The 288358-nt window shown below is 39.2% G+C and overlaps 3 protein-coding genes across 15 annotated transcripts; 1 reads left to right on the forward strand and 2 right to left on the reverse strand.

Moving 5' to 3' along the window:
* Positions 1-428: 428 nt before the first annotated feature.
* Positions 429-35837, reverse strand: MOSPD2 (motile sperm domain containing 2). Of its 7 annotated transcripts, none has more exons than XM_051624327.1 (15): positions 35768-35837; positions 35471-35537; positions 26322-26477; positions 25502-25588; positions 24002-24156; positions 20946-21006; positions 19598-19636; positions 18463-18587; positions 14460-14630; positions 11582-11694; positions 7911-8007; positions 6999-7095; positions 6222-6351; positions 2939-3041; positions 429-2457 (listed from the first exon to the last, which is right to left on the reverse strand). In XM_051624327.1, exons 1-15 carry the CDS (start codon positions 35774-35776, stop codon positions 2311-2313), a joined length of 1557 nt encoding a protein of 518 aa, XP_051480287.1. In that variant the 5' UTR covers positions 35777-35837; the 3' UTR covers positions 429-2310. The 7 variants fall into 7 exon arrangements, with proteins under 7 accessions (XP_051480287.1, XP_051480295.1, XP_051480336.1 ...); XM_051624335.1 differs by having other exon boundaries at positions 35471-35534; positions 35768-35830; XM_051624376.1 differs by lacking the exons at positions 35471-35537; positions 35768-35837 and adding an exon at positions 32053-32331.
* Positions 35838-36257: 420 nt separating this feature from the next.
* Positions 36258-48510, forward strand: FANCB (FA complementation group B). Its single transcript, XM_051626240.1, has 9 exons — positions 36258-36325; positions 36882-37924; positions 38866-39018; positions 39526-39618; positions 42348-42476; positions 43330-43496; positions 45596-46050; positions 46859-47096; positions 48023-48510. The coding sequence occupies exons 2-9, from the start codon at positions 36989-36991 to the stop codon at positions 48441-48443; spliced, it is 2592 nt and encodes an 863-aa protein (XP_051482200.1). The 5' UTR covers positions 36258-36325; positions 36882-36988; the 3' UTR covers positions 48444-48510.
* A 40649-nt stretch (positions 48511-89159) lies between these two features.
* On the reverse strand, positions 89160-222291 carry GLRA2 (glycine receptor alpha 2). 7 transcript variants are annotated; one of them, XM_051641115.1, is made up of 10 exons: positions 221634-222291; positions 219325-219458; positions 201140-201207; positions 193902-194125; positions 179452-179534; positions 178114-178251; positions 175054-175268; positions 122458-122607; positions 120471-120590; positions 89160-90697 (listed from the first exon to the last, which is right to left on the reverse strand). In XM_051641115.1, exons 1-10 carry the CDS (start codon positions 221699-221701, stop codon positions 90419-90421), a joined length of 1479 nt encoding a protein of 492 aa, XP_051497075.1. In that variant the 5' UTR covers positions 221702-222291; the 3' UTR covers positions 89160-90418. The 7 variants fall into 7 exon arrangements, with proteins under 7 accessions (XP_051497075.1, XP_051497066.1, XP_051497084.1 ...); XM_051641106.1 differs by lacking the exon at positions 201140-201207 and adding an exon at positions 201304-201371; XM_051641124.1 differs by lacking the exon at positions 120471-120590.
* Between the last annotated feature and the right edge of the window lie 66067 nt (positions 222292-288358).

The raw sequence follows: 288358 nt of genomic DNA on the forward strand, positions 1-288358 counted from the left end.
TTCCCCTAGGAGGGTAGCGGGGGGATAACAGAGCATCTGCCACCTGGCTGTTGCTAAAACTGACATTTTGTTCTGTTTTTGCTTATATGTATTTTCCCATCTTTTGTGCAATGTTTAAATAACAGCTTTACAGTTTTACCAAGATATATAAATACATATATTTATATGTATTGTGTGGATTTGCGTTATTTGTGCCACAAGGGTGTTTAGATGTCAATACTGTACTGTCTTCTTATGTTAGGCACTCTGCCTAAGAATTTATGATCATTTCTTTTACATTTGTCTGACAAGTATCATCACAACCTCTATTACACAACAGCAGGCCATTGCCATAACGACCTCTCCTTTGTATCAGGTGTCTGCAGACTAAGAAGAGAATGAAAACCTTAGGAGATGCAGCTATTTTTAAAAGACTGAACATTCAAGACTACATATTTCCTCATATTTATTTTGTAACTATATTTTTCTAAAACATATTAAAATAGAAAAGATGTTCATCTGATCCATCATACAAAGAAAATACCAACATAGTAATAAAATACTGAAAAAATATGAAAGCACCAAAACATTAAAATATTCATATTGGCAAAGACTCTAGGAATATATTTCTTGCAATTTTACAGTAAAGTGCTAGTCAATCCACTCAAATTAAGGAATCGGCATTTTAATAGCATGGTTATTATTATCTTAAGGTTACAAATTACTTCATCACCTTTCTCAACAGGACAGCAACCCATTTTGTGGAAAGCAAAGCATCTGAGTTGCACGCACATGAAAAGAAACTAAACAGCTTCACAGTAAGCAGTGAACAATGTAAGCTGCCAACTCATTAAGAAAACAAAGTACTGAGCTGCAAACTGAACAGAAATGAGACTAGTAAAAAATTAAGAATATGTAGATGTAGCAAACAGTGTCCAAATAAAGGACTGTGCACCAAACAGTTCCATGGACTTGCCTTTTACATGGTAATTTTTTAACAAAGCAGCAAAATTATAAATAAATCAGTTTACTAACACAGTTTTTGAACGGAATTTTTGGTTTCCTAGAAATGACCCTATATCTACAATATAATGAGATACTGTATGCAAAAAGACAGAAGCAGAGGATGACCTTTATTTTTCCTCAATAATCTCTTCTCATGTATTGAAGTCAGCAGACAACACAACATTATTTGTTAGAAAGACAATTTGTAGCAAAAATTTTAGTAAATAAATTACTTTAAATATTTAGATCTAATCAAGAGTGAAAACTTTAAATGTACGAAAGATACCATCAGTCTCCTTTTAAGTATTTATCATTTTAATACATGTATTTACAGCAATGAGTACAAAGAATCCTTGTTAACATAAGTTCTTGCTACAACATTTCTACAACACTTTTGGAGAACGGCAGATGTAACACTTTAATGTTGCCTTCAACAATATTTGTCTTCCTGACTTGTTTTTTTTTTTCATAAATTTATCTGTAATTTAATTTAATCAGAGTAAGTTCTTACATTGACTACATATTAGCCTTTTTATGAACCAATAATAGTTCATCAAAAGTCAACTCGTACTGCTTCCACTTTAAAGAAAAAAAAAAAATGGAAAGAATAGGAATACTGTGTCATCATGCTTATTTCATTAATATCTTTGGAATCAAAGAAGGTTATACTCCTGGTCCATATGGCTCTGTATGTGTTATTTGGGAGGAAATTTTTACAGTAACTTTGCACTCAGGAAAAAGTACATTAAAAAATTAACCAATGAAAGTAATGAGCCTGAATTACCAAAATAATTACTAAAAACAAGTATCTTCTTTTATATGTGTATACACACAATATAAAAATATGCTTGTTGTACATAATTTCTGTAAATTTTCCTGAATGAACAAGTTAACCTTTAGAATACACTTAAGTTGACTGCTTTACCTTCTATGAGAGTAATTCAGGATGTAAACATTAATATGACGAAAATAAACTAAATATTGTGTTTGAAGTAGTTGAATAGGGACAAAAACCCCAAAAAGTTTTAAATTACGTTGTTGTATTTGGTTTCCTCCTTCCAGTTCAGTAGTATTTATAAAGTTGTACACTGAAAATAGGTCCTAGCTCTATCATCCTCCTCATGCACTGTTGTAAGTGTCAACCTTCAGTAATTTCCTTTGCTGGTCATTCATGTTGTCTTTTTTTTCCAGCAAATTGCATCATCATTCATGGCTGTGGGCTCACAAACCTTATTTTGGCAGTTCCAGAATGCGAGTGTGGCACTGCAATTTCTTCCACTCCAACCCACCATGACAGGCAGCACATCCAGTGCAAAGCAATTCTTTTTAGCTTCTCTGGGTATATGCCAGGTAGAAGCAGAAGGCAACAACAGTAACTGAGAGTAATGACAAAACAACTGATAACTGCTGGAACCAGAGGCAGCGATCAATCTGCTCTTGAAGTCTTTTGTTAATTTGCAGTAAATGAGTTAGCTGAAAATAAAAATAGTTTCATTAAATTAGAATTACTGCACATTAAAGTAATTGTTTTGAGCTATAAGGACAGTGGGAAAAAAAAGGTGATCTTAGTGATCCCTTTTCTATTACTACATATTGCAGAAATCTGTTCCACTTAATAAGCTTAAAATCTTCAGAGTTATGGATAGCCCATATCACCTATATCAAGCAGGTGACATCTTTACATTAGGAAGCAAAAGATACCACTGAGGCTCACTGGTACCCCAAATCTGCAATACATACACGAGGAATGAGTTAACTGCATTGAGAGTGGTATTTTATTGAACCATTACCATTCAACAAAATAATTAAATCACTCTACAGATTTAGTTACTTTCAACTGCTGAGCTTTTCAAATAGTGTAATTTATGAAGTACCAAAGTGGTGTAGTACAAATTATTTTTATGACTATCATATTTTACAAATCTGTTCACAGCACAAAAGGATACACCCTTACCTGTATATGTAAATCTTCATTGGTTTTTGCTGGAATGTTAAATGCATTCTCTTTTAATGTCAGAGAAGAAGGCTTACTGCTTTCGACAACATGACACCTGAGTCTGGGAAAGGGGAAAACAAAGTATATACAAAAAAGCAATAAATTTAATGTGACATTGTATAAGTAATAGTAAGCTGTCCATCTAACAAGTGTTATATGCACTTTATATCTGTACTGGTTGACTAATTTTCTGGATGACTATTAGAATATTAGAATCATTTGGGTTGGAAGGTATCTTTAAAGGTCATCTAGTCCAATTCACCTTCAATGTGCAGGGACTATCGCAATGATTGTCTGAAAAGGCTTCCTCAGACTACCAATTATATTTTGACAGCTTTTGATATAAAAAGCAAGACCAAAATTATTTGCATGTTCAGTTAAAATAGACCATTTTTAACTCATAGCACAGGAACCACTGGATTATTCAGTCAAATACTTGCTACCAGAGACGAAACAATTTATTGAACAGCAAACAAAATCTAAAGGTTTTCTTCCAATTTTAAAACTTAGCTTCAAGATTCCTCATGTACTCCACACGTCTTCCACTGTTGAATATGCAGGAACAGAATTTCAAGCCACAGCTGAAGGTAGTGAAATCCTATGCTATCTACAAAACACTGCAGAGGCTCCTCTAATAATACGCAAGTCAATTAGTGTGGGGAATGAATTTATTTGCTCACAAAATGGTTAAATTGAGGCTGTAACATTTTTCTGTTTCAAGGAAATAGAAATGCTATAATGTTTCTGGCAAGACAAAACAAAACATGGGGCAAATATGTATAATAAAACCTAAGTAGATTCCTTAAGTAAAGCACTTTAATGTATTATATTTGAGAGATAGTAATTATTTTATCCACTCCTTTAATTTAGGTTTACTAAAAAGTAAATGTCAGTTTTGTATTGATCACTAATGCACATACACAGCACACCTTGCAGGTGATAAATTTAATGTAATAAAATAATCTGTCCCTATTGTTTGGGGTTCTGTCTTAAAAAAATTCCAACCTTTATTCAAGGAAGCTTAAGGTCACTCACATGATGTAGATTTTGTTTAATAGGGAATTAAGGAATAAGCTTTTGATGCAAAGATAAAGACTTATGCATCAAGTCTAAAAATACTTTTTCCATTTTAATTCTGGCCATGTGGGTGTAAAGGTAGTTCCAGAAGAAAAAGACTGACTTCAAGAATTCTAGATGAAATGAGAACTACAATGAACTTTTCCTAGAAATGTACAATGAGACAACTAGATGTGAACAGATGAGAGAGTAATAGTATATTTAAAAGTGTGCATGAGGAAATATATTTCCTAGAGGTTTTTTTCATGACAAAATATGGGAAAAATACATACATGAACATGTGATCGATTTTACATAATTTTTTACAAAATTATTATTTTCTGTAGCAGAAAGGGAAAATTTTTTTTTTAAACTGTCTAGAAAATGGTTTTACATTTGGTACATCTTCTTTCCAAAGGCAGAGACTGGGAGAATGAAGAATTGCCCATGGTAGGGGTAGGTCCAATTCAGGATTATCTAAGGAACCTGAAGGTGCACAAGTCTATGGGACCTGATATGATACATCTGTGGGCCCAGAGATAACTGGTGTGTGAGTTGTGGCAGTCCAGTAAAGTTCCCAGTGCATGGAAAAGACAAAACATAGCTGCCATTTTCAGAAAGGGAAAAAAAGGAAGACCCAGGGAACTAGTCAGTCTCACCTCTGTGTCCAGCAAGATCATGGAGCAGGTCCTCTTGGAAACTATACTACAGCACATGGAAAAAAGGAGGTAACTAGAGACAGCCAACATGGCTTCACCAAGGGCCAATCATGCCTGAAAAATTTAGTGGCCTTCTATGACAGGGTTACAGAGTTGCTGGAAAATGGAATAGCAACTGACAATCTACCTGCACTTGTGCAAAGCATTCAACACCGTCCCACATAACAACCTGGTCTCCAAATTAGAGAGACATGGACTTGATGGATGGACAACTTGGATGGACAGTCACACTCAGAGTTGCAGTCAATGGCTCAATATCAAAGTGGAGATCAGTGACTAGTGGTGTTCCTAAGGGGTTGGTACTGAGACTGGTGCTAAAATCTTTGCTGGTGATGTGGGCAGTGGGATCAAGTGTACACTTAAAGTTTGACGATGACAACAAGCTGTGTGGTGTGGTCTACATGATGGAGGGAAGGGAGGCCATCCAGAAGGACCTTGACAGGCTTAAGAGATGGGCCCATGCCACCCTCATAAAGCTTAACAAGGTCAAGTGCAAGGTCCTGCATCTGGATCAGGGCAATCACAACCACAGACACAGGCTGGGCAGAGAACTGATCAAGAGGTGTGCTGTGGAGAAGGGCTTGGGGGTGTTGGTTGATGAGAAGCTCAACATGAGCTGCCAATGTGTGCTTGCAGACCAGAAAGCTACCTGAATCCTGAGCTGCATCAAAAGAAGCATGGCCAGTAGGTCAAGGGACCTCTACTCCACTCTGGTGAGATCTCACCTGGAGTACAGTGTCCAGTTCTGGAGCCTCCAACACAGAAAGGATGTGGAACTCCTGAAGCAAGTCCAGACAAGGGCCACAAAGACGATTAGAGGGCTGGAGCACCTCTCCCATGAAGACAGGCTAAGAGAGTTGGAGTTCAGTGTGAAGAAGAGAAGGCTCTGAGGAGACCTTACTGTGACCTTCCAGTACCTGAAGGGGCTACAAGAAAGCTGGGAAGGGACTTCTTACATGGGAATGTAGTGATAGGATGAGGGGTAATGGATTTAAACTGAAAGAGGGTAGATTCAGATGAGATATTAAGAAGAAACCCTTGACTGTGAGGGCAGTGAGACACTGGAAGTGTTCAAGGCCAGGTTGGATGGGGCTTTGAGAAACTTGGTCTTGTGGAAGGTTAGTCTCTGCCCATGTGGGGGTTGGAACTACATTATCTTTAAGGTTCCTTTCAGCCCAAACCATTCTGTGATTCTATGATTCTTTGCTTGTTTGTCTCTTTTTTAAAAGCTCAAGATCTTATTTTAAAAAAAGTCTATGCATATACAGAATACCACCAAGTTTTATGCATTTTAAATACCTCTAATCAGTTAAAAAAGAGCAGAAACCTCAGCAATATACTTCAGTCAGTAAGCACACAACTGGGTTTGGAGAATCCTTCACTGATTATGATATGCAAAGTGCTATAAATCAGGTAAATGTTAATGACTAAAAAAAGCCCCTGTCAACAGAATACCATATGCTTACCTGTGTTCCATCACTTTGGTCCTAGGGACTTCCTTCCAAAACTGAGTCAGTTCTGGTACACCTGCTCCAGAAGACTGGTCCATTTCTGCTGCCATTATAAGGAAACGATCCTGCAGAGAAGCTGCAAAACCTGTCCTCAAAGGAAAATAAAATGTGTGCTTCCGTAAAATTACATTACAAAGCTCATGGAAGCATTTTTGAACAAAAGTGCTTTAAAATGTGAGATTGTTTATTACAGGACATCAGATACTCACTAGGAATAAAAATAATGAAAGCATTCTCTTAGGCTCAACAATTTTGATTACATTTTCCCAAAATTCTACAGTTTCATTTTAACAGAACTAGTTTAACCAGAACAATTCAAGGACAACCTGGAGTTTTTTAAAGAACGGATTCTGCAGCAAATTAACCTGTTCTCGCAACAATTAGGAAACCTGATTTACCCCAGCTAAACTCCCACTGTAATGGAGCACAAGTGAGACAGCTGCCACTATGATATTTTTTTTTTATTTAAGAAAAGAAACAGAATGGGCTGCAAACAATAGCTGCTTATGTCTAGGTGGAGGACTAAATCAGTATGGGCAGTTACTCAAATGTTGTATGACAACCATGTTCTTTTACAAATAGTAACACTCTCAAACAACAGTGAAGCACACATGGGTGTCAGTCAGGCGCACACCCCAGCAAGGACATACAGAAGTTAGTACCTAGAGCAGTCAACCAGTTAATAAAACTTGTCCAGACTTCTTAAAAAGTCTATTCTAAGATTTGACTTACCACCATGAAGAGAGATTATTATATCCAATGATGTGCCAGGTTCACAGCTGCTGTTGCTTGGTTTAACTCTGTATTTTTCAGGAGCAGTTGTTCTCACCTATATGAACAAGAAATACCAAGCAAGTACATAGCAAATCCATGCACAAATTATGATTGTTTCATAACCTCCCCCATTCTGCAATAACTAAAATCTCCAAAAGCATAACTATCAAGATGTAGTAGCACACAGAGTCTGTAGAATATTTAATTTTGTATAAATAATTAGACACTGATATTTCATATTTTGCTCTCTCAACCACTTCTATCCTCTCTTTTATGACATACGCTATTTTTATCTCTTATATATGTGCATAAAAAGAACCAACAAAATAAAATGGACTAACTACTAACATTCTTAATGTAAAAACATGGAAACTTTCATTATTTATGTGTGCAGAGAATACAAAAGATGTGGTGGAAAATGAAATCAAGATGCAAGTTAACTCAGTATTTCTGAAGCAAATGTAACTGCATTCATTCTTTTGATTTGCAGGTGGAAATGCATCATTTTGGAGCATTACTAACTTGTTCCCAGCCAAGATTTAACAAGAAGAAAAATTCCAAAGAGATCACTTTTCAATGCTCAAGTCTTTCTTTTTCAGAAAGTATTAGACTTTCCCCAAAGAATTAATCACCCCCATAGCTCTTTTTCAGTCAGTGCACTGAGAATTTGTATTACTGATCAATCCCTTTGGGGTAGTACAAAATAGACACAAATTCAGCTACAAAGACTATTTGGTCTGCTTCAAACGTCACAGTAGAAGAAGAAAAAAAAAATAGACTGAGAAGCAGGTTTAACAGTATTTCTTCCTTCTTACTCAAAACAAGTTACACATTTAGTAAAGTAAACCAGCCCACACATGAAATATTTACCTTAAAAGCCACTATGTTTTTAGTGACATTTGTGAGAACTATCAAACATTTTTTCTCTCCAGTTTCTTTGGATCCAAAATACAGTTCTTCTGCTGGGCTAATAAGAAATTTTAAAAGAATTATTTTATTACAATTATCTTTACAATATATCATAGAAAAAACCTGACCACACCTACAAGAAAATAAAATACTTTCAACTCTACAGCTACAGTGACTATTAACAGTTTTTCATTAAAAAAAAAAATGAAGCTGTGAAAACAAATTACAGAAATTTAGTAGTGAAGCTCAGGGTTGACTCATGAGCACAAGTAGACCTAGCTGCATCAGTTGATGATTGCCCAGAACTTCTTCCATCTAGAAGTGCATAACCATCTGCGACAGCAAGAATAGCCAACAGATACATACAATCACTTCAATCACTGCATCTTTTAGTGGCATCTTAAGGGAAAGCACCATTAATTTTAATGTATGCTAATATTAAAGTCTATAAGGTGTTACAGACAGAGATTAATTTGCAGTTCATATACCTGTCCTTACAACAGGTATACTGCACGTATAAGAGGAGCAGACAGATACCTGAGTGGCAATGACTTCAACCACTACTGCTAAATTCACTTGTACTTATGAGTTGGCCTTCATGTATTTACAGAGACATGCATAAATAAAGTCCCTGCTTGTTTTTAATATTCTTGTGCAATTAGGAGATTCATGCATGACACCTTTTAAACCATATAAAACTAACACAATTAATTTTGGAATAAGCATTCAAATAAACCCTACTAGGCAAAAAGTAAGGCATGCTCATATAGTTGAGAGGAAACTCAAACAACAAGTGAAAAACTGTTTTCTTTCAGTATGTCACATAAGGAGTAAACAAGGAACTGCCAAGTGCTGTATTACAAAACTGCATATTCTTCTAACAGAAAGCCTTTTTTTTTTTAAAAAAAAAAAAAGGGGGGGTGGGGGTGGTGGTAGTGGGGTGGGTTATATTCTTGCCGTCTTCCTCTTTTTGGAATGCCAGTTTCACTTTATTTTGACCTCTTCCTCAGAAGACTTTCTTTCATAGTACCCATCCTTACTTCTCCCACTTAAACAAGCCAGTGTACTAGCCTTGGTACTGTAGGGCAAGCCCAAACGCCCACGCTGGAAGTGGAGTCCAGTGCCGACTGTGTGCATGTGGGTGGCTATTTTTTACAATGCACTAGACAGTCCACATGACAGGATTTTTTTTTTTCTTTATGGAGGAGAAGGAGGAAGTGTGCTAAGCGAGGCAGAAAACATTAAACTGGCCACTTAAAACAAGATAATAGGACAACTGTACCCCCTTTTTCTCTCAGCTTTTTTTCCTGTTCCCAAAGTCTCAATCCTAGCAACCAACAACAGCGGGGAAAGGAAGGATGGTAATTACAAGGCATTTTGGTTATCTTAATACTGCACTACTGCAGATGAAAGTGTATTACAGCAATTACAAGATGAAATACGAGACAGGAAAGGATTAACTAGCATCAAACCAAGCCACAAAAAGAGCTCAAGGAAAGGAATCTTCTGCCAGAGCCTGTCTTTCTTGTTCTACCACCAACTGTGGCTACTGACACACAACAAAAAAGAACGAGGGAACTGAAGGCCACAGCTGTATGCCTGTTGTCAGTGAAATCAACCACTTCAATGTGTTGGGGGTGGGTGATGCATAGCTGTTGGAAGAGTAGGCTCTAGTCTGATGTGTGTGATGTAACAAATTTCAGCTTGTCCTAGGAATTCTTGTCTTGAAATACACCACAGCATGAGCTAGTCTTCTGCCAGACAGCACAGTACAGTTGCTTTTTGGCTTATCAAATAAACTCATCCAGTGAGGAGGAAGGTCAATAAAGACCAACCTGTCACAGTAAGGTATGCAAGACAAATGCAGTGGTGGTCTAAACCAGGGAGTCAAATGAGTAATGAGTGTGACTATATCAGAAACAGAAGAGCACAAACAACCAGCTTTGGTTATACACCAGAACCAACAAGTACTAAGCAGTGACAGGAAAAGAGTATCCCTGCAGGATGCCTAAGGAGGCTCCCCTGCATCTTCTGCAGCAGCAGTGTGGGAGGTACAGAAAGGCTGCTGGTTCTTGGCCACTTCATAGTACCAGAGCTGCTGTGCCTCAGCTTCCTGGTCAGGCTCTAGGCTACTCCCTTCAGAAGGCAATGCTGGCATCAGCAAAAATACAGCCTAATTATACTGGCAGAGCTTACAGCCTTGAACATAGTGCCTATGACTAGTTACAAATGGCACTATACTATCAAATGAATAAATTACAGTGTCCTGAAAAAGATTCCAGGGAAATAAAAACTAGTTCTAGCTTCTATAGAGTATTAATAAAGATCAACAACTGTTCATATTCTCGAGAGGACTTGAAAAAATACAACAAATAAACAACACGGAGAAAGCAAATACCAGTATTTTATTTTCCAGGAAAGCAAGACTACAAGTATTAGCACCTCTCTCCGTCATGTAAGTTACACAAACTCCAAGACATTTATTCCAATAGTAAAACTGAAATATTTTCAGAAAAAAAAGTAGAGTTTCTGTGAAGCTTTTGGTCATTGTTTTGTTTTTTTGGTTGGTTGTTTTTTTGTTTGCTGCTTTTTTAAAAAAAAAAAAAAAAGATGGAAGAAAACAGCTTATTTTGCCATAGGGACAGAAAATTTTAAGCACTCTTTTAAAAAAATCACAATTCTGTACTCTATGCCTTTGTCCTGCCATACAAGAAACTAAGTCTATACAGAGGAGGTTTTTGCACATGAAGGACTAGAAAGATCATTTTAATTTAAAATCGGGAAAATTTGACACATACAAAGTATTCTTTAATGCTAATGAGCATGTCACCATTCAAATTAATTCCAAAACTAACTCAGTACAGCACTTACAAAATCAGCTAAGGAATTACCTATAAATTAGATATTTTCTTCATTCATCTAATAGCAAACTGGACGTGAAAATAGAAGTTAACATCTACATCAATTCCTAAACAAGCCTCTTAACCTGAAAGGCAGTTAAAAGAAAAAAATATATTGGGTAATTGATTTTTTTTCCTAGTTTAATGATAAAAAAGCAGATTAACTTCAAGACATAAGCATCCTAGATGACAGAATCTTCTGAGCAGATAAGTAACTTATGCAGAGCATGTCCCACATGAAGTAAACTGGACCCATTAATTAAGTTTAATTGATGCAAACTACTAGCATAGACACCTACACCATCTTGAGTTAAAAGAATTTAAGTAAGATTTCAGTGAAAGCTGTCTTCATACACACATTGTTTGACTTCATTGGCTTAAGAAAAAACTGTCAAACCACTGCTTTCATTACCGATAAGCACAGGTTTAACTAAAACCAATGACTGTTTCCAAATATAAATCAAGCCATTAAATGCTTCTACCATTGTGTGAAATATACACCTACTCATTAGCACAAAAAGCATGCCAGTGGTGACACAAAGATTAATGAAAAACATGTAAAACCAGAAATATTCTTTGAGATTTGTAAAAATAATTCTTAAGAGGATGTTTATAATTGTTTTCTTTGAATAGTCTGGAAAAATAGTTTATTTTGAAAACTAGCTAGTTCAGTTCTCAAGTGTACAAGGCACATTGTTAAAAAATATTTTAAAAATATTAAATTATTATTACCTGATATGTAATAAAGGTCCTTTAAATGTGGTTAATGCTTTCTTTGCATTTTTTGGTTTGAACTCTGTTTTGTCAGTTTCTTCTGATTTGGATATTTGTTCAACAGAATTCATCTGAGTAAAAATGATAGTTATATTGATTAACTAGAAACCTGGGTTATACATGTTACAGAATCATGCAGGTATTTCAAAGAATACAAAGAGGCTTAGTTCAACAATTTATAAATTCCAGACCAAGCTTAACATGTACTCATTCCTTGAAGCTGCTTGAAGTTCACTGAACATCATTATTTGTTACAGAAGTCACATATTGTATTAAACATGCATGAAACAAAACTCCTGCTTTGCTTTTTTCCACATATTTTCCTGATGGTCCAAGTTGGTTATTTTTGAAAACTCCTGATCTGTTAAGTTATAATACTTCAAGTATTTATGATTATAAAGCACTGATGTTATTCTTCCCACTGCAAAACTTTTCCAGTAAAACAGACACCCCAATGCAATCACCACAACACCACATGGTAAACACAACACAACAATTCCACACTTTATTGTATTACAGAGTTGCTAAACATATCTCCAACTCCTTTTAGATGGAACTCTGAAGATCTGGAGAACTTAAAAATAAAATGCTGATTGAATTGGTGCATCCAAAACTGCAGACATCTTAGGTTCTGAGGGTTTTCCTCTATTACATTAATAGAATGTTATCAGGCTGGACATGTTATAAAAAAAAATTAAAGAACTCTGCCGTCAAGTGCAAAATAGGAAGGGGGGCAGGGGCAGTTTGATACACAAGACTGAAAGTCTTAGTGATATCATGACTCAAGATCAGCGAGCTGAACAATTTTGCTTAGCCTTGTTCTTACTCCATTTAAAACACAGACAGAAGACAAAGATAATTCAGTGCTTGTATATTTGAAGTATGAGAATGAAAGGAATACAAATTTTTATATAAACCAGGTTTGTGGTTGTTTTTTTTTTTTTTTACAAAAAAAGCACATAGCAATTTGATTTTTCCACATAAAATATGACTATAGTACACATTAAAGGTGGAGTCCTTCTTGCCAAAGGCAGGCAACTACAGGACAGGCACTTACTAACCAAGTTTAATCACTCATGGCTGCTTCTACTCTGTGGAAAGAAAGAGCCCCTTCTATGGGATAAGAGGAGGCGTACATATCAAATGAATTCTTAGCCATGAAAAGAGTTTGCCTATAAAGACTGGCAGTGCACTACAAAATAATGACACAATGGTAACTCACAGGTCACTTTAAATCTGTTAGTTTGGAAGCTGGTCTCATTAAAAAAGATACTTGACTATTTCTTTTTAGATGCAGTCAAGTGAAAAATAATTAGCTTAGAAATAAGAAATGCTAACCATTCTGAAACAGTAAGGGAGTATTTCTGAAAAACACATTTTGGAAATGTACAGAACATTGAACTAGAAACAATGGTGTACTTGCTGTGGGAGAAACAAGCAAGTATTATTCCTAAATATGTGAACAGAAGAACAACGAGCTGAAGCAAAACTTTTTTTTTTTTTTACTTTTTATAGAAATAATACTACCAACAATAAGATACGGCCTGAAATTTTAAAAGTATGTTAAAGGTAAGACCCTAAACATGCCTTAAAATTGATACACAATGAGCACAAATGACAGTCTTAGCTCACTGAAAAGACTGAGTAGTATCTTGATTACACTGTATAAAAAGAAAATACCATAAAACAAATTCAATTTTAAGAGTGAAAAAACTAAAAAAAAGTTTAAAATATTGTAAGTAGAAAGCTGAAGTCAGCCAAGCAAATTACCAAACACACACTGAGGCTACTAGGCACCAAAGCAACTCTCACACTGAATGGGAATTCTCCACATTTCCATACCTGAGATCAAAGATTGGAAGATGTGCTACAACCAAAACAAAGTACTGAGTCTAACGGTCAGGAAGTCACCATGGTTATGTTAAGCTTCCTTTTGACCTTAAAAATCAGCGGAGTTATCTTTTCTTAATAGCTGACCAAGCTGCGAAGAACAGCTGGACTACGTAAAGTGAGCTGTTTATTTCAAATTATTCTGACAAAAACTTAAAACAGTACCTGAAACAAACTGTAATATTATTCTACTCCATTAAACAGAAGCTTTGCAATTCATATTCCAAAATTAAGCATGACACTAAAGTGGTGAATTTCAAATTTTTCCTGCTGTTTACGAGAGTGGTAAATACTCCTGCATATTCTTAAATATCACAACATATGGACTGGTGCAGAATAATGCCTCTGTACATCTGGATAAATACCACTTCAGGAAGATTATATTGTAAAACAAAACTGATGGATTAGGGCTACAATTGCTCCTGAGACAAAATTAAAACTCTTACATGTTGAGATTTTCATAAATAATTTAAGAGAACAAATTAAACCCAGCAAAGTATAAATACTTAACTGGTAATATCTTCTCATGTACACACTGGCTTAAAATACTTCAGTTTTCTCAGATGCCTAGTATGTACACCACTAGATGTCCCAAGATTAAAAATAAACTAGAAAGGCATAACCTTTGAAAACTAAACAAAGAAACCTTTAAAATTTTACTTTACAATTCACTATATTCCAAAGAGATGCTAAATATTTAGTAAACATTTTACTCATTCAGAAGCATGAAACTTGTCTTAACAGACTAAGAAGCAAGGTTGAAACTGCAAGTATAATCTTCAGTTTTACTGGATTCTTTTATCAAACTGGAGGGAAGAAAAAAAAAAAATTAAAAAATTAAAAATCAACTTAAAGTAAAAGCTTGACAAGAAACAAATGTTATATGCCTTCTGACCCACTTTGTCACCATTTAACTACCCTTGCCTCTACCTTTAGAGTTAGATACCTTTTTCTGATTAAGGTTTTGTTCTTCATTCGGCTCCCCAGTGTCCTTGGTGTCTGCATCAATCTCTTCTTTACTTTCATGCTCATCTTCACTAGTAATGGGCCCATTTTCACATAAAGGAGTTTGAAAATCATCATCAACCAATGGAGGATAACTGTACTTGAAAGAGTCCTAAAATGCATAATGAGATTTTTAAAGGAGTGGTTTTTAAGGAGGGCAAGTAGTGCATTCTTTTTTTATAAAATGGAAATACTACACATTATCTTTGTTTCATATGACTTGCATGTTTCATTTATCTATTTTAAGTTGGACTCTTGTGCTGAAAGCTGACACTATCAATAGTTTTTTAGACAAATATTTTTAGCCAAATAAGTACAGTCACCTAATGAAGACACTACATTCTAACTACTGCTGTTGTAGTCACAGCAGAACTGTAGAATCTGGTCTGTTGAGGAATCAGCATTGAGTCTTAAAGCTGAAGTTTTGGTCTCAGTTCTAGAAGATGTTGTTTAAAAGCTATGACAACTATTTCTAAAGAATGTTCCAAAAGTGATTAAAATCTTCAGCTGTTCTTTGTATTTGTGTTTTGTAACAGCCACAGTTTAAAAAACAAACCACAAAACAACCCCAAACAATCCCTCAAAATTTAACCTATCATGTGGATCTTTAACATAACTGAAACTCAGACCTCAGTCTCTGGAATGTCAAATCAATTTCAAGACACCCAAGTAATGCTGAAGCAGCATATTTCAGTTCTCAGTGCTTCCACACTACAGGTATCTTTCCTATTGGAGAATCAGTAAAAAACTGTTTTTGCTGACTAGAAATACTCATTCTCAAAAGAGAATTACAGGAGTTATTACAGGAGTCTCAGTTCCTACTGCATTCTCAAATAGATCTAAACCCCAAGTAAACTGGATGAGTTCATGTGTTAGAATCTTGCGCAGCAGACTCAAGCCTTGCTATCAGAACAGAGTTAAAAACACATCTTTCAAGAGAATTCTCAATAAGCACTATGTTTTTAAAAAAAAAAAAAAAAAAAAAAAAAGGAAAACCTTGATGGGACCATTCAAAGAAACCACAAACAAAACAGCATACTTCCTGCTAATTCACCATAACCAAGGCCTAAATCTCTCCTATTCTTCTAGCTGTAGCAACGGTCATAGATCTTTAAGTGAATGAAACAGGTATCCACTGGCTCAAGCACTACCCTATCAAGGGCTAAAGGACATGCTTTCCTTATCAGTAAAAGACAACTGCACTAAAAAGACTCCAGACTTTCAAACATTACAGTAGGCTTGCATAATATTAACATCCTCCATTTGCAAATGAAATGCAGAAATAGACAGCTTACCCTAAGCCAAAATGATAAAAAGCTTTTTCACTCCCTTCTAGCACATGAAGAAGGGCACATGACACAGTGACATTAACAAAGGTGTTACTTTTGCTGCACATTTCACTTTGTCACTTTAATGCACGATAGTGGATAGCTTCAGCAGCTGAACAGAATCTCATTATTGGGACAACCTGAAGTCCCACACTTCCCCATCACAGTCCATCAGTTGCAATGATTTTGAATAAATTTCATCCTGTCAGTAGATTAACCAATGTGTGATACATCCATTCTATAGACTGTTTTCTTTTATAGCAGATGTAGACACTTTGTTTGGCAATTGTGGTAGAGATCTCTTAATCACAGTAGTGACATTTTCTAAGATTATATGTATGCAGTGGCCATAAAATCACATGCAAAATGCTTAGTGATGTCTTTATTGGCCACTGACCTACGAAAGGTCCTTCCAAGATAAAAGCTATGAGCTATCAATTCAGATAGTGTGAAGAGCACAGAACTCTAGTTGCAAACATTGTTCAATATTGGCAACAATGGAAGCAATCTTGGATTTAACAAAGGATGAATGGCCCATCTCTAACAAGGGAAAACTGGGCAAATATACAAACTAAAACCCAACTGTATGTACATCTTGCATCAACGTGCACACTATGATGTTCATCAATCTTGCACAAAACATTAATGAAGAGTCAACAAATATTCCTGGCCAGCCAGAAACATTTATGTCTTAAGAACTGGACTGCTCCATCATTAGTATCAACAGCTGGAACTGGAAGAACTTGCGATACAACAGATTGCAAATCCAGGTAAACACTGACTTAATATACACTTATAGCTAAATGAAAACTATGAAGCTTGAGTATTTGCTAACAATGTTTCCAGATGACAATTCTGAGATTAAGAGTTCAAAATGCTGAAATGGCTCAATACCAGAGACTCAGTAGTTAAACAAATACCTGCTGGTTCAAAATAGAGTTTTTAACATGCTGATACAGCCATTTTTATAACATTGTCAATACCCTTGGAGTCATTGTCAAGCAAGTGTACTCCTGTTCTACTGATTTACTTCTGCCACTGCAACTGACAACCAGAAAACAAATTATTTAGATAAGGCCTTCACGATTCTGGATCTTGGTAATGATCTTACAAGATTGTCAGCATTGAGTTAACTTGGTCAACAACCACTAACTGGCAGTGAGACTCTACAGGACCAAAGCAGGATAAAGTCTAACTCAGACTGTGTGCTGCGCCAGAAACTTCACGAGGATATTCTGCAAATTCACGAGTTCCTCTCTTAATAGCCATTTAGAAATTCGCTATCAAGTAAGATCACCTAAACAGCAGACAGAAGATACTCAGTTTTAGGAAGGAAAATAACCCTCCCCTCTATTGCAACAACATGACAATACGACAGGAGCTAGACCTAGAACCACTGCTATACCCCATTCAAATCCTTACTGAAATCACTTTAGACATATTCAGCCCTTCCCCCACTGCCCATTCCTGAAGTCCAGCAATTTCAGCTTTCTCTAACATGAGACAGTTTTTATTTAAGACTGGGAAGCTTGGGCAGCGATTTTCCACAGAGAATATCATAGAATCATAGAATCCTAGGGGTTGGAAGGGACCTTGAAAGATCATATAATCCTTTCTTCAAGGTTCTCATTAAAAAAAGCACTTTTTAAAGGCTGTAACTTTTAGTTAAATAAAAAACAAGGTAACTTAAGTCTTTATGTTACTAAAACAAGTCTCATATATTCTGGCCACCTTGAGTTTATACACAAAGGAACATAGCCTCTTCCACTACTGAAGCAGATCCTTCCTTTTCTTCATATTGTTACTACCATAATGCAAAAACCACTTCAGGAAAAAAAAAACAAAAACAGACATTAAAAACCAAAAGAACAGGTATAAATTCCTCTACAGTGGGCTTACTGTACTACCTAAAATAGTCTGCAAAAAATTTAAAGGAAAACCATCCTCCTTCTGCAAATCCTATTAAAAAATTACATAAATCGATTTACTAACTTTCTGAAAATATGAAACCTGTTGTACAAAGTGCCTGTGCTGCTTTCCTGTTTAAATGGCACTAGAATAGGATCCAGCTTTTGTCAAAGTGAAACTGGATTGAGCATACTCTGGAGCTCTAATATAGCCTTAAAAAAGAATCTTCTACAGCCATAACTTAAAATGCAGACCTAGTGAAAACAAAGGAAAAATGTGTGCAATGTTACTACCTTTACTAAATCATAGCTTTGGAGCAGGATGAAAAATCTTGGATGACCATCAAACCCATTTTCTGATCACAGAATGTTTTATAAACCAACACAATCTCTAATTCATCAGATGGAAAAAAAAAGAATAGAAGAATTACACTTAAAATAGATTATTTTATTTTTAAAAGGTCTGAAAAACCAAGTGATTTCCTCCGACTTGGAAGTGCATTCATAATTCAGAAAACTTATTTCTGAACTTAAGACTGCCAGATACCAAAGTCTCATGAAGTTAACCCATTTTATATTCCTGCAATCTACAAATTACTGTTGGCAGAACAATTCACATCTATGAAGTACCAACTCTCAACCCCATATATGTAATTTCTATAGGTGGTCTCAATCTATCACAAAAGGACTGCAATGTTAATATACTTACAGTTCCACCCATGTGAGGTGGCAGATACTCTCCACTGATGTACTCCTGCACATCACTCTTGTTTGTGAACTTTAACATGCTTATTGCATCTGGGCCGAGCCAACCCTTCACAATTTTAAAAGCAGCTTTAAAAAAACAAACAAACAAAAACAAGAGGTACATGTAAGTTGTCAGGAAAAACTTTTTTTTTTTTTTTTCCCCCCCCTGCAGTGTATTGATAGACCAATGGAACACAAATGAGCTATGTCCCATAAGATATGGCAGGACCTGCTCTGGAAGTGTCTATTATAATGGAGATACACAGCTCAAGGAAAAAGTACTATTTACAGAAAAAATATTCTACGGGTATACACTTTTCTATAGGTGACTGCAGAGAGACCACAGACTCTCATGGAAAGAGAAAATTTGATTTAACTAATAACATTGTTGTCTTGGAATTTAGACAAGGAAGTACTGCAGAAGTAAAAGCAATTGTATTTCCCAGTCTGAATGAGGAAGGCTGGGAAAGATATATAGGTAGACTCTTTTTAAGGGAAAAATGTTTTGCTGGTTTAAAGGTCACTTGTTTAGACCTATTGAGTATCTTCAAAGACCATAGTTATTTCAGCGATAGGAAAACATGAATATACCGAAAAACATAAAGGCAGCATAAAAATAGGTACTATATTGTAACTAAAGATTATGATTGAAGTACACACACCAAAATGTGTAACCAGTGTCAGGCATCTATCTTAAATTGTGCATTCTAGCTTTTGGCTGGTTTAAGTGTCCATTTGTTGTTGATGGTATTCCTAAATCATGAACAGATTTAGCTCTGAAACTATTTCAGCTGGACACATTCAAGGAATAGACTATTTATCAAGCTCTCCCAGGCTTCAAGGATAACAGGACAAATATAGACTCCATTAAAAGTATGATCCAAAATACAACATTGTAAGGAAAAACAAGGAGTATGCAACATACAAACTGACAGATTTAAAGATGCATGCTTAACAAATTCCACCATTCAGCTGCATCTATACACAGCAGAAAAATGCTTCCTATTTATGCTACTGATCTTAAAAAGTTATCATGATCTAAAAATAAAATAAAATAAAAAATAGCCAAACTAAAAACCCCAAACTAAACAACTCACCGTTCATTATCCATGGCATTTCAAAGATCACTATCTTTGCTGAAAAGACAAAAGAGGAGGAAAGAATCTGAATACCGAGTGCTACACATTTTTCTGTTCAAGAGGAAGAACAGCAATAATGTTAACATAAAAAGTGAAGACTCATTTTTAGAAACCTCCATTTTTGCTTCCTTGCAGAAACTATTTTGTTGAATTATTAACAGATATAAACGTATTTTTTTACTGTGTAAATACATTAGCTGTTTGCTTGAAAAACAGTCACTGAAATTTTAAGTTACACAGCATTTATATACATCTGTGATGCCACTTTTCTGACACACAGTTACTATTAAGTAATTACCCCCAAATAAGCTGAAGAAAGGTAAGATCTCAACTTGACCTAGAAAAGCAACTATTGAATGGAAAACTACGTTTAACAGGTATACTTAGCACCTGTTCTTCCTGAAGAAGCAAACTAAAAGTCATTGTAAATCTGCATTTTTTTCCAAGCTTTCTATGTTTTAGGAGATAAGTCTGAAAACTCAGTACTTTGACACAGAAGTGTCCCAAAATTTTCCTCTGGAATGTCAAAAAAACAAAAATGTAATGGTGAACTTGCCTTTAAGTTTTATATATTATCAAAGTTTTAAACTTCAATCAGCAAGCTGAATCTAATCAGAGCTTAAAGAGCTGCTGTGAAGAATTTCAATATTCACAGACATTTTCACCTAAAATTTCTAACTCATATAAGATAAGCTGGCTAGAACTATTCAATGTTTCCCATCCATAAAAAATCAGCAGGTAAATATGCAGGTTTTTCCAGATGTACACAACAAACATGCCTTAATCTTGTTCAAAGTAAGTAAACCATAGCTCCCTAAAATTTTCTATAGCCATTCATTTTTTGTGTCCTGAAGATTCCTAAAGGATACAAACCATCAGGCAAGTTTGCAAATATTCTAAGCAAGTAACAAAGAGCAAAGGACAAGTACATGTCAATTCAGTTCTATTAAGTGCTCATAAAAATTTATAATCTGTAAAATATCTCTTAGTTTCTTATTACATTAAATGCCAGCTGATTTTTGATGAACGTAAAGTTTATTTACAAAGTAAGTTGTGCTGACTCTTAGGAGCACAAAAATATCCTGATCTGTAATGTCTCTGTTACATGTAGTTAAACTGTAGCCTGAAATCCAAACGTACCTTATGGTCCAAACACCAAATTCACAGAATAAGTCTTTCATTTATCTCTACAAGCCACATAAAGTACATGAGAAAAGACTTAACTTCTCCCGTATCATCTGTAACATCATGAAATGGTTGTATTACACAAACCTACAGTGCTTAAGATGTAATATACAATACTTACTGAGGAAGTTTGGGTAATAATCTGTAAAACAGTTGACAATGAACCGAACAAAATCCAAGTCCTAAAATAAGAGCACACAGTAAACACAAAAGAAATAAAAGCATTAAAAATACAGGCTTAGTTAAGCTAAAGCATTTCTCAAACAGCACAAGATACTTAGCATATTGTAATAATCTATATTAAATTTTTTCACATACTACAAACACCACCTAAACTCTAATGAAGTGAAATGCACTGCAGAAACTGCAGCAGGATTGTGGTCAAACTTCACTTTATGATGAAGAAAGATGACAACAGACCTATTACCAATGCAACGTTAGGTATCTAAGTTTCAAGAGTATTTTTTGGTTTTAGTATTAGGCTGTGGTACACTGCAGAGACATTGTGGGCAGAGGCAGCACTTCAAAGAGCTGGTTGCACAACATCCATTTTCAGGGTGCTTCCATCCAATGAGAAGCCAGAGAAACAAGCACAACTGAGTCTCTGCTGCAAAATCCATGTATAATAGAACTGACTACATGATAAGAGGCAAAAAAGGCATTTTATGAAACAGATAAAGATAAAAAAGAGATACCTTCCCACAATAAGGTACTTTGGTTAGGCAGGAAGCCTGCTATGAGTACTCATACTTTCTGTAGTCATTCTAACAGAAGTGACCATTACTACTTTCAGAAGTAGTACAAAATACATTGCTGATGAAGGATCCAAAGCCTGTCACAACAGCAAAAATGCTATGGGGATCAGGCTTCTAGACTGATGTAAAAACACTACTACATTTGCAGAGAGAAAAGCACAACAACCTGTAAAAGAGGATTACCCACTACCTGAAAGCTCTAATAGTAGCTTCAGTAATTACAACCTAACTGAAAGTTTGGTATCTTTAGAGGCAGAAGGTAGCCTTTAATAGAAGCATTTATCTCAACTAGCTACAGCTTGTACCAAATGCAGTATCTTTCATTTAATAATGTAGATAGTGATATACTTCCAAGCAATTATTAGAATCTCCTGCACATTTACAAGGATGATGCTCTTTTCTGTTGCCTATCCAAAAGGCAGCACTATCATGTATTAGGAGGATTGATCCATTATTTTGACAAAATTCTGGAATCTGAAGTACAGATTTCAGTAGACTATTCAATAACTGCATCTATTCTAGTTAACTGAACTGGTGCAACAAGGCATGAACTATCCAAACTACCTGGGCTGCATACCTGTGACAAGAACTGAGAAATTACACCCCAAAAGAGCTCAGATATATCAAATACTCTACAAGGGTATGAACAGCCATTAAAATACTATTTATATTATGTTATAAATGCACTAACTCCAAAGCAAGACTGTACAAGGGACACCTTGGGACAGCACTTGCCAAGATTGTGTCTCTGGATGTCTCAAAGACACTGCAAAGAAGTTGCTTCAGGGTACAGTTCACAAAATCCAGATCAAGTTGCTTTTTCACAAAGAAATGACAATCTTTTTTTCTTGTTATATAAAACCATGGCTTCAGTATATTATCTTTGGGAGTACAGACAGACAGCTTTCAAAGTACACGGAAGAGTACCAATCCTACTTTTCAAAACTGAATTACATCATATTTATTTGTCAGAACACTTTAAGAGCTTGTGGCCTTGTTCTGCACAGCTGCAAGGTCCTAATGCAACATTAACCATCTTACCTGAAAAAAGGCAGAAATAAAGCTTTTTTTGTGCTTATATATAAAAACACTCCTACCATGCCAACAAAGAAAGAACAAGTTACAATTTATTATTTTTTTTTATAAATATTCTATGGAAATAAAGATGATTTTTTACCCTACAGCCTATGAGATTTTTAGTTAGTAGATTGAAACTATAAATATGTCATGATAGGCAATATCTCTATCTTGCGATCTAAAACAATTTAGATTCTGCTCCTGAATGTGGGTCTTGATTTTAGGTTGTTTTAAGTTGAGGATCAGTGAAAATTCAGGAGGTGATACTATTCTTATCTGAGCTACACTGTTCCTCCTTGTTCTTTTTAGTCCAAAAGAACACATACAAATGCATAAAAACTTTTGCTAAGCGAAAAGTCTTCCTCCACTGAATTAAAAGTTGGAATCTTCTGTTTATGTAAGGTCAATCTCAGAAGAAACAAGTCTACAGTAAAGCTGACAGGTCAGATAAGGAACTAAAAAGGAGGATGAAGCTATTATTCTTTAAGAATAAACTTAAGTCTGACATGCAGGCCTACAATTCAGAAGTCTGTCACATCTGTTCAAATTTAGACACCCTCAATGATTCTGCACTTGTAGACATCAACAAGCATGCAGATTTCTTTACCATTAGTCTTATCAATGTAATAACATGTTTTGTCAGTAAGAGAAAAGATGAATACTGAAAGCAATGACAACTTGATGAACGGCTCTTTCGCATCCAGGTAACTTTTCTTCACATCAAAATTCAACAGGTGGAGAGAGATGTATACAGAGACTTAAGCAATAAACACAAATTAAGTACACAGGGACACCATACATAGCATAGAGGAAGGAGAGGCCGGACTAGGATCAGAACTGGCAACTGAAAATGCTGACTTGTGAGAATAGGTCATGACTCTTACAGATGTCAGACACTGCATCTAAGGGTTTTAATGCTTCACCATTACCCTATTTTTCCATCTTTCACTTTTGGCTGACTCATCAAAAAAAGACAATAATGAAAATGGAGCTGTTGAAGAAATGGCTGCAGCTATACTTGCACTAAAAGATGGCTCAGACTTTTGAGTCTACTCAAGCTCTACTACTGCCATCCATGACAAACCAAGCTGGTGAGCAGCTACTAGGCACTCTGGCTCAGTCACCAAAGCAAGTTTTCAGTGTGGTACTGTACAAAACTAAGTTTAATATGTAACAAAGATTTTGGAAACTGCTCATGTAATGGGAAGAAGCCCTACGTACCACTGATGTGGGCAACTGTTGAAGTTATTTAGACATCAAATACTACAGAAGGACTCCCATTTTTCTAGGGATACAGATTGAACAAATCAGAAAGCAAGCAGAAAAACATAATGAAAATACTTACTATGTGACTGATTCCAGTTTCAGACATGTCAAATACCACTGTTAAGGGCTTTCCATGATCTCTCTTGGCATAATGCTCTAACCAAAAAGCTACCAGTTTCTTTTTATCAAGTTGCTGTTTAGAGTCTTTTACATGGTATTTCACTCTGAACCAAACTTGTGAGAAGAAAGAAAAAACACACAAAAATTGAAACAGATCCAACAGAAAATATTAAGAACATAACTATACACTATATACTTTTCATGTACTAAAGAGTCCTTCTTATCTAGATTAGCGTAATAATTTAAAATTAAATCACAAGGTACTCAGAATACATACAGAACATATCATCATAAGTACTACTATGGTTGTGAAATTCATGTTTCTTTTTCCACTTAGGTTTTCTACAGTATTGTAGTTGATGCATTTTGTAAAACTATTTATACCTTTCTAAAATAAAATGAAAAAATCTAGAAGATGAGCAACATTATATAAATGAAAGTCCAATACCTACCCTTCTGGAATAAGAAATTAGTCAAGCAGAGACAAACTTTTCCATAAGAAAGAATATATTTCCAAGTAATAAAACTTTATGTGTCTGAAACCAAACTACTGATTATACAATGAAGTGATAAAAGAAATACTCCTAGCAGCAATGTGACATGCAGCCTTCATTTTTGCTACCTCTAGAATTCCAGAATAAGACAAGCCCTGAAAATCATTGTAGATATACTCTAATATTTTTCTTCCTGAAACCTGGAAAGTCTTAATAAAAACTGTATTTCTTCTCCGTATCTTTTAGTTCCAAATGCAATTAAATATATTTTATGGTTGGTGTAATGAAAAAAACACTTTTTAAAAACATAATATATTTACTAGATGCTCTAATTTCAGAATTTCAGAGATACCCCTATTCAGAGGACTCCTATGAAAGTAACTATTAATTCTTACTGAACTTCTTTATACACTTTAAAATGTCTACTTCACATAACAGAATGGGAAGGGAGCATGTGACTAACCAGGGACTCTAGACTATGATAAAACTTGAACTTGCATACCAGTCAGATATTCTGACCCAAGTAATGTTCACAGAATAAACATTTTGGGAATGGAAAATTTGAGACATTAGTTATGTTTTAGTGACAATAGAATGAGAAGTCATTATTTACCCGACTTACCCATTCTTGTAATAAAAAAAATTTAGTAATTTTCTCAGTCCAAACACTAATGCAAGAAAGTAATATTTTTTTACTTCAACAGGCAAGTTAAAAATTACATTATAATTAGGATAAAGGCTTATTATTTTCAAAAGCTGCTGATAAAGTTCCCTCATTCCACTTCTGTGAGCCAGAGATAATCAAAGCTACCAACTTTTCATCATTTTTAGAAAAAAATAGTTGCCAATAGATACCTACTTCTATTTTAAAACATTCATTTTTCAAAATGGACACTAAAATGCTAGAAACAAAAAATAATACAATAATATTATAATAAAAAAGTATTATGTTCTGTGCAACTTACATAATTTATAGCCCTCTTTATCATATCCATGCAGAAATATAGTACCATTTTCAAACAACCATTTTGGAAGGACAGATTCTGTCAAGTCTGCAAAGCCAAACGAAAGAATTTCAGTAATCATAATAATCACATTTCAACCAACAGAATTCACTAAAAATGCAAAGTCTAGCAACAAACACAAAAATGTCTTTATAAACCACTTGCCAAGGCCTTTACTAAACTAATGCAAATACTGAGCTCGTTTGAAATTTTTACTATCTTCTTCCTCACATTTTGTAGAATAGGATCTATTTAGGAAGAAATACCAATAAAAAATTCTAAGAAAGAAAAAAATGCTGCAAGTGTTTCTTTTTGGTCATATCTGCAGCCCCTCTTGCTCTATCCTTCAGTTCAGATTGTGAAGTCCTGTAGTTAGAGTTCACCTTCAAAACACTCTTAGAGCACAAAACCCAAATTTATTCTACGTGGGGTGTCCAGAGCTACTAGGACCAACAGGAGAGCCCTGTTTTTTTCAGGCTGCTTTTTGGTTGTTGTTAGCAAACACACGAATACAGAAAAAGAAACAGCTGCCAGCCTGCCTTCCTTCCTTCTTTCTTTTTCACCTTTCAATAGATACATGGAACCACAACCAAACTGTGAGACAGTCACTATAAACAGTGCGGTCTTTTGTTTGTTTTCAAACTCAGGAGAAAAGCTCTTGCTCAGATCCCTGTGGTACTTACAAAAACTTTAAAAGGTGCTTAATAAATAAGTCTATGTCAGTTGTAATTTAATAGGAAAGCAACACAGACCATCAAAATAATTACGTAACATAGCTTACCATTAACTGTATACTCTTTCCTCCACCGAAAGCTTTCATCGATCATCTTTAATGTATCATCCACAACATCGTGACGCCAAATCAGGTAATTTTCAACCCACGAATCATCTTGCTGAAGTCTTTCCACATCTCTAGAGTCATATTTATCCAATTTATCTAGCAAATAAATCAATTATTGTAAGAATATAGATTTGCTATGAAAACATGGAAAGTAGATTTGTCAAGTTTGGATATAAGCATCTGCTAGATACATAAGATTTCTTTTGTAGTCTCAAACTTAGGCAGACAAAACACACCAGAAGAAATTGATTAAAAACCTTTATTTACTGTGACAATATTTAGGAATACTACAAGATTAATCTCTCTATAAAAATAGTGTGATTTTTATTCAAGTAAAAAAAAATAGAAAACAAAAAGGTGTGTATAAGGCAGGTGTAATTTTCTAAAAACAGGATTCTCTAACATAAATTAATATATAGTCTAAGAATCTGTGTACTGATGAGTGTATATATTAAGTAACGCTCATTCAAGCCCAAGTTCTCAAACTTACAGGCATCAGCATGTCACACCACAAAATGTCAGAGAACAGATGCTAAAATTACTACTTTTTACCACACACTATGCACCATTGCATTAAACAAAATTGTCTTCTTTAAAACTATTACACATTCTACACTTGCCATAAATTGTTACCTAACAATTGTTACCTAACTGTACACAAACTAGATGCATCTCTAGAGCAGTAAAAAACCCCCAAGCCTCAAATTCTTCTTGTATCAGGTTAGCAACAGCGTAACAAGCTAACATACTTTAGGAAGGACATTAGATGAAACAGGAGATGCTGGTGCTCCTTAATTTTTTTTTTTTTTTCCTAATAAACAGGAAAGCTTGTAAAATAAAGATGCTGAAGTGGACCTATTTTTATTTTAGGTGCGCTTAATCGAGGGCTCAGATTTCACATCAATGCTCTTTATTGTCTGAGAAATCTGCATCGTTGGAAAGTAAACTGAGTAAGAGAGCACGACAGAAACAGGCTTCTGAAATAGACACTGATACACATCTCTTTGCTAACTACTAAAAACCATAAGCTCTTAAAAATATTAACTTAATTTTTATGCTAATCACAATTAAATTAAAGGCTGGTTGTTCATGAAATGGATGGTAATTTTCACATACTGGAAAGACTATTCCTCTGTCCCCAGCAATCAGGGCCATCTTCATTAAAATAAGTACACAGAACTATGACTGGATGGTTCAGGGATGCATACTTCAATCTGGTATCTTAACCCACAGGAAGGTGTTAAGAAAAATAACACCATTAAATTCCAATATTTTTAGTTTTACTGGCCGACATGCAAAGATCTGACATTTTACATGTCTTTCAATGTATACTGTTTCCTGTCACAAAGTCAATGCAACTGTAAGAATATACTCACTTTAAATGCTCCCATCCACCAACAGTTATAGCTGCACTACCCCAATGCATTTCTTCACATCCAACTCCTTCTCACAGACATTTTCTACTCAGTTACTTCATTAGGTTTCTAATTTCTCCTTCCCTTGATCCCATCCCACTACTTTACCTTGGTCCTTAGCCAAACTTAGTCTGATCCCATTTACCTTAATCTTAGTCCCCTGCTTGCTTGTCTCTGCCCACAAGCTTCCAATCTGCTAAAACCTGTCTCACTCTTTCAGTTCCTTTTCAGGTCATTTCCATACTTGCACCAGTCAGCTTATTCCCTATAGCTAAACACAGCTTAGTCAGAATAAAGTGAACACTCAGCACAAGACTGAAATGCTGTTTAACTTCTCTATGACTCTAGGTCAATCACAGAGGGAACAAACTGCAAAGATTCTGGGTACTAAATTTTGTAGTATCAACTGCTCATTTGCAATTGGATTATTCCCCCTATGATTTATTATTTGGACAGTTTTGACTGAAAAATGCTAACAGTACCTAGTTTCAAGTTAGAATAATAAAAAATTAACCCTGGAGAGGATTTCCTGACTGAGGTCACCTCATTTCTAACTCCTGCTCACAGCAGGACTAACTTCCAAGTTCAAACAAGTAACCAAGTACCTTTTTCAGTCAAGTTTTGAAAACTCAACACAGGAGAAAGACTGCACAGCCTCCCTCTCCATAACATGCATTCCAACACAAGTCTCTTTCAAAGAGACTGCCATGAATAATAACAGCTGGCACATCTACTGTTAGCTAAAGAAAGACGTATTGGCTTCTCTGAGCCATGGTAAACTAGTTATTCTATGCTGTAGATTATTCAATATGGCATATTGGCTATTCAAGCCATTTATAGCTACTCATAGCCACAGCAAGCTAGGGCTTTGCAAGAGCAAAGATTTACTTTAACATCAGGTATTACATATTTCTAGTGCCTAACCTACCTTACTTCAACTCGGTTTAGCAATCTCTAACACACACCAGTTTCCAGCCAAGACTGACTGCAGTTAATCAGCCAAGTATTTATTCTAAAATCAATCCTATGTATATCCTATTTGTATAAGGGATTCGAGTCCCGTGTAATTAAAGAGAAAAATCACACACCACCAGGTAAAAGGATTTCACACTGCTTTCTGAGGCTCTCTTGGCTCTCAGCATCTACTTGAGAGAAGAACTGTTAGAATGACAGAATAGTGCATCTTGTATCAAACAAGAATTTAAAAATATTCAGATATCATTACGGGGAATGTGCCCCAGAACACGTTTCTGGGCCACTAACAATTTTTCCCAAACTCTGAACCTAGATAATAGTTAAAAAGTGGAAATTTAAAGTTATGAATATTTCAAGAAAATGAAAGTGAAAAAGAAATGGGGAAAACACTTTATCCACACTTTCAACATAAATTAAAAGACAGCTTGATTCAGAGATCGGGACAGTTTAAAAAAAAAAAAAAAATCTCCTCTATCAATTACATTTGCAACAAGACGACACACGTAATGAGAATTTACACACACTAAACCAGAAACAACTAGCCAAATTCTGCCTCCACACGCACTTGAGGGATGCCAGTATTTCAAACAGGTAAACTTAGAGACTGAGAGAACAACAGGACTACTAATTACTTTAAATCACACAGGGAACACTTGGCTGCAGTTACTGGATTATCAGAAATTTCTTGAGTTAAAATAGAATTAATTGAAATAAAAGAGACCTTTGGGGTTCTCAATACAATTTAAACATATCCTGCACAACAATTTAGAGGCCAAAAGGAAAAAGAAGTTTCAGGGCACTTACGCAGAAATTCAGGTGAAACTTAACCGAATTATCTGACCTCAGGCAATCTCGAAGCCACTTAACGTACCTGTGAACACATACTTATGTTTTTCTGAGTAGAAAATTAAGGGCTTGTTTCTTCACACCTGCAGAACTGCCAGTAAGATGCTGAGACACTAAGTTTAGTCACCCTTACTCAGGGAGATTAAGTCCATAACAAGCAAAATTTCATAAGATATTTGGAACACACACTGCTTTCCCCAAAAGTAACACAAGGAACAGCATTCACAGCCACTTCTGTTGAGAAAAAGCTAGTGAAAGCCACCTATGTAACATCAGTGACAGACTTGTGTGAAACATTTCATGCTAAAGACAACTGTCCAGAAGCTTGTAAACCTGGTTCCTCCCTTGGCCCAAGGAATGAAAATCTTAGTGTAATCCAAGAATAGTTCCACTGTCAATGGAAAATGCAAAACTCGGATGCTGCAACACTCTTCTGTGAAGCTGTTAAGCTGTGTAGAAACTAAACAGGATTCTGATCCAGAAAAGAGAGAAAAGCACAGTCTGCTTTGTAAATTTGATATTTACCAGCAAGCACTAGAACTCAATTCCAAGTTATATATGAGGGAGTAACAGCGACAACTGCAAGGTGAGGAGGCCAAAATTAGCTCTCTTCATTCCCTCAGCTAAAAGACTTTCTTGAAAATGAGTGGACAAGAACACAAACCTTTAAAGCTCTGTGTGAGTCTTGGTCAAATTTCAGTTTTATTTAACCGCTTCTTTTTTTAAAAATAACTACTTAGTATTGCTTTCATTTCCTCATTGAATATTTGAGGTCAAGGGAGATGACTGGAAGAAGGAAGAAAACGTTCTGTTTGAACATCCGTTTCTTACTACTTGCTTTTTTTCTTAAGTGAGGAGTTTTGTTCTTTCAATAACCACATTCTGCTCTATTAATAGCTGTCTTCTTAAAGCTGTGAAACTTACGATGAAACTCTATGTCTTATTTACTGTTTTCCAACACAAAAGACTATGCATGACACGTCAACTGTTCTGGAAAGAATCCCTGAATCACACAAAACTAAATGAACACACATTTCATTGAACACTTCCATGGGAAGAATTAAGAAATTGATTGATGTAAAAAAATTGTAGCGCCCCTTCTCATATTTTTTCAGTGTCATCTACATTACCTTCAGGAGACGAATGCTGCAGTGCTGCGTTTTCTTCCATTATTCACACTTTAAGAAAAATAAGAGAAACTTGAGAATATTTATCAAGAGTATAAAAGAGAGACTGCAGGACTGAAAAACAGGCAGCACAGCAAAGTGCTAGCTGGAAATGTTTAGTTTGAGGAAGAGGAGGCTGAGGGGAGACCTCATCAGTCTCTACAAGTACCTGAAGGGTCATTGTAGAGAGGTTGGTGCTGGTCTCTTCTCACAGGTAATCAGTGACAGAACAAGAAGGAATGGCTTCAAGCTGCACCAGGGCAGGTTTAGACTGGACATTAGGAACATTTTTTTCACAGAAAGAATGGTCAGGCACTGGAATAGGCTGCCCAGGGAGGTGGTTGAGTCACCATCCCTGGATGTGTCTAAGGGTCATTTGGATGTGATGTTGGTGGATACGGATTAGGGGAGAACTTTGTAGAGTAGGGATGATGGTTGGACTTGGTGATCTCAAGGATCTTTTGCAGCCTGAATAGTTCTATGATTTTATGATTCTAAGTCCTACACTAAATTAATCCAGAGAAGTTCAGAATTCACAGCCTGCAAGAATGACTCCTCAGTTCAGGAAGAACTCTTATCTAGGAAAGAAATGTTACAGAACAAGTCATACACAAAGCTAAGTAGGGAACGCAAGCACATACCTTCAAACAGAGGAAAAAAACACCTTATTGAACAAAAGAACTGGGACAAAGGAACCTAGCAAAGTATGTTGAGTGTTCCAACACACAAAGCTTCTAGGTTTAATTACTGCCTTCAGCTATTTCATCTAAGAAGTCTCAGGTTAGAAATGGTCATAATTACTCCTCTGACGTTGGCTACAAGAAGGAAACCCATTTTAATTGGTTGTTGATGCCTACGCATATTAAGTACTATAAGTATTCAGGTATGTGCCTTCAGTTGCTAGATGAGGGAATCAGCAAGACTGAAAACAATTTAACAAGGTCAGTATTCATACAGGGACAGAGATGAAGAAAACAAAATCAGGCATTTCAACAAAATCAAGCAGCAATAAACAAAGCATCTACCTCCACAAGATGTGATAAATTCAAACTTCTAGCAAAACTGAACACTCTCGATGAGAATAACTACTTTCAAGAGAAAACTCTAGCATTAAAATCACATGCCTTTATATAGAAGTAAGGTTTTTATCCTAACTATGTTCTTCCCATTTTATTGTTCCAGCATTTCTCAGTCCAAAAGACAGTAGGGGAGGGGAGGGAAAGACTTTCCAGAGCATTAACAGACATAAGCAAGTATTCAAAAGATTACCTTAGGAGTCTTCTACAATAGTCATCTCACTGTTTTTCAGAGGATGTCTCTCATGTCTAAAACTTTATTTGTAGTTGGCCAATATGATTAAGTTAGGACCAAAATGTTTTTGTTGAAGAATGTCATTAGGAATTTAGTCTTTTAAATGGGAGTGGGATATCTCTTTGAAAATCTTTTTATGAAAATTAAGTTTTGCCTAAAGGATAAGAGGATGCAAACGGGGAAGGGCAGGGAATACAGGCTATAAGAAATGGTATATATGCAAAAAGGAAGTGCAGAAAAGACTTGTTGAATGGAAAAATCTACCAAAATTGAATTATAAGTAATTTCCACCGTAACATTGAAATGGAAAATAGTAGTCCAGAAATAAAAAATAATTTTAGAAAACCTCTAAGGAATTAAAATGCACTGAAGGAGATTGTTTACTAGAAAACACTGCTAGTACCAGTCAGTACCAGAAAATAATCTTTTGTTTTCATTGTTTCTGTCACCACCCTAATCGTTTACATCATCAGCACTCACAAAGAATCCAAACAGATGCAACAGAAATTAGGCCCCAATACTGCAAGAAACTGTCTGCCTACCAAATCAGACAGTGTTTGCTAGTCTACTGGAATTCTATTGGATTAACAGAACTTTTCAGTAGTGGAAATATGCCTTTTAAAGGTAAATACTTTAATTATTAGGAATACACATTTCTCTCAAGAAGCTGTGTTCCAAATACAGCTAGAAAATTAACTGAAGAAAAATAAACACCACTACAAGATCTCAGTTAACATTAAACACTGCCTTGCTGATAAGATCTTACAATGACCAAGATTTCCTTCTAGAACCCCTCCATAACCGCATTTGCTGCACAACTTCAGCAAGTTCTCATGCAAACTCAGAGGAAATGAGCCAGTAAGGTTCTCTAACACTGTATGTTCCAAACTGTATCTGACTATTAAAATAATTATTTGATTTAATAACATGAATGAAGCAACTGCATCACTCAAAAAACAGACTTATGGCACTTAAAATTGCTGAGGAAAACTTTTCCTATCCTACCTTGAAAATTGTCAAGACCATAGTATATAACTTGGCTGTAACTTTCATGTGAATAATTCCAACACGTATTACATGTAGGAGTTTAATATTAGACTTTTATGAAGATATGTATTTTTTATGTTCTGCTTTAATCTAAAACACCATATTCTGCCAATAAGTAATTTCAACCAAAAAAAAAACCAAAACCAAACAGGATTTCAAAGGCCTTCTACGTCTTCATGTCACAGCAAAAATAAGCATTATTGCAAAACCATAGCTTTATTTGCAATCATTAGCAATTCTTCCTGCATGTGGTAGAAGAGGGAGGAACCAGTAACTCTGTGTTCCAAGATAGGGAAGAATCACTTTGTAACACAAACAACAAGTTTCTGGAATCATCAAGAATACTCAGAGGGAAAACAAAACAGCAGCAGCCCACCCCTGAGAAACAAAATGCCTGAAAATGTTACTCAAATTTCAATGCTTGCAGCTCACCTGAACATGAAATTAGGTTTGTTCTGCAGAGGCACTCAACTCTGTGACCACACTAAACCTTGACAGTATCAGTTTCTCAGTGTGCCTAGACAGTGCCCTCAGTTTTGAAACCAGACTAAAATTGCTCCATACCAGGTAATCATTTATACCTTTACAACACAGGAAGCCTCGTGTTTGGGGGTGTCTGCATACATGCACCTCCACATCCCTTTTCAATTAAGACAGCATAAAAGAATTCATTTTAGAACATACACTGTAAAGGCAGAAGGTCGATAAAACTAAACCTCGGTGTTTTTCACACTTGAATTGGGCATGACAACATTAACTTGCTTGTGGTGTTCCTATATTCAAGGAAGTGACTTAATGTAAATTCAAAAAATCCTAATCCTATTTTATTGAAAGGACTAAGAGCCCTAAGCCATGGCCCAAAAATGAGCTTAATGATAAAATGTGTTCAAAATACTGCAAACAGGATTAGATTTTACTTTGAAATATTAAATCATTCTAATGGCTGTAACAACCAGACCAACAGAGGCATCATTACCACTAATTAAACCTGTGCAATTCCAAGACTGTAAGGGATACTTAAATTGAAATGGTAACACTCCCTTTCAGCAGCAACTGTCCCAAAGAGGTCGTCTTTTATGAGTGTGACTCTGGGATAATAGAATAGAAAGCAAGATGAACCACTTATCATAGGAAAACACACACATTAACTGAAAACATTAACAGCTAAAAGAATGTACAATTTAACCTGATCCTCCACTTGCCTGAACTTTAAGACTACCCAAACCATCTTTATTCACATAAAAATATCAAATGGTAAAATAACTTTTCAAGACGTTATTCTAGTAATTTTGTCATCTTGCCAGAAATACAGGCCATCTCTAACCAAGGCCAAAACAGTTTACTTGAGAAAAGTCAGCAGATCAACCATATGAAACAGAAGTTATACCCCCCTGAAGACTCTCAAAGTTTGCAAGAGAAGTGGGACAGTCAGTGACAAGTTAACAGAAGCATGCAGCCCTTATGTAAAAGTGGTAACTAGGTAACCTCAATAATTCTGATCAGGGACATCAAAGCAATGCATGTGCTTGCAGGATTAAGGCTTATATTAGAGAAGATGCACGTAACTCCTAGACTACTGGACTCTTTACTGTATTTGCATTTAAAATTGCATAGAAGCATGTTTTTAACAGAAAGCATTTAGACAGTCATAATAAAATGTAGTACTTACTGCACTTGTTAGCATACTCTACTACTATATATTCCTTTACTACGAGCAATGCAAATCAACCTTGAAATGAAAGGAAGCTCCCCTAGGCTTACCCTGGTATTCCCCCTCCCCTAGGCTTTCCCAGCAACTCCTGGCCTTCACTTACTAGTTTAAAAGCACCTGCACTTACGAGTGGAGCTGGACACACAGAATGACTTTAATTAAGGCCAGCGCGATTCTGAAGCGCAAGTTACTCTAGAAAAACAACTCATAGGCAAACTGGTCGAGGTCAGAATTCCTTTCGTTCCCACCCCCACGTCTTATGTCCGGGAAGCACCGCGCACAGCAGCGCCCCAGACCCCACGCTTCGGCCAGCCCAACCTAACTGTGAGCCGAAAGGACCTTCGTCCTGACACGTCCTGCTCGTTGCCCAAGACCGCGACCCAGCACAGAGCGCCGAAACCCAACACAGAAAACGTCTCGCTTCGTGCACCGCCCCACCCAGCAGCTGCGGCCACCTGAAGCAAAGACCAGAAACACCCCCACTCGCCAGGGAAAGCGGGGGGAAGAGAGAGCCTAGCGGGGGGAAAGCCAGGCGGGGCGAGCCCACAGAGCCCCTCCAGGCAGCCAGGCCGGCGCTCCCCGGCTCACCCCCGGGGGCCCCACCCCCGCGGCGCTCACCTGGCAGGCAGTCCGCCTCGAATCGCCGCCTGGTCTCGCCGATCAGCGCAGCCCTGTCCGCTCGCTGCTGCGGGAAAACAAGAAACCAGGAGGGGCGTGAAAGGAAGGGAAAGGCCGGGAAGCCAAGGCAGCTCCCGCCACAGCGGGCCCAGCACTCCCCCCCATCCCACTGCCCGAACCGCAGCTCCAGGCCGGCGCGGGGGGCGGCCGGGGAGGGGGAGAGGGCCGGGCAGGGGGAGAGGGCCGGGCAGGGGGAGAGGGCCGGGCAGGGGGAGGGCGCCGGGCAGGGACTCTCACCTCAGCCATGTTCCCGCCGCTCAGCCCGTCCCGCCGGCGCGACGGGGCAGGGAGAGACGGGGAAGGAGGCGTCGCGTGACCCCGGCGGGGGCGGGGCGCGGGGCGGGGCCACCTGCGGGGCCGCCCCCCTCACCCCTTCCCTCCCCGCAGGCCGAGCCGCCCCGGAGCCCCGCGCCCCGCCCGGGCCCCGCCCTTGGCCCCGCCCCGCTCCCGACGTGCTCCCCGCGGCGGGAGTTTCGGAGCGGGCGCGCGCTCTGCTGGCTCCGCCCCGCAGCCGGGGAGCGGGTGAGGCGGCCTTGCCGGCGGGGCCTGCCCGCGCTGTGCCTCCCTGGGGCCGTTAACGGCTGCCAGCGGCTTGTAGGGGCGGGAGACAGCCTCGGGGCCGCCTCAGCCTCGGGGCCGCCGGCTCCGGGAAGGGGGCGGCAGGGCCCCGCCGGGGCTGCCAGGGGCGCGAGGGCGGCTGCCCGGGCCCCGCAGCAGGCCGGGTGAAGCTGACCTGCCGGGGTGTCGGGGCCAGGTGAGGGGCGTCGCTTCGTACCCCGGCATTGGGGTGAAACGGTGAGACGGCTGCGTTCGCTCCAGGTCCCCCGGGGTCTTGTCTGAGGGAGGAGGGGTGCCTGCTTGGCGGCAAAGTGACTGCGCTCTTCGACAGAGAGCTTTCTCCCTAAAGAGGCTTTGTCGCTTTAGCCAAGGATGAAAGGTGTTTATTGATAAAGCCTGCAACTGAGCGAAAGCTCTTAAATTTGAGAATTCAAATCGGCCTTGTTTTCCAGTCCCCTCGGTATGTTTGTGCAGCTGATGCCTTTAATTCAATTCCACAAACAGCTTGAGTGTGGTTTGACTTTCTCTCTTTTAATTTATATTATGCTCTGTAGTTGTTGATGAGCAGCAAATTCGTGCTTTGGTAAACATATGCTACAATACATTTCTAAAAGCTGGTTCTGTTACTTAAAATTCTCAGTACAAAATTCCTTAAATTCACTCTTGATTGGTGAGATTAAAGCACATGCTGACATCAAGTCTGTCATTGCTTTGTAATGCATAATGCTTATTCTTGAGGATCAGTTTACCAAGTGCCAGAACAGTTTAACCTTTTTATTGTTCACTTTTGTAGATGGAAAACATGCAGACAAGCTGAAATGTCCACAAATAAATAGTCCTGACAAAAATGGAGACAAATACAGCTCTCTTGTAGAGGAATATGCACAAGGATAAATAAAGATGCTTCAAGGAGAGCAAGAACAGTTCTTATCCTACAATGGAGAAGTCCTTGTATTTCATTTGTCAAAACCAAAACATGTGGAGGGAGCAGCTGATAAAACAGTGAACTTAAGTGTCAAAAGAATGGCATTTGACAGAGATGCTAAGCTGTTCGTTCAGAAATCTTCTGGAGTGTTCAACATGCATGCCAGTCACTTAGAAGTTGAAATAATTTGTTGTAGCTGCACAACAGATTCTAGAACAGGGATTATTCTTCCCTGCATTTTGATGAAAAAGAAAAAAAGGAATAATGTTGTCAAATACCTTCTATTGTTTCTTCACAGCTCAAATCAGTTTGAGCAGTCCTTTCATTTTAAATTAGATTATGAACTGAAAGAAGACATCAGGTTGTTTACTGGCCCTTCAGTCTTGTGGAGACATGCCAACAAGCTGTTCTACATCTCTTCAGACACCTGCACGGTTCTAAGTGCTCCTGTTCAGGTTTCTTCTGTTGTGTGGACAGGTGAAATTGAGGATGAAGGTACTGTTGCTTTAGGGATAAGAACTGCTTGCCTGCCAGAGAGCGAAGATGAGGATGAGTTTTCCACTTCAGACAGAGCCATCTGGGGTAGTGAGTTCTTTGGGTACGCAATTGAAACACAAAAAATGTTAACTGGCGTGAGCTTTATGCCTCATGCTTACAGCAGGGTGGTATCTTCTGTCCATGTCTGCAAGAATCAAATGCTGAAAAAACAGCTTCGAATATCACTTGTCGCTGTAACTCGCAAGAATCAGCTTATTTGCTTCCAAGATGGTTACCCTAAAGGTGTTTGTGAACTTCCTTATGAGAAACCATGTTCAGTTAAAACAGCTCTAACCAGTACCAATGATTTGCTATTTATAGTGACTTTTTCCTCTGGAAATATCTGTGTTGTACAAAGGAGAGACAGCTTACAGGTATTTGTGGCTTTAAACAGCTTCCTTTTATTACTGTATCTTCTTTTGTGTATATTGTCTTATTGAAAGTTTCTGCAACTGAATAGCTATATGTTTGAGTTCTATAGATTATTTTTTGTGCTATTGTTACTTCTGTTAACCTGCTCAAGTATAAGATTGATTTGCTTTCATTGCTTGCATATATATTTGCAAATAAACCCTCTATACTATTCTTTAATAATACATTTTGTGGCGCTGAGCCAAAGCTTGTGGTGCTAATTGAAGACTTCCGTAGTATGAAAACTTGAAATTGTTAACATAATTTGTATTAAAGTGAAGGTAAACTGATACCATTCCAAAGCATAAACTTCTCATTGGCATTTAAAAGCCTTTGGAGCCTCAATTCCTAGTAACAAAAGGTATTGTTTCATGGACATTACAAGAAGAGGCCTTGCGTTTGTTTACTGGTGTCAGGACAGACAAAGTTAACTTCTAGGGTTTTGAAACACTCTGGCAAGAAGTCTTACATAATTTGGGAAATGAAAGTTTGTGCTGTTTAGTTGTTAGCATTATTGTACAAATTTGTCCTTCCCTTAAGTGTGCAATGCAGCAAAAGTTATTTCTAAATGTCAAAGGTAATAACTTTAACTGATCTGCAGGTATTAACGGTTCTAAATAAATGTTACAGCGCTCAACTATTCATATGTTAGAGTACACTGAAAAGGTGTTATCTTCTTTGTCATCTGTGTTGTGGAAACTGACCTTTAAAGAGAAATGGCTAATTTTCCCCAGAGTTTCCTGGAGGCTTTAAATGGTGCAGTGAGTGCCTCAAACTTCTTGAATTATAGTATTCCACATGCCTGAATAGGCTGCATCTTTATAGAAAGCAAGCTTCATCAAAATTAAATCTCAAATACAATATTTATTCAAATATACATATTTTTAAATCTCTTCTACTGTAGGTTGTTTCCAAATGGCAAAAAGTGAAGTCTGTTCTGGTGGATGATTTTATTGGCTCTGGAAATGAGCAACTGTTACTGCTTTTTAAGGATGACTCCAATACAGAAGTGTTAAGTACATTCAGAATAACAGATCTCGGAGCAGTCAACTATGCAGTAAGTTCAGCTTGCTTTTTCTCAGCTACTGAGTCTGTGCTTACTAAATTAAGAAAACCTCAAGAAATCATTAAAGTATTGGTGCAACATAAAATTGGATGTGTGCTGTGAAATGCCCTGAAGTTTGAATACAATGTTCCACACTGCAATTTTAAGTTACTGAAGAAATTATTCTATTTACTTGATAGCATCAACATTCTTTTGGGAGATATAAAATAATGCGGTTGAAAATGCTTCACATACATAATCAGTTTGCTACAATACTTACTTTTTGGCCAAAAACTCTTAATAAAGGCCATAGTGCTTGTTAATTAACTTCTCATAACTAGGTCTTTCCATTATGTACTATCAACCTCTAATTGTTTACAGAATATAAGATTTTTCTTTTGAAATGCCTACCATGATTCTTCTGATTTTCTGTGCTTTCCCCCAGGTTTTTATAATTCTATGTACCCGTACCTTACTTTCAGCTTTTTAATTAAATGGGGATTTGTTTTGGTTTTTTAGAGTGGTGTTAAGTATGAACATGATGTTCCTGCTGCAGCAGGATGGGAAGAGAATGGTTTGCTTACTGTCAGAGCCCTTGAAACAAGATTACAGGTTTGTACTCAATAGTTGTGCCTCCACATTCCAAATTACATTATCATTACATTACCTACAGGGTGAGGTTAATACTGGTTTTTATTGGAGAAGTAGTTCAAGTCTGTGCTTCATTTCTTGCACAAATCACAGAATCACAGAATCCTAGGGGTTGGAAGGGACCTCGAAAGATCATCTAGTCCAACCCCTTCTAATGATGCTTGTTGCTCAGTGCATCTTGGTATCTGGCAGAAAGGATGTGCATGTCACTTGATGTCTCTTGCTCCAGAGGGGATTAGTGGGGGGTGCTACTCAGTCCTGGGTTGGCCACGTGGTACGTTTCAGGCCTCTTTCTTCAGTTGCTTTGTGGGGCAAAGGGGCTTGCAAAAGACAGATTGGTCAGTAAGTATATATCACTGAATCTTTTGTCATTTTGAATGTTTCTCAGTCTCTTCTTTCCCATTAGCTTTCTGTTTCTCCGTTACTCACCAGTGGGAGTAAGTAATGGTTTGGTATTCTTAAGACCTCAATTAGAAAGGTATTATAGAAACATCTTTGTTCTTAAGTCTTCTCTTAACCCAAGTCTGGCACTGGTTTATTGCTTGGAATATGGTACTTACAATGCATGGTTTGATCAGTGGCAAATCTTTTATTTACAGAATTTACCATGATCAGTGCTACTTGCTTTAAACACCCTTTGCCATTGCAGCTTGAGTATCACTTTGCTTACAAGACCTACATTTTATTCAGGATTGTGACCTGGTTATATTTGATCCTAAATTGGGGTTTTTGTTAATTTTTAGGTTCGATTCATTCAAAGATGGTTGGGGGAGGGAAGTTTACTTTTGCATTCTAATGGTGAGCTTTTTTGTCTCTTTGGCAGCGCTGTACTTTTCAGGATCTTGTTTTCTAGAAAATAGCTTTTATGGACCTTTTGCAAAATCGTAAAACCTGATGCTGGTGTGCTTTTTTTTCTTTTTTTTATACTGAGTCTAGCCTGCATGTATGTCTGTTTGTAAAACTGTCAACTCTTTAATATATTTACTTGACCAATAATCAATGCAAGTCTGGAGAAGAAATCAAAATTGATATATTCCAGTGGAAGAGTGAATTGTGAACAGTAATGAAAGAGACAAATATATAATTTGATAAAGTTTACCTTAGATGTTTGTCTTAAACTCTAGGTTTAATATTGAGAGCTCAAGGCTTAGATTTCTATTTTGGCAGTAGAGTAGCCTGACTTGAACATTTTTTTAGAAGTATTACTTGTGGAACACAAGGATCTTAGCCTGTGATACTTTCATAAAAATGAAAATCTAAAAAGAATCATAGGATTGCTTTGGTTGAAAAACACCTTTAAGATCATCGAGTCCAACCATTAATCTGGCACTGCCAAGTCCACCACTAAACCATGTCCCACCACACCTACATGTCTTTTAAATACCTCCAGGGATGGTGACTACATTACTTCCCTGGAGCCTGTTCTGGTGCCTGACAACCCTTTCAGAGAAGAAAATTTTCCTAATACCCAATCTAAACCTGCACTGGCACAAGTTGAGGCCATTTTGTCTAGTTCTATTGCTTGTTACTTGCGAAAAGAGACCAACCTCCACCTTGCTACAACCTCCTTTCACATAGTTGTAGAGACTGATATGGTCTCCCTTTAGCCTCTCTTTCTCCAGACTGAACAACCCCAGTTCCACAACCTTTTCTCATTAGACTTGTGCTCCAGACCCTTCACCAGGTTCATTGCCCTCCTCTGGACTCGCTCCAGCACCTCAACATCTTTGTAGTGAGAGGCCCAAAACTGAACACAGTGTTCCAGGTGCAGCCTCACCAGTGCTAAGTACAGGAGGACAATCACTTCTCTGGTTCTGCTGGCCACACTATTTTGGATGCAAGCCAGGATGCCATTGGCCTTCTTGGCCACCTGGACACGCTACTGGCTCATGTTCAGCCAGCTGCTGACCACCACCCCCAGGTCCTTTTCTGCTGGGCAGCTTTCCAGCCACTCTTCCCCAGGCCTGTTGCATTGCATGGAGTTATTGTGACCCAAGTGCAGGACCCAGCACTTGGCCTTGTTAAACCTCATACAATTGTCCGCAACCCATCGGTCCAGCCTGTCCAGATCCCACTGTAGAATGTTTCTGTCCTCAAGCAAATGAACACTCTCATGCAATTTGGTATCACATGCAAACTTATTGACGTTGCACCTAATCCCCTGGTCCAGATAATCGATAAAGCTATTAAAGAGAACTGGCCCCAACACTGAGACCTGGGGAACACCACTTGTGACTAGCTGTTGGCTGGATTTAACTCCATTTACCACTCCTTAGGCCTGGCCATCCAGTGAGTTTTTTAGCCACTAAAGCATACATCTGTCCAAACCCAGTGAGTTTTTTAGCCACTAAAGCATACATCTGTCCAAACCCAGGAGAATGCTGTGGGAAACAGTGTTGAAGGCTTTACTAACCTCCAGGTAGACAACATCCAGAGTCTTTCCCTCATCCACTAAACAAGTCATGGCAGGAGATCAGGTTAGTCAAGCAGGACCTGTCTTTTGTTAACCCATGATGACTGGGCCTGATCACCTGCTTGTCCTGGACGTGCTGCATAATGGCACTCAAGGTGATTTACTCCATAACCTTCCCTGGCACCAAGGTCAAAATGACCTCTTGGTAACTTCAAAATCAGGTCCTATTTGCAGTAGACCTAAACACAAGTCTAATGATATTTTTTATCTTTTACAGGCTGGTTACACCTCTGTTCAAGAGCTACAGCAGCATTTAGAACTCAAAAAGAGGGTTATTCTTGAATCTTGCAGAGCATTAATAGATCTTGTTGAAGAAAGAACCCATGTTCTACCAGCTGCAAAAGAGGTAAAATGCAGGAGAGTACAGATCACTTCTGAAATCTGCTGAGCTGTTTGTAGAGGGTGCTTCCCTCAGCCACTGGTTGCTTCCTCCAGTAGGGACTGCCAGCATCAAAACTAATTAATCTGCTGCTTAAGTCTGGTTCATTACCTAAATCTGTATGTAGATTGGATTAAATTTAGTTGTCTTTACTTGTAATTAGTTTGCACAATACCTGTTGACAACTGAGTTTTATGGAGGAATAGCTTCTAACAAAAGAGTAACAAACAGTAGGAGGAGTGACACTTAATTGGCACAGTTGCCTGGAGTATCTGTCTGTGATCTAACATGTTATGAAAAAAGCTGTCATAGATCTGTGTAAGTAAAATTTATTTTATAATGGGAGCAGAGTGAACTGTGGGCTGAGAAGGTGCTAGAGGCTGGGAAAATGTTATCTTTATATGTTTCTAAAAATAAGCCTTCTAATTTATTGGATGTGGAGTTAATCTCCCTTTCAGTTAATGTGGTCCCTTTCAAAGCAGCCAGGTTTAGATAACAAAATTTAAAGCAATTAATGCAGTAATATAAAATAAGTTGTAGTACATTAAATCCTCTTTGGACAATTAATTTTATGGCAGTTCAAGATGTGTACATTTGATGTTTACAAAGAGAGAATGTGTTGTGCTTTGTACAATGTCATGTTTCAAGAAAATGCAATTCTGTCTTTTCTATCTAGTATAGAGAATAAACTAGTTTATGTAGATTTCATTTTGTGTCTTAAATACACTTCCAATCATTTGTGGTAAAACACTAAGTAATGCAGTATAGAAAGAATCAATTTACCCACTTAATTTATCTGATAAAACCATTTTTCTATAAGGAAGGTCTTGTCTCTCTCTGGGATGATGTAGAAAATCCTCCTCATTCTCTTAGTAAAGAGACATCGGTGGCATCTAAAGTCCCAGAGCGCTTCATAGAGAAATTGTGGCAGCGTGTTGTGGGTGACACCTTGGTAGTTGGAGTAGAGCTAACTGAATCATTGTTCTTGTAAGTATACACGTTTATCTAACATTTTAATTGACTAGTTTTCTAGAAACTGAATTTGCATGTTCAGCTATGCAGTAGCAAGAGTGGATTTTTGAGCTTTGGACTTTCTCATTTTGCATATCTGTATGTTAAGTGATTCAGGTGTGTGTCTTCTCAGTACTGTTGCTGCTGCTTGTCTCTCTAATACTGTGGGAAAAAATACATTATAAAGCCAAAAATCAGTCGTATCGGTATAACCACGTCATTACTGGAGGTTTTTTACAACAGGGTTTTCTGTGAGAAAACCTGTGGTTCTCTAGAGTCTGTGTTGACATAGCTATGCTGACATCAGAATGTGGTGTAGGTAAAGCTCTGTCTTAGCTATATGGTTCCTGATGCCTTACTGTTAACAACTTGCCATTCCTAATGAGTGACTTGGCTAAAGAAGCGCAGAAGAAAGCATTTTAAATTCTCGGATCAATTTAATGTATTAATACTCAGCTTTTTTATTGATCTATGCTACAGTCAAGTGTTCAACCAAATAAAATATTTGCTAAGCTTACGTATTGTGTAAATTATGTGGAATAATCAGCCATACAAGACTTAAACCTTAACAATTATTTGTTCATTCTTATTATTGTCTCTACAATTATTTGTTTATTCTGCTTATTTTAATTGCTCAGGTTTAGTTGTAAAAACTACCAATGTAATTTCCCACTTACAGGGAGGGGAGCTAAACTGGAAGACAGTTTAAAAAACAGGATTATGTGAACATTACAGTACAATGTACATTGTGTAACGGAAACTTTGGAGTTAGAACTTACCTTTTGACCTATATTCCCACAAGCAGTGTAACTGAGACTGTGCTAGGATAAGCTTAAAGGCTGTTGATGCCACTGAAAATCATTCAAGTGGTTGTGAGGGAGCTGACCTGTTGCACCCTTAGGCCATTCTGCTGGAGCTGCGGGTATATTATTTCTCAACTGCCAGATCGCTATAACTTTACAGGAAAGTTGACCTCATCTTCTTGACAGTCTCTGTTAAAAGCCACTGAGGCAAGAGATTGTTCTTGTCTTTCCAGCTTTTATTCTTCTAGCTTTGATGATGACTTTGTTTTTGAAAATGAAATACCCAGTTGTTGCATAGCTTCAGAAATCCTCAGAAGATTTGGAACAATTCTTTAAAAACCATCAGCAATATTACCCTCTCTCCTGTTTTCACAGTTGAAAAAAGATCTGGGAAGATGATGTCATTTGACAAAGTTTAGCTGGTAGGTTAGCTGCAGAACCTAGGCCTTCTGAGCTCCAGTTCAGTTCTATATATGCAACGACCTGTGTTTTTGGGGAAAAGGTCTTGCTTTCTCTCTACCCCAAACACTAGAAGTCTTTACTGATTATTTTTGTGCTTCCTACTAATGCAAGATTCCAGTGATGATTCAGATTGCATTTGCTTCTTTGTAAAGAAAATCAGATATTTGTGAGACTTTCAAATGTCATTGACATCTTGAGACTGAATTGACTGACAGAATAAAATATTAAGTGAAGATGTGACACAGTAATATTAGAATTTAATTGAAAGAACCCTGTATTGAATAAAGTTCTTAATGCATTTCAGGAAATTACTGCATGTTTAAGGTAATAGTAATTTAAGCCTTTTATTTTACTCTCTATGTTCAATTCTGTTTGAATCTCTATAAAACAATATATGACATCAAGAGACCTTTAAGTCCTCAAAGAGAGCATTGATAGTTCCTGTATTTCTTATTAATGGAAAATTAAGTCTTTAAAAATTAATTATTAAACTCATATAGTATCTGCATATGTTATGTGGAATTTTCAACATTTTTTGGGTAAATTAAACATTCAGAATCTTTCAATTGAAATGAGACATCTAGAAGCTCTTGGAAAATTCAGACCACATTTTGAAAACCTTAATACTAAGCTTAGATGAAATAGTCATCTGAAGGACTTGCAGTCCTTGCACAATCTGTGACTTAGCCTGGAATGATATTGGAGTTTGTGGTAATCTTAAATATCTGTATATATCTGCAAAGTTCTAGTTATTTGTCAGAGGGCAAAATATAAACTCAGAATGCAGTCATCTTGTTTGGATTTTCTCAGGTCACTGAGTGATGTCAGTCTATCTTTAGTGATGGATCAAGACTTCTCTTCAATTTCTCCAATTATCGAGTGTCAAAATAAAATCATTAAGCTGAACAAAGCCTTCTCAACATTGTCTGTCTCCTCGTGTCAAATTGAGCCTCCTCCAAAAAAGATCAAATTGGACTTACATAGCAAAAACTATCTGAAAGAAGACTTCCCCAAGAGATGTTCAAGGGTTCAGCTGGATGAAACAAAGACAGTCATTGCCATTACCAGCCTTTCACCATTACTGGCATTTCATCATGTATGTTGCATAGTTCTTCTACATGCAAAGAAACAAAAACTTTGGAATGATTGTTTACAGGAGAGCAAAAAGATTACTGTACTCTGTGGGAAAATTTTGTTAAGTCTGGACGATATTTCAAATGGAAAATATTCAGTGAAGATGCAAAGGGATAATAGTTACTGTACAGGTAAATGGATTGATATAATTTTGATTGATAAATATATAGTTGATTCTTCTGTTTACCCTAGATGATGCCAAACTAGGTTTTTAAGATGCAATCGCATCTGTTTCTTTGAACACAAACTGCATAGACCTGTTGTGAATTAAAAGAGGGAGAAATACAAGACAATGTTTTTCAAAATTAAAAAAATGTTAAACAAGTGAGTTGCTGTAAGGTTTTGTGCTATTATTGGTGCTGAAGTGTATCTGGAAAGGTTAATTTTGAAGTCTGAGTACAGAATGCTGAGGCCTGCATTTTTTCTATAAGATATTTACTGTTGATTAGATACATATATATTTTTTTCTCACATAGTATTACCTCTTAAATAATTGAACCTTTTCCTTAATTATTTCTATTAAGGTCATTTATTTTTCTTTGTTTTACTATTCCAAACTGAATTGATTTTGAACTGGGCTTCTGCTCGTGTAGTGAAATAAACTTTTGATAGATTCAATGAATTTTCATTTTTATTCCTTTAATGCTGTATTATTGGCTAAAGCCAACATGTCATTTTACTATCACAATTTTACTATTACATCAATAGTCTTCTTTTGGCAGGGTGACATTTATCTTTAGGGCTTTCATTATATAGCAGGGACACTCTTAATCAGCAATCTATTTTGCTTGATAGAAATAGATATAAGAATATAGGTGAGAATTCCCAAAGAATGTATGAATGCAGGTGTAAACTCTTCACATAAAGCTGGAAACTTATTAAATATGCTCTAGGCATATTTAATATATGCACCATGATCAAAATATTATTTTCTTGCAGGTTCCATGGAAGATATATTTGCTGTCCTTGCAGTATCTGCCAGATTCTCCTTTCAGATTGTGTCTTCTGACTGCACATTAACCTCAGTAAATTCATGGTTACTGGGAGAAATGGAGTGCACACCATTTAGGGAATGCCAGGACAACGTATTCTGTCATAAAGCAGGAGATGTGTATGGTACAGTTTTTAACTGGACCCTGAAAAATCCGTTTGAAGGAGTTCTAACATTATTTTGCAGGTAAAATAGCTCAAAAAGCGTATATGTATCCTGCATACACACCTTTTTATCTTTACACTGTTCCTTACTAGTGCCATAAACAGCAGCCAAAATCATAACTTGAATAGGCTTGCAATATGATGATATGATAACCATCAGCAGTAACAGAATTATTTTCAAATCATAACTATGGCAGAACCTGAACTGCATTGTTTAATTTTGTCTAGGCTAGACTATTGAATAAGTCTAGTCTCCATTTAATATTTGCTTGGTACTGTTTTTTCATTTCACTACTTTGTAATTTTATATTCATTTTTCTTACATTATTCCTAGTATAATACAAAATGTTTCTGCAACATGTGTTGGTTTAAAAAAATTCATTAAGGAGCAAAACCTAAAAACAACAAACCCCAAGTTATACTAAATTTAAATATATTGTTATGTCATTTTTAGTCTAATTTTGTCCATTTCTGATATATTTTTTTCCTTTTTACTGTTATTTTGAAAATGAAATACTATGAAGAGTCTTGGTGATTTATTTTTCTTGTGCAGATTCCTGGACAAATGTCTATACGTTTCCTAAACCAGGCTAAACAAGTTAGTAATACTGCTGTAATTTAGGATTTAGCCTTGTAAGGCTCACAACATACAAAGTACTTTTGAATTACTTCTCAAAGAAAGAAGTGATGCACATGTAATCATGGACATGTGTTTTAGCATAGAATATTTATGGTGCTGAAATTCGCTTAGTGTCTATTCTTTTGTCATAGAGTGGTTAATATGCACGCTGTTAAGAAGACCTCACTCTTGTATGTACAATACACATTTTACTTAAAACCATAAGTTTAAGTTTTTCCCTGTTTGATTTAAAATAGCTTTGTTTTTTATTCCACTAAAGAATTTTGAAAACCTCAGGTAGCTTTAATGATAATAATTTTATTTTTCAGAAACCTGACCGTGTTATTCCAGTGCCTTCATAGCCTTACTAGAGTTCTTCCAGCAAGCTGTGATGTAAAACTCCTGAGATCTGGAAGCAAAAGTGTACTTAATGAACAGTTAGCACTCGCTTTGGAAAAAGAAATGCTCACCTTGAGGAGGTTTTTCTTAACAAAAGAAAGTAAAGCTGAAAACAGCCTGACACGAGTGAATGAGCTTAGCAAGAAAATCACTGATGTTCCGGTGGTTCCTTTACTGGACACTGAAGAGGGAGTTCAGCAATTCAGAAAGAACCTTCAGAGTGAACGGGAAGAGTGTGAGCGAAGTATGAATCAGACAGTGGCTGGTGCCCTTTACCGGGAAGCTGCTTTGAAAATAGCAGAAGCTCAGCTCAATTCAGATACAATTGTGTGGAGACTGAGCAAGTCCTAGAAATTATCCACTAAATTTATTTTGAATAATTTTTTATTAAAATAATTAAATAATATTTATATTTTCATGGGTACTTATGTTACTTTTTATTCTATCGCTCAGTTATTTCTACAGATAAATACTGGTATTTTGGTTGATGAATTGTAGCTGGTTTGGCAAGAATTTATGAAGATAGCAGAGTCATTTTGTTACAGATTTCAAAAAGTAATTTTTAAGGTATTTTCTAATAAATTCTATTCCAAAGGCATAATTCTTGAATTATAAATGAACTCTATTAGGAAAAAAATTGACAACCACCATGTATGTTGAAAATAGTACTATTAAACTTGAAAAATGACTGACTACACAGGTAAAACTTAAGCTTTTTTTAGAAATCTTAAGACAGCTATAGAAAGTATCTAAGTTAAGAATCCAGTTTTAATTTATACTTTGAGTATGGGGTTAGACAAAGTTGAAGAAGAGGCACCTTATCCTCATGATATATTAAGGCTTTGAAATAGCTTTCAATGATACCACTTGAGGAAGAACACTGATTGTACCTTTCAGCCCTATCTTCTAGTGTGCATCCTCAGATCTGAGAGATTTTGGAGTATTTATTGGAGCTGGAGAACTAGATCAGGCCTCCTAAAAACTGTCAAGAGTTTCTGGAGATACAGTCTGTAATAAAATGCCTTCAGGACTGAGAGGTCCATTCCCATCCATAATCTAGACGTATGGCTTATCTAGGGTAAATCCTGGGGGAAACTGTCCTTCCTTGGGTATTAACCTAGCTTCGATGTCAAAAGGTTTGTTTGCTCAATCAATCCCTGAGTCATATTGTCTGCTGATACTACCTGCTCAGGGGTTTTGGCTTATCTCTAGTATTTTAAATAATGCGCAACTCTTTGCTTATTGGTTCTCTCCTCTCTGGTTTCAACTAAATACCAACTATGCACCCAGGAAGAGAACTGCCTGTGATCTTGCAGGTACTACTTGCTTAGGTAGTTACTTTTTAATAATTTTTCCACCATTTTTTTAGTTTTGTGAGTGGCAGAAAGCTTAGAAAATCCCAAATCCAAATAATTTATTTCCTACTATCTCTGCTTTATGTAAGCAAAACATTCCTAGTATTTGTCACCATTTTTCTAAAATTGTCAAAATTTTGCTTTTCAGTATTCCCAAAAATAAAATTTTAATGGTTAACAACTGTGGATTGCACAAATAAAATTTTGGTAGGAAGAATGGAAGTTATTGGTTGACAGAATAATTCTGTATCTTTTTCATCAGGAAGTTTATCTTCTGGATGGATGTCTTCCAAAAGCATTAGAGGGAGCATGTGCTTCAGTCTAAGGTGTCTTCTCATATGGACAACAGAAGTAAATAAATACACATCTGAAGGCAAAACACTAGGTAGAAAAACAGTAAATGAGAATACTGTGCTTTATAAGCACAACCCAGTTTAATGACATAGTCACACTTTTGAGATACTCCAAGTATGAAATGTCTCCTTTTTTGGCTACATAAAAGGGAAATTTTGCATTGAGATGTCAAGAATGCATTAAGAAATTGTGATGAGTATTTGAAACTCAGTATTTACTAGATGATAAAGAACTTTTTTTAAAAATGCTTTTCTTTGTTAAGGTGCCATTCTGTTAAGCCCATAGTCAAAGCTCAAGAGCTCATTGTCAGGGCTTGGCAGTCAATTGTCACTGGCATTTCCAGAAGAAAGCTGCTGATTATAGACACTTAAATGAAGTGAAAAATCTTAAAAATGCAATCCTGTAGCTTGCAGCTAAGGGCAAAACCTTGGCAAACCAGCTGAGCGGAAACTTTCAGGGCAACAAAGCTACATTCAGCTTGGGGCCCTTGAAGGAGTGTATGCAAAGCAGTGTAACCAGTCCAGCAGCTGATTTTCATATAGCACTACTGTAGCAGCCTGGTGTGGTGTTGTAACTAACCATCTTCTGTCTGGTTGCCTTGAAAGAGAAACTTCCACTTACGTTTGCATCCCTTTATTGAACTAGGAGAGTGAGACAAATGAAGAGAAGCTGCTAAGGGCAGAAGTTGCCAGTTTCAAATTCCATGGAGTTGTTACTTAGAATTACTTTAAAGAAACAAGCAATGAAACCACAGAAGTGTAGATGTGAAATTATTAGAGTAGAATAATAATGCATACAACACATGTTCTTACTAAAGAGTCTTTTCAGAGGCATGAATGTTTAGTTTGCGTATCACCAGATAAGATCATTAAAAGCTTTCCTAACAGCTTGAAGATTCCTTGGACTAGTTCTCCAACTAACTAGTTATGCATAATGACATGGTACAACTTTCAGTGGTTGTGTTACAATTGCAGAGTCTATGGCATATGCATAGGAGATACTTTTATGAGCTAAAATCTAAAGGTCTCTGGAAATACTTGGAAGGTTTATGCTGGTGTGGGGGGTTTTTTTGCCAGGAATCATGGAAAAATTGAACTAATTTGAACAAAGGTTCAGGCTTTCTAGAATCTTATCTTCAAGTGGCAGCAACAGGAATTTTGTTTGCTTTCCTAGACTTGCTTTCCAGAAGTAAAAGCAACTACAGGTGTTAACCTTCAGTTTATTTGGACTTGTGGTGATTAATCTCATCACATGCTGGTATTCTAATGGAGAGTCCAAATTGCATGGACTTGAAAAACTGGTTGGGTTGGTTCACTATGTTCACTGTTGTGAACAGTTGGAGTCCCATTTTCTGCATTTCCAAGAAAGCTTTGGAAGTGAATTGTTGCATAGAGTGAGTTCTGCAAGTACTTTTTTGGGCAAATAATTAGAGAAATTAAATCAGGTAGTGGCAACGGCAGTCCTAGTTATTGGAGATTGGTATTGCCAAGAAATAACTGCTAAAACAGTTGGATGCTTGACTTTGTAAACTCTTTTGCATGATAGCAGATCAAGTTGGGAAAGACAGAGATCACAACCAATAGAATGCTTTTTGTTAATAAAGCTGTTAATAATAGCAGAGAATCCTCATCCCTGACAGCATTCAAGACAAGGTTGGGGCTCTGATCAAGCTGCCCATGCAGGAGGGTTGGAACTAGATGATCTTCAAGGTCCCTTCCAACCCCAAACATTCTGTGCTTATGGTGATTCTATGATAAATGTTCACACATCTTCACTTACTGTTGCGCTCATAGTTACTCTGTATGAGGAACAACTGGGAGGCCAATTCCAGCTCCTGAGACTTTCTGGCTCCTAGGTAGGTAGTTTAGAAAGTCCCTCAAAGGAACCCTTTTCTTTATCAGGTGTGTGTGTACATCATGCAGTGGGATTTTTGTCTGCATATAGCAACTGCTACCTGCTTGTACTCAATCCAAGTTATGCAACCTATGGCTAATACTAGCATGAGTAAGTGGCTTTGCACACAGCCAGCAGGCTCTTGGTGTTCTGAATTTGTCAGTTCTGGTAGATTTAACAGGGCAACTTGTCTCCAGAATTTACCAGTTCCTGGGAGATTTTCACATGCAGCTTCTCAGCCTGTAGTCTCAGCATGCTGATTACTGGTGTGTCTGTTCTTCCATCCAGAACTGTAGAACCCTTTCACACAAGCTTGCACAGAAGGGACCTTTGTCACATATAAATTTTGACAAGACAGTAAGATTGCACCCAGAGCCAGCTTGTCTTGACTCCAAAGTGTCAAGTAGTTTTGATTTCTGAAAACCAGCAAATGTCAGAGGTTTCTGGCAAGTATCTATGGGAGTGGTTTCAGTTCTCTGGCTAGAGCAGTGATCAGCATGTAGACGTGTACCTCGTGATGGTTCTGTTACCACATTTCAAAAGACTGGGATGCAAAAGGGAAGCCTGGCATAGGAAGCAAGAACTGTCATGCTTAAATGCACACTTGTGTCGGTCTTAGCACTTTTAAACTCAGCATGACTTGAAACCCTAAGAAGAGGGTTTGTGTGCCAAAGAACTCTTTTTCCAGCCAAGTTGATATAATACATACATTTGCTTATTAAAGTGATTTTTCTCTGTCATTCTCAGGCAGGAGGAACCTGTCTGCTCTAGAGTAGTCTCTGTTGGATAGCCATATTTCCTTTTAAAGTTGGAACCAGTGCTGTTTAAAATCTTTGTTGGAGACATGGACAGTGGGATTGAGTGTATCCTCAGCAGTTTGCTATGTGGTTGACACCCAAGAGGGAAGGGATGCCATCCAGAGGTACCTTGACAGGCTGGAGAGGTGGGCCAATGCCAGTCTCCTGAAGTTCAAGAAAGCTAAGTGCAAGGTCCTGCACCTGGGTCAGCACAACCCCAGGCACAAATACAGGCTAGGGAGAGAATGGCTGGAGTCCTGAGGAGAAGGACTTGGGGGTGGTAGTAGATGAGAAGCTCGACATGAGCCACCAGTGTGTGCTGGAGCCCAGAGAGCAACTGCATCCTGGGCTGCATCAAAAGAAGTGTGGCCAGCAGGGCCAGGGAGGTGATTCTGCCCCTCTGCTCTGCTCTGGTCAGACCCCACCTGGAGTGCTGTGTACAGTTCTTGTGCCCTCAGCACAAGATAGATATGGACCTGTTGGAGAGGGTCCAGAGGAGGGCAGCCAAGATGATCAAAGGCCTGGAGCACCTCCACTATGAAGACAGGCTGAGAGAGTTGGGACTGTTGAGCCTAGAGAAGAGAAGGCTCTGGGGAGACCTTATAGTGGCCTTCCACTACCTGAAGGAGCTACAGGAAAGCTGGGGAAGGGCTTTTCATCAGAGAAGAAAGTGATGGGACAAGGGGTAATGGTTTTAATCTGATAGAGGGGAGATTTAGATTAGATATTAGGAAGAAATTCTTCACTCTGAGGGTGATGAGGAACTGGAAAGGGTTGCCCAGGGAGGTTGTTGATGCCCCATCCCCGAAGGTTTTTAAGGCCAGGTTGGACGAGGTTTTGTGCAACGTGGTCTAGTGGTAGGGTTCCCTGCTCATGATCTTTAAGGTCCCTTTCAACCTTAATGATTCTATTATTCTATATATTTCAGATGAGATCAGTTAACTGGCTGCCAGGTTGTTTGTGGTAGTGAGAGTTAAGCCTTCCCTCTTAGCTGCTATTTTTTTTATTATTTTTTTTTCCTACAGCTTTTGAAACATTTGGAAACTGTGACAGTCTTATGACTGCTCTCTTCTGACTCATGCTGACTCTGCTGAGACAAAATAATAATGCCAGCGTGTTTATCCATGAGTGAGTTATTCATCAGTGACTACTAATGAAGATGATAGGGTCAGCAAAAGGAATATCCAAATAGTGATAGTTTTCTTCTCACCTCCCAAATTTCATGAGAGTAATGAAGCTTCAGTGAGTGGAAAGTACATGTTGATTAAAAGATTTAAAATAAGGGCATGAGTATGAGCAGTTTGTGTTGTTGTTTTTTGTTTCTTTTGGGTTTTGGTAGGTTGTTTTTTTCAGTACTATCTTCTTGCACTCTAGGCATGCCACTGGGTAGGGCAAGATGATAATCTTAATCATTACGTAGTAGAAGTTTCTAGCCAAGAGAAAAGCTTTATCAAATCCTCCCACAGGGAAGGTAAAAGAGTAGTAGGTTTAATGCTTCTATTTAATCATATTAATTATTGCTTTAAGGAGGTGATAGTATTTTGGAATTTTCCATGACCTCAGGTTTCTGGTATGTGACAACCTTACCCCTTGAATCTGTTGAGAAATTCATAATTCATGGGTCAAGATGGTAGCTGCATGTTTATGAATCCCTTGGTTAGAGCAAAGACTGCAGAGGTGTTAAGTTTGTATCAGTCCAGATCCTGCCTGAAGTCCTACATTCACAAAACCCTGTTGCTTAACTGGTATTTAGGTCAGATCCACAGGTTGATAAAGCAGGCTCAGGTTAACTAATCCTCCTTATCATTTGCAAAGAGAAAAGGTGAATCATTTTCCTAGCTGTGATCGTAATGAGTCTTTGAGAACAGCATGTGCTGCCTCCATACCTGCCCCCTTCTGTCTGCCCAGACAGAGCCCCAGTTACAGTTTTGAACCAAACATGTGATGTCTTCTTTTGTAATCCTGCCTTTGAAATGTTCTCAAGCATGAGGGGTGGGAGTGTAATGCTTTGTGCAGCCTGCGCTATTCCCTCCCCGCTGGAGCCACTGACGTTGCATTTTGAGAGCCTTCGATGCCTCCACTTTCCCCCCATTCCCTTCCAGTGATCAAATACTGAAGAACAAAAAGACAATCACCTCTAAAGTGCAAAAATTAACTTTACCTCACTTTATAATATAGGAAAAAGATGTATTTTCTTTTCCAAGGAATATAACTCTGCTAAATCAGTACAGATAAAAGTCACATCCCTGACCCAAAGTGCACCTTGACTGAGCTTTCAAGTGCCCGGGTCACTGGAACAAGTAATTGTGCAATATAGAAGAAACATTTCCTCTCCATACTTCTGACCCATCCTGCCCCATCCCTGCCCCCTGGCAGAGTACTTAATGACTTTATGATGGTAAACTGTTTTAGTTATTTTTTTTTAGATTTCTGCAATTAAAGCTGATTTTTAATTGGACTCTACTTATTAGCAGTGGATGTTAATGCTTCCTACAACGTTTTTAACCTTTCTTTTAATTTTGCTCCTTCTCAACCTCATTTTAAAAAATTCAGAACTCATTGAATGTTGGTATACTGCGACAATTTTTAATCTGTATTTGTGTGTGTATTTTTAATAGCCAACCTTTGGAGAAATCCAGAGAGGAGTGAATTTCTGGGAATTTTGGCAGAATATTTCTCTTTTCTTTTTCCAAAGTAGTATGAAATTTCTTAATGATCAAGTTGTCCAGGAGTCTCTAAATGCAGATAACACGTACCAGCTTCTTTAACCCCCTAAAGTTGCACAAGACACATCAGAAAAATCAGATAAAGTCATGTAACACTGTAGGAATGTATACTTCTTAACACAAGTGTAAGAAGAAATTATACAAGACAGTCAGACCAGTTCAGCACTCTTCACTGTCAGCTTTTTTTTTTGTTTGTTTATCAGCATAGTATAAAATATTCACTAAGAGCAGATGTTGGATTCGAAAATCCCATGAACTTTCTTGGAATATGCAGGGTGGGTACAAATTAAGTCACATTTGCGATCACATTCATTAGATTATGAATTCTTACCCATGCTGGCAAGTCAGGGTAGCGGTCATATTGTATGTAGGAGTGGGGTTGCCTTTCACTGTCCCATCCAAAGATCGTCCATGAATTAATGACAGGAGGATTAGTACAACCACCACCCTATGAACAACAATAATTCCCACCTCCGCAGGAACAGAGCTCAAATTACAGGTCCGGGGGGGGCGAGGGGGGAGGCAGGATAATAACCGATCCCATAATGCTTATGTTTTCACTGGGATTATTTTTCCCTAATGGTGTCCTTAACTTTTTCAAAGTGCCTTAGTTATATTTAGTTACCCAAACACAGCATTTCAGTTGTGATTATTTAACAAAAACACTCAAGAATTTATTATTTCCATTTACTCCATATGTTTTCAAGTCATGTGCACTGTAGCATATTTAACTTCCTGGTTGGCTGGAGGGGTGTCTGTGTAAATGCAGAAGTGAAAACATTATATTCCTGAGGTAATATCTTAGTGTTTCTACCTCACTGCAAAACCAAGTGAAATATTCCAATGCAAAGTACCTCAGCAATGCACATCACCTCCTCAGTAAGCACATTTTTTTTTTTACCTAGAGGTCAGCATTTAGTATTTTTATGGAAAGAATGCAACTGTTTCATCAGATCAAAGTAATTAACTTTTTAAAAATGTGTTCTGAATGCATGTATTGTGGCTTGATGACTGATACATTTCACCCAGAGTCTGTAAAAAAAAATGTTGTTATTATTACTGGGTTGTTCTACTTCAGAAAGAAATTGCTAGCTTAATTTATTTTTTTTCCCCCCAGTTTTTAGTTTTGGACAGTGAAATACACTTGGCAGAAATAATCAAAGAAGATGAATAAATGATCCCTGCTTATTCCATTTTCCCTGAACTTCAGTATGTTGTCTTCTGAAGTTATAACTAGATAATCCAGTGAAATAACATAAAATGTATAACCTTCTCTGGGAAAAAAAAAATTAAAAAAAGTAAAAATAATTGCTGAAAAGTGTTGGGGAAAGGATAAATCTCTACTCTATTTTCCCACCAAAGAGATATGAATTAGTGCAAAATAGTGTATTTTCTTGATAAATTGTCATAGGCAAAAAGTGGATGAAGAGAGGATCCCTGTCATTTTGAATGGAGTCCTGTACTAAATACTCTTTCTTAATGTCTGTTGAAAATGCTTGGAGTGAATTGGATTATTTAAAAATCCACATTAACCTTCTTTAAATTAGTAGAATGCCTGAACACTAGCACATTAACCATATAAATGAGTAAGGATTTTCAGGTTTTAAGTGACTGTGGATAGCCTGGGCTTATAATATTGACTATTTTAACACCATCTGAAGTTTTGTTTGTTTGTTTGTTTTAAGTTACTGGAATTTGTGGGTTATTAGACAGCTCATACACATGTAAATCTAACCAGTTATGCAGCTAACCTGGGGAGAACTCACTTTTCAAGCTGCCATGCGCTGTTCGTGACCCACCGTTTTGCCCAGTACTATTTTTTAATAACCTCTTCACATAGACTGTTCAACTACTCCATGTACCTCCCATGCCAGCATTGCAGATGTGGAATTTAATTTTTGCTGTTCCCCTAAGAAATAATTATATTTTATTTTAAAATCACAAAATGTTTGAGATGTCAGCATTCTGTTTTGATATGGGTGGGAGGTGACAGTTCATCTGTGTGCAGCTATAACTGTCCTTCCCCTCTGAATGTCAATGTTTAAACCTCTTGGAAACTAATGCAATGCCTCCTATTCTCCACTCCCTCCCCTTTCCCTATCCTGAACTCCTTTGTAGACCAACATTAAACCCTAGCCTTATCCAAAACAATGGCAAGGCTTTCAAAGAGCTTCCAAGGTCTGGACACCCTTGTCATGATTCAGAAACTGCTTTTTGTCTCAGTAGACGTCTTAGTGGGTTTCACAGACACATATTAACAAATATTCTACCCCTTTGCCCAGGCTTTTATCAGGAGTTAGTGTAACTTTTTAGTAGGTTCAACTTGGCTGAATTTCTAAAGTCAAAGGCTGAGAACTAATAAACACAGCCATAAATTTAGACTTGCATTTATTTTGTAGTTAGTCACAGCTTATTGGAGTTTCTGTTCTTACCTTTTGTTCACACTGACAACTGATATGATGCTTCAATATTATTTGAAATTGTTTGCAATAAAGCTGGCCAATAACGTGCACATATTCAATAAGGTAGCAATACAACCTCTTGTAGTAATTTATAATAATATTTCAGGTTGTAAAACTTCATGGCAAACTGCACATTTTGAGGATTGAGCGAACAAATACTAAAATGCATGTGCTTTGAGTACCAAAGGTGTGCTGGAAAAGAAAACTAGATTTCAGTCATGACCTGAAAATAATAAAGAGAAATCAATAAAGTTACATATAATTTCAGGGCAAGGAAAGGTCATTCTTTTTTCAAGTTATAGTAGAAATTCTATCACAGCAAAGAAATGAAGTTATGCTTAGGAGTTAATGTTTTCATCTTCTAACATAAAGTTTTAGAGACAGAAAGAGTAACTCAAAAGCTGAGTAGTCCTTACTCATACTCAACATCTACAGAAGAAATTATCAAATTGTTTTGAGTGTGCCAAGAAAACATAAGAAGTTTTCTGGTCATTACCCTCCCACTCAAAAATCATGCAACTTCCCAGTGATGAGTACTATTAATTAAAAAGTGATACTGGAATGATTGATGTAGTTAAGCTATTTTTCTTATGAGTCTGAAAGATGAACAACAGAAACTTTAGGCCACCAGGGATCTAGCTCTAGGTTACTCCAAGGTGATTTTTGAGACTCCAATTTGGGAATCAGCTTGCTTGCTTTAAGGCATTTTTTATATACTTCTGTGGTCTTGCATAGATTGTGATTTAGTACAGAACCTGTTATTTATCTTAAGAACCTTCTACAAGACAAATGGTCCTTATAAAATGCTTCAAAGACATCTGTCAGTGCTAAACAACATTGTTTCAGTATATCACTTATGGAAAAAAAAAAAAAAAGAAGTATAAATTCCTAAGCAGTTTCTTATATATTTCAAGATTGTTTGCCTTTGTACTTAGCTGTTTACAAGTCTTATTTTTATTGCATGTGATGTGCACTGATTAACTCACCTTTGTGCTGGAATCCTTTCTCAATGTATTCTGAATCAGTGCAAATCTTGCCTCAGCAAACTCTGTTGAGATTCTCAATTTGTAACATACTGTAATTAGAAAACCATTTGCAAACTTGTGCTTTCTAAAGGAAAAAAAAAAAACACCACAACCTAACAAGCACTAGTTGAATTTTTATTTTCTTAAAAAAAAGACTGCAAAGAAAGACTAGTGAAATGCACGTGATACCTGAAAAATGAAATAATGTTTCCAAAAGAAAAAGTTATTTTGGTATATTATTTGAAGTTAGCAAAATTTAGCCCTTCATTTGCACCTTTCTTGGGTGCAAGTTGCTTCTGGGGAGATCCCAACTGGACATCAGAAGAAAATTTTTCACTAAAAGAACAGTCAGACTTTGGAATGATCTCACCAGGGATGTGGTGGATTCCCCAACACCAGACATTTTAAAAACTCAGCCTGACAAGGTGCTGGGCCATCGCATATAAACTGTGTTCCTACCTAGAAAGGTTGAACCAGATGATCGTTGAAGTCCCTTCCAACCTGGCATTCTGTGAAATACTCTTGGAAGTAATTACATTGTATTTAAATCTCCCCGTGACATATTTGAATTTAGCCTACAGCACATCTACTGAGTAATAATCAATGGTAGATTAAGATGCTGTTTACTGAAAGCACATCAGCCTGCAGCTGGCCTTTATGGACACGTAAAACAGGAGACAGTGCCGTCAGTGAGGTTGGTTTTGTCTGTGCACGGTGGATGACTTGCTTGAAACTACACAGAGAATTTTTAAAACAACCTTTTGTAGCTGCATTTATCAGTGGGGCAAGCAGGAAGTTTCATGTGACCATGGAAGGGTTTTCCACGTCCCGCCCTGCCAGCTTGGTCTGGCTGCACTCCCTGTGGTCTGCTAGGGAAGAGGTGGTGGGTAGTGGGAGCAACCTCAGTCTCTCCCAGTGGGCAAGGTTGGAGGAAAACACTCCCAAGCATCCCTAGCTGTGGGCATGGTGCTTGTCCAGGGTCAAGCATGCATCAGTGCTTCCCAGCACAGTTTTGGCCAAGGCCAGTGTGTGCTTGTCCCCTGTGATCCCAGGGCACAGGTCAAGGGGACCAAAGGTTAGTCCTGGGGAGCAGTTTAGCTGCCAGGCTGGGAAGAACAGGGCTTATCGATGCAGAAACAAGAGAGAGCAGCAATGGCCCTGTTTTGGTTAGCATTGACTTGCTGTTTGTTGATGGAGGTTGCTTGTCCTGGCATGCTGTGAAACCAAACACCAAAAGCACTTTGAGCGACTAGCAGACCTCAGGGGGACCTCTCCCTGCTGTTCCTGTTTGCTTTGCCCAGTAGTTGGTTTGCAAGCCACCAGAGGGGAAAGCAGGATGGCTCAAAAAAAAAAAAAAAAAAGCAAGTTCAAAGCTGCCAGCTGAGACTTCCGCCCCAAGCAAGGGGGGTTTCTAGAGTACATTTCCACTGGGATCGAGCTGGAGGGTGCCACAGAGCCAGGAGTGCCAGCTGGTGAACTGTTGATCACTTCTTTGCATGTTCTTGGTAATTTATTTGCATCCTTCTAGCCCCAGCCTAAAAGGTCAAGGAGAGAAAAGTCATTACAGAGCAATAATAGCAGAAAACAGAGTGCAGAGGTCTGTTGTTGAACTGGAGCTCCAGCGTTTTTGCATCCTCCCTTCCCTGGGAGAAGCTCCTTAAGATTTTGAACTCAGGGGAAATGGGGATGCTCTGCCCCCAGGCAGGTGCCATGGGCTGTGCTGGCCTCAAGTGCCCTGTTTCCCCGGCCTGCAGGGAGGTGACTCTTACTGTGTCTGCAACCTCATGGCCAGAGGTAACGCACCAGAGGATGTGCTGGCAGAAATAGTTCCTCTGTGCATATAAATAGCTCCACATACTGCTAAAGTGACAGTGGCAGGCTACTATGCTGCTGGTTTATTTATACCCCTGAAAGTGCCTTAAGGTTGGCAACAGAGCATGAGGTTTGTGCTGTGAGTTATTTTTATTCTTTTTCCCCTTGACACAATCTGATTCATAACAATCCTTGGTTTTTCCTCCATCAGTCTCAGTTTCTTGCCTTCAGTGATAGCTACCAAAAAGAGTTTGCCAAATTAACCTGCAGATCCTAGTATGGGAGTACTTTACTGGTGGCCCAGAGCAAAAGCTGTGCATTCATCTGTTTGCACATGAAGGACTGGGACACCAAGCCTGGGTAACCCCAGTACAGTTCGGGTTATTCAGCCACTGCTGGGCTGGGAGTGAACCTGCTGAGATGTGATTCCAACCTGAAGAAACGTAATTCTTTTATGAGGTGGGTGGTTAGATGTCACTTTGCAGCACTGAAAAATAAACATCTTCATTTCCAGTTTGAACATAAAGTGCCATAATCTGACTTCCTGCTCCCAGTACTAATTGACAGATCAATATTCAAACTAAGAATATTTTGGCAGAGGGTAAATGCAGGCAGCAGACTGAAGAGCAAGCGTGCCTGGAAATGATGGATTCTGACATTGTGGCTGAAGATTAACCCACCTAGTCGATCAAGGGAAGACAGTGGATGTAATAATTCTGGACTTCAGTAAAGCTTTTGATACCATCTCTCACAGTATTCCCTTGGACAAAATGTCCAGCATACAGGTGGACAAGGGTACCATACGATGGGTGAGCAACTGGCTCACAGGCTGAGCACAAAGAGTGACAGTGAATGGGGTAACATCAGGCTGGTGATCGGTCACTAGTGGGGTCCTGCAGAGCTCCATTGTAGGCCCAGTCCTCTTTGACATCTTCATCAATGACTTGGATGCAGGACTTGAAGCAATTCTAAGCAAGTTTGCTGATGATGTAAAACTGGGAGGAGCTGTTGACTCCCTTGAGGGAGTCTCTGCAGGCCCTGCAGAGAGACCTCATCAAGTTAGAGAGATGGGCAGTCACCAACCACATGAAGTTTAACGAGGGTGAGTGCCGGATTCTGCACCTGGGACGGGGCAGCCCTGGTGGAAAGGACAGACTAGAGAATAAGTGGCTGAAGAGCAGCGTGGTGGAGAGGGACCTGGGTGTCCTGGCTGCTGGCAAACTGAGTATGAGCCAGCAGTGTGTCCTGACAGCCAGGAGGGACAACCATGTCCTGGGGTGCATCAAGCAGAGCGTTGCCAGCTGGTCAAGGGAGGTGATTGTCCTGCTTTACTCTGCATTGGCGCGGCCTCACCTTGAGAGCTGCGTGCAGTTTTGGGCACCACAATATATGAGGGATATCAAGCTATTGAAGAGTGTCCAAAAGAGAGCCAGGAGGATGGTGCAGGATCTGGAAGGGATGACTTAAGAGGAGTGGCTGAGGTCACTTGGATTATTCAGCTTGGAGAAGAGGAGGCTGAGGGGTGACCTCATTGCAGTCTATGGCTTCCTCATGAGGGGAAGAGATGGGGCAGGTACTGATCTCTTCACTCCTGTGACCAATGACAGGACTTGGTGAAATGGCAGGAAGGTGCATCAGGGGAGGTTTAGGTTGGATATCAGGAAAAGGTTTTTCACCCAGAGGGTGGTTCAGCACTGGAACAAGATCCCCAGGGAAGTGGTCACAGCACCAAGCCTGCCTGAGTTCAAGAAATGTTTGGATGATGCTCTCAGGCCCATGGTGTGATTCTTGGGGTGCCCTACACAGGGACAGGAGTTGGACTCGATGATCCTGATGGTCCCTTAGTTTTATGTGATGGTTAGGATGCAGGTGAGGAATCATTTGCGGTGAGTAGGTTAATGCGTTAGTCTCATGCAGCTTTCTCACTTTTAGATAGACCTCATGGTTCAATTCTTGCTTTTTTTTTTTTTTTTTTTTTTTTGGCCAGAGCAAGAGACCATCATGAGCGAAGTCAAGCAGTATATAACAAATCACTGCAATTCTGCAACTTCACTAACTCAAAAATTAGTCTTCACAGCTGTGACTACATGTTTATGAGTCTTTGGGAATAAATGTTTCAGTAAAAGGCTTGTGAGCTGGACTTTTTCTGAGAAACAGCCTCCTCCTTCATTATAAAATGTGCTCCTCTACAATGTGTACATTATGGAGATAATATTTCTGATGGAAACCAACTGAGAGGCTGCTCTCTTAAAGCATTTTAATAAAGTCCAGTGTCTGTTCAGGTGAATAAATACTCTGTGACTTACTTTGCCTACACCCAGTAGTTCATTTATTTGCTTCAGGTTTGTTGCAAATATTAGGGAAAGGAACATCTCAATAGCCCTATGTGTACAGATGACTGTATGGGGAAATAACTAGTGTGAGCTATGTACTTTTATGTCTTTGCTAGTACTTTGCTGCTCAGCAAATATTCCAGAGGCTTCCATATTAGATATGAGGGAGAGACATGGTGCATTTGTGTGTAGGAAAAATGTTTATTTCCTTCATAGCATTTTATTTTTCCATTTTTTTCCTCTACTGTTTCACAATCTTATTACGAAGAATGTTTTTTTGCAGATAAGAACTGCCAGACCTGCATTTAAAATGAAAAAACTTCTGAGTTCCCTGCACACATACAGGTAGTAAATGTCTAGAAGTAATTCTAGAAGCAAAGGAGACTGTAAGCAGTTTTTCTTCTGTCCAAAAGGCAGACAAAGCATAGTTTTCCTTTAGAAAAAAAAAAAAAAAAAAAAAAAATTCTGCTTGATTTTGTCCTTCAAATGACAAAACATTGATCTCTTTCCAGGTGGTCTTTTTAATCCTTTGCTGGAACTGGAAGACAACAGTGTTAGCTGGAGATTTGAAATACATGTTCTCTTCAGCTGAGGGCAAGGAGGAGCCCACAGCACCTTTTAACACACCAAATTCATATGTCCATGGACCATGAGGACTCAGAAACACTAACATCTAGGTCAGTACGAAGCAGTGGGTTTGTACACCAGAAGAGAGAAGAGGAACTTGCTGCCTTGTTACTTCCTAACTAGTGGGGCCTGTTTCACTCTGCTGTTGCTGTATTTGGTGAGTCAACTACATACTGGCCTGAGCCCAGCAATGAGTGACCTAGCTGGGTGTGCATCTCTCTGGGAGGAAGCACACCTGCACAGGAGCAGCAGCACAGGCTGACTTGGCCCCACAGCTGCACCCTGCATGTGGCTGCACCTGAGAGTGTCCAGGGTCACCCACAGGGAATCCAGTGGCTGTTTGTTTTTCTCTGTCTTTGCATCCTGAGCTGCATCAAAAGAAGTGTGGCCAGCAGGTCAAGGAAGGTGGTTCTCCCCCTCTACTCTGGTCTTGCAAGATCCCACCTGGAGTACTGTGTCCAGTTCTGGAGCCCTCAACACAAAGGGGACACGGACCTGTTGGAAGAAGCCCAGACAAGGGCCAGAAAGATGATGAGAGGCTTTCTCCTATGAAGGCTGAAAGAGCTGGGATTGTTCAGCCTGGAGAAGAGAAGGCTCTGGGGAGACATTAATAGTGGCCTTTGGTACATGAAGGGAGCCTGCAGGAAAGCTGGGGAGGGACTGTTTACAAGGGTGTGTAACAATAGGACGAGGGGCAACAGCCTTAAATTAGAACAGGGTAGATTTAGATTGGATATTAGGAAGAAGTTATTTACTATGAGGGTGGTGAAGCACTGGAGCAGGTTGCCCAGAGACATGGTGGAGGCCCCATCCCTGAAGACATTCAAGGTCAGGCTTTATGAGGCTCTGAGCAACGTGATCAAGTCAAAAAGTTCCCTGCATACTGCAAGGGGGGCTGGACTAGATGACCTTTAAAGGCCCTTTCCAACCCCACACATTCTATGATTCTATGTCTTACATGAGCCAAGGAATGCACCTGTATCCCACACAACTGGTGTGGACTGATGGGTGGAACACAGCCACGAGACTAATAGCTACTATACTCTCAATAACAAGCTTAGCCAGAGTTTACACTACTTAAGCACCTTACAGTAATCTTAAAGTATTTTAATGACCTATTTTGCCTGTTTATTCTAGCATTTTTATGAATCTGCCTAACATCTATCCACATCCTCATTTCTGTCACTGAACTGTTGCTTACATTTAATTACTGTATATAAAATACAATACTCTGTTTCGTTTGATGTCCAAAATCGACCTCTCCCAACACAGCCAAATGCCACCCAGTGTTTGCAGCAGGAATTGCACTTAATGACCGACATTGCTTTATTAACAACCCTGCTGCTGGAATAATTTTTTAAAGGCAGATAACTTATCTTTGTGATTAGAGAAGCCTGTTATAAAATCGATGCTTACTGTGAGGGAATCCATTTGTTATCTCCTAATTAGAGCACTATACAGTCGAGAAACATCATGTAATTGTGAGGAGATGCATTTTTGCAAAGAAAATGTTTCCCACTCCTTTTAAACTATACACAATACATATAACAAGTGTTTCCCAAGTTCCCTCTTGATTGACGCATTGTCATAGACAGGATGTAGAGCCAGATGGGTAGCACAGGGCATCTGTTTTACCTCCTACACAAGTGACATTTTGCCACTTCTGAAAATCCACACAGTATTCTCTTATGGAAGATGGTCGCATTTATGTTTGTGCATTCCTTAGTTATTCTTGTGATGTGTTTTTGCCAGTGCTGTGTCATTCTTCTTGCAAAGATAAAGTGAAGACAGAACCCATTTTGTGGAAAGGAATTGCTTTGTTTTCCCTGTTATGATTTCAAACCAGGAGCTCTCTTCTTGCAGGCCCCGGCACACTTGAGCCCTGCATTTTTTTACTGACTTTTTCCCCTGTTTGATGGTACCCTGAGGCCAGCTAGGAGCATCTCCTGCAGGGAGCAGTGTTTGTGCAGGGACTGGTCTGGATCCTCCTGCAGTGTGTTAAGCCTCCCTTGGGACCGGTACCTATGTGTGTGCCGTGTTCCTGCCAACCCCGGAGTGAGGGGACAGTGGCAGCACTGCTCTGCACCTGCTGGAGGCTCATGCCCTCCAGGACTGCCAGCACGGGGGGGACAGTATTGAGCTGCTAAGGAAGGACAACATGGGGCACTCGATCCCATCAAATCTGCACAATGAGTGAGACAAATCATGTAATTTTACCTCCATGACACAGCTTTTTGTGACACTTTGCTAGTCACAGATGCTTGCCCTGAGCCAGCCTGGAACACAAATTTCATGTGTGTACAGTGTGACTGCTGTGATGCCAGCAAATCCAGTGCCTCTCCAGGTGTAAAATACCATACCTGGTCCTGGCTTGGATGAGAAGTGTTTCTGAGAACTGTACCTGGCCACACCTGACTCTTTGCTTGCTTGATCTCCCTCAATGCACCACAGATCCTGATGCAATTTCCTATTGCTCTGCACTTGTTTATCTTGCATTTACTCACAGGAAGATGTTAAGAAAGGGACTTGTTCATCCACCTTTGTATGAAATTGAGCTCTGAATGTTAAAAATCATAAACAAAACTAATAGCTCCTGAAAATAAAACTAGTACCCAGGATGCAATAGAAGAAAACAATGCCTAGTGTGAAAGGTATAACTGCTAAAATAAACAGCACAGGATTTAACAGAAACATACATTAATTTTTCAGACTAGTTTTTATATTTATATAATCATGTTCACATAGAAAATAAAGGGGAAAATAATTTAATAATTTCTAGATTATTCTGGCCAAACTCTTTTCTGTGCAACTTCTCTGATGTCTGTGGAGTTACAGGAGGAGACAGTTTGGACTTTGACCTTGATAGCATGAATACCCTAAAGCAGAAACAAAAAAATTATCAAAGCTGATCAGTACACTGTACATCTATGTGGGTTTTTTTTTCTTTTTTCTTTTTTTTTTTTTTCTCATAGAAGAAGGTTGTGATTAAAGTTTCTGAAATTCTGGTTTACTTTTAAATTGTGCAGTAAAAAGTCCAAGGAATAAGAAAGTAAATCCTTTTTACAGGAACTGATAGTCATTTATAAGGGAACTGATCTCACCCAGCAGACTTTGAAGCCGATAATTAACCAGAAACAGGGAAACAGGAAGGTTCATCATTTGGTAATGAGCTGCTGACAAACCCATCTGATAAATAAAGGCAGTCGCACATAAAATCTCTTGGCATGGCACGTCCACCTGCAGGGCTTACTACAGATGGCATGACAGTGTCTGACCATCTGATTCAGTCAAGAGATGCTGATAAAAAAAGCAGTGTGTGCTCCAAAAGTATTCTCTAATTCTTCAAATGCTGCAGGAACAAATTATAGAATTTCTATATCCTCAACTGTGAATTTTAGGGGAGGGAGGGAAACAGAGTCCCAATCCAGTGTTAGAAGCAAAACACAGTGTAAAACAACAAAATTGCATATGCATTATTTAACACCATTACTGGAGAGGATGCAGTGGTGGGGAAAAAGCTACTATAAGAGGATGAGATGAAATCCCAGAACATTTATAATATCCATCTTCCCCATGGCACAGACTGGCATACATACAGCTAGCCATTATTTCTGGTGATTTGTACAATTCAAAGCTGTTTTTCACCCCTTTTTAAAGGGCTTACCCAGTAGTCTTTACTCAAAGGAAAAATGTAAATGATAGTTACTGAAGGCTGGAACTCCATTCATCTAATGATGTAGAGCTGAGTTGTACAATGAAAATTGTCAGTTCTTTAAGGCTGTCTTGCAGTGCTGCAGGCACTGCAGCTGTTAAAGCTTTATGGAGCTTATAGGGTACCACACAAGTGTATAAAAGCCAATAGGATAGAAATGTACAACATTAAAGAAACATATATTTTTTTCTCCCCAAACCAAGCCAAACTAAAATGTGTTCTGCACTTCATTCAACCACCTTCTCAAAGTGAAGACCCTCATCAGCACTTAGCCCAAGAAGAGTTGTTGAGAACTAACCCCAAGCAAGATGTAGAAATGAGCAAAACACTCACCCTGGCTCTGTGCAGAGGCAGCTGTTGTACAGCAGCCACATGGGCCTGCAGGAGCAAACAGGTTCCCAAATCCAGCTTCTCCCCATGAGAAAGGATCAGTGAGGGAGTTTCTTGGTGATCAGCCTAGATGTCTCAGTCCTGGTGACCAGGCTTATGACTTGCACCATTCAGAGAGGACAAGGTGGTTGCTTGGCAGAGACCACCATTGCTAAGGCTCAGCATAGCTCATGGTGTACATACTTAACAAATTTCTTTCCAACATGAGTTGCTTCTGCACATCAAACTGCCAAAGATCAGGTAGTAAGTAAGGGAGCATTTCTTGTTGCTGTTACCAGCAGACAGGATTGCCTGGATCATTTGGGCACAATAGCAACTGGGTACACAGCCAGCTACCACTGTGCATGCATTGTACCTCATCTTAGGTAGAGAGTCTGCCCAGAGCCTGGGGCAGCCCAGAGGATGGAGAGATTTGTAGCAGAAACACGAAGACTGGTGGTGACAAAATATAAAGGAAAGCAAGTATGTGTGATCAAGCATGAGAAAAAGCAGCAGAACAAAGGGCAAAATGCATGTCCTTTAGAAAAGGATACAACCTCTACAATACAATCAGTAAAATGGAAACAAGGGTTATTATATCAAGCCAAGAAGATCTGTACTGTAAGAACCCAGGCCAGTCAACTCTGCAGATGCTGCATAATAACCACAGGAGTGTAGCACCAGCATGCCAACATATCACTTATAGCATAACATATATGCCTTTTCCCATTAGCTCACGAGTAGGACAGACATCTTTTCTAACCAAATAAAAACAAGCAGTGGGCAGCAAGCTGGCCTAAGAATTAAAGATCTGAATTCGGCACAATGCTCAGAGTAGGAACCACTCCATAAGAGCTGATGGTTCGTAATGGGTATGAGAGATCTGTCCAAAATGTAATTTTGTCTGGTCATCAAGAGGCACCCCAAGGACAAATGGAGGACTTGACAACTGGTGTGCTTTGTCCTCAGTGTCATATACATGTGATCCAAGTAATTTCTAGGCTCATACATCTTTGTGCTTGTGAGAGAATGGGTGAACAAAATGAATGAGGGAAATGCTGTCAACAGGTAAAATCTACATTCTTGGAGATATTTGTAAAGAAATATCACCTCTCTCTTCCATCATCACTTACAGTGAGTTTTTGTTCCACTAATTTCCATCCATGTGGACACAGGCTTAGTAGCTCTACCTGCCTCCAAGGCAAGCTGGATCAGGGGATGGGTTGCCCTTGTCATGCTTTGCCCAGCTGTAGGGATGTATGCTGGCAGATTCTGGCTAGCCCTTGTGTTTTGAGGTTGGGTTTGGCAGGATGGGTCAGGTTGCACTCCAAGCTGAAGCAGTGTAGCTGTTTCCCAAGGCAGCCTTGGAAATGACATTGTCAGGTTCATATCTAATAAACCTGGCTGTATGTGAGCTGCCTGATGGGTGCAGCCTTGATGTCACTGGTACCAAGGGATTGGTACTTTGAGATGAGAAGAAATGCTCTCCTTTAAGTTTTTCCAGTGGGCTGATTTGCTGACCAGTGGAGGTTACTGGCATGTGAAAGGCAGGGACAGTGTCTTTTGTTATGTGCTGCATCTGTGGGATTTCCTAAAGAGGGCAGTCAGAAACATGCTGACCTGCTGAAACCCATAATGATCTATAAACATTGATTAACCCCTTAGAGAGTATTGTGTTATGTTTTGTTAGTACAATCCAAGAGCAGGTTGATTTTCTTTTTTGTTTTGTTTTGTTTTGTTTGTTTGTTTTTGTTTGTTCGTTTGTTTTTGTGGTTTGTTGTTTGTGGTTTGGTGTTTTTTATAAATTCAATTCAAAGTAATTGAGACTAACATTACAGTGAGCTGAAAAAATACTTCCCATTCCCCTAGTTCCAGCACATACAAGACACACGACTGCTGTGGTGACGCCATCTGCCTGGAATGTAATTTAATTTGTGGAGTTTCATACATGCAGCAGTAAACAGTGTATTGACTGTATTATTTCACTGAACTCACGAACCTTCACTTTAATTGTATTTTAAGACATTTGAGATAGTTTAATTATGAAGGTTATGAGCTGCTCCACAGGAGGAGTTAAAAGGAATTTTGTACTCAAAAAGTTTCTTTTTCTTAGTATGTGCCCTTCCCAAATGACATCAGTCACATTTCTGAAGGCTTTACAAGTTAAGCATACTGATTAGAAATTAAAATTAATTCAGATTAGTATGCCAGAGCACGTAACAACCAATGTACATTTTTGTGTGTGTGGGTGCCCTTTATCTCCCTAGCAAGAGCACACAGTTTTATCTCTGTCTTCCTACATAGCAGCAGCATTCCAAAGGAGCTGCCTTTTCCTCTTCCCCCCAGCTGAAGTCAAACTTGCTTATTTGACTAGCAAAACACAAACACAAAGGTTTCAAGCTACAAAAACCCTGCTGTGTTACCTGGGTCTCTGAAACATTGTTATAAAACATTTCTAGTGTTGACCTGCTATCTGACTGCACAGCACAGCCATACATCTCACACCTATGGAATCCTTATGCCAGAATTAATTTTCTATATGAATGTCCTTTGGAAGGAGCAGTGGTCATTTGCAGCTGTTCTTCCTCATAACTGACTGTCCCTCAGACACCAGCAGTAGTTGGTAATTGTAGTTTGCTAGAATATCTCCACAGAGGACATTTCCCCTAACACCTGCCTCTGCACTCAGCAAAGACGAGGTCACACAGCCCTCAGCAGGGGCCATTTCCAGGAGCACAGCTCTAGTGCTGTTCTTGGGTCATGGCTAGAGAAACACCCTGCAAGGCCTTTGTACTTACAACCAGCCTTTGGTTTGCAATAGATAAACTCACAGAAGAAAAAGCTGGACAGGATGGAGCCCCCTGAAGCTGCAGCTGCCAGGCTGACCCCACAGCTGAATCTGCCAGACCTGACTCCCATGGGGATGCCACCTCCAGGTCACCCCAGGATCCTATTGTTGCTGTCCAGAAGGATGAGCAATTTATTTTAACAGCAAAAAGAATAAAAGGTTAACTCTTCTGAAAAAGAACAGTTTTTCAAGGAAGATAATTTTCAAATGCAGAAATAATAAGGTTAAAACTGAGTGTTGATCTATTTATTTTTTTAAAAAAAACTTGCTGTATCTCCTCTGGAGAAGAAAATGGGAAAGGAAAATTAGACTGTAGAAGTATGGGATGTGTACAGAAGAGGTTGAGAGGTGGTACAGCTTAACAAAAGCTGTTTGGCAGGAGTGCAGCTGTAAAGCCCCAAGTTGTCACGAGTTGCTCTAGGGAACCAGGCACCCATCTATCCAGGTAGCCTTGTGCTTCCTGTTTCATTAGCATTTACTTTACATACACATTCTGGTTATTTATTTTTGATGTTTTCCCCTCAAGATGTCACTGTAGGGTAGACTTAAGGCTATTTACAAGAGCCAGCTGTGTATTTTCATTCCTAAAAGTGTTTGCCTTTCTTATAAATGCAACCTTAACTAAGAAGACCTTCAGTAAATAACACATGGTTTGAAGGTAAAATGACATCTCCACATAATGTTAGTCTCCCTTAAGTTACTCTTCTTCACTTTCTCATGTTTTATCCATCTTTATATAGTTGACCTGGCAAGAGGAAGAGTTATGAATGGCTAAGGCATTGGGTCTCAGCTCATAGAAAAGCAGCTCTTTCACTGGCACTAGGAAAATGCTGATCTGGGACACCACGTCCTTCCCATCCCTGCAATAAGGCTGTTACACACAGTAGAGTATTATTGACAGCCCTTTCCAGGAACTTTTTAATTTCCTGTGCAAGACTTGTCTCCAAGAAGCTGTCAGCACCAATGGATTCTTTACCTGAGATCTCAGGTGGTCAAAGGCTTAAGAAGAACCACACAGGCTTACTTCAAGTACTTGACTCTGTTGAACAGGAATTGAGATGGACTCCTTTTTTTTTTTTTTGTTTACTCTCTAAGTGGTGCAATTGGTAAGAGCCTTCAGTAGCTGGTGAGAGGAAAAATTAATTACTCCACTGGCAGCGGGAGAAATAAGGCCTTATACTCCTAAGCCTTCCTACTTTACAATAATCTCAGTTAGCTTGTCTAGACCCTGTGATACCTTCTCCTGAGAACAAGATACATGTCTGTTGTCCAGCCAGAGGCTGTTAAAAAGAATGTGTAACACCTGAAATTTGCCTGTCTTTCCATCAGGGAGATGAAGGGCTTAATGAGTGGATCCTTTTTTTTTTTTTCTATATTTTTCCCCTGAGATCCTGGCTCTAGGGTATTTTAGACATCTCCCTTCACATTTGGCTGCAGCTAATTAGTGAGCTAAGAAGTGGTGGTTCATAAGCATAATTTTCTTAGGACACCAAGCTGCTGGGTAAAAAATACCCAGTAGACAAGCTAGGGAATTTTTTTCTAGTGTGACTTGAATCCTGCAAGATCACTGTCATGATTTGAGCTTGACTGACAACAAAGAACCAGCAACATGGCAGCTCACTCACCCTCCTCCTGTCCCCCTGCCCCCACACACACTGGGATGAGGAGGACAAAGGCCAACTAGAAGCTCATGGGTCGAGACAAAGGACAAGGAGGGTTCTTCACCGATTAAGGTCCCGGGCAAAACAGACTCAACTTGGGGAAAAATAATGATTTAATTTCACACTAATCCAATGCACACAAGACACAGACAAGACACAGAGCAGTGCTTAAATACCTTACCCCCACCCTTCCCTTCTTCCCAGGCCCAATTACTTTGTTCCAAATTTCTCTATATCCGTCTCCCCCAGAGACACAGGGGTACAGAGTCCGTTCACAGTCTGTTGTTTGCTGCTGCTCCTTCCTTCTCAGGGAGAAGGATTCCTTACAGTCCTCCCCTGTAACCTCTCTGACATGAGTCCTTCCCTCAAAGTGCAGTCCCTCAGGAACAAGCTGCTCCAGTGTGGGCTTCGCACAGAGTCACAGGCTGCTTCAGAAACAGCCACCTGCCCTGGTGCAGGGTCACCCACAGCTGCAGATCCAAGTCCCAGGGCTGCAGGTCCACACTTGCCTTCAGGGAATGCTCCACCACATTCTCCTGTGAGTACAGGAGGACAGGCTGCCATCTTGCCATGGGCTGCAGGAGAACTTCTGCTTGGGCACCTCCTTCCCCTTTCTTCCTCACCAATCTCAAGATCTCTACTCCAGCACTGCTCTCACCCCTCCAGCTCAGCTCTTCTACTTTGCTCTCTTTGCTCTTCAGTCTTATATCAGTTTGTTCATCTGCTAATTGCAGAGGTGCATCTATTGTCTCCCTAATGGCCTGGCTTTGGCCACCTGCGCCAGTGGAGCTTTTTGTAGCTTCTTACAAAAGCCACCCCTGGGGCCCCTCCCCTGCTACAAAAACCATGCCAGAACCAAACCAGCACAATCACTCATCTACTTGCTTATGTATAGGTTGTAGAGATTGTAAGATTGTGTGATTTATGCTTATTTAAGCACCCTCTATAAACGAGTTAGTACTCTCTTTACAGGCATGAAAGCGAATGGGGAGTCTACTGGTACTTGGGTTCGTACCTGCTCTGCTCCTTGGTTCTTCTGTGTCCCATATGATACACCCAGCTGCTAGTGACAAGTATCTTCTTCACAGGTGGTGTTTGCAAACATTTGCCTCAGTCCTAACAGATATTGTGATAGAGTTGATGAGCTGTGGAAACCAGCCCACCTTCTTAATCTGGAGTGCATCATGCATGTCAAGTCCAAATGTGTCTTGGCGGGGAAGGTAGCTCTCACTGGTGGTCCTCATTCCACATCTGTTTTCTAGATGTTTTGACTCTACTCTTTCTTGACTTTTTTGCCCTGTCCTGTCTGTTTAGCCAAGCACTTGATCAAGCACCCCTGAGATGGAAAGTAGGCACATAATGAGAGTCAGAAAGAGGAATATGGCTTCTACCTCTCCTTTTCCCCCAGCTGTATTTTATCCTATGCCCTCCATCTTTCTTGTGACATTTTTCTATTGTTGACAGCAATAACATACTAGCATTGCTACTTTTGCTGTCAGTAGCAGAACATCAGAGCTACTTCTCAGAAAACTGATTGTCTCAACAGCAGGCAGATTGAGGAGAATCTGAATTAAAACACGCCTGGCTGACATATAGAGAGATGCAATTAGAGGCCATTAAGCTCAGCATCTCTGCTTGTGATGCAGTTATGGTCATGTTTCAAGAGAGCCTCTGCAACCTAATTACATTCACTAACTATATTAAGAAGGTGTTATGAGGGAGTTAGAAAATACCAGCATTTAGGTGATATCTGTGATCCAAAGTGCATATAACACAATAGTCTCCAATTACTTTATTTTAAATTTATAATTTTAAATCTCCTTCATAATATGGAATCTAAACAGAAGAGCAGGACTTGGAGGCTAGATGTGGGCTGAAATATTCCTCATGGCTGCTATTTTACCTTGCAGAGTGTACACGGTTCGTGGGAATTTGCTCTCACCCTCCAGTTCACACCCCTGTCAGCTTCCAGATACCCCTAGCTACCTCTTTCCTCACCCTGAGTTGCTGTTCTCTTTTCTGTGTTGTTCTTTTCCAGCACAAACATGGTGCACTGAGCCCAAGAGCCTCTCCACAGAAATTGTCTCCTACTGGCAGATTTCTGTTTTAGTAGGCTGTTGTCAGTATTTCTCCTTTCCACCTTTAGGCATGCAGGCACTCCCAGTGGACCTCACTGCTATCATTTCACAATGTGTTTGTGAATTGTGGTTGCTGTCTAGTAAAAAGATAGAAATGAAGCATGGAAATTCCATGGAGTGCTGAGACCAGGGCCTGGGCTTGCCTCAAGTTGCAAGTCTAGAAGGCCAATCACCATGAGACCATGAAGAAGGCCATGTGCAGATGATTCAGAGGAAAAATCGTCACAGATTACTAGCCAGGAACCCACAAAGGTTATGTCTACATTGCAGCCACAGATGTAACTGCTGTATATGCTGGCATATCCAAGCAGGATTAACCTCACAAATTCAGTAACAATAGCAAGTTCAAGCAATTCAATAACAGTACAAATCCAATCACAGTAACGACAGCAGTGAAGATATAATGACACGAACTTCATCTCCATGGCATTTCCCAAGCAGCCAGAGTCTCACATGACCTGGACAGCTTGAAGATATCAGGGCATAGATTTCAGTGCATTGTTGCTATCAAACCTGTCAACTAAACTGAAGTTAACTCACAGGTGGACTACAGTGCATACCTTGGATTTTATCACAGGTATCAGAAATAGCATAGTTTGAGTAGTATATACCATTTACCTGTCTCTGACTATGATTATGGCAACTCAAATGCAAACACTGCTAATCAGTTAGATAAGTTGTGATTTAATTTTTTCAGGTACAGCTCAGTGCCAGATTTCAGTAAGATACAACTATGTAAAAAAACTAAGGAGTTTATGCTGTTATTTTACCAAGCTCATTAGAGCTTGGTAAAAGCACTATGAAATTACTCTCTCTGAATTAAAAAAAAAAAAAAGTAAATTAAAAAAATTTAAAAAATATTCCTTTGCAATCATGAAGAGCATCCTAACCCATGAAAGCTCAGTATTGCTCTGGAGAGAAACTGTATTGTATTTTTAAACAAAGTCGCTTAGAGCAGCCCAGACTTATACTGCAGAGATACAAAGTAAGGATGCTTTTTAATTTCAGAAAAGAAAGGCAGACCACTGATTCACCCAGACCCGTTCAGCTCTTCAGCATTCATTAAGCTGCAAATGTTGAGGTTCAGAGAACACAGCAGTCACCTTGTAGTCTAGGATGTATAATTGCTCTATCCAATTTTATTTGCCCTGCTTAATGCAGTATGTCAATTCATGACATATTGATTCAACTTATAGGAGTATTTTTTTTTTTTTCAGTTCATTTAAATTATAGTTTAGGCTGAACATTCTTGAAGGAGATGTCTATAAATTAGGTCAGCTTTCAGTAAGTCTACATTCATAAATACAATTAAAATCAAAAGTACTAACTAATTGTCTTCAGTTATTGATTTAAGCCTATTCTTCTTCTGGAAAATATAATTACCAAAGTGGAGCTTGGACAGATCCAAAGAGGATTATATAGATTCAAGTGGTAAAGAAAAGAATTCAGTCTCTTAGATCGATGATGGAAATGCGTTCTGTGATAGTGACTCCAAAGAAGTCTAACAGAGCATGTTTGTCCTTCTAGCTATTTCCAGAGGCCAGCAAGTGTCAGGGAGTTTCTGGGTTCTTTCCAACATGGTGTCTCACCAAACAACTGACCAGAGAGGTGCTGTTTGAATGAAAAGGTCAGATTAGGTATCAAGCTGAAATGAATGTCTGCATATGAATGCCTTATACATGAATTATACCTTACTAACTGCATATTTATCACTTTTACTTTCCTGTATACCCCAATACCAACTCCAGCAGAAGGACAGGAGAAGTCTTCTCAGAGGCTCTCAGGGAAGGGTCATTCTTGGAAGCATCTCCACCAGCCTCAAACATGTGAAGGAGAGAAGGACAGAGTCTCATGCCCTGGCAAGAGAAGAGGCCTTAAATGAGGATCACAGTTTAAATGTTGCTTATTCAAATGATCCCTGCATGTTGCCCAGGAAGGAGGCAGTCCCCTGAAATTTTGTACATCTAGAAATCAACCAGGTCCTTGGCAACTGCTTTTTGACCAAGTTGGTCCCATCCATAGTGTTTCCTATGAGATCATTTTGCCAGACCAGCAGGTTGAAAAGTTTTAAACCAAAGTTTTTAATTGTAACCTTTTTTGTGCTACTGTAACAGTAATTCAGTTGTCTTTAACAAATGCCCTAGTACTCGTGAAGGTTAAATTTATTACTCCTAAAATATTTCAATACTGATCAAATAAAAATCTTTGCTGATACATTCCTGAAGGATAACATTATGTTTGTAGAAGGATTTGAAAGATTATGTGAGGGATTGTGAAACAATTTCAGGATAACCTCAAATATGGAATATTGAATGACAGCAGCCTCAGTGAAGGAACCACAGCAGGATGCTCTCCTTTCTTTCATCACAAATCTTCAGCTTGCTTTCTGTTAGGAAAACAGGGGTCTCCAAAGGGCTTCTCTTTCTCAAATAATTTAGGCGTGTTAGCCATTCCCCTCCTATAGAAGCTGTTTGTTTTCCACTTGTCTGCACTGCTGAGCAGTTAACGAGTCGAGAAGTAAGTCAGAGGAGCCCAGCCGCACTTGTTCTCCTCTGTCTGCTCAGCTTGCCTGGCCTTTGCCAGCCTCAGCAATCTTTTTGACAGGGCAGTGAGAAGATCATGAATCTCTGGACAAAGATTTGAAGGTCGGCCAGGAGAATTAGACTGGGGGCGAATGTCAGGCTGTGGGGATTATTTGCTGCTTAAAGGAAGGTTTGTATTTATTCAGGATTGACCTACAAATCCTGTGCTCCTTGTAAAGTCAGGAAGCTGAGATATCGTTGTGTTTTTTTTCAACGCTGTATGTTTGAGAGTCTTTCCCTCTATAAACCTTTGTCTCATATCCTATCTATAGGAAAGATATTCCTGTGAGGAGCTGAGATAAAGTTGGTGTATCTCTGCCGGGTCTTCCCTGTGATCGAAAGCAAACCTGAGATACTGCCGCACTTGTTTGGCAGCAGGGGAAGATGTCCCTGCTCAGCAGTCAGCTTGTGTTATCTCCCTCCAAGCTCTGGGCCAAGAGGAAACAGGTTGCAGCCCATGTGGCACTTTAGTGCAAGCAGTAAACACTGCATTAACATTTGTAGGGACCCAATGGCCTGTCACTGCGGGTTTGGCAGCACTGCCAGAATTTCTCCGGCATCTGTGAGCTGTGTGGCTGAGGCAGCTGAGTGTGCTCTAGGGACAGCTTGCCCCTGCCCTTGGGGGCTGTATGGGCTCAGGGAGGGGGAGGGGACATGACTGGCCCATGGCCAAGCCACCTCTGCACCCACCTTATGAAGGAAAGCCAAAACAGAAATAAGAAGCAGCGCCTACGAGCTCAGCCCTGCTCTGGCCCAGGGAAGACTGGAGCAAAAAGAAGGGAATGTTGGTGTTACCTAACGTGCTGGGCAGAGAGGAAGAGTGGCAGGAGACTGGGAAGGGCCTACCTAGCCATGCGTTGACAACCCCCTCCTTGAAGCACAGCAGAGACTAAAAGTCACTCCTGGCACTCCAGAGACTCAGTCCCTGTAAAACTTCCCTGGGGCTGTAGCTTCACAAAATTACATGCTTTTACCTTTTTTGCTCTTTTATTCATTACTGCTGTTCTTTCCTTAAAACAGGGACTCAACATCCAGCCTCATGGGCTGTAAAGCAGTTCACTTCGGCCATAGCCTGGATAAGGTTATCTGCAGGGACGGGTGACTGGAGCAGTCATTGCTGTGTTGTTCCCCAAACAGGTGCTGAGGAAACCTCAGTCGTTTCACAAGCATGGTGGTGCTGCCAGGAGGTTTCTCTTTCCCCCAGGGGGAAGCTCATACGCCTCCCTGCTCAAAGTCCTGTGGCCTGCCCAACGCTGACACCAATACATGCTGTTAGAAAAAGCAGGGGTCCAAAACCCTGGGAAAGTGCAGAAAATGGGGAACGTGGAGAACCACAGCAGGGAACCTCACAGCTCTTTCTAGAGGAAGCTGGAATTGATGTGATAAACTCATCTGCATATGCATAACTCCAGCAAGAGGACATAATAAAGATCTACACCACAGTGTGTGGGAGAGTTACTTCTTTGGATATTGATAGTCTTCCAAAAACCTCTGGTGAGAATGACACAGGAACAATGGTGGAGAGGTGTATTGTCTTTGAAGACTTGGGTGTCCTTCTTTAATCTTCTGGATCTGAGATACGTAGGTGATGTTAACATGACAGAGTGGCCTGCTGGACTTGCCTTTTCACTAGGCTGCTCTTAGAAAAATCTCTGACAATCATCTTTTCCAGTTTTGTTTTTTCCTGTTAAGACAATTTCTACAGTCCTTTAAAATTTTCCCACTGAATAGATGGAAGGTGCAAGCCATCATTCCCCAGAGGTTTTGGCCTCCAGGAAAATGGCCAGAGGTCTGCTCAGAGGCTACTCTTTAGGAGAAAAAAATCCGAAGGAGTTACAAATCAATGACCTGAAAAAACTCCTAGTAAAAGAAGTAGTTTGAGCATAATGTTTATGGCTGAGATTTCCAAAAACTCTTTATAATCTTGAGTGCCTTATTTCTTGGATATTCCACTAGTAAAGTCTTTGGGGGCCTTACACTCAGAGAATAAGTGCTTAGCATTTCCTGAAAGTTATGTCTCTGTTAACGTATTTCAAGTGGTGCATGAAGAAAGGGAGATACTGAAAAATCACAAGGCCAAGATTTTCTTTTGACTTAAAATGGTCAGACAAAATATATTGTCATGCTGAGACACAGCTCTTCCAGGATTTGGAGAAGTTTTTTCTTTCTCTGAAGGAGGGATTAAATAATAGCATATCTGAAATCTTACACTGCACTTCAGCTGTGGCATGAAAGATTGAATTCATATTTGTTATTAATGGATCAGGTGAAACGCGAAATGATATTTCTTTAATCTTTAATGAAATTTCTGGTTTTAGCATTTAGCTCATCTGTTCAGTGACACAGGAGAGCTAATAATATCACTGTTTTTGAAGTATTAATTCAGTACAGGCAGCTGGATTTTCTAAATCTGTAGGAGACTGTTTAGGTTCTCCAGTGATGCTTGAAACTAATAATAAATAAAATACTGTGTCCTTGAAGCCTAGTGAGCAGAGCTGGAAAGGTATAATTAAAAAGGAAAAAAGTATCTCAGTAAACCACCACCCTGGAACAGGCACACTGTAGTTTAGAATATAACAATTCTTTGTGAATTAGCAGGAGCAACAGGGTCTCAGGAAATCTTCAGCTGAACATGCTCTATAGCTTGGATAAAGAGCTGTACAGTCAACACTGAAAAGCTGAATGGTGTTTTCTGTAGCAAACTGGTTTTTTGCTGAACAACTTCATTGATTTAAAATTTAATAATTGATTTTGTAAAACCACAAGATGGAAAAAGTTACTAAACAAGCCACAATTTTTTTGTGGGAAGAAACTGAATTTTTCTCTTGAGGAGATAAAAATGAGAAAACGTTATGCATGACAAGAAGTTTTCTATCAGTTTTTCTGTTTATGTTTGTCTCTTAATTTCTCTCCAGGTCCTAGCTGCTTATCCTCCATCAGATGGCTGTTTCAGGGCATAGCATCAGAAAGAACCTCTTGTCTGAAGGGTAAGATGGAGCAGAAGCAAGAGGAAGTCCTGGAAGAGACAGAGGAAAAGCTCCTGTGGCTGTATGATCTGAGAACTCACCATGGACATCAGCCAGGAAACAGGAATTTATGGGGCAAAGATAAAGATGTGACTTCTTGCAGTCCCCCAAAATCCCTCCCACAGACCCCTTCCAGCCTCTACACTCACTGATATACACCCAGGATCCTCACTCCAACCCAGCCTATTTGGGGCTGAAGTAAATTATACAGTCTCTTATAGTCATTCCCGCCTCGATTTTCCATGGCAATGCTGACCTTCCTGAAACAGAAGAACATTAGTGTAGTGGCCAAGAAGCAGTTACACTTCCAAAAATCATAGATGCTCTCCTGCACCAATAAAACTAGCTGGTAATGGACCTTGGACAGTCTCCCAGTTGACTGTCCTAATAATAGAAATGAACCTCTGAGTGAGCAGATGATACTGGGGATCTGCCAGGTGATTTTCATTAAAAAGATCAATTGGTGACTATATCCTTGGTGGAATCCTGTTTGTCTTCCTTGGAGCATCACTGGGATGAGCAAGAGGAGGTTCTTTCTCCACTCCCGCTTTTCAGTTTTCCTTTTGTCATTAACAACTTTTCCTGAAATCTCTGCTCCTTTTTTGAGTTCTCTAAAAATCCTGCTTTTATTTGCTTTCCATATGCACGTTGTGGGTTTTTTTTTCACACAAAGCAGTGCAAACACATTCACACTTTCTCCATTGCAGCAGCTCACAGGGAACCTCCCAAGCCTGTGTGGCTGGGCTAGGGAAGAGCACTATCTGTGGTCTGGAGTTGGCAGGTGGGTTTTCCTCCATCTATCTTATTTTACAGAGGGCCTGACTCGCTTCTTCCATCCAGCCTGAAGGGAGAAGAGCTAGTGAAGCCAGGATGGGCAGCTATTAAACTCACCGGCTTGCAGTGGCCAAAGACAGAATGTCCATGAGGTTGTCTCAGAAGCCACTGGTGTGTAACCATGTGCCCATTAAACTGCACCTTTAAAACACCAGGATGAACATTAGGGCTTGGCCAACTTTGAAAAGGCAATTTGACAAAGCTGTGATGACAAGATTAAACCACTTGTAAAGCAACCACATCTTAGGCTGCTCTGAGGACCATCAATCCAGATGCGCCCTGACCTGTCCATTGCTGGAAGGCGGGATCCCTTGTGCCCTGCAAGGAGGCCTGGGAGGTTGGGGTTTCTTTCCCAGGCACTGGTGCCATGGGAACTTTCCCCTAGCTGCAGATGAGGCTTTTGGAGTCCTTCTGCATTGTTGTAATTCTTCTGCCAACACCAGGCACAGGAAGAGCTTGAAGAGCTCTCCCCAGGCCTTTCAGCTCATGTTTCCCTTCTGATTTATTAATATCAGCTTGGATTTTAATTTGCAGAAGAAATGCGCCTCAGTAGTACCCACAATCACATTTTCTGCTAGACAATTCGGATGTGACCCAGAAACCTTATCAGAGAGCACTGGGCAGAGTGCCTGCTTGGCAAAACTCACCACAGGTACATCTGAGTGCTGCCATTTGCAGGAAGCCTGAGCCATGCCTCAGCTATGTCAGATGATATATATATTTAATCCATGGCAGCATATTAGCAGATAAGACTTAGATTAATCAGGCTGAAGGTAGCTTTTGGACCTTTTCCACAACTAGGTCAGAGATAAATAAAGCAGATATTCCTCTGTGCTACAACACTAGCAAGTACTGAGTAGCAGGTGAAATACTCAGGGACATCAGCCAAAGAAATACTGTAATAAGATTAAGGGAAGCAAAGCAAAAGGGGTGTGTGCATATCTGCATGTGTGTGCACAAATGCAATTCAATCTTTTCAGTGTTCAGAAACAATTAATTTCCAGCAAGATTTTCTCTGCTGTTACAGCAGCAAAATGCAAATTTCCTTTATGCTAAAAAATCCTTCTCTGCTCCGTTAGTGTCATAAAATCAGTCCTGCCCTCTGGTATTAATACAGAAAGCTACAGCTAGAATAACAATGCAGCTGTTCAAAACCAAGGCAAACTCCTGACATGACACGAATGGACTCTATGTTTTGAGACTTGGTGATGCTTGGGATAAGTCAGCAAATGCACAGGAATTAGTTCCTTTAAAAATAGAATAGGTCACATTTAGGATGTCTAATGTAAAATATGATTATGGGTCACTACTTTTCTGCAAAGTAAAAAATGAACTAATGCTAATAAATCAAAGTACACATTAAAATGTTTTTTAGCCTCTACCAGTGTCCCTTAGAAAAGACCTCTGAATGACTGTTATACTCACAGATTCAGATGAGAGGAAAAATTGATTGACATTCTACATGATGTTAAGCAAATTCTTCATTGTTTTGCTCACTTACTACACTTGAAACACTGGAAGGGTTAGCAATGAAACCTCTCATTATGGTAATTCAAGTCACTAGGCTCCAAAGTGAAAAGCAAATGTACCATAACAGCAAAGAGCTGAGATGCAGGCTGAGATCTTGCCCATATTGAAGCTTTCACCAACACCTTGTAATTGCCCGGATTACATACAAAGTCAGCAAAGAAGTTTCTCTTGGTTTCCACTTGAGCTACTATAAGAAAAAAAAATCAAGAAAAAGATGCTTCTCTTTGCATTGCTTCTTTCATTGGTTAGTGGAAGATTCTGATATTCTTTCAAGCAGAGAACATACTTTCAGGGACCTATCACAATGACTGTAACACACATGGAAAGGGAACCTGATTTTCTTGCATCAGGCAGCTCTTTAAGCAGTTTATTTATTTATTTATTTATTTATTTATTTATTTATAAGCTAATGGCACAGTAACAGCCCTGCTGTTCACCTCTTCTCTGAAGAGCATCTTTGGCAACCCATGTTAGGAGCTGTGCGGATGATGACCCACATATCTTCCAGAGGACAGAATTTATAAGCTTATTACAGAAAAAATGTCCTCACTCTCCTTTTCTAAAGGTTAATTAGCTCATCATAGACATTTGTCCATGTCATTCTTGTTATTCTCCCCAAAAGCATCCTTACACCTCTCCCCTTTTGGACACCAAGCAATAACATCTTCATAACATCTCTGCCTGACAATGCAGAGAGAGGAAGAGGTAGTGTCTCCAGTGTCAAAGAAATGACTAGTACTCTCCTTTTCTCACAGGAAATCTCTGCTAAAGAGTCTTTCCAGTTTCAAATGCAACATTATTATTTTTTCCTGTTTGGAAGAAATCCTTTTTTGAAATAAATCCCACTAATGTTCAGTGGTGCCCAGTGACAGGACAAGGGGCAATGGGCACAAGCTGGAACACAGGAAGTTCCATTTGAACAGGAGAAAAACCTTCTTTACTGTGAGGGTGACAAAGCACTGGAGCAGACTACCCAGAGCGATTGTGCAGTCCCCTTCTCTGGATAAACTCAAGACCTGCCTGGATGCAGTCCTGTGGAATGTACTCTAGGCAATCCAGCTTTAGCAGTGGGGTTGGAGTAGGTGATCTCTAGAGGTCCCTTCCAAGCTCAATGATTATCTGATTCTGTGAGCACACGCCCTACCAAGTGTTTTGCAGTAGAGTCTTCATTGTATTAGCAGGTTTTCATCTGCACCCAGTAGACAAGACTGAAGATATTCTATAAATATGTATTTTAGACTTCACTCTTCTTGGATGAGTTCTTCCCGTTCCTGCTAGTCTGATCTGGGGTGGGCTCTGCTCTTGGCCCCATACTGCCCTGCTCTGTGGCCATTACTGGGTCACTTCTCATCCCTATGGGTCCCTTTTCCGCATTCCCCTTTGCCAGTCCTGCTCATGAGCCCTGTGGTAAGCACAATGGATGTCTCAGGCCAGGTTTGAAGATGGTGCCCAAGATGGTGTCTGTATTAGCTAGCTCATTCCCACATCTTCCCACTGCCAGTACTCCTGAGCTCCTTCTCCTCTTGCACCAGTCCTTGTGTTCCTCAAATCCCTTGCTGCACTCTTCTCTCACCTGGGTCAGGAAAAAACAGGCAATTCCCAGGTTACTGCAGGGACACATCCTCACATAAGCATCTTTAGCAATGCTGCAAATACCAATAATACATTTGATTTAGTCTCTGTTGCTTGCATTGGCATAGCTCTTTTCTTTTTTTGGACTAAAAAGCAAACAGGGAAGATGTGTTTTGAGCGTTGCGATGTTTCTCAAACTATTTTTGCAGCCACAGCGTCAACACTATTGAACATCTTATGGGATGGGATAGGCTGAATGTGCTGGTAAAGAGGTCTCCGAGCAGCACTGGAGCTAGGTTCATCACCTACAACATATTCAGCTTCAGGATATTCTTCAGACCTGACTTGGGAGCCTCAGAGGGCTTTCTGGACAGTATGTGCCAGGTGTGGGCTCTCAAGGGGGTAAGAAAAGGCACCCTTGCATATATGATTCTTCTCCTATACCATGCACCGATGGTGCAACCTCCCTTTTCGGCTTTCGTCTTTCCAATCAGGAACATTGTGACACTGTGTAATGACTATCAAAGCTGTTTTTCAAAGGCATGTCCACATAGCTGTGCTCTGGGCATCCTGTTCAGCAAGCAAAGAGGACTTGCAGCTGAGAGAAGGGAATCCTCAGGAATTGTTATCTGAGATGCTTATTTTAACTCAAGTTTCTCTTCCTCCTTAGAGGATATTGAAGACAGCTAATCCACTCCAGATATTTTCCCTCCCAGGTTATTTCTGCTGCTTAGCATTGGAAACTTATTCTTCATTAGGGACTGATCTAGAAACTGTTGAAGTCAAGGGATGAAGACAGGATTTCCAGACATGCCCGTCATGAGCCTGATCCTCCTCCTGTGATATCAAGAGTAGCACCCTGCGTTACTTCAGGGATAATGCATGCATGTCAAAGCTAAGGGAAGGTGGAAACCTGTGACTTCTTCAACCCATTTGTGTAAACTAATTTTCACTACGCACTGCTAAGGCCTATATTCACCCTGTGCACCCTCAGGGGTCCTCCTGTTTTTATCAGGCAGTGGAAAGAGGGGCAATGTGTCCAGCTGCTGTCTCCCTGGCATGGCATATGTTCCCTACTGGCCCCAGCAATAGGAACCCACTCTACAGAAACCCAGGTTCAGGTCTTCCAGAGAGCTGAGAAAGCTGGTTTTGAATTAGTTATACAGGTGGTCGTATGACTAGAGAGCATTTTATATTATTTGTCCCAATAAAACTATTTTTTAGCAGAAGTGAAATGTTGTTAGAATCCCCAGAATTCACTGCCTTTTTATTACTATTGTCTCACGGGTTTCTCCAGAACAAATATATTAATTTATCATGTTTGTCTCATCAGGAACTTAAAGAACTGAGTGTACGCATTTCACAAAGTCAATTTTCCTAATTATTATCTGAGATGCTTATTTTGACTCAATTTTCTATTCCTCCGTAGAGGATACTGAGGAGAGCTAATCCACTCTGAATATTTTGCCTCCCAGATTATTTCTGCTGCTTAGCATTGGAAACTTATTCTTCATTAGGGACTGATCCAGAAGCACTTTTAAAAAATATTATTTTTATTTCTGTTTTTAGTGAGCACTGCATTGGAAATGGAAGTAAATTGATTAGATTAATTTGTCTGGAACTGATGAAACTGCTCTTGTTCTGCAGCTTAGCCCTAAATGTGACAACATTTCACATTTTCCATGCAAAACCAGGAAAAGTATCTTCAAGTGACATAAATGTCTCATTTTTGTTTTGCTGTCAAACCAGAGAAGATTGATTTTTAAACTAAAATCTGTAAGGAACATTTATGGAGAAAGCATGACTTTGCTCTGATTCTTCTAGGCAAGAGTTCTTCTCGGCAACCTTGATTTCAGTCTTCTAGTTTTCCAAAATATTTAAAGACATGAACTTCTCTGTCCACAAAGTCTTAGAATAAATGACTTTGAAAGTTTGGCAGAAGTATATTTTTTCAGAGGTACTATATTGCAAATAATGAAAATTAATAGATTCATTAAAATTATTCTCTTACTATGTGTAATGCAAATCACAGCTTTTGTTTCTTTGTTCCTTCCTGTGTTATAATTTTAAAGGAATAAGGATTGGAAAACCGTGCATGCACTATTTACATCCACACCTCAAATATATTTATTTCTGTCTTTAGAAATATATTGCTAAATATATAAATATCAATATTGTACTGGGTCAGAACTTTTCAATGATTTCATGTGATTTCCAGGTGATGCAGAAGCCTGTTGCTGAGCCAAGGACACCAGTCAGATCAGTGGGACCCCTTTCCAGGAAACAGCAATGCCTGTGAACTCAAAGATTAGTTCTAGGTTCCCCCTCAATATTTTCAATACTGTCAGCTATGTAAGGCTGGAAGTTTTGGCTAGTGCCTCACTTTTGGTCAGCAACTCCTGTGCCTCCAGTGTCAATGAGAGGTTTGCATGGCTGTAGGAATTCAGCCTGTGGTAGATGAACATTAGTTTTCCTATTGCTATCAGCACCTCATGCTGGGGAAGAAGGGAAGCAGGGTGAGAAAGTCACAGTGTCTGTGGATGAATGGGACTGGCCTTTATTCCTCACCTCTGTAGGACAGGAAAAGATCTGACCCCAGAAGCATCACATATCATGGAGTTGTCCCCCAGCAGTTATGAATTGCTGATATCTCATACTGAAGACTCCAAAAGCTTCTACTGCTACACCATTTATGACCTAGGATTCCGTACACCACCAGTGATGGCTCTGTGGCTTGAAAAAGCATGGAGAAAAAGAAACAGGAAAGGGGAACAAAAAAAGATCTCTCATCTCATATTGTACTTTTTTTTTTTCCCACTTTCCTCCTTTCACAACAAGGTTTTTCTTAACAATGTTTAATTGACTAGACTTTATCATAACACATGACATAATCTTATCCACTGAGAGATGGCTAAACATTTCTCCTTAAGTACTGAATGACTCAGGTCCAGCCTGTAGCAACAGGATGTCAATGACCTGACCAGATGTTGCATCCTTTAAAGACATGCTTAAAGCTTTTTAAGCTTTCTTGATACATTAGAAGTCATTATAATTGGTTTATAGCTTAATGCAAGTAGCTTAAATGCTCTAGGGCTTCATTTTGTCTTACCAGCTAGAATTGTAACCTGCAGGTTTTCCAATATGTTTGGAAGATTCTCAAAATTAATCCCAGGTCTCTTTCCTTTCATCCTGCTGAGTCTCCTGATTCACAAACGCTATTTGTCCAGGACTTGTTTTCTAAGCCATTCTTTTTCCTCTTGCAATATTGTCTTGAAATGAACCTGCTTCACTATTCAATTCTGCTACTTCTCTGAGTGCAAGAAGGCCAGTTTTGGAGTCTTGTTTCTCTGCTAAGCTTAGTGAGAATTTGTTTAGGAAAGTCATATCCTTTTGTAAGTCCTGCTACCCTTTTTATTTGACATTTTATCTGCAAGCAATTTCTCAGCCAGTATGCATCCTTCTAGTGTCAGCCATGTTCTTTGAGGAAAGGTCCTTTGATACCCATCTGGTATCAAACCACTTCTGTGCTAGTCAGTTTACAGGCCACTTGGCCACTATATCAAGAACTCTTCTATATCATGTGGCCATTCTTAATTGCCATGCTTGGTGGGCCTTGCCCATTTACATGCATCATTTGCATCCAAAATGTAGTCAGATAATTTCAATGTTAACAACTAATTACCATTTAGCAATAAATGTCTGTCTGTCTTCAATAAGAGAGAGATCTGTAAGGATTTTGTGCACAGATTACTCCCATGACTGGACCTAAGTTTATATACAAGGCAACAGCAGAACAAGCTTCCAGTGCATGCTGTCATTGTACTGCAAATCTGATCAGCAGTCTATCTGTTAGCAAACTAGTCAATGCTAAAAGCCAAGCACTGCAAAGCGTGGAGGTGAGTTGGTGATGTGGGTGCTGGAGACAAAGCAGGTTCACCTCAAAAAGAGAGGTACAAACATCCACCAGCTGAGAACAGTTTTGCATTCCTACCTCAGTAGGCTACAATCATATGAGGGAGCTATGAGCAATAGGCTCTGACACTCATTAGCAACACATCTGTCCTCTAAGGATTAATGTTAATGCTGGCATTACACCTTCATTTAAAGAAGAGTTTCTGGGATAAGGGACTAATAAAAGTGAGCTCTGAATATTTATGTACAAATGAAGGCTCCTAACTTCCCATACAAACACAGTTTACAGCTGGATATCCTCACCCTGCCGAAACTCTGATACCAGGATTTCACCGAGATTATCCTCAACTATGTTATCCATTGATCAAATACAGTTCCACTGTAAAAAAGAAATAGAAGTAAATCCTACAGTATAAAAATTACAAATATTATTGTGGCTAAATGTGAGTCATAATTTTATTTTGCAAAGCAAAATAGTTTGGACACTTGTCTTGAGTTCTCCCTTTAACTCCTGGTTCCCCCCTCCTGTCAATCACATCTGGGAGGGGGGTCAATCACATCTGGATCCATGGTCTCATGAAGATGATGACTGTTGCCCCTTCTGTCACAGATTTAAGTGACAGGAGAGTGAACAGGGCTGAGGAGGGTATGGGGAGCTAAAATACACAACGGCTTCTTAACCATTTATTTACTTAACTCTCTGGAAATCAGCCTCGTCAAGCTGTCTGAATGCCCTTCCAAGTCCTGGGAGAGGAATGAAGCCTGGTAATTACAGACAGCCATGCAGGGAGGGATGGGGCCTGGACACAGACACACACAAATACGGACTTGGCAGGCTGTGGTAACTGCTGCCACAACCTCTCAGCAGAAGCTGGTCCAGGAGTCAAAGCAGAGTGAGAAATGTTGCAGGTACAGTGTGTCCCTCCATCATATTTCACAAGGGTAGGGGGGAAATTATCTGTACTGGGCAGCTACAGGGTGTGTATTTTGGTCTCTCAAGGGAAGGGCAGTGAGCTGGATGCAATTTCCATTTGCTTTTAAAGTATCAGTTTTTACAATGTCTGCTGAGACTCCTGATGTAGCCCATCTCAGTCTGTCCTTCAGCTCACCAAACTGGTGAAGCTGTAAGAAAGTCAGGAGAAAGTTTAGGATAGCCCCAAGACAGGCACAGCAACGTGTGAAGGTGAGGTGTGCTTCTTGCCATGCATGGAGGCTGTGAGTGCAGGGCAGCCTGCCTCCTGCACCAGGCCTGGCTCCGCAAATGCAAATGCTCTGCTAATACTCCTGTCCTATCACAGCCACATTTCTGTCACAGTCCCTGACATCCTCCCAGGGACTGCAACAGCCCCTTTGCTGCAAGATAGATAGCAAAGTTTGGCACACTAAGACATGTCAGCAGAAGGTTGCTTTCCCCCCTCTTTTTGCTGACAGAGCAGTGAAAGAGCTGGGTCCTGGTGTGAACAGCCCTGCTGCTGCAAATGAAGAAAAGAGTGAAGGAATGTTAGTACCACATTTAGCTTTATTGAAATTGAACAAATACCTTTTTTTTTTTTTTAATAAACCCTTTTACAGCAAGTGTAAAATTTTAATGTTTGATTCATCTTATGTTACAGGTTGTCTTCTTCTGTGTAAGCAAAAATACCATCTTTTTTTTTTTTTTTTAATTTTCTACTTTAAAACATGTAGCAAGGATTTGAATAACGCAGATCCGGCACCAAAAGGTAACAGGTTCTGAAAGTCACAGTACAGTTTTAAAAGTCTTAGGTGGATTAATGATATTTAAAACGATAGCCACTTTGAGTAAAGATATAAATTAGAGGTCTGTAAACAAGTTGTGTTTACCTATAGAGCTATTGATTGCAGCTACAATGAGAGCAGTAATAGAAACTCAATGCTAAACTGAGCTACAACTTTGAGGAAACAAGTTCTTACTACGTAGTGTGGTACAGGGTAGCACAATAGGTAAAATACAGTTTGGCACCTCAAGTTGCATGTAAAATCAGCAGAAATAAGATTAAGTGCACTGTCTTCCAACAGAAATAAACCGGACAGTTTCACTGGTTTTGGAGTGTCAACTATCAAATAAATCACACAACACACAAGTTCAACCCCAAAATTACAATTCTAGTAAAGCAAGATAATATTAAAATGCACACCCACAAGGATAGTAAAGTATAAATATTTTTCTCCTTTTTTTTTTTTAAGTTTTTTTTTGTTTGTTTTTTTTTCCTCTCTCCTGTCAGTAGAAAGAATTTACAACCCACAAAAGGACTCCATGGTGAAACCACTAACTACAGACATGGTCATGGAATGTAGCTCAGTAGACTTGTTTCAAATAGAAAGGCAACATTATCCAGAAAATGTTTGGTCCTCTTATAACACACTGTACTGTAGCCACCACAGTCTCTTGGTAGGTGTTTTAGGAGGTTTATTTTCTGATTCTCTCTTGTCTTGAAAGATAATATCTTGGTGATAAAGCTGGGTAAAATTTGGCCCCATTGACAGTTGTCTGATCAGTGCTGAATCTGGAAGAGCAACACTGAGAGTACATAGGGAGAACCCTCATTGACTTGTGTCAAGGCATATTTTTTCATGCGATCACTTCTCCTTCTATACTTCTTTTCATCTTTGTTACTTTTTTCTTCAGTGTCCTGGGGAGGGGGGGGGCAGGGAAGAAGTCCAAATGACAGAAAGACATTTCACTGTTTATTTACACGTGGATCACTTTGGTTAAGAAGTCCTGGTGAACCAGACTTGCCTATTTCTTGTGAATGTCCTCATGCCGTATAATTTTGTATGTAATCCAGTAAAAGATATTGAAAATGAGGAAGGCGAGTGGAAACGCAGCACGGGATATTGTATCAATCCTTTTTGCACGGTCAACAAACTTCTTTTTGATGGAATCTGAATCCTTTGGTGGTGCCGGAGTTGGGTTGGGTGGAGTAGCCTTGACTGCTGTGCCGTCTTTGACTTGGAGGCAGTGACCCATGCCATAGCCACTGAAATTGAACCGACTGTCACGAGCAACTTCATCTTCCTGGGGGATAAAGAAGACAAATCAGAAACACTGTGACCTGTCTATTGAGCATGCTGTATATTTGAGTAATTGAGGTGCTCCCCTCCAAAGTACCTAAGCAAATTAGGTGCTTAAGCTATGATACGAAGTCCAGGTTTCAAGGACAAGCAAACAAAACTCACAAAAAAAAATACATGGGAATTAGGTGATATGTTTGTGAATCAGAGCTCTAACTTTTCTAGCCATGACTAAATCAAGTGCCCTGAGCAGCAGGCTGTTTCCCAACCCCATAGGGAAGAGACCTGACTCCGCAGGTTTCTCATTGCTCTCCTTGGGCTTGCTGTGGCTAGAAAACATGATCATGTCGGTGGCAGGGAGTCTGCTCCACCCAGGTTGCATTGAATGAGCCAGAGATACAGGGACCCAAGTTCATCTCGATGATTCTCAGGTTCATCTCTCATGTGTATCCATGGCTCAATCTAAATGCAGCCTTGCACCTCCATCTGCAATCTATGAAATAAGGATAGATCACAGTCCCTCCTTGCTCATAGGAGCACTCTGAGAATCAATGCTCCAAAGTGCATTGGGCACTTAGTAGTAACCAGGAGTTTAGTGCAATAACAAGAGCTCATATAGCATCATCTTGCAGAAATCCATTTTCTCTCTTGTCTGAGTGGGTAATACTTGCTTTTGGAGAGGTGAGTAAGCACCACTGAACTTTAGCACCCTGATAACTGTGTGATGAAAGGTTCGTGACTGTGCTGGTAAATTCTCACTGCTTTTTCTCCTGTCTGATAGCACAATAATACACAAGTTAACAGTTACTGGCAGCCCTCCATGAAGGATTCAAAACCAACGAACAAGCAGCTCTGTTCTTTTTCATTCAGGCAGAGATGAATTGTATGTCCAGCAGCTTGCCCTAGTTAAAGACCTTCTGTTCAACTGGAAAATACTTCATTGTTGACTTAAAATTACTATTTCTTGGGCTCACAAGGAGCCCACTCCCTAACAGGGAGTACACCTTCATATCTCTCACTAAACCAAAGCCTTCTGATCTTAAAAGACAGCGACTAAAAAAAAAACACACCCCAGAAGAACACAGCAACAAGACATTGAATAAAGAGCACATTTGCTGAACTTGGGAGTGGGGAGGGAGGATAATTTACACCTATTCAGGATGTAAGTCACCTCTCATTCACAGAAACACCTTTCAATAATTGCATTTTTTTTCTTTCCTCAGGTCTAGCATTGGAATTTAATATATCACCAGACTTGGTCTCCTTACCTTGGAGCTGACACGCAAATGTGATTAACCAGTAGTGGGATCCAAGGCTACCAAATGAGAAATAGTCACTCTGACTGTTTATGACATTGAGTGCTTATGGAAGGAGAATATGCATCAAACACTGCTATGGAGCCTCTGTCATTCCAGCCTGAGGACTATTCTACAGTGTATCCATAAATAAGTGGAAAATTGTGGTATTGTAAGGCTGTTTGAGTACTTATCCAGGGTTTATATCTCTTTTATTTCAAAAGCACACCATCATTAAGAAAAGAAGCACAGTCTTCTCCTTTTTCTATTTTATTTATTTACAGTTTTCAGTCCGTCTGTGAAAAGTCTGAAATTCTGCTTGTCCTAGTGATTATAAATATGTAAAATAGGTCAGACGTTAGATAGAAATTATTTAGTGTGAGGGTGGTGAGACACTGGCATAGGCTGCCCAGGGAAGTTGTAGAAGCCCTCTCCCTGGAAGTGTTCAAGGTCAGGTTGGATGGGGCTTTGAGCAATCTGGTCTAATGGAAGATGTCTCTGCCCATGCAGGAGGACTGCAACTAGATGATTTTTAAGATCCCTTCCAATTTTAACCATTCTTCAATTCCATGGTTCTATGATTCTGTGAAAGTATTTTAAAGATTAATCCAACAAGACCTAAATTCTGGATAGTCTTATGGGCAAGGCTTCTCTTACATGACTGAGTAACACCACAAAGTCCCCCAATAATACAGGGGGCTGTCTTCCTCACAGCACTTTCACTTTTACTGAGTTTGAAGGATAAAATGCATGCCCAGGACATGAGAGGTGATTAAAAATGGTAACAGATTTTCAGCAGTTGTGTTGTTATATGTACTTCATTCATTTAAAAAAAAAAAATAATTTCTGTTACTTTTGAGGGATTTAGGGGAGGGAAGAAGATGTACTGAGAGCAGCACAGGTCTTGGAGAGTCCAGAATTCCTCTGTGTTCTGCTGGGTCACAGCTTTGACATGTGAGGCTAAGCATTTTGTCCTCAAATTCACAGCCCTGCTTTTGAGCTGAAACTGTTGTAACTTTGTTGAGAAGCCATCTGAGACTAGGACAGGGATATTTAAATTGCATTAACTCATATCTTCAGCACCCAGCCTTTTGCTTTAAGGAGCCTCTCATTTCCCAGTGGTATTTAGAGCCTTACTTTTCCCCTCACAGGCAGTTGACTGTGCCAGTTTTTCTCACAAAACCCAGGGGTAAGTGTGTCGGGTTCCCATGCTAGTTTTTATTTAGGTCTGCAGTAGATGCTGATTTACCCTGGATACAGGAGATACAGCATTATTTATTTACTAGGGCTTGTAGCGAGAGGACAAAGGGTAATGAATTAAAACTTGAAGAGAAGAGTTTTAGATTGGGAGGAAACTTTGGAACGAGTTGCCTAGAGAGGTGGTGGAGGCCCCATCCCTGGAGACTTTCAAGGTCAGGCTCGATTGGGCTCTCAGCAATCTGCTCTAGTTGGAGATGTCCCTGCTTATTGTAGGGGGGTTGGACTAGATGATCTTTATAAGTCCCTTCCAACCCAAGACATTCTGTGATTCTAATAGAACAGCACTGTGTTTCTACTCTGCCACTTGTTTCAATGTTTAATATTACTCTCCTATAAAAATTTAGCACTAGAAACACCTAAACTGTAGCTGTTGAAAACATCCAAATGCCACTTGGAAGCAAGCAAAGCCAGAGTCCTTACAGCCCCACCTCTAGCCCTGAGGATGATTTTGCTTGTCATTGTCGGCACTAAGATCCCCCAAGAGCTGAAGGGGCTTTTCAGTCTGGCAACTGCCTCCCCTCTGAGTACTGCCAGCATCTGCATTCTCACAGGGAAGGCCTGACCCCCTCAGAACTCTGCCACCTGACCAGGCATCACCATGATCTTGGGGTGGTGAGATCTCCCAGAATCACAGAATCACAGAATATTAGAGGTGCAAAGTGACCTCTGAAGATCATGGAGTCCAACCCCCCTGCAAGAGCAGGGGGAAAAAAACAACCAACCAACAACAACAACAAACCCCCAAACAACACCAGAAAGGCTGATCACTCAGAAAGGCATCCAAACAGGTCTTGAAAGCCTCCAGATAAGGAGACTCCACAACTTCTATGGGGAGCCTGTTCCAGTGCTCTGTAACCCTTACAGTAAAGAAGTTCTTCCTCATATTGAGGTGGAACTCCCTGTGCTCAAGTTTGAATCCATTGCCCCTTGTCCTGTCACAGGGCACAAGAGAAAAGAGCTTGTCCATGCCTTCTTGATGTCCAGCCCTCATGTATTTATAGACATTAATTAGATCCCCCCTCAGTCTTCTCCTCTCTAGACTGAAAAGCCCCAGCTTTCTCAGCCTTTCCTCGTAAGGCAGGTGTTCTAGTCTCTTAATCATCCTCATAGCCCTCCATTGAACTCTCCCAAGTAGATCCCTGTCCCTCTTGAACTGAGAAGCCCAGAAATGGACACAATACTCCAAGTGAGGTCTCACCAGGGCTGAGTAGAGGGGGAGGAGGACCTCCCTTGATCTGCTGGACACATTCCTCTCAATGCATCCCCAAGATACCATTGGCCTTCTTGGCCACAAGGGTACATAGTTGTCCCATGGATAACTTGTTGTCTACCAGGACTCCAAGGTCCTTCTCCATGGAGCTGCTCTCTAGCAGATCACCTTCTAGCCTGTACTGGTGCATTTTGTTGTTCCTTCTCAGGTGCAGGACTCTGCATTTGCTCTTGTTGAAGCTCATTAGGTTCCTCTTTGCCCAACTCTCCAGCCTGTTCAAATCTTACTGAATGCACAGCCTTCAGGTGAATCTTTGCCCTTTCTGATGAAACTGTCCAATACAATTTGAAAATTATCAATGAAACTCTGCAGAGATTGAGACCCATGACTGTTCTAGGAGGATTAGCTCACTTCCGTGTGGACAATGCCAACAAGATATCTCCAAGAGAAACCTGCTCATCACTGTGGTCATGGTCCAGATGTTGAGAGCTGAGCTCAGGAACAATAAGATCCCTGCTGTGATTTACTTTTGCAGTACACATGTGGTTAAAAAACCCTGTCTCTAATCTTATGTCAAAGACAAATTTGACATTTCAGATTATCTTCTGCCATTCTGTTACATAGAAATTATTTTGGGGAATAGTCATGGAGAAAGAAAATCAAATTTAGATACCTTCACAGAGAATACTTTTTTTACATGTTTCAGTTAGTGAGATGAAGAACTGAACTCAAGTGCCTTCCCTTAACATAGTGGATATGTCTTCCTTTATCTGAGAGGCTTGGTGAACTACTGGACAATCTACCTAAGGTATACTCTGATGTGGTTGCAGACTCACTCTTCATCCTCAGGGTCATATTTAGTTCACACCATCTGACATACTCTACCATTGAGACTCATCTAAAGACAGTCTTCAATCTGTGGTGTTCACCAGCTTAGTCACTGGTAAAATAGTGCAAATGACTTTGCAAACATTTATATAATTATTTTAATCAGATTACACATAAAACTTGCATTTTGAAGTTGCATTTATCTCACTTCATCAAATCCCAGTTGGTAATTCTACCAATTCACATCAAAGCAATCAGGAACAGGGAAACCACTTCAGAAAATCCAGTGCATTCACTCCCTGGCATGTGCAGGTTTCTGTATGATGCATTCTGAAGTGCTTTGTTCTGACCACTTTAAAATGCTTGTTGTCTGCATTGATGCAGTTTTAACAATGAGGAATATGAGAGAGAGGCTGGCTTCAAACAGTGTATGTAATTTACTCTCTGATGTGATTTATTTGTTTAATTTCCTACTCTTTTTCCAACATATGGTGAGCAAATGATTTAGAAGACTATCTGGTTTAATTAAATTTCAAGGACATAAGAGATTAATTTTAGTTATAGGGTAGAGAGCATCACGGAAATTTTCCTTTTGGCATTCATAAGCACAAAGTTGGAAAAACCACAGTAAATGCAGACTTGAATGCAAAATGAAATTAATAGGAATTAACCACCAAAATGGTTTTGGAGACTTCATTCCTAAATCATCTTTATTATTTTGAGACACCTTCCATCTCTCAGTGCTGTACATAATCCATAGTGTGGTTTTGTGAAGACAGCCATGCTCCCATGGTTTCAGTTCTCTGATGTTACTGAGTATGTGGATGAAGGCAGTTCAGCTAAGAGTCCTGCTTGCACTTTCACATCCTCTTTGGTTCTCCACTGTAAGCTCTTACAAAGCTAAATTGTCAGAAGATGAGAGAGAAGGTCCTTTCAGAGATTAACTATTTAGAAGGCAGTAATGGATCTCATAACTGAGGGATTCACTGGAGGAGATCCCCAGGAATCTGTGCAAGACGAGTAAAAAGGAAGAGATTTATAAATGAGGTGGGACAAAAGTTCCCAAGGGAAGGTATATAGGTAAAACAGGCTATACAAAGCAGACAAATCTAAGCCAGGTTTTCCAGAAGGATTTCTAAATGCTGATTATCTCAGTAACAAAATGGCAGTAAGTGAAATACAGTATTGGTAAACACAAGAAACAGTACCTTTCAAAAGATAACTCTCATTATACATAGACAGTAATGGGCTCAAAAATAGTTCTTTCCCATGTGGAAGCTTGGGGAATTCTCATGTAGGTGACACTAGTCCTCTGCTAAGCAGCCATCAGGCAACGGGCAAAACGAAACAGAAAACATCATTCTGCCACCTTAGGCACTCACAGCATGAACAGTTTTTGAACACAGGGAACTTTTCTAGTCACTCAAACTCAGTAAAGCAGAATTGGGTAAAGTAGAAAGGGAAACAGCAAGGATGATAAAAGAGAAACAAATTAGATGAGATCTCTTCAGCTCGAAAAAGCTGTGTTTGGGGGTGGATATCACAGAGGTCATAAAATCACGGTGAATATTTAAAAACAGAAGGGAAAGGAGTAGATTATGGGCTTTTTTGTGTGTATATATTTTTTCAAGGGAGAAATAGGATATAACATAACACAATGACACAATGAGGGAGAAAAGGGAAGAACTTATTTTTTAAAAGAAAATTATATTTCATTTACCTGTGTAAATCATTGTGTGAGAACATTTCAGAGGATGAAAATAGCACAATGGCACAGATTCATAGGTCCATGTGCAGCTATTCAAAGTGTAACCGGGTTCACCCAGAAATGCACCCTCTAATGCTTATTTTCAGAAGACAGAAGTGTCCTTCTAGGTTTGTCTTGGAGCTTTTAAATACAATTTATCTCAATATCCATGCCTGACCCCTGCTGGAGAAAGGATTCTGGAGCAGAGACCATTCCTTCTCACCAAACAGGGCATGTTCTATGGGAATTCAGGTCTTCCACCTCTTGATAATATGCCAGGACATAATGTTCAAATGTCCTGCATTTTCACTAGTTTTTAGTACTTTGAGTGTATTTTTTTTCTCTTCTCATATTTTTGCCTTGAGGCTAAGTCCTGCTGAAGCAGAAAGAAATGACTCTTACATAGCAAACCTACACATCCCAGTTGTGTAGGTCACATCCTTAGACAAGAGGAAAAAGGGAAGTTGGAGCAAGCTCTGGTGGCATTTGGTGGTAGAGGTCACTAACATACTTTTCTGATTTTTTCTCCCTGAAGACCCCTGGATCTCAGCTCACGTACACCCAATGCCATTTCCATTCTTAATCCAGGTTTCAGAGGAGCAGAAGGAGATGTAAAATTAGAAGTTTATCATCTTAATAGTTCCCAAAGTATAGATGAAGCATATCCTAGAATTTGGCCTAAGCACTGTTATTTTCTAAATATCCACCAAGGTGTTTAAACACAGGATCACAGAATCACAGAACCACTTAGGTTGGAAAAGACCTTCAAGATCAGTGAGTACAACCATTAACCCTACTCTACTGAGTCCAGCATTAAGCCATGTCCCCAAGCACCACATCTAGATGACTTCTAAACACTTCCAGGGATGGTGACTGAGCCACCTTTCTGGGCAGCATCTTCCAATGTCTGACAACCCTTTCAGCTAAAAAGTTCTTCCTAATGTCTAGTCTAAACCTCCCCTGATGCAGCTTGAGGCCATTTCCTCTTGTTCTATCACCAGTTAGTTGTTAGAAGAGACCAATGCCTTTATATTGTCCTTTCAGGTAGTTGTAGAGGGTGATGAGGTCTCCCCTCAGCTTCCTTTTCTTCAGAATAAACAGCCCCAGTTCCCTTAACTGCTTTTTTTAAGACTTGTACTCAAGGCCCTTCACCAGCTTTGTTGCCCTTCTCTGGACATGCTCCAGTACCTCAATGTCCTCCTTGTATTGGACACAATACTCCAGGTGTGGCTTCATCAATACCGGGTAATGAGGGACGATCACCTCCGTGGTCCTGCTGGCCACACTATTTCTGATACAGGCCAGGATGCCATTGGCCTTCTTGGCCATCTGGGCACACTGCTGGCTCATATTCAGCCACCTACCAATCAGAAACCAGGTCCCTTTCTACTGGACAGCTTTCCAGCCACTCTTCCCCAAGCCTGTAGCCTTGCATGGGGTTGTTGTGGCCCAAGTGCAGGATCCAGCACTTGGCCTGGTTGAACTTCATACAGTAGACTAAGGTCCATCGATCTAGTCTGTTCACGTCTCTCTGTAGAGTCTCTCTGCACTCAGGCAGATCAACACTCCCTCCCAACTTGCTGTCATCTGCAAACTTACTGAGGGTGCACTCTATCTCCTCATCAAGATCGTTAATAAAGATGTTAAAAAGAAGTGGTGCCAACACTGAGCCCTGAGGAACCCCACTTGTGACTGGTCACCAGCTGGATTTAGCTCCATTCACCACTCTTTGGGCCCAGCCATTCAACAAGTGTTTTACCCAGCAGAGCACATGCCTGTCCAAGCCATGAGCAGCCAGTTTTTCCATCAGAATGCTGTGGGAGACTGTCTCAGAGGCTTTACAAAAGTCCAGGTAGACAACATCCACAGCCTTTCCCTCATCGACCAGGTGGATCATCCTTTCAGAGAAAGACATCACATTCCTCAAGCATGACTTTCCTTCCCTCAGAGACATAAGGAGTCTCTGAGCGATCCTACTTTGTGGTGTTTCTCCATCAGGATCCTCCATTTTCTATGTGCAATGGTGGCATTCACCCCTTTCTACCTCTTTTAATGCCAATTTTTCTGCTAAGTGAAGTTTGTTTTTTCTCTTATTTGGACACTCATGCCTTATAAAATCTAAGTAAAACAGACCTTGTATTATAACTAAGACTGACATTTTAAATAATGGAAGAGAAACTGGTCATTGCGGTTTTCAGGATGGGTTTCTGATGGACAAATTTAGGTTTGTTTAGAAAGATGTTTATAGTAATACCTGCTGTCTCCAATAAACTGTGAAGAATCTCTGAAGCATGAGTGATTTACTTACTCATTCTGTAAGAAAAGCAAGTGAACTGTTGTTAATAAAATAATGAAATGGTAGTTAATTTGGCTTCACCCTCTTCAAGTAGAAATTGAACCTTATCCAACCGAAAGACTAACATAATTTAGACATGTTGTGGAGAAAAAATATTTTCCTGACTTGAAATATCTTTAAGTGGAATCTAATTTTTTCAAGGATTACTTTAATAATAAAGATCATACAGTAGTTAAGGGTGAATAATTTGTAAAAAAAATATTTAAAAAAATCCTTTCTCTTTAGTGAAGCAAGGCTTCCTTCACTTGATTTTGCAAATGTTGTTAATATAAATTTCTTATTCAACTTCATGTTTTATATATAATATAATTAATATTTTAATTTTGAGGGAGGTAGGGACGAAGAACCAGATGAAATGGTGTTTTGCAAAGCATCACAGATGTTATGAAGGGAATTATAGCTCCTAAATAACAGCAGATCTATTCCTGACACAATGTCTTGGTTTCCTTTTGTTTTGGATGAAAATAATGCCTTAAAATAGCCAGACACTGTGATCTGTAAATGTTTAATTGACATAATTTGCCTGGATGTTAAATCCTCAGGACAGTGAAGTCTTCAGACTTGACTGCTCTTGTGTATCATCATCTTCCAGTCTATGACGAAAGCAGACATTTATCAGCTGGCCAGTTTATCAGTAGGAATGGCACATTATTCTGTTTTACATCAGACTAATACATGTTAATGACCTATATTTGAAGACTAATCTGCTCTGACCACAAATCTGTCAGATACAGGACAACTAATTTCTGCTCATGCTGTCTGCATGCAAGGCTGAGCAAACTGCAAAGCTAGTGTTTAAATATGTTACTATTTCAATTAGAACATGGAATAGTGGTTAATGGGCACATCAAAGGAAGATAATATAAAGCAAGACTGTAGTTGCTTAAATTTTAGAACCTCAAAAATCCAAAACCCTGAAGGAAACTTACCTAAAATTTACCTTTTTCACTTTCTCTTGCTCTCTGCAAAATAACTGCCCCTCAAAAGATGCCAAAGCATCCATTCCTCAGCTTCAGGACTTCCATGTTCTACTGCCCTGAAACCTGTGACATGGCCAACACTATCCAGAAAGTCTCTTCCTGTGACAAGGGTGTATGGTATCCCCAGCTCTGTGGTAGGCTGGTGGAAACTGCCATGGCAGCATGTGGTACATCCAAACTCACAGTCCCTAGTCACAGAATCACAGAATCAAAGAATCACAGAATCACAGAATTAAACAATTGCTGGAGTTGGAAAGGACCTCTAGAGATCATCTAGTCCAACTCTCCCACTGAAGTAGGATAACCTAGAGCACTTTACATAGGATTGCATCCAGGCAGATTTAGAATATCTCCAGAGAAGGGGTCTCCACAACCTCCCTAGGCAGCCTGTCCCAGTGTCTGTCACCCTCACTGTAAAGAAGCTTTTCCTCATGTTTAAATTGAACTTCCTATGTTCCAACTTGTACCTGTTGTCCCTCATTCTGTCAGTGGGAAATACTGAGAAGAGCTTGTGTCCATCTTCCTTGCACCCTTAGATACGTATATACATTGATAAGATCTCCCCTCAGCCTATTCTTCTCCAGGCTAAAGAGTCCCAGCTCTCTCAGCTGTTCAACATGTTGAACAAGACTGGACCAAGTACTGAGCCACTGGTTACAGGCCTCCAACTTGACCCTGATCCGTTGATCACTACCCTCTGAGATCTGTCACCCAGCCAGCTCCCAATCCACCTCACTGTCCACTCATCAAGCCTACTCTTCCTCAGTTTCTTAATGGAATATGGGGATATCTAATGGAATGGGGATGTCTAAGCCCCTGTCCTGGCAGGGTTTTCCCCGTCATGATGTTCTCTAGTGCTTTTCTTCAAGCAGATTTAAATACTTTGCAGAAGATGGTTTTTATCACACCTTTGGGAAATTTCTCACTGGTCTCTGCCTCAGCTGTAATTATCCTAGATCACTTTATTAGAGCACTCCTGTGCCCTGATCTTGGCATCTCAGTGTACTTAATTTGTTAAACAGTCAAAACTTAAAAAAAAAAAAAAAGAAAAAAAGCATATGTACATACAGTGCCCATAAAAGACACTTGTTACTTGCTTAATGCAGATAACCCTCTAGAATAATGTCTTGCTGGGGATTTTTTCAGGTTCAGATTTCAGTTTCACCAGCTCCACCAGTTTTTGGGGCTGATCTGCAGGCCAGGGACAATTGATACCATCCTCCACACTTGAGCCATGGCTGGGGATGAAGCACTGGGACCTGAGGCATCTATGTTCCTCACTGAGCACTGGCTGTTACCTGCTCAGTACAGGGAAGGAAAGAAGAAGGGGGAGGAGAAGGAAAAGCCTTTTTCCTCTCTGTTGGTGGATTCTCTCCTTCAAGCCATTTGCTTCAGCAAACACCCAGAACAAACCACAACAGAGGGAGATTACCAGAGCTTCCTCAGACAGACTCCATGCATTTAATTTATGCAAATACTGCACAAATGAATTAATATTGCAAATTATATTAATAATTTAAATTCTGTAGCTAAAAATAGTCAAGAATATTTGAACAATCTTAAAGTATTCATATATAAATTTTGTAAGATTTGTGTGGGTGTTTTGTATTGTGTTTTTTTTGAGGAGCTGGGCCAGCTGATAAATAAACATCTTCATTTTCCAGTTATCAGTTCATAGAACCGTAGAATCATTTAGGTTGGAAAAGACCTTTGAGATCATAAAGTCCAACTTTTAACCCTACTCTACCGCGTTCACCCCTAAACCATATCCCCAAGCACTACATCAATACAACTTTTAAAGACATCCACAGATGGTGACTCAATCACCTCTCTGAGCAGCCTGTTCCAATGCCTGACAACCCTTTCAGATAAAAAAAATAAATCCTAATGTCCAGCTTAAATCTCCCCTGATGTAGCTTTAGGCCATTCCCTCTTGTCCTATCACTAATTTGTGAGAAGAAACCAGCACCTACCTCTCTACAATGTCCTTTCAGGTAGCTGTAGAAAGCAACAAGGTCTCCCCTCAGCCTCCTTCAGACTAAACAGCCCCAGTTCCCTCAGCTGCTTTTTATAAGTCTTGTACTCAAGGCCCTTCACCAGCTTTGTTGCCCTTCTCTGGACATGCTCCAGTACCTCAATGTCCTTCTTATATTGAGGTGCCCAAAACTGGACACAATACTCCAGGTGTGGCTTCATCAATACCGGGTAATAAGGGATGATCACCTCCCTGGTCCTGCTGGTCACGCTATTTTTAATACAGGCCAGGATGCCATTGGCTTTCTTGGCCATCTGGGCACACTGCTGGCCCATGTTCAGCAGCTTGTTGATCAGCACCCCCAGGTCCCTTTCCGCTCAGCAACTTTCCAGCCAGTCTTCCCCAAGCCTGTAGCCTTGCATGGGGTTGTTGTGGCCCAAGTGCAGGACCCAGCACTTGGCCTTGTTGAAGCCCATACAATTTGCCTCAGGCCATTGATCCAGCCTGTTAGGTCTATCTGCAGAGCCTCCCTACCCTCAAGCAGATCAACACTCTCACCCAACTTGCTGTTGTCTGTAAACCTACTGAGGGTGCTTTCTATCCCATCATCATAATCATTGATAAAGAAGTTAAAAAGAAATGGTGCCAGCACTGAGTCCTGAGGAACCTCACTTGTGACTGGCCACCTGCTGGTTTTAGCTCCATTCACCATCACTTGCTGGGCTTTGCCAGCCAGTGTTTTACACAGCAGAGAGCATGCCAATCCAAGCCATGAGCAGCCAGTTTTTTCAGCAGAATGCTATGGGAGACATTGTCAAAGGCCTTATGGAAGTCCAGGTCGACAAACATCCACAGCTGTTCCCTCATCCACCAGCTGAGTCATCTTGTAGAAGGAGATCAATTTCATCAAGCAGGACCTGCCTTTCATAAACCTGCACTGACTGGGCCTGATCACCAGCTTGTTCTGTATGTAATACTTAATGGCACTCAAGATCATTTGCTCCATGATCTTCCCTGGCACTGAGGTCAGACTGGCAGGTCTGTGTTTTCCTGGATCTTCCTTCCAGTCTTTCTTGTACATGGGTGTCACATTTGCCATCATTCAGTTCACTGGCACTTCCACAGTTAGCCAAGACTTCTGGTAAATGATGGAAAGAGGCTTGGTGAGCACATCTACCAGCTCCATCAGTGCTCTTTGGTGCAACCCATCTGGCCCCATAGACTTGTGTATGTAATACCAAACTCAATACCAGACTTCCAACAAGTAATCTTTTGGAGTCAGTTTTCTTATCTTCTATTACACAAATTATCATTTCTGGCTTTGCATATTGTGTAGCTGTTATTGTCAGCCAAGATCTCAATCTCTCATTATTTTTTCATAGAATCATAAAATCATAGAACTATTATGGTTGGAAAAGACCCTTGGGATCACTGAGTCCAACCATCATCCCTACTCTACGAAGTAGAGTACTGATAATACACTCTATGTCCTTATCAAGATCATCAATAAAGATGTTAAACAGAAACAGTCCCAACACTGAGCCGTGAGGAACACCACTTGTGACCAGCCTCCAGCTGGACTTGACTCCATTGACCACCACTCTTTGGGCCCAGCTGTCCAGCCAGTGCTTGATCCAACAGATCATATACTCATCCAGGCCATGAGCAGCCATTTTTTTTTATGAGAGCTGTATGGGGAACAGTATAAAATGCTTTTTGGAGGTCGAGATAGACAATATCCACAACTTTTCCCTCGTCCAATAGTCAGGTCATCAGGTTATAAAAAGAGATCAGGTTCGTCAGGCAAGACTTGCCTTTCACAAACCCATGCTGACTGGGCCTGATCCCCTGGTTATCCTCTATATGTTTTCTAATAACACTCAAGATGATCTGCTCCATGACCTTCCTGGGTACTGAGGTCAGACTGACAGGTCTATAGTTTCCCGGATCCTCCTTTCTTCTTTTCTTATAGATGGGTGTTACACTTGATACCTTCCTGTCCATTGGGACCTCCCTAGTTCGGCAGGACTTAATGGAAAGTGGCCTGGTGATCATGATGGGTTAAATGAAGTAATTGCCAGCTCTCTACATTTCAGACTTGTTTCTAAAATTAAAATGTTGCATCTTAGAAACATCTTGACTGTTTGAATGCATTAGAAATTTACTACACAAATAGACTTCTGTATTTTCATTTCGATTTGCCTCTATGATATTATTTATTCACAGCAAAACAAACATTCATCATGAGGTAAAAATCAACAGCACTCAATTCTATACCAACTTAATAGTGTAATTTTTATACAGAATTGTTGGGTTTTTTTTCTTATCTGGTAAGTAATAAATCCACAAATCCTATAAGGACATTGGAAGTACGCATGCAACAGAAATTTCATGTAAATATGGTTTGATTTATAATTTTTCTTTTACATTGTTATACACACACAAGTACACACACAGTCTTTATGCACCTGCATGTGTATGTATGTATGCATACATAAAAGCAGGCATCCCTTAATTTAGTAATCTAATGCCTTTTGTATTCCTTGAAGGGATTTGTTAGTGGGAGGCCTACCTAGTGAGAATTTTTGTATTCCAGCCTAAGTTTGGGAGCTCTTTCCAGAGCATTTATCAAACTGCAAACTCCATTTCAAATAACTTCTCAAAATGTTAACTTTTCTGCTAGTTTTCCCCTTCATATGGGAATGAATTTTGAGGAGCAGTGATACAGAACAAAAGAGCAAGGGTCTTTAAGCCTTCCCAATCCTCTCTGCCTATAATACACCATGGTTGGGTGCTGGCATGTCTCCAGTAGGACCATCTGCCCAGGCCTGTAGCTAAGCAACAGATTACCTTCTGGTGGACTTTTATTACTTGGCAAACTGATTAAAGGATAACCTGAAACGATGAATTTAATAGAATATGAGATAAGTCAATCCGGAGAGGTACAGGCAGACAAAGTGTGGAAGCATGGCTATAGCAGTGAAGAGCCATTCTTGGGAGACACTCATCTTAGACACTCATTTGAGCTCCAGCCTTGATCAAGAATGTCAAGGAAAATAGGACATTAATTGTCTAATTAATTTATCTACAGGAGAGAGTGCAAGAATAAAAACAAAATAAAGGGTTGATATGCCAGCAGCTTTCTTGAAATGTGTATGTTGTATGCTTCATGTTTTATGTATCATGGAGTGATTCTAAATCAGTGTTTGCAGTGCAGGAGCTCTGGAGTAGCCTGATGTTTGGTTTACTGAAAAGATCAGGAATCACTTTGAGGGCCTACAACCACCTGACATTGAGATCCTACTTTTGTGAGAGAATAATATCTGGGGAAGTATTGTGTTCATAAAATAAGCCAATAAATATCTGAAGGGTGGATGTCAAGAACGGGCCAGTGTCCTTTCAGTGAAGCCCTGTGATAAGACGAGGGGAAACATCACCAAGCTACAACACAGGAAATTCCACTTCAACATGAGGAAAAACTTCTTTACTATGAGGGGTACAGACCACCAGAACAGGCTGTTCAGGGAGGTTGTGGAGTCTCATTGTCTGGAGACTTCCAAGACTGATCTGGACACGTTTCTGTGTGATCTGCCCTGGGTGTTCCTGCTGCAGTAGCGGGGTTGGACTCAATGATTTTCAGAGGTCCCTTCCAACCCCTATGATTCTATGATTCAATGATTCTAAACCAGAGAATGAAACAGTGCAGGAGCCCCTTCCAAGATGAAGAAATACCCTCTTCTACATCAATGGACCCCCAACAGCCTCATGAGTAGTGGACAGGAGCACCGTATAAGGATCAAACAAGATGATGGGTTTGGGGGTAAGACTGAATGATAGGATGTTACGAACTGTGCATTTATGATGAATGGGCATTAACTTGATGTGTTTGTCCTCTGAGCTGGAAAAATGAATGAGGTCTAAAAACCACTAATGTGAAACATTAGCAAATTATTTAAGGTTGTGTTGCAGGTCACTGAGTGCTTTCCGCTTGCAAAATTCAGATCCTGCCTCAACCCCTCTCTGCTCTTGCCCTTTTCTGTTCTTTGAGGCTAAATTCTCTTCCTCCAAAGAAAAGAAAAGTCATAAAAGTAGAGCTCCACCTTGCTGAGGCCACCTCTGAACTGAGAGATATTATTGTGCCTTTTAAGAATAATGAGGAAATAGTTGATTTTTTTATTATTATTATTATTATTATTTATTAAAGCCTTCCACTTTTGGTTATCCACAGAGCTCCTAAGTGCTCAAAGTTTCCAGTACCATAAAGCATTTTGAAATGTATTGCATCTCATTTGTACTGCTGTTTATGACATACACCATACCCTGTTGCTGGCATGGAAAGATGAAGATTGCCCAGTCTGTTGGCCCATGAGCAGTCTGTGTCTTTGTTCTGACCCAGAACAAGCAACATAAACCATTTGGAGGCTTTGGAAAATGAGCATGAGTACTGCAAAACCAGCAAGTGGCATTTTATTTTTATTCCAAGTTTAAATTTCAGCAAAAAGAGTTGTTGTTTGCACACAGCACACGTTGTTTTAGTCTGCTGAAAAGGGAGTAATGTGGTAGTATATGCAAATAGAAATAGATTAAAGATTTGGCATGCTCTGGAATACTCCAATGACATGTCCGATCACAGCATTACCATCTGCTTTTCCTTATATGTGATAAATTTGTGACACTATGCTTATTTCTATATTAGTTTACACACAATCTTGAGGAAACTATAATTAACAGAAAAGCAATATTTGGGCTTTGTGAATTATCTTTAGCAAACAGTTAGTAAATGTCTCTCCAGTTACGCTCATCTCTGTTCTTAGGGAAAGGAGTTTAGAAATCAATAATATTGATTATATATTTTTCTATCCCTGAAGGAATGACAGGGACTTGCAATTAAAATGTTATTTCCCTCAGTTTTTGCTCATTCAGATCTGGCTAGAATTTTGACAAATCAAAAGGTGATGAGACTTTCATAGAATCATAGAATAGTTTGGGTTAGAAGTGACCTTGACAGGTCATCTAATACAACCCTCCTGCAATGAGCAGGCACATCTTCAACTAGATTATGTTCCTTAGAGTCCCATCCAACCTGAGCTTAGATGTTTCCAGGTATGGGGCATCCGCAACATCTTGAGCAACCTCTTCCAGTGTTTCATCACCCTTGATGAAAAATTTCTTCCTTATGTCTACTCTGAATCTACTTTCCTTTGGTTTAAAACCGTTACCTTTTGTCCTATCACAACAGGCCCTGCTAAAACTTTGTTACTTTTAGACCCCCTTTCAGTATTAAAAGGCTGCTATAAGGTCTCCCGAGAGCCTTGTCTTCTCCAGGCTTAAGAACCCCAACTCTCTCTCATAGTAGAGGTGTTTCAGATCTATCCTGTTTACCTGGATACCTGTTCTCCTGTACTGTACATCTTGGACAAAGGTACAACACGAGAACCCTGGTGCTGTACAGCAAAAATTAAAATAATCCCCTTCTCTATGCAGTAGAAATTTTACCATATTTTTAATTCTACTTCCTCTTCAGGTGGTGTTCAGTTTGACAGAAATTGACAGAAAATACCGCCTTACTGATCAAGCCCATAAACAAACCGACAAAACTTATTGATATGTTCTTCCTTTAACTTAGAATGAAAATAAAAGTAATGGAAGAAGACCCATGGAGATATCTCCTCCATGGCAATATTCCCCTCCTTCACACTCTGTAGCCAAGCAATGAAAGGCTTCTTTCAATGGCTGTCTGTGGCTTCTATGAGCCTCTTGCCATCTTGTCTTCATGGCTGGGTGGTTTACTGATGATCCTAGAGCTCATTGGCAGTGTCCCTGCATGATGCTGCATTGAATGATTTCCCCACACAGGATGAAAGGCTAAGTTACCCCTTCTTTGGGTTTGAGGGGAGCAGGTATTTCAAAATGCAAGACCATCGAACCATCACCTGAGGGGACAGCTGTCTAGAGGATATTTCAAACGTACTTGACACACTTAAATAGATGGTTTCAGCTTGCCAGTCTTGGAATAGCTCCGAAAATAAATGTCAATATAAAGAATAATGCAATTTGTTTTGGATGATTAAGAGAATCTGGCTCATATATCCAAGGTGTGACAACTCCAATCACATCTTTATTTCAGTTTACAGGAAGGAAATAAACTAGGCTTCATTATTGTTCATACTGCTGGTGCTATATATTTGATATGATAATCTACAGTATTAGTCAGTAAATTGACTCACTGGACTGCCCTTGATCATATGCTCCATTTTCTCCTCAGCAGGGCCCTCTCTAACATCTATATATAACTGGTGAGGGGAAAAAAAAAGAGAGAGAGAATTCTCTCTCAGATCATTATAAGATGATGTGTTCAGTTTTCCTGTTGCTTCAAAGGTTAAAAATGATATGATCTTTTCATCATCACTAGCTAATATATAGCTGCTGTTTGACTTGTCAACTCCTTACATAGAAATCCAATACTTCCCACTTGTCACATATTCATTTGAGGATCCAAAATGAAATATTCACTGTATTCTTATCTGCCAGTTTTCAAGTCTTGCCTTGTGTGGTCCTTCCTTGTCAAATCATGGCTGTCACGTTAGCAATCCACAAGAGTACTTGCTGTAAACATAAAATCTTCTGATTGTAATTAAAATTCTGCATGCTTCTCAAATAAAGAAAATCAATGTGCATCTTAATCTGTAGCTCTCCTTTTCTGCTACTCTTTTTTAAATGTCTGATTACTGAGCTAATTGCTCAGGCAGGTTGTTTTTAGACTGCATCATTCATTCAAGGGTTTTATATCCCTATCAAAGTAAGTATTGGATTAATCCTGGCTTCTCATCTATGCATTGAAAAATTGTTTCCTCAGTCCAGACAGAAGATAAAATTAGGAGTAACCTATAAAAGGGGCTAGGGGATGAAGGGCAGGTTTTAGCATAAGAAAGGATGAAAGCAGAGACTCAGAAAGCAGACAACTCAGAAGGAGATTGGCATGAGTTACAAAATGCAAACTTATATAGTTGTGTCTCAACAGTGACCTGTGCTGCTGAAGAAGGAAGGGGAACCAAAGAGCCTCAGGATAGAAAGAACCTATTGCTATTCCTGTCCAGAATGGTAAATAACTCTTCAGAGACTTTTACTGACCTGTGTTCCAGGAGTAGTTGCAAGTCAAGGAGAATTACAGGATGTAAATCAGAAATGCACAACTGCAGGTCAGCACATCCACAAAGAGATATAATTCAGCTCACAGTCTCTCTGAGGATCAAACCTCTCACAAATCTCTCTTCAACTCACTCCTGATATATTGGGCACATTACAGAAAAAACTATTTAAGAGCACTGATTAATATTTTCAGCAACTGTAAGTCTTCCAGCATACTGCCTGGTGCTGGCTCTGCCAGCTGGCTCTCAAGAGCTCTTCTGGTCCTGTTTGCTGTCAGTATACAATTCTGTGTTTGTATTTTGAAGAACAGAATAAAAATCAGCAACCACCCAGGTCAAATATTTTACTCTATGTTGTAATGCTTTAAACATGCAAAGAGGCTAGTGTCTAAGCCTCTTTGCTTTGAAGCTTTGAAATCTGACAGCAGAAAGATCCCCAGATTCATGCGAATTTGGTACCAATTCCTAAGGCATTTTCACTTTGATGTGAAAAGCAAGATGGAAGGACTTGTGGGGGAAGAAAGGTCAAAATTCACATCCCACCATGGCATTCTGATTACCCCTGGGGCACCCCTGTGCCCCTAGGGTACAGTGCTTTGGGAGTACAGGCATCTGCCTCAGGCTAAGGCAGCCCACAGCTCTCACAAGAGATAAGGTGTCTTACATCTCCCCGTATACCTTTCTATCTTCCCTCTGATGAATAAGGCCTCACTCCAGGAATACTAGATTCTTGTTTCATACCTGAAGGAAGTAAATATTTGACAGACTCATGAAAGTCACATTAGGCAGCAAGGAATGTATACCAGTGACAGAAAATTAGTGAAACTCTGAGAACACTGTCTGGAATACCACATGCAATAAAACCATCTATTAGTTTCAAATGGGGTCTGAAAAATATTCAGAAAATAACAGCTGTTAGGTTCAAACACAGTATCTGATGAAAAAAATCCTTTATCATGATATAAACCTGTTGTACAACCCCCGCTACACAAATACCTACAAGATAGCTCACCAAAAAAAGGGAAAAGCAGGAACAGAACAATGAAGGGTGACAAAATCATCGTATTTTACATGTCACATGCAAAATTCAAATGAATTGTATTTTACAAAAAAATAGTACAAGATAAGCCACAAGGAAAAGAGAACAAAGATCAAAGAGCAAATAAGAGACAGGCAACACAAAAAACCATTCCCAGTATCTAGAAATAGTAGAAGAACAGGAGCATAGAGCACCAGAGTATCTTAAAAGACCTGTCATGTATTTGGGGGAAAACATCCTTTGTACAAACTTAAACTGCTTTTATGTAAGATCTGAAGCTGACGTGAAAGGTGAAGATTTGGACCAACAGTACTGACTCAATGCTTCCTTTTTTGTTGTTGTTTGTTGTTGTTTTTTTAATTATGGGAGCAAACAATCTTGCTTTCCTCCATTGTTTTTCCTTCCTTGCTTGCATGGACTAAAGATGCCCAGCCACCACCTGAGAAATCTAAAATGGCAAGATGAAGTCGGCTTATGCTAAATCCTTAAATATGTTGAATTTGCTGCTAGTCTTGTTCATGTAATTGAACAAAGACAAATGCCTCAGACTAGGAAAGAAAATGAGCCTAACTAGCTCATCTCCTTTCACTTTCAACCTGAAAAACTACCTCATGGATTTCAAAGCTACACTATTTAACTTCTAAGTTTGGATTATGACCAGAAGACATTTTCCTACCAAGTCTCTTTCCTTTCTGACCATAATGGAGCATGTTTACCCTAAACAGGTGACAAGATCATTTTAGCTAAGAAATACACAAGAAAATAAGAATATAGTATACTACATCATATCACATTACATTACATTATATTATACCCTTTTGTAGATATTACTAAAACAATTGTTTCAAAATAATTTCTATATTTTAATCCATAAAAAAGATCTATTATTTCTGCCCTGATAGGAGTGCAGTTTCATGGGGTCTGTGTTAAGAAATTTAGCTCTTGCTAGGTAGAAAGGTTAAGCCGAAAACAAATGCTACGTGAAGAACACATTGGCTAGGCTGAAAAGCCAAAAAACAGATTTGCAAACTGGATAGAAAGAGTAACTAAGCTTGTGCTTAGAAGGAAAGGGTTGAAAAGTAATTTTAAAAAGCTATACAGAGCAATCATTTTGAAGGCATTTTGTTTACTCTTATGTGGAGGGAGAGCAGATGGACCATTCCCCACACAGAGAAATCAAGAAACAATTCATCTTCTTTAGTTTTGCTAAGGAAATAATTCCTAGATATATTGGTGAGGCTATGTGGAGTAAGAAGCATGATACATAAACAAGAGAGGTTCAGAAAGAGAACTGAAGTTAATAAATTCGGAACAGCTGAATCCCAGGCATGGCAGGACATACGAGCATTTGAGAGCCTGAGGGAAACTGGAAATTACTAGGCAGACAGGAACAAAAGAAATAGTGACCTATGTGGGAAACATATATCTAAAATATGTCATGAGTTCTTTGTTCTTTCTTCATTTTAGACATACACACATACATACACAAATACCCAAGGAGGAACGTGTCCAGTGGAAGATTAGCTGACATTTATGGTCTACTAGGGAAACTGCAGTTGAATAGCTGCATAATTTACCACTGGTCCTCTCTAAAGGATGGGGCAAGAACTTGCAAAACTTGCAAGAAAGGTAATTGTCTTCTGCAGGAGCCACTGGAAGGTTATAGAAAATACTTATATAGTCCACCTGTAGGGCTGGAAAATTACTGAGCAAGAGGACAAACTGATTTTCAGAAGTCTTGAGTGACCTCTTGTTGTTGTAACCATCTGCAAGCTCAAGAATGTTTCGCAAGTTTCACATGACAAGTCCTATGAGAGTGTCAGGGTCAACAGCCTTTCAAATTTAGGACATCATACTTATGCAGTGTAAGAACTCATGTTGCAATGAGACATGTGGGAAGAAACAAATATATCTTAATTTTCCCACATTTGTAATGGTGAAAAAAAAAGAGTATTAAGACCATAACAGACAGAAGATATCAAAGGCTGCAAAAGATCTTCCTGTGCTGCACAAGTTCTATTTCACCAGTCTATACTGGTATTTATTACTTGCTGTTCTTTCCCTTGCTTGCCATGCTCAGCACAGTAAAAACCTACAAGACCAAAATGCTGCAAAATAGAGAAAACTAATTTCTCTGAAAGTTTGTGCTAGATTATGAGGGCCATTCCTCACAGATACCTGTATGACTTTACATCCTGAAGAGGAAACACACAACTTGCTTCCTTAGAGTAACATGCAAGATCTCATGTTTGTGCAACTCAGATTATCTGTAATGAACAGAGCTTGTGATGTCCATTTTTAATTACTTATTCCTTTGACAGGTGAAGATTACAGAGCATCTGAAGGCAAGTCTTGGGAATACTTGACCGAAAAATGAATTTGTCAGTCACAGGCAGAGCAGTTCTACATGACTAGTAGAAAGAGTTGTCTCAGAAAACCACATGGAGAACCACTTGAAGAGATTGATGTGAGGCATGAAACAAGAGACATCATGTCTCCTAGGAGTCTTGTCATAGTATCACAGAGAAATTAAAACCTTAGCAGCTTGGTAAAATAGCTTGTATATATGCAAGTGGATTATGTATGTGCGTATACCAATGTGTGCACAGTATCTATGTGAGAAATTACATATACAGGTCCAAAGTTAAATTATTTTAAGAACTAAGCTGTTGCTCAGAGAGAAGTTATAGGTTCAATGCTGAGATTCACAGGTAGGATTCTGGACTTCTGTTGCTTCGAGTGATTAGGCAACCACAGTAGTCTTTTCTGACCATTCCAATTGGCTTATCCAAGAGCTAAAAACACTCTGGCACACTCAATATGGCAGACAAATTCAACCTGCTACTAGAAAACTGAGCTTTCCAATAGTAAGTCCTTCTTGACATTGATCTTGCTGTAGTAAAGAAGTATTTTCTGGGAAGAGCCAGGCCTGTGCCTGCTCTGAGATGCTGTTGGAAGAGTTCAGTCACAAGAGCATAGGTGGATATATTTTTAGTGGCCTGTAGCTGGGCTTGGCATGGATTTTTCAGAGGCTCCTGACTTGAAATGGGTCTTTGTGAGGACTCTAGGAAGACTCTGCAACAAGCACTCAGAATACATAGAGCTTCAAGGTTCTTACTCCTTCCAGTTTAACCTTCTCTAGGCCCCTCCTCATGTTGTAGCAAAGAAAATCTCCTTCCCCACCTATCCATCTACTCCCAGTTGTCCAAATGCTTCTTTTGTGCAAGATAGATTAGTGTTGTTACAAAAAATAAAAATAAAATAAAAAAGCAAGTGAAATACTCAAGTATGAATATCCATATTTACAGTAAATAGCATCTAGCTCTAGCAGTGGATCAAGTGAGTGAATATGTCTAATCATTAAACAAAACTAAATGTGTCAGAATCAGGCTCTTATTGATCAGTTTGTCACAAGAAATGGCTGTTGACTTGAACAGAAATGACTAAACAATGCTGTTTTCCCTCTGGAAAAAAAAAGCTAGATGAACAAATGTCTTCAACACCACTTTTAAAAAAGTACTATAATAACTGGATTTTACTGGAACCTGTTAGGTTTTTCCAGACCTTGAGAGAGTGCGAGTTTTCAACAGTCTAGTTAATACAATTTGGTTTTGCACAATGTCATTTGGACAACATCATTACAGAATGCTTCACAATTAATTACATTCAAATAGCAGCTTCTATTCCCTGTGGAGAAGGGGATTAATTGGGTCAGATGTAAATATGCATTTCATGGATCCTACTGAACACTTGCCCATCTCACCAATTTACCATGTAATTTGATACAACTGGTCCACTATGCTCTGGAGATGTGCAGGGCGAGCACATTTGCAAGTCAGGGTAGGAATACATGGATAAAGCAATGCTGGTGTTCTCAGCCCATATTATCCTTAGCTCTAACTGTGCAACACCTTTCATTCTCTTGCAGAAATACTGATTTATCCTTCACACTGAAATACTCTGCTGTTGAAAATGAAGCTTGGGATGAAACCCGGAGCTGATATGAAGTGTTGGGACAGACTCCTGGCAAGGAGAGATCAGAAACTGTTTTCTCTTCCCAGGTGCCTTCACACCCCACTGGAAAAAAGACCTGACCATCACTGCACTGAGAAACCCTGAGGCCAGGGCCTTAGTGAGTAGTGACTTGGGGCAGGGAAAGAGTGAAAATAAGCTACACACAGGGAAAGAATTAAGGAGACAACTTTGAGGCAAAGTTTTTTTCCTGGACTCCTTGTGCTGTCTAAGCCTAAATCTTTAGTCTGCAATGGCTTTTAATTCTTTCTGGGGTCTTGGGTAGGGGTAATTTAGGTTAAACATACTCCTGAAGTCCTCTTTCTAATTTATTTATTTTTATCATGTAACTCATATTTGACAGGCATTTTTCCATGAAATAAGGTGGGATAGAACACATCCAATTAAAAACCACACTTTTCTAAAATAATTTGGGAAACAAAAGTTTACGCCTGTGGCAAGTGCTGCTTGTAAAGCTACTTCTTGTTGCTTTAAAGTATCAAAAATAAGAACACTGTTTCCTAGCACTTCGTAGCTTCCTCTGCCCTATTTTCAGTTTGCACTCTCCCTTAGGTATAATGAAAAGTGAGACATTTGTGCCCAGCTGGAGAGTACCTTTCATGAGCTGGAAAACTGCAGAGCTCATTTCTGGTGTGTTTCCTGCTGTTCATGAGTAGCTACCAGGGCAAACTGACTCGAGTGAAGTGCAAACTTCAGTCTCCAAGGCTTGTCAGTTCAGACCTGATCCTTTTAGCCACTGAGTGCTGGATAGGTACAAGAGAGGATTTGGAGCTCCTGAAGCAAAGTGATGCTACTGAGCAAACAAAAAAATAAAACACCCTTTATAGAGTATTCCTTCTGGCTTTTCCCATCCTACCTGTCCCAGGTGGTGCAGTGTACAGTCATTTTGTCATCCCAGATCTGAAGTATTGCAATATTACTGTTCTGTAGCCCATTTAAACTCAGTTTTACAATGGTTACATCCTGTTTGTATCTTGTTAACATTAAGGAGTAATTTGCTAGAGTATTTGCAAGCTGGCCAACTTGAATCATTACACTGTATCACATCCTGCTTGCTGCTTTGATGCCATCCCTACAGTTTGATTATCTCTTCCCTGCTCCCACACAGTTCTCAGTGTTGCGGCACTCTGATCATTGCAGCAGATATAAAGATTCACCTTCTTGCAGCCTTACCAACATCAGTCCTCCCCTTCTCTGGGTTCCACCACCTCTAGACTAGGCATTTTTTCTCTGTCCTCAATTTTAGTGGTGTATTATTATTTGGGGGGGGGGGGGGGTGGGGGTGGGGGTGGGGGGGGGGTGGGGGAGGGGATGGGGGGGGAATTAGTTAATTGTTGTGGTTTTTTTGGCAGAACTATACATTTTGTTAATCTGATTTTGTCTTTCTGGCTCTGCCTCTACTCTGTACCTGGATTCCATTACTTCAGTGTGCACACTGGTACTCTACCAGTTTTATTTAATGCTTAGATATTTGGAGGTCTTTCTCAGCTGGTATTTTGTGTTCTATTAATTAGTCTGCCTTTGATTATAGAATGTTTAATGTGCCTAAAGTGTAATTTGGTTTTCAGAGTTCTCTTCCGTGAAATGTAATTACAATTTTTCTCTTCTGTTGTTGGTTTGGGGTGAAAAATCCACCCCATACAGTCTGTCATCTTATTGTGTCTGAGGCTGTAAGACACATGAAACACAGAAACTTGTTTCAAGTTTTTTATCTTCCCTCCTCCAATAAGGGAGGGAAAAGCTTCCATTTCACTTTTCACAACACTTGTAAACAGTCCCTTATAAAAAATAATTTTCCTCTTCCACTGTATCTTTGACTGTCTTTGCTTTTCATTGGAAAATCTGAATTTCCAATGAGCTTAGTTTGTCCACCTGGGCAGACTACTCTTTCTAGATTTTTGATCCATTGCTTGGATATCACCCCCATGGCTGAACAGTTTACCCTACAGGTTACTCTTTCTTTGGGGACTCCTCTCTCTCTTTAGGCTTTTGCTTAGAGCTAGACTATGGATTTATATCCAGTTGTGTTTCCTGTTTGAAATCATGCTTTTTTAAAATGTTTAAACTCACTGTAGTAAGTCCATTTAATAAAGATACGTTGATGTTAACTGAGGTCATTCCTAGCCTACTCTTGCTCACAGTAAAGAGGCAGACAAAGACATTCAGACAAAGTCACAAGATGACATGTTGAAATGTATTGTGCCTATTATTTACCTGGTTCTATGCAGCCATATGCGGAACTTTAACTTGAAGCTAAATTATCATTTTGATGTGTTTACCTTCTGCTGGATTTTTTCTGTGCAGTTACATTAAAGTGCTAATGCAATTGCCCTGGAGAAAGAAAAGTAACTGCAATATCTTGAGGGTGTTTATCTACAGCAGAAACTACATCCTCTTTCATCCATTAAGTAAGCAAGATTTGAGAGAGAGAGAAAGCCATTCAGACTCAGATTCCTATTTTTCACAATGAAACTCGTGTGCCTGAGTTTGCTCAGTGAGTACCAAAAATAGCTCAGCAAAAAGGGCTTTCCTTGAGCACTTCCATTATTCACATGATGCGGCACCTTACATAACACGAGGCGTGCACGTCATCCCACCGAGTGCAGAGCACACGGATGCCAGAGGGCAAAAATTTCCACTGGGGACAGTGGTACCAAGTTTTTAAAAGGCAAAGTCAAGCCAAAGACTCTGATTTGGAGTTGGTTTTGTTTGTTTGGGGTTTTTTTTGTTTTGTTTTTGTTTGTTTGTTTGTTTGTTTTGTTTTCAATGGGAAAGTCTAAAAAGTCTTAGAATATTGTTTGGGGGTTCTGACAGAGGGATTTCAATATGATCAGAAAGCAGAGATGGTCTTTGAAAATCAGTGTTACTTAATGCATACCTCTTCTCATTTTTAAAGATGGAAATACTATATTATCTTGACAGTCATAGTGACCTTATGTGGGCACTTGGGGTACCCAGATCTCCACCAGAAGCTCCATCCAGACACCAGCATTTCTCTGAAGCAATAGACTAGGTGCTGTTCAGTGGAGCTACCCTTTGCTGCTGTAATCACTTGGTCTCAGTCCCAACTATTTCATTTGAAAAAAATCATTTGTGCTTCCCTTTGCTAATCTGCATGCATGTGAACCCCTCTGGCTGCAGCATTGTTATTTGTATTGCTCTGTGCTCCCTGCACATGGGATTAAAGTCTGTCACAGCCTCCAGCTGCACAGTTTTTCATTTAAGCTATAAAGTATTGCTTTTAACACTAGTGATTCCGAACTTAACCCCTGTTCTTGGTCACAGAGGTAACCATCACACATATAATTTAGGAAGTCATCTTTGAAATTATTGTAGAAATACTAGTGTACTGTGACTCATTTTGACTACTGATCATATAACATAATAATTACTGTTTTCAAAAGGGATGATTGAAGCTGTGCAAACAGAGCTCTTCTGCTTCCCTGGAAACCCATCATTTTGAAAAATAAGCAAATCTGGTTTGATTATTGCAAATAATATTTTTTAAATAATTTGTTTTCTTTCAAGTGTGTCAATTTATATTATAATATAGTGAAACTGTACTATATCCTCAGTACCATCAGACTCTTGGCTTTTGCAGCTTTTTCCCTGTGCAAAAAGTAGTATTGTGATATACAATCAATAGGCAAGCATTTTTATTGCTGCTGATGGCTGTATTTCACTGAAAGCAGGAAGACTAAGCTAATGTTTAGGACAAACACTGGGTGCTTCCTCCAACAGAAATGGCATCAGGGAGTCAGACATGTTGAAGCACTGATCACCCAAGGATTAAAGGATTTATTCTATATGGAAAATGGCAACAGGTCCTGGCAGTGAAATCTTTCTCTAATGCAATGGCAGGTCAATGGTTCAGCTGTAAATACAATTTCTGGTCCATCAATGATACAATCCAGACTTTCCTAGAGAAACATTAACCAGTCTGATCTTTGGCTTGAGAGATCTGACAGTGTCTTAATGTGCCTTGTGCTTTCATGCAATGCTCTGAGAGTTGTCGCACTAAAAAGAACAAGACCCAGCAGAAGCAATTAAGAAAGCAGTGACAGAGAAATAAGCTTACAAAATTGAGAACAGTATTTTTCTTGTTTTGTAGATCTAGCTGCTAAATCCAGGGATACTCTTCAGGCATTATTTAGCACCTATTTTGTTTTTTCCTCTCTCCAGATTAGCGCTGATTGATGCAGTATAAATATTCAATCACCCCTCTTTTACACGGTCTCCTCTTGACTATGACTTAGATTTGCATTCACTGTAAACTCTTGGTTCAGTGAGCAATATTTCAGCAAGTCAAACTCCCTGGTTGTGAGACTTCTGGTGGCACCACAGGCTATGTTGCTGTTCTCCTCTGCACATAAATGGCCTTCTCTTGAGCAGAAATGTATCGAGCTGGAGCTGCAGTAACGTTGCTCCAGAAACCTCTGTCCTGGTATGTCTCCTCTGCTCATCTCCTCTGTTCATCAAATGAACATCACTTCTGTGGTGGGAGTATTCCAGGAGAAATGAGTGCCAGACCAACTCCAGCTCTCAGGGTTCTGCACCAGAAGTACTGCAACAACATGGCCCCTCTGTGTACTGCTCTGGCTGCATATGTAATACACAATATTCAAAAGCAGAAGAGAGGTTCCCAGAAGCTTTTCTTACAGAGAGGATAACTAGAGCTTACATGAACCTTAGCTGGACTGATAAGACAATGTGACACTGAGTACTTACTTGGACTGCTTTTGTAGACATATTAGATTTCCAATGGCAGCATAATAATATTGTTAGTTTCTTCTAGAGAGACCCTGAATATTTTTCTTCTCATGCTCCGTTTTGTGCATATGTAAATATGATTACTTCTACAACAGAAAGCATCCAGAAATGAAGGCTTTCTTCTACTGTTTGATACTGTAGCTCCAAATGTGAACAATTTATTGCATTGAAAACCCTCCACCCTAAATTTTCATGTACCATGAACTGTGATTTTTGTTTTGATTTTGCAAGCTACTAATTCCTTTTGCAGTGTACAAAATCTACTGAAATAATCTGCATCTTATAATCACATAACTTTACAGAGCTTGATCAAAGTCAGAGGTCCGTTAAAGCTCCAAATCTGCTCAGGCAATGTTTTTCACTGGGAAATGAAGACCTAAATTATTTAAATCCAGGTCCCATTTTATTAAAATAAATATATTTAATTAGTCAGCCACCAGCATCAAGCAGTGAGTGGCACACTCAGCTCATTCCTCTGTCATTGATTTTATTACATTTACAACTCACCCCTAATCTGGATCTATCAGATACTTTCATGTTGCTTCTGATCTGCTATATATCCCACTGTGTGAAAGGTTTCAACCCTATGGATCTTCCCCAAGCAAACAAAAAAAACCAAATTAAATATTTTTTTTCGTTCATAGCTATTCATACTCCACTAAGCAGAGCTTAGAACATCATGAGGAGGAACACTGCAGGTTGATATCATGTAATAAATAAATAAATATAAAAAATACATTTCATTATACATATTATTTTTTTGAAATGTTCTGAAAGATGACACAATGTGGGAATTACTGTCTCAAGGCATTTCCTAGGCTTCTGCCCCCCCACTGACCCTATATTTATACAGGACAAAGCTACCGAATATACATGCACTTTCCTTGAGAGCTTTGGAATGGAGGTGGCACAAGACAGCCATGGAGAAAACAAGCATAAGGATGGGCCACAAGAGCATACAACATTAAACTGCTGTTCATGCTGGGGACAGTACTGTGTATTTTGTGGGGACATTTTGCGAAGAGAATACAAGAGACTACTAGTGATGCCATCAAAATCATTCATTTTTCTGATTCATGACATCGTTGCACATCCTTGTTGCACTCTCTTGCTTTCTCTTTCTCACTACAGTTTTACCCTTGAACTTGAATTGCCGATCTGATTCACTGTCCCGTAAGCTGGTGACTCTTTGCTCCGCAAGCCATTCATGCGCCGCACGGACTCGACGCTTTCATTCCCAGCAGTCATAGCCTGTGCCTGTCCCCAGAGTGTCAGCATAGACAGCAGCAGCAGCAAGAATGAGAATAGCACAGCAGTAACACAACGACACATACACACACACACATAACAGGCAGAGAGAAGAATGGCTCAGTTAGAGAAGACCGTCATGCAAAACAATGTGAATCACTTTCAAGGCAAAATAAACTGAGAAAATTGTGAGAGACAAATTAAAGAGATGCAGAAAACACCTCCTGAAGAGACGGCCTTGGTAACATTATTTCCTGTTTTGAAATTCATGCAATCAAACTAATAGGAAATGTGGAAACAAGCCTGTGCAAATGGATAGGTGTCTCTTACTCCAGCAGAATGTTTTCTTGTATTTAATTAAGACATTAGTCATTCTGCAAAGAATTCATGTGGTGACGAGCTTAGGATAGACACAGATCTTCTGGCAATTTCGTTTGAAATAACTTTCTTTTAATAGTCACCAGAATAATTATTCCCACAGCATGAATGACTACTTCTGTGCATAAAAACCTCAATCCTTCAGCGATGTCACTGGGTACTGTTACTTACCAATGATGGTCTCTTGCCTGCTTGTTCATCTCTAAAGAAGACCTTGTATCCAAAACTGAATTGCAGGCCTCATATAGCAGCTTCTGCTGCTGCTATGATGGTTTAGGAAACAAAGGCTTCCAGTGACAGTGCATCTGGCATGTGTGCCTGCAGACAGGCAAGTATTTCTGCTCTCTTTGTAATCTAATGTTAACGGGAATTTCAATGCACCTGGTAACAATATTAAACCAGAGAACAACACTGGATTGCTTTCCAGAGCATCCATCAAACATTACATTGGCTACAGAACATTTATTAGACAGACCCGTCAAAATGTAAATGCCCTGTGTCATTGTCATCATCCCTCTTGGAAAGGAAACCACTATTTGCAGCTTGAAGCCCTCATGCAGCTCAAGAAATATTTACTTCATCTAGAAAATGCGCATGTACAGCATAAACCTAAATGTTTCTACTGATACTGAAAACCAGTGACATAGAGGAAGGATGAAGCCTTTATAATTTGGGGAATTATCATAACTGGGCTAAAATTCTTTTCAATGCCTATTTTTGTCTTTCCATTTACCTAAGAAAAAAATCAGGAAAGACGGACAAACTTCCTAAAAATATTTCTAGACTGACATCTAGGTTAAAAACTTGCCTCTCTTCTACTTGTCAGTCACTGGTATAAAAAGATGTGACAATTCTGACACATAGGCACTTTTTTTTACAAATCTGAAGTTTGTATCAGTAACAAACTGTGAAACAGTAGTAGAGAAGAATTTCTCCTAATCCTTCTCTTTTTTAAAGTGGCCATGTTTCCTAGTTTCAGCTGTGAAAGCCACAAGTCGCTGGTGGTTTAAAAGTGAGAACAGAACTGCCAATAACTCTGCAATGAGCTACCCTAAGGAATCTCCCATTTTAGCATGACTAGCTAGAGTTGCACTAGTTGCACAAGCATGGGCTGATGTCAACACATCTGGGTGATGTCAAGGAAATAATATTGCTCCTTTATCTATCTATGTCATTTCTTCCAAGGTTTCCTTATGCATTGGTGGGTGCCATATAATGGCACAATATTTGTAAAGGTGCAGCTGGCTCAGCATTTGCAAGAAGAGAATAAAATTCTTGGAATCAGTGATTAGTCTATTGACATTTATCAGTAACTTCATAAAGTGCAAATAAACCCAGTGGCTAGTTATCAACTCTTTATCAAGGAGTAAACCACTCAAAAGGAAACTTTAGAATAAGACTCTCCTGCAAGGGCAAGAAGAACTGAGGTAAGAAATCAACTGCACATCCACATGCTGTCAGGACAGACTCAGTCACCCCAAGTGAGGAGCACATCTACCTTGTTTTGTCTTCTTTGCCTTCTTCGAAGCCTCAGAAACTCCTTGTGCTGCCGTGAAACAAAGTTGACTGCTGCATATTCCAGTAATGCAGCAAAGACAAAGAGAAGGCACACAGCCATCCAGATGTCAATAGCTTTTACATAGGAGACCTAGGAAGAAGTAGGACACAGCATGTCATATTCCAAATCTCTTCAGAATCTGAAGATATTGACATGAAAAAATAAACGTATTTCTGCACAGCATGAGTTCCAGTTGTTCAATAAGATGGTTTTCTTTCTTTATGTTTTGGTCTGTTAATTTATTGGCTTATAACAAATAAACAAACCAACTATCAGAAAAAAGCGTGTTCACAAGTAATGCAGAAATTATGAGCTACTGCCATTAGGAACAGAATCAGGATTAGTCTTACAAAAGTGCTCCAATAGTCACAGTCACAGCTTATCAGAAAAAATATTAATACAAGGCGTGATACAACAACTATTGAAAAACAACTGCAGAAATTTTATATGTATCACTTTTTTATCTTTTATAAACCAATTACTTTATTGATTGATTAGCTATGTTTGGTCTCTGTAACCTCAAATTAAACTGTATCTGTGCTGTATCCTACAGGTTGCTGTTGCTTTACTAATTAAATATCTGCTCCTATTTACTTGACCCTTATCCAACAACTCCGTAAGAAAAATACATCTTCATGGGCATTATCTACTGAATTACCCAAATACCAGATGCTTCTGTTCTGGTAAAAGTCTATTCTGATTTAAATTGACTGGTCCACAATAAAATCAGGTATATTACAGCACTGCAGTGTCACAAGATATATTACCCACTTTGGGCCAAACAGCAGCAAATTAACGAGCTACACACTTTGCATATCAAAGGAATGTTGACCTCCATATCTGTATTTGGTCTCTGTGTTCCGTTGTAGTCTTGCAGTTTTTAAGCAGAGATCTTATGATTAGGCAACAGCAGGTGTTCTCTTTTGTTTATCAGGTATTACATCAAGGGTGGAATTAAAAAAAATCTGACTTTTAATGTCAAAAAAATACATTTCAGCTTGTTGTCTAAGCTACTTTGATATAAATAAATCAAGTAGTGAGTTAGAACAGGAATTTCTAGGACGTTACACATCAGAACTGTTTCTGGTGTCTTCTCTACAATAAGGTGAGGTACATCCAATCAGTGTTTCTTCACCTTCCTGTCTTTAACGAGGAGCTTAGAACCGTAGTCTAAGCATAGATATATGCAGCTTCACTCAGTTGCTTAAATAAAAGCATCACATATTGCCACAGTAGGTACCTAGCCTCCATTTATTAATCCAGCAAAGTACAAATCTCCAGTATACTAACCAGTCCTCTGGAGATGTCTGATACCCAAGATCCCCTCAAATGGCACCACTATATAAATGAATCAAGATAAGCAAAATCGATCATACCTAAACTCTGAAAAAGTATATTCAAATGCATTTGACATCTGAATAATAACCTGTAGGCCAAGAATTTCAATGCAGTCAAAGCATACAATGGTGTGAAAAGACATCAGAAAAGGACGTGTTGTGCATCTAACACTAATGTTTAGGAGACCTAATCTCCACCTTGGAAAACTCCCCATCTACTCTTTGAAAACACTATTGAAAATGACCTTGTTCTTATGGCTGTGGCTACCATTTCATGCAGAATGGAAACACATCTATTTCAGTAGATTTCACTCCTATTTGCCATGTGCTTGAATAGCATCCCCTTCAGAGTCTGTAGAAAATGTTTCTGTCGAAGCAAAATGGAATATGTTGCACTATGTGCTCCAGCAAGCAATGTGAGCAGAGGAACTGGCATTTAAAGCATGACAGAGAAGATACAGACCTCCATCCAGCAGATCCTGAACACTGAGTAGCAAATTTTAGAGGAGCCAAATACTATTATGCAGCTTTGTACGATGGGATTTCAGTAACGGAGGCTATAATGGAGCTCCACCCTGCAATGCCCATAATACAACTTGCATAAGGCTGAGATGGAAGAGAAGGATTTAGCAGATTAAGGTGACACTACAAATCTGTGCCTTTCAATTAGATACTCAGCAGGTATGCATTGCTCTCTCCCAAGCATATAAATAAATAAATAAATAAATACACAAGTTACATCTTTACTGAGCAGCTCTGAAACCCAGTGAAAACTTGACAATGTCCCAGACACTCCGTGAGACGCAGTAGGAGTCAAGTCACTGTAATTTGTGTAAAATGTAGCTGAGTTTAGTTGTTTGTTACCTTCCTTGAAGGGCCAGCTTGTTTTCCTTTACAAGTGCCCTTAGGAGATGTATTAGACATGCACAAACAGCTGGACTCTGCTGCTAGAGACAGCACAATGCAGGGAGTTGAAGCTACAAGAATCAGCATTTCTGACAGTGCAAATCCTGTCCTAGTGGGCTTAAGGCAGGGAAGGCAAAATACTAAAGGAAGCCCTGAGATAGCCTTCCTGCCACTTAACACAGTGCTGCCATAAATGGCATCTTCACAGTTGCTGAGCCAGCTGGATTATTTTAACTCCAGCCTGCTGGACTAGAATCAGAGGACCACGATATTCTTGGCAGGTATGTGGCTTGTTTTATTGTTTAGTCATTGCCATACCACGACACAACTTTAAATGAGAAAACAGAAAACAATTGTTTCCAGCAACAGATAAAAAGAAGTAACTGGAAAAGTCCTGCAATGAGTGAAGGTTGAGCCCTTTGTTTTCATATAACTTTACATAATTTTATGTAATTTTATCTTTGTATACCTGGCATGTACAGAATTATGTTGCTAAAAGCCTTAAAACCCCTACAATTTTCTGAAGCCAGACTTCTTCCTAGCTACCCCTGTGCATGGAAAATGACATGGATCTATTACACAGAGCCTAGGAAGCCCTCACCTAGCACAGATTTCCAAAGTGTACTCACCCCTAAAGTGCGTGCTCAGATTTTAGACCACAACTTCAGTATCTAAAGCATGTACAATGCAAAGTTTCAGTGGATTTTAGGGTCTGTGTCAGTTTTAGCTGACTTTAAACTGTCTCTTCCTTCAACTGGGAAATGGTCATATCTACCAGATTGCAGAATGATCTGAAATGAACATCTCTCAACCACCCCTGCTAAAGGTGTCCCATCTTATATGAAAACACTGAAAATTGCATTTGCTTGGGGACTGGGAACAGTCTCCCCTTCCTAGACACAAGTCTTGAGCAGTGGAATTTGATGTTATTCTCTTTGATGTGTCCAAAACACATGCAGGGATTGAGAAGGTCCCAGCACAGAGTATTTCATGATGCTTGAACACTTTCCTCAGTGAGATGAGCACAGAAGGGAAGTGCATGTGATCTGCACATTCCAGATGAGTGTTATAGCCATTTGCCTGTCAGATATGGTAGCTTCTTACTGCGATGTCTCACATGTCAATGAAATACCTTTTTCTAGGAGTTCATCAGCCATTTCTCACTTATACCCACAGAAAACTCTCCTTTTGGCAGGCTCTAGTGGGCATCTCATTCCTAGGATCTTATTTCTTCTTTGCACTGTGTAAGGAACCTTTCACATCGAATTTCAGTTGAAAATACTGCTGAGTGACACGCTCTTAGGAGCTGAGGTCTGCACAACTAAGTGCTGTGTGATATCCTAGGGACATCCATTGCTTTGGGAGATTCTTTCAGCACACTCAAAACCAGTGTTATCAGCTATGTTTCTTCTCAAATCATAGTATAGCACAAAAACTTATAGGTTTGCTCAACTAAAAGCTTACATGACCTGCTTTGGTAAGGACTCCTCAAACAAAGCTGTTTCTCCAGCTTCCTTAGCTAGCATGTCCATGCTCCATAGTCACTACTGAGTATATGTGGGACAGTATAAACCCTCATTTTTTTTGAGAAGGCTTCATCTCACATAACTTAAAACATTTTATGTACGTGTGCCCTTTTTTTTAATTTTTCTTTTAATTAGTAGCAAAAAATAAGCATTTGTAGGACAAAATGCATCTAAGTGGAAGGTAGATATCTGTACCATAGTCAACTAAACTGTACCTTAAAATGACTGGAGTTTTGGGTGGCTATTTCAGGTATATATATCTGCTTGATATATTCCAGCTTTGCTTAGAAAAAGCCAGTAAATCATCTCTGTTAGCTAGTATCTTGCTGTAATCCTAAGCAGAAGAGAACAGAACAGAATCACAGAAGATATCCCACATGAGCCTATATAATAGAGACTATTTCCTAAGTATTTGCCAATTTTCCCTTAATTTCATTTACAGGACAGAACCCAAGGTCTGCAGTAACACTATGAATTCAGAGTTGACAATATCAAGCTACCAAATATAAAAGGAAAAATTATTGATTGTTTTTTTCAAAGGTAGGCCTTGTAACACTTCCTCTGAAATGCCTGTGACCCCAGTAGCACACTGACTCAATTTACTTTGCAGTACTTTTAGAAGTGGATATTTGGAAACTCTGCCTCATTCAGCATTATCATGCTCAGAAAACATGACAAATTTTTCTCAATCTTTTCTTTCTTTAAATAGCTGATCCATTTTTTACTGCATTTTGCAGAGATTCCTCTATAATGTTATTTAGGGCAGAGAATTTAATGGTTCTCAGTAATAAAATAATAATTTATGTCAATTATTCAGATGCTCTGTAAGTGGTTTAGTGCCAGCTAGTGAACAGCCATGCCTGCTATGTAAATAAAAGACCATCTTATGCTCTATGCAGCACTGTTGTAGAATCAATGACCCCAGTGAAGTTTATGGAAATGGAAGTCCCAAGGAGGATTACACTGCTCATGAAGGACTTGCAAAGATGAAATCTTGCACTTTTCCAGCTCTGTTTACTTTAGGACTGTGACTCTTTCAAAGCTTCTGGGTACCTTTCAGCATATCACCATGTGTCACCACCAGAACAAGGAGTTCTCTTGTGGAGAGAAGCCAGGGGAAAACATGGTCATAGGTGCTCCAGCAGAGCAGCTGTCATTTGTTGACATTTGTGAATCAACACAAGTATGACCTATATTTCTGCTGCAGCATCAGCCTCAGGGGACTCCAGACAACTGCTTTGACTCTGATTCTGTCAAAGAGGTGTAAAATTGAAATAAAAATACACCCACTCTCTCCCGGAGTTCTGTATTGTGGGTATAACTTCAATATGCCTAGCATGTGTTGAAATGCATTAAATCACTTTTTTTTTTTTTTTTAATAGGATCTCATTAAAATATCTTTGGCTTGTGATATGAGGTCCCAAACCTCTGCTTTTGCACAACAACACAAGGAAAGATTTTTTTAAATAAGAAAATTTTCAGCTACTGGAAAATATCAAAATTTAAATTTCTCTCATGCACCAAAAAAGCCTCTTGGGAAAAAAGGTTCAGAAATTTTTTCAGATTGGAAATGTGGAAATAGAACAAAGCAACATTTTAAAACAAAACTGAAACAAAAGCCAAGTAAAACTGCCTTCTAGTACAGGGGCATTGATGTTGCACTAAATTTAATTTTATTTTTTTAAATAAAACCACTTAAATGAAATTCTGCTATCATAGAAATTACTACATTTTTATTTCAAATCTTGAATTTGTAAGTATATTAATAACTCTTTCCTGCATATCAGTTTTAAGTAGCTGAAGCTGAAGGTACCACCCCTGATTTCATCAGAATTTCCAGGCAGAGAAGTTTCTGAATGAAGAACATACAGTCAACTGCTATGACAAAGAATTTTTTCTTTCTCTCACTCTTGCTCTGGATATTTCTTTTTACCCAAGTCTTTCATCCCCATGAAATATTATAATTCTAAAATGATTTCATATTTAAGATGCAAATTACTTTCCCAGTCCTAAAACCTCAGTCATTTCATACTACTCTGTTGCTGCAACATTTTTTAGCTAATTATCCTTCAAACTGTGCAATTTTAAAGGGCTATAATAATGGTGCAATATCCTGACAGGTCAGGTCAATGAAAGTTTTTAGCTTCGTGGGCAATAAAACACGAAGTCTTTTAGATTCCATCACTCTTTCACCCGCTAAGGAAATATTCATGAAGGGTTCAGTGGAGGCTGAGTAAAGCAAGTGTCCCTCACAGCTGGCTTTGAGACCTGTTCTCAAAAGGAGCTGCTTCTGCGGGGGAAGGAATGAGAATGAAATCCCATCCCACCTTTTGAGGTGAAATAGTATTAAAATCAAGTCCCAAATGTTCCACTACAGAACAAAGCTACTTCCCACGGAGTAAAATGTCTGTTCTGAAATGATAATATAACTTATTTAGTTTGTTTGTTGGAAGAAGGCAAAAATGACAATATTTGGTGAATGCCAGATACACTCTTTCCAGTTATTTTCTCCCCCTTTATTTGGTTCTTCAGAGACACCTCCTGGAGTACTGTGTCCAATTCTGGAGTCCAAAACAATAGAAAGACATGGAACTCTTGGACAGAGTCCAGAGGAAGGCTACAAAGATGATCAGAGGGCTGGAGCACCTCTCCTGTGAAGACAGGCTGAGAGAGTTGGGGTTCTTCGGCCTGGAGAAGAGAAGGCTCCAGGGGAAACCTTATAGTGGGCTTCCAGTACCTGAAGGAAAGCTGGGGAGGGGCTTTTTACAAGGACGTGGAGTGATAGGACAAGGGGTACTTGCTTAAAACTGGAGGAGTGGACATTTAGGTTAGACATTAGAAAGAAATTCTGCGCTGTGAGGGTGGTGAGATGCCGGAACAGGTTGCCCAGGAAAGTGTGGATGCCCCCTCCCTGGAAGAGTTCAAGGCCAGGTTGGATGGGACTCTGAGCAACCTAGTCTTGGGCTCCCTACCCAAGGAGGGGGGTTGGAACTAGGTGATCTTTAAGGTGCCTTCCCACTCAACCATTCTATGATTCTATTATTATTTTAATGAAACTACTCTGTTTTTTTAATTAACCAAAAATTTTTGTTCAACCCTTTTTTCTTTTTTTTTCCAGAAACATCTACTTCATCTTTCATTTTAAAATTATATGTGAACACATCTCAAAACAAAACAAGAAGCAATAAAGACATATTTAATTTAAAAACACTGAAACAAACACTCCCACCCTCCCTCCATTATTCAAATTCCATCTGAAAGTATCCAACTAATTTAGCAGGGACTCAGACGTTGTTGCAGTCACCCAAAGTTGCCTTTTGCAATGAATAAACTATTCATTCAAATTTTTTGCTCTATTTCTATCACTGGTTGTGTGAAGTCATGAGAGGGTAAGCCTCCTACCCACTGCTGATGCAGAAAAAATGCAGATTTGTATTCAAACCAGGAAAAGTATGGAAACCATTTATGGTTTGGTTTTGGTTTGTTTTTTCTTCAAAGATGAAGTAATTTTTTTTTCAAATCTTAGAAGATGATAAGAGGGGTAAGATATTTACAAAGGTGCTCAGAGAGATTACCCAGGGCAGGGATCAGAGAGCTGATCACAAGTGTGCAAAAAAATTCACTAATATGGTTAAAACCTTTCTTCATTTTCTATATTATTTTTTTTTTCTTTTTGTGCTACTCAGCCCAAGATGCTGCAGATACAGCACCAGTTTGTGAGTTACGACTGCTACGGCTGTTCCAGTTCAATCCCACTCACACTGAAGAAAGGGAGCAAGATGCTCCTCACCTTCAGACTGAGGCCAGCCCCCAAGAAACTGCAGGTATTACCCAAGGCTTTGTGAACATCCATAACACGTAGCTAACACCTGATTCAGATGACAGAGGACTGTGTTATAGTGCATCCTGCAGGACAGGATAAAGGGAGCATAGAACAGTAACTGCCCACCCAAGACCGAGACTTCTTTAAATTATGTAACTCTACAAAAAAAGTAAACTTGTTTTCCAGGTAAAGGAAAGACATTTTGGAGGATAATAAAGTGCTTATTTTTTACATGGGCTGTGTCTATTCATACTGTATGATCTATTTTCTCAAACAGCATATTTCCACCTTTGAAAAATGTAAACCCATAAACACAGAATCAGTTATCAGATTGGTAAAGCCAATACTGCTTGTTTTTCCTTCCCAAGGGCACATGAAGCATTGGCATAATCATGTGTCATTTTATGCAATCATATTGTGTAGCTGCATTATATTTTCTATTCCTGACAATTTATTCTTTCTGTACAGGAAATTTAAGCAGAATCTACCATTTCCACTTCAAAAGCTTTTGGCTTCCTTGAAAACCGTGAGACTGTTTTTCAGACATAAGGAAAAAAAATAATCTGAGTAATAGCTTAAAGCAGTTTTTCTAACCAAGCAGATTACGATGAGAAAACAAAGGCTTGTGCTTTTCACACATAAAGGTGCTGGTGCTCAGCTTGGGAGAAAACTGGGTGATTTTATTATGCATTGATAATGCAGGAACAAACTGACCTCAGCTACTGTGAAAAGAGTAACACTAATTGAAATTGTAAGCAGGGTCAAAAGCCCACTTTTGCAAACAGGTGGTCGACTGCATATTGTATCGCTTTTCACTAAGATGACAGCAAAGCGGAAATGTCTCTTATATCTAGGCCAGGAGTTCAAGTCTGGATCAGACCACTACAGAAATTGTTTAAAAAAAGGTACAGAAGGCAGACAGGAGGTTCTGGTGACCCTCGCCAGGAACTGTGCTGAGTTCATGCCTTGTAAACAAGGGTATAGTGGAACTAGGACTGGGCATATCCACATCAGTATGTGTCATGGTCAGATGCACAGAAGGACCAAATAATAAAGGAACTAGTTAATTCTTTCCAATTTTCTATTTTCGGCCCCCCAAGAAAACAGATTTTAGAGAGAATCAAAACTATAAAAGAGAGAAGGGGGGAGGGGGAAGATATAAATACATGTGTTCATCATTAACTAGCAATCTGGCATGCCCCAGGGCACTGCTGATTTTTCTCTTTACCCTGATCCTGAAAAACACTGGGCAAGGACAGATCAGGGGACACCACCACTGTCACCAGCTCAGCCATATCCTTGACACCTTGTGGAAATAGGAAGTTGTGGCTCTTGTCACTCTCCAGCCTTGTTACCTCTCTCTGCTTTCTTGATAAAAAGGGTCTGGCTTAACTGGCCAACAAAAATGTGCTCTACAGTAGTTGCAGTCCCAGAAGCAGCTAACCTTACCTCAATGTCATAGTCAGAGGTGGTATGGTTTTGTCAGATCCCAAACAAGCCAGTAAGACCAACAGTCTGGGCTTGAGCTGTCTCAGAAGGAGATCTGTAACACCAAACATCAGCTTCTTGACACTAATATTCCTCACACCTCTGCTCTTTTCTTCAATCCCACTTTCTATGTTTTGCCTTCTTCTGTCTTCAAGAAATTGGCCTTATAGAATCGTAGAATCATAGAACTATTCAGGTTGGAAAAGACCCTTGGCATCACCGAGTCCAACCATCACCCCTACTCTACAAAGTTCTCCCCTAAACCATACCCACCAACACTACATCCAAAGGACCCTTAAACACATCCAGGGATGGTGACTCAAGCACCTCCGTGGGCAGCCTATTCCAGTGTCTGACTACTCGTTCTGTGAAATTTTTTTTCCTCATGTCCAGTCTAAACCTACCCTGTTGCAGCTTGAATAGGCCTTGAATAGGAGCTCACAACCATTTGACTAAATATTTTTCTTTTTTTCCTCCAAAACCAGCCAGACTTCCAATAAAGTTTTCTACAGCCAAAGGAAAAATAATCCTCCTGCTCCCACAAAAAAAATAGGGCCCTCTATGCACACAGATTCTGCACAGGTTATTACAGCATCTCACTGCCCCACCAATTAATCCTACAGTTTTGGCTTGTGAATACAGGAAGACAGAAAAACAAGCTCACGTTGGCAGTAATAAAATAAATAATACAAATATTTGTGACATTTCTTATGTATGGACCAAAGAAAGCAATCAACAGATTTGTGAAACCATGGTGATCAGCTTATGAAGGTGACAAATAAGGATTGATATCCCTGCTGCAAGGAAGCAACTTCTTATTGGTAAGTAATTGAAATAAATTTATCACACAGAAACATCCCCATATCCAGCTGAGATCACTGAAAATAGAGAATTATATGTAGCTGCATTAAGACACCGACAAATACAGATAGGGGCAGGCTCTGTAGCTAGATTACAATGTCAGGTCCCATTTACAATAGAAGTTTCTGACCCATTCTTTCTAGTGAAATAATAATTAAAAAAAAAAAAAAAGTAATCTTTATTTAATGTCATTAAATGCCCACTTGACTACTTGGACTCTCAGTGGTAAATTCATCAGTGGATGAGAGTTTAGATAAAAACAATCACAAAGGAGAAAAAACTGAGGAAGATTGAAGAGGAGGCAAAAAAACCCTGATTGCATGATTGCTAGCAAAAACCTCTGGCAGGATTTTGAAGCAATGTCATTAAATTCATAAACAGTGAAATGCTGATACTTACCAAAGGAGCATTTATAGTTAAGATTCATTCAAACTATGAAACCAATGTGGTATGTGTCTGAGTACAATCAGAGTGTCTACTTTTAAAGTGCCAGCTTTTTGTTCTTTGATTACATTTCTCTGAAATGTATTGGTTTGGTGGGGTTTTCTGTGGCTTTTTTGTTTGTTTACTTGTTTGGTTGGGGTTTTTTTTTTGTTGGTTGGTTGGTTGGTTGGTTTGTTTTTGTTTGGTTTGGTTTATTTTCTTGTTTTCAAACAGAACATTAGCTCAGGTTCAGGAGACCCTCTCCATTTCCTCTTAAGATGTAAAATTGTCTCAGCCTCCTCAGGTGAAAAGTAGCCTTCATTCAGCTCAGCAGCAATCAGATGCAGTTATTACCTCTGCTGCCTGGTTAGGAAGAATTGCACCAAATTGCATAATTCTTTGACCTTTGAAGAGTTAACTGACTCAGTGCATGACTGTTATCAAACAACTGGTCAGGATTTTATTTTTGTAGTAACAGGAACAAATCTCTTCCTTTCATGTAAACCAGAAAAGAATTACAGAAGAGATGGATGGTAGTGCAACTGCCATGATCAATACTAAGAACATTTGCATCTATCCATACATTTTTTGGTATTATTTTTACATCGGGTGGCATGAAAATTGTGTTAAAGCTCAGGTGACTGCAAAACATTCTACAGCATCCTTTCTGTGCTTTATTTCTTTTTGTAGTCACAATTAAGTGAACAAATAAAAGTAATTCATTTACTGAACCAAACAACAAAACCCTAAAATTAGAAAAAGGATGCCTAGGGCAATGTGTCTTTTTTTCCTTTCACTCTTGGTCTCTACTGTTTGTAAATAGAGAGTTGATTTTCTAATTCTTCTCTGAGATTGTGTTCCTAAATTCTAGATTTTCTCAGGACTTTCAATAAGGTAATTTAGTGGGAAAAGGCATATGTTTATTTTTATGACTGCCAGTCTCTTCAGATCAGAGATGAGTAAATTCAGTTAATCCTTTGGTCAGAGAAAATTGCCTTACCACTACTAAACATAATGTCAGACAACTGAGAATGGGATGGTCCACTATGTTACTTGGTATGTCAATATGGTTCTTTCTTGATTATTACTTGATCAGTTACTTATTATTCCTGAACTGCTTTTCATTCTTCAGGATTCTTTTGGCTCTGTATTCTCAATTGCTACTTTCATCTGACTAATCTGGAAGGGAAAAAAAGCTTTATCTGTGGATAATTTAAGCAATTTGTATCTAACAAGAATGGTGAAATAAATAACTTTGCATATGCAGGCCATCAAATTATTCTATATCTATCCCTGAAAAAAAAAAATAAAGGAATTTTAAAATGAAAAATAAAAATGTCTAAAAAAAATCCTGAAGCTGACATCAAAGAAAACATAGGCTCAGGAGGGATAACACGGTCCAATTCCGATTGTATCTGTGAGTGAGTCATATTTCATGTACAGTGAAGCACTTAAGGAAATGCAGAATTGAAAGAGGATGTACAATGGGAATAATAGAATATGTCAAAGGTGAAAAAGTATGTGAAAGAAGTGAATGGTCTGAATTTTAATAAGCGGAAAGAAATAAAATGGGATAAAGAAGGCAGGTTAAAGAAAGAAAATGGAAAAGGAAGAAGCAGCAGCATTTAGGAAGATTCATACAAAGATTTATTATTATTTTTTTTAATTTAGCTGAATCTGTTTTCATATTCTAAAGGGATAAGAGCTGCCACAATAATGTAAATGTGCTGTGGCACAGCCAAACTAGCTCAAGCCCTTAGGCTCAGGACCTGGGATCAATGCTGTGTTTGGTGCAACACAGGTTGCACACAGACAGATGTTTTGCAGAAGGCACCTCGCACAGGATAGTGCAGAAAGCCAAGTGCTTCATCCTTTCCCGTGGACTGCTCAAGCCAAGGATTGCCCTGACCCACTCTGTACATCACACCAACCAGCTCCTGACCCTCAACCTGCACCACCTGTTTGGAATAAAAATGCTGGGATGGAGGGCTCATATTGTGCCAGGTTTATGGTAGAGGCAGACCCACACAGCAGGTTTGAAGTTACACGCAAGTACCTCCTGTTTTTCCAGTTCACATTCTTTGAAATTCAATGATCACAGAATCACAGTATCATAGAATGGTTAAGGTTCATAGAATCAAAGAATGGTTAAGGTTCACAGAATCACAGAATCACAGAATCTTAGGGGTTGGAAAGCACCTCGAAAGATCATCTATTCCAACCCTCCTGCCTGAGCATGGTCACCTAGAGCACATCAGGTGCTTGACCAGGCGGGTTTTGAATGTCTCCAGAGAAGAAGACTCCACAACCTCTTGGGGTTTTTCCAGTGCTCTGACACTCTCACAGTGAAAATTTTTTCCTTATGTTTATGTGGAACTTCCTATGTTCCAGCTTGCACCCATTGCACCTTGTCTTATCACTGGACTGAAAAGAGCCTGGCTCCGTCCTCCTGACATTTGCCCTTTACATATTTATAAACATAAATGAGGTCAATCCTCAGTCTCCTCCAAGCTAAAGGGACACAGCTCCCTCAGCCTTTCCTCGTAATGGAGAAGTTCCACTCCCTTAATCATAGAATCATAGAATCATGGAATCATGGAATCATGGAATCATGGAATCATGGAATCATGGAATCATAGAATTATAGAATCATTAAGGTTGGAAGACACCTTAAGGATCATCGCTGGCCACACTTCTTTTGATGCAGCCCAGGATGCAGTTGCTCTCTGGGCTCCAGCACACGCTGGTGGCTCATGCTGAACTTCTCATCTACTACCACCCCCAAGTCCTTCTCCTCAGGACTGCTCTCTAGCTCTTCTCTCCCCAGCCTGTATTTGTGCCTGGGGTTGTGCTGACCCAGGTGCAGGACCTTGCACTTGGCCTTGTTGAACTTCATGAGGTTGGCACTGGGCCACCTCTCCAGCCTGTCAAGGTCTCTCTGGATAGCTTCCCTGCCCTCCAGCATGTTGACCACACCACACAGCTTGGTATCATCAGCAAATGTACTGAGAATACACTCAATCCCACAGCCCATGTCTCTAAGAAAGATGTTAAACAGCACTGGTCCTAATACTGACCCCTGAGGAACACCACTCATCACCTGCGTCTATTTGGAAAGTTCTGCACTCTTCTCTAAACTCAGGTAGTAGCTTCTAATCAAGATCTGCCTGTTCTTTACAGCCAGATGTGTCTGACTAATTAACATTTGTTAACTGAATTATGTGTTTGATCCAGTTGTGGAAGACCAGCCATGGAATAGAAAAGCAGTGGAAACCAACACAGAAACATATCACTGTAGACTCCCTCTTGTGTTTGTGTGGAACCAGCAGGAACATCTGCAAAGACTTAACAGGCTATTCAAACACAAAAGAGACAGTGTCAGCTTTCATGCTCATTTTCTGCTGCAGATCCTGATTATTTGCAATGGTTTTCTCAAGGTCTGCTGCTAACACAGTAACTCAGAATACAATTGTCTCCTTGTCAATTCAAGGCAGAAAATAATCTGTTGATTTATAGTAAAAATTGGGCATCTCAAATTCTGAGACTTTTCTTCCAAGCAGAATCTTATACTAACGTTGTGTTTGCAGCTATTGTGTTTTTCACAGAATTTCATCTTCACCTGAGCAGTAAATCCAGGTACTTCATGAATCATACTATAACATTAAATTGTCTCTGGGAGTTTCATACTAAGAGCTTTTTTCAAAACAGTGCCATCACATTGCAAGGCTGAGTGAAGTCATTTCCAGCAACAACAGTTAGGCATCTAGTGCACATACATTGAAAGAAAAAAAAAAAAAGAAAAAAAAAAAAGAAAAAAGAAGAAATAGCTGAGAACATTATCACTTATCACTGAAGGATGTTGCGCAGAAGCCTTCTAGCCCTGCAGTCCTGTGTTTGAGGCACATCCATATTCCCTTCTCAGATTAGCTTTGAGTTAACGTACTAGACCTTCATAACAGGAGAATTATTTTCTGAAAGTTATTTGATTGCTTAGCCTAAAGTCCAATGTTCACTCCTACAAACTGCTTTTTCTTCCTCATCCACTTTCTAATGCCAGAGTGGGTGCATTTGTTTTGTCCTGTCAGCAACTGTAGCTAAAGCATCCAGAGACTCTCCAAGGAACAGGTAACCAGAGCCACACACCACTGAGCACTAAATGTGACCTCAACACTCAGTACTAGTGACTGATGCAGTCAGGAGTAAGGATGGAGAGCTACATGCAGGATCATGGAGGCACCTCTCAGAAAGCCATGGAGTTGATGTTGGCCTCAGAGGTCCAAAGCACTGCAGCACAAGTGAGTGGAATGTTTTTCATGTCAGTCTGTTGCCACGTGCTCCAGGCTTAGGAAGTCTGTGCCCCATAACAAGGAAAATCTTGCTGTCTGCTTGCAGGATGACTTCATGATACTTACAGATGAATGTTCACCTTACAAAAAGATTGAAGAAATCCTGGAGGAAGCTAACAATTCCATATCTACTGAGCATATCACTACTGCTCAGTGAATATTCACAATGAAGATTACTCATCTGTGCAGGAAGTAGAGAACACATCACTTCTGGGTCTCTTATTTCTGTTACAAATGTTATAGGCTCTTGTACAATGTATTGGTTTATACCCTTCCTGCAACCATGGCATTGTAATTGATGGTAGGGATTTCTGTATTTCTTTTTTCTGTGTGTGTGTGATCCAAGTTTGTGTCACAAGCCGTGTCTGTAAAACAGTGAATATGCGAGGCTGAACTGCCTACAAGGAGGCGAGACTGCTGCATCCTCAGGGAACTGCTAATCATGCTCACATGGAGAAGGTTCAAAAGACTCAATGATATGGGATCTGGAGAAACTGCATTGAGGAGAAGCCAGACATACCTCAGAGGTAGTGAACAGAATAATTTCCAAAGACCCAGGGGAAACTGAACTGAGTTTCCTGCTATTGAAAGTCATTGAGATGGCTGGAATTGAAAATGCAGTACATAGGAGGAGAGCGATGTATGAACCTTTGCATCTCAGAGTCAGGGTTTCAGAGTAAGAAGCAAAAGCCAACTTGTTCACCAAGAGCATGATTTACAGCTGCCCTGCAATGCTCCTGAAAAGGAGCTGCCACATTGGTACACAAGACTCTTGCAGGGATTTTTCCTCTTGCAAAAGTCACGCACTTGGATGGCCCATGAGCCCATGTTTTCCGGGTCAAGCAGAGCACATGTCAAAGGCAGGAGAGAAAGCAAACAGTTTTTCTGATTTTGGGGCAATTCTGGCCTGCTTGGATGAGTTGTGTAACTTAAAAGAAACAGTAAAACTGAGCCAGCCTACGCAAGAGAAGACAACAGCCTATATATAAACAACAACCTATATAACTTTTCCCCTGTCAGTTCCATCAGTAGCTAGAGGAGAACAAAACTTTGAAGTGAGTCATGTTAACTCCTTTTTTCTCTCTCTCTTTTTTTTTTTTTTCCTGACTCTGAACACTATAAGGAAGCTCAGAAAAGACCTTCTTCAGAATTTTAAACCATGAAGATATTTCAGGAGATTTTACTGAACTCTCTAAACCATTAATTCTATTAGCATAACTGGGAATGAAAATATGTCTTTCTCAAATCATTTGGTCGGCATTTGCCTTACTGGAAAGTCTAGGGTAGTAATAGCTTACCACCAGCTTTCTTTCTACTGCTACATGTTCCTGCAACATCAGTCTGTTCCTCCTAATAGCTTAAATGCAGGAATGCACACCTACATCCTTTATATCCATGTAGTTATTATAGGCTCCATTTCTATTATGACTCAGCAGAATTAGCACATAATACAGAGTTTTGACTCCTATTAGATCAAAAGAGCCTGATAGTCCTGTATAAAAGCCACATCGTGCTGCCCTGTTGCTCAGTATTAGCATTCAGCATTAGTAAATATATTTTTTGAAAGGTTTCCATCTCTTAAAATCTATGATCCCATTAGCAAGTTGCTGAAAAGGGTGGCATATAATTAAGAGCTATCTTATATTCAAGAGCTATCTTTATGTCTGATAAGTGATTAATAGATGTCCAAAATTTCAATAACACTTGCTCTATCATTATTCATGAGAGCCTTAGGGAAGTATTTGCCTGAATAGTGAATCTGTTAAATGTTTCTCACATGAACTGACTTTCACTCACTTGTAATTATGTTGAAGATGAAAAAGAAATTAAACAAACAAAAAGTTGGATAATTCTTCTTTATTGTGAGGGTGATGGAACACTGGAACAGGCTGCCCAGAGATGTCATAGAGTCTCCTTCTTTGGAGGCTTTCAAGACCCATCTGGATTAGTTTCTGAGTGACCTGCCCTAGATTCTGTGGTGGTCCTGCTCTGGCAGGGAAGTTGGACTCAATGACCTCCAGAGGTCCCTTCCAACCCCTAGCATTCTATGATTCTGTGAATCTGCATGGAACTGCATGTGTTAGCAGAGAGTAGATTGCATCGAATGAGACTCAAAACTACAAAAAAAGGTCTCAGTATTTCTCTGCATCTTTCATCTGAAATATTTTAATGAAGAATCTTGAAGAAGTGAAGCCACCTCTTTCTCAAAGAGTATTGCAATGCAGGGAAATATTGCTAGCTTCATTTTACAAAAAGGGAAATTCAGATATGCATACAGCAAGTACAGTGCCCAGGGCTGCAGAAGGAACCAGTGGCAGAGTTGTGGACAAAATTATAATCTTTTGGCTAGCACATCCATGGTTTAGAGTCCTGATCATTCTTCCCACCTGGTTGTGAGAAAGATCCACATCTCTGACTCTTCCAAAAAAGTCCATAAATTCAGAGGAACTTACCTGAGGACAGTTTGCATCACCATTACTCTGCAAATGGCGTTTTGCAAAGTATGCATGTCTGTATCCCTGTCAGACACATCAGGAGGAGAATGGGAGAGAGACAGGGAAAAAATGTGCAATAATAGCAACCACTCCTTCTTGAATGTTGCTGTCAACTTAGATTTCAACATAGTAAGAATTGGTGATGATAATTTTTTTTTAATTATGGGGTTTTTTCAGTGTGGGTTATACTAATAGTTAAGTGGGGTGTTTTTTTTTTTCCAGCATGTGCATCTGCAAGAGAGATTTTGTTGAAGTTGTCAATACAGCATTTGTTTTATAAACATATTTGTCAAGTTTTCAATACTTACTTTGCCTAAAGGGTACCTTGAACTTAATGTTACTCCATCAGCTGTGACTTTGATTGATTGCACATCAGGAAGCTTAAGTGCTGAAAACTCCTACACAAAATCATTTTAAAGTACAGGAATCAAAATCTAAAGATTGTTTATTCAACATGCTTTTTGTGTGCCAGAGCAATCACAGCCCCAGTGTGAAATGTGGGAGCAGAAGGGAGAAAGAAGGGCGCAGCCATTCAGTCTTACTGAGAGGGGAGCAAAGGAAAAGAGCATCCATGGCCTCTAGTTTCAAACAAGCCCACATCTGCTTCACATCCCTAGCTGCCAATTAACTGCAGAAGACCACAAAAAAAGCTGCAAGCAGGACCCGGTTCTCCAACAGATACAGCCAGCATAAACCTTTCATGCATATCCCACCAAAATCTATCATTGTCATTCAGCTGATATTAATGTGTGTTTACCACAGGAAGGGCTGCACACAGCATCCTCAGCCAAAGGTTTCTTATCCTTAGTTAATACCATCAGAGCTGCCCAGTATGTGTGACAGCAGCCTTTCTGGCACTGGATGATCTCCACAGAGGATCTGCTGATCTCTTGTGGAGCTCTTTGCATTCTTATCTGACAGCTGTTATTTTTAGAGTACTCCCCAATAATTCTTCAGGAAGGCTGCAAGTCAGTGCTCCTGTTGGCGTTGGTGTTGCACTGCAGCAGGTGTATTGACACTGATTTTACGTTGCTACAATAAAACCTCACTATCTTATTCCTGAGGAAAATGTCCCCCTTTTAAGGGGTAGGTGAGTTCTTACGACTGCAGTAGGTCCAATGGCCTGAGAAGACTTTTGCTATAACATACTATGTTCTTTCTTTCAATGCAACTTAAGCAATGTTACCCTCTTGGCCTTTCTTAACAGCCCAGTTCTCCTAAGTATTTACTGATTTGTTTTCTAGCCAACAGATGTGTAAATGAATAACAATAATTGGAGATGAGTGTTTAACTAATCTTTTCTCTCTGTCTGATATCTTTTTGATCATAGACACATAAAAGCTCTGGGTGTCTAAGTCCAAATACTTTGCCTTTATTCAGTTGCTACTTAACTCTGGAGATAACTTAAGTTCAATAGGTCCTTCATTGTTAAATATAGATTTTCTGGACAGCTTAGTTCAACTTATGGCCAGAATACCTCTTTCTACATGCAGGAAGTTATCTAGCTCCAACTTGGGTCCAAACATCTTTCAGGAGATCCAATGAGAACACACAGGGATTGTGCACAGGAGGTGTATTCAAAGCCCACCAAATACACACTGACAGCCTCAGGTGCTCTAAAAAATACCTTGATAGCAGCAGGATAATAAAAACAAAATTATGCCAGCCTTTCCAATGGAAACTTTGTGGTACAGGCACTGCCCAAAGAAGAGGGAAATACACCTTAAATGTTTTCCCAAGCCTGAGAAGATATCAATGCATCTCTCCTACCTCCCACAATTATCTACATCAGGTGATGGATAAGGTTGGGAAGTGAAAGAGTTTTAAAGCTCAATAAGAGCTTCTGCTGCACAGAAAGGAAAGGAAGATTCATGACTTTTGTAGCAAGGAAGAAGAGAAAGGGAGCTATGCCTTAGGTGACTCTGGTATATTGTCAGTTCATGGATAGAATGAAGAAGTACCTTATCTGGTTGGTAAGTTATTTGCTCTCTGTCCAGTTTGAAATAATGGTACTACTGCTGTCAGGAACAGTCCTCAGCTGTATAAATGATAGGGGGAGGATTCAGCTCACCATCTGAACAGATAGGCAGCTCCAGGGCAGACTTCATCCCATCTGCTTTAGGTGTTGATTAGTCATAGGGATGAATTTGCCTTCTGGAGGTCTAAGTTTCCATTCTCTAAAGAGAGAATTGAGGTAAGGAATACCAGCTAGCCAAATTGATCCAAAAAGCAAGGCTGGGCATTCAAGTAGGGAGGAAGGGGAGAAATTTAGGGGAGAATAATCCAATGAAATAAACTTGGGGTTCAATTCAGAAACTGCAAAGGCAGGGGGTTCTGTGACTTGTTCTGTCCTCTTTCATGATGCAAAGTCTCCCAAGTAGAAGAGCAGTTCCTGTGTTTTATACTTGGTTTTCTATTTATCTTCAAGGCTTAACAGATACAAACATGATTAAAATACAGTTTGGAAAAGCCTTTCAACACTGCCATTTAAAAAAAATATTATTGTTTAATCACCAATTTCCCTGGGGTAATTATGCTATGTTTAGGCTTTGGGGTTTTTTAATCGGTGTTTTCCTGTGGCTTGGGTGTGATTCCTGCAGAAGCCTTGTAATAACCAAATAACTGGGACAGCCTAATCTAATAATTTGTGCATGCATATGATGTTCAGGGGGATTATTAAAGTTATTTTCTCACTAAAATGTTATCAGCTGGGAAAGCTGAGCTGTTCAAGGCTGAAGGCTTTTTATTGCAAAAATGCTTAATTCATTTGTATGCACCAGACTGCAGTTGAACACACTGTTCTCATTTATTCCATTGATTTTGCCTTTTGAAAGGAACCTTCCTGCTCTCTAATTTTTTTTCTTTAAAAAATCCTAACAACCAGAATAACATTCTTCAAATGGCAAATGTTTCCTGAAACTGAAAGCTGGAATATTTGTCTAGACGAAAAAACTTGGATATGATTTAGGTTGACAGGACTTGTTATTAACTTAGGCCGTGAGGCCTTGAAGAATTTTCCCCTCCTTTAATGGTAATGTATTTCAAGCCCCCAGCACAACTAATTTAAATGGTTTCAGAGGTAGAACCTAATCAATTTTACTCGCCAAGATGGAAGTCAGTCCCTTAGTACTAATTTCCCTGCAATGTAAAAACAGTGATAAAAAAGAAAGGCAAAGAAAGAAAATTAAATAACATGAATTCAAATAGAATTACTCAGACTTTTGTGTTCTTCTGGAGTAGTCTAAATTTCAAAGCCACCTCCCACACATACACTTATATATAACATTTTGAAATATAATACTTCCTCAGATGTTGCATTCATTGTCAGACAGTTTACTGCTAGATATAGAGTATTTTGCTACAGAAAGCAAAGCTTTCTCAGTATTTTCTGCTCTACTGATTCATTCTGGATACTGAAAAAAAGACCTGAGATACAATAAAACAGGAACAAAAGCAAAAGGAAAGAGATAAAGGTAGGGGCATACCTATCAAATACTGTTCAGTTACTTGAGTTATGATATGCACAGCATGTCATGACTGCAGTTGTACATGCCTCACATATCTCATTTAAATTATAATTCTTCTTGGTGTAATTGTGACAAATAAAGTCATACTGCAATTAACATTGTGTGTGTTATCCTTCCAGTGAATTATTTTAGAGGGTTTTTTAAGTTTCAGAACCCACACTAAAAAGTCTCTGTTTAATCAGCTAGAGAGACCATAGTGCCAAACCATGACAGCCTTCTTAGAGACTCTAAAGAGCCTTAACTATTGCAGACATAATGCTCACTGCAGAAAAGTTCAAATAAAGCCTTACTTTCAGTTACATCTGAATGTTGGCCAATTTTTTCAACAGTGTTCTTCAAAGCCTCTTGTTAAACAAGGACACTAGAAGATGTGGTAGGGAAAAGGAAGATATTGCCAGGTCCCTGGAGGCTCCGACAAGGCTTTGTTGCCCTGACCCTGACCTCACTTGAGTCCCCAGCCAAGCTCCCTCTGCCTGTGGGCCCAGGAGTATTCTAGTTTGGACTGTGTCATATACATAGGCTGTCTCAAACCACATCTCATGCCTGGATCTTGGACCTGTGTTAAAGTTAGCCCTATCACCAGCCTGGTCTCCAGCTGTCCTGACTGGCTTGCCTGAGTTTCCTGGATCATCCCTGGTTGCATCTGGGATCTCTGTTCCTTGCCTCTAGTCCTTTCTCTCCTGATTGCACTCCAGCCCTTGCTCATCACCTCACTTCATCTGGAACAGTCAATGGATCATATCACTTTCAGCACCCCTGCTCAGATGTTGTGGGTCAGTGCCCTGGACTGGTCTGTGCTGTAGATGTCCTTGACCCCTGGCTTGCTCTCCATCATGGAGTAACTCAGCTTGTGCTGCTGCCAGACAGATACTATCTGGCTATCACTACTTCTATGACAGTCATTTATGAGTTGCTTTTTGTGGGTCTTTCCCCCTGCTAAGAGTTTGGACTCTGAAGACATTTCCAGGACATCAAACTATGACAGTGGTGTCTAGAGGAGAGTGGTCAAGATGGTGAAAGTCATCGAAGGAAAGTCTTGCAAGGAGTGGCTGAGGTTACCTGGCTTGTTTACCTTGGAGAAGAGAAGGCTGAGGGGTGACTGACCTCATTGTAGTCTACAACTTCCTCAAGGGAGACAGCAGAGGGGAAGGTGGTGACCAGCAAAAGAAGATGTGAGGAAGCAGAATGAAGCTGCATCAGAGAAAGTTCAGATTGGACATTAAAAAAATGCTCTTCACCAAGAGGGTGGTCAATCACTGGAGCAGGCTTCCCAGGGAAGTGGCTGTGGCACCATGCCTGTCATAGTTCATCGAGCATCTGGACAATGCTCTTAGTCATACGGTTTAGTTTTAGGTAGTTCTGCAAGGAGCAGGCAATTGGATTCAGTGATCCTTATGGGTTCCTTTCCCCTCAAGATATTTACGTGATTCTATGATTATGTAAATTATTCAAACTTAAGAATAAATATTATTCTTGAATATTTATTTTAAGAAAGTCTGTCAAAAATCAACATTTAGAGTGCAATAACAATTTCCTAGCAGAAGTATGAAAGCAACAGAGCTTTCAAATAGTAATCATAGTGATCCTGGGGAATCTCAAGTCCAGTGAAAACTTTATTTTTGGACTTTAACATATATGTGATCTTGTTTTAACTTATCAAACCTGATGAGAAAAGACATAAAAATAGTAAATACATAATAATTCATGACTGGATGACTAAAAGGTGCTGATGAAAAATTATAAAACTTTAAGACATCCTTCCCACTTTAGGTCTAGCAAGAAATATTAGACTTCACAGGACCTACAAGACAATAAATGCTTTACAGTAGAAACAACGTGGGCAGCTTCCCCAAACTTCTGTGCTTCTGGGGCTTCTGGCAATGCACCTGCATTTCTTGAGTTCTCTATGGCCTTTCTGCACAGGTAGGAATGGGAGAGGACAGAAAACTTCTCTGGGAAATTTCTTACTTCCTCTTTCAAACTCGCTTTCACTGTTTGCAAACAATGAGTTAATTGTTTACAGGAAGCATAGTCTTCTTCACTTTTAATCTTTAATCCTTCTTTTTGTTTTGTTTTGTTTTGTTTTTTAATGTAACAGGTTTTTTTTCTGTAAAAAACTTTTTTCTGTAAACTGGAATAAACACTTAAAAAGTAAAATTTGAAAGTAGTTTTGTGGTTTGGGGAATCTTATCCTGATCTTCCGTTTCATTTTCACAAGTGTTATCTTCAATTTATGACTTGTTGGCTACACAGATTCATGTATTTGGATACTCAAAACAAGGGCATCTAAATCTGAACTGTCAAAAGCTATAATTAATTTGTTTTGATGAGGTTTGAGTTGGACTGTATTTAAATCAGAATTAAATTCAAGAGAAGGGGAAAATTATAGTCATTATATTATTTTGATCCCCTATTATGAAACATACAAGTATTGATGAACATTTATACCATGTGAAATCTTCGCTTTTATTGGGCAGTTCAACTGCATCACGAAAGGGGAATGTCAGCAATTTGTTGGGAATATCATCATCTTTCTAAAACCACTTAACAGCCTTTAATCTAGGGTAGAATATAGGAAGTCTCAAAATAAGGCTGTTTTCCATCATTATTTTTGCTTTCCAGTGACTTTATGGTCACAGAAACTTCCACTGCCTGGGCGAAACTCTCTTTTTTATACTTTTACTGAGCTCCTGCACAGCAGAGATTTTCCCCTTTAGGTCCTATGAGCCTGACACAAAATACATGTGTAAAAAGATGCTTTAACTGCAGCTTTTAAGAATCTAAATGTAGTGTCTTTACCTGGCCTTACATTTTCTGGCAATCAGCTCACTGAAGTTCACTTTTGATTAATGTCACTGTCATTTCTAGGCTCATCTTCATTAATGAATAATGGCAGAACTTCCTCTCTCCATTTCTACCCTTAGGTAATGGCACAATACCCATGGTTTGTGGGTACTGACTGTTTCATACAAGACCACAGCCAACAACATGGAGAAATGAAACATAATATGTGCATCAATTCTTTGGTTCTGCTAAGACAAGTGAAACAACATAATGATATGTTAGCATCTGAGGAAGTCTGATGCTATGGTAACCTGCCACGCGAAGCATCCCTAGGAAGCCTCCTTAACTGCAGCAGGTGGGAATCAACTAAAGTCTCCAGCAGCACACAGTCTCCACATAAACATTCATTGAAACCTTGAGTAAGTGCCCAGCTGCACTGCAGGACTTATGCTCCACAGTTTCATGTTCCAAAATGAAACACGTGGCTCAATTTGGACAAATTTGGCCTTCTTCACTGGAGACATTCAAAACCCACCTGGACACATTCCTGTGTGATGTACTCTAGGTGACCCTGCTCTGGCAGGGGGGTTGGACTAGATGATCTTTCGAGGTCCCTTCCAACCCCTATGATTCTATGATTCTATGATTCTATGATTCTATGATTCTATGAAAGGAATAATACTCAGCACCTGACATAACAGACTCTAACAGAGCCTAGAAGGTGACTTCTGACAAGTGGAAAAAACTGTGCCATTCCCTCCATTATTATTTTACCTGCTTTCAATAAGTAATGTTTTCAATGAGTAATACTTAATCCTTGAGTAGTAAGAAACTTATTTCACAGTTACATATGTGTATGCAACTTCAAACCATCATATTTTCCTCGTAAAACATGTAATTTCTCTGCCAAAAGGAGTTATAAAGAAGTTGAATCCCTTTTACTCTATATTCAGCCAGGAGCAATACATGCTAAAACCCCAGATCACTTCTTGTGTTTTACCAGGACCTCAGGTAAAGAGATGCTGTTTAACCTTCACCATTTTAAGTGGGGTGATGATGGAAGACTAGACAATTCCTTTGGTTTTGTTCCTTCATGGAGCAGGACAAACTCAAACCTTGGTGATGTAAGTTTAGTTTCTTGAGTAAAGTGTAGCAAACGGCTCCTGGTTTAAATTTGCTCAGTTCCTGTTTTTACATCACTCAGAATTTGGAAGGATTCTTCCCAAGAAGCAAGCTTCATGTTATTATGGGGACAATTATAAAAATGTGTCTATGCAGTAATGGTTATAATGAGTTTTATGAATTTATAGGATTCATGTTAAATTAAGTTTGAAATACCAAGGTTCATGGGGAAAATAAAAACATTACTTTGGTTTCTCTAACAGAAGGGCAATCACATCAAGATTCACAGCAGGCTTTCTATTCCTTTAGTATTTTTACATGAACGCACAGCAAAATAAACATTCAGTGATGGTGTCATTGGTACATAATTTGCCTATGGATTTGTGAGATACTTGTTGCAACTTGTGTAAGTATTTTTGCATGACCTGCATATTCAGTGTGGGTGAGTTGTAGGAATAGAATGAGTATGACGACACCATAATCTCCATACAAAAATAAGAGTAACAGGCAAATAATAGTTACTCATATTGTGAGAAAGGCAAGAAGAACAGCTTATTTACTCTTTTCATGTCAGATTCATTACCATTTTGTCTCTGAAAAATGTCTAGCTGATTTCCTTGCTTAAATCATGACATTTTTACCCTATTCTGATCCTGACTTTAAAATAAAACTATGTAAAAACCTGCATGTGATAATATGATATAATTTGACTGGATATCATGTTTACTCTCTGCCTTTCTCTGCCATGACTTTTATACACATTGCAGGTAGTCAGACCCCAGAAGGACATATGTGCAAGAATTACAAAAAGCTAGTAAAATTCTAGAAGACCAAAACCAATCAGATAGTTAAGTATGGCATCTTTTATACACTTTGAATAAATATTGTAACAACAAGCAAGCTTCCATCTCTCTCTCATTAATTCTGCCCAAGACAGACATTAACTCTGGCAAAAGACAGACTACCAGCTCCATCATTTGGTGGCATCTAGGCTTGTTTTGCATACTTCCTGAAAATGGGACATAGTTTATAACAATTTAATGATGTGAATAACTTGACACAACTGTCTAGTAAGCAACATTTGATGTTAACTGACAAGAGCTATCTCTCTGTCACCTATTTAATCATAATTAGCTGATATGATACTGGATGTTAAGTTCCTTGGAAGGGAAAATCATGGATCGTGTTAGCTCATTTGATTTTTTGGCTTCCACATTGAAAAAGGAAAAGAAATGTCTAATAAAAAAAAAAAAATGAAGTAATTGTCTTATTTCTCTTGTGCATGTTCTAGAGTTTCAGACTGATATATTCGTTTGAGGCCAGCCTAATCAGCACACTATTGACTATGTGAAAATGTGCAACATGTTTGAATGTGAATGGAGGCAAACAAGTTCACTGTATGTATTGCAACTTTTGAAGTTTCAGTTTCTGGAGCAAAGACACCTGTAACAAGTTTTTCCATATTTTGATTTTTCAGTTTTTAGCCTGATTTCTAAAGAAGATAAACTGTATTGCTGTACCTATCCCTCCTGCTGGTTTTTCATTTCTCAATAAAGAAACTTTAAGAAGCCAAACAATTTCAATGAAGTTTGACAGCAGGGCAAAAATGCAAAGAATATAAAATCTCCAAAACTATTGAATCAGCAAAAATATCTATGCTGGGAAGAAAACTCCAGAATCGTAGAAAAGGTCAGGTTTGATGGGACCTCCAAAGATCATCTGATCCAATCCTTAAAGGAAAAGAAATCCTAGATACTGTTATCTAGCACCCTGTCCAGTTGTATCTTGAAAATTTACAGTGATGGGGACTCTACCACTTCCCTGGAGAGGTTGTTCCAGTCATTGATTATTCTCACTATAAAAATTTCTTTCTCATATTGAGATAAAACCTTTCCTGATGCAACTTTTACCTGTTGCACCTTTTCTTCTCCATGTGTGTCCTTGTAAAGAGAGAAGGAAGGAATTGTCTAGTCTTCCATCATCACCCCACTTAAAATTGTGACTTTATTTATAAAGCTTTGCCAGGCGCAATGAAATCTCTCTTGGAAAAACCTCTGGGTCAGATGTGTGATACAAAGAAGATGTTCTGCCCATTCTCATGTGACAAAGTTGCTGTACAGGTTACCTGACTAGTTTAACATTGCCTGAAAAGGAGAAGCTGAGAGCTGAGATGGAGCAGCCACGGCTCTCTCGAAATACACGTATCTTTAGGTGCTTAACACTAAAGCTCTGTCTTGTCTTGAGAGAAAGCCTGGCTGAGCTGTGCCTTGGCTTGACGTGCTGTTGTGTATCCAGCTGATGAAGAGGGCAGGTGATTTTCTAGTATTTCCAGTGCACTCCCCCCCTGCCTTCTAACTGCCCCCTCAGCAAATTGCTGACAGGTTTCCCTGCTGTGAAAATGGAGAGGATAAACACAATACAAACACATTTCAAGTATTTTAGAATTGCAAGCCTCAAGGGAAAATGCAGGTTCTTGAAACTTGCTCTTGTGAAATTGTGACATTTTGTAGGTGCTTGCACTTGTTATGCTGCACAGACCTGTGCTGGAAGGGATTTCACAGGCAGTTAGCACACTACCCTTGCCTGCTGCACCTCCAGGGGTTGATAGTAGCTCCTATCCCTTCTATCTCCATAGTTCCTTTATTGCTATATGAGACTGCATCTTTTAGAGGCTGCAATGTGTAAACATGGCAATAGCAAATAAGGAAACCCCATGTTTGAAGTGTGTGTTGTGACTATCCCGTGGAAACCTTTTCAACCCAATTTTGAAGCTTGGAAAATTAAAGACTACAGTTTCATAGAAACATCCTAGAGTGGTTTGGGTTGGAAGGGACCTTAAAGATCATGGACATCCAAAACCCCTGCATGGGCATGGGCAACTCCCACTAGACAAGGTTGCTCAAAGCCCAAACCACCTTGGCTTTGAACATTTCTAGGGAGATGGCCACCACAACTTCCCTAGGCAACTTGTGCCAGTGTCTTACCACCCTCAGAATAAATAATTTCTTCCTGATGTCTGACATAAATCTTCCCTCTTCCAGTTTAAAGCCATTGTTTTTGATGTCTTGAACTGAGTCCACAGCATGCAGAGGTTGGTAGAACTGGCTTAACCATAAGGATGACTTTTTGGCAGAGAAGCTGCAGCAGATTTTATATGGCAGGTTTTCTGGGCCCATTATCACGAGTTGCTCTCACTCAGCTGTTGCTGCACACATACAACATCTCACATTGGCTCTGTTGACTAGGGATACCCAAGCAATCTGCTTGTTTCTGGACCTGACACGTGTCCTACAGAGTGAGAGATGTTAAGAGTACATCCTGAATTTGAAAATGCTTTGTCCAAATAATCCAGGTATTCCTCACCCCTGGAAGCATGTGTAACTACTCTGTTTCCAGGGTACCTCACACTGAAGAGACATCGTTAATTACTGGCAGGATCTAAACAACAACATGTATTACTCTGAGCCCTGAACAAAAACCAGCAGAAAAAGAAATTAATTGTGATAGGGATTCACTGTAAAGTACTCCTCATGCACAGCTCACCGACTGCTAGGTTCAGAGCCACTCCTTAGGAAACACTGGGTCCCCACTGCCTGCCCTGTGCAGAAGCACCTTTACTGAGTCTTTATTCTTTCCCATTCAACTAATTAGTTTCCACAATGGGAAGCAAATTGAATTAGTCTTGTATTCATCTTGCTTCCCCCATCTGATCCCTACACATGTAACTACCTACCTCTGCTGCCTTCTTCTCTACTCCCTTTCCCCGGTCTCCCCAATCCTTTTACCCATTCCCTGCTGTGCACAAGCTCTGCTCAGGAGCTGAAGAATCCAGCACAAATCTCCTGGCTTTCCAAGGAGCAATGCTGAGTGAGCAGGGATTCCTTCAAATGGCATTCATAGCTGTATCCTTCCAGCCCCTGCAGCTGAGAGTACACATTTTCCATTCTCACTTGGCTTCTCCTTCAATAATAACCTGCAGCAGATGTTTGATGTTTCACTCAGTACTCACTAGAAATGCACATTGTTATAATTTCCATTAGTGAATCCCTGACACTTTCAAAGTCTTTGTTTCATGTATTTTAATACTCAGCAGACATTCAACACAATTAAAATTTTAATCTCTCAGAGGCTGTTCAAAATCTGTACCAAAACATGGATTTTACCTTTCTGAGAAAAAGTGATTAGACTGACCATGCAGCCTACTGAAGAGTTGCTGTGGCTGCAAAGTTGTTTAATACAAAACCTGCAGAGAATAATGATGGCAGAGCTTTGGTCAGAGACACTCCAGGATATTATTCCAGAACCATCCAGCAGGAATCTAGTCAATGCTGAGGAAGGACATAGCCATATGACTGAGTTTTCTAGCCCAGTGTTTACCAGCTGAGACTTGAAGTCTACTGCAATTCAGCAGAATGCAAATAAATATTAACAGAGGAGTTTCTGCAGCTGTGGTGGGCTACAGACTTGAGAGAATCTGGGTTTGAATAGACAAGTTCCTTTTTATTAGAGCAGACAATGTTTCTGAGAAAAAATAAATAAATATTGGTTTGGGGATGAGAGACCCTTTATGAGCATAGTGGTGACAGGAAGCATCACAACCCAACAAACCAGCAGAAGTACAATAAAGGAGCCTGTTGATCCCTTCTACTTTTCCCTATGGGGTTTCGCTGCTCTCACCCCCATTATTCTAGAAGTCTGACCAAGAAGGTCTCTGGCTCCTGTGTCTGAGACTGTCCACCAACTCAACTCTCAGCTGACTCCTACTCATGAAGATGAAGGCAGGGAGGAAGTCCCAAGGACATGCAAGAAGCAAATGGAAGCATGTACTAAGGTACAAGAGCTTGTGCCTTTCCCCAGTCTTGGTTCCTTGCAGTGCTAGTTCACCCTTTAACAGCAACAGAGCCAATAATCCTACATCCTCCCTACTCAAGCTTTGATCAGAGGCTGCTGTAAAGAGATGGCCACTGCATGGCAAGATGCAAGGGCAAGGGTGGTACAGAGAAGCTCCTGAGGTGAAACTGCAGGTTGTCAGGAATGGAGCTGAAAAGATGACTTCAGTGAGGCAAAAGAGACCTCTAGATGTAGATGCACCTTTTATCTGATTCTTCCTCTGATTCCCACCTCTGCTGGAGCAAGGATGGGTAGAGGAGGAAAAGTTACGTTGCTGGACAGTGGATGGCATGGCAAAGACATGCCAAGGAGGGTTTCAGAAGGCTCTTTAAGACTGACTACTATGTATGTGCTGTGTATATGTCCATGTGTGTGCATCAGGATAAGCTCCTTTTTTCTTTCAACTAGAAATGAATAATCCATTCCAAACGAAAATAGTTCTCTCTGCTTTTTCTTGTCTGTCCTTATATTGGCAACTGTGTTTTGTCCTCCTTCAAAGTGCTTAGCTTGATAGTCTGCAGCACATGGATCATAGGCAAAATTAACTTTATCCTGATCAGGCATGTATAAAATTAATTTTACTGCATTTAATAATAATGATGATGATGATAATACTGATAATAATAATAATAATAATAATAATAATAATAATAATAATAATAATAATAAGTAAATATTCAATGTATCTCAAAACCTTAACAACTACTTCCTTGCTTAATACAGTGAGGTGGTTTTGATTTAATTAATAATATTATTTTCTTATAAAAACACCAGTTCCTGTCTCCCACACACACCAAATATTTGCTTGAACTTCTATAATAAGGAAATGATATATGTTCATATAATAATTTTCTCAGTAAGAGCTATGTATTTGCCTTGAATAAGGAAATTGTCATAAGGCTTCAAAGTCCATTGCAATGGAAAGGATTAAAAGAATCTCAGTTATGTGAGTTTCTGAATACTCTTCTTCCCACAGAGTTTCAGCACAGCAGCTACCCTGACTCAGTGCTCCCTGAGTCATTTCAACAGCTGTCCTTCCCACTGCCCACCCCACCAGCTGCTTCCCCTGGACTCACACATCCAACATTCGAGCACTTTCTTCTACAAAGTGGAAGTTGACTGAGTTGCGGGAAGCAAAACATGATCTTCAGCATAAGGGTTTATTTTGGTTCTAAGCACATAAGAAAAGCATGAAGTATTGCTAAAAGCATCATTTGTAGTCAGGAAGGAATACTCAGGTGTCTTTGTGGGTCTTTTCTATATATAAGTCATGAACACAGAGGAAGACATTCAGTTTGAGTTTGTCATTTCCTTGAGAGGGGGCAAAGGGCAACTCACTTTTACTTCTCAGTTTTTATTAGGTCCTGTGCACTTCTAAAAAAAATCATGTGTTTTATTGTCTTAATGGTTCTGAGGAGGCACAAATCTGTCTGAGAAACAGAAAGACATGAGTGATGCTGCCGATAAAGCTTATGTAAAATCCTGCTTCTCAGGATGTTTTCTTCCTCAGTCCTTGTAATTCGCTTCTGTCAGTCTCAGCTGTGGAAACTCAGCAGTTAAGGTGGCTTATTTTCACACCTTTATAAAAGTCATAATTAAAAACAGTAGGACCTCTGCCATGGGGGTTACAGGGAGGACTGGCATGCAACAAAAGTAGTTGTTCTTTTCCTCTAAAAGGTGAAGTCACCAATTATTCTTGTCCCTTCACACAAAGCCTCATTTGCTCAGTAAGTTTTAATTACTATACTTAAACCTCAGTTTCATTTTTTCTTTTTATCCCAACTACCTGCAGCAGATAAGTTGCATTCTAAAGTATTCCATGTGAGTGGGCAGGACTGACTCCTTATACAGGCTAAAAATATTTGCTCTCTTAATGCCATGGTAGGTTCTATCCATAAGAGGATTAATTAAACCATGGCTGTGAATATACAGATATCATGGTCACCAACTGCAGAGCACATACACACTCTCTCTCACAAAGGCAGCAGAGTGAAATGAATTAATGCCTCCAGAGAACTGTGTCATGATCTACCAGCAAACTTCTCTGTCCAGGCCATGTTTGACTGACTCCAAAGTGGGAGCAAAGGACATCATCCCAATTTTGTGTCCTTTCAAGCAGGATTGAATCCTAGCACACAGGAGAGAGTTCTTCAGAAACCAAGTTGAAGTATGTCTAGGATTTCAGGAATGAGGTGCAGAGAAAAGCAAAAAGGCTTAGACACCTAACTGTCTGCACCTGCTGTGGACACAACTACCCTCCCTTGGATTTAGGGGCTGAAACCTACTTCTTCTTTCAGCACATCATCACAGAGATAATCTACCCGCTGCCAGTGGTTGAGTAGTCTCCAAGCTTGCCCACATGGTGTTGCCACTGCTACTGGTGGGTTCTGCTGTTGTCCAGACTGACAGCCAAGTAAGGTACTGTACTGTTTTATATTATTGAACAGAAGTTTGTGAACGTTGAGCACCAAGGATACACAGCACATGTTCAGCAGGTACAAAGCTGTGCTTAACATGACTCAGAGAAAAATAGCTACCAGATTAGTGACTTACCTCCCAGCTGCTACCTACTCTAGAAGATAGGAACAGTGCCAAGAGATCAGGGGAAAGAGAAAGGAAGGAGAAGGAAAGAGAGGCTTTTTTCTACCACATAAATAGCAACAGATCTTAAATTGAAACACATTTCAAGAAGAAGCTTCCTGTCTTTAGCCGTAGGCAGAGCAAGAAGGTAATTCTGAATCTTTTGTGTCCCTGAAGCATTGCTGGCATTAGGACATTCACACGTCTTGCCCGTCTTGAAAGATGCCTACAGCTCATACTGGGTTGCCAAGACTTACTGGCTCTGAGAGCTGCCTTCCAAGGCTTTGGCATCAGCTAGGGTTTCTCATTTCTCAACAGGTCAGTGGTGAGACTGGTGCTAAAACAGCAGAGAGCTTCAACATTTAAAGGTTTAAGTTACCTTATGATGTGGGGGAGGCCCTAAAGAGCATGAACCATCTGCGTTTGATTCTCACATACCACTGGGAAGTTTAGAACATGTCTACATAATATGAGGATGGCTTTTCAGAAGAGTAAATTAACCCTTAGCTAATTCACCAACATACGTTTTCTGTGTTTGTTTGCTCACCTATCACTAAAAACAATGCAATCTCAAGCAGTTTTTATAGGAAGTCAGTGGTGAACATTTTCTTCCATAATTTAGAGGTTACTGTGTCTATATGGCAAGGTGTGTATGTCTACAGCCCGGGTTGTGCTATCTCAGTATCTGTATAGCACAGCCCCTCCCATTCAAAGGCCAGCATGAGTTCAGGCACCTGAATGCATCAGTCTTTACCTCATGGGAAAGGACACTGAGCTTTCTTGGGGACCTATAAGCAAACTGTCTGCCTGATACCAACCACACAATATCACCACAAGATCTGATGTGATAGGTAGAGGGGGACACTGGCTGGGCATAATCTACCTGATTCACTCACATAACTTGTCCTGCCATAGTCCACCGAGTTCTTGTATACCTCAGAGGGCTTAAGCACAGCACTTGGGAATTTGATGCAGATCACCACCGGCTGTTACTGTGCTGCCCTTGACAGTGGCCAAGACAGCTGTTGTTAAGCTAGTGCAGCTGAGCTTAACCTCAGCAGCATTGCTGGCACACTGGAGACAGCTAAGCAAATGGATTTTATATTAGTTAGTTAGTTTCTGTTTAGATTGGGAATTTATTTTCAGTTAATCCAAGACAGGTAAGAGAAAAATAAATATAAGAATATATAAGAATATAAATTCTTATAAAGCAATTTAGCCACCTGCTTTTCAGCTTTGGGTCCCATTTTATGACAAATAAAAAGGGGAGGAAACTGAAACATGTCCCTGTCTTTTTAGTCAGTGCCTATGCTGTTGTTCTCTGTATAAGTGGTGTGCACATTTATAGATTGCAGCTAACTGCATGAAACTATCAGACAACATAAAGCTTTATCATATAAGACAGCAGGACAATGTCAAAACATTTCAGCACAGAGTACAAAAAAAGAATGAGAGGAGAAGCTGGTAATTTCAATAAAAAACAGGTAAGACTAAAACTATGTCCTGGACTATTACACAAAGAATACTAATTTCAGTGTTATAAAGTAAGCATAAGTTCTATCTTGCCTGTTCACATAAAATAGGCAATACCCATGTGTTAGTCATAAAAATGCTTTATAAGGACGTAGAGTCTTTCCATTCCCATTCACAGCTGATACAATCATAGACCAAGCTAGCACTTTTTGCACAACATCTGTCAGTAGTCCTTCTGTAATGGCTTGTCCACTATAGCTTCTAAACGTAGGATTTACTGCTTTACCAGAACATATTTCTTGAAATGTGATCTGTGCATTTGTAACAGTCTGAAAATAAAAATTCTGTCTTTGAAATACTTGGGGCTTTATTGGGGGGGAGGAAGGGTATAGTTCTATTTTAAAACAAAGTGGTGATCTCTCTGTATTTTTCATAAAAGATTGTGCAGGGACAAGGTCAAAAACTAAAATAGCCAGTAAAACCTTAGTGCACTAGCGGCAGATACATGTGATGGCAGGAGGGTCATTTCATCTTAGTTCAGAATCTTTACAGCTCTGCAACTGATGAGTAATTTCTACAATAAAGGGAAAGGAACAGACATCTCTGGGGCATCATTCTGCTCATCTAGTGAAGTCATTTCTATTTAGTCAGTAGAGCTGAGTTAAAAACAGGCCTGATTTTAATCAGACTCGGAGATCTCAATTTCCCAGTTTTGTGCTTCAGTCTGCTAGCTACCCTGGGCTGATAAGAAATTATCCTGACCCCAGGAAACTCTTCTGAATTTGACAAATCAATATTTTTAAGTTAAAAAAGAAATAATACTGTACAAAAAACCTCCCAATCCAGTAAAATACCCTACTCTTCAACAGACAGCCAGGACACTTGGCCACATGGGTATGAGGCCAAAGCATCACTTGGACCTCTGTGCACCTTCCTTGTTGCTTCTCCAAGAGCCAGAAATGCCAGGTAAGGTCAGTGATGCTTAACTGAGACAAATGTGAATGACACACTGGAAGGAACAAATCTCAAGAAGCATGTGGTCCAGTGTATTCTCACATAATCATGTGCCTCACCCACAGACCACTGCAGGTATATCCCATACCTTGCCTCTGATGCATATCTCCCAAGATTGCCAGCACAGCATAAGACCCCCGTGAATAGGAGCCTTCTCCAAAGCAATCACAATTATGTACCTGGTCACAGCTGGGAGGCTTGTAAAAACAACCTTTCTCACAGTATCCTGGCAACTCCAGATAGAGTGTTCTTATGTGAGAGGGAACAGAGGTAGGAGGGGGTAGGATGTGTGGTTGTTTGAAAATATTTGTATAAATACGATTGCTTCAAGTTTGTTTCTAAAAGTGACACAAATGGCACAAGGACAAATTGCTTTGTACATTTTTCCAGTGCAGCTTTGGTTTTGTACTAAAATGTGTAGTTTTTTGGCCAAGGTCACAGCAGCAGAAATAGTAGTTAAAGGCAAAAAGGATACAAGATAATTGCTTTCCTCTTGTTCTATTCTTACACTCAAATCCCAGTTGCATTGCTCTTATCTACTGCTATATCTGCCTGTTATTACTGGGCATTAGTAGCAATGACAAAATTGTCAGAGGCTTTTTGTGATGTAGTGGTAAGCAGAAGTGTTGAACAAGCATAATATCCTTGATAAAATGCTCATAGGAGTGGAATGTTCTCTGCAGTTGGTAAAGCATGTGCTTTTTTGTTAAGTAAAATGGAATTTCACTTCTGGTTTAATCTCGTCACAGAATTCTTGCACGTTAATCCTTTTTTGAGAGAGTAACTTACAAAATACTCAGCTTTGGTCACCAAATTCATGTATAAACAATGACATCTGAAAATTTACATCACTGCATATGAAAGGTAAGGTGTAGTGCACAGACCATTGCTAGTTTTAGTCTAAATTGTTGCACTTATGGCTTATTTAAAATCTGTTGTGGTTTTACAGAAGTGTTTTCCTTAATCAGCAAAACTTCCTCTTGTTTTAGGATCCTAGATTGTAGAAATGACCAAGAGACAAAACCACAGGGATATGATAAATCACGTGAGGTATTCTGCTTGTGAGGCCACACCTCAAGCACTGTGTTCAGTTTTGGGCCCCTCACTGCAAGAGGGATATCAAGGTGCTGGAGGGAGTCCAGAGAAGGGCAAGGAAGTGGGTGAAGGGTCTAAAGAACAAATCTTATGAGGAGCATCTGAGGGAACTGTGGTTCTTTAGCCAGGAGAAAAGGAAGCTGAAGGGAGACCTTATAACTCTCTACAACTACCTGAAAGGAGGTTGTAGCGAGTTAGAGGCTGGTTTCTTCTTCCAAAAAACAAGTTATATGACAAGAGGAAATGGACTCAAGTTGTGCGAGAGGAGGTTTAGATTGGGTAGCAGGACAAATTTCTTTACTGAAAAGCTTATCAAGCATTGGAACAGGCTGTCCAGGGAAGTGGTGGAGTCATCATCCCTGGAGGTATCTAAAAGACATGCAGATATGTTGCTTAGGAACATGGTTTAGTGGTAGACTTGGCAGTGCTGAATTAATGGTTGGACATTATCATCTTAAAGGTCTTTTCCAACCAAAGCTATTTTATTATTCTATGATTCTGTAAGTGATTATGTGAGCAGCATTGAAATGTTAATAGCAGCTTCTCTCTAATTGATAATTGGAATTAGCAAGAGTGCACACAGCAGCATACACGTCAGCTTTCCAATTTGGAAAAAAACCATAATCATTAAATAAGGAAGCGGTAACATATTTGCTCAAGTATGGTTAACTCTTTGTTCCTCTGGGATCTCTATGGGTTTTTCTTTCAGCTCAGACTACATGTCCTACAATACATTCTCTTGGAAGGAGACAGCAGTGCATTATAGAAGGTAGTGAAGCATCTGAAATGTCAGAGAAGGACACAGAAGAAAGGGGAGCATTACACAAAGGATTCCCAGCTTTCCTGAAGCAATTGCAATAGTATATACAAATGGAAACACTTCAGGCTTTTCTTGGGTGTTTTGATTTTGAATCATCTGGAGAAAAAATTTTGGAGGCCTAAATTTTTCATTGAGAGAAGATGCTTACCTATGAAATTTGATGTATTTGAAATATATATATATTCCTCCATCAAAAAAGTACGTACTCAAAGAAGGTCTTCAGTAGGTCCACTAGCCAGAGAATTTGTGTCAGTTTAAAGAAACTGAGGATTTAGCCTCCTTTCTGAAAAGCAGATCTCAGTTGAATTGTGTGTGCTTGCTCCACACATATGAGAGGTCTACACATCTGACAATATTGCAGAATTTATCCAGGAAAGTTCAGCTTTTTATCTTCCATAATATTTTTACAATCTTCCCACGTGGCCTGTTAGACACACTAAAACAAAGGACTCAATTAAATACTTTATGTTGTATTGAGACAAACTTGTAACCTTGTTCACTCACTGGACTCTATATGAACTGACATAAAAAATATCAAATAAAATCTGACCCCAGTGAGTAAGAAGCTCTGGCGAGCATTGGTCTTCTGCTCAGAGGGAGAGATACCTCCAGAGCCTGGCATGGGCCCTGCATTTGCCTCTCCTTTCTGCCAACATGCAGAATCACAAAGATGTCCACAAAGGCCTGAAAATCCACTACATGAAAAAACCCAGAGTTAACTACTCATAGAGTAAAGGGCATTATATGAATGCTTTATGCATGGTAGACCTATGCATAGACGGGAAAAAGCCACTGGTATGACACTTGAATGATGTAAGAATACCAATATTGGCTCCAGTCAGTATGCAATATGACTATTTTTTCCACAGGAGGAGTTGATAAATTGATGACAATTCAGTCTTTAAATGCTTAAGTAATTTTTATCTAGAACTGTTTGTATTGAATAAATTACTAATACAAGTCCTTTCTCTGATATCCTCCTAGAATGGAAAAAGTCCTGTGCCAGTTTATGCTGAGAACTGATTTTCTTAATCCGCTGTGAAGTTACATATCAACTGTTTCAATTATTTCTACTTTTTATGTATGCAATGCTCTTTTTTAATTTACAGCTCCAAGACTCAAACTGAGTCTTTGTGACCATGCAGTTCTTTGCCTGTACAACTGATGCTGGAGGCTGAATGATGCCCTGTGGGCAGCCCCACTGGCTCTACACCAGGCCATTTATTTTATTTCCTGTAACCTACTCATCTTAAAGATTAAAAGATGTGTAACAGACTGTAATGAAACAAGGATTTAGATACCATCTCATCCACAATTCATTTGCTCTAATTTGTGTCAGCACTGCATGCAAAAAGAATGAGGAGGAAAAATTAGTTTATTTTCCAAACCAATAGGTTTGACCTTAAACACACACAAATAGCAGATGTAGGTAAGAAGATTCTTATCTAGTCACTTGTCTAAAAAACAACAACAAAAAAGTCCAGTGTTTTGAATACTACTGTATTATGATGCACATCTTACTGTATTTGAGATTGTGCGTTTGGGACTGGATTAACCTCACACCACTTCAGACATCTGACTTTCAGACTGGTCACACTGGTATCCCTTGTCAGCACTTGAAACAAGTAGTTCATTTACCCTACCTTGTGTACCTGTCTGAGAGTCAGAAGAACTTGGTAGTGGAGATGTTTCCTTCTGTCTGTTGACTAGAAAGGCAGTCTAAAAGAGCTTTCAGCCACCTCAGCTTTGACAGTTGGATCTCATGGCAGGTTTACAAGTCAAATATTTACTTTCTGATCTAAAACTGGCTGTGAAATATGGATGCCTATAATACAGTAGTCATCATTACTCCAAGTGGAAAAAATTGCTCTGGCTTTCTCCTGAAATCTTCAGAAATGCAAACACAAATGGGAGACAATTTCTTTCCATTATGGGCTATTTTACTCTTTCTTTAATCTGTTATTACAAACCACAGATGAAAAATAGTCCTCTGGTCATATTCTCCACATGGAGCTACATATGAATATTTTCTCTGTATGTACATCACTAGTTGATTTTAAACAATAACTACTAAAGGTCTTGTTATTTATCTCCTAATCTCTCTTCCCCTTGACCCCATATGTTAAGGTTTTTTTTTATTTTTCCCATTCATTTTTTATCTTGCATAGATGGAAAAGTAACTCTTTACATTATTACAGTTCCTCAAATCCAAAAGCAAATCTATTTGTTTTTTTATTTTGTTATTATTTTTACTATAACATAGTTTTTATTCACTTTAATCTATACTAGAAATTATTGCCTATCCAGATTTTCTTATTAAGAGCTTTTTCTCCTCCCAAGCTAATGTTACCACTGGAACTCAGTAGTCTCACAATTCATAAAACTGAAAAAAATTCTCTTTTATGCATTTCCTCTTAATCCACATTGTTCCTACTTGATGCTCCACAGACTTCTTGCCAATTCTTACTTCTTGTCACCCTTGCACCCAAACTTTCAACTGCTTGTCTGGTTGCGGACCCTGAGGGGTCTCATGTACTCATGTCTCTCACCACTGCCCTGGACTCTATCTCAAACTACTGGTTAAATGGACATAAACTACCATTTTAAAAAATACTGTATGATACTCCTTGCAAGTTGCTACTCAAGTTAATCTAGTTTTTGAATTTTATTTCAACTTGATTCTCAGTATACCTTCTTACTCCATAAATGGCAAGAAAAGTCACAGAAACTTTTGGAGTCCTCCTTTTTGTCCTTATTTACATGCTGATACATCTTCAGCTATTGCCTTTTCTACAAGTTTCCTCCCATTGAGAATTAACCGTTTACAATAAGCAGAAAGCAGTAACTTTGTCCTAACTTACATAAGCACAGATTGTCACAAATATTTTCTTACTTTCTAGCTCTAAATAATTTACAGCCATGTAAGAAGTAAAGATTTTAATAACTGCAATCCCACAACCATAGCACAGGATAAATTTGGTTTTTAAATACCCATTATGACATTACAGGAGAAGAAGAAGAAGGCATTACTATTGAAAAAAAGCTAAAAAGGAAATACTTAAAAGACAGGTAAAACCAGAGGAAAATTAACACCAATCAATAGAAACAAAAATTCCTGGAAAAATATAGAAAATATCAGAATATTTTCTGATATATGACAGGAACAGTATAACTAGGATTCCTGGGTATCTCCACACCAGAAGTTTGTGAAAAGAACACAGTACTACCCTGGAGTCAAGGAGGGGACCACATCTGTAGGCAGGGTTGTTATATCATGCACCCTGGGCAGTACTGAAAGCAACTGATGGTGAGCACTGGCTGTGTAAAGCTGTGTGGAAAAGTCCGTAAAAGTTAAAAGTCTATACACAGAACAGAGGAGGGGGAGGAGGAGAAAGAAAGCTATATTAAGAATTCCCACAGAAGCTATTTATGTTTGCTATATTTTAAAAAATTGTATTTGCACATCGAAGAATGTATGAGGTTGAAGACTGAAAAAAACATATGAGTGAGAGACAAAAGAAGCTCAAGCTGTTTAGGGTACAAAAAAAGAGATCAAAAGGTTTCTGAATTTTTTCATAGGATTTCTTGAATGAGAAAAAGCACTGGCTCAGGACTGCATTTTTAGTTCAGAAGAAAAGTGCATATCAAGGATTATTTGCTGGATGGTAAAGCCAGGGAAACCCCAGTCTGTGAAATACATTTCCCCTTAAGGGTGTGCATGGGTAGTTATTAAAATAAACTCTGCAACTTCATTTTTGAAACAAGGCTGCATATTTTCAGGACATGCTTAAGCTAAATATAGAGTATTTATAGAACACAACTCTAACAGCAACTGGTGCAAAAACTAGTGTTAACCTGGAAGGTCACAATGTTCCTTCTGAACTTAAAAATAAACAAACAAACAAAAAAAAATAAATAAAGTAAACCTCTGCTTTCTAGAAGTCATTAAGCCATAACAGAACAGAAAAATCTAAGTAAACTGATCTCATGACTTGTAGCTTCATATGATGGCTACAACTAGTAAGGCTGGAGCTCACTATGAGGCAGTTTGGTCTTATTCTCTTCTTAGAGTGTTTCAGTGCTCTAGCTTGATCCTGTGGCTGAAGTAAGGTTTTAATCAAAGAATTTTTTTCTCTGAATTCTTAATTCTATTTACAGTTGAAAAGTGCCTACCAGTATCTCAGCACATGTTAGATCAGAGTGGGATGTGGTTTTTCCCTTCCCTGGGGATTTTTGACATTTCAGAAATCTCTTCTGTATTAGAATAAAAAAGAGAACGTAAAAAAAGGTCTCAAATCACAAATTTGATTTTAAAAAAGTATTACTAACTGAACCTTTTCCATAATTCCTATTTTCACATTAAAATTTTCAAATATTTTTGATTGATTAACTTTTGTTTTCCAAGCAATAAGACAGTTTCAAAAAAAAAAAAAAATAAAACAGTGGGGGCTGGAGGTCAACAAAAATGGTTTGAGAATTTTTTCAAATAAATGAGAACCCTTTGCATAGTTTCAAGAAAAGGACATGTTTTTAGGAAATGCATTTCATCAGAGAAAATGCCTGACCCTATCTAAAATGTATATAATTGCTGGAGCACAAATCCAGTGCTATGTGTACTACACAGACCAAGAGGAGCCAAGAACAACTATTTATTTGACTTCTGAAAAAAATAGCAGAATTCTTTTTTTAAAATTAAAATATTATAGCTTAAAATTAGTTTGCACTCTCTCTTCAGGGTGAGTTTCAGTTGTCTTTCAGAATAGCATCTTGAAAGAGTAAGAATTACCAAATAATCCATAATGAGGACAATGGCTGGCACTGGCAAGGATTATTTTAAGAGTCTGTTTCACAGATGGCAGACAGAAGAGATAGGCAAGATGCTTTTGAACTCTTCTGAGGTCAACAGCTGCTATTTAGGCTGCCTTTCCTTAACTAAGAGGGAAGCACACCTGGTAGAAGCCAACCTAATTGCAGAAATAAGTAATAAAACTGGCCAGATAAACTTGCCATAAAGTGCAGTTACCACATTCCAGCAATTCACAGTCTTTTAATTAGATGCACCTTTCAGTTTGGGTAAAGCTTTTACTGAAATCTTATTAGTGTAAGAAGCTAATCAACTCTTACAGCTATGCTCACTGAGAGACTTTTCCCTTTAAACAGTTTACAGTGAAATCATTTGCCAAGCTACAAGTCTTGCCTGGAAGCACGTGTTCCAGTCAATGCAGAAAAAGATAAGTAGTCACCTCTATACTCAGTGGTGTGGTTGGGCAATACCACTTCTAATTTGAGCAATGCAGTGTTTCTCTCCATTCTAAAAGAGCAATGGAAAATTGTTTAAAATTCTTTTTATCATTTCTTATTTATTAAAAACTGACTAGCTGGCTGGGACAAAGAGTTTTGCTGAACAGAGTTGAATCCAGATGGTGGCCAGTCACAAGTGGGGTTCCTCAGGGCTCCGTGTTGGGGCTGGTTCTCTTTAACATCTTTATCAATCATCTGGATGAGGGGATTGAGTGAATCCTCAGTAGGTTTGCAAATGACAACAAGTTGATCTTCCTGAGGGTAGGAAGGCTCTACAGAGGTACTTGGACAGGCTGGATCAACAGTTGAGGAGAATTGTATGATGTTGAACAAGGCCAAGTACTGGGCCAAGAAGCCCAACAGCATCCTGGCTTGTATCAGGAATAGTGTGGTGAGCAGCACTGGAGCAGTGACTGTGTCCCTGTACTCAGCACTAGTGAGGTTGCACCCTGAGTGCTGTGTTCAGTTTGGGGCCCCTCACTACAAGAAGGACATAGAGGTACTCGAGTAAGTCCAGAAAAATGCAACGAAGCTGGTGAAGGGTCCATAGAACAAGTTGTATGAGGAGTGTCTGGGGGAACTGGGATTGTTTAGCCTGGAGAAAAGGAGGCTGAGGGGAGACTTTATCACTTCCTACAACAACTTGAAAAGACGTTGTAAAGAGGTGGAGGTTTGTCTCTTCTCCCAAGTAACAAGTAGTGGAACAAGAGACAATAGCCTCAAGTTGTGCCAGGGTAGGTTCAGGTTGGATATTAGGGAAAATTTCTTTACTGAAATTGTTAAAGTCATAGAATCATTAAAGTTGAAAAAGATCTCCAAGATCATCAAGTCCAACTGTCAACGCAACACCACAATGCCCACTGAACCATGCTCTAAAGTGCCATGTGGTTTTTTAACACCTCCACAGATGGTGACTCCACCACCTCCCTGAACAGCTAGTTCCAATGCTCAATCACTCTTTCAGTAAATAATTTTTTCCTAAATTGTCAGGCATTGGAACAGGCTGTTCAGGAAAATGGTGGAGTCATCATCCTTGGAGGTACTTAAAAGAAGTGCAGATGTGGTGCTTAGGAACATGGTTTAGTGGTAGGCTTGGCTGTGCTGGATTAACAGTTGGACTTAATGATCTGAAAGGTCTTTTCCAACAATTTCCAATTGTTTCAAAAGGATTATAGGATTGTATGAAAAAGACAACGCTACCCAGTCAAAATCAATGCTACGTTATTACTAAGAATGATGAATGAACCAACTTGAGGGCAATAATTAACCAATTAAGAGAATAATTATGTATTATTCTTCCCACTCACTAGATGGGAGAGATAGAGAAAAGAAGACGTTAAAAAAGGCTATGTTTTTTTCCTAGGGTAGTATTTTAGTAATTTTGGGAAATAGAAAAGCAAGGCTATTTTTGGTTTTGCACCCAGAGATAGATACATGCATAACTGAGTTGTTCTTCTGTGTTATCTTTGTGGCATAACCCTTTCACCCTTGACTTTGGGGAGCCTTGGTAACAGTAACAGCAGCAATAAAGCCTGAGCATTTGAATGCTTTAATTCAAGTCACTCCCAGTGACAGGATTTTGTTTTCATTCCAAACAGTTTCTGTTTCTGCTAAAAGGTTCAGGAGACAGCAAAATGCAGCCAACCAGCTCAAAAAACAGATTCTGTCAGACAGCTACAGCTGCTTGAAAAAGGTGAGAGAGTAGTATGATTGTTTGAATGAAAAAAACAAACAAACATGCAAACAAAAAAAAACAAACAAAAGAAACCAAACCAAAAAAACCACAACCCACAACCCACGATCTAACTCCAAGAGTTTTTATTATACTTCTGACATTTGGGCTGCTTCACTTCCTTAACTTTTCATTTTTAATTTGTCAGCTCAATGCAAATTTAAACTGTTTTTAAGTCAGTTTTTGACGAGCAGAGCACGCTCAATCATAGAGTTGTGCAGTCCAGGAATGTGGCATTCTCATTGCTGTCTGTTACTATCTTTCCCTGGAAAATTAAGAGGTGCTTTTAAGTTGATCATGCCCTGTAAAGTAGCACTGCTTGTCACATTTTAATACAAAACTATCAATATAGTGTTTAGATTACCATTATGCACACAAAGGAAAATGCCCTTTATATCAATGAAATACTTCAAACTAATTTTTAGGTTCTCAGCAGACCATCTTCTAGCAGAAATAATTTCTCCTGTATGTGACAGATACCGATGTGTTCTCATTATAATAGTGCCATTTCTAATAATTACTTCTAACATAACTTGTACAATCTTTTTGATTAACACGTGCTGAGGAACATACGTCTTCTCCCTTTTTTGTAACTTGTATTTTCTACTTTGGTTTAGTGACTTAAGTTTCCCTCTGGACATATTGAGAGTTCAGGCTCAATTCTCCAAAGCCCTAACCTTTGGTAGAATAAGAAAAGCAACGTGCTATGTCTGTTTTCAAAGGCAGGGAGGCTTAACACCAGATACAAGCTACAGAGGATCAAAGTTCTTTGCTCTCATGCTCCCTCCTTTTTGAGGTAAGATAACCAAATTAACTCCAAGCTTCTAGGAAAAAGAACTAAGGAGAAAAAGAGACTTCTTCATCAGGGTTTTAAGCTTTATTACTAAGAATCTGTGAAAAATGATGCATTCCAGAGTTCATTATTATACTTACATGCTTTAAAAATAAATTATACTTTTTCTTGCCATTGCCTAGTTTAGAATTGATTCGTTTCCAAAGCTGATGTTACTAAAACAAAGAATAGTGTGACTCACTAGTAGCAAATTAAAGTCATAGCCATGTCATATCACAGATACTATATTTTGAAAGCAGACACTGAGTAATTTAGTTCCTCCTCTTGAAGAAGTTTTTTTGATGCATGCATAAAGAAAAGTATATTAACTCTCTCCATTTTCTTGGAAGGGAATGGGGGGAAGGGTGAGGAAAGGATTGATTCATCTAGGCATCAATATCAACAGTTGTTTTTCCAGATAAATGTTTCCCAAAGGAAAAAAAAACAACCACAAAGCACTGTTGCTTCAGAGTTGCTTTGCAGCTCTTGTGTGTGTAGAAGAACCGCACTGAGCATTCCTCAGAGAGCTGCTAAAAGCCACCGGAAGGTCCTGGGAATGTGACAGCTGAGCTGGAGAGCCCCAGTACCAGCCAGGGTTATGAAACAACCAGCAGGCTGGTGTGTACAATAACTTCAACTCTTTAATGCTTGAAATAGGCTCCACTGAATGCCAGCCCTCCCAAATGACTGCATTACAAAACCTGCTGAGGAAGTGCCAGGAGTACTCAAAGTGCATCCCAGAGGTATTCAGACACATCTTATTGCATATTTTTAGCTGTCACGCATGGCAGCAGCTACTGCTTTTGTAGTACAGTAAATACCACTTTCTCCTCTATACAGGGAAGTAAACTTTAAAGTTTAGGTTAGTACAGTGGAAAAAGTGAGTGATTTATTTAGTGTGGGTTGTTGGGTTTTTTTAGTTTCATAGAGTAGAATCTTCTATAGAACCAAATATATTAGTCTTTATCCAGTCAGTATCTCAGCAGTCAGCTTTGCATGAAATGAAGGGTAGCAAGAATTTCACTATGCAACCACTTTAAAACCCAGAGATTGACCAGGACACCTCATCTCTGTGGCCAAACTAAACAGAATAATGTGGCAATGTCTAGCAACAGATTTAGGTGCTCTGTTAACATATACATCTTTCTTCCTCCTACTCTTCTCACAAGAAGCATGGATCCTATTGGTTTTTGCTTTGCTATCCATTCAGCAGACCCAAATCTTCACTTTCACAGAACTCAAAAAGGTTGTGTAATGGAAGAAAAAAACTCTTTCTATAATGGATGAATGATCACAGCACACATAATTGTGCCAAAGTGCATCCAACATAGCTTTAATTGAGATACCGCTCCCACTGAAGTAGTAACTGCATAGGCTAACTGCTTAAGTATCTACCCACATCTCAAAGGAGCACGATTTTCAAGAAAGGAAAGTATAAGACCAACTCACATAGGTGGAAGGAGCAGAGGAGATTCTGAAAAGCACACAGTAGTTTCATAAGGGCCAGGTATGCATTATGAGGCTGGTATTAACATAGCCACATCATGCTGTTGATACTTGAAGTGGCTAGAAAGTTCTCTCTGGTACATCATGTATCATCTGGTATATGTATGACATCTTCCACTGCACTTAAAACACTCTCTTGCCCTCAAGCACAAACACCTTAATATCTTGCCTTCAAGCCATTCATGAGAAGACATAAGTAACAAGGGAAGAAGTAAGAATAAAGAAATAGAATACAAAAAAGCTGTAGAGAATAACTGCAAAACACCTTTTTTGAACTAAAAGTTATGAGTAGGTGTTTATAAAAAACTTGTCAGGAATTTATTTTATAGCTTTTTGTAGGACTGCCAACTTTGCACACCAAAATCTAAATTTAGTCACAATCAGTTTGCACTGGAATAATGGCTTCAATAAGTCACAGTAATTAAACATGTACTCACTTACTTATGACCCTTGTTTTATGTTGGGACTTACTTTGTTGAAAATGAGGTTCGGTCCATGATTTCCTTTGTTGTGTAATGTAGAATTCATTCCTATATTCAGATTCAAATACTGTATGGAATATTACAATAGGTATTGAAAACCCTGTCTGAAAACAAGATTTGGTTCTATTTCACTTTGCTGCCCAAAGAAGAGAACTTTTTAGTACAAGTAAAATGTGGTGGAGGCTCCATCCCTAGAAACATTCAAGTTCAGGCTTGACCAGGCTTTGAGCAACCTAGTCAAAAAGGTCTCTGTGCTCTGGAAGAGGGCCAGACTAGATGACCTTTAAAGGTCTCTTCCAACCCCACACATTCTATGATTCTATGATTCTAAAACAAGGACTACAAATTATATATTAAAACTATAATAGGGAGGGAAACAAAGTTATATAAGAACATTGGAAATGAACAAAACAAATGAGTAATAAAACATTTCTGTGTAGGCACATGACTGAAGAGTAGATCCTCATGGTTACCTGACAGCACAGCCTGACTTCCCAAGAATTTGGACAGCATGCCTGCTTTTATTACAGCAAGACAACTGACAACCACCATGATGTTTATTTTTAAATCCACACAAGACTCCTTTTTTTTTTTTTTTTATAATGTGGAAATTTATTGACAGTTCCCCTATCATAATGTATAAATGTTTGACATAGGGCAGGCTTATTCAGTATCATGGTAATGTTTTAGGACCATCAGGTCTACAATAGGAATTTGTAAACATCTAGTAGAAATAAGGTTGACCTAGCTATTTAAGCAGCATTTGAAGTGCTCAGGTACCCATATAAACCAAGTGCCAATTAACATGTCTCATGATCACTGAATTAGTCTTGTATTTTCTCTTCAGATTTTGAGACTAAAGGGAAAGTAATTTGTTATAAACTGCTTCCATTTCAAGTTATTTTTCTGTTGTTTTATTACAATAATGTTGCACCAAAATATGGCATGTGTGGTTTTTGTTATATGAAAGAGTAAGCAATGAGCTTAGATGTTCTACTTCCTATGAAAACAAATGAACACATAATAATATAATCTCTGAGAATAGCATCTATTCATTTTTCATTATTGTAATTTCTCCTCATTTCTTCATTTGAAAAAAAAAAACACAACTATGGCATTATTTTAACCTTCATTTGAAATAAAAAATATACTGTATTCTTGGAGCTTCGTACTTGATAACTTTCAACATTCAAAAAACGAGAGGTTACTTTATCAGACTGGTCTGCCAGAAGTGCTAGAATCTTGAAAAGTCTCCCAAAACTCTGGGTATATTGGACAGCACATAAAACCAGCCCTTTACTGCCAATGGGGACTTTGGGTTTGCAAGTCTGCACCTATTGGAATATGATGGTTTTATTGTATTTGGTAATGTGTTTAGTGATCCAAAGCAAAATGAAGTGAATGGAAGGACTCCCAATGGTTACATAGAGCTTTGAATGAGCATTTTTTTCTGCATAGATTGCTCCCTGGGGAAGTAACATGCATTCATTAAGCACCGAGCATTAAAATGACAAAATATGAATGCTATGAAACTGTGTAAAATACAGTTGCTATCACTTACTTGACTTGAAGTATCCACAAATGTTTTGGTTTAGGCAATTAAAAACAATTCACTTTCTTGGACTGTTGTTGCTAATGTTTGGTTTATATAATTGTTTTACAAAGAAAGCAATCTGAAAAATACCCAATTACTAGCACAGCAGAGAACTCATTATTCTTTCAAAGGCTTCTTTTGAAAATGCTTTAAAATTTTTTATTCTGTTGATTCAACGAAAGGGAAGCTGTTTAAAAATAAATAGTATAGCAAGAGAATACTCATTCAATGTTCCTAAGAACTGTTTTCTTATAATTATCAACAATTCTGCACTACTGTATGTGGATATTCTCCCCTTTACTCCCCCAGCTTATGCACAGCTGGAACCATACAATATGTATACGCTTATTCTATGGTTCTGTGTTCCTAATGATGTCCAGGTGTTCCTTAGTTTATATTTTGATGAATACATACTGCTATTTTTGTGCTGTGGGAATGATACTTCCAGAAAGTGTTGGATTGAAATGTACTGAGTGTTGAATAGATGTACAATAGGTTACATTGGATTCCTGATTTGTGTACCATAGAATTTCTCTGCATAGATGAAGTCCAGCAAATCCTTGATGCAAGGGAGTTTCAGGCTCATTGCACAGGACTGGCCTAGAAAGCTCTAGAGGGTTTCATCGTGGATGTATGGCCATGCTGATTAGCCATCTGTCAACCAGGATTTCTCATCAGCCTGCCAATTGGCAAGATCTACTGGTGTAGTTGGGTGCACAAACATTTATCTAGCCAAAGCTTCTAATTGGAAAATGATGACATGACCAGAGAGATCTGAACATAGTGTACCAGATGTGGGTAAGTCCTATAGGCTTGAATGTGTAGGAAGGGAAACATAATGGAGTGCTGTGTGCAGCTCTGGAGCCCTCATCACAGAAAAGACATGGAGCTGTTGGAGAGGGTCCAGAGAAGGGCCACAAAGATGAACAAAGGGCTGGAGCACCTCTGCTGTGAAGACAGGATGAGAGTTGGGGCTATTCAGCCTGGAGAAGAGAAGGCTCCAGGGAGACCTTATAGCAGCCTTCCAGTATCATAAGGGACTACAGGAAAGCTGGGAAGGGGCTTTTTATAAGGGCACGTAGTTATACGACAAGGGGTAAGAGTTTTAAACTGAAAGAGGGTAGATTTAGGTTAGACATCAGGAAGAAATACTTTACCATCAGGGTCGTAAGGTGCTAGAACAGGTTGCCCAGGGAGGTTGTGGAAGCCCCCTTCCTAGAACAGTGGCTTTGTTGGGATGCAATCTCTCTCATGGTTTATTCTTACCTTTTGTAACAAAAAAATCAAGTTTGTAGAAGAATAAGGAAAAAAAAAAAGTATATTGATTTATTTATTGCTATGTTGCTGATAGTGGAACTCTACCCATATTTTTAATGAGAATTTCAAAATACTACAAATGTAATAATTCCACGGAAATAGTACAAAATTTACCAAATAAATAGATTTATATTTCATTTGGAAAAAGCTTTCTAGATGTTTCTCTTACATGCAGTAAACATGAGCCTCAGCTGGAATGAACTTAATTGTTTCATTTCCTTTTATTTTCATTCCAGCAGTCTCAATCTTATTTTTTAATTTCCAATAACTGAATGCCTAATTTCTATGTTGCTGTGACCTTCCATTATGAAATCTGTGGATTGAAATGAATAGTACTTATGAATATGGAAAAGAGACGTTTTAAGCAAATAGAAATCTGTCATGTAATCTTTTACCAGTGCTGAGAACAATATTTAGGTTCTAAACAGTACCACTTTCATTATTAAGATAGTAAAAGATTTATTCTTTTTAAAGTTGGTGAGTTTTGATGCCTTGTTTTTACTTGCAGTAAAGCTCTACTGTAATAGAGAACAGTGAGAAGAAACTCTTGGCATGAGACAGTGTGTAAATTAAAGGTAAAGCTAAGTTGTATAAATATGTGTTATTAAGGATAGGACACAAAGAAGGATGAAGCAAAAAATATCTTTTGTATTCAAATCTAGGCTGCTTCCATAAAGTAAAGTTGCATCTGTTTTTTCAGTGCTCTTGCAAAAATAACCTTCCTATCATGTCTTGTTCTGTTACATATTCGTGCTTGGAGAGATTTTCAAATGGATGTTTTATTGACAGTCTAAATTCCTGTGCTTTAGCAATATGTAGACAGGACTTTGCAAAACATTACTTTTAAAGACTCATTTTGAGACTTCGGATGCAACATTAATTTGATTCCATTATTTTTATATTTTTATTTCTAAATGCATTTCAGCTGGACAGACTTTATTAAGAAATACAGTTTTGGTATTAAGTTACAGATGAGGTTTAAAAATAGATAGGTGCCTGTCACAGCAAGAAAATCTTCCTGCTTCTTCATGTGAGGAATCACACGGAGGTGATATGAAACCTGCAATGCTACACATGGCTTTCAAGCTACATATGCATACAAAACCTGTTTTGAAGCACTTTGGTTTTGATCATTCCCATGTTTGTTTGGGTACTTGAATCATCCAAGGTGGGAGTCAGCTGGCAAGTATGCTTGTATTTACTTAGAATCACATTTTAATTCAACCAGCACACCTTCAAAAGCCCCTGTGAGGATTAACTCACTTATATAGAGACTAAAGCTGTAAAGAACAGCTCAGCTGAACTGCACGGTGGATTTCCAACAACCAGGGGTAGACTGACTGAAATAAGTGTGTTGGGCCCTGTGCTGAGGTGTTTTTCTTTAGTGCCTATCTTCTGGCAAAGGAATACAGCAGAAAACACTAAGAGAGGATGGAGTAGAGCCAGAGTATCACCGTTCTCTGATAGCTGCAGAGATAAATCTGTTTAATCCTGAGGCTGGATAAGAACCTCATTGACAATCAAACAGCCACAGTCAACATATTCTGCATATTCCCATTTCTTCCACTTAGCAGAAGTCCAGAAAATTATACAGTGAATACTTTTCTACTCAAACAAAGCAGAATATAGGAGGGAGAAACATTTCAGCTGGATCAAAGGTTTATGACGAAAAGTAATTCTCAAGTGTTAACATTTTGGGCATGCTAACACTGCAGAGCTTCTTAATAAGGTATGTTTGCCCAGTTGGAAATGTGAGTGTAAACCTCCAGTAGTGACCATCTCTAATTCTGAAGCTAGTTAATTTGGGAGAAACTTGAAATATATAAGCATGGAATTGTGTTGTACCATGTAGACACAGTCTTAGGTGATCCAAACTTGTTATCTACACAGCTGGTATGCTCCTTGTCAAGACTGTATCTTTGCTGACTTTCTTTTCAGGGTGTTCACTTGGTAATACTGACTGAATTGGCTGAACAAATGTTTAAGGAATTACCCATTTGAAATTCTGAGTTAATACATTAAAAGCTTTAAGTTACACAGAAAATTATACATATATCCAAGTGTACAAGTGAAGCTGAACCAACCTTTGTAGTCATCAGATTTTTAAGTGATACTTTACCAACAGAAGAGTAACACAATCTGTGCAGATTTTGCAGTTGCCTTGTATATGATGCATTTGAACAAATTACAGTATTTGGAAGGAGACTAAATAGGATATTGAGGGTAAAGTAGAACAAAATACAACTTGTTTTTTGGAATGTATTGTGATCTGTACAAACAGTCAAAATTTGTGCTTTCATTGCTGCTAGAGCAATTTTTTTATACTGGTCCCTGTAATGCTGGACTGCTGTAAAGAGTCATACTATTCAGGGAGTGTATACTCTTCAGGGAGTATATACTCTCCGGGGAGAATATCTTGTGACTACTTAGATTATTGTAAACTGAGAGCGCTCTGAGGTCTCTTCCACCAAATTGTACAAAGCCTGAGCATGCATGTGAAACTCTACTGGGAATGCATTCAGGCTGTGCCCATGCTGAGAAGAGCTGCTAGCCTGACTAAACAAAGAATCCAGTCCATAATCTGACAGCCCGTCTACAGTATTTGGCCTGGATTAAAAAACCTTCAAAATTCAAGTGAGAAGGTATTTTTGTGTGTAGACAGGATGGAGGTCTGCAGATGACACATGAATGAGAACATGGACAAATTTGGCAGTGAAGCAAAGTCATTAACAATTCTTCACTGAAATGATTGTCCAGAGAAATCTCCTAGGAGTATATATGTTATAAAAATGTATTTAATATATGTATATATATTTTTATATACATTGAACTAAGTGCCGTATCTAGAAACATCAAGATATTTATTTGAGAATCTAACAGTCCAGAAAAGACCAGAGAGAGTTTATCAAATCCCCAGTCAGACAGAATGCCCAATTTTCATGAAAGTGCTTTCAGAAATTCAGGTACCTAAATACTTCAGAAAAATCTAGCTTCTAAATGCTGAAAAGTAAGTAAAAACTAGCAAAACCTAGTAAAACTCATTAAAAATCGATAGCTTTGATCCTTCCTGTCATCCCATAAACTAACAGAAACCTGCCTTAATCCAAACACAAGGGTATTACAACAGTTTAACACCACACCACTAGCACTTTTTCCTTTATTCTTATCAAATGCCTATATATACAGATCTTTCAGAAACTTCAAAATTAGTACCATTATTTTTTTTTAATAACAAATAGGGGGTACAAAATTATTTCCTTACTTTTGGAAGGGAAGCTCTTGATCCTGAACTTTGTGTGGTCATTGTCAAAACTGTAGTGATGCCCAGTGCAACTCTAGCCGGAGCAGCATCCATGTTAATCCAGAAAGAAACCCAGGACAAAATGACAATCAGCAGGCTAGGAATGTACATCTGGATTAAATAGTATCCCATCTGACGCTCCAAATGAAACTTGACTTCAATGCATGTAAACTTTCCTAGAACACGAAATTATTTCATAAATGTTTTTGCACATTTTTGTCTTCTTTTCTAAACATACATCAGATGCATGGCCCCTAACCTAACACTATAAACAGCTCCTGACACACAAATGAGAGTTGACTATTTTTTGCACACTAGCTTGAGAGACACACGAGACCCCTGAAGCAGACTGTGCCCAGAGTTCCACATTCAGTGAGAAAACTAATGGTGTAGCACAATGGTTTCACCTCCAAACGTATAATGTAGTGTTTCCTTGCTCAAATTTTAACAAGATTTTACTTGAGTCAAATGCAATGTTTAGTATTAAAGGGGAATAACATTTTGCTCTTGTAATTCCATAAGATTAAGCAAACATATATAAATAGACAAATTATAAACAATTAGTCTTACAGTCCTTTCGTAGATCACACCCCTTCTCATACTGGTCATGTCATTTGCCTGTGTCAGTGGATTGTTTCTCACAGCATAAGCAACTCAAAGCTTACTTTGAATTTTGCCAAAAGTCTAGCTTCAGGAAACCCACAATCATCTCTCATGGGAGGTGAGTGATTCTTCAAAAGACAAATGGCTGCTCCACAGGGGTAGAGGAGGACAGAAGTTTAGGATAGCAGGCAGTGGAACTAGTCGTGCAGCAGGGAATGCAGAGTCGTGAGTTACAAGTTTGTCAGCTAATAATCTGATCACTCTGTGCTGCTCTCCAAGTTACTGTGTATCCTGACTGTGGCTTAGGTACTGTGAAAGGTCTCACTCGGGGCAGACTAACTCCAGTGCAAAAACTGTTCATTGTTCCTGAGGTGTCATGCTAGTGGTTTCAAAGGACCCTTGTTGTGTTAGTTAGTCAAATGCATGAAGATGCTTTATTCCCTGCTTCATCCTTGCAGGTGAAAATACATTTTTTTAGTCCTTCTAGGTCTAGTGGGAGGTTTTCCTGCCTATGCAGGAGGATTGGAACTAGATGATCTTTAAGGTCCTTTCTAACCCAAACCATGTGATTGTTGCAGTGCACGTATTTATTTTGGGGTTTTGTTGTTTTTTTATGTTGAATTTTTTTCCTGCTAGTCTGGAAAGCTGGCAGGGTGTGAGATTTGGCACAAAGGACCATGCAGAGGCTGTTTGGAAAAGCAAGGAAGGGAGAAGAATTGAATAGACATAAGCTCATATTTGAGTGACCTGACCTGTGAACCTGGAGAAAGACTCTAAGACCTTGATAGTGACTAATCCTGGTCAGTCTGCCCATATAGAAGGGGGCTCAAAAGGTGTGGGGTGGCTGCCTATAGCATCAATGGCATTAGAGTAGCCCAGCCTGCCATATGATCTCCCCATTCCGTGGTGCAAACTGGATAGAGTGCCTTGCAGTGTTGGTAAGAGGAGCAGGGTTAATAATACAGCTTTTATTCAGATTTTAATTTCATAATAAACCTGCAGGGGCATGCTACAGAGAAGAGAGCGATGTGGGTGCCTGTAAGCAGTTTTCTTTTGCCTGAATATTGTTTTTCAGTTCCCCTGGCCAAGCCCTGCCCTTTTAACTTTTGATAATTATACATTAACTTTGTTTAACTACATACAGTGGAAACTACAAATGGGCATTTTTATCCTTCCTGGGAAGCCTTCATGGGTATACAAGGAAGCTGTTGTTCGTGCTCTCCCTACTCCCTTGCCTTCAATGTTTGAAGCTGCAAAATGTTTATCCAGCAGTAATTAGAAAAGCAGATTAAGTCAGTTGTTCAGAGTGTGAGTTACATGCTGGGAAATGGCTAAACTTTGTATCCACCAAATTACAAATAGGTAATCTCTGTCTACTGGAATTTACTCCTCATTATCCCCTTTAAGTGTGAGAAAAGATGAGAAGTTGGAGCAGTCTCCCTTTCCACTGGTCTTGGACTGTGGAATCACAGTTTTCCTCCTTAGCCCTTTGGGGCCCCAAACAAGAAGCTATCTTTGTAAAAAATAAAACCAGTAATTTTCTTTTCAGAAGAAATTAATATTATTTTTTTTTGGCAGACGCAAAACCTCTCACATTGTTTTATTTCATGGAGTGAAATAAATGTATTTGATACAACCAGATTAGCTCTTACACTGCAGTGATGAAAAAGCTATTTTAGATGAGAGGGATTATATGTAATCCCAGGCAGTACCCAGAAAACCATTCTCTAAATGCTGTCCCTGTTAAATAAACTCCAAGCAGCTAAATCCAAATTTTAACAGTTCTTTCTTCCCTGTAAATCTAAAAATAGAAAACACAGCCTTTGAAACACCATAATAGCAAATATGGGGAAAAGATTACAATATTAAGCAAACATTTAATTTCCTAACATTTCACATCTGTATACTATTCAGATCAACAATGAAAACATTGTCTTGTCAAGTACTGCATTTCATAAATTAGATCACACATAAAAGCAGGTGAAAATTTGGTATTTTTTCCTTATTGGAGCTTTGAGATTTTGGATAAACTAATCAAGTTCAGAAAAATCAGTACTTTAAAAGTGCTAAATCAATATTTTTTTTTTTTTTAGTTTAGTTTAGATTTAAGACATTTTAAGGAAATGAAAAAAACCTATATTTTTAAAATAGTTTCTGAAGACTTGAAGTTCCTTAATGATTTTAAGAATATTAGAATATGTACATTAGAATATAATTAATAAAATTAATTTGGAATCAAGATATTTCAAACAAACAAAAATAAGGGAGAAAACTTCATGTGTTCAGATTTTGAAAGTGTGACTGAATCAAATTTTCATTTCTTTTTTTCTATTATTATTTTGCCCATCTTTTCCCTTTATAAACTAGCAATAGGTATCATTAAATCAATTAATAGAAAAAAACCAGAATGGTGCTCACCGGTGTTGTAATGCTTTGTGCAATAACCAAGTTCTTTATCTTCTTTCAAAATAAATTGTGGCAAGGTTAAACCCTCTGCAACTTGCACAGGTCCATCACTTAACCACTCAAATATCAGATCGTTCATAGTGTACCCAACTACAATAAAAAAATCAGAGTTTGTTAGATAATAAGAGACTGGGAAACATAAAGAACAAATAATTTAATTTCTGAGAAGCATGTCTTTTACTGCAATACATGTCATCTCAGTTATAGATTTAAACTGTCTAATTAACAACACTATTGCTATTATTTACTATTACTGCACTATCACTCTATTAAAAGCAACAAGTAATGTTCTGAAATACTGCCCCAGTTTGACACTAAAATAATTTTGCTGGACCATCAAAATACTGTTTACAACTGAAATGACATTTCTCTGTGCCTATGTATCAGCCTGAGTTTTGCTTTATTTTCCTAATTCTTTGGTGATGGAGTTGATAGGCACCAACAAAACAAGAATACATAAGCTGCAGAATGCTGGGCCCTTACCAAAAAGAAAATCTGTGAATCTACCACTGAGAGGTGAGGAGGGGAAAGAGAGAGGCTTTGACTCACTGAAGTCTCTTTTTCTGCAGTGGCTACATCTTTATGTGTAAATTTAACAAGCTGTGGCCACTCTCTGGCTTCAAAGGCAGGTGGTAGCTAGCAGCTCATACCTGTACAGCTAAACCCATTCTCCTCCCTCTGCAAAAATATCAAGGTGGCATGGCCTGGGATCTACTGACTACTAGGAATGATAGCTTGCACATGCCATTATCTGAGCCACTCCTGGTTTTCCCTGGTTGTTACCTGACACAGGTCAAAATGGTGACATGGTGTGTTCGGGCATCTGCACGGCACAGATGAGTGTGTGTCAGTACCCAAGTCCATGCCTTGGCTGTGTTTAGCTTATCAGCATAAATTTACCCATAGGACCTCTGCTTCATCGAGTACATTGCTTCCATTTCTCAAAAGACCATAGTATGTCTTGGTCAGACATAGCTAATCCCTGGCTGTATACTAGTTGCTCTTACATTCCTGAGATTTAATTTATTCTGCACAGCATCACTGCGGTTACCCCTGGACGTGACTCAGACCAGATGTGTGAGGTGATGTGCTCCAGGAGGGGGAAAAGGAAGGGAACAGCATAGAGACATGGTATGGTGATGAACAGTTAAAGCACTGTTTCTCCTTGGTTTTCCCTTACAAAATAGGGTGATGAGTCTCACCATACAAAATACAACAACAATACTGCCTAGCCACCAAATGTAATGGTAAAATCTTGTTCTTCACTAGATAGAACAATTGGACACTCACAGCTCTCTAGCTGCATTGTACATGTCTGTACATCCATAGGAAAATTCTTCAAGTCCATGGGACAGGATAAGGTTAAAGTAAGCCTAAAATTGGAGTGGAAAAAAAAAAAAAAAAAAAAAAAAAAAAAGATAAAAAGAGCTATTGTTAGAAATCTACAGAAATCTACAGGTTTTATCCAAATCCCCGTATTTAGTTTGAAGGATCAAGGCCAAATCTTAACACCTCAGAAGTTGGACACTCTCTCTTCTCTGAGCTTTTAAGAAGAGTTGTGAAGACAGAGCATGCAAGCAAGCCAGGCATTTGCTGGCTTCATTGGCTGAGCAGAGCAGGGACAGGAAAGACCTCATCAAGACAGCAAGAAACACTCTCCACTAATGCACCAGTGAATGTTTTATGTATAATACTGAACCCAAGTAATGCAAAAGCTGAAATGACTGATCATGGGACACATATTTTTAGGCTTTGTTTTGGAAAAGCAAAGGAAGAAAGCAACAATCACTGGTTTTTTTTCAGCAGAGAGTGCTTTTGTTGTGTATGAGGTCCATTTCCAACCCTTCATTCTTACTGCTTAGCTATTAAAAGAAAGAAAAAAATACATTGTACACTAAGAGTTAGACTCTCACAGCATTAAAAGATAAAAAGCGCAGACAGAAGAAAGTAAGCCTAAAGGAACATTATCATACAAAGTAGATTTCTCTTGTAATTTTTCAGTTGTTATTGTCCCAGATAAAGTACAGCCATCGTTGGATAGGTATATTCTTAATGTTTCCTTCTTCTTTTTTATTCCTTTTTGGTTCCGCTTACTTTTCCACATTTGATTGCAATCTATTTCAAGACTTTTCCTCTGTTTATTCCTTTTCTTGTTTGTGTGAGCAGACAAAATAATTTTTAACAAACACTGATACCAGGATAACATAATTACAAACATGTAACTGCTTTGAAAAACAGAAGGGTTGTTAAGATTTGGATTGAGTCATACAAAAAGAGTACATTTTTATTTCAGATTACTCTTAGCACAAAAGACACTTTAACACAAAGGAAGAAAATAAAAAACTCTGCTTTCATTTATCACCAAGGACAAGAATTAGAATGTCTGATTTGAAGACTGAAACATTAAAGCAATAAAATGAGAATAACTTTTTTTAACTATACCAGTGAACACAAGGGCCAGATGCTGATCTAGAAAGTATGTTGTCCCACAGACAAATGTGATCCATATGGTGAAATACTTCACTAAGCTCTTTCTGAAATGGTGATTTTGTGCTTCTTGCCACATACAACTCATTCCAGCTCTTTTCTTCATCATGTGAATTTTGGGGGATGGTCTGACTGGCCCTTCTAGTCCTACTATGCTGCTGTCAAATTACTATGAAAAGAAAACTGTATTTAGGTAACCAAGATGAAAATGGTCTCAGCCTTATCAAAAATCATGTTCAACAACTCTGCTTTTGCCTACTCATGGGTACATAGAAAAAGTCACATTATTTTCTTCTTCATACAGGCTTCAGTGTGCAAGATGATCAAATCAGTATATTAAAGATCTGTTGTTTATGGCAGTGAAGGCCACTAATATTAAGAAAAGCCCCCAGTAGCCCTCTCAACATTGCCATAGTAAATAAACTCCCATTTAGCTTTGGGGAGCAAATAGCATAAGCATTAAAAAAATAAATTAGTGAAGTAGGGAAAAAAAAAGAGATCTAGTAGACATATAAATGTAATTGAAAATCTGCCCTTATTTAAATATTTTAAGTGCCCTGCAAATGTTAACTCTTTTCATTTTCACTAGGTAATTTCCTGGATTAAAGATTGAGCTATTTAAATTGCTAATCTCACAAAGACGTTCGCTGCCCTTTTTTTTTTTCCGAAATGTTGATGTATCAAACTGTCTTCCTTCTTTTCAGTTGTCTTCTAAATATGGCTTAATTTTTAAGTTCATTTTAAACATACCTTTACATAAATGCAGCCTTTCTAAGTATGTCATTTGTTTGTATTCATTAAAGTAGGCATGGCCTATCCACCCCTCAGATTTTACTGTGTGGATTGCACTCTGACTATGCTTCCTCCCAGCTTCATCCCTTTCTCCTTCCCAAAACCCTCAAATTATCTGGGAGTTTGTCTATATACATTGCCAGAGGGGTCTCCTTTATTAGTCTACTATCCAACTAATTAGAAAGAGAATACCTCCAGTTGCAGCTTTCAAGCCTCCTAGGACTATCTCCACTGATGCTAGGTAGACATATAATCTTTTTCTTTTTTTTTTTTTCTGGACATGACCTGAAAAAGTGGTCCGTCTGTTGGTCCACAGAAAGGTTGATATCTCTTCTTTCTCTTAACTGACAGTGTCTTTCAGGAAGACTACATTATTCTCTAACCACCCTTAAAAGGGGAAAGTAATTTCATTTCATTATATTGGTGAGGCTAGCTTGAGAAATTGTGCCCTTATAGCTTTACCTCTACTCGCTGATTATCTCAGCAGAGCAGCCATTCATAGCTAACTTCTTCGCGATCCCTTTTACTAGGAGTAATGAAAATGTTAAAACCAACGCCTATTGCCTGGTATTGTCCACAGATCCATGGATTTTTAACAAGATTGCTACATGCCAAATGTTCAGCTGCTGGAGTTTGAAGTAGCTCCAGTGAAGTCCATAGCAGTGGGTCAATTTATAGCAGTTGACTCTTTTTCAGTAAAAATTATTCTGCAAGTGTTTCCAAACCCTGGTTGCCATATCACTACTTCATATTTATGTTAATAAAAAAATACTATTAGAAATGGAAACTATTAGGCAGATACAGTTTCCCACATTGCCTGTAATAACAGTGTCATTGAGTGAAAATATTTCAGAAAAATTAATGTCTTCTTGGCAAATTCAAGAAGGGCCCCTAGAGATTTGGTGCAAAATACAAGTTTAACTGTCAATTACATTGATAAATACTTTAATCCTTAATAAAACAGAAGAAACTACTACACAACAGTTATTTTAAAATTTAAGGCACCTCACCACCAAGGCATTTGAGATATATAAACAAGAGATTTGGTGATGTAACACCATAAAACACTGATGTGAATAGCTGCACAATCACTTTGTAAAGCTGAAAGAAGAAGCTGACCAAGGACTTGATTTTGTCTTCAGTTACCTGAGCACCCTTTGCCCTGTTAGCCCAGTTTGGGTTGCACAGCTTGCTCAGGGAGAGCTCTAAGGTTGGGCACTCCAGAGCCAGCAAGTCACCCTGGAAGAGAGGCAGTTTGTCTCTTCTCCCTCCCCACTTCCTCACCTATCTAGCAGTCAAGGAATAACCAAGCCCTGGAAAAATGCAAATAGAGTATGAACAGATGAAAATGAAGAACCTGATCCAGAAAAAAAAGAATGAACAACTAGCTGGCATTGTTACAATAATTATTTAAAAATAAATCAATAATAATACTAAGTAACATTGTGACAGAGGGAGGGCTGTAATCTAAGTACTTCAGGGTATCATTGCTTGTCTTAAACTTTGAACCCTCTTCCTGTGGATTCCCTCACACACTAGATAAGTTTTTTCTGAGCAGCATCTGTTAATACTTCAAAAGCCTTCAAAGTGCAGTGCACTGGAGTTTCTTCACTCAAAATTTCATTCAAACACCGTTTTCTGACCTCCTAGTTTTACTAGAATGTTAAGCTAAATCACTTAGACTTGGGCTGTGGGAATGTCTCTCTTCCCATCCCAGCTCAACATCTTTCATTTCTGGTCACACCAGCAACTCCTTTACAGCATCACTCAGAGATTGTGTTTCCCACTTTTGCAGGCAGGAAGGCAAAAGTCCTAAAGTCTGTAGCCTCCTTTATCACAGGAACCAGAATAAGGCATCCTGACAGGATAAAAAGCAACAGTCTGACAACATGTTATTAATCAGAAACCCTCATGCTCATGATCTTTAACACCTGAACACATTATTTTGTAGCATTAGTGTTTTCTCCCGATAGAAGCAGACCTGCCCTCAGATGGGGCAGCAGCAGAGCTCAACACGTTCACATAAACAGCTGTTGTAGCTAGCCATTGTCCTCCAATGAAAAGACAGAGGTGAGGAGTGACGCACATGTGCAGCCAAGGGAGCTCAGAGGTATTTACGTGCGGTGCAATGAAGTCTTGAGCTCAGCAGTGGGGCTGAGACATGGTGCTTCCTATCCATCCTTCCCCCATTCCTGCCCTTGTCCTGTCCTTTCTCCTGCCCTGGGCATACTTCCTCTTCTTATTCCAGCCCACCCTACATCTCTCCCAGAGCCACCTACAGAACCCAGACCACAGCCTCTTTCCTCTGCATCCTAGTCTGTCCTTGTGCCCTTTCACCTTCCCTTTCCTGCTGCCCAGTTCTTGACAAATACCAACCCCACCTCTCTTCAGTGTATTAATCCTTGAGGTCAGTCCTCTCTTTGACACCTAATCCCCAAACTAGCACCATGAGTCAAGGGTAAGATCCATAGGGTAAGGTCCATAAATTAAAAAAAAAACAAAAGGAAAAAAGAAAAAAGATTCAATGAGGAGTAGAGTGTTTGTAAACAAGGTTATTCTCAAAATTATCTCCAATCTCATTATTTCTCTTAGGGGTTTGGAATGCTGATGCTCATCACCATCATGCCATTTTGATAATCTCACAACATCACAGAAATGCTTCAGCATGGTACACACACAGTTTGCTTGTGAAAGATCTGCAGTACAAAAGTAAAGTAAAAAACTGCTAGTATCCTATTAAACTCTTATGGAATTGAGTTTACACATGACATAATCCAAAAACATTTTTATACATTTAAGATAACATCTAATTGTAACTGGGATATGATGTATTGCCTAATCTGAAGCAACTATTAAACTGTATTCTTACCCTCTTCTTTACAAGAAGCTATCACACAGAATCACAGAATGGTAGGGCTTAGAAGGGACCTCTGGAGATCACCTAGTCCAACGCATCTGCTAGAACAGGATCCCCTAGAGCAGACTACACAGGATCATGTCCAGGCAGGTTTTGAATAATTCCAGAAATGGAGACTCCACGATCTCCCTGGGCAGCTTGTTCCAGTGCTCTTTTACCCTCAGAGTAAGGGGGTATTTTCTCCTATGTAGCTTAAACCTCCTGTTTACCAATTTGTGACCATTGCTCCTTGTTCTGTCACTAGACACCACATCTTAGCCTGATGTGTTGTGACATCATGTGTTCCCCTTGATCTCAGTGATAACTCTGGCCCTGGAGGAGGACACTGATCCCGCAAGAGAAGGGGCCCGTGGATCACAACATAAGGTGTCTGATGACAATGGAAATATCATTTTCATTAATTGTCCTGCAATGCAGTGGTTTGTGAGTGGGCTACGGAACACCAGTGTCCTCACACGGTTATTTCTAATGAGAAAAACCGGGGGCAGTGTCAATACAGAAATATTCCAACAAAAGTACTGGTGAGAATTTAAATAATCTTGGAGATAAGGACACAAGTCCTTTCTGTCTCCAAAAAAAAAGCATTACTATTTCCTCATAAGAATGAATAACAAAAAATGCCTCACCGTGGATGAGCATGGTATCAAAAATAGCATTTTGCTTCTATTCTTATCCCGTCATTCTTTCAAGCTACACCCATCTGCAGCTCAAATGTTGGGACAGACTTCACAATCCAGGATTTTATGCTGCAAATACCAGAACACAAGTGCTACATTTGTGGTCACAGCTAACATTGACTATGTGCCATTTTTATGAAAAGACTTATACTTGTGTAAATCCCACAATATTGGGTTTAGTAGACAATTTTTTTTCAGCACTGGTAATTCTTAAGATACTATCATAAATCACAACATTTCTGATATTTTTCTGAAAGCTCCAAGCTGACAATAAGGGTAAAAATACCCTTAGTGATACATTATTCTTCAGAAGATTAAATTCCTGACCCTTATAGCTGCTGAAATAACATTAAAATATTACCTAAGCAGAAGCAGACAAAGTTCTCCATTAAACTGGTGGGGGAGATGGAGTTGCACAGCAACCATGAGAGCATCGCATGACACGGGAGCAAATGCCAGTCAGGCTAGTGGCACTGAAACAGGGAGGAGAATCTAACATCTCCTTATATTCCTCCCAGCCCCCTCTCTTGGGTGATCTGTGCCTCAAAGAAGGGCACACACACTGTTCATGTATCAGAAGGCAGAAAAAAAAATAATTCCCAGTGACATTCTTCTTTTAAAGGGCTTTTCATTTTGTAGTCCATCTCATTATTTTTTCAGGGACCTGACTCATCATTTTGAATGTCAATTCTGGTAATTTTCACAGAGTGCAGGCTTTGTCCCATTAAATGGAACAGTCAACCTGTCTGCTTTTTTACTTATTTTTGAGGAGTTCTGGAATTCTTCTCTAATATTTGTCATGTTCTGCAGCTTCATTTCTGTCAGAGAGGAGCGAGTTGAAGTTGAGCTTAGATGAGAGGTGGAGCCTTCTCAGCTATGGCAAAATGTGAGATGTAGGTTGGAGTTTCACATACTGTGGTTTAGGAGCTTGTTCTTACTCCTTCCAGCCATTTGCTTTGCTTCCTGTACTGCTTAATACACACAGGAGCTGGCTTGGAGCAGGGTGGTGGATTTCTCATTACAGCATCCCATTTCTCATTGCAATGCAATTATTGTCTGTAGATACACAATGCCAGCACATGAGCTGCCAGCACATGATTTTCTAATTATTGCTCAAGCAAATCTATGAAATTAAACTCAAGTATGATTTCATGTAACGGTTAAATTCTGTAACCACCTGGTGCCTTGCCACAAAGAAGAGTCTTTCATCTCTCCTTTCTCCTCTGTAATTTTCTATCTTAATTTTCTTGGAGTGTGTGTTATGAATGGTGTTGCTCTCCTCCTGGCATGATGACATTTCTGTTCTAAGCCATATATTTCAATTCAGTTTGCAAAAGACCTTCACCCCTGGGAAGCAGGTTCCAGGAAAACATGTTTTTTTGTTTCATTTAAAAAAGACTTCCACACCTACATCATTTTACACCTAACCTTTTACTGCTCCAGTGCAAGCGCAAGGGGTAAATGAAGTGATTGGTCACCAGCAATCGAGGGCAGGCATTGCCAATGCTCACAAGGAGAGCAGCTACACAGACATGTGTCTTGGCTATGCAACTGTCCCACTGGATTAGGAGTAACCACCTGCCAATATTTTTTGATCCTTTCAAGAAAAAACAGCTATATGTGTACAAAAAGCTCTTCAGTAGCATTTCCCACTTTTTTTACTTAGAACAAAGGTTTCCATTTTATTTGAGACACAGTAATGTAATGCTGTAGAGGTCATTTTGGGCCATCAAATCTGGTCATCTGCTATCACACATAGTCACATAATCTAATGATCAAGGTTCATTTAATGATATCTAGTGTGGCTTCTATCACCCACTCCCTCCCATACTCCCTATTTTAGTTGGAATATTGTTCCATTAATTCAATGTGTAAGTGGCTGGAAACTTTATAACTTCCACTTCAACCTTACTTATGGCCAGTTAAGAACCATTTGCTCTCCTAGCAGTGTTGTCCTTCAGTCTAATTCGCTCTTCTGTTGTGTTTGTATTTACCTCACCCCTAGTGCTTCTGTGTGTCAGCTGGAGACGTGCACAGCATTAGAGGATGAAGTGAGGCAGTACGTGTTCAGGTAAAATATCCATATCCCTGCTTTGCTTTAAATGCTTTATGAAGTGAAAAAGCAACTAATTTTGTGTCATTAAAATGTAAATGATTCTTTCCCTAAGCGGGATGATCAATAGAGTTTTGACAATAGCTGTGCTAGCTGAATAACAAAATACCAGCGTTTGGCTTTATTATTTATTTAGCAGCTTTTATTATTTGTTATGCGAAACAAGTACTTCTGATACAACAGAAAAATAAGGGTATTGGAAACACAGGGCTAGATCCTCAATCTGGATTTGTACATTGGGAGGGACTGAGAAGAAGGGTGATGGAAGGGAGCAGTAGAGGAAGCATTAGGAAACCATCCCAAAGGATGAGAAGAATCTCAGGCAATTTAACTGAAAGACTCCAAAAGGAAGGGACAGTGGGAATGGAAGGAAAGGAAGGAGTAATGACGGGCAAGAGGGAAATAAAAGGGACAAGTGAAAAGTGGGACCAAGGACATTGAGTTCAGCTATATGAGAACTGCTGCTTGTCCCACAAAAGACTGCCATTTTTTAGCCTCTGAAATCATTGTTATTATTATAATTATGCCCATGGAAAGACAAATTTGTTAAATTCACTGTATCCACATTGTATACAACCACCATTTGGGAAGCCACTGTGTCCCAGTGACACTGCAGTTTAATAAAGTCTAGTGGTTCTATTTATATAATGTCTATAAGGTTTCCGCCTATAATATATAAAAACTGTCAAACCAAATTATTCTTTTAGCAATTTTTTAAATGTGGAAAAGTTACTTTAAGATATATTAAGAAGGTTTATTCTTTTTGAATGTCAAGGTAGTGAGCGTGAGACACTGTGCAGCTTTGCTAACAGCAGAAATTAGTAATTTTCTATTAAAATGTTCCTGTACTGAGATTAACTTCTAAGAGAAAAGCCCCACCTTGTCAATATTGGTATTATTCTGGCAGGAGCTGAGGTAATAAATACGATTGTGTGAGGTCAGAGAGGGGAGTTCCTACATGGTAAACAGCCCAGTCAATGACAATAACAGTCTTTCTGCTCCATCTTTCTGCTAATCTGTCACGTGGAAAGACAGTGCTGCTAGTAAAGTCCAAATCCTCTTAAATCCTAACATTAGATTGTAAAATAAGATTGAAATCATGAAATCAAAATGCAAAATGCCCACAGAACATTTCCTACCACTCTGTGAGCCTAGACTATACCATGCCATGCATGAGTGATGCGTAATGATGTCCTCAGGTGTAAATGAATCTTCATTGTCATGTAGCTGATAAGGTCTGTACCCTTTAGAAAACCCACACCTGACATTACTGTAACATGGCAAAATATTCTGTAGTAGCCACACTAAAGACCTAACATCTGAAAGATAATTGACTATTTTCCCTACTAATAGTCTATGCAGAAGGACCATTAGTGTTACCTACCTATTTCACAGAATGATAAAATCACAGAAAGAGTTTGGTTGGAAGAGACCTGAAAGATCATCTAGTTCCAACCCCCCTACATGCACTGGGACACCTCCCACTAGACCAGGTTGCTCAAAGCTCCATCCAATCTGCCTTTGAATACTTCCAGGGAGAGGGCAGCCACAACCTCCCTGGGTAAACTGTTGCAGTGTCTCACCACCCTCACAATCAAGATTTTCTTCCAAATCTCTAATCTCTATCTCCCTTCTTCCAGTTTTAAGCCATTACCCCTCATCACTACACACCCTTGTAAAAAGTCCCTCCCCAGCTTTACTGTAGGCCCCCTTCATGTACTGGAAGGCTTCAATAACATCTCCCCAGAGTCTTCTCTTCTTCAGGCTGAACAGCCCCGACTCTTTCAGCCTGTCTTCACAGGATAGGTACTCCAGCCCTCTCACCATCTTTGTGGCCCTCCCCTGGACTTGCTCCAACAGATCCTTGTTCTTCTAGTGTTGAGGGCTCCAGAACTGAACACAGTACTCTAGGTGGGGTCTCATGAGAGCATAGTAGAGGGGGAGAATCACCTCCCTTGACCTGCTGGCCACAGTCCTTTTGATGCAGCTCGGGACATGGCTGGCTTTCTGGGCTGCAAGCACACATTGCCAGCTCATGTGGAGGTTCTCATCAACCAACAGTCCCAAGTCCTTTTCCTCAGGGCTTTTCTTAATCCATTCCCCACCCAATCTGTAGTTGTGTTTGGGATTGCCCTGGACCAGAAGCAGGACCATGCACTTGGCCTTGTTAAACTTTGTGAGGTAGGCATGGGTCACCTCTCAAGCCTGTCAAGGTCCCTGTGGGTGGCATCTCTTCTCTTCAGCATGTTGACCTCACCTCACAGCTTGTTGTCACCCGCAAACTTGCTGAGGGAGCACTCAATTCCACTGTCCATGGTGCTGCCAAAAAGATGTTAAGCAGCACCAGTCCCAGTACCAACCCTTACTTATTCTGCTTCCTATTTCCTTCCCATAGAGCAAAGCACGTAGGTACAGAGGAGACTGGGAAAGTTGTACTCCAAGCTGAATTATAAAACTGCTATAGATTACTTCTGATGATTTACATGAGGGTCATGTAATCATATTCGACTCAGTGCTCTGTCACTCAGCACTGTGGCCACAGTAGGAGGAGCTGATTTTGGAAACTTGAGTAGCACTGCTGGCATGGGCAATGGCATTGCAAATAGCAGTTGAGGGGTTTTGGATGTGCCAGCTCATCCTGTCATCTAGTTGTTGCAGAATGGAGGAGGTAGTAATCACCCTGAGAGCAGCTGCACAAAGGAGAGCAATCCAGTAGCTTGAATTGTCTCTGTTTTGTGGTGACCTGATAGCACAGGACTGCCTTCATCCATAATCACATTTAACAATTAAATCTAGGACAAGAGTTGAAACCACAAAGAATTAATTGACTACAGAAGTGTAGTCAGTTGCACTAACTAAGTAAGATAAATAAAGACAGAAAACCAGATTTTTTTTAAGACCTGAGGGAGTTCCTCCTAGGTATTTCATTGCACTTTAAACTGAAATAATGAAAATGGGGGGAGAAATATAATTTGTGAACTTGTACAAATCTCCTCCCTAGAATTCCAAGTGGCTCTCTTGTCAAATTATGCAACACCTTCTAAAATCTTTGCATATTTTAAAGTTATGAAGTAATCTGCCTTGTAAGTCTTCCTGGCTAAATGCACTGGGAACTAAGTTACAGAAAAGAACTCCATAACCCTTTAAGGTGTTTGGGAATGTGTTGTGGAGCAGCAGGTAAAAAACCAAGAAGTTAAAGCCCTTTTACCTTTTTGACCAATATATTGTAGGATCAGTGCCATGGAACAATATTACAGTTAAGTTATATCATGTCCTGCATCAAGCTCATATGGCTGAGATGCACTGAAAATATTAGCGAGGGAGGAAATTAATGCAGAAAAAAAGCCCAACCCTTAAATAAAACCATTCCACTTTCTATTACTTTGCTAAAATAAGCTTTTTGGCAGATGCTAATATTCTGAGCTGGCTGACAGCCTGAAAGGGGTTTGTGGGAATCAGGTAGCACAAATGGGTTGCTCAGAGAGAGTGAGAAGTCTGACGTAAGGATATTTAATATTTTCCTGGATCCCACGTGTCAGGAAAGATATGAACCTTGCCTGCAGAACTTGAAATCAGTGCAGCAGTGTATACAATGCAAAATCCAGGTGTTATACAGAATGTGACTGCCAGGAACAGGATTCTCTGTCATCACACAGCACTGCCTCTCTTTCCAAGGGCATAGTCCCCTGCAAAATCTAATCCATGCAGAGATCATTCAAGGGTCAGGAGTAGATGAGTTACAGGCATTTAAGGAGTGACATTATGTGAGTTCTGATTCTAACTCTCACTGTTTATTCAGCACACAAAATGCACTCAACTTAAGATAATTTTATTGAATGCTGCAAGAACAACCCCCTCTTGTTCGCTGTTATCTGCAGAGGGCTATAAATTGAAAGTTACAGCTATTTTACTATTTTGCAGATGAAAGAGTATAACTGAGACTGATCTTCATTAAAGCCTTGTTGTTTGCTGAATATAACTTGGCTGTAACTGCTGACTTCTCAAAATACATGCACATCTAGGAGCTGTTGTTATATCTCTAGCAGCAATAACATATATTTGCAGTACTGAGTGGTGGCTAGGACCATCTTAGGTTCTTTCTGCAGTATTTGTAGGTTTAGACCTGTTATCCAGATATAGAACCTCAGGCTCTGTATAACATATATATCGCATGCTATCTGAGATCAAAACAAATACCAAGGTAGTCATCTGAGCATGCAGCAAATATCCAAAAATAGGGCTCTTAAAGTTATATGATTCATAGGTGGGTACATCAACCATGAATAAATCTGACCTATAACAACTCCCAGAGAATTATTTATAGATCTAGGAATGTGCAAGCATGAGCATTGTAACCAATTATTATAAGGTAAGCTACGTTGAAAATCTATGTTTACCATCACTGGTAAATGCAGGATGGCTTATGCTTCACTGGAGAGAAGGATGAAGAGACTCAGGCTTACCATTGAGTGAGATAATTCCCAGAGCCAAGCACTGCAGTGGAGGTAACACATGAGCTGGACCCTCACTGACATTTCTGTGACTTATCTGAGTACCTATGTCCTACACCAACTGTCTTGCTTTAGTAAAATATGGTGACCTTCCAAATTCCTTTCAGAATGGGAAATATTGGCCTCTGAGAACATTTAATAACATAAGGCAGTTGTGCTTCCTGTGTAGCATATTTCCATCTTTTCACTGCAGTTTATGAGGAAGAGGAATGCCACTATTGTATGGAACACATGCCTGGCTTCTTACCCATTAATTATTGGGAGTAGTTCTAAACTCATTTTATGCACAGAATGGTTCACATGTATGTGAGATTACCCTGACCTTGATTTTATTAAATTTGGAAATACAGCAAAATAAAATCTCTGCTTCTCAGACATGTTTGTAAGTGCTTTAATCATTCACCTCACACTAAATGGTAAATGTTAAATGATGTCAGGCAAAGTGCTGTTGGTGCAGTAATGAAAATGGCAGCATTATAACCTTGTCAATGTACTGAAACCAATCACTAAAATATTCTTGTTTGTTTCCACATAAGACAACTAAAATTGAATGGCAACACACAGATGCATCTAACCCAGTATCTAGAGAATAAGGACACGTTTTTCTAATTACTTCTGACTTCAAGATTCCATTCTCTGGAAATTTTTCTTCAGTGTAAAATGCTATAAATTATATGTCATGTTAGAGGCACCAGGCCTCTGTTACTGCTATGTGGTACAAATGAGGAACAATGAGTTTTGCTTAGTATTCTATAGGAATACTGCTTATTCTGCTTCAGATTAATTTGCATTTTGGTGTGGGAATTTTATCAACATTATGTGACAGCTCAAAATACTACTTTTCCCGCATGGACAAATGTCAGGAAAATCATCTGTCTGCATTCAGAACAGCACCCCGCTGTACTGTTGCCTCTAGTAAGATGGTGTCTGATGTCATTCAAACAAACAGATGCATTAATTTTTTTCCCAGGATGAAACAAGAAATACTTGTAAGTGACAACATGTTTATCACTCTGCTAGTGCTAGTTTTGTCCTTGTATCCTATTATTTTTCTCAAACTGTTCAGATAAGCCAATTTGAAACCCTGCTCAATAAACATGTACTTTCCACCCTCCTTGATCCATCAAAATATTATTATGGTCTTATCAAGGAATTTCCACAATAATTAAGTAAATGGAGGAAGCGCCACATTATTATTTATTTATTTGTCATGTTAAAGAACACAGCAGTCCTGAACCTTGATCAATAATAATTCCTTAATGAAAACGTAGGTTCCAAACAGAATGCCAAGTCAGAAACAACTGGCTTCTAAACTAATCTGCCCTACACATGAGTGATTTCACTAAATAACCCATTAAACAAACACTATCATGTTTACTATCAATAATGCGAGACACGAAAAAGCTGAGAAGCTTTCCCAAGGACAAATAAAACACAGTAATTACCTTTTTCTTAAACAATTGTAAGAGCAATAATGCTGTGTTTTGCATCTTTGACTACCTACATGAAGCAATTAACACTGCACAATAAGCTCAATATCAAATAAATACTGCAGATTATTTGCTGCTGTTTATGTCTCTGCAATGCAATTCTGATTCTCTGCATATGTCCAATTTCATCAGGTCATATCAACTTATGTTTTGTCAGTGTTTATTAGTTCAACCCAAATCCAGTCACATGACACACACATCAATGTACTTAGTATTAAAAAATGCTTTCTGTAATTCCAGTTATTTTTAATGAGAATAGATACATCCGGTTACCCAGTGACTCCCATGTCAAGTTTATTACATTTTTAGCATGTTTTTACTTCAGTTGCTGAGCAGTCATTTAAAATACTTTTAAATCTCTCTGCTTTTAAATTGCAACCCACAAACTACTGAGGAGTTGGTTTCCTCTCTTTGTGAGAGAAGTGACTTGAGCTAACACTAATGAAAATAATTGAGGCATACCATAAAAGTTTTAGGCAGCCTCAAGTTTCCAACAAGACTAAGAAGTACTGCTGTGCCACTTACAGACTGTTTTACAAAAAGTAAATGCTTAGCACAGAAACACACACAAATTTTCCTTCTCTGCTATGATTAAGTCTCATTTCAGTTGTACACGTGGGACAACAGAAACTAAATATCAAAAATAAATGAATGAGTATACAGTATGTTCTGTAAGACTAGTTACATTCAGGACAACAGGGAGTGAGGGGAAAGGAGGGGATGAAAAGAAAATAATGAAGTCAGCTTTTTTACCTGATACTGTACAACACTTTTCCAGTTTTAGAAATCCTCAGCAACTTGTTGTCTGTCGTGACATCATGGAAATTTGCTCCCTTCTCATTGGCAAAGAATAAATCTGGCTTCCAAATAGAGTCCAACATAGAAGGATCCAAATCCAGAGAATCATCAGGGTATTCGCTGTAAGCCAGACGTGAATCATTCCACTGCTGTCTCAAAAAAATGTTCACTCTGTAGTCCTACAGAAATGCCATGTAAAAAGGTTACTAAGCCACTTACCAAAATGGAAAGCCAACTTTAGCTTTCTTTATGCTATTAGACTTACTACAGTACCAGCATTACAGCAAACATTTACATTATCCTTTGCACATAAGAGTTCCCATTTGAAAATAAAGCTGTCTAAATATTGAGTTGAACCAATCAAACACAAACTAGTACATTTTCCAAATCAAAATTACTTCAGTGATGAAAAAAATATTCACTACAATCTCAAATATTAAATATAGCTCTTTTTCAAATTCTATTGGTTGTCAGAGGTACTTAGAAAGTCAAAAAGCATTGCAGCTAGATACATCCAATTTCAACAAAGATTCTATAAAACTGCTAATTAAAATAAATTGCTTCCAATATGTAAATCAATTATTTCTAATGTACTCATGAATCATTGCTACTTTGAATGAAGCCAGATTTGTATAGAAGAAATTAAATCAGTATTTTTTATTTGCTGTTTGTATCCTTTTTCTATCTACTGTATGCTTTTCTCCCTATGTTCATTCGTTCACTCCTCCCTCTTCATATTCCATTAAAATTGTTCTAATTGCATTCTTCTGCTCAGTGGTCTGCCAGTCATAGCTGGGAAAGGCAGCAATTATTCAGAGATTCATTCAGAACCAACATTCATGCTGTTTCAAGAGCTGGCTATTAAGCAGAGTGTGAAAAGACCTTCAAGGGTCTAAACTCCCTGGAAAGAATGGAAAGATTCTAATGCTTATTCCGCTTATCCTGAATTTCCAAAGTCAGCAAACAGCTTCCTCTCTCCCAGCTTTCCCTGTTATTATAACATATTTACCTGAAGTTACTACATTTAACTTGCTTGTGAGCTCTTAGAAATACATCTACTCTTTTTCTAAAATTAAAATATTTAATAATAATATATCAGTTATAGTATCTGGAGGAATATGTAAGAAAATATTTCTTACAGCTGTACAAACCTCTCACATTTAGTATTTGCTTCATTGTAGAAACAGTACTTTAAAATGGTAGCACTGTGCTTTTGACTTGGAAAATATATGAATTGACCCGGATTTAGTTAGGCCACTGAACAACGTGGTCTAAAGAACTTATCGTCCTTGAAGTGTAATTAAATATTCTCACTCTGATTAGAACTTCAGAAAGCAGCTTGCCCAATATGCAGACTCTGTGAACAAGCCCCTCCAAGCTTCAGCATTCCCCACCCTTCATTTATTAGATCAGTGAGGGATGCCACTGCCCTGACAGAATATTTCTGACATCTAAATTGATGCAGTTTTTGAACCCTATGGGTTTATGCTTTACAGTCTCACTGGGAACATTTTTTTTTTTTCACTTTCTTTAGAATTTTCATTTTGCTGTTGGATAGATGTGAGTCAAAACAGGAATGTTTACTAATGACACCAAGAAAGACCTGAGAGAGGTGTTGATAATAGCACATTTATTAAAGATACTAACAAAAGCCTGTATCTTTTATTCACCAGCCAGTGTACTTTTATGATGGTGTTGCTTCATACAGGTAAAGATCAAATACCTACTTGTGGTTCTGAGCTTATGAAATGTCATCACATCTGGTGAGGATACACTAACACTAAGCATAATTTTGGTTGTTTCTTGGTCTTAGAAACTGAGTGTCTTGCAAGTTTATATGGGACAGTTTTAGTTATAAAGTCAGGAAAACACTTGATTTTTATTCTGCAGAAAAGATGGTTGGAGCTGTCCTCAGCAACTGCTGACAGAATAAAATCACTACAATTAGTTGTGCAATTGCCTTTATTTTTTCTTTGAAATAAGATGTACAATGAAGTCTATGGAAAGCACAGGGATTTTTTCATCCCATAACATTGAAATCATAAATCAGTCAAATTGGTAAAATATTTCAAAATATCTAAAAATAAATGTGCCTTCATAAACTTCAGTTGTTGGTTATTTAGATAACAAAACACAGTCTGAAAAATCCTTAGTCACAGAAGAGCTTGCATGATGATATATATTATACCAAAAACATAAATAATAAAATAGGATTATGCTATCTTTTTCAATATATACCTTCATAAATATATCAGAGCCATCACACTGATACACTTAGAAATGCTTTCTCTCTGCAAGCTTTGTTGTCAGAAGTAAAACAACACTGAAACACTGGTTTATGTCTGATAGGCTTTGCATATATATAATATATATAATATATATGTATAAAAATATTTTAATAAGAAACAAAAAAAGAGAAATAAAATACAACATGCACATCACAAGGTTGTTTTTTCTCCTATGCTTGCAGTATAAGCAGCTGAGGGGGATGTATGTTTACACAGCCAGACCTAATCATGTGCAGAATTTTGAATTTGCTCTTACTGCGCTAACATATTTTCTGAAGAAAAATTCTCCTGAGAACAGTATCACGACATGGAGCTGAAGCAGACTAGAGTGTGTATCTTGCAAGCTTCTGAGGATAGAAGTGGGTGGACTGTAGTAAAGCATGTTTACACCACCATGGGTACACCTGTTCCACTAATTCTTTCTGACAGCATCACTTCTCTGAATGAGCAGTGTGGACCTGAAAATTCAATCTCAGCTGCAACACTGATGCCAGCGGTAGCTCAAGGCAACTCAGATAAACAGTTTTCCTCTGTTCTCAAGCCATAAGATCAGGGCAATACTAAAGGAATATTAATCTGATTAGTTGTAGTAGATTTATCTGAAGATTTGAAGTCTCCATCCACAAATATTCTAGGGTTTTGCTGTAGAAATCTAGAGAGAAATGTTCTTAAGACAAATCCGTGGCTACCAGATTCACTTCTCAGAGGTTCAGCAAAGCTCTAAGCCCCTTTGTCCTCTAGCACTGCTGTGGCAAGGGGGTGCTGGGGAGCCCTGCTCCATCTTCAGTGCTATTTTTTGCTGCAGAACTGTTGCTTATCTTAGATTTTAGCCTTCCTCCCATCTTCTCCCCCAACACCATTGATCTCCCAGGTGTTGACTCAGATGTCGGAGAAGATTTAGATGGCCTTCCATATGTAGGAGGGGCTTGCTAAAGAGACTGCTTTTTCCAAATCATAAATATGATAGCTAACTGAAAAGTGGTGGTTTAATGACCCATTTCAAGGCCATATATCAGAAAAGCACTTGGTTACCTATGTACCTAAGCATGCAAGGTGTCCCCAAAGGCTTCAGAGGGAGTCTCTCATGCAGTTCAAACTACACATGTGAATTAATCAGAAACTAAAACCATGGTTTGTAAGTATGTTATTTTCTAGTGGGAAGTTTACATCATACAGCTGACCACAGCTAACCTTTATTGCTCCAAATATTTTAAAAGGAATGCCAAATTTTATCTGGTAACATAAATACTCAAAACACAACTGGAGTTTGAGGCATTTACCCCGACAGAGAACCTGCTGCATAGTGTCAGTCAATGATTATAGGGCATAACGACAGTAACAGTGTCCTCACAGTTAGTCATTTCTGTAATTAACAATTAGCTTGTCAATGCTCAAACTGCTCTTAGCTTCTCCTACAGCTGATGGCTAAAAAATCCTAGTCATTAGCAACACTGAACATCTGAATTCTTTGGGAGTCTGCCCAGCCTGATGTACATTACTCATCTGTGATACTCAACTGCAGCCATGCTGTACAGAGAATTTTCTGCTGAATACTGGATGTGTGAATGTTTCCAAAAATAGATACAGAGCTTATTGGCATAACTGCTTTATTCAGTGAAGTTACTCAAGAATGTCTTTTTCTCTTTCTTTGCAAGTTAGGGCTTAAATGAAAGACATGAGAATCAATGAAGAAAATTTCCTGCAATTCTATTTTGACTCTGACTTTTTTATTTACTATATTTATTTTGGTACAATATATATCATTCTAATAGTGAAGAAAGCCATTTATTTTGGACAAAAAAAAATAAATTTTGGTACTGTCCCATATGTGCATTATAGTGTAGAAAGACTAATACATACACATTTTTTCCCTAGACCTTTGGGAACAAAATTAATGAAGACCCTATGGAAACAATTAATTCGGAAAGAACCAGCACAAAATCCTGTTTTAGTCATGAGTGAAAGGTGTTAGCGTTTAGAATAATATATTGGACAAAAGAGTTGTGCTGGTTTTTCACACAGGGATGAATTTCATCCTGGTGGCCATCCTAATCAGAAAACAGAAGCTATTCCTATTACTGTTACTGAGAACCTGGCTTTCTGAATTCAGTAGGTCTGGGACTGTAATCCTGTTTGCTACATTCATTTCTCCTACTGAAAGCTTCTCTAAACAAGTTTTCATCTCCCAGCTTTCCAATGAGCTGCTGTAGATTGTCCAAGTTACATTCTGATTCTGTCCCTTCAGTACATATAACATGGTTTCACTAAGCATTCCTGTCTCAGGAGACAGGAATGTCTCTGTTGAATTTACAATCCAGGCTTTTAATGAATCTTTTAGTTTTATGTCAAAACCATCAAGAGCATTTTATAGGGAAAAATGGATCGTAAGAGTCAAACAAAACTCATTATTTATCACAAGGGATGCCAACATTTTTACCAGATAACGACATCTATTTCAGAAAGGCAAAGGAGATGTAACAGTAATTGATGTCTACTTCTCAGAGCAGTTTTAAAACATCCTAAAACTAGTCACAGTAGTCATTGAAGAAGTGACAGCATTAAGAAAATCAGTATCAAACCTTTGAACAGCATATAAGAGAAATCTTTCCACATTTTGGCGGATATTATGCATGAAGCAAAATAAGAAAACCAATAGTCTTTGTTTTCATCTACTTGAATCTTTGGCTGTTTTCAGCAGAATGTGTTAATGAACAGTGGAAAGGTGCACATTAACATATTTGATAGAAGGCAAAATGCAATGAGGGGATTTAATCAAAGCAATGAAAGAGTCTAATTAATGCAATCAGCATTAGGTCGTGCAAATATTTTCATTGAATGCCATCTTGTAAAGCCAGTGACGTGCAGACTTTTAGCTACTTAACACTAGGCTGATGCCTCTACACGCTAGGATCAACAGACATGGCAGGATAAGAAAGCTTACATCCGTAGATGTCTTCTCAGTATCCTTTAAACATAGGAAAACAAATCAAGTTTCCAAAAACACTGAAAAATAAGTCTGTTGATAGTTTTGTTACATCAAGATATGCTTTTTCCTGTCATTTTAAACTTGATTTTACTTTTCTTTTAAGGTATTTTTAAAATATTACAGCAGTATACTCTGAAGCATTAACTTATCTGTTTATTTTATAGCTCTGTGTGTTATAGCTTGTGACTTATAGAAAAGTGTTCCCCACACTGTTAAAGAAAGAAACCTGCCCTAGCAATGTTTTGTCCTTTATCCATAGAAAACATTGAATAGCAGGGTGTTGTGTTTTTTTTAATATATTTAAGAGTAGAATATTTATATTCCAACGTTCCTGAGGCACCACTTTCTAAAATGATGGCATTAACTACATTAAATTTAAAAGAACTATTGGAATATTAAATACAATACTTAGGTTGAGCTAAATATCTTCTCTTCCTTAATAATGCAAGGATTGAAAGGCAATATCTATCCCATTTTATTGAAAAATAGTTCTTTGGTATACCTGAACTCTTTTTCTGGGCAGGAACAGCAAGTTCTTTTTTGTTATCAAGAACTCAGCCCTAAAGCATGCTAAGCATCTTTAGTGCCTGTGATTTCAACACATACAGAAAGACCTGGTCGTTGTGTAAGAATCTCCAGAAAACAGGGTTGTTAAACTACACTGCAATTGCTTCAAAAGTGTCCATAGCTGTCCATAGTGTCCTGAGTCAATGAGAATAACACTTGCAAAATTTCAGTGAAGCTGAGATCACCCATTTTTAGATTACTTTGTGGCAGCAGTGAATTGCAGAGTTCAAAGTCAAGCTGGGATTTGTCACTAGACTCGTTCTAGAATGGGTTTAACCCACTTCTTGTATATGAGTACCTGATAATTATAATAGGTTTATCAAATTATTATAAGAAAGCTATCAAAAATCTCTCCCTGGGCTCTTCCCAGTTGCCATATATATATATACTTGATTAAATAGCTGATCTTTTTTGTTCATTGTTTGAAAAGGAAGATTAAAATATCAGCATGTTTTTAAATGGGCTCAGAAAAATTATTTTTCAAAAGAAATAACTTCCAAACTAAAAAGGAAATGAGATAACTGAAGTTTTCATTTCCATTTTTTAGCTTGATTTAGTTAATCCTAAATTTCATCAATTTAAAAAAGAAAAATCTTACCTTTAAGTGAAACATTGACCTATTTATACATATATTTACATTCTCTCTATATATTATATATAATATTATATATATAGAAAAATTATAACTCTGACATTTTCGGATTTGCCTTAATTTTTTGCCTAATAACATTCTTTGAATTCAGTCAAAATGCACATTTCAGTCAGCTGGGAAGTCATCATTTCCTAGTACCATTTCCTAGTACCAATTTAACTCTCAAATTACCCAAGTATCCTTAAACATATAAATTTTAGTAATTTGACTCAAGTTTTGGATTCACTTCAGTTACTGATGTGGCTGCACTTCACAGAGATTTAGCTGAGTTAACCAAGGCCATTCTGGTAGCTCTGTCAGCACAGTCTGCAGCATCAGATAACTCAGCATGTGTTGTAAGACCCACTCAAAATATGGAGCACTTGGCAGGGAGCCCCACAGCTGAGCTCCAGCCATTCCTCTGCCACTTCCATGCTAATAAAACCTGAGGAAGCTGGTTTACACATGCCTGCATTTGCTGCCATCACATTCACGACAGACTATGATGCAAACACTACATAGGTACATTTAGACTGGGTAGTTGAGGTGAATTATTTATGTATCTCTTTGTACAGTTAGTTTATAGTTATTTTCTTTTAACTCAGCAGGTAGGCTTTTAGTAGCTTAGTAACTTGGTAAATGTCCCCATGTCTTGAGCATCTCTATTCTACATCATATCCCACTCCTTCACAAGATGGCTTCAATGACCAGTCCCACTCACCATTGTAGTTTCTGCTATTGAACCAAAGCTGTTGATAAATATGTTGCAGGTAACATTTACAGGAGGACCTGCAAGTTGAACAATAAATAGAAGAATTGACAGGTTGTGTTCATGACATATATTAAGTATTGTTGTTCTCTTGCCAATGGCATCATGGCACTTACCATTGTGGTTTCTGTGACTGATCCAAAACTGTTGATAAAAATATTGCAAGTAACGTTTACTGGAGGACCTGTGGAATGCAATAAAAATGTTGCAATATACATTGAAACAAAAGTACAGATCCCTCAGCCTCCGTACAATCTGGTACAGATGTGGCTGAAAACAAGCAGAAAGTGAGTTTTCCCAAACAGATCACGTAAAATCAATCAAAAGAAAAACATTATCAATACTAATTTAATTAACCTAGCTTCACTGGAACTTGCTGTATAAATACACAGAGCTGCATCCTTCCATTTAAGGTTTTAGGAGAAGAGTTGGTGAGGGAATGCGTGTAACGGCTTTTTCTTTATCCACAGTACCAGAACAGAATATGCTTTAGCATTGCAACGACTCCTCTCTCCCTTCTTTCTCTCCTCTCTCCCTTCCTTCTCACACTTAAAATATTATCTCTTCACACATATTCCACTCTGTATGCAAAGGCCTGCCACTGAAATTCCCAGCAAGGGCCACTTTTCACATTGACTTAGACTAGAAGCTCTTTGTGCACCTGATCTGGAGCTGTCTGCCTCGCCATAAACAAATATTTTCACAATATATATTCTGTCTTGACATTAAACAGCCATTTGTAATCTCTTCCCTCCCACCTCCTTTCCTGCTATTCAGGAGTCACTGCCATGTAGCAGAATGAATAGGATCTTGATACTTAGTTGTCTATGAGCCTCCTAGTATTTTTTAGGCATGATGAAATAAACTCGAGTTCTCAAATGAATGCAAAAGGATTAATGTTAAACGCATGAATTTCAGCAACCCAAAAGTTCATACAAGCATTGAGTATCAAGTTTTTCTTCTCTCTTTTCTTGTTGTTATTTTTAATAACATGCTTTTCCTTATTTAAAAAAATAGTAAATAATGTCAGTGCAAAGAATATAAGTACACAGATTTGGTTTCATATTTAGATCTGAAATTGCTTTACAAAAGATGGAAACATTAGAACTTTGTTTTTTTGAAAAATGAAGACCATGACAGTAATGTGTTCTGAGGCTCTTAAATTCCAATGAAGTGTGTTGTTCAACTCAGTTATTGCAACAATTATCTTTTTTAAAAAAACCACTTCCTTTTACTGTATCAGTAAGTGCATGATTCTCATGTACTGGAGAGCCCAGAGATGGATCCAGCAGTCCGGATATGTCTCACAGATGTGCCTCACTAGTACTGAGCAGAGTGTGTCTCACCTGCTGGCAATGCTACGCCTCATGCAGCCCAGGAGGCTATTGGCCTTCTTTTCTCTCTCTCTGTCTGCAATTGCTGCTGCACAGAAACATTTTCCCCTTCTTAAAAATGTTATCACAGAGGTGATAACCACCATCACTGATGGGCTCGGCCTTGGCCGACAACAGGTCCATCTTGGATATGGCTGACATTGGCTCTGTCAGTTATAGGGGAAGCTTCTAGCAGCTTCTCATAGAAGTCACCCCTCTGGACCTCCACTACAAAAACTGTGCCACACAAACTCAGTACAAGAGCGAATCCCTTCCTTGTCAACTGCCAGAGGGCTTGAATGCACTCCGATGTATGGAGGACTGCCCATGTTGAGTGATGAGTGCTGAAAAATGTACAGAGTGCAGTCCAGCTGCAAACTGCAGTTTTTGCTGAGTACTCTCCAGTATTGAGAATTGATGGCCTCAAAGCTTTCTACATTTGGTAAGTTACTGAGAAGCTGTACTTGTGCTCTTGCTCTGGAGATCATCCTAACAGCAACTAATCATATCTCTATTCTCATGTCCATCCCAACTCTGCCTTTTTGGTTTACAGTTTCCAGTCTGCACCTGGCAGCCTTTTTGTCTTCACATAAACTTCAGTCAAATAGCTAAAAATGTCCTTAGTGAGAGTATTGTAATCATAAAAGAGATTTAAAATGAAACCTGTGAACTTGCCAGTTTTCTTTGATATGTGTATTTATTAAGGGATTTTGTAAGCAAACTGAAATACAGTAGGGACACATAAAGAGAACTGGGCAAGGCAGAGAGGTGTGGAAGCAAAAATTTGGAGTTAATGAGACAGAATTACCTTATGGAAATTATTGGCAAGATATTCACAGATCAGTGAAGATTCCTGTGTCTTTCTCTCAGGGGGGCCAGTAGCCCCCCTGGCATCTATACTTAGCACTTTTTGGTCTACCTTCTGACTTTGTCCCATGCGCCAATGGAAAGAGTTTTTTTCCCACCATCTTGAATGGTTTGTTTTGTTCTATATACAGGGAGAAATGAGAGCTGAACTGCCCTTCTTCCCTTATCACAGAGTGCAAGATAAGCATTAGGACTGTTTGAAAAGACTAAAATCAGTCCCACCTGAGTGTGGGGATAGAGCAGAGATCCAGGAAGAAGAGAATAAGGGGCAAAGTGAGGAGGCAGTGATCCCACCAGGGACTGAGCATCCCTTTGCTTGCGGAGCAGGGATTTCATGTCCAAGCTCAAACAAGGGAGAGGTTCAAAATATGTTTGAGGGTGGGACAAAGCCCCACACATTGAGGTGAGCACTGGTAACACAGATCCCACAACAAGAGAGGAGAGTATCAGAGCTTGTTGGAGTGGTTTTTAATTGCCATTTCTGAAGGCATCTGGAGTTTTAACAACCATTTCTCCTCAATCGAGCTGACCAGCCTCCAACATCCAGCACTGTCCTTATGAGACCTGAAGCAGAGCTAACCCCTATGGAGAATTCTGCTTTTGTAGCTGCAGTACTACATGTACCTGAATTACCACTTCAAAAGCTTGCCAATGCATCTCTTCATGGCCCTGCAGGCACATCCCTCTAAGTCCAGACAGCAAGGCTGAAAGACTTCTGGGACACCTCAGCTGGCCATAGTCACTAGGCAGGAGCAAGTTCTTTACCACCCTGTCTTCCTCCCTGCTCAGAGCAGGGCAGGCAAGGTAAGGACTGGAAAGGTGCTATCAAAGGCAGCTCAGCAAGTCCTGTGGCCAGGGACCATGGATACTGTGCTGGGGACAGAAAGGCAGCTTTGATGCTCCAGAATAGTTCCTCTAAGCCATGGGGATCCTGCAGCTACTTCAAAAGCAGTGCAACTTGAAAACTTATTTTCAAGGATCTGTATAATGCATAATCCAACCCTTGGTTAGAAAATTCACATGGTTTAACAAGATTGCTTAAGATTCTGGCAAGAAAGCAGGAGGTAGGCCACAGCTAGTCTTTAGTGCAAGTAACTAGGTAAGCCTTCTCTCTTTCCCTGTCATTCTGCCTTTGGGCAAAACCAGTGTTCTCCTCCATTTAAACATCATCATCTCATTAGAGTGTCAACACCAAGGGAAATGTACCAGTCACAGGAGGCAAAATTAATGACACCAGAACAACATAGTTATGCTAAAGCTTACAAATCAAGTTGATGTTTCTTGTTGGGGCATTCTGCTTTACATTTATGAGGTTGTCTCTCTATGGGATTTCCATAGGGTGCATCTCCCTGACTCCCTAAATACAACCATGCCCTGTAAACAGAATTCATTCTTCTTTAGAAGCATTCACCACAATCCAATGTACCAGACAAATTATTATGCTTATGTCACTTTTATTATTAATTGATGACAATTCTACCTACTAAACAAACAAGGAAACAAAGCTCAAAAAGCAAAAAAACCCACAAGAGCACAGATCTCAGGAACCTGTGAAATACAGTAATTGTATGGTACTTTGCACAGATGCAATTTGCTGAAAAAAAAAAGATACTCCCACATCTGCTGGAAAAGCAACAAGGTGAGCTGTAGGCAACCTGGAAGACTCCTGAAGTGCACTGAGAATAACTTTTTAAGCTAGATAATAGACAGTCTTACCAAAGGGAATGCATTACTGAACCTGATGGTCACCAACACAAGTGAGCTAATTGGCAGTGTCAAGACTGGAGGCAGCCTGGGCTGCAGTGATCACGCACTGATGGAGTCAGGTCCTGAGGGATATGAGTCAGGCAAAGAGTAAAGTCAGGAGCCTGAATTTTAGGAAAGCAAAATTCCAGCTATTCAAGAAATTAGTCAATAGGACCACCTGGAAAACTGCCCTCAAGGACAAGGGACAGCTGGAACAGAAGGAAATGCACAGGCAGTGGAAGCAGGGACAGATATCCTGGGAAGAGTATAGGGATGCTGCCCAGTTGTGTAGGAATGGGGTCAGGAAGACCAAGACAGAGCTGGAGCTGAACTTAGCAAGGGATGCAAAGAATAGTAAGGGCTTCTACAGGTATGTCAGCCAGAAAAAGAAGGTCAAAAAAGCATATCCCCCTGATGAGCAAAACTGGCAAAGAGGTAACAATGGACAAGGAATTTTTTGTCTGAGTCTTTGCTGGCAACTTCTCTTTCTGCACCTCTCAAGTGGATGAACTGGAAGGCAGAGACTGGGGGTGCTAAGTCCCTCACACTGTAAGAGAAGATCAGGATCACGACCACCTAAGGAATCTGAATGTATGTAAGTCTATAGGTCCTGACAAGATGCAACTCACGAGTCCTGAAGGAATCAGCTGATGCAGTTGCCAAGCCACTCTCCATGATATTTGAAGAGGTATGGCAGTCAGGTGAAGTCCCTGATGACTGGAAAAAATAGAAATATTGCACCCATCTTAAAAAATGGTAGAAAGGAGGACCCTGGAAACTACCGACCTGGCAGCCTCGTCTCTGCACTTGTGAGGGCAGCTGAGTGGTGCAGTTGACATGCTTGAGAGACAACATGTCATCCAGAGGCACCTGGACAAAAATAATCAGAAGGATGGAGTAACTATCTTATGAGAAAAGGCTGAGAGAGTTGGGGTTGTTCAGCCTGGAGAAGAGAAGACTCTGAGGGGATCTTACTGCCACCTGTGAGTACTTACAGGGAACCTATAAGAAACACTGGGATAAAATTTTTAGCAGGGTCTGTTGCAATAGGACAAGGGGTAATGGTTTTAAACTGAAGGAGAGTAGAATCAGACTAGATATAAGGAAAAAAATAATTTACAATGAGAGTGGTGAAACACTGGCACAATTTGCCCGAAGAGGTAATAGATGTCCCATCCCTGAAAACATTCAAGGTCAAGATGGACAAGGCTCTGAGCAACCTGCTCTAGTTGAAGATGTCCCCACTCACTGCAGGGGGGTTGAACAAGATGACCTTTAATGGTCTCTTCCAACCCAAACCATTCTATGATTCTATGACTCTCAAATTCTTGTTCTGCTCCATCAAGCTACAACCAACATCCTCTGAAAGTTCATCTGTCAGATATCATAACTTAGCTTGCTGAGAATGACATAACTCTTGGTGTGAATGTGGGAACAGTTTTGGGCACTTACTGTTGCATCTGAGACTCAATAATTTTCTATGATATCAGTATACCTTTATGATGAACAGAATAAGGTTAAGAGCCACAAAGACACCTACAGAGCTAGATCAAGACCTGCAAAATTATTGTTTAAGTCCTTTTTAGGGCTCTCATTCTCACTAATATCATTAAGCCCAAATACTATAGAGTATCTGAGAAATATGGCAATGGTATTCACAGACTAGAGGAGACGCAGCATGTGCTACACAAAGCAGGTGACACATAGAGACAACACAGAATGGAATCAACAGGAAAGCATTATAGATAGAGGTGAGTACAATTTTTCCCTATTTTCAGCAGCCCGCTTCCTGAACTGCACAAGCAGGCACTCACACAAATATAAATAAACAAAATGGCCTGAAGAGAACTCTTACATCAAGATTTAAGCTGCTTCCCTTAGCTTGGTTAACTTGGGAAAACATCTGAGCAAAATCCAGCTTTACAACATGACCTGGATATGAAAAAGGCATGACACATTCCAAAACTGAAAGCTCTTCCTCAGTAAAACGCCACTGAGGAGTCATAAGACAAATACCCCAGTGACTGTCAGATCCAGGTGATTACAGTATGAGTCACCGAAAGAAAATGTTTCTGGAGTAAATACAGCTAAAGCCATCTATGTATATACATCAGTGTAGTCTGAGGTCAAAGAGAGAGTAATCAATTTCTGAAGTGGTATCTGAGTTTTCAGCTGTGGACTATTTCTGAAAGTAATGGGAGTCACGCCAGTAAATCCTATCAGCTTTTCATGGAAGGAGAATCCCTGCTAAGAAGCACTTTTTTGTGCCTTAAAGCACTTGTGAAATTGTTGGATTGACATGCTTCACATTCAGTGAATGCCTTTGTCCACAGCCTGAGCTCTGGAAGAGGAAGGTAAGTCTCACACTACAAAACCTCTTCTGTTCTGCATTTGGCATTACAGGATAGTCCATATGACATGTTCATTCTTCCTTGCCTCTTTCTGCTGAGGCTGATAACTGAAACATATATTACTGTCAGCTCTGGGATGCAGTGGAATACTTCCACATAGGTTATCTAATAGACACTGCTCAAGAACAATTTTCAGGTACTATTTTATTTCACTCCACAAACCAGGAGCTCAGAAATGAAAAGTCCTTTGAAACAGTTGACATGCTCCTGATATATCCAGCTAGCCTGAACTGGTCTACAAAGAATATATAGACATAGCAGTCACGGTGGATTGTATAAACTGGAGCTGGCTGTTGCATAGGCAGTTTGAGGGCTTGTACCCATGTAGGCATGGTAGGCTGGAATTCACTGGAGGCCATTAACCTCAGGCTTTATAGCTTGTGCTGAGCTCTGTATCATCCTGCTGTGGTGCAGAGCACCTCTGAGCAAATTAAAAGTTAATTCAGATATTTCTACACAAGCCTCAGTCACTGAGTGCAGCCAGTTCCAGAGCTAAAGCCTTCCATGTGCAAATGAGTCCGTGGAAATAATTATAAAAAAAAAAGTGAATCAGAAATCTTACATCCAGAAGCTTCCCATTGGAGCCACAAGTCTACTGTGCAAAATTACTTAGTACTTCTGTCAACTTTGAAAATATTCAAATAAACACTTTCATTATTCATACGTTCATCAAGCAAGTTTTTTTTTTTTTCCCTCTGAGCTCTCCTCTCTTCTTTCAAATCTTTCCATTCCAAACCATGACAAGCACGTCACTGCCAAGGCATCTCCTTCTAAAGTCTTCCTTCCTCCAATGTAATAGAGCAATGGGTGTATTTGGGGAAATTTAATTGTTTGTTTTTCTTATGACATGAAAAGATCCAGGCACCTATTCTTTTCTTATCACAAAACCACGCTCAATTACGTGAGCAAATGGAAGGCAAGGGCTCTTGGCCTCAATGAGAACAGGTAGCAGAGGTATTCCTTGCATCTGCTGCTGAGAAACAGCTCAGTTGTTTTGCTTTAATGAAGACAGAGTTCTTTACTGCTGATTGACATGTGAACTGTATATGGTGTGCAGAGGCCTGGGACCCTCCTGAATGCAGTTAAACAAAAGATGCTATTACATCTCTAGTCATTTAATTTGCACTCCAGCACAGGGTCAGTCAATCTCCTCCTGGGTAATTTCATTTTTAATAATGTTTTATGAAGTCAGTGTAGCCAGCTCATCTAACAGACCACATGGAACCACAAAATAAAAAATGTTCACTGAGAAAAGAAGACAGGAGGGAAGATCTCCTTTATAAACAAAGAAGTATTAATGATAATATTGGAATGCTGTCAACCAGTTTAGGCTTCTGTTTCCAATCAGAATGAACAGCTTTATTCTACTTGGCATATTCATCACAAAATATTTATTTAAAAGAAAAATAAATTGGCACTTGGCTCCTTTCTCTCTAAATCTTTCTTGCTTTGTTTCTTCTCTGTGATTCTGATCTTGTGCTGCAAACAGTAGTGGAAGCTTGGTTATAAGCGTCAATAGCTACAGTCTCAAATACAGGACTTGGTCAATACCTCTCTCTGTGGCCACAGAGAGGCCTCAGAATCAATTTTAATTCCTTTCTTTTTGTTCCTCTGAGCTCAGACATTCACTTTATTTTACAGTTCTTTCAGATTTTCCTTTAATGCCTCCATAAGGTTTCTTGCTTTACTGTCAGAAACCGTTTGGGTGATCAGTATATAATTTATGGATTCTAGGGAATTATACACCAACTAATATATGGGCAACAGATGAACTATGGGATGTATACAAATGGGATGGCTCAGGCATAGGAACAAATGACAACAGAAACGACCAGGAGTTGGTATAGGTGACAAACTGCAGCTGGTCAGAGACACAGAGACCCAAATACTCACTACATCTAGCACTAATAAAATACCTTTTCTTTTCAAACTTTTCCCATTTTTTGCCTCCTTATCATTCAACTTATTTCCCTACAATCTGAGCAGAATATTACTTTTAAATTAATTCCTCCTTCCTGACTCTCAGATTCAATACTCCCATCAACTGATCTATTGCATGTTTAGCTCAGCCTCCTATCCTCCTGTTTCACACATCCCCACCCCCTTTGGAAGCCACCTTTGTAGTTTCCCACATCCTGAATACTGAAAAGGATCTGTCTGTTAACTGCAAGACATACTTAAGGCACATGTTGGGGGTTATTCACCAGCAATTTTTTTCAGTTACCAGTTCTTCCTATATATATGAAATGACTGGAAGAATGAGGGAATGAGTACCCTTCACCAGACTAGAAAACAAGCATCTTATAAACCTACTGACTTACTTTTTTGTTGATACAAAACCAGCTCTTTGATGCAGGATGCTCACTGCATTGCTGTGAGGAGCATCACATGGCTTTCACATAGGCTAAGGACTTTGTTGACATAAAGTGTATTGCAGGGTCAAGGCATCCGGTCTTTTTCTGGTTTCCACCAGAAATAGTCATGCTGAATAGGAGTCTTCCATAAAGTCATCCACATGAAACTATATCCACACTATGGATCTTACTCGCAAAGCTTAATTTGTCCCTAATTAGTCATAATTTTATGGGTTTTTTTTGTTAGGTTTTAAATTTATTTTTAAAGTTAAAATCTGCTTTTAACAGATTGTATGTGCTTTTACCTCACACAAAACACACCTCAGTAGTGCTTCAAAACCAAAATTTTGAAAGGCATGAAGCCAAAGAGCTGCAAAAATATTCTCAGGAGTATTGAGCCAAAGTGCTGCAAAATTCTCCCAGATGCTTATTTTTAGGATGGCTCCTATAACCAGACTGACCAAAGGCTTTTAACACCTCAGAACGCTCCATCTGATGGGATATCAATGTCTGGAAAGGAAAATTGCTGCAGTGTGAAACTCTTATGTGGAGTGGCCTCATCTTCATTTTAGTTTGTCATGGGGGACATTCACATCTGGCAAAAAACATAGTTTTTACATATGCTCCTCATTTGGCCCCATGCATGTAGTTTGCATGCATCTCTTCAATAATTGCTTTAAATTGCAGTGTGAGAGTTTATAGCAGCATTCCAGAGAAAGTGTTATTGTTATTTAATTTGTTATTTAGGACTAATTCTTTATTAGGCATAGTAAAAAGCACAAGAAGAAAGAGCAATCCTAATAAGACAGTTTTATAGCCTAAAACAAAGACATAAAGACAGCATACTCTAGCAATGTAGTCAATAGGGGCAGCCTAACATAAAGAGTATTGATCTGGTAAATTTTAATCCTAGGTTTTCCCTGACTAACTGTGCTACTGAAGAAAAGCATTCAGCCTCTTCTTAGCTATATTTCCCCAAGTACAAAATCAAGGTAGATAACCCATAGTCATGTTCCTGGAATGGAGGAAGAATGAGTTCGTTCATGCAGTGTGTATCAGTTGAGTATCAGATACTACTATTTAAGGGAAATTGCCCAAAATTCTGCTAGTCACAGATGTGCCCTATTGCTTCGATGCAGTCTTGGACTTTGGAGACACAGATGCACACAGGTAGGGGTTATTAGCTTTTAGAGAAGCACATTGTACTGCTACTGTGCTTCCCTGGACAACCCACTGCTTGATATAGACAAAAAAAAATCTCAGCCCTATTACAGATAGAAGGAGGCGCAGTGTCTGACACTTTGGTGAGTAACACTCAGGCCCCTGAGGAGGAGCTCTAAGGGCCATGTACAGTCCATGGGCAGAGCACGATGCTTCAGCGCGGTGCGGCAGCATTTCTTGAGAGCAAATAATTTGTAATGCAGTCTTTGAAGTCCTCCTAAAACTCTGCTTCTCAGCAAGGTTGAGGTACCTCATTCAGGTTCCACTGTTTAGAGCATTCTCCACCAAGTCAACACATACAATCTCGCTTTGAAAAATCTGTCAAGCATTTTAGTCTTTCCTTCTAAAATACAACCAATTTTGCATCCCATAGCAAGTGTTGAGAGATTTCAGGCAGAAGTTCATTCTAAGGTCTTTTACACCTACCATTGATTGAAGGGATGTGAACTTGCATCTCCTAGACTATAAGGTTATTGGCTTCTTGGGCAATGGGGTGGAATCTCTCTCACTGTCTCCTATTCAGAGCAAATGGGATTCATCCTAAAGTGCAACAATAGTCACTTTAAAAAAATATTTAGTAGGTGTGGATAGCCTATTGAGCCCAGCAAGTTGTGCAGCAAAGCACTTAGGATACAACATTCAGAGAAAGAGAAAGTCCCTTCATGCACAGTTGTATCTTAGTGGTCAGGACAATTATAGGGAAGAATGAGAGAAGTGCTGGCTCTCAATCCCTGTTCTTACAATGTTTTCTGTAACATTTACATCAGCTGCCTCTAAGGTGTAATGACTACAACAATAATTTCTGTGCCTCACATCAAAATGGTCTAGAGTAAAGAATCTCGCTTCTCGGACAAGCAGCTTTACTGCAGTCTGAAAAGTCACGTTCCCCTTGTATTTTCTCTCTGGCTTGATGAAGTTTGAACTCTTTGCTGCAAAATGGACCACTGAGAATAATTTATAGCCCTGTGGATCAGATACTGAACTTGAACGGAAACTGGACCAAAAATCTTCTGTATATTGTAAAAAGCAGCAGGCCACTCATAGACAGTGTTTTGGATTTATGGGGTTGGGTTTTTTTGAGATCCAGCCTCCTTTTCCTGTGAAATATAAAGCAGGCTCTGAGGTACCTGCCCCTACAAGGAGATGGAGGTGGAGAAGTGCCTCAGCAGGGAGGCTGGCTTTGGTTTAGGATTAAGGTGGGTGTTAGGTGAGGTAGCCTGGGGTAGTCCTGGACACACTCAGGAGCAGAACTGAGAGAATCAGAGGAAACTTAAAACAGTAATGTACTGCCAGCTTTACACAGCAGGTGGATAAGGGATTTCCAGGTGGTTTTGTTTGTGGACTTATATTCCATCTTAATCCTGTTTTAAAAGCTTCTTTCTTTTATTGGTTCATGAAGCCTTTATGCTTCTACTCTTCCCAGCTAGTGACATGTAGATGAGGCATAAGGGGCAATCAATGTTGCCTTCATGCCCTTGTAATTCTTGAGGATTGCTGGTAGCTCACACAGTTGAGATAAACCACTAGGCTTTTCTAATTTATCCCTGGTAAGTAACTGAATGCTTGGTGAATGTCATGCTTTCCAGAATCAGCCTTTGTATTACTGTATATTTTTAATTTTAATCATGGATTTGGTGTTTATGACATTAGTAAGTTACTATTTATGTCAGGCATTGTATACCCTTCCTTTTAGAGCTATATCACACCCTGTACAACCCTGCCTAAGAAATTCTGGGGGAGTCTTCTCTGTAGACTCTTAAAATCACTTGTTTCTGTGAAAAGATTGTTAAATGCATATTTGGAAGCTGAACCATCCAACATGCATTTTTTGATTACTTAATCAGAGATTTCTATTCATATTTCCAAAGGGGAAAAAAATGATAACAAGTTTGTCTAATAAAGCTGCACGTCTGCTTTATGTATATATATTCCTAGCTATTATATCACTGCATGTAACAGATTTGCAGTTTAAAAATAAGTATATTTATAGTAAATTAAATGTACATGTTTTGATACAGTCTATATATAAATTGCACATTTTCTAAAACAGCTGAAACACAACAAGCTACTTAATAAGTGACCCTGAGGCATTGACTTCAACTGTATAGAAAATTTAAATCTAAACATGATACTGGATGTGATGAAAATAATAACTTTAAATTAGAACACTATCAGAACAATAATGTCTCCTGATCTTACATTTAAGGTCTTTAGCTCTGCTTTGACATTTGTTTTTCACAAATTCCCTTGGCATTTTATGCAGCAGAAGACCAATATTCCATGACAACAACCAAGTCTATTGATATGTCTTAATTAAATCTCTGATTCTGGATAAAGGCAACAAACCAGTATGATATGGATCACTGTGTCTAACCTTTTAACTATAAAAGAAGAGCAGGGACAGACCCTCGGTTTGGATGCCAAGCAGCACTGCTTGGGTTGTACTTACACTGCTACATGCTCACAGCCTTTCTGACTTTCTTTGGAGAGAGCTGTCTGCAGGAAGCTCAAAAAGAGATCCAGGGAACAAACAAACTGCTAAGAAGCTTAGATAATCCAGGGGTCTGCTAGGGCTTGCTTTCTGGTCCCATTTGTCTAGAAGCCTAGACATAACCTGAACAGCCATGCACCTCCCCCAGCTTACTCTTGTTCTGGGAAATAATATGAAATTAAAGAAAGAGAAGAATAACAATGCATAGCTCTCTTTACCAGCAATTTTAAAAGAAACACAATTAAATGAATCCTTGCATATTTGCAGTAAAAAAGGTTTCTGCATGCCCCCTAGGGCAGGAGCTGGACATAATTTCCTTAGCTACATTTTTACAGTTGAAGAAAAATTAAAAAAAAAAACAAAAACCCAACCAAATCTGTTATTCTCTATGTAAGGACCCTCATGTCTCATCTAACTGTGCCATGAGATTTGTGTACATATCTTCACCCGATAACAGCATAAAGCTGTAGTTATGTTTCTAGGCAGAAAATAAACCAGAAGAATACCTCCCTAATAATGGAAACTCTCCCATCTCATATAACCTCTATTTAGGGAGTGGAATGGCTTGGCCACATCCAAAACCTGGGCAAGTAGCCTCCTTCCTCTTACAACAAACCTTCAGCCCATGCCCTACAACGAGAATGCACTGATAACATGCAATTCCTTCCTACATGCTGTCATACCTGAATGGAATTTCAATCACTGTGGGGCATGTATGGCCCTTTGAGCTTCAAATTGTATGGGAAATAGCCCAGTGCAGCATACCCACTGCATCTGTCTTCTTGACCAGTAGTCAGTAGCAACTGAGGTCTGGCTTTGGGAAGGTTGGAACCACTGGGCAACTAATCTCTGCAATCCCAAAGCCTATCTTAGGTAAGCTTTTTAATTTTCATATGTATTTACAGATTGTTTTCCCAACAAGTATTTATTATGAAGTGTCACATCTAGATTAATGTCAGCTTCTGCAGACAGTGCCTCTATAGAGAAGCTTCTTTTATTAGTTAAGCCTGACGCCATTAATTTCATTCTTAAATGTCATTCAGTGGTTTCCATTCATGCTTTTTTTTAAGCATTTCATTACCGGTAAACTCAGGGGCCAAATAAGTAAGCAATGGGCTTGAACATATGGGAGAAACTGACCCTTGTTGCCAAGGAGTTAAAGTATTAAAGTGCATAAGCCATTTCCTGTAACAGTTGTCAAGCTAATTTTCAGTAAATAACTAGTCCATGTGTTTATTATTCAGATACAAACCCACTGACTCAGCATCAAAATGACATTACACCACTGTAATCACAGACTAATATTTTACAACTGCAATCACTACACCCCCAAACTACATCTCTCTGACAAGACTTCATTGAGTTCAGAAACAGCAGCTTTGGGGCAAGTTAATTCACACTGCATTGCACCATCCAGTCACAAGGGTAACATTAATGGGGACTGTTGCTGCACATCTTCAAGTAACTCCATAAAAATCAGAATATTCTTTATCAAATAATGACTTGGTGGTAAAGAATGCACTCAAAACATAGAATGAAATTCAATACAAAAGAAAATTGCTATCATCCTCATTGCAATTGTTTTCTATACCAAAAGATAACACTTCTGGAGCTCCTGGTGACCAACTCCCCTTCTTTCCAACCAGTGTATTACAGCCAGTCTACTACTTCAAGTATTGCTTAAAGAACATGGTAGTGCCTATAGATAAATAGTTTTCTCTACCTGATCATTTCTAGTTTATGCTTAGATTGTAAGTGATTTTTGAAGATGAAGGTGTTCTTAGTAATCTCTGAAGGTCAACACCTGCTAGGAAATTTTTAATTCAAGCTGACATTCTGTAAGCCCCCATCTTACTTTGTGATTAATTTGTAGATTGATCCCTTGTATCATGGCATTGCACACAGAGTTCTTGTGGTAGCCTGAGCTGAGTATACAACAATCTAAGACATCACTTAACCATCCATGGTTTCTGCCAGTGACAAAGCACATTCTTGGCTAGTTTCATAACACAAGTGCCCTGCACTGCCATTTCTGGTTTTGTTGAGGAAAGGAAAGCAAGCAGTGGAGAAAGTACAAGACATCAGTCTGATTTGTTGTTATTTCTTGTTATGACTTAAAAATACAACTTTAATGTTAATCAGATTAAAAGTATATCAAGCAGGGTTCACTTTTTATTATTTTACAGAAACCATGCTCAAATGATGTTACAATTGAAGAAGAAACAGCAATTCAACTCATAAAACCACGAGCGTATGTTTGCTGTCAGCGGAAAGACGCTCAGGGACTTCAATTAGCATTAGATTGCAGTCTTTATATTTACATTTAAAAGTATTCCCCTCTGTGTCCTTATACAAATTATTAGCCTGTTCAAACTCAATAAAAGCTAAGTGTAAGATGAAAAAGTATACACCGAGTGTCTGACAGACAGTGATTAAAGCAAGGCAATTTTGAGAGCTGTCACTCTGGCTGTTCTCTCTGGCTCTTCATCAGGGGGATAGTCCCTCTCAGAGCCTGGTAATTTTGTATATGACTACTGGATGTGTCAAGGAGAACCAGAAATCTGCTCCTCTGATTTCAAATGGTTGTGTAAGACAACAAGTTACCAAAAAAAAAAAAAAAAAAAAAAAAAAAAAAAAAAAAAGAAAAAAAAAGAAAAAAATATTTTTGCAGTATAGAGCACTTCTGTAAAAACAAAACAACACAGCAAACAAACCTCCCCCCCCAAACATTTATATATTCAACTCTTTCTCTGCCACTATCTTCCTGAATTTTTTAGTTCACAAGAGCAAGTTAGGGAAAAAAGTAACTAATGATGAAATGTTTTATCTGGATTAAACACCTTGTTCCAATAAACAGCATTTCCCTCTGTCTTCAGAATGCATAGTCTTTTTCCCACAAGTTAATCAGATAGCTGCTGTTTTCCAGTAATTCAGACTAATCATAAAAGTAAATTTATTGTATAATCAATGGTATAAGATAAATGGGTTCTACTCAGTTGCCTTTTCATTAAATCAGACTTCAGATGCTTTAAAATGTGTATGGTGGACTCAGAAAGCTATGGAACTAGTCACAGTCAAGAAAAGTTGGAAAAAATGCACAAGCATCTTGATCCACAAAGTCTTTTGTGAAAAACAGGAAACAAGTATTAATCCCAGATAGCAGATCTCTAGTTTAAACCATTGCTGTTGCAGACCTCTTTTTACGCTTAAAAGTTCTTACTTAAAAATACAAAAAGTGTTATAAATTAGATAATCATTCAACATATCATCCATCTATCCATTTATATGATTTAGAATGTCAACATTGTACAATAGCCCATACCCACAAAAAGATCTCAAACAGATTAATTAATGTTAGAAGATGAAAGAATTTGTGTAATTGTCACAGTCAAGACTCAGTGCAAAAAATATCTGTCTACTACTTAACTTCATGAAAAATAAATCTATTTTGATCACTTTGCAGCTATACTTCCTATTCTTTAAAAGGAAAAATCATGTAACATAGAAGAGTAAGTATTTTCAATTTTAAAAAATGTTAACATTATTTGGGCAGCTGGAGAATGGCTGTACATTATGTTGACTATTAAAAATGGGTACCAGCTGACAAGGTTTTGATGTGGACTTTTGATCACTGACTACTGACATGAATTTCAAAACAGTATGACTTAACTCTCTAGTTCTGAACTCTGAGATACAAATTGCCCTTCAAAGGAATATAGCAAAGAACAAGAAAACCTTTTAGACCCCTCACCAAAAGAATGAGAGCTCCAGGAGAGCTCAGAAATATAATTAAGAAAAAACACTGAAGATCTGTTTGTCAGTTCAAACTGCTGCAAAATGCCGTGCTGCTCTTGAAAGTGACTTATTAAAAAAAAAAAAAGTAAGGAATGACAGATTCTTTGCTGTTAAGGGTTCATAGGTGTCATCAGGCAGCAGCTTGCCTTTGGGAAACACAAACAAACCATGGGACTTGGAGGGGAACTGTGTCTGTCAAACACCTCAGCATGCACTGTACAACATAGTGCACTAGCCACTTGCACATCAGGGGAGCAAAGCTGTGAATCTGTCCCTTTGTTTTTTTCATGGAATGGGTTTAGACACGTACTGGGGGGCACCAAAGAGCTGTCTTTAAGTTGTCCTACATACAGGGATTACTACTCTTTCTGGTTTTATCTGAGCTACAAAAGATAAAGCAGAAGTCTTCCGAAAGGGTTCCTCTCATATAAAAGGCAGGAATAACTTCTTAATAATTGTTACCTTACTTAAGGCAATTTCTGCTTTCCTTTGCATTCTTTAAAACTTCACTGATAGTCGTGAAAACACACCAAGTAAATGTGAGAGCCTAACACAATGTTACTTACTACAAGCTAATATGGACTGCAGTTCAGGAACTCAATAAGCACTTTGAAAACTGTTCTATAATTAAAACCTAAGTCTTCCTCACTAGAGCTTTTTAATTGGTCAGCTTTCAAACCTTTGGATCTGAAAGGGATACTAGGTTCTTCCTCATTCAGGTGTAGGAAATAGTTTTAAAAAGTACTTTGTTCCAAATCTTGTAATTTTCACTTGTGGAACAGAGAGAAGGAACTGATCTTTGATCTAAATTTAATTAAACACTTTTTCTCATTGGCATGCAAGCTTCCTCTTTCCTAACAGTTCATTCACTGGCTCAGAAGTGATTGTTTTTTTACAGACGTTATCAACTTTCACAGCACTACTAAGCAAGTGTACACTGGCATGAGATTTGTTACAGAAGGAAGCATTTTATCAGTTTTCAAAGTAAAACCACATTCTGAGCTTTAAATTGGCATAGAAGAGACAGTTCTGGTGGAATTATAGGGCTCTCCAGAAGTGCTAAATATTTGCAATGAAAACCTCTCTCCTGACTCCTTTCATTCAAGGCTGTGAGACATTGTGTGCTCACTTCCATAGGGATTTACAGGACTGTAGCAGGGAAAACTTGGTGTGAATGCTAATGGTTGCAAAAGAAGCCTCTAGTTCACAGCCTTCTTTGTGCTGGAAAGGTGGTGATGGCTCTTGGTGATGGCTCTTTACAACTCAGTACAAATTTTGGAAGAAAAGGGGAGGAAGTGAGAAATAGAATGTGTTTTTTATATTTTGTAGGTATCCTGAGAAATTGGTTGTTCTTATTCAGACAACATCTTATTATTCAGTCAATGTCTGCAGGATAAAATCTGCTATGTGCATACCTTGAGTCCTATCTCCCTACTTTGGGGAAGAAGGTTTTACTTTCTTCAAGCTGAGCAAAAGCATAGACATTTTCTTCAGACACTGCCATATAGAAGACAATAGTTCCGCTTGGAAGCATTGAAATTATTATCTTTATGGCTTAAAAATCTCAGGAAGAAGTCACCTCCACTGTTTCTAGTGTGAAATCTGGAGTTCTATTTACTACATGGAATTAGTAAGGTCTTAAGGAACCTCTGGCAGTCAAATATTATTGTCATGTGAAAAGAGGTTTTTCAAGCTCTGGACCCTTATTACCTCAACTGCTCTCCTAGTCCTCTCCATGGATCAACTGATCTCCATGATATATTTCCATTGGAAAACTGAAGTTATTTAAAAGAGAATCAGAACCTGGAGGTAAAAGCCTCAAACCTATAATTTGTCCAAAACTTAAATAACTAATTAATAAGTCTTCAAAAAAACTTACCTTTAAAATTTGGTCTGATTCTAGCATCATACCCCGATGTCCTTCCCATCAATTTGTCCAAAAAATCTGAAGGAGACAGGGTCTGTGAGGGGGATTTTCCAGATCTTGAATCATGTTCTTTACAGAATGTCGTCCTAAATAAATTATTAGCCACCATTAGCTAATATTTAGCTTGTATTGTACTCAAGTCATGGAGAAATTATATCACTAAAAAAAAAAATTGTCTTGATTCAGTAAATGTAACAATCTTTTTATAGAATAATAAAGTCTGTTTTTCACCTGAGAACTTCATTCTAGGAATAAAAATGAGCTTAAAGTAGTATACATGGACACAATTTTACTACTGAGAAAAAAAAAATTCAGCTTTAAAAATAAATTTATTACTCTTCTAAGACTTTAAAAGGTTCAATTGCCTCTTCATCTTACTGTGTAGATCAATCTTACAGGGTCTTTGATACCCTATTTCATATCATTGCTTCAATTATATATATGCTGTTAAAACTATATGTTAACACTGCTTTAAGGTGGTCTTAAACTTCCAGATAATAGCTGTCAGTACTGAAAAATCTTAGTTAATGTTGAGGAGAATATAGATGCAAAAGAAAATATGTTCTTTACAGATGCTACTCAACAAATATTTAAATCATGCTAGTGAACATCTGGATTCTTACCCAACATGACAAAAAATGTTCCAGAGTCAGTCACATCTGATCACACGTGTTTTTTTTTTACCAATGAACATCAGGTAATAACATTTATCAATATTATCACAAGTTGGTATTCATATGTAAGCTCTTGGAACACATCTCTGTTTTCAGGATGTAAGAGCAAACTTCTGGTACCACATAATGTATGCAAAACATGGTGTACACAGCATATATTACATGTTGCAAGCAGATTAAGTATTGCAGAGAATGAGAATTTAGGAGTTCCCCATGGTTGTTTCCTTGGGAAAAAGGAATTACAATGAAATGGTGATATTTGTTGTGTAGAGGCACAGATTTAATCATAAAACATTATCTGAATTCTTAAAAAACCCGATTTCACTAAATCTATGTTTCAACATAATAATTGAGCTATATTGAAAGTAATTCTATGACTGTGTCTTCTTAAACACTCTCTATTTAAATATTTGCCCACAGGGAACTACTCTGTTTCAGGGGTGTCTTATGGGGGTTTTTTGTGCATCTCTATACAAGTAAAAACAAATTAGACATACATGTGAGGATCTGGAAAGAGAAGCAACTATCAAATCCCTTATCGCTGTACAAACACACCAGAATTATTAAAAGGCAAGGTGAAAGTGAGTTTTTGTGGCTTGATCCCCCCTGTTTTTTCAGGTTCCAGTTACGGGGGGCATTTATTTCTTTTTGTTTTTCTCGATGTCACTGTACCATTACAAAATATCTTTAATTTTGAATAGATTCTATTCCCCTCTTACATACTAAAAGCATTCAGTTAAGTTAATAAAAACTGGGAAATTAATCCAGTGTGTTTATTTGGGATGTCACTAGACAAATTACTTCTGTTTTCATTAAGATCCCAGTAGTTATGTGTTGTGTGGTGATCCCAGGCTCACTAATATAAACACTATTTCACTCTGTCACTGTATATATATACCTCATTACTCATATAAAAACACGTTATATGTGTACATACAGACACAGAGAAGCATAGAGTATAATCATGAATCTCAGCTAAAATGTTGTTTTGGTTAATAACTGACCTGTTTGGTTTGGACTGCAAAAACTCAATATCTGAAGCAAAAGCTCATGAAACATTAAAAAAAAATAATTGGAAACCACCATCATACGTACTGCTTCTTTAAGTGAGCACAATGCTGGTCGGATCCACGGTTTTCCCAAAATCTGAGGATTGGTTCTCTTAATAACTACATCCCTGACAAAACTGGTTCAATCATTTCCAAAGCTTGAAGAGGAGGGAACCAAAGCAACTTCCTAAACAAACTCTGGCGGGAGCAAACAATTTGCATTTTGGAAAGAAAACTGAAGAAAAGGTTTTTAACTATATTGATACTCAGTGAAAACAAAACCAAAAACAAACAACAAAAAAAACAGGTCTTTGAATCAGAGAAATGGAAAATAACTCATCCAAACTTGAGGTTATTATTTTATGCATTTGTTACCAAGCAACGAGTCTCCTCGTGTAAAAGGGATAGCCTCTATAGGATGAGCAAGAAATACTCTTACATATAGCAAACAAACTGGGTTACTGTGGCGTAGTATCTGTACAGTGACAATTTCCACAACCTTTTCACAAATACCACCACACAGAGTTGTATCACCTACCTGAAGTGGTTTGTCTCTAAGAAAAACGCAAACAAGGTTGTCAAAATATTCACTAGCTGCCGGTTCATTCCTCCTGCTTTCTGTGGTGATTTGGAAAATATCCCAGAAGCGATTCCAGAGAGATGCAAGGGAAAAGTAAGCTGGTGCTGCCTAGATCCCCAAATTCAGTGATAATTTATTTTTCTTGGCAATCAGGAAGAGAAGGTCTGGATCTCTACAAACTGGGGGTAAAAAAGAAGTGCCAGTCCTTGGAATCATGGTCAGGTCAAGCCTAGGCTCATCGCCAGCAGCCGGCACAAAAGAGACAAAGCATCAGACCTGGTCGTTCCCCCGTCTTGCTGGTGCTGATGGAGGGAGGGGGGAAGAGAAGAGAAAAATAAAAGAAAAAGAAAAGAAGGGAAACAAAAGAAAGAAACGAAAGAAGAAGGAAAAAAAAAAAAAAAAAAGGAAAGGAAAGGAAGAGGAAACCCAACTAGGCGAGGAGCATCACGCCAGAGGGAACAGCGCTGGGAGCAGCCTGGTGCCGGTATGTTTTATCCCCCCCTCTCGCTGTGAAAACGGGTATGGATCAGCGGCGGTGGGGCTGCTGGGTCGGTCTGCTTCCCCCCTCTCTGGGCAGGGAGGCGGCGGCTCTCCCCGGGCCGGAGGGAAGCAGGGGAGGGATGGAGGGAGGGACGGGGGCGGGAGAGGGGCTGGGGCGGCGGGGGCGGCGGGGGATCCCCGGCCCTGCCTCGGAGCGGGGCGCCGCGCCAGGCACTCAGCGCTCGGACAGCTCCGCGCGCCCCCTGCGCACGCGCCTGGCGGGGACATCGCTGCGGGGGGGTGCGGGGGGGGGGGGGCTGGAGCGGCTGCGGGGGCTTTTGGGGGGGGGGGTGGGGGCTGGAGCGGCTGCGGGGGCTTACGGAGGGGGGGGGGGGGGGGGGCGGTGTCTGCGCAGAGCGGGGCCGTCGGGAGGGGGGGTCAGGGCCGGGGTATCTGGAGGGGGGTGTTCGGGGGGTGGGGGGAGTGTTTGGGGGGGAGGAGGGTGGGCGCGTTTGTGCGGGTGGGGATGCGTGAGTGTGTTGGCTGGGGAGGGGGGCGGAAGGGGTGTCGGGGGGTGTCTGTGGTGTAGCTGTGTGTGTCTGAGGGGGGGCGGCGTGTTGCGGGGGGAGCGTGAGGGGGTGTCTGCGTGGGGGGGTGTATGTGCGGTGCGTTGGTGAGCGCGGGGGTCGCTTGCGTGGGGGGTGCGTGCGAGGGGGTGTCTCTCTGCGGGGTGTGTCAGAGCCATGTGTCTGTGAGCTGGGGGGTCTCGGGGGTGTGTGCGAGGGGGTGTCTGCGTGTGCGGTGTCCCTGCCGGCGCGACCCCGCGTGTGGCGGTGGGAGGTGGGTGCGTGAGTGCGCTCACAGCCCCGCCCGGGGCCCGACCCTGCCGCCGCCTTCCCCCCCTGCCTTCCGGCTGTCGGCTCTCCCCCGGGGAGGAGGGTGCCGTGTCGCGCCCCTCATGGAGTTGTCGCCTTCTCCGAGGTGTCCGTGGCAGGGCAGGGGGGAAGAGATAGAGCCTCCCTCCCGTGGTGGGGAGAGGGAGGAAGGAAGGAGCCCCTGAACCCCGTAGCTGAGGAATGAGTGTGGGGAAGGACGGCCCTGGCCACGGGAGCTGGAAGAGCTCTTGGGAGCTCCTCTGTAAAGATCTGAGTGGGTGTGAAGAGGAGTAAAGAGCCGTTTGTGGAGAGTTTGTGGAGAAAACAAAGGGGGAGGATTGCGGAGTTTCCATTTCCAGTTGGTTTTCTCTTCTCCATGGTGCAGTGAAGACAGTGGCTGGTTACTAGGGGATATTTCCCGTCTCCAGACCCCAGCATGCTGGAAGGAGATTCTTCCCCTTTTATACATGGGGAGTTGAAATGGTATGCAGTTACCCAAGACCCCACAGATAGCTGATCAGTGACAGAGCAGGGCTGATGACCACCTTTACCATTCTTCACAATCCTGTGGTCTTCCCCCAACGCTTCCCACAACTTTAACTGCTCAGTTACAGGTCCTCACGTCAAACCCAAGCTGTCACTGAGAACTCAGTCGTTCAAGAGGAAGAAGAGAATAATCTGTGCCTCTGAAGCACATATGGTGGCTGATGGAAACTCTCCTCAACACACTACAGCCCTTAAAGCATTTTCATCACATAGTTTAAAATGGGCAGATGGGGAATCTCATCTAGTGATGTTCAGGGAATATAAAACGCTTTTTTCTCTGCTGCCACCGTAGTTCTTGTTCCCTCTCTCCACCAGTACCTCTCTGGTGCTCTGTACTCTTCAACACCCTAAGGAGAATCTGGGTGATTCCCTACCAGTTCAGTTCATTCTCATTGAAAAATCCTAAAATTTGGGTAAATCAGAATCAAGTGTGTTTCAACAATCTGAAAAACAATTTCTGCAAAGAAGTTGTCTTTTTTTTTTTTGCCCAGAGTGCAGGATGAATTATTGTTTTTTTCTCAGATTTAGGTCCAGCTGTCTCAGAACCAGTTGAGCTGAAGGTTGCTCCAGTTCCACAAAAGTAGTCACTCACACACACATTTCTCATATTTCCAAGTAAGAACCACCACTTAATCACAGACCCTTTTACCATGTTTGCTGTCATCTTCAAAATTTGCTTCTGAAAAGTAGTTTTTCTGTTCCCACATTAGCAAATCAAAGCCACTTACAGTTCATGAAGTGATACTCAGTTGTCCCATTTTATTTATTTTAGCTTAATACTGTAAGACATACATGAAAGACACCTACCTTACTAGCTTTGCATAGGTACAAATACTAGATAATGCAACTTCTTATGCAGAAAAGATTGAAAAAAACCTGGGGGGAAAAAAGGTAGTCCAAATATGCAAATGTCTGTTAAATTGCCTTGCCTGTTGATTCCATGTCAGTAGCATAAATGAAGATCCATCCAGCAGAATAAAGGCCAAAAAAATTGTTTTTGTATAAAACTATCAATGTTTAACAGTAGACATGGATGGTTGATGCTGAATCACTGCACTGTAACATCCTCTAACCTCTTCAGAAGATGGGTTCTCCTGCTAACATAGTAAAGAAAAGAGATCGTTTTATGTCTCTTACTGGAGTGTCTCATTCTGAGACATAAAGCTCACAAAGCTGCATCTGTTTTCAGTCAACAAAGACATACTATTCAAAATTTGTGCCAGTCCCCATCTAGATAGGACCCAGTAACTGCTATATATTGTTACTTTGGGTTAAGATACATGGTGAAATTGCAAAGCGACAATTTCTGTCAAGCTGCAGGAAAAATCTATGTCTCTCTAACCTACACTGCCACCTGCTTAAAAGTGAGGGGAATCTCACGACTGCTTGCAGTCTCTAATGCAGAAATCATAGAATACAGAAGGTATCTTTTGATGAGGCTGTTCAAATGGATTTTGTGACATGACATGATTTTAAAGACCTATAAATGTTCATTGCCTTTTTTGGTGGAAGGAAGTAACTGAACATTTCTGTAGGGTTTTTAACTTTAGAAAACCTACTTGAAAGTCTGCTTTCCAAGACTTAGCTGCCAGTGGCCATTTTCCACACTTCAAGGCTATTTGAAATGCTAAATAACTATATCCCTAAGTGGAATAAATGTTGCAGGAAGTTCTTCATAATACCCTGCCCTTAACTGGGATGCGTTTTGCAAAGGCATGTTGAGAGATGTAATAGAAAAAGTGTTGAGTATCTACTTCATTGTTCTTTACACCTCCAAGTGCTTAGAGGCTTCAGTGACACATTACTCAGCATGGTGGTTACGTGGAAGTACCAAACACAACTTAATAATTAAGGGCTGAAAATAGCACTTTAGGGACACTAAAGTAACAGATGCGTTCACTCAAAGCTCTGTTCTTGAAACTCTGAGAGCTCAAAGCAACCATTTTCTCTAATCAGAGGTTTTCAGGTCATGCTGGATTTACTTCCTCCTGGGGAGGAGGTAGACTTTGGTGCATTCTTCACCACTTTCCCATGACTTACTGCATGCACGGAAGTGTTCTTGCTTTCCATCATTCTTGCAACACAGTCTGTCCTCATTCTCCTCCCAGTAAAAAAAAATATATATAAATAAATAAAATTTTTAAAAAATAGTTGTTTGTAGTTGTTTTGAGTACTGCAAGTGTCTAAGTTGTCATTCACCCACAATTAAACAGTGTCTATAAAATGCACACCCGATGGTGAGGGATGGTTCGCAGCTCTGCAGACCAGGGGGAAGGGAACCATTTGGAAGCCCTGTGCCTGGTTGTACACGGCGCTTCACAGTGTCCCCTTCCCATGCAGGAGCCCAAGCTGCAAAGTGTACAACCACTGAGGGGCAGCAGTTTCTGGGTGAGCTGTGTACATCGAGTCACATAAATGTGATTCTTTCCAGTGGCACTCATTTGTTATCTCCCACAACACATTTCTGACTGGAAAAGTGTGGCACATAAACAGGAGCCTTCAAGGACTCCTGTTTGGGATGGGTCAGGAAGGCTTGTAGTAAAATGGCATGGAGAGGTGAAGGAAGGTGAGAGGGAAATGTTGCTCTTCCAGTGTAAAAGCTAAATAACAATGGCCTTGTGGCTCTCCAGGCATATGCCAAAGCTTAACAATCACACTAAATGTGGTATATTATGTCAAATATTAACTAATTCAGTCATTTCTCTATTCAACCTGCATTTCTTGAGCACTAACTACCAGGCAGATAGATAATAGGACAGAATTACTCTGTTTTCATGTAAATGGTTTTATAACACTTAGTTGATGGCATGTGATTTATGGTTTTTGCACTGTGTTTGCATTTTTGGAAACCAAAGAAATGGAAGAAGTAAGGTCATATCACTTTCTCAAATTATGATAAATAAGTGATCCAGAAGCACTCTTCTGAGGAAACAAAATCCATCATTTCAAATATGTAATTAGTGTCTATAAGAAGAAAAAATTCAATATAACTTTCCAAATAGCATGTCAGATTATCATAATTGTTGGATGTTGGTTAACAATGCCAGGTGTACTTAAATATACTGCCAAATATAAATGAATGAAGAGTACACTCTATGTAAAAGGTCCAATTATAGTGAAGGTAAAAAAGCCAAAGCAAAAACCTGAAGGTAATCTAACATGACTGCATGAAGAGATAAAGATAAGAAATGAACTGGCCTGTTTTTTTAGCTGTACCATAACAAATTATTTAAAGGATAAAAAAATGTAAGCAAATTTGTCTTTAATTTTTTAGACCTGTGTTAATAATAAATCTCTTTCACTGAGTGACAGTAATAGTCTTATTTAAGTTAGGACAATATAATAGCTAGTTCTTCAGCTCTCCAATATGAAACCAAATTACATATTTCAAACATTTTTATATCTGACATTAACAGATATAACAATGTGTTTGTCAATACGGCACCGTTCTGCATGTATTGAAAATATTTTCATATCCTCCTTTCTCTTTTCTTATTAGTTGCCTGAGTCTCTCTAAACTTTTCAAAAAAGATAGTTCTCATTGTTCTCTATTATTTTTTTTCCTTGTAAATAGTAACAAGCATATCTGGAAAGAGTGTACTAATTTATCTTGAATGGAATTATGTATTGTAGAAATATTTTTGTATGGAGTTTACTTCCTATTTCTGAATTTTTCTTTCCAAAAGTTTAAATACATGTTATATCTAGTACATGTATAACGTACGCATAAATTTACATTATAAGGTTCCTATAATATAATTTCATAGTGTGATTTTTTTTTTTCTCTGCAATGACAGGAAATAAAGAATACACTGGACCTCATTTGAAAATTTATTCTCTCTTCTATGACTCTGACACTTTCACAGGGTCATTATGCAGAGGGCTACTTTCATTTTGCTACTTGGCTCAGGTGGATTTGGCTATTAGTTTTTGGCATTACCATTAGATTTCTGATTTTCCCAAGAAATTCCTATGCCACAAGGCCTTTTTGGGTGACTGGCAATACTTTACCCTTGTTTGGTACAAGTGAAGCCATTACAGAACAGGGAAACATGTAATACAAATTGAATTACAGTATCTGGCATTTGGGACAGGATAAGGTTAGAAATAAGTGAAAACATTAATATAAAGTTGTACATACGGCAACTTGATCAGATCTGCTTGGGAAGTAGTAGGAGAAATAAAGGTTAAAATGAGCTACTCATTCAGTCCTTGACCTTCAGTCCCAGTGCATGGTTCATACTGGGAGGGACTGGCAGATTCCCAAATGGGAAAAAAATAAATACTCAGAAACGTGACAAAATTTGGTTTACCCCTTCTTTCTTATTGCCTCCTGGAAATTTAGATGTGATTCTGAGTAATCGCTAGCCCTTAAGTCTTATTTATTATTTAAATTTCTTATGACAATATATATTCTATATCATGGATTTCAATGAAGTACCCAAAGCAAACCTCTTCACCAAAGGCAGTCTCTACTACTGATAAAAATTAGCCTTAAACTTCAAACTGTTGCCTTGCTCTTTAAACCTTTGCTTGTGAAATCAGAACCTCTTTACCTGAAAATACTATCTAGCTTAGTGGAAGGGACCCCAACTGATAGAAATGGTTCCAGACCTGTTCCAGCAGTGGATTTCTCCTGCTCTGCACTGCAGTGCTTTGCTTTATGACAGCCAGGAGGCTAAAGAGAAGGAGGCATGAACTGACAGGTAGCTGTCCATTGCCTGCCTTTGTGTAGAGTCCAGGAAGTGGACAAACAGCAAATAACCTTGTTTACTTACACCAAAACTATAGTTTATTTTGTTGAAAGATAATTTGTTGGTTTTTGTATATGTCTGAGCTTTGAATCACCCATCGGTCATCACTGCTATGGGAAAATTATTTTACAAGCTTGTTTAAATCTTGCTTGAATGGAAACATCATCAGTAACAATTTCTACAAAATACATCATATGCAATTAAGATTACTAAGTGGGAATAATGAAAAGAAACATCAGTGATATGAACTAAGTTATCCTTTTTTTTTGCTGTATATGAACCTGTACTCAACAAATTTATTGTAAATACGTTCCTGCCTACCCCCTTTGTTTACTTTATCTGAGCTAACCACAGCTCTGTGATACAAGAGGTTTGTAGGAAAGAAATAAACCATTAGTTTCTTAAAATTTGCTAGATAAACTCAATGTCTGACCAACATTTTTTCAGCTTTAGTATTTCAATTTTTTTAAGGTCTGACAGAAAGAGCAGCAAAAAAAGAGCTATGCTAAAGATTTATCTAATGTATGTCTGATAGGATAACAAAGAGTTCTGTTATGTCAGGATGATTTATCCAGTGAACATATATATACATGAAAATTCTGTCACAGTTCTCAATTTCTTTTGCAGTAATTACTTTGTTCCAGATGTTATATATTAACCCAATGAACAAAATATCTTACTTCTACTGTAGATTAGAAACTTCAGCAGACAGCAGAATTGTGTAGTAACGATGACTGATGCTGTGCATCGTACTCAGTTTAATCATGTCTTCCCTTAATGCTTGTAAGCTGAACTTGCTTCTACTCTGATGGTATTATTTTGCAAATTTGGCCTTTGATATTTAATCAAGTATGCATTCTTCCTGGCTTGCAACGAAACAATTTTTTACCCCATTTAATGCTTATCAAGCTTATTCAAAATAACATTTTTCAATAGACTTTACAATGTCGCATCTGATCTAGCTGTGAGGATGCTGAGATCCAGAGTGGTGTAATCATGTATGCAGACTGAAGAAAATCTGCAAATCTTAATTTATTTATAAATGGATTACAAGAGTTTCTTTAAACTGATCTTTTAATTTTATATGCCTGGTGAAGAGCATGATGAAAGTAATCATAGTGCAAAATATGGATGATTTAGATAATTATGTGTGTCATCCTTGTGCTGCTTCTACCTTACTAGGATTAGCCATCCACTAGCAAGGCCAAAATGCAGACTCATACTCATTTTCAGTACTCTTAGCAAATGTAAAAACAAAGCAACCAAAACAGAATAGAAAGGGGAAAATACTTTGTCCCAGGTGATATTTGAACACTTACCTGTAGCATTTGGACAACAAAGATCTGTAGCTACAAAGCAACATGCTGTCACTATAGCATGGAGAATAAAATAAGGTAGCAACATCACAAAACAAATACTGCTGTGTGCTCTGAAAGGTTTGTTTTTTGGTTTTCCACACCACTGAAGGGTCTCTCACTTCTTTTTTTTTTCTTTTTTTTCTTTTTTCTTTTTTTCTCTAGCATTTACTAAAGAGGAATGTCAAGAGCAAATGTATGAGTGCGTAAATGCTTTCCCCCATCTTTTCCACAGTTCTAGCTGCTGGGAGGGAAAGTGCTTTTTCTACCTCATCTGACAATATATTTGGTTTCTGTGGTGCAGTGTAGGGAAGGAAGGATCTCAGTTTCTGCATTCCAGTGACCCACTGCTAGTTCTGCAGCCACCTGGTAGCAGGCAAAATTTGGGTATTCCTGTGATAAGGAGTTTATTAAACTTCAGGAGTAGAGGAGAGGCACACAAAGATGTGTTGACTCCAGACTCACAGGCTACATGTTATTGGTATGCACATTCATAAGTAGTCTATGAATCTGTAATCTCTATGGATCTGTAAGATATCTTCTAAGTTGTTAGCAATATTACAGCTATTATTGTTTTTTAACTTTAGAGCTTTTTTTTTGCCTGTGACAGTAATATATCCTGTAGTGGGGTCAGCTGCTTGGAACCTCAGAGGAAATAAAACACTGCTGAGTTATCTCTCAGTCACCTGCAGAGCTGTCTGGATCCAAAGATGAACCATGTTCTAGAAAGGGTGATTTATTTGTAAATTTGTTAAACAAGATTAGCATGCTATGTGATTTTATATAGAAGACTTTACTGGATTCTCCCTAGCATACACTGAATACTAGATAGCACTAGAAAAATTGCATAAACCAGTGTTTAAAACTTGTTGAAAAAAATTACATTATTCAAGAAGCAATATATGATCACATAAATAAAGGCTATAACTTTATGCATTATTCATTATGAGGTAAAATGAAGAATGCCCATACATTTCCTGACTGGAATGCTTAACCATGCAGGTTTGTATTCACTCACCTTTATTTTTGTATGAATTTTTCATTAATCCGATATTTAAATTACCTTCTCGCATCTGGTGGTATTCACTGACAAAACTAGTACTGAGTGACAGAGAGATAGTAAAAAGAAAAACATATTACAAAACATATCTTTTAGCTCAACTCTCCTCTTTGGAAAGTGATTAAGCAGCGAGTTTCTATTAAACATTTTACCTCTCTGCTCTGACAGGAATTTGACTAATGCTTATTAGCTCACTACAATCAACAGTGGCCTATAGAACAGTTGCAATAAGATTTTATGAAGAGTTACCAATTTAAAATTTCCTTCCCTTCCCAGTGCATGTGCATAATTGCTATCGACACCAATGTGAGTTACATGTTCATTTCACAGTATGTACTGAGAGGCAAAAAAGGCTCCTATGGAGAATATGGATCTGTTCGTATCTATCTCTCAATTGTTTACACTATGGGGAATAAGCAAGGTCATTCTCCCAGGATTTTCTCCTTTCCTGCCAAAGTATGAGACAAATTAAAGTCAATTGGTGTTTCATTGGAGCTTTTAGGCATTCTAAGTATTCAGCTTGTTAAACAGATTTGCTTCAAAGCTCTTATAAAACAAAACAAACCCTGCTTTGTTTTCAAGTAAATTCAGTAAGGACTGCTTATGCCAAGATTTCAGTTGTCTTCACAATGATTTTTTTATAGTTAGGTAGTTAGTGCATCTGCTAAAATAATCTGGGTGCTGGCATATCCTTACAGCAATATCCCATAATCTGCTACTCATAAAGGAATATATTTTTATAAAATCAGAGCGTTCAGCTTTTGCTGGTTCAATAATCATTAGTATACAACAGGACACAAAAAAAAATCCTAACAACATAATCTTAAAATACTGAGATTGTCTTGCAGTCTGTATTAAATAAGACAAGAGAAGTACTGATTTTTGAAAAGAAACATATTGACCACCCACTTGGTAAAGCTGTAGTGTTGTGGAATTAATTCTGATAGGAAGCTAAAGGCTGACACTACTACTGAAAGTTTATTTAAACAAATATACATCTGGGAGTAATCAGCATCCAAAGCACAGACAATGTTACACTTAGGCCATTTCCGTGGTCCAGTTAGAGACACAGGGACCTTGGCCTGCCAGTATCCTCAGTTTTTTGTCCTTTTCTCTACAATTTGAGGTCTTCCAAACTGAAATAAACAATTTTCTATCTAATGATGAGTGTCTCTGTCATATGAATTACATAGGACTTAAAAATCATGGGGAAATAAAAAAAAACACACCCTAAAAATTACAGTCTTGTTAATGGCATTGCAAATAAGACATCATTTAAAAAATTATCCAGCCTGGATAGTTTCACTTTTTTTCTTTTTTACAAAAATCTTCTCTATAGCATGGATAAAGGTTCCAGTACAATGCAGGATGCCCTCCAAATCTGATCTGGCAAAACAGGATGCAGAGAAACTTGAAAGCTTGTGAAGCTTTCACTGATACTCAGCTGCAGATTATCACCTAGGGAAAAGTAGGAACTATCTTACATCCTCTACCCTCTGTCTGTTTGTGTCAGCCAAGGCAGGTTTCATGCCTGGCTGTCAGATCTGGTATTTCAACAGTTCATCAGCACTTCCAGCTCTGCTTTCTTGAATGCCAACCAAAAATTAGTTAGGACCAGGGTCAAGAAAAAATAATACTTTCACTAGAGATGCAGAGGAAATATCATCACCGCAATAACTGTGTAGTTCTTACATAGCATCTCCTTGAACAGATTTTGAAGGAGATTATTATTTATGGATCTGTCCATTTTCATGGTATTTGAGATCAGAATAGCAATTCACTTGCATGTTAACCCTATGGAGACCTGAAGGTAGCCTTCTAGCAAACTTTCACATAACTCCAGCTTGCACCAGCCTGCCTTACCCTCTCCCACCTAAGGTGTTACAAGCAGTGAACTCCAGCTGTATCACGAGTGCTCATGTATTCCGAGATGCAGAAAGCAAAACTGAAGGTGTATGTGTTCTACAGACAACTACTGTCTCAGATCTGTGGGACTGGAAATCCACAGTATTTATTGAGAAAGCAATTCCTGTCTCTGAATTAAGCCTAAAGCTCATGTGTTTCTGTTAACTGTCTATTCCTTCTTTCTCTTCTAAGAAAGTTTTGCTAGGATGCTATGATCTTCCTTGTGACAGTATGATTATTTGGTGTGTTTTAATGTGGAGATATCTTCCAATATCACTGCTGGGGATAACACAAAGTAACTGGAACATGAAAGAAAAAATAAATCACCAAGTTAAGATAAATGATAATCAGTGCATAATTAATGATTCATCTTCCCTATTGCATTTAACCCAGAAGAATAATCAAATGTGTTTCAGGCAAAGCTAAAATATGATATACTGTGTCCAGACCTACTAGCAGGTAGGTAAGTTGCTTGCAGACTTTTAAAAACTTAGATTTATTTATCTAGTGAACCTAGCTGGTCCCTTTGGAGTATTACTGAAGATGTTTCTATGAATTATTCATACATATTCTGGTTTAGTATTTGAAGGCTTATAGTACATCATTGGTAGTGCTTCTTGTAAATAAGCAGTGTAGAGAATTTAAAAGATTAATTTTATGTGTACTCTGACCACATCTTTCTGTTACATTGCTGCCTAATTTCAGTGCTAGAGATGGAAACTACTCTCAGTTCACAAGGGAAGCTTTACACAGTTAAATTAATTTACATATTTCATATTCAGCTCATGAATGTTTGCCTACATCATTTTTTTTAATTTATTTTTTTTTTACAGAAACACTGCAAGGAATATATTTCAGACTTCTATTTACTTATTTTTTGTTTATAAATCTAAATTCCCTTCCCTGATCTGCATCACTGATTTCTCCATGTCTTTGTATAGAACTCATACTGCTATCAAGAGGAATTCTGACTATTTAAGATTGCTTTATCTCCTAATGCAATCAAAATGAGTCTATGTTATGACTTCAATTAAAACTTACGTTCATTGGGAAAAGCTGAATAAATATGCAGAGAATGAAAGGGAGAGTTCAGACCTTTGCTTTTTTTTTTATTATAGTTGATTTTGAAGCAACTTTTTAGAAATGTAAAAATTATATCTCTCTGAATAAAAATGCTAGTCTTTTCCATTTAGCAAACTCTTCCTTTTTGTCTTGTATTTTTGTTCCTGCACAGTCTTCCTTCATTTAATTTCCTTTCTTGTGATGGAATATTATTCATGATGTCTCTGATCCTTCACAACAAATTCACAGAGCAGTCTATTCTCTTCCTCATTATTTGCTTTCATTTTTTAACATCTATTCTCAAAGTAAATTTAGACTTAATCATATAATCAACACTGGTTAAGTCCCACAAAAAGTACTGCTTCCTAAAATACCCTGGACAGGAAAGATCCCCCAGTTCCTGCATGACCATGAAGTTCGTCTCGGGCTCCTCACGTATTAAAAAATTCAGGACATTACTGAAACCCTGAGTCACTACATGATCTCAACAAGTGGCAAGTATCTGTAATGAGAAATGCCTCTTTTCCCAATACAGACCTACAAGACACTTCTAGGATGACTCCCCATGAAGACAAAGCTAGTCTTAGTCTCCAAGAAAAATAGTTTAAAATGAAGGAGGTGTTCAAGCTAGAAGGCGTAATCCTATTTGGACAGACAAGATAGTATCACTTATATTCCAAATTTTGTGTGGAACCAGGTAAAGATCTGTAAATATTATTCAGATTATGTCATCACTATGTCTGATTAGCAGAATTTGACTGAAGAGTAGTGCTTCTGAGTCATCAGTGCAATACTTCTCCAACAGAAATCTTGTTTCAGGACAGCTGCCTGGGAACAATGAGAAATCTGGCTCAGCTGTATTCTTCATCTGGTGGAAGTGATTAAATATCTCCCCTTTACCTCCACATAAAAAAGTTACATATAGTCTTGACATATGTTGAGCTACAGAAATTTGTGTTTGACTTCCTCTCTCACCTGTGTGAGGAAGACACCTGAGTCACTGGGGACATCTTAAGCCCAGTGGTCACCTGATGTAGTTCTAAGTTTCCATGGAAAATATACAAATTAGCAGAAATATTATACATACCAACAAGGGGATGCCAGATTTATTGAATCTTCCATAGAGTTATAAAAATAAAACGAGCTTAGTACAATTTTTATTCCTACGTTTTTAACACAAGCTGGCATTTACTGCAAATATTTTGGAGGTATTTGCCAGTTCTTTTTTCAGTTCCAAATCATATAATAAAATGCTTCTGAGAATTGGAGGCGGGTTAATGCCACTATCAGAAGTTGGTAAGACTCTTCATGAGCAACTGGAGCTAATTAAAGAAACTTTAGATAGCTGATTATTAAGGACAACAGTATTTTTCCTAACTGATAAAACTTCATTTTCATTCTTAAAGATTACCCCTCCTTCAGCTAAAGCAAAACAGGACAAAAACTTCCAAAATTTTATGTGTAGTCTACTTCCAGCTAGACATTTTAGTGACATTTACAGTACTTTTAAAAAGGAGAGGGCTGTATAATCACTGATAACACAGCTTCAGAACAGTTCCACCCAATAACTGTCAATTTTTTTGCCTCATCATATCCCTAAAACTATTAAGTGAATCTCCAGTCCTTTACACCTGTTTTTCATTAAAATGTAGTAGGAAATGCAGATGTAGCAGGAAAAAATGAACCATATACAGCTGCCTTCGTATAAGATAGATCAATTAGTAGCCAGATACTGTGTTTCATGGAAGATGTTAATGGAATTTCCACAGCGAGAACTCATGAAATTTTTAATCCAATGTTTAAAAAGACATGCACACACATATATATATTTAAAAGTAGCATGATAGAGCTTATGTACTAATGTTTTTGTTTCTTTAAGAACACTGAAGATTTTTCAAAATTAGAAGACTAGATATGTCACTTTTTTGTTTTTATTTTCTGCTATGCTGTGAGCACTAGTAGATAAATCCACATATTTACTCAGTTTATGACTTTGTCCAACTGTCATTTTCAAAACACTATCTTTGAGACTAAATTCTGTTCTTTGTCAACAAGTGAAATCAAGTGAAATCATGAGGGAGAAAATTACTGTCTTGCTGGGACATTTCAGACCTTTCTCTGCTTGCAGACAAGTCTCCTGCAATGTCTCCTCTAAGGTTTTCTTTGTGTTAGATGGGCAGTTTCACACCCTGGCTCCTGGGCTCTTTGCTGCCCTGTCTTTTCTTTCCTGCCTCCTCAGTTGCAGCTCACAGTACTCTCCCCAGTAGCAATCTCTGGTTCACTCTGCCCTTGCATACATTCTCAGAATCAGATATCTTCTGGTCTTTCTTTTACCTGGACTCTGAAGAAATCTAATGAATGTATGCTTAGTATTGCAGGAAGAATGAACAAATTGATACAGCTGTTCATACAAAAAGATTGAAACAGCCATCAACAGGAAAAAGAAAAAGAAAAAAAAGGAAAAAAAGAGAGAGAGAAGAAAAAATTCTGCACCGGATTTTGGATCAAACAGCTTGAAATGGTCAGTAAATTAATCCGGATGTACAGTGAAAATAAATATGCATTATATAAACTGAACTATAGCTGTAAACAATAAAAATTTTCTTACTTGATGCTAAGTCCTGGAAGTTATCCTAGCCACATTGTTGGTATAGGTGTTAAAAAATACCAGCACTGTGACACATTTGTTCAGACTACAATTTTAGTTTGCCTTTCATACCCACAGGAGACAGCAAGAGCTTTGTTATCTGTGTCTCTTTGCGTGAATGACTCCATAACTATTGTTGTATGAATGGCAGCCCACTGGTGTGGGTGACATGGTCAAAAAGAAGTTTTTTCAGTTAGAAATTGCAAACAAAGAATGCCCAGTGGTCCATTAAAAGCTGTGAAAGTTGGTAGTAATATAGTCAGGGACTCTGAGGATCCCTGTTATAGACCAGTCATAAGATGAGTGGGAAGCTTTGCTTTTACACCACAGTTCAGAAGGATGTGCACAGTATCAGCCCTCCTGCCATTTGATGGCTTCTCTACTCTCCTTAAGCACAGCTTCCTTCATCTATATACCTTAGTAACAGCATGTACCTAAACGTAATGCTGTGTGGCATGTCTCTTTTAGCTTTTGTCCTTCAGTTCTTTAACTGAACAATGCTTCTGCATCTTTCAGAACAAGATTCATTAGACATGATCCATTCTGCCATAGATTTCTTGCCGACTGGCCTCGCAATTCCCCCTGGTCTCAGTCTTCCTCATGAAGGAAAGCACCTAATGACTACTAATGGATTTAAAGGCCAATACTTCACTGTTTTTTACCACAGTTCGAGGTAGAAAGAGCTAAAAAAAGGTTTCTATGTGGCATCATTATTTTAACTAATATGAAGTGATCCATCCTGTGCATCGTACTCCTGAGGCATTCCTAGAAGCATTCATTTAAGTGATAGTGTTTTGTTGGCTGGGAAGGCAACATTTCAAGGCCTCCTCATTATTTCTAGATGTCCCTCAGAATTTGACTGCTAACAATTGCATTTGGTTGCATAGAACACTGAGTAAAAATTAGAACATAAAAATATTGTAGCTAGTAAGGAAATCTAACCAGGTGCACAAACTGTGCTGTTATTTTAATTCTTTACAATGAGTAGGAAATTTAAGGTAGCCTGCTGTTCTTTCTGATAACAGATGATAAAACAACATCCAGCATTTGCAGTAATTAGCTGAAAATACATGTTAAGATGTCATTATTTGGCTATAAGTATCCATTGCTCCCCTTTCAGAAAAGGGGGCAAGGACGCGTATAGCAAAGTCCATGTTCAAATTTTCCTGTGAAATACAACCCTTCTGAGTACCACAAAATTGCAGTCGATGGTCTCCTATAAAGTCTGATTGCTGCTGCAGAGAACTGTCTCACCAAAAGATGTAATAAAAGCAGTATGATCTCTGAAAAATATTTGTGAACTTGCGAAGTGGGGAGAACACTTTAAAATGCTTACAGCTGAAGTTGAGTCAGTGATACTATGTTGTTTTTAAAATGATACATTTGTTATCTACAAAAAAGAAGAGTACTTGCTAAAACTATTCAAATAATCTCTGTTCTCCTCATCACTGAGAACGACTCACCAGTAGGACTGGGTTCAGGCCAGGGCTTTGTTTTCTTGAGATCCATTGACTAATTAGAGAAGGTTCAAAAGAAGTAAGAAGAATGATCAGAGGTCTAGATGTTCTGTAGACTGAAGAAATACAGGTTGTTTAATCTAGGGAAAAGGAGCCCAAGGGGATGTGCAGCTGTCTTCAGCTGTAGAAAAGGTAGCTGCAGAATGAAAGATTAATTAACCAATCTTTGTCAGCACTGGGTTTAGGGCAAAATATAATGGGCTTAAATTACATCAAAGAAGATTTAGATTTAACTTGGAAAAAAAATCCCTAATTCTAAGAATAATTGTACATTGGAACTGATTTCTGGGAAGCTGTAAAAATGTCCAGACACAGATAATATTCCAAGTACTTCAGTCCTGAGAAACAGGAACATGTGACATTGCACTGGAAGAGGAGGAACTAAATGGCCTCCTGAAGCCTTATACAGTGCAATTTTCTTTGCTTTTTATGTGATAAAATTACACCCATGGAGTCAAATTTACTTTGTAAGAGATCTCTGGAAGTCACCTGGTCCTATTCACCTGCTCAAACAATGCCAATTTATGTTCCAATTGCCCTGTTTGGTCAGATTGCTCAGGTCCCTCAGAACCCTATTTTTTTGCTATTACTTGAAAAGGAAAGTATCCATCATGGTTTGCATGGTCTTTTCTATAATCAGTATTCTGTGTCTTTCTACTTTCATCCTCAATTCTTAATAACTCAGAACTTCGTGTATCCTTGTGTACTAGCCTTTCCATCAAAGCGATGGGCATTCTTCACAATCCATGCATATGGGTACTAATGTAACTACATCTTCAGATTCCGGTGTTTAGAGAAACAGCAAACAACACTATTGCACATGGAGTTAAAATATTTGTCAAAGTGTTCTCAAGAGGGTAGTATCAATCAAATTATCTGTGGAAGCACTGTTTGGAATCAGGTACTTCTGGATAATTATTTTTCTGAATACATCTTCCAGTGTTCGTATCTTTAAACCTCTTGGCTTACAAACATTGTGAAATATTTTCAGAAACCAGAAGATTTAAAAACCAGAACTCCAAGGAGAAGCTCCGGTGACCAATGATCTTCTTTTCCCAGAAGTATGAATCACTTGATTAACAGGAATGGCTGAGGAGAGACCCATGATGCTGAGTTTCAAACACTGCTCAGCTCTACAAACACCAGACAGAAAGCACTCCAGGAACACTCCTCCCAGTTTCCCCTATTCAAAATGTTAAATGCCACTACATCCAATAGAGATAATACAGGTTTCATTTTAGCTGCATAACTTTCCTCCACAGATGCAAAAAGCTGTAACTAATAATTTTAACAACCTAAATGGTCAAATAGATTGGAGCCTTGAATTTGGGAGCACTATAATATGCGCAGCTGCCATCTAGCAACCAAAAAAGGTTTCCTTAGAGCCTTCCTGTTCCTTTTTCAATAATCTCTGTACTGTAAATACTAAGAATGCCATGGAAAGTAAATGTTCAGCTGTTGGGATTTTCAAATTTGCAATGAGAGCATGAAGTGTGTGAGAATTGTTGATCTAGGTGGATCACACTTTTGTGTGTTAAAGATTAGTTAGGTTAGGAATTGAAACCTCACCTGAAGAAGCACAATGTCCTGATTTTCAGTGTAAAAGCAAAAGTCAACATTACATTCATTGAAATTTCTAGGCACTTAGTACTTATGGGAATCAGTTTAAACTAAGTCACTTCAGCAAAAGGTTTGTCCTAGACAGAGCCCAGGCAATCATCACTGTTCTTAAAAGAGATCTGGAGGTAAAACTGCTACAGTTTGCCCTGAAGTCATCATCATTAGATTCGAGTGCAGGTAATATAAATGACAGCTAGGAATGGTGAAGGGTGAAAACTTTCTCGCTGTTCTTTGGAAGAGGGATTGAACTTCCTTCCCATGGAGTCTGATGATATTCTCAATGGACACAGATTTGTTTAATGAGGTTTCCTTTCCTTCATATTAATAAATAAATAAATGAAATGAAATGAAATATTAAGTTATTTATTCTGGAATATTCAGCTTTCTGATTTCATGTGAATTCTTGGAGCAGCTCTTCAAAGTAGTCTACTGTTAATATTGTACCTTTTGCGGCATTATAATCTAGTCCCAAAGAGACAGAGTCAATTTGAATGTACTTATTTTTAACTTGATGAATTTGTGAAGAACAGTTTTGGTATTTTTAAGGAACTGGAAGTATGCCAACACTACTGCTACTAAGACTTTTATTTTTTTTTTTCCTAATTACAATGTTGAACATGGTTAATTTCCTACCAGCCATGAGATTTTACAATAGGTTGTAATATCCTGTGAACCTACACTTCCACGTTATATCAGAATCAGAAGTGATAATTGCATTGTACCATCCTACAATAATGGTCCAATTAACCTATCATACTCTGCTCTAGTAGATCCCATTTTGATGCAGTAGCTTTGTATAGTTAAAAAAAAATAGATTAGGTTCACTCTGAGTATTATAGAAGATTATTCCTGATTTCCTATGCAAGAGACAGCATTAACTCCTAAATGAAATTACTGTTTTTCTACTACGGTATGGGTAGTTCAAGGAAGCATACCCTGGGGTTATTCTGCAATATCACCAACAAAGGCCTATCTGCAAGAAGGATTAAGTAATTAAATTAAACAGAAAAGTCTTGCCAGAAGCCTTCCTCTCTTAGACTGAGGTTCACACTAAATAAAACTTCTTGTTTTTTTATAGCTGCTACAAACGTCCCAGTGTCTCCCACTGAAACCTGTTTTCCATAGATGCAATTGTTGGTACTTTCCCATTTTCTAGAAATATATTTTCCTTTGGGGATTTCTGAAGTTCACTTACATTTCAAATGAACTTACACTAACATGAAGGTTCCACAGTCTGCCTTGTCCTACACCCTTGTTAGAGGTCCTGTAGGTAAAGAGGAAGAGGAAGGACTTTGGAATGTCTTTTACAGTGGACAAACACAAAGTGAGAGAACCAGAACAATTCAGTTCATAAGGAACTATGGATTTGAATTTATATAAAACCATTTCACACAGAGGAACTCACAACAAACATCAGTACAGTGTGGCACAACTGTAGTGGGAAGGAGTGATGACTTCAGTGTCCTGCCTGTGATTCCCCTCCTCAGTTCAATTCCAGGTTAAACTTAAAGTTCTCCTGCTTGACTTGGACTATTGCAACTATTATAATTGTTATATTAAAACCTGCCCCTCTCTTGATGAGTGGGGTGGTTTCAAGGGAAGGCTTCAAAAGCATTGACTCTTTTTTCCACAAGGGAGTTGCAAGAAAGAATTAATCCTTCTGCTGGTGGTCTGCTATGCGTGACTTTCACTGAAACCAGCTTTTTAAGTTGTTCTTGTTATAAATGTGGATCTTCTGAACTTATTTGAGGGTGATTTGATTTTCCTTTTTTTTTTTTTTTTTTTTTTTTTCCTGTCCTAAATCTTAGTGCAACTGCAGGAACTGAAGCTCAGAAATAATCACCAGAAAAAGAGTGAGAAAGCAGTAGGGGAAGGTAGTCCCTCTATAGATGTAGAATAATGAAAAGGGAAACTGGCATGCACTGGCAATATTTTGGGAAAGAACTAATGGGAAAGAATTAACAGGAAAGATAGAAAATCGAGAATTTGTGCTTTATAATTGCATACTGACTTGAAATGTGGAAAAATGTTTTCTGCAAAATAGAGATGATAAACTTGTTTTTCTTATTACTGTCACTAAATAATACCTAAACTCAAGTTTTCAGAGTATAATTGGCAGATTTCCATTTATGTCAGCTTCTTGTTTCCTCTCATTTCTGTTCCTGGTATCAGCAAAAAGATGTATTAATTAACCTTACCAGCAAAGCGACATAAGACCATGTTCTGAATTCAGAATACCATCTGAGAGGAGACTGCAATCTGCAGTAAATTTTAAGTAATGCTGGGCTGTCAATTAAACAGGACAAGATGGGGAAAGAGGGCAGAAGATCTTCACATTGTTTTCTTGAACCGAAAAGATCAACAGCTCAGTCAGTCAGAAATAATTGTCTGCATTACTGCCTGCAATTACTTTTAATGGGACTGTGATAGTATCTGCATGCTGTGCCTGTACAGCACTTGTGAGCCAGAGAGATGAAACAGTGTTTGTTCAGCTTTTTGAAAAACATGAACCAAGGAGAGATGTTTCTCTTCAAAATTGTAGGCATGTTTCAGAAAGAAATGCACAGAACAATGATATTCTAATGTTGTCTAGAAACAAGCACAACTAACTTCTGTAATGGGCCAGAATTATTCAGTCTATTATATCAGGCTTGAATAACAACAACAATGCTGTGCATGGGCTGGTCAAATAACATACTTGAAGACACTTCTGTATAATTGCTTTTTTAAAATTTATTTTTGAGCAGTTACCCAGTTTCTAGGAAAAGAGCCATCATGCATAAGAAGTGCTGTCTTACCATGGAAGGGAAAATTTCAATTCCAGTGAAAAACTTTTGTAAGGTAGATGAAAACTGACGAATAATTACGTTTCTTACCTCTTGTTTACTTGGTAGAGATGGTTTGTGTATTTGGTCCAGCTGAGATAAAGTTAATTTTCCTGATAGTGCTGTGCTTTGTATTGGTAGCTAGAAAGGGGTTGATCAGACCCCAGTGCTTTGGCTGCTGCTGGGCAGTGCTCACATGGCACCCAGGCTGCCTCTCCAATATCCTCCCTTGCCAGAAGGCTGGGGATGGGATACAGCCAGGAGACCTGACATAAACTGACCAAAGAGATACTTTTTGCCATATGATGTCTGCAATAAAAGCTAAGAGAAGGGAGAAAGGGAGGCAGCCATTATTACAATGTTTGTCTTCCGGAGCAACCGCTACTGGAGCCCTGCTTCCTGGGAAGTGGCTGTACATTGCCTGATGATGGGAAGCAGAGTATACATCTTTTGTTTCTCTTTGCTTCCACATGCAGCCTTTGCTTTTTGCTTTATTAAACTCTCTATGAGGTTTTCTTCCTTCTTATTTTCTCCCCTCTCTGTCCTGCTGAGAAGAGTGATAAAGTGGCTTGGTAGACATCTGGTGTCCAGCTAACGCCAATCCACCACACTTTGTATTTTGACTTTTTTTTAGGAAAACAAATTTTTATTGATCCTTTTATTAAGTTTTTTTTTCGTATCTCATTAGAATTTTGTTTTTCATAAGCAGTTGGTATTTGCTTTTTTTTTACCTACTCTTTACAAAGTTCATATCAATCAGAAAATGGAAAAAAATAGCATTTCTAGAAATACAGTTCAAAAATTCCAATGATATTTTCAATATTTGGAGTCAAGAATGACTTGGGCATGTGAGGATCTTTTGTTTGTTTTTCTGGAGTAAATAAGCATTTAATTACAAGTTTGTAAATTTATTAAATATGCAATAATTAAAATTCAACAGTAAGCTAAAAAACATTATAAACACCACAGGCTTCCTTAGTTTTCTAATAATGAAAGTTTCACTTAGATGAACAAAAGTTTATTGAAAAACACATGCACAAAAGGATACAATTATGGATGTCATACCTCCCCATGACTTAAATAAAAATATCATAATTAACTTCATTTTTTAAATTATTTTTTTCCTGTGGCATTTTCATCTTTTTTCTACTGAGGACTTCTTGCTTAAGCTGCTTGTTGTCCAGATTACCTCATGATTTTGCTAATGAATAATGACAGTGTTAATTTGTGCCAGTAATGGAAAGGATTTAAGTTCTGAAGCCGAAAATTATTAGTCTCAGTTCTACAGACACATTATTCCAAGAAATTAAAAAAATTCCCATTTACTGACCAGTTATGTGCTCTGTTGTCTCAAAGGTTTTCTCCATTTACTGTTGGAATCAAGTTCTTCTACCTTCTACTGTTCTTTAAGGAGCACATTTCACTCCTGTGGGAAGGATGTTCAGTGTAAACACAGTCTGCATAGTATCTGTGCACTGAATTTAAGACATCTACTAAGAAAAAAGACCCAAGGCCCCCTTACTGTTTGAAAATTGCCTAAAACAAGCCCTGCTTTTCATTATCCAGGCCCTTCCTCCGGGTTCATATCAGAAGTATGAAGAGAAATTCTTTGCCATACATTAGCTGCAAATAAATGCCTTCTGACACTCATATGACCACCACAATACCTTACCTTTCAGAAACAATTTGCTCATGCATTTTGCAAGAGCAAGGAAGCATGAAATGACTTGTCCCTAGCATTATAGCAATGTCAGGAGAGTTCACAGCTTGTGCTAGATATATCATTTGTATTTCTAATTTAAGTAGCTGAATTCCAGCACCATCATCTCTTCCCCAGAAATAATTTACAATTGCCTGCAAACACTTGTGTTTGTTGTCCTCTCTTAACACAAAGGTGGATGTTCTTCTTAATATAATTTCCAAGTTGCAAGTATTGCTCCGTTTCTCCGTTAACTAGGATGCCATCCAAATAATACTGTGTAGCAGCTGCTCTACAGTGAATTGAAAAAATGGAGTGCTGCACTCCTGCATCCCAGGGCAACAAGTTACACTGGAATAATCCTTTTAATAACTGATGGCAAGGCAGGGAGACCAGCCGGCATCACCTTCTGTTAAACGGAGACAGAGCTCAGTCAGCCCCTGTCCTCCCGCGATGTGCTGAGAGAAAGAGGCATTGATCCACGTCTAAGGGAAGATTAATTGCTACTTGATAATCCTCATAAACTGGTACACTGCCATCTGTTTTCACTACAGTACACATAGAGCAGGGAAGATTATCCCTTAATTTTCTACCTCCCTGCACTGCTGTTTCACAGAGACTCTTCTGGAAGCTTCTGGGAGGAGTTTTTATGGATTGTGGAACTTCTCTGCTTTTGAACTTGACCTTCATACTCAACTTTTGGACTCCTGGAGTAAGCACTATTAACAAAGCTTTCTCCTAAGGTGAGTATAGACTTATGACTAATGAGCAGCTCCCAACTGATGGAGCACACTGCCTGATGTCCAACATCTCTCAGTTTCTGAGTCCACCTTGTGTAGCAGACTTCCATAAAACCTCCACCTACTGCTATTATCTAACGCCCCATATCTGCTGTCAGTCCCCGGCATCTGGGTGACCATACAGGAGGGTATCTGACAGCTCCAGTCTGGCACAGCTATGCATGGGCATCCTGGTCTATGGCTCTGCTGAACCGTGCAGAGTTGTACAGGCTGCAGCGCCAACACCAAAATACCAAAGCATGCCAAAGGTGCACACTTTTATGCAATACCTGCATTTCCTGTCCTACTGCATTGCTACTAACTGAACTGGGTTGATCATTCTTTTAAATAAAGAGCATGGATAACACATTTGTTTAGAAAAGAGGCAGCCTCATAAAAGAATCGAGTATCACAAGTACTGAGATTTTTTTAAATGAAAAAAACCCACAGATGGCATAGGAAACTCTTTGGCAGTTATGTCTTTGCTCTGGCTAACTGAGAAACTGACAAAATGCCATTTGTTTAATGATATTCTTGTTTTCAAACCAAATCCTAATGTTTTTCAGGGTCATAACAGATTGTGTTAATCCTTTTCATCAACGACCTGGATGAGGGAACAGAATGTACCCTCAGCAAGTTTGCTAACGACACTAAACTGGGAGGAGTGGCTGACACACCAGAAGTCTGTACTGCCATTCAGGGAGACCTGGACGAGCTGGAGAGTTGGGAGGGGAGACACTGGATGAAATTCACCAAGGACAAGTGCAGAGTCTTGCATCTGGGGAAGAACAAGTCCATGTACCAGTACAGGTTGGGGCCTGACCTGCTGGAGAGCAGTGTAGGAGAAAGGGACCTGGGGATCCTGATGGACAGGACGATGAGCCAGCAGTGTGCCCTTGTGGCCAAGAAGGCCAATGGCATCCTGGGGTGTATTAGAAAGGGTGTGGTTAGTAGGTCAAGGGAGGTTCTACTCGCCCTCTATTCTGCCTTGGTGAGGCCACATCTGGAATATTGTGTCCAGTTCTGGGCTCCTCATTTCAAGAAGGACAGGGAACTGCTTGAAGAAGTCCAGTGCAGAGCCACAAAGATGATTAAGGGAGTGAAACATCTCCCTTATGAGGAAAGGCTGAGGGAGCTGGGTCTCTTTAGCTTGGAGAAGAGGAGACTGAGGGTCGACCTCATCAATGTTTACAAATATGTTAAGGGTGAGTGTCAGGAGGATGGAGCCAGGCTTTTTTCAGTGATGTCTACTGATAGGAGAAGGGTGCAAACTGGAACATAGGAGGTTCCATGTAAACATCAGAAAAACCTTCTTTCCTGTGAGAGTGACAGAGCACTGGAACAGGCTGCCCAGAGAGGTTATGGAGTCTCCTTCACTGCAGACATTCAAAACCCGCCTGGACACGTTCCTGTGTGATGTGCTCTAGGTGACCCTGCTCTGGCAGGGGGGTTGGACTGGATGATCTTTCGAGGTCCTTTCCAACCCCTAAGATTCTGTGACTTTGTGTTTTTATATACAACAGTGAGTGAGAAGTTGTTTAGGTTTTTTTTCCTATACCTAAAGATATCATGAATTCTATTAAAAAAAACATCTCCAGCATTGAAATAAAAAACACAGACTTTCAGAATGACCAAGTATTTAATTTTCAAGTTAGCTTCAGATGTGACATTTAGTCACAATTAACTTAAAAACAAGGAAAAACCCAAACCAAGGTCTTCAATTTATGCATGTCTTGATTAAGAAGAAGGCATAGACAATACAGGGAGTTGTTTACAGGAAAATATGCAAACATGTAAATGTCAGAACAAGCATTGCCTACTTAATGATAAAAACAACAAACAAAACAAAACAAAAACGTGATTCAAAATTAGGAGAGGCAACTTGGAAAAAAAGACTTTAACAACTCACTTTCAACACACTCAGTGAGTAATGCTGCACTTGTCTGATGGTCACAGATGCAAATAGCAGCAGTCAGAAGCAAAGTGCAACAGGGAAATCTAATTTCTAGGAATGTTTAGGTGAGAAGAAAGAAGGATCCTTTAACACAAATTACCCCCTGACCCTCTCTGATACTCTCTCTTTATGTATAATCACACACCAAACCAAGAGGTCATGAGTGGAAACCCAATTTACTGTGCACTAGGACACTAAATAAAGCACATTGAAATTTTAAAAATCCTGCTACAGAGAAACAGGACTCATTCCCAGTTGCTTGTAGAAATGTCTTTCTGCTTTCTAGCTGTTTTGTTGGAAATGTGACCCTTCTCTACACAATTTAACAGTAAACTTCCTTTCCTATTCTCTGGTAAAGAAAAATTTTACACAGGAAAAAAGCAGATGCTTGAGAAAGTCAAGCCTGAAATTCAGGTCAGCAAGCTTGAGAAGGAGAGCAGACCTAGGAAGCTGCTGAAACTAGTTGTGCAGGGAAGAGCTTTTAAGATTAGAATAAGCCATTCATCACAGAAGTCAATTTTACCCCTTTCTCTTCAGTGATCTGGAATTTCACATCTACAGTATATAGGAGAAAATAGCTCTTCATACATTTCACTCGTTACCAAGAAATTCCTATAAAACAATGCTGTTTCTATACCATATACATAAGTGCTCTGTCTGACTCTTCTCTGAAGCAGATTCTTGTTTATTAAGCAGCAGTAGCAGTGGATGTCTACCACAGCAAACAAAAGAGGCCAAGGCCTCTCCTAGGCTGACACAGACAAGCTTGCATCCCTACACCTAAGCTTTCCACCCCACAAACCAGAACAGCCTTATCCATATCATCTATTAGGAATGGTCCATGGTCCACGCTGTTCCCTAAACCACCTTTGACCTTTTCTGAAGAAAGCTTGTTGACCACTGAAACTGTACCAGAGAATGTGCTAGCAACTTAACAGGTTTGGAGTCTGCTCTACCTGCACCATGTCCTTACTTAATGGACACCACACTCTAGCATGGACATCACCAAAAGGACCCCAAAATCATGAAGTCCAGCTGCTGATAGAATACAGCAGTTGCATCTCAAAGGGCTCTTATTCAGCTCATTTGTCTCCATTTTAAAACTAGCACAGGTTTTTATCCCTCTGATGCTAAATGTTTAGAGACGTGGAGAAAAAAACCTGCTGCTCTCTCAAATCAATCAATACCACAAGGCTTCCAAGCACCACAATTATGACCAGACAGCTCTTTAGGGCATAAAATTCGAACCACACAAGCCTACAGCCAGCCCATGGGGAAAGGCATGTCCTTCCTTCCAATCCTGTTTTCCCAGCCAGTAGTATTCTGTGGCTTCAGTGCTCCAACAAAGCCCTGGCATCCAAAGCTCTTCTTCCAACTTCTCTGAGGTCTGTCTGTGAGTTTGATCCTTGCAGAAAGCAGCCACTTGCTTCTGTCTTGTAGTTTGTCCCTTGTCACAGGCTCTCTGCCTGCTCTGCCTCCTCCTCCAACCCCACCTGTCTCATCTTGGCTTTGACAGCTTCTCCTGAACTGGGAGAGTCCAGCAGCACTCATGGTAGGAGAAACCTCCTCTTCTCTGCAACAACTTTGCCAGACAGCATGGGGCAGCTAAACAGTCTTCCACTCTGCTGCCCAGCTGTGTGCTCTTTAAGAAAATACATTATCTAAGTACTAACAGAATAAAACTCCACAGCCTCTGTTGTGTATCCCCATGTCTCATTTGCAAGGCTGCTCCATAACCTCACTGCTTTCCTAATTAATTGAGTTCTTCTACTGATCAGATTAAAGTTAATTCTTGATCCCTTCACATGCACATTTTTTTGTGCCAACATTAAGTACTAGGTGGTGGAGAAGGGCCAGACAATAGACAAAACTAATTTTCTGGAGTGTCACATTACCATGAAAATCTCTAGATGCTGAGGAACAGGTACAGTGGTAACCCATCTATCTGAGTTGAAATGGAGTTCACTTTTTGGTGAGGACCTCCAAATCTGTCATTGGCAGAGCAACTTCAGGACCCACAAGCAGCGGCCAGCTGCTAGGATACAGCTGGACAACTATGACAAAGTCCACTGCAGTTGGACATCTGTGGAGGAAAGGCCAAAAACCTGGTCTGGGAAGTCCTCAGGGTAGATCCACACAGCTTTACCAGCTTGGACCTGGAAACAGTACACCTAATTTTGTGTAATTTAACACCCAGCTAATGCAACCTTTCCTGGACTATTAGGCTGGGAAGAAGTGTTGTCTGAATGTACCCTGGGCTGCCAGAGTTGAGCTGTTTCCACACTGCACTGCCCACACACTCTGCTGTGCCCTAGATGGCTGCAAGCAACAGCAAGGACCATCTTTTCTCCAAGACCAAGCAAGAACACAGGTGGCCAGACCAAATGATTAATCCAGAAAGTGTTGGTACCAAGTAACAAAGATGCTGAAAGCTGAGGATTTTGGGGGTGAGTTTATTTATTTCAGTATGAAAGAAAGATCTGTCCATAATGATCTGCTGGAAGAAGAAATGGCATTGAAAAGCCTTTCTCATACCTGCTTGGGCTGTGATAAACCAATGCACAATGAAAAGCATTCAGAGTCAGCTTTTGAAAGATTTTAAGCTTTATTGCAAACTGCCCTAAAGATACCTTAGTATGACATGGCATAAATTGGTTGCCCATGACATTTATTTTCATTCCTGTAACATGACAGCTTGCCGTAGTGTCTGCAGTGTGATTCAAGAATGAAACAAAGTGCAAACAAATGGTAATGTGCCATATGCAAGAAACATTTAGAGTTGCTTTTGGCAGCATAATTTGAAGCATTATTCAGGCAACTTCCAGCCATGACCCTTATTAAAAATGTCAGTCTGCAGTGAAGTACTTGCAGGTATATGAAAAGAAATACATGTACAGGGTTTTTGAAATTAGCTTTATTGGGATATGCTTAAACTTTTTTACTTATTGCTACTGACACGAACATACACCTTCTAATCCTGACAAAATCTGCCTTTGTTAATAAAGTATTGAATCACATACTTCATACTGTGAAAAAGACTGAATTAATCCACTACAATAGTTTAAGGACCAGAACCTTAATCTCATTTTTAATTTCAGAATTTTACATCAAAATAGAGAAAAGTTAGCCAAAACGTAAGTATTCTGATAGGACAGTATCTCTTTTCATACAAGCAAAGCTCTCTCCAGTGGAAGCAAAGCTGTTTATTGATTTAGAAATTTTTTGAGGGAGTGTTGAATTAAATGGTACATGCCTGTATATTTAAGAGGGGAGGAGAACAGAGAAGAGTGGAGGCAGTGTGCACAAAAGGGAGACCTAAAGCAAATTTAACCACAGTCCATGTAATCATTTTATTTTTAAAGGAGTTTTTATCCAAACTCTATCACCTAAAAACACTGGTCTAAGATATCTGACTTCTGACTTCCAGGACAAAAGCCATTACAACTGCAAAATACATCTTTAAGTAGAAGACAGACCTGGTATGCTAATAGAGCCAGCAGAGTATGTCTAATAAGTCTAACAAGACTGAAGCAATTTATTCTGATAATTTCAAATAACAATATAAATCAAGGCACAGTGTTCAATATCCTGAATGGTAAACTAGTAAGGCAGGCTCCTGGGTAAATTGTGGGTGAGAATGATCCTGCAGTTGCAGCTCTCTTTTCATGTCAAGCAGCAATGGAGAGGTCCCAAAAATGCCCAGCCATGTCTCTCCTTTGACAGTGAGGGCATCACCACACCCCAAATAGGTATTCTGCTAACTACCACAGTTGCAATACACTGCACTGGTCAGATACCTACTTTCTGATCACATCAAAACAAAGGATTTCAGTCTTGTCAACATAGAGGGTAAATGTTACACTTTTTCCCAATGACTTTTGATGTAACAATAACTATATATAGTGTCAGCATTATATATGTGTGTCTATCAATCCTATGAGCTTGTGTCTATGTGTGTGTTGGCCAGGAAACTCTTTTATCCAAGGTTTTTCACTTAGCAATAATAGGACATAGTTCTCTCTTTCGTCAGATTCTTTCAATGTTTGGTTTGGGTTTTTTTAACCAAAAAGCAAATGCAGCCAGCACACTTAGCCCCACAAATATTCATCACAGGTGCCTGTATAATACTTATACCTAACTGGGTATTCTTATGTGTTTTGTATTCATCACTTTTGTGGCAATAGAAATTAGTCTTTAAAAATCTCACAACTTTTGTGCAGTTCAGATGGTTTTTTGATCATACTACAGTGTACATTTTAAGCTTTTCACTACACTGTTTTCACTAATAAGATTATTTTTTTTTAGGAAAAAGATGGTGAATCAGTGTGCAGTATCAGCATTCTGGTTGAAAGTACACCACCCTAATAAACATATAATCCTTGGGTTTTAAGTTCATGGCTGATGAACCCATTTGTAAGAATCAGCTCAGCAGAGCTGGACACAAGATGACCTGCATTTATTGATTAAGGAATCTCATGCAAGAGAGATCCTTATAGCTTACTGAATTTGTGATTCTAAAGGTTACCACCAAGTAATCTTAATTTGCTTTTTTTGCTGACGAGACAGCAGATCTAAGCACCAAGAAGGAGTAGGTATGAGAACAGCAAGGCGATTCAGACCCTAATTCCAGTACTCAGTAGAAGCTGGGAAGCTGCATAGGCAACTGACACCACCATCTTCCCTGTAACAGTGAGTCCAGGACAACTCAGTTGAGCTGGGAAAAGTCTCCAAAAAATATGCCCTCAGGTCATGGCAGGTGAAATTCTTCCATTTCATTAAGATTGCCATAAGACTTAGGATTGATATTACTAGGAAATTTTGGTACATTCAGTCATTGAAAGCATCAACAAAATACAACTTCTTTTCAGCAGAGAATTCTGTCTGAGAGAGAGGAGGTATGTTAGCTTCTCGGTGCTGAGGATGGAGTGAATGGAAGAGATTTAAACTCAGTAATAAGTGAGAAAGTTGGCAGATAGTTGTATAATCACCATGGTTGGTCCTAATATTCAGCAAAGCAAAATTAAATTATTCAATTCAATGACTACAACAAAAGAGCATCAAGTCCTAGAGGCTTTACATCCTGAAGAAAGAAGGTGGTAGAAACAGTTAGAAATGTAGTAAAACATGCAATCTTCCCAGACAGCTATACATAAAATCTTGTGCCTCATTCACACAGATGCTGGGTAAAACCAGTAAGAAACACTTCTTAATCATGGCTGGTCTTTGGCTTATTCTTTTTCCTATTCACAGCACTATCACTTTATGCAATGCAGAGTTGCCTTGCATGAAACACAAACTAACTCTGGGTAACTGTGCTATTAATTTATCAGGGGTTTCGTTCCCACATTTACAACAGCACCACTGCAACCCCTTTTTGCTAGTACTAGTAGGCACCTCCATTTGCTCTGACCTTGGCCCCCCACACACACCCAGGCCCAGCCCAGCCCACCAGTGTGACAGTGCAGCCCCACCTGGTCCCCTCTGCCAACAGCTGCACATCACTCAGCTTTCAGGCCACTCAGCAAGTGCTTGAACGAGCTCTAGCTACAGCAGACTTTGAAGCCTTGTGCAGGAACTGGAGGGAGTGTCAGTGGAAAGGAAGTAGTGTGAGCTCCTTCAGTCTCTCACTCTGTGAGCATCAGGCCAGAACGTGCATTAGCCTTGCAACATATGGAATTAATTTGTTCAATTGCAGCTTATAATGATTGCATGGTGCTTTATGTACATTATTCTTTAGACACCCTAAAGCAATGAGTATGTTCAAGCATATTCTGTGCTTTTAGAGACGGTTTCAAGAGTGTGTATTGTATCAGCTCTGTGTTGCTCCAATTAGACAATTAGGAACAGATAGCTGAGGTTTGCAGGAGTCTCTACTGTCTTTTACCCAAGCAACGTGTATCAGATGTCATCATTTATATTCTAACAACAAACTCACAGAGGACAAATGCCCAAGTTTATTTTAAAAGGTGGAGAATAAAAATTATTAGCCATATCCCAACTGAGATATCTTGTAGCTGTGACAGAATTCATATCTCATGATATGCCATTTTTCTAAGTGATCTGATATCCCTGCACATGAAACATGCCTGTTCTGTGATTCTCCAGTCTTTGGGAAAGCTGTTCAAGCAATCCTTTGGACCTTCATTTTCATGGTGTGATAACCAAAGTAGGTTACTTTGATAGTCCTTCCATCATGAAAAGAGTGTAGGTGTCACCAGTTCAGTGAGTAGCATCCTTTCCATTCATCTCTTACAGAGCTCACTTTGAGACCTGTGGAAGCTGAAGGAATGGGAGGCTAATCCCCTCATCACAGGTAGGTGAGATGATAAGTCCCTTCACCTCTTCAGATGTGGCCACATGGACTGGAAGAGAAGTTGTCTGGATCCCATTGTACTTCTGGCAAGTGCTGTTAATTGTTTTTAACACAGCCCAGTGATGTTTTCAGGTTCTGTTAAACTTCACATTGAACCAACAGTTTGTGCACACACTTCAGTTTCTTCTTCAATTTCTTCTCACAGGATCTCTGGATCTATGGACTGGGGCATTGATCAAGGATCAAAGTAGGACTCGACTTTTCTTTTTTGGTGGAAGCATTTCAATACACTAATTTTTGTGGTCTTGAAGGCATAGGTAGACTTCCAAAGCTTTCTACTCAGATTAGAGTATTTTTTGTAGAAGTGAAAAACATCTCTCTGCTTCTCGCTTGCTTAGTTCAGGTCAACAATTGGAAAACCTTATTTTTTGATTTCTGATTAAAGCATACCTATAGTTCTCAATCAATCTGAGTCTTTCTTCTTGAGTTGCAATTACTGTTCTCCTTATTTGAAGGAAATGTAATTAAAATTACTTCAGTATTTCAGAAAAATAAAATATGAGGTTGTGGAGATCAAATATCTGAAGTGAAACGCTACTTCTCTGCACGTCACTGGGAATTCTACTGAAGTACAAAAGTTACCATAAACACAATAATGAACATTTGTTTGAAACTCATCCCTCAAAGACAACCAGAGGGGTCCTCTTCCAGGTCTGCTTTTCAGCCTTCATCTTTATCAACAGAAGTTGAATCACAGAATCACAGAGTGGTCAGGGTCAGAAGGGACATCTGAAGACCATCTACTCCAACCTTCCTGCTAGAACAAGGTCACCTACAGTAGATCACGTAGGATCACACATGTTTTGAATGTCTCCAGAGAAGGATACTCCACAACCTCTCTGGATGGTCAGTTCCAGTTACTCTCTGTTACTCTCACAGCAAAGAAGTTTTTCCTTATGTTTGATTTGAACCTCCCGTGCTCCAGCTTGTACACTTTACCCCTTTTCCTGTCATTGGACACTGCAGAAAAGAAACTGGACCCATCCTTCTGACCCCCCCACTTTAGGTGTTTTAAACATTTATGAGTTCCCCCCTCAGTCTTCTCTTCTCCAGGCCAAACAGACCCAGCTCTCTCAACCTATCCTTATAGGGCAGATGCTCCACTCCTCTAATCATCTTTCTGTCCCTGTGCTGGACTCTTTGAAGTAGTTCCTTATCCTTTATGAACCCGGAGCCCAGAATTGGATGCAGGATTCCAGATGTGGCCTCACCAGGGCAGAGTAAAGGAGGATGATGACTTCGACCTACTGGCTACACTCTTCTTAGTGCACCTCAGGATGCCACAGCCTTCCTGGCTACAAGGGCACATTGTTGGCACATGGTCAGCCAGGACTCCAAGGTTCTTTTTCCCAGAGATGTTCTCGAGCAGGTCAGCCCCAACCTGTACTGATACATGGCATTGTTTCTCCCCAGATTCAGTACCTTATACTTGCTCCTGTTGAATTTCATTAAGTTTTTTCCCCATTCAACTCTTCAGCCTGGCCAGGTCACACTGAATGGCAGCACAGCCTTCTAGTGTGTCAGCCATCCCTTCCAGTTTTGTATCATCAGCAAACTTGCTGAGGGCACGCCCTATCCTTTTGTCCAGGTCACTGATGAATATTTTGAATAGGGCTGGACCCAGTACCAACCCCTGGGGGACTCCACTGACACCCTTAGACACAGAATATATCAAGTTTCTTTAAGTGAACAAGATGGCAAGAGAAATTACCTTTTGAATACTGTGTCTAAACATATGCAGGTGTTTGTTATTTCCATTCTAAGTAGTCTGGGATTATAGATTGCACACATTAGTCTTACTTGGTTCAATCTTTGTTACTTAAGCCAAAGTTACTGCCAAAATAGTCTACTATAAAAATTCATTCAAACTATTTCTGTGTCTCATTATTACTCTTGTTTATCACTCAGTTCCCTTCTGACAAATATGATGCATTTTTTGTCCATTAAATCCAAACAATGACTCAACCTGCAATGATGACACAAATCTGGAAAATTATTTCTGAACTCCATCTTCATTAACATATACAATGGAGAGGTCTCTAGTAGTTGCCAGAAGACAAAAGCACAGAGAAGCTGATTCAGCTTCCAGCTGGAGGACTGGGCTGCCACCATTTGAAAGCTGATTCCTATTTAACCACAAAATGCTATCTAAAAAAGAAATTCTACTAAATTCAAATAAAACAAACTAACACAAAGATAAAAATAGCCTATTTATGGCATTTCTTGCATTTCCTTTCTATCATGCCCTGTGGTTTTGGCCCTTGGTTTCATAATGCTGTCAGGCTGTATGTTTTCATTTTCACTCTCCAAAGGAGAATGTTTATCATTGGTTTCAATCAAAAGGTAATTTGAGCTGTTGTGTCCTTCCTCTTTAAAATATATCCAATCAGCTATACACAATCCAGCTCCATTTTTTTCTTAGAATGTTCCTGAATATCCCCTACCACCCAGAAACATTTTTTAACATCTCAAATTATCTTGTATTTGGTAATGACTATGAACTTCCCCTTTTGGAGATACTTCAACAGCAGGATCCTAAATCTAATTTGAGTTTCTTGCCTCATCAAAAAATCTTGTAAACAATCAGTTTCTTCTCATGGGAAATCAGCTTAAAAGGAGAAACTGCAGAGAAGTTCCTTTTGGATATGTAGGAAGGTGTTTTGCAGAAAGAAAACAGTAACCTCACCTTTCTCTTAGCTTGAAGGTAGTGGAGTTTGCAGCATATTAATAAAGTGCTTGTGAAGGCTCAGTCAACTAAACTCATTATTCTTTCCTTCACAGTTATGGCTGTGTCTGAAGGAACCAGGGCAGTTCCCTCAGATGCTCTCGTAGGAGTACATCTTGTTTGTCCCTTTTTCTGTTGTTTGTTTGGCAAACAAAAGGGGTGAGGATTTTTTGAGAGGAAGCTGGTTGTGTATGCATTAATCATAGCCATTTGTGGGGAAATCTCCTTTGAGGCCATGCAAGTAAAGGAAAAGCAAGCACCTACTTCAGGAAGCAGGTCCTTGGGGAGATGCTGCAAAGGTGAGTCAAGGCAAATAGTTACCTTGCTGATGATGGTAGGCTGAGAAAGACCTTCCTGTAATGCATGCCAGCAATGGTATGTGGAGGAGGCCATGTAGGACAAGACTTTTTAGAATATTTCAGCACATAAAGACGTGATCAGAGGCCACTGAGATTTTCCAAAGCATCGGAGCAACTCAGGTTCTTTACACATGCTTACTGGAAAGCCCTATCTGGTTCTTGTTATGACCCCGGGAGGGCAACCCAGGGAGATTTAGATTGGACTTCCTTGCTTTCTGAACTCCTTCTCAGAGACAAGCCCAGGTGCGGCTGGATCCAACCCGTGTCTCCAACCTGGCCCTTCCAGGGAGAGTGACTAAAATGTCATGGTCTGAGGAAATGCTCGTCCATTAGTTACCCCTCGTTTGGAATAAGGCGAAAAGACAATCCAAGACTCTGATTGATTATTAGGCTTAATTAAAACTGTAGAAGGAATAGTACTAATGGTAGGGGCTAGTAAAGTGATGGTTCAAAATATGTTCTCTAGGACCACGAAGAGGTGTACTCTCTGCCATTATAGTAATTGACAACAACTCTCACTTCAGAACTTCTGACGACTGAGAGGGGTGTCACCACATTATACCTTGTGGATGGAGAATCCTGCAACAGTGTTGCCAAACCACACAGATCCAGTTTTCACTTGGATTTCCAATGACTTTTAGTCCCTCACAGATGTAGCCTGAAATTCACACTGAGTTAAAAAATATTTCAGGTGCTATAATTTTAAAGGTAATTCCTTGGCACTCTTTTATATTTTGTTGTCTTTTTTTTTTCTTTTCCTTTTTTTCCCTTCTTTTTGTCTTTTTTTTTTTTTTAATTAAGAAAAATGTTTAAAGGTAGCTTTGTAATTCTGTGTGATCACATATAACCACTGTTGCAAGATTACTGTGGTTTCATATTACCATTAATTAATGCAACATATATTAACTAAGTACTTCATTCTGCTTTTGCATGATTTATTAAGTCTTCCTTCATTAATGTCTTTGATCAGAAAACTAATTAAACAATGAACTGTGGCAGCAACATATACTTTGCAACAATTATTAAAAGCAGGTTTCTTGGAATAAAAACACGGTAATGAATACTAGAGTTACCATGGGTTACAGTTTATGTCAAATTATCTGAATTATTAGCAGCACTCATCCTTGGCTTTCCCATTTATGAGCAAACTAGATATGACACAGTTAAAGACAAGCATACTAAGTCTGTTTTTAACACAATACATTGAATATTGACTAATAGAAAGTGAGTAATCAGGCTTGAATTCCTGTACAGGTATGTTCTGTATATTAACATCTGCTTTTTTGAAGCAATGTAAAGCCTTGTTTGTCACCTTTGTTACCAGTCACTAAGCATACTCATACCATATCTGGAATTTGCAATGTTGAATACCAAAGATTTTAGTAATGTCTCCATGATTAAAGCAAGATTTAGTTCCCCTATGTATTTTAACTTATTACATTTCAGACCTATTTGCTTACTTGTTCTTTAAAATGCATTCTTCTTGCACCACTGTGGTTGATTTTCTTATGATTTATGAAGCCTGAAGCCTGGTTTATGCCACTCAGACTGCTCACGCTGTTAGTTCTTCAGATCTTACAGACAGCAGAGCCAGTTACCTGCCTGAGCCTCACTCCACTCATATTTCACCTTCATATACTAAGAATTACTCTCATGGGGCATATTCCAATTTGTTTCTCTTCTGGTTATTTCTGAGGAGAGTCTCTCACAGAGTTGTGTAGAGGAAGACTAAAAAAAAATTAGTAACCATCCCATACCCCTAAAGAGGGAAGCACTTGTAACCACTTTTCATTAAATGCCACCGCTATTTAAAGCTCCTCCACCCTATCATAATTGGGGATTGAGAAAAAAAATCCAGCAACCACTTTATTTCATAATCTTGACGGAATCCTTATATCTGGGAGCCAGTTTGTTTTGAGAAACAGTGCATCCCTAGAACGGTGCATTCATATTGGTCTTGTAAAAATGAACAATTTTGAGAAGCAGTTTCCTCTTTATTCCCTGTTAATTGCACTCTAGCTTCAGCCTTCAGTACTTGGAGTGAATTTCCTCAGTGAAAATTTCAGATATTGCTCAGTTCATCTCCCAGATGTGACTGACCATGAGTTGATTAGCTTCCCAACCAGCAGGACGTTTGGAGGAATACATTTCTGTAATGGGTTTTAGCTTGTGCTAGGGGAATCGAGTATTTCCAGGAGTGGGAGTTTACCACCTTTCCTGAAATCATCTTACAGTGTACTGTTGCCATCTGACTTATAAAAGGCATGCTCACTGCCATTTGGATGAGTTATTAAGTTATCTGCCTGCACCTATCCTTCCCTTCTAGCTGAAAAACACACATTATGCAAATCCCTGTGCTCTGATGGAGAACAAAGATGAGCAATAATAAATCAGAGGTTTTCATAATAAGTGTATGTTACTTTTATCAGCTCCTACTTTGCTTTCTTTAATTGGCATCTCACTAACAGAACGGTGCATCTGTTTTCTTTCTGCCTTACTCAGAAGCCAGAGTACATATGCCCCACACAGGCAAGAAGTACATAAGAGCCCATACTTGCTTCTCTAGATACTAAAAAGAAAGGGCCTGTCATTTTGAATCAGGGAGGGATTTAAAATTGAAATTGTTTTGAAATTTATTTATTCATTTCTGTGCTACCCCCATAACTGTCAACATTTTTCCCATTATGAACTTACAAATATGTATATTCTGCACATATTTACAGTATCGCATGAAAATTTCAACACAGTGCAACCCATAACACAGCTCAGCCTAATTTTCATTACATTAGAAACAGGTTTTTATGCAGGATTTTCTATCAGATTTCACTGCATTAGGCTACAGGATGCAAGTACCAGGATGTTCTGAAGCATTCTAATGTTATGCTGTAACATACTTAAAATCTATGTTATATACAACCAGATAAAAACACAGTTTCAGGTAGAGAAATTCACTATAATCAGCCTAAATCAGAGAATCCTGAACTTGTGATATGGTAAATATATTACACAAGACTTTTAGGCCGGCCACAGCTTGATAGAACCTCACAGCTCCCTGAGTTTGCATATTCTAGAAGCTGACATTCATTGTGATACAGCTAAAAGGACACTATTACATGTAGGTGGAAAAACCAAAACAGCCCCAAACCAAACCCAACCCAAAAAAGTCCTAACCTTTCTACATGCAAAACACACCATCCTTTTATTCAGGCAAAGAAAATTTAAGGGCAACATTAACCTTTATCTGAGCTAAAGACTTAAATGGCAAGAAAAATTAACTCTGGTAAGCAGACAGACATGCCTCTACCTGACCCACAGCATTTTCAGTTGTTTCTCCCTCCCCACAATTTGCTGTGACACTAACTAATACTCTTGTTCTGCCTTATCAGCTTCCAACCTTGGGCTGAGCTCTCAGACTCTCAGGCTTTTTGAACACTGTTGGAGTTGCACTTCAAAAAGTTACCTTCCCTTATCTCTGGCATTTTGTGAAGTCCAATTGTGGATGTTTTTCCCAAGTGAGTGCTGGAAATGGAATGCTTTATTTTATCATGTGCCAGCTTAGATACAGTATATGCTCTCTAGGCAGCTCTCAGAAAGGGATTTTAGCTTGTTATGCACTTTAGAGTCATTCAGAGCTCAGAGGCCACAGAGCTGACTGTCCTCCAACATGTCTTTTTGTTACAGAGAAGGCTGGAGTCCCCTTCAGGTGACATTCATGTATTTATGCCTTTACTGCAATGCCCATGCTGTCTTTACTGCACTCCAAGGCATGGACCTTCAGAGCCAAAGCAATTTCATGTTGCCCTGGAATCATCCAACCTTCTTGAACTGATAAAGCTTATGAAGTACTTCTAGTTGTCGTCGGATATGGTAGAACAAGGAAAAGAGTGTTGCAAGGGAAATTCCTAATGTTGAATACTCAGTGCTCTATTTAGGATCTGGCAACAAATTCTCAAGCTACAGATGGAATGAAGAATGATGTTTTATGGAAAAAAATTATCACTTCAGAGAAGATCAAGCACAGAGGTCAGGTAGTAGTAGAGTGTTTCTGCCATGCCATTTGTCCCAGGAGAACATCTGCTCCAGAAACTTGTCTCTGTGCATTTTCCTCTTCAAATTGTTTTAAGTCTGTAGTTTTTCTCCTAGATTTTTTATCTTGCCTGTACCCAGGCTGACCATGCAAGGGCTGAGCACCCACAGCCCCTAGAACAGACGATGTTTCCTGTATATTTATCTTTCTGTTGTCCCAAAGAAAAGTCTCCAAGTTGCCGATAGAAAACCACAAGTGGAATGTCATTTGCTTTTCTAATTGCATTTTCCCATTTATGGCAGCAAATTGAAGCTGTGTGGCTGGTGAAACAAAGGAAAGACCCATTCACTATGAAGAATGGTTGGAGAGAGACCTCTTAAAATGAAAGAGCAGAAGCTGCTAGTCTGCTAAGCATTGCTTTTGGGCAACTGCTTGATAAGTCCTTTTTCTCCCGTAGAGTTTGCAAAGAAGGTTTTAACATACATTGCTTCTGCCCATGATAAATCACTTGGGGGAAAGGCTATTTGGTGTCACTCCAGGGTGCCCAGTTACCTGTGCAGCTGAAGAGCCATGAATCTCAAATATCTCCCATACCCTTTCCCTGCTCTATGCAGCAGAAAGAAAGGGATGTGTCTGCACACTGTTCAATGCTTACTTGTCAGGCTAATTTCTTGACTCTGAAGAAAGGTGGCTCAAAACTACAGTGGTCTTGCTCCTTCTCAGAGTTACTTGTGCAGTAGCCTGGCCCTCAATTTGCATCTCGGTGGCAGAGCAAGTGTCTGTTTTGTTTTGGTTTGTGTTTTTTTTTCCCCTCTGATACAAAGTACTGCTTAAGCATAGAGACAGCCTTCTGTCACTACACAGAACAATATAGCCTCACTTAAAAACAAAAATCTCAACCTTACATGGCACAGAGTTATTTGCAGCAACATGAAGATCCCATAGATATAACCCAGCTGCTGCATGGTTATATTTCAGCCTTCAAATAGCTCTTCTTCCTTCTATATTGGGCCACTGTTATTGTGAAATCCCATGCTGGGAAGCTTTAGATGGATTAATTATGCCTTTCTGGGTCCCTTTAGTTCTCACATTCTCTTCTACTACAGGAGGAAAAAAAATTCCCAGTTTGGGGGTTTGTTGTTTTTTTTCTAAATGATTGAAAAAATAATGTTCTCCAAGAGCAACATTTTCTTAATTATCCTGAAGCATTTGTACATGCAAAGCATGTCTTTAATTAGATCTTGTACTTTTCAAGTCACTTATTCTCCCTTGGCTTCTCCTTCAGCTCCCCAAGCATCATTGAAAGCAAAAGGCAGATTTTGCTGGGTAGTGACTGTACTCTTGAACTCATACTCAATCCCATCCTTCTTACCTTGTTGCAATCAAGTACAGTATGCTTTTGTCTTTCAAGCAAAAGTGCCAGCTTTCATCCCAGTTAACAATGCCAAGAGCAAATCAAGTGGTTTTTTTTCAAGTAGACTGTTTTAGCAGTCATTGTTTTATTGGTTATTTTTCAAAATGGAAAACAAATTATGAAAACAAAACCTAACACCCAGAAGTGAGTGATGCTTTGCTTTTCTAATAGGAAAACCTATTAGACTAGGAGTAAACTCAGAAACCCAGAAGAGTTTCTAAAGCCAAACATACTTTATTTGACCCAACCCATCCAAACCTGCTTTCCCTGTAATTTCTGTGCACTTCTGTAACATGCTCAGATGGGTGTGTGTTCTGAAAAACATATAAGTAAAATATGTATAATGCCATCACACAGTTGTTGGAATTATTTCGAGAACAAAGAATGAAAGGCCAAAGTAAAAGGAACATGTTCTAGGTTGTGGAAACTGAAGTGTGAAGAATTTTAGATAGATATCCGGTGCAGGAAGAAACTTGGCCCCTGGGAACTGGTCTTTCACGCTGTTGTTAATTTCTGAGGCTGACAAAACCAAAAAGAAAACTGTGTATTTTCTGCGCCCTGTAGGTGTGACTGGGTTACCATCTCTCCCTTGCCATAGGCAAGGTGATCAGTTTTATACTCAGTTTTACTGGCTAGACATGAAAGAACAGAGAAGATCCATGAACCACACTTAGTACCATCAGCAGCTGAGAAGAAGAGGGCCATAAAGAAGACACAGATATTATGCCAAGAGGCATTTTACATCTGGGTGAGACAAGCACATGAAAGAAAATCACCTGTGCCTGAAAGCAAAACAGCAGAGAGCATCCTGGAACAGCGTGTGAAGGCGAGTCCAGCACTCCTCCTCTTTCTCATCATCATCATCATCATCATCACCACCATCACCATCGTCACCAGCTGGCCATACACACCTTCAGCCCTGCACTCCCCTGTGGTATGCTGGATGCACACGGGCTGCTCATCAAGAAGACTGTGATGCAAAAATAATAATAATAAAAAATAAACCTGCAAACTGCACACAGCAAAAATCTGTCTTTCATGTTGCCATCAAATGGGCTCTGCTGAGTCACAGTTGAAAGGACAAAGCCTCCTGAAATAGACAGCTGGCCCTTAGCTTGCTGCTCAAAATATTTTAATATATGCCTCCTTTCAAGTTACTTCCCCTAATTTTGAAGAATTTGTGTCACACATAACCCCACATTTTCTTGAGTATTGTAGTGTAGCTTTTCTTGTTTATATGGAAGGGTAAACCTTTGTTTCTACTCCTGAATTACACTAAATTTGAATAAAAAATTTCAAAGCAAATTTAAATTACCTGGAAGCATTTGGCCAATTTATAGATTTTTCTGGATTTTTAAGGAAAAATATTGCTTATCTAAAATTTGCTAAAAAAAAAAAATAACTTCAGTTATGCTCACCAAGTACTTCTAACAGTAATTAAAATTTTCTTTAAAATTCTAAACTCAGAGAATTAATTGTAAACATTCCAGGTGTCTCTTCACATTCTGTGTTCAAGAAATCTGTATTTCCTCTAAGTGTTGTACTGCAGATATACCCCTCAAAGGAATTAAGGAGTCCTTACAGGTCTCCAGGTGTTTCAGGTATTGTCCCTTCTACAAGATTAAGTGCTGAAGTCTGAACACAGTAGCTGGAAAAAATACTTTCATTATTATTTTCTTTGTTTGTACCTCTAAAATTTTCAAAGCCCCACATAAATTATTATTTTCTGCTCTCTGTCCATTCCTCTTGTGACTGTACTACAGTTGCCATTACTATAGTGACTTTTATAACTCACTAAAGAGCAAAGCAAACACAAATTAAGAATAAAAAGTTTCCAATGAATAGCAACATCAAGAATTTCTCATGCAAGCTACTGTCAAATGTAATTCTGAAGGCTCTTTTGTCAGTAAATGCTTCACAGCATAATAAAATGAAATCGTTTAAGGCAAGCAGTCACAAGCTGTGAAGGATCTCATATATAATGCAATGACATTTAGAGAGGCTTCAGAAGTTCTGTAAGTGCAACCTGTATCTAAATCAAGGCATTATGTCTCAAACTTGCAGCTGTACATTCAAATATTTTGCTTCAGTGTGACACTAACTCTCTTTGGCATCTTTCAAAATCATAAATCCATACAAATCAGAAGTTTAAATATTGTCAAGATAAATAAAAGTGTAGCTATGTGCCTGGAGGAACTCTTAAGGTCTTTGATTCCTTTTAGAAACTCTGTCACCAAGTTGAGGAGAGGTTGGCATGATTTTCCTGCTTCTGATGGAGATAAGTCAGTGCTGAACACTGCAGAACTGAAGCTACAGGAATGGGAAATGCAGTGTTGATTTTACTGCCATGGTTAGCTCAATATATGTTCTTCTTCCACTTCACTCATCTCAGCCACTTTGCAATATTTGAATATCACAGAATGGTTCAAGTTGGAAGGGACCTTAAAGATCACCTAATCCCAACCCCACTGCATGGGCAGAGACACCTCCCACTAGACCAAGTTGCTCAAAGCCTCATCCAACCCAGCCTTGAAAACTGCCAGCAACAGGGTTTCCACAGTTTCCTCAGGAAACCTGTTCCAGTGTCTCACTACCCTCACTCTAAAAAATTTCTTCCTAATGTCGAACCTAAATCTCCCCTCTTTCATTTTAAAACCATTACCCCTCGTCTGCTCTCTACACACCCTGGTAAAAAGCCCCTCCCCAGCTTTCCTGTAGGCCCCCATTAGATACTAGAAGGTAGCTATAAGGTCTCCCCAGAGCCTTTTCTTCTCCAGGCTGAACAACCCCAACTGTCTCAGCCTGTCTTCACAGGAGAGTTGCTCCTACCTTCTGATCAACTTCATGGCCCTCCTCTGGACTTGGTCCATGAGCTCTATGACCTTCCTGGACACAGCAGCAATTAAAAATGTATAAAACAGGTGGAGTCTCAAGAGTGAGGAGTAGAGAGGGAGAATCACCTCTGTGATTGTGTGAATTTGACAACTAGGAAAAATAACAGTAAAACAAACACTAAACTCTACTCTGCTGAAATACGAGATAAAAATAAAATTTTGTTTCACCCTTAGTTCAGGAACATTAAGAAGAAATGTATCACACAAGAAGTCTGTCTCTCTACTCATTCATCAGGAAAGTGTTCTGACAGCACTTGTGTCAGAACATGGGGGTCTGTAGGGATGCTGAAATGGTGTCTTTTTGTAGGCTTTCCTGTTTGTCCTCCCCAAGTTAAGACCTATCTCCAGCCACAATTTAGCATCTTGGTTTTCTTTCTGCTCTGCTTTTGTTCAAGTGAGAATCAAGTCCTTTGTCCCAAGCTGAAATGTCAGCCTTCCCATAGCTGCTGTGCACATCGAAGGAGTCTGCTGACTGTCAATTGCTGCCCTCAGCTACACTTCCTTTTGATGCCATAATGGTCTCATGAAATACTAAGATCTACAGTGCAGAAGTAAAACTATTATTGTTCTAAAGCACCTACATTTCTTCAAGTGAGCTAAAAATGTACTCAGTATCTGTCTATACCTTCAAAACCCAAAAGTTTAGTTGGCAACTCAGCAACTCGAAAAAGGATCTTAAACTGAAATAGGAAGACCTTCTGAGATGTCCTTGCAAATGTCATGAATCTTGTGGCACACAGCCATCAGAGCTGAAGGCTATGTAAACTTCAAGTGAACTCACCTGTAAACTAAGACTGTTAGTATTTCTCTTTGGCATGAGTACTAAGTATTCTTGATTTACCACCCCATAAAAAGAAAGGGGAAAAGAAAGTATCTGCAGGAAAAGCAGATGAACAAAAATAAACAAAGGGCAGAAGGGTGCACCAATGATGCAGACAGTTGTTTTTATTAAAGCATGACAGAGAAAAAAGTCATGAGTGAGGCTGGGGTCCTTCAGCCCCACCACCAAAGCCTTATGCAGCAGCATTTCAGAAATATTTGCTTTAGTTTGCTTATAGTAACTAAATGTTAGAGGATAATAAAGACTGCGGAAGTGGAAGCAGCTGGTTGAATAGAGTGTGGAGGGGTGGTTGAGCCTAACAGAGTTATGATTCATCATCTTCAATACCCTGTTTCCAAGAGTGGTGAGTGCCATGCGTTTCAGTGAGTGCTACAAAAACAGCCTGTCATGAACAATTAAGGATATTACTTCTTCATGGACGGAATCATCTTTCAGGCCCTGGGTCTTAATCAACGGAATAGAGAATTGATCAGTAAATCCCGTCTCCTGCTATTTTAAGCAACCACATCTTGTAATGCCCTTCAAGAACTGATCAAAAAGAATTGGTTAAGCCCTGAAGTGTGAAAGTTTATCTCATTACTCTAAGTGGATCTGTCTCCAATGTAACTATGATACATACACACATCTCTTTTTTAGACCTAAATTCTTCATATTACTGTTTTATGACAAAATGCACCATAGGCTACTATCTTGTATTTCTTGGCAGAATTTAATGTTACAGCCTTCCAAAGCAGCAAGAGGGGAGTTCAGCTCATGTTCAGATACCTAAGCTTATATGACCAAATAAGGATGCTGTAGATGCCTCAAATTTGGGGGGCTGAGCTCCTACTGACCCCAATAGTGAAGTTAAACTTGAGTAAAATACATTGTAAAGTAACAGGAAGAACAGAAGATATATTTCAGTGACCTATTTTGAACCTGGTCTAAGCCAAGACATTTCTCTTCAGAACTGAGAAAGGCAAAATCCACCCACATGGTCAGCTCGGCTGAGATGGGGTAGTATGTAAAGTCACTGCCACTGGTGTATTTCTGATTTCTCTTAAACATTATGTATTGTGTTTGCTTGGCAAGACTTTGGTAGCAGGGGTGCTACAGGAGTGGCTTCTGTGAGAAGTTGCTAGGAGCTTCCCCCATGCCCAACAGAGCCAAAGTCAGACAGCTCCAAAATGAACTTACTGTTGGCCAAGACCAAGCCCACTAGTGACGGTGGTAGCACCTCTGTAGTAAAGTAGTTGAGGAGGAAAATAAATACTGTTGTGGAAAAGGAGCTAGAAAGTGGGTTGAGAACATGTGAGAGAAACAACTCTGCAAACACCAAGGTCAGTGAAGGGAGAAGGGGAGGAAGCGCTCCATGCACCAGGGTAAGAGATTCTGCTGCAGCCCATCGTGAAGACCATGGTGAGGCAAACTGTCCCTCTACGGCCCATGGAGGTCCATGGTGGAGTAGACATCCACCTGCAGCCCATGGAGGACCCCACACTGGAGCAGGTCATAAAGAACTGCAGCCTGTGAGAAGGATTCACATTGGAACTGTTCATGGAGGACCATCTCCCATGGGAGGGACCCAGTGCTGGAGCAGGGAAAGACTGTGAGAAGGAAAGACTGGGAGAAACAACATGTGATTAGCTGACCACAACCCCCATTCCCTGTCTCCCTATACCACTGCATGAGGAGGAAGCAGAGAAACCAAAAATAAAACTGAGCCCAGGAAGAAGGAAGGAGCTGGGAGAAGGTGTTTTAAGATTTGGTTTTATTTCTCATTATCCTGATCTGATTTGTTTGCTAAGAAGTGAAACTAATTTTCCCCAAGTCGAGTCCATTTGGCCCATGGTGGTAATTGCTGAGTGATTTCCCTGTCCTTATCTCTACCCAGGAGCCTTTTGCTACATTTACTTTTCCCTGTCCAGATGAGAAGGGGGTGTGATATAGTAGCTTTGGTGGGCACTTGGTAACCAGCCAGAGTCAAACCACCACAGACTAACCGGTTCCCTCAATCACCTGTCAGTGTGCTTTTCTCCAAGTGTTATTTTGGAACAAAGTAAAGTGTTTCTTAAATTATTGTGACATTGATTTATATGCCACAACATTTTTCACACATTACGGACAGATGTAAATATGCTTTTGCTGTGCCTGAGCCCAGCTCTTGGAGGACCTGGATGATGTTTAAGCTGTGGGTGGTTCCTTACTGAGTGCCTGCTACTCATGCAATATTGAGCAACATTTCAGATGGCCAAAGAAGAGATATTTAGCTTCTAGGGCAAGCTCTGCTTATTGGAAACACTTAGAAGTTTAAAATTAGGAAATTATAGCTAATTTCTAGCATGTGTGCTTGGTGTAGATTATTTTATATTAAATGTTTGACAGTTTTAAGACTAAAAATTGTATTCACTGAACTTTTCTTGATGTATAAGTCTCATAGTTATGAAAATAGCAATTACTGGTGCCTGAAACGCTTATTTTGAAGGTGGTTTGGTTTGGGGTTTTTTGTTTGTTTTTCTTTTATTATTTATTTATTCAAACACAATTGTTAGAGATTTATAAACACTGAGACAACTCATTGGATTACACTTTGTTTATTTTAGAAATTTTTGCACTGAGCCATCTGAAAGTCATAACTCATTGAAAAAAAAATAAATGTTTAGAGAATAAGCTAGAATCTAAAACTAAATATCTGAGTGTCTTCCATAATGTGCATGTGTACCCTATACAATCCTATCACTTTCCTGAGAAGGGATTACCTCAAATAATACAATGAGAAAGGTTTTAATAGGTGAGCTGATGGCAGGACTGGTGAGAAGAGAACAACGAGCTGTGTTTTCGGCCTGGAGTTTAAAAAGGTGATGAATGTATTGTTCTGCACAGATGTGTAGCATTGAAAATTTCTGATTAATTTGGGTTTTTTTGTACAGGGTTTAATAGAAGGTGACTAGCTTCCATTCCTCTGCATTACAGGCAAAACAGAGGAGAGGGAGTGGTATAAAATATTTCTTTTCCCTCTCAGTCATGGTCCACTCTCAAATAGACACAAGAGTTTTAAAGCCATTTCTGTTTACAAGCTCTGAAGACTTGGGCCTACAGCAATAGAAAGGACACACGTAATAAAAGTAACAAGGGTTCACAGCTATAATATCTGTTCCTCTGGAAGCTGGGCAATTTTCTCAGCACTTAAATATCAAGCTTGCAGCCTCAGTTCACTTCAACCTTATGATCTCTTGGTTCATAAACCTGCCGCTATGGCTTACTTCCATAAACTCAGACTGAAATTGCTTTAGTGCAATCATGTCTGGTCTATTAACTCACAAATTGTCTTGATCCTCTGAAGATGACGACAGTTACATGTCCTCAACATAGAGAAGGAAAATAAATAAATAAAAATCCTCTCTCTTTCTTCTCACACACAAAACTTGTTAACCTACTGCCCAGTGTCTGATGTGAGCTCTGCAGCAGAGGGAAGGAAATGTCTGTTTGGTAAATAAACCCAGAGCTCAGAGGATGGCTAAGCCACAGGGACAGGTTTGTAAGTCAACAAATTGTAAGGTTTCAGGGAACAGAAGTGCCAAGTTTGATGATTATATGATGAGAAAATTGTTTATGGAGAAATAATTTAAATTTTGTTTCAGTTAATTTTTGAGCAAGTAAGTTTCAACTAAATTTTCCATAAATGCGTATGACAGAAAAAAATTAATCATATATATTTACAGAAAGAGAAAACAAAAAAGATTATGGGAGTTTACTTTTTCTAAAATTAAAAATTAAGATCCAAAAGCCCGTTCACTAAATACTGCTGTAAGTTTATTTTCTTCAGTTGTTACCCAAGGTGTACTTGAAGGCACACAGCAGGCACAGAAGAAAAATAAAAGGGTTTACATACACTTACATAGACCATTCAGCCACTGCAACCCTGAAGAAATCAAGCTATTATTGTCTTTCTCTATTTTTAAATGCTAGTGCAATATCCACAATATCAACCGAAGAGCAAGAGGGAACAATGACAGTGCAACATGTTAAAAAAAAATAAAAGATTCACCACAGGTAAAACAAGAATACCAACAAAATTTTAAAAGTTTTCTTCATTGTGATTTCCAAAGAAGAAACAAAACTGGCCTCTGCTCTCTCCTCCAGATTGAGTCTTGTTTCTTGTTCCTGATACAGTGTCCTGTGTATACCATACATAAAGAGAAATAAAGCCTCCCTCTTGCTCCACAGGCCTGCAGACATTTTTTAAGTCAGTTCAACACTGAGCAGAAACAGGAGTTTTTCTCCTGCTACCACACTAGCTTGCCTTCCTGCTCTCTTGCTTCCCAGCAGGCAACTGAATCCTGGCTGCTGTTTTCTTGCACAAGAGGGCCAGTAAACACCAGCACACAAAAACCTCCTTTGCACCCAGGCAGCAAGAGCTCTCACACTTGCTCCTTGAGGGTGGCTTAGGGCTTGCAAGGCTGCCTGCCAGCAGAACAGGAGAGAGCTTCACAGGGATGTGTGGAAATACAAGCAGAAAGACAAACCTTCAAACACCAACAAGGTGTCCAGCAAGCAGGCTAGGTATTTAAGTGTAAGAAATGACAAAGCTGTTTGCTGGAAAACAAGTATTAAAAAGCTACAGACAGATATTAAAAAGTTAGATGCATCCTTTTGTGGACCATTTTGTCTGACTCCTCAGAATAATACCATATGCTCACATATTTTTGAAAATGTGAAATATGACTTATCAGAAGCTCACTCATTCATTTTTCTATGGTCGCTGTTTTCTCAACTGAAAATCCAACAAACATATCTGACATATAATGTCCTTCCTTATATGTCTTGAAGGTTAAAATTTTTATTTATTTTTTTCCTCTTCTTCACTTGGATTTCCACCAAAATATGGGGTTAGAAGTTACACTGAAAACTCAAAAATTAATAACATCACTATGACTTTAGGGACATCTGTTGGCATAGAAACTTTTATCAGCTGAAGACAGAAGTTACAAACTTTGAGGCAGCTAACTTAAACAGAAACAATCTTTGTCACCATATAGAATAACAAATAACTTCCTTATATTTTTACTTCTTTCCCAAAGATTTGTCTGAAACATGATAAAGACTGAGCCTGTGATAGTGGATATCTGGTGAGATTCTTCTCAGCTCTCTCTAGGGTTTTTCTAGCATCTCCCAGGTGCTGCTTCCTGACTGTATTAATTAGCTACCTTCAAAGTGTTTCCACAGACCTCCCTTCTCAGCAGGATCTAAAAGTTCTTACAAAGCCTCCACTGTGCACTGGCATAATCTGCTCAGGACTGTCTTCACCAATTTGTGTGAGCCGCTTTGCTTCATATATTTATTTGACAGTTTTGAAACTTAAACAGTAACTTTGGTTTATTCAGCATATACTCATAATTAATTCTCTCCTGGTTCTTTTTTGCCTCTCATTTGCAAGTGGAAAATAGTCACTCAGATACACTCTTAGTTCTAATTTAAGAGCCTGGAAGAGTCATACTGAGTCTGGATGAGCCTGGCTTGAAGAAGACATTCCAGTTTTCTTTCTCCTTGCAACTTTATTCTGCATTCTTGGTTGTTTAAATGTGAACATTGCCTGATCAACAGCGATGTACCAGGCCTGAGTTCCCAGTTCATCAACAAGATGCTCACCCTCCCTTTGTCACCCCAAACTTTTCCAACCAGTCATCCTTCCAGTGAATGGTCAGACCAGCCATCCTCAGAAAGGAAAAGTCTCATGTAACTGCACTGCGCTTCACATCATTTTGTACCTGTAAATCTGTTTGCCCAGCTGTGGAAAACTAACACTACACTTCTCTCAGGAAGCATTTACTCATGCAAGTATGAGATGGGTTGCAGAACCAGGGCTGCCATCTCACTTGTAATGGGAAAGGACATTGCTATGAGATTTTACATGATGAAAGTGTGTGCAGTGCAGCAAAGCTCTTGGAATAAAAGATTTTTAAGAATTAATCAGCTTGTTTTGAGGCATGTTGATGGCAAAGGATTTGACTCAAGGCTGTTCATGTCTGACATGATATTTGCTTGTGCTGAAACTCTTCACATGGAAAGCAGCATTTTTGCCCAGTGTAAGTCACAAAGACAACTACGACCAGGGTATCTAAGGCTGAATTCCCCTCATAGCTCCCACCTCCTCTGAATAAATGATCTTCCTTATACTCTGACAGGCTAGGGAGATTAATTCAGAATGTGTGTGCACAGTACACCTGGCAGACATGATAAAGCATGGCTCAAAGAGCTAAGATGAAACAAAGGCATAAATAGTACTGGAGAAGGATTTACAAAAGGGCAAAATACTGGCAGCCATTTAGACTTGACAGTAATTACTTAAGTAAATGTCAAAACTCTTCAAAGAAACAAGGAGGAAAATATTCATGAATATTTAAGGTTGAAACATGTGAGTATGTTGATTTGCCATTTGGAAGTTTATGTTCCTGTCTTATCTTCTCTCTGATAGCTACGGAAATGGATATTAAAATCTGTTGCAGGACAAAGTGTTTGAGGGCCTATTGATTCCTAGATGTTTTGAAACCAACGGTCTTTTAATTCACTCAGGGCACCTAAAAAAGGTTTATGCCACTTCTGAGCCTAGCCACAAGGATGAAAACAAACAAGTAACAGAAAAAAATCCAGATACTTGTAAACATGTAGAGGCACTTTCCCTGCTATAGCCACTATCTTCTAACCACAGTGGGACAAGAGAAGTTCCCTGGACTTCATAGTAATCTTTTTCTCTCAGTTCTGTCCCAACTTCCACTATCAGAAGTAGAGGAACTGAGAGCTCTCTACTACCCTGCTGTCACTGCCTGACCATGAGTGTAGCCATACATCAGGAACACACTAAGCAGCTGCAACAAGAGTTTACAAAGATTGAGCAGCATCTCCAAAGAAATGTGTTATCTGTCAAGATTGACAGAAGAACCTGCTAAAGTAAAGTGATGGTAAATAAAAAGGCAGACGAAATTCAGTATATTAAGTTCTATATTCAAGGGAGACAAAAATACCTATTGTAAATCTGCACTTAAAATTATGGGCTCTGGGATGTCTCTTACACAGAAGAAAAAAACTGAGTTTATCATAAACAATTACATTAAAACTTTAATTCAATACCTACCAAAACAGTGAGTCAGTGTTAGAATTAATTAGGAAAGAAATAGAAAGCAAAAGGGGAAAAGAAAAAAAAAAAAAGGAAAAAAAAAAAAAAGAGAAAAAGCCCACAAAAAAACAACCAAACAAAATATTATGCCCCTATATAAATGTATGGTTTGCTTGATGCAGTCTTGATCCTTGTATCTCAAAACTGATATACTATAGCAGCTAAGAGATGAGGAAGGACAAGATGAGTAATCACAAATATGAAAGGGCTTCCACATGAGGAATGACTTTGTAAATTAGGTCTCTTCAGTAAATACATGACTGAGGGCAATCTACTGGAGATCTACACAATCACGGCAGCAGAATAAGGGACAAAGTATTACACACACACCTTTACTTGCATGCTTCCTAGGATAGCTGCTTTTGACTGACACTGGAAACAGTTTATGGGCTAGGAAGCTTGGATCTGATTTAATTCAGCTTTTACCTAACAATTTACATAAAATGTAGCAGCTATAGATGTTACAGAGTTTAGTGCTGCAACAACAAAATTATCCAGCGTTTAAATTTTTGTTTTCTGCCCATTTGATCTGTTCATATTTCAACCATAAACAAATCCACCCTACCTGAATCCAGACAGCCACATACAGAAGAAAAAGGAAAGGCATCTTATAATGCAGCTAACCCAATATCTGAGGCCATCCTTGACTGGTATGAATGACACAATCCTCAGTATTCTCTCATTTGTGCTAAAGACAAAAGCAGCAGACTCACAGATCCACAGTTAGAAGACAATTTTGTTTCTCTTCTTGAATTGTGCCAAGCACATACATATCACCAATATGTCATGTCTCCAGTAAAGGCCATCAGGAGGTGACCTTTAAATCCAGAAAGTGTTTTAGACTCCTTCACTTTGCAGACATTTTAAAAATATGATACAGACAAAGCTGACCACTGAGGAATTCAGCTAGTTTCATTTAATGCAGTGATTTGTGTCAATTGCCACTTTTATCTAGACTAAAATCAGGAAATGAGCTAGCACTCATTCACTTGACATACCTTTAACGTTTCTGGTAAATGGTGGAGAGAAGGACACAGGCTTGCAGTTAGCCAGGAAGTCTTTTCTTTGTTCTCACCTATGACTAATCTGGGTCTAATATCAATGGAAATAATATACATTATTCCATGTTGGAGAAAGAGAGCCTATTCTAAGTACAGGAAAGTGGAAGAATTCAATCTGATGACAATTGAATATATTAAATCCTATAACCTGCAACATAGCACAATCCAAAGAATATTTCACTCTGAAAAAAAATTAAAAAATTAAACCTTTTTGTCTGAAATTATCACCAGTGTTGAAGGAAATCATTAGTAATTAACATCCATAAATGTGATCCTAGTTTAGAAAGTTACTACCTCAGGTCAAATCCACCAAGACTTTACTTTTTTAAAAATATAAATTGTAATTACAAATTGTTCTACAGACACGAAAGGAATGGTATAGAGAAAACATAATAAGAGACATTAAAACTTTTGTCAGTACAAGTTATTTGTTCTTGTAAGCATGAGTTACACCCCAGTGACACTCATAGGAACTCAACACTGGAAAGACAGACCTGATCACCAATGACAAAGCCAGTTTTCTGCAAGTGTGAACAACCATTAAGTACAAAAGGGATCACAGAACTTCTTCTGCCCTTAATGTCCCTGTTGATAATACCAGCCCATATTAGTCTGAAAGCCTTCTGAATCCTCAGCTATGTTCTAAGGTGTCATTATGAGGAAGAGATGTTAATCTTCAGAACAATAACAGGCTATTAAAAATCATAGGAATAGGAGCAGTCTGAGCACAGAAGAAAGAAAACAGTAACTCCAAGAAGAAACTATTTTGCTTTTCCCATTTAAAAAAGTCCAAATTTGTAATTGACCTGGCAAACACCTTTGGGAATGAGAAATAAAGTCTAACTGCCATCCATCATGGAAGGACCAGAGGTCCAGCTGCCAGGTCTGTGCACAGCACCGTCTGCTGCTTCCACAATGACCATGATTCATGATGTTTTGTGGCAGTCCGACAAGATCAAGCAGAAGGTGGATTATTCCAGTGATGCTGGGTGAATGGCAGCTTTGATCTCAGGTATCTGTACTCCCACATCTTTTCTCCTTCTTTTCCTTATGCCTATATTGCCAAAAAAGAATAACACTTTTGGTTCCTAGCCAGATGAGAGCTTTTTTTTTTCTTTCTTGCATAGGTAAATACTGGTTACCTGCTTTCAGACAGCATTCCTTATTTCCTTAAATTAATGCAAAGTCTGACCTCTTTATGGTATGATTCTAGTCTGTACCTCAGTGCTGGTTGTATCACTGGTCATTTTACCTTTCGTTTTAATTCAGAAAATTGCCATTCATAATCTTCAATGACAGTGGGCAAAAAAAAAAATATTAAAAATGTAGATACTACCATCCACCCTCATCCCTCTCTCCACTCCCCCCCCCCTCAAACCAGTGTGAAGGACTCTAAGGAAACATCTAATTGTTGTTGAGCAGAATGACAGAGAAAAACTTAATCGCTTCTTTGTGTGCCTGGGCTATTTGAACCCTAGAAGCAAGCTGTTCTCAAAAACAAAACAAACAAAACAAACAAAAAATCTAAACCCCAAAAAAAACCCCAAACAAACAAAAAAACATAGCTCCCCTGCCCCAAAGAAGAGGACTCTTCATTCAGTGAATGAAGTGTGCAGGTGTTAATCACAACTCTCAGACAAACAGGAGTTCCCAGAAAACAGGTTTTCATGGAGGTTTTAGGGCTATTAAGGCCTTGCTTAGTCCTAAGTCCTTTTAAGCTTCTGCTTCTCCAGCAACAAAGTCAAGTATTGCTACACAACCCCAGGAAGTTTTCTGCACACTTAGACCAAAAAATTACCTGAACCAGTGTCCTCCTTCCCACCCAAGGTGTCTCATGCCTTCTGTTACCAGATATTACTGCAAGTCCAAGAGTGCATTTGTGTCTTTTACTACATACCCAGCCATTTTGGTCCAAGAAATTAACTAGTGCTACATCATCCTCTCTGCCATAAACTGTTGCCTCCAGCATGCATGTATAAGGAGTTGGGTAGGGGTTTTTTCCATGTTTATCATATTCAGTGAAAGATAGATGTGTTATTAATATTCTGCATATATGTGGACAGCTCCTTTCACTGTAGAACCTTAGAGGGACAGTATTTCTGCATGGCTTCTGCAGGCTACTCTATAGACTCTACCACCTGTAGTTGTTTAACAGACTATTGGATTGGCCTACTAAAATTAGAGCATTAACACCTAGTTATTCTGTACTACTTCATTTTAACTTCTCAGTATAGGGCAACATTAAGATCTAGGCTGAAAAGCAGCATGTTAAATCCACCTATCACTGTTCAGAGTAATAACACTGTAATTACATTCAAAAGGAATTTAATTCTTCAGCTACATGAGATTACCATTCCTTTCACTCAACCCTCTTGGGCTGTACAGTCACTTTTGAATAACACATCCAGCTTAATTTGATGGGAATTTCTCGTGCCTTCTCCTCTGTATGTACTAGAGTCACGCTCCAAGACGTCGAGTTGTATAGGTCCTAAGAGCAACTGGTCTGAGGAAACACCAACCTTAGCTTCCTGAACTCTTGGTGCTAACAAGAATTCTAATGTTGTCATAGAACTACAGAATGTTTGGAGTTGGAAGGGACCTTCAAGATCATCTAGTTCTAATTCCCCTGCTATGAGGTTCTAATTCCCCTGCTATGAGCAGCGCCATCTCCCACTAGACCAAGCTGCACAAGGCCTTGTCCAAACTGGCCTTGAACACCTCCAGAGAGGGAGCTTCCTCCCTGGGCAACCTATTCCAGTGCCTAAATATTGTCTATTCTTTACACTTCATCTCACAATCACTTTCAAATGGCAAATTTCTGGTAACTTACTTTTTCCATAGAACATACTACAGGCTTCCAACAGATGATCCATTTTACATTAATATACATTCATTTCTTTTTCTTCTCTTCCTAAAAGAGAAACTTGATACTTTAACAAGATTCAAAACATCTACATTCAAAATCATGTTCACTCATCTGAACTTAATGAGCTTTTCTATTCTCTGATCTATATATTGATTACACCAACTCCTACAGCTTTGCTCACTTTTGCATTTTGTCTCCCATTTTTCATAGTAGCAATTGAAAAATGTATAAAACAGGCTTCCTCTGAAAAGGGAATATATTAAAGTTTTTTATTATATGATGAAGTAGAAGAAAGTCTTTAATACGCTTGCCATAACAAGCTGTCTTGTGATTTACACCATTCTTGAGAAGTTCTTGTAGTGCAAATACTATCTATGTATTTCAATAATACCTACCATAATCTAGCCACAGATTTGACACACGCTGCAAATAAAAAAAAGACTCATGTCTTCCACAGTGGCTATGAAGGGACAGGATAGAAAGATACCCTGCTATCTTTTGCATTAGGGATTAATCTACATTGCAAAAAGCTCACATTAAGGTTCCTCCCATGCAGGTTAAAAACTCTGTGCTCATTTAGGACAACAAGTAGGCTGTGTAACAAGCTCACCACCCTGGACTTCAGGAGAGTAGACTTAGACCTCTTTGGGGATCGACTTGGTAGGGTACCATGGGATACAGCCTTGGAGGGGAAAGGAACCCAAGAAGGCTGATCAATATTCATAGATCATCCTCTCCAAGCCCAGGAGCAATGCATCCTAAAAAAGACAAAGGCAGACAAGAATGCCAGGTGGCCTGCATGATGAACAAGGAGCTCATGGACACACTTAGATGTAAAAAAAAAGCTACAGACAGTGGAAACAAGTAGTGGGGTAGGAGTACAAAGAAGTTGTCTGAGCAGCCAAGAATCAAGTTAGGAAAGCTAAAGCCCAGATGAAATTAAACCTGGCCAGGGGGACTGAGCCTGTGCAAAGATTTTGATACTGTCCCACAGGACATCCTGGTACTGAAACTGGAATGATATATATTCAATGGATGGACCACTCACTGGGTAAGGAACTGGTTAGATGGTCACACTCAAAGAGTGCTGATCAACAGCTTGATGTCCAGATGGAGACCTGTGACAAGTGGTGTTCCCCAAGAGCTGGTACTTGAACCAGTGTTATTTAACATCTTTATCAGTAACATGCACAGAGGCATTGAGTGCACCCTCAGCAAGTTTGCCAACGATACAAAACTATGTGTTGACACACTGATGGGAAAGGACGCCATCCAGAGGGACCTTGACACACCTGAGAAGCCGTCTTGTGGAAACTGCATGAAGTTCAAACAGGCCAAGTACAAGGTTCTTCACATGGGTCAGAGCAATCCCAAACACAAACACAGGTTAGGCAGAGAATGGTTTGAAAACAGTCCAGAGGAGAAGCTCCTGGGGAAGATGGTGGATGAGAAGCTCAACATATGCCAGCAGTGTGCACTTGCAGCCCAGAAAGCCAGCTCTGTCCTCAGCTGCATCAAAAGAAGTATGGCAAGCAGTTCAAGGGAGATTATTTTCCCCCTTTACTTGGCTCTCTTGAGACCCTACCTGGAGTGCTGTGTCCAAGTCCAGAGCCCCCAACAAAAGAAGAATGTGGAGCTCATGGAGGCAGTCCAGAGGAGGGCCATGAAGATGATCAGAGGGCTGGAGCACGTCTGTTATGAAGACAGGCTGAGACAGTTGGGGCTGTTTAGCCTGGAGAAGAGAAGGCACCAGGGAGACCTCATATCTGTTTTCCAGTATCTGTCAGGGGCCTACAGAAAAGCTGGGAAGGGACTTTTTACCGAGGTGTGTAGTGAGAGGATGAGGGTTAATGGATTAAAACAAAAAGAGGAGAGATTTAGGTTAGACATAGGAAGAAAGTCTTTATTGTAAGGATGTTGAGACACTGGAACAGGTTGCCCAGGGAAGTTGTGGAAGCCCCATCCCTGGAAGTGATCAAGGCTGGGTTAGATGGGGCCCTGAGCAACCTGATCTGGTGGGAGGTGTCTCTGCCCATGAAGGGGGGTCAGAACTACATGATCTTTAAGGTGCCTTCCAACTCAAACCATGCTTTGATAGCAGGAAAAGCTTCTAAAGGTGCATCAGTGATAAAAGGAATACTAGGGAAAATGTGAGCACTCTCCAGAAGGAAACAGGAGACCTGGTCACACCAGATATGGAGAACACTGAGGTACTCAATTACTTTTGTGTCTCAGTCTTCAGTAGCAAGAGATCTGACCACACCATTAAAGTTGCAGAAGGCAAAGACAGGGATTGGGAGAAGCAAGATCTGCCCATTGGAGAAGAGCAGATTTGAGACCTTCTAAAGAACCTGAAAGTGCACAAGTCCATAGAACCTGACAAGATCCATCCACAGCTCCTGAGTGAACTGGTGGATGAAGTTGCAAAGCCACTTTCCATCATATTTGCAAAACCATGTCAGTCTGGTGAAGTTCCCACTGACTGGAAAAGGGGAAACATAACTCCAATTTTCAAATAGGTGAAAAAAGGAAGACCTGGGGAGGTACAGGCCAGTCAGTTTCACCACTGTGCTTGGCAAAATCATGGAGATGATCCTCCTGAAAGTTCTGCTAAAACACACGGAAAATGCAGAGGTGTTTGCTGGCAACCAACATGGCTTCACCAACTGCAAATCATGCCTGACAGATTTGGTGGCCTTTTATGATGGGGTTGCAATGTCAGTGGACAAGGATAGAGCAACTCACATCACCTGCATGATCTTGTGCAAAGTGTTTGACACTGTCTTACACAACATACTGGTATCTAAATTGGAAATATATGGATTCCATGGTGTTGTGGTTTAGTTGGTGGGGATTTTTTTGTAGCAGGGGAAGGACGCCAGCTCCAGTAATAAGCTCAGAAGCTCCCCCAGCTACAAAGCCAACCAAGGAGCCATTAGAGGGAAAATAGATGCATCTCAGCAATTAACATATGAAAGAACAGTTGTAACACCTTGAGCAGAGAAGGACTTGGGGGAGAAGAGCAGTGCTGGAGAAGAGCTGTGCTGGGGAAGGAGAGTGGTGCTGGTGGTTGGTGAGGAAGAAGAGGAAGAAGGTGCCCAAGCAGAAGTTTCCCTGCAACCCATGGCAAGATGGCAGCTGTCCCCCTGCACTCATGGAGGAATGTGGTGGAACATTCCCTGAAGGCACCAGAAGGGGTGAACTTGGCCACTGGACTTGGATGTTGTGGCCAGTGGATTTGCTGCCTGTAAACTCTAGTTGCACAGCTTTGGAAGACCCCAGCACCAGGGGAGGTGGCTGTTCCCGAAGCAGCCCCTGACTCTGTGGGAAGCCCAGGCTGGAGCAGCTTGCAGCTAGAGGGACCTTGACAGGCTTGAGAGGTGGACAACTGAGACCCAAAGGATGAAACTGGAAATTAAATTCAGCATTTCAATAGATATATAAAATCACAAACACAAAAACATTATTTTGGCAAACTAATATTTACCCCTACCTTCACTTCTGGTAACCTTTCACTTCCACTGCTGATAATTGCCTGCTTTTCTTTTTGCATGTCACTATGTGTGAAGTCAATCATTCCCAGTTTGCTTTTGGCTTGAATTGTGACACTGCTCCTCCTTCAGAGTTCAAGAAGAGCTATTGTGTTCAAAAGCCTGATAGTTTTTGGAAATCCTGCTGGAAAAAAAAAAATAAATTACTGTCTGTCTCTTTAAACTTTGCCTCCATAAAAGCCTGAAAGTCTTCCAGTAACATGGTTTTGGCGTAGCTGATCTGGCTTTACGTAGCTTCTCTGGCTTGGTTTTCTAGGGCTTTGTTTTCTTGCCTATTTCAGGTTGTTACAAGCATATCAAAATACAGTGCAGGAAGCTCACGTTGACAAAACCAATGACAGAAGCTAAAACAGCTTCTCAGATGGCTATTCTAAGATGGCAGCTGCTTAGGAATTAGCATAAATAAGTAAATAGATAGTTAGATAGATAAATATAATTTGAATAATTTGTCCCACAACAACCCTTAGAATAAATTCCAGAAAAATTCAGCCAAGAATTGGGGATACACCCCACAAGTCCTGATTCTGCACAACAGTGTGTCAGGTATCATGTGGGTACAGACAATCTCTGTACATAATGCAACAGCAATGGGGAAGTGCAGGGGTAGGTCATATGATGTAGCATTTAAGGTTAGTCAACAGAGGAATAGATACATAGCTAAACAAGCAAACCTAAGAGACAGCTAGCCAGGCAGTTCAGAAAATGGCAAGACTATGTTTTCTTTCAGGTCAATGGAACATAGAAGGGTGTGTAGTAGCTGGTAAGAGTGGTGTCATGGTTATGGGACTAATTTGTTTTTTGGTAGCTATGATGAAAAAGTGTAATATGGAAAAGATGTTAAGAAACTGTGAAAGCAGGTGTTTAACTTAATAATGGAATTAAAATTCATTATAAATGTCTCACCATTTGACTCGGGTCCAACAACAATGTTCTCAATCCCCTCCCCCTCCCACCCAGGTAGGGAACGAGAGAGAGAAAAAGAGAGGGACTTGGCTGGATTGAAAACTAAACTACACAGCTTTAATTAAACACTACTGATAAAAGAAAATATATACAATTATATACAAATATGTTCAGGTATGTGCAAGCCTCTCATCTCCCCCCACCCCCAGCAACTCTCACAGCACTCTCCTGAGCTGCAAACAGTCCCTAAAAATTCCAGACTGCTGCCAGAGAGAGCAGAGAGTGATGAGGGTCAGGAGAGCTCAAGCCTGGGGATTGACGGTGATGGATGGACAGAGTCCTCCCTGGACACCGGACACAGATGGAAGAGAAGGGAAGAAGAAGCAGGAAGGAAGTTGTCTCCTGTGATCTCTGACCTTCCTCTGAGCTTACGTAGATACATGGAATGGAATATCTCTGGCCAGTTTTGCTGTCTGTCTAACTCAGCCTCCTATGGGGGGGGTCATAGATCTCCCCGTAGTGTCTGAGCCGGCAGAGTGAAGGTGCAACCTTGAAGCTCCAGCAGTTAGAAAAACATTCCACCATTATCAGTCTTAGTTGGAACACTCTGCTGCTAGTTAAAAGAATACTTGCTGAAGGAAAAAAATATCAGTAAAAGGAAAAGTGGCTTCATGCTGGCTCAAACCAGGACAAAATGTGTATGCAATACAAATTTTTAATGACAGACAGAAAGCTGTTACCTATCCCTAGGGCGTGGCCTGGTGTCTGTGGCACATGCTAAGACACAAGCAGAAGTGAGGAAAAAAGAAAATATTCACTGTAGTCATGAGTACATTCTACATTGGGTCTGTTGAACACCATCAAATGTCTCAGTAGGAGATTAATGGGGATATATTTTCAAAACCACTACATTTGAATAATTGTTTGAAAATCTAAGTTTACACAATCAAAGCTGCCTGAAGCGTAGCAGCAGATGGCATTACAGACAGATGCTAGGAAAAAAAAAAAAAAGTTACTTTCTGCAAACATACATAAATACTAAAAAAGCTGTTTAAATTAAAAGGTTACTCTCTCCTGTACTAGTTGCTAGCTGCTTTTTCAAAAACAGAGGCATAAATTTAAACTTTTTTTTTCCTTTACAAATGCATGCGACAAAATAAAACCATGTTTCCATCTTGGCACTCAAAGGACACATTAAGAGAGAAAAATTAACAGCTTGGTTTTGAGTTCTTTCTTAGTTTCTCTATCTCTCTCTCTTTTTTTTTTTTTTTTTTTAACCTTAAAACACTGTATTAGTCAGAAACACTGCCTTCCCAAGTTTAACAGTGCTAGCTTATGACTTGCCTGAAGACTGCCAAGATTGTGAACACAAACAGATTAGAACTCTTATGGTGCAGAATATTTCTCGTTCTAGGTAACAACTCCATCTGCTACAGAACTTTATTTACATGTGGAGCTGTTCATTGTTTCTCTCCTGAAATAAATCCTGCAATTAAAATCAAAATTTTCCACAGCGTGAAACTCAGAATGCCCTCAGCCCAAACTACAACATTTATTTTTTAAAAGTTGAAACACTTCAACAATGACATTTTATACATATATAATTATGTTAATGTGGCAGGTTTTTAACTTTACTATTAACATACATCATACAAACTGCATACTTTTTCATTGAAAATGAAGTTGAAACAAATGTATTTATTTAAAAATGTTCTTAACAAAATCCCTCTGAAATTCTCTTGATTTAACAATCTCCATTTTCTAGTGAAAGGTGGTTCCATAGAGTTATCTGCTGGACAAGATTAATATTTCATTGCAGTAGTGTCATGGTTATTTTTCACAGTCTTATTTAACATATCTACTCTTGTTCACATGTCTCCTCTTCCCCCAAAACAGACGCCTCCAAAACCCCTCCCAAAAACAAAAAGAGAGCGTACAGAAATAAACTGTACTAGCATTTACCTATGCTGCTATCCAACTTCTGTTCAGGCAGCAGATGATTTCTAAAAGTAATTCCTCCAATGAAACATGTCTCTGACCTTCAGAAGAAATCACTGCTGTTCTAAACAACCATATCTCTAAGTACATGTATAATTAGAAAGTATAATTTTTTAAAGGAACACATGAAAACCTGGACCTCTCACTTTTAGGGTCTCAAGAGGGCAAGCTTTCCCCTCTTGTTAACTTTTGCTCTGTAAGCCATCAGTTACTGGCTAAAGGTTGTTCAGGGACAAAAACAACATAATGCATGTTTTAGTTTCTTTTTCAAGGCTGCCATTTTAAAAGAGAATGATGAAACTACTCCTTCAGTGGGTTGATGGTTTTACAACAAGATGAAGTAGCACAGCTGACTTTGAAAAAGTAACTGAGCGATTTAATAATAAAATGTAATAACTGTATTTTCTAGACACAGTAAGTATGGTATGAAGAATGACAGAAGGACAAAATGAGGAAAATGAACGTATAAAAGTACAACAGAATGAGAAAATGAGGCAAATAAATGAATAAAAGAGCGACAGAATGAGAAAATGAGCAAAAGAACGAATAAAATAATGACAGAATGAGAAAATGAGTGTAATGAATGAATAAAAGAATGAGAGAATGAGAAAATGAGAAAATGAACAAGTAAAAACCAACAGAATGAGAAAATGAGGGTAATGAACGAATAAAAGAACGACAGAATGAGAAAATTAAAATAATGAACAAATAAAAGAACAACAGAATGAGAAAATGAGAAAAATTAATGAATACAAAAACAAAAGAACAAGAAAATTAGCAAATGAGTGAATAAAAGAACAACAGAATGAGAAAATAAGCAAATGAATGAATAAAAGAATGACAGAATGAGAAAATGAGCAAATGAATTAATAAAAAAAATGAGAGAATGAGAAAAAGAGGAAATTAATGGATAAAAGAACCACAGAACAAAAAAGTGAGACAAAAGAATGAATAAAAGAACAACAGAATGAGAAAATGAGCAAATGAAGGAATAAAAGAATGACAGAATGAGAAAATGAGAGTAATGAACTTTCCTGGTTTGAGCCAGGATGAAGCCAATTTTCCTTTTCACTGATTCTTTTTTTCCTTCAGCAAGCTTTCTTTTAACTAGCAACAGTGTGTTCTAGCTGGAGCTGATAAGACAGTGGAATGTTTTTCTAACTGTTGGGGCTTCAAGATCGCACCTTCACTCTGCCGACAGACACTATGGGGAGATCTATGACCCCCCAGTAGGAGGCTGAGTTAGACAGACAGCAAAACTGGCCAGAGATATTCCATTCCATATATCTATGTAAGCTCAGAGGAAGGTCAGAGGTCACAGGAGACAACTTCCTTCCTGCTTCTTCTTCCCTTCTCTTCCGTCCGTGGCCGGCGTCTGGGGAGGACTCCGTCCATCCAGCACTGTCGACCCTCAGGCTCGAGCTCTCCTGACCCTCATCACTCTCTGCTTTCTCCAGCAGCAGCTCCGGGATTTCTTGGGACTGTTCCAGCTGAGGGGAGTGCTGTGAGAGTTGCTGGGGGTGCAGGAAGGCAGGAGGCATTTTCTCATACCTGAACATATTTGTATATAATTGTATGTATTTTCTTATATCATTCTTCAATGTTTAATTAAAGCTGTGTAGTTTAGTTTTCAATCCAGCCAAGTCCCTCTCTTTTTCTCTCTCTCGTTCCCTACCAGGGTGGGAGGGGGAGGGGATTGAGAACATTGTTGTTGGACCCGAGTCAAATGGTGACAACAATTTATTGGTACCCGAACAGGGAGAAATCCCTCAGATAGCAATGAATCTACTGGATCTTTTTCCAGACCTGCAACTGTACATGTGGTATACAGTCAAGGACATTCTGCTCTTAGTAGCTGCTCTTGTGATTGTTTTATGGTTTATTGACAGAACTGTAGCCCTAATCACGCGTATAATTACCAGCCTAGTGATCCTAGGGATTATGATACTGTTCTTTATGGGGGCACTTTATATGTACAGTTACAGTACAAGTCCTAGTGGTACAACTCCTAAAGTGAATGGAACAGTCCGTGTTGGTAACAGCAGTAGCTGGTTCAGTTTTACCTCTCCATTTCTTTCGAGTTAAATCTCCCAGCTCTAGACTTGAATAGCATTGTTGCAGTGGGGATACTTCTGCTGAATGTTTATAATGTATTGTGGATGCGTAGGGCAAGATGCTGTTCTACTTACTGCCACTCCCCCACAGGCAATGCTGCTGCCACTGCTGCTGCCACCCGTGATGCTGCCAACACCACTGCTGCTGCTACCACCACTCGTACTGCTACAAAAACAACTGCTCTAATTTGGGGGTTCCATTGCCTGGCCTCCTTCTCACCTGTTGGCTGTGCTCTTCCACCTCAGCCTTGCATCTCCCCTGCCCTATGGGCTTAATTTCACCCAACACAACAAGCTGGGTGTTTGTTGTGTACTGTGGCTCCGTGGTGGCTGGATGGTTCTCAGTGCTGAAGAGACCATGCTGATGGCATGAGAGATGCACCCCTGTGGAGAGGAGGAAGGGGATAGAGGTTGCAGCTGCCCAGTGAATCTTCAGTGAACTGAGGTTAGTCTAGATAAAATGTTACTAAACCGCAAGGCTGGAGCCCAGATAGGTCCTATTATACCTTTGTAACCTGGTCAGGATCTTGCTGCCTGACCTTTTTTAGTGCTGGCAGAAATCCTTATGGTCACTAGTGCTGTAGGACTGTCCCCTGACATCCCTACACCTGCCACCCAGGTAGGGAATCACCTCTCAAGAAAGCCATCACATACTTGAGAGAAATAGCTGTGCGAGAGGTGATCTATGAGGAAGATGGACTTACAAATCCTGATGATGTTCTGTGCGACACACAAATGTTCCGGAGGTTTGCTCAGACTGTACCAGCAGCACATGTCCATATATTCTCTTTCATGGGGTGCTTTGAAGATTACGCAAGGCCAGCTGTGCTTGAAGTGCCTTTCAAAGCACAACAGTATGGAGACATAATCTCTGATTCCCATCAGTTCCACACTTCAGCCATTGAAAAAATTACTTACAGAAAGAATAAAATGCCAAACAGATGGGAAAGTAAACTCCAGATTCTTCCTAGAGACAACTGCTCATGTATTGCAGAGAAGAGACGTCCTGCTATGAGACAGCAGGGAGGAAGACAGGACTCACTGTGACGCCACCTGTGGTCTCTCTCGAAAAATTATGTTAAAGAGGACATGAGTGTCTGGGACAAGAAACCCACTGATATTCTTCAGTTACGTGTGCAAGAGCTACTAAACAGAACAAAGCCAGGAGATGGTTCTTCCAAGAAGAAGGTTGCACCAGTCATTACCCAGGATGGTGCATCGAACTCTAATGCTCAACCTCAGAGGTGCCCTGCCTCCAGCCAGGAGGAGGAGAGGGACAACCGAATTTACTGAACTGTAGAATAACCTTTCTCCTATCCATCATGCCACCAATGTGACTTGGAGTGAATGGACTGCCTTAATCACCCAGCAAGCTCAAATAGGAAGACCTAATCATCCAGGTATTGTTGAAGCAATCACAAACTGGCCAGAAGGCACACACTTTGGAATGCCCCCACAAGAAGTGGTGAGATGGGCTCCAGAAGCTCCACCATATGATCATCTACCAGAGACTGAGAAACTTGCTCTTTTCACCGATGGCTCCTGTCGTCTTGTAGGGAAGCGCCGGAAGTGGAAACTGCCACGTGGAGTCCTACACGACTGGTTGCTCAAGTAGCTGAAGGAGAAAGTGAATCAAGTCAGTTTGCAGAGGTAAAAGCCATCCAGCTGGCTCTGGACGTTGCTGAGAGAGAGGGGTGGCCGAGACTCTACCTCTACACTGACTCGTGGCTGGCAGCAAATGCCTTGTGGGGTTGGCTAAAGCAGTGGCAGCAGAACAACGGGCAGGGAAAGGGTAAACCTATTTGGGTTGCTGACCTGTGGAAGGACTTTGCAGCTCGGATAGATAAATTGGTGGTAAAAGTAGGTCAAGTAGAAGCACACTTGCCTCTGAGTCAAGCCACTGAGGAACATCGACACAACCAACGAGCAGATGAGGCTGCTCAAGTGTTCCAAGTAGACTTAGACTGGGAACATAAGGGTGAGCTCTTTCTGGCTCGGTGGGTCCATGATATTTGATGTCATCAGGGCAGAGATGCAACATACAAATGGGCTAGTGACCAAGGGGTGGACTTAACCATGGACACTATTGCGCAGGTGATCCACAATTGTAAGACATGCACTGCAATTAAGCAGGCAAAGCGGTTGAAACCTTTGTGGTATGAGGGGAGGTGGTCAAAGTACAGGTTTGGGGAGGCCTGGCAAATTGACTACATCACACTGCCTCAGAGCCGCCAGGGTAAGTGCTATGTGCTTACAGTGGTGGAAACAAGTACAGGATGGTTGGAAACATATCCTGTGCCTCCTGCCACAGCCAGGAATATTATCCTGGCCCTTGAGAAGCAAATCTTGTGGAGACATGGTACTCCAGAGAGAATTGAGTCAGACAAGGGAACTCATTTTAAAAACAGTCTTGTCACTGAATGGGCTAAAGAGCATGGTATTGAGTGGATATGCCATATCCCATACTATGCACAAGCCTCAGGGAAAGGTGAAAGGTACAATGGCTTGTTAAAAGCTACCCTAAAGGTCATGGGTGGTGGAACTTTCAAAAACTGGTACAAAAATTTGGCAAAGGCCATCTGGTTAGTTAATACCAGGGGATCCAGCAATCGGGCTGGTCCGGCCCAGTCAGACCTTTTACATACTGCAGATGAGGATAAAGTCCCTGTGGTATGTGAAAGAAACCTCCTGGGTAAAAGTGTTTGGGTCTATCCTGCTTCAGGCAAAGGTAAACCTGACCTTGGTGTTGCTTTTGTTCAGGAACCTGGACATACCTGGTGTGTGATGATGGAGGATGTTGAAGTACAATATGTACCTCAAGGTAATCTGACTCTGGGGGAGAATCCTTAATTTGACAGCTGGTAAAATATAGAGCCTATATGTAATATATGTTATGGAATAAGAGGTGGAATGTCCTGGTTTGAGCCAGGATTAAGCCAATTTTCCTTTTTACTGATTTTTTTTGCTTCAGCAAGCTTTCTTTTAACTAACAACAGTGTGTCCTAGCTGGAGCTGATAAGACAGTGGAATGTTTTTCTAACTGCTGGGTCTCCAAGGTCGCACCTTCACTCTGCTGGCTCAGACACTACGGGGAGATCTATGACCCCCCAGTAGGAGGTTGAGTTAGACAGACAGCAAAACTGGCCAGAGATATTCCATTCCATATATCTAAGGAAGCTCAAAGGAAGGTCAGAGATCACAGGAGACAACTTCCTTCCTGCTTCTTCTTCCCTTCTCTTCCATCTGTGTCCGGTGTCCAGGGAGGACTCCGTCCATCCAGCACCATCGACCCCCAGGCTTGAGCTCTCCTGACCCTCATCATTCTC

Source organism: Apus apus, chromosome 1, assembly GCF_020740795.1.
Source record: "Apus apus isolate bApuApu2 chromosome 1, bApuApu2.pri.cur, whole genome shotgun sequence".
NCBI classification, from domain to species: Eukaryota; Metazoa; Chordata; class Aves; order Apodiformes; family Apodidae; genus Apus; species Apus apus.

What these genes read in the sequence shown, in the direction of transcription:
- FANCB (XM_051626240.1), top strand. Translation starts at nt 36,989, where the DNA reads ATGCTTCAAGGAGAGCAAGAACAGTTCTTATCCTACAATGGAGAAGTC. An exon ending in CCCTTGAAACAAGATTACAG is followed by an intron (nt 39,619 to 42,347) that starts GTTTGTACTCAA and finishes TATCTTTTACAG; the next exon opens with GCTGGTTACACCTCTGTTCA. An exon ending in TTCTACCAGCTGCAAAAGAG is followed by an intron (nt 42,477 to 43,329) that starts GTAAAATGCAGG and finishes TTTTTCTATAAG; the next exon opens with GAAGGTCTTGTCTCTCTCTG.
- GLRA2 (XM_051641115.1), bottom strand. Translation starts at nt 221,701, where the DNA reads ATGAACCGGCAGCTAGTGAATATTTTGACAACCTTGTTTGCGTTTTTC. An exon ending in TACAATGCAGCTAGAGAGCT is followed by an intron (nt 178,252 to 179,451) that starts GTGAGTGTCCAA and finishes TTTTTATTGTAG; the next exon opens with TTGGGTACACTATGAACGAT. An exon ending in GGCAAAGAAGACAAAACAAG is followed by an intron (nt 120,591 to 122,457) that starts GTAGATGTGCTC and finishes CTCTGGGGACAG; the next exon opens with GCACAGGCTATGACTGCTGG.
- MOSPD2 (XM_051624327.1), bottom strand. An exon ending in CACCTCACATGGGTGGAACT is followed by an intron (nt 14,631 to 18,462) that starts GTAAGTATATTA and finishes TATGCATTTTAG; the next exon opens with GACTCTTTCAAGTACAGTTA. An exon ending in ATGAAGATTTACATATACAG is followed by an intron (nt 2,458 to 2,938) that starts GTAAGGGTGTAT and finishes TTTTATTTTCAG; the next exon opens with CTAACTCATTTACTGCAAAT.